Raw genomic sequence first — 211,757 nt, 5'->3', positions numbered from 1 at the left:
TAACCTAACCTAACCTAACCTAACCTAACCTAACCTAACCTAACCTAACCTAACCTAACCTAACCTAACCTAACCTAACCTAACCTAACCTAACCTAACCTAACCTAACCTAACCTAACCTAACCTAACCTAACCTAACCTAACCTAACCTAACCTAACCTAACCTAACCTAACCTAACCTAACCTAACCTAACCTAACCTAACCTAACCTAACCTAACCTAACCTAACCTAACCTAACCTAACCTAACCTAACCTAACCTAACCTAACCTAACCTAACCTAACCTAACCTAACCTAACCTAACCTAACCTAACCTAACCTAACCTAACCTAACCTAACCTAACCTAACCTAACCTAACCTAACCTAACCTAACCTAACCTAACCTAACCTAACCTAACCTAACCTAACCTAACCTAACCTAACCTAACCTAACCTAACCTAACCTAACCTAACCTAACCTAACCTAACCTAACCTAACCTAACCGCTGGAGCCGACGATTTTGTATGCAGCGAGTGCATGGGCGCCGGCGGCTAGGAAGCTGCTGGTCCGCAGGCAGCTGGACGCGGTCCAGCGGGGCTTCGCGCAGAAGATCGCGAGGACCCACAGGACCGCGTCCCTGCACTCGGCCCTTATACTTGCCGGGTTGCTTCCCCTGGACCTTCGGGTCCAAGAAGCAGCCCGCTTATTTGAAATAAGAAAGGGTCATTCCCGGCAGGTGGTAAAGGACCGAGACCTGGAGGTACCGGTCAGCTACCTGAGACTACCACACCCGTCTGGTCAAGTTGGTGTGGAGTTCTCCTGTCTGGGGGAAAGTGCGGAGGAAGTCCGACTTGCCACCGCGGCTGCCGATCTGGTAATTTATACCGACGGCAGCCGCATAGAGGATAAGGTGGGTGCGGCGTTCTGCGTCAAGCGGGGCGCCGTAGAGTCATACACAAAGAAACTCAAGTTGGGCAACTTCTGCACCGTATACCAGGCAGAGCTGCTGGCTCTAGCTGAGGCAACAGGGTACGCGGCCGGCGAGTCGGCGCAAGTCTGCGCCGTACTGAGCGACTCGCGGTCCGCTCTCGAAACTGTCGCAAGATCGGACACCCTCCATCCCTTAGCGTTAAGAGTGAAGGAGAATGTGATGAAAGTGAGAGAAAAAGGGAAGGATGTAAGGTTGTATTGGGTGAAAGCGCACGCGGGGATGGAGGGGAACGAGAGGGCGGACCAGCTTGCCAAGGAAGCGGCCCTGAAGAGTAAAAGACGACCAGAATATGAGAGATGCCCTGTTTCATTCGTCAAGCGGCAACTGAGACAGGAGTCGCTCGACGAATGGAACAGGAGGTATGTAGAAGGAACGACGGCTTCGGTAACGAGGATGTTTTTCCCGGACGCCGCCTCAGCTTACCGCGTGCTCCGCAGCATCGAGGTGGACGCGGTCTCGGCCCAGCTCTTCACGGGGCACGGGGGGTTCTCTGAGTACCTTTATAGGTTTAAGCTCAAGGAGGACCCCTCGTGCTTCTGTGAACCGGGCGTGGGCCAGACCGTGATCCACCTTGTGGCCCGGTGTCCCGCATTCGGGGGACTCCGGTACGACTTCGAGTGCCGGTCTGGCGTGCAAATCAGGGAGGACTCGATTGCCTCCCTGATAGGCGGGGAATTCAAAAGTTCATTCTTAACCCTCTGTAAAGAAATAGTCAAAAAAGCTACAAGCATTAACAAAACGCAAACATAATAAACAAATAGAAAATAGAAAATAAAGTGACAAAATGAAACATAAACCTGTGATAAATGAAAAATAATTATAGAGTAAGAAATTTATTGTAAAATATTAATAAATTGTTATTATTGTAAAATAAAAAAGGTAACATAAAAACATAAAATGGAATTAGTAATAAGAAAAGAGGAAAGAATGAAAGTTGAATAGAGCAAATGAGAAAGAAAGATGAATTGTTGAATGAAAGATAGAAAACAGACTGAAAGAAATGATAATGTAAAGAAAGAAAGACGAGTAAGAAAATAAAAACGTATGTGAAAAATATTGCTGAAAAGGTCCCTGTCCCAAAAATCAGATAGGGGTACGAGAGGCCCCCAATAGCGGGGGTCATTAAAAAAAAAAAAAAAAAAAAAAAAAAAAAAAAAAAAAAAAAAAAAAAAAAAAACCTAACCTAACCTAACCTAACCTAACCTAACCTAACCTAACCTAACCTAACCTAACCTAACCTAACCTAACCTTACCTAACCTAACCTAACCTAACCTAACCTAACCTAACCTAACCTAACCTAACCTAACCTAACCTAACCTAACCTAACCTAACCTAACCTAACCTAACCTAACCTAACCTAACCTAACCTAACCTAACCTAACCTAACCTAACCTAACCTAACCTAACCTAACCTAACCTAACCTAACCTAACCTAACCTAACCTAACCTAACCTAACCTAACCTAACCTAACCTAACCTAACCTAACCTAACCTAACCTAACCTAACCTAACCTAACCTAACCTAACCTAACCTAACCTAACCTAACCTAACCTAACCTAACCTAACCTTAACCTAACCTAACCTAACCTAACCTAACCTAACCTAACCTAACCTAACCTAACCTAACCTAACCTAACCTAACCTAACCTAACCTAACCTAACCTAACCTAACCTAACCTAACCTAACCCAGTCCGCCGTACGCTCCCGAGCAGAACGCACGCTCCCACGTGGCCTAGATCGCTCAAAATAGATCGATAAATCAAAAAGTGTCAGTAAAAGTGCTCGAAAATTAGTGAAAATAGTGTCAAAAAAAGCGCGTTCACAGCCCGAACGCTTTGACACCAAAAAAGTGTAAATTGGACATAATTTGGATTTTTAAACACAAAAACAAAAATTACAGTGAGCAAGTAAGAAAAGAAAAAATTAAAACGCTGCACGATTTTCAGTGGGAAATCGTGTAACGGCAACTGTGGCGAGGTGCGCCGTACCAAGGCCTCTCGTTTGACACCTTTTTTGGATTTTTACGACCACAGACGGAGGAGCTGCAGCCGAAGTAAGGGAATTCCAACTGGAAAACATAAAGAAAACCGGTTGGAACCTTACTTCGAGAATACCAGCGAACATCCGGGGCCTTTTAAGGGTCCGAGGACCGCGGAGGTTGCAGCCGGGAGCCGGGAGCGACCTGGACTTAGCATAAGTAAGATAGCCGCCGAGTATTACACGCATTTACAAAGCGTAATATTAAATAAATAAAGTGGTGGGTAATTACATTTTCTTTTTAGCCCACCACAAGGTTAAATTCCCTTTATAAATACTAGAAATTAAAATACTCGGCGGCTGTCACTGGGAGTGAGGTCTTTTTGACCTATCCCATAGTTTTAAGATTAGCATTATAAGTAGAATTAGACAATAGTTGCTGTTTATAACAAAGCACCTTAATAAAAATAAGCGGACGGTAGAAGGTAAAAAACATAAAACCGAGCCAGATTCGCGCCGCCGCGGCCGTAGCAAAACATCTGGTGCGCGCCTGAGCGCCGCGGAAAGGGATAGACCTACCGGGCGGCGCAACCGTCTCTCTCGCACGCGCACGCTTTGTCGTGCGCAGTTGCCGAACTTCGGGCGCGCCCCTGCGGCCGCGGGCGAGGTCAGCGAGCCGGGAGACGTTGCCGTCCGCACCGCGCGAGCGACGCGCCGTGCGTAGCAATAATAATTAATACTACAGGGAGTTAAACGGCGCGCCGCGCGGGGTAATAAATTTTACGACCGGTCTTTGTTATAGACAGCAACTGCAATAGAATAGGGGCCCTATTGCCTTAGTTTAAGAGTCTTTTTGCCTTGTTGCACTAGAGTTAAGTTGACATTATTGTTTACATTTTTAAATTTTGAACTGTAAGACTAAGTATTAAATACTTTAAACTTTTAATAACGGACGAAGTATATAATACTTCAATTTTAAATTAGAACAATTTAGGACTAAGTATATAATACTTTATTTTTGAAATTTTTAAATTTTTAAATTTTTAATTTTGATTTTAATTTTTAATTTAGAACATTTTAATTATTTACATTTTTGAATTTTAAAATTTTTAAAATTTTTACACTTCAGACGAGTACCCCTACCATGTACCGGACCCCCACAAAGACCACCGACGCGGGCGAGGTGAGCCAGGCAGGCGCCAGCCAGGCGTGCAGGGTGAGCACCTCGCCCATTAAGAGCGTCCGGAGGAGTGTGGGGGAATGGGAGGGACAAGGGAAGAAGCCCAGGACCTCTCCCCGCAGCGTCGCGCCGGCCGTCAAACCGAGGACGCGTGCGGTGCCGAAAGCGGTGGAGCCGACACCTGCTCCTGCGGCGGCCGGGCAATCCCCGAAAGGGGACAAGCCGGCGTCCGCAGATCGAGTGAAGGAGGCGCGAGCGTGCCTAACTAAGGCAAAACTGCACTTGGGCAGCTCGCGCAACCTGAAGACCGAAATAAAGGAGCAGGTAATCAACGCGATAAATCGGCTCTACGAGCTTTACAAGGAGGCGGAGCTCGCAAACAGGGGACGAACCCAGGACCCAAAAGGGGGTCCAGTAGAGGAGCCGGCGAGTGGGGCAAACCGGGTGGAAGTAGAAGTAAAGGACCCACCCGCAAACCCCCCGCCGGCGACCCATTGCGAGCTCCTAAAGAAACTAGAAAGCCACGCGAGACTCCTTGAAGCCAATACCAAGGAATTGGAGGGCTTGAGGGAGTCTCTCGTGGCTACAAAAACAACAATACAAGAAAAGGGGAAGCCTCCCGGCACGTACGCGAGCGTGGCGGCCGCCCCGGCAAAAAGGCCGCCACCGGGGTGCGAACCTAAGCACTCGGTGGCGGTCTCGTCGGGGACCGACACGGGCGAGCAGGTTCTGGGCAAAATTCGAAAGGCCCTAAACGCCACCCAGACCGGCATAAGGGTCGACCGGATCCGCAGGGTGCGGGACGGTCGCGTCATCCTGGGCTGCGGCTCAGAGGCCGAGCTGGAGAGGGTGCGTGAGGGGCTGAGGAGAGCAGGGAAGGACCTGAGCCTTGCCGAAGTGAAAAACAAGGATCCGCTGGTGCTGCTCAGAGACGTGATGGCCTATAACACGAATGAAGAAATAGTAAAGGCCATCAAAAACCAGAATAAACATCTGCTGGTAGACGTCTCTGAGGAGGATCAGCGGGCGGAGGTAAGGTTCAGGAGGAGGGCGCGAAATGTGCAGACGATCCACGTGGTCATGCGCGTGTCGCCTGCTCTCTGGGGACGACTGACGGCTGCGGGCTACATGCACGTGGACCTCCAGCGAGTGCGGGTGCAGGACCACTCCCCGCTAGTCCAGTGCACTCGGTGCCTGGGTTACGGCCACACCAAACGGCACTGCGCGGAAAGCGAAGACCGCTGCAGCCATTGTGGTGGCCGGCACCTACGCGCCGAGTGTCCGGATCGGCAAGCCGGGAAACCTCCCGCCTGCCGGAACTGCCGACAAGCTAAGGCAGACCGGTGGGACCACGGCGCATTCGACGAAGACTGTCCTGTGCGGAGAAAGTGGGACACCATTGCACGGGCGTCCGTAGCGTATTGCTAAGGGCACCCAGGTGACCCACCGCACTCTCCGCGCAGGGCACCACCAGTACCGCGTGGCGCAGCTTAACCTGCAAAGGTCCGAGCTCGCTACAGCCGAGCTGATATGCGAAGCGCCGAAGAGAGGCTGGGCGTTCGCATTGGTCCAGGAGCCGTATATCGGCGCTATTGGCGAGATGAGGCACTACCCAGGGACAAGGGTGGTACAATGTGTCGCGCGAGGCAACGGGGAGGTTGTCAAGGCGGCCATTGTGCTATTCGACGACACCATCGATATCACTCAATGTCCCCAACTCACGTCTGGCAACGTTGCCGTGGCCAGGCTGAGGACTGGGGCTTGGGAGATAGGGGTGGTGTCCGTCTACCTGGAGCCTAATACGCCCGTCGGACCATACCTGGACCGGATCGGCTCGGCCGTGGAGGGCTTGGGGACTGCCAACGTGGTGCTGGGTGGCGACGTCAATGCGCATAACACCTGGTGGGGTAGCCGGTCCACGGACCGAAGGGGAGTTGAGATCGCAGCCGCCCTCGACCAACTGGGGGTGCACGTGTTGAACCAGGGGTCTGAGCCGACGTTTGATACGTATCGGGGCGGTAAGCACTACTCCAGTCGCGTCGACATTACTGCTTGCTCGACCACCCTGCTCGATCGAGCGGTGGGCTGGAGCCTCGTGGACGACATATCCTCGTCGGATCACAGGGCAATTGTGTTCAATCTGAAGCTTGACAGGTCCCGAGGCACGGACGTCAAGCGGACCACACGGCAGTACACTACCCGTAGGGCAGACTGGGGCGAGTTCCATCGAACTGTCGCCCGGCTGCTATCGGATCGCTGCCTGACGTCTGCCGAGGTGAATCAAATCACCGAGGAGGGGGCGTTGGACAGCATGGTCGGTCGGTACGTGGAAACCGTGAGGGACGCTTGCGAGTTGGTCCTGCCGAAGGCCTCCAAGCGGAAGAGGACGGAATTGCCCTGGTGGTCCGAACAGCTCTCTCTCCTCAAGGCGGATGTCCTGAGGAAGAAGAGAAGGATCAGGGCCGCGAGGCCGGCTCGTAAGGAGCTGGTCTGGCGCGAGTACTGCGACGCGAAGGAGGCATACCGTCTCGAGGCGAGGCGCGCTCAGACCCATAGCTGGAAGCGTTTCTGTGAGAGGCAGGATCGCGAGACCATGTGGGACGGGATCCACCGTGTGATGCGTCGCACGGAGGTGAGGCGAGAGGACGTCCCCCTCGTCCAGTCAGGCAAAGTGCTGGACGCAGCGGGATCAGCCAGGTTGCTGGCGGAGGTTTTCTTCCCGGAGGATGACCCCGGGAAGGACAATGCGGACCACAGAACTGTAAGAGCAAAGGCCAATGAAGTCAATTCGGGGGACCATGACGGAACATGTGATCCCCCGTTTACGATGGAGGAGCTCCGATGGTCCGTATCGACCTTCAATGCCAAGAAGGCACCTGGCTCTGACGGACTCACCGCGGACATCTGCCGAGCGGCCGTCGCCGTGGACCCCGTTCTGTACCTCGCGCTCTCCAACCGGTGTCTCGCTCTTTCCCACTTCCCCACGAGATGGAAGGAGGCAGTGGTCGTAGCGTTGCGGAAGCCGGACAAGGAGGACTACACGCACCCGAAATCCTACAGGCCCATCGGACTCTTGCCGATTTTCGGCAAGGTCCTAGAAAAAATGATGGTCCGTAGGATCCGGTGGTACACTGCACCGTATGTCAGCAGCCACCAATACGGCTTTATGCCGCAGAGGTGTACCGAGGACTCCCTGTATGTCCTGATCCAGCATCTGCGAACTCGGTTGAAGGAGAAGGAGATCGCAGTGCTGGTATCATTGGACATAGAGGGAGCCTTCGATAACGCCTGGTGGCCTGCTATACGGTGCAGACTGGCAGAAACTCGCTGCCCCGTGAATCTGCGGCGCCTTGCTGACAGCTATCTTAGCAATCGCAAGGTGTCCGTACGGTACGCGGGGGCAGAGTGGGCCAGAGAGACCACCAAGGGGTGCGTGCAGGGATCCGTAGGCGGCCCAACCTTCTGGACCCTCCTCATTAACCCTCTCTTGGAGGAGGTGGTAAAGACCGGGACACACTGCCAGGCGTTCGCAGACGACGTCGTGCTGGTCTTCTCGGGGCAGAAGGCCCAGGACATCTCGAGTCGGGCTAACGCCGTTCTCGCCCATGTTCATGAATGGGGAGTCAGGAACAAGCTGAGGTTTGCACCACACAAAACAAAGGTGATGGTGCTTACCAATAAGCAAAAGTTCGACTACCCATTACTGAGCATGGGGGGCGAGCCGCTTAGCCGGACTGGGGAAGTCCGGATACTAGGCCTCACAATTGACGATAGGCTCACGTTCAACACTCACGTGAAGAACGTGAGCAAGAAGGCACAGGGCCTCTATCGTCAGCTGTGTAGAGCCGCGAAGGTATCTTGGGGTCTGAACTCGGAGGTGATCAGAACGATGTATCTGGCGGTACTGGAGCCGACGATTTTGTATGCAGCGAGTGCATGGGCGCCGGCGGCTAGGAAGCTGCTGGTCCGCAGGCAGTTGGACGCGGTCCAGCGGGGCTTCGCGCAGAAGATTGCGAGGACCCACAGGACCGCGTCCCTGCACTCGGCCCTTATACTTGCCGGGTTGCTTCCTCTGGACCTTCGGGTCCAAGAAGCAGCCCGCTTATTTGAAATAAGAAAGGGTCATTCCCGGCAGGTGGTAGGGGACCGAGACCTGGAGGTACCGGTCAGCTACCTGAGACTACCGCACCCGTCTGGTCAAGTTGGTGTGGAGTTCTCCTGTCTGGGGGAAAGTGCGGAAGAAGTCCGACTTGCCACCGCGGCTGCCGACTTGGTAATTTATACCGACGGCAGCCGCATAGAGGACAAGGTGGGTGCGGCGTTCTGCGTCAAGCGGGGCGCCGCAGAGCTGTTCACGAAAAAGCTCAAGTTGGGCAACTTCTGCACCGTATACCAGGCAGAGCTGCTGGCTCTGGCTGAGGCAACAGGGCACGCGGCCAACGAGTCGGCGCAAGTCTGCGCCGTACTTAGCGACTCGCGGTCCGCCCTCGAAACTGTCGCAAGACCTGACACCCTCCATCCTTTAGCGTTAAGAGTGAAGGATAATGTAATGAAAGCGAGAGAGAAAGGGAAGGATGTAAGGTTGTTCTGGGTGAAAGCGCACGCGGGGATGGAGGGGAACGAGAGGGCGGACCAGCTGGCCAAGGAAGCGGCCCTGAAGAGTAAAAGACGACCAGAGTACGAGAGATGCCCTGTTTCATTCGTCAAGCGGCAACTGAGACTGGAGTCGCTCGACGAATGGAACAGGAGGTATGTGGAAGGAACGACGGCTTCGGTAACGAGGATGTTTTTCCCGGACGCCGTCTCAGCCTACCGCGTGCTCCGCAGCATCGAGGTGGACGCGGTCTCGGCCCAGCTCTTCACGGGGCACGGGGGGTTCTCTGAGTACCTTCATAGGTTCAAGCTCAAGGAGGACCCCTCGTGCTTCTGTGAACCGGGCGTGGGCCAGACCGTGATCCACCTTGTGGCCCGGTGTCCCGCATTCGGGGGACTCCGGCTCGACTTCGAGTGCCGGTCTGGTGTTCAGGTCAAAGAAGACACGATACCCTCCCTGATAGGCGATAAAGCTACTAGGCAGGATTTTGTATATTATTGTAAAACAATAGTTAAAAAGATTATAGAAATAAATAAAACCTAGGTATAAGATAAAAGACTGTTATAAAATAAATAATAAATGTGCAAATATGTGATACCTAGAAAATAAGATATACAAAATAAAAAAAGGGATGAAAGAAGAGTAGTATAGAAGGGCACAAAAGAAAGAAATATAGCATGAAAGACAGACTAAAAGAATATGTGATGAAAGACTGATGAGTATGAAAATAAAAAAAAATATATGTGAAAAAATTACTGTAACAAAAGACCCTGTCCCACAAAAAGATAGGGGTACGAGAGAAAAAAAAAAAAAAAAAAAAAAAAAAAAAAAAAACCTAACCTAACCTAACCTAACCTAACCTAACCTAACCTAACCTAACCTAACCTAACCTAACCTAACCTAACCTAACCTAACCTAACCTAACCTAACCTAACCTAACCTAACCTAACCTAACCTAACCTAACCTAACCTAACCTAACCTAACCTAACCTAACCTAACCTAACCTAACCTAACCTAACCTAACCCGGTCTTGCGCACGCTCCCGAGCCGAACGCACCGGTCCGTAACGCTTTAACGCACAAATAATCAGTTTAAATTCGTTTTGAGTGGGTTCTAGTGTGAAAAATTCAATAAATCATATATCAAAAAATCCGCCTATAAACACCGAACATATATCAGTGAAAATTATAAAAATCGGAATTAAATTGGATTTTTAATAACCAAAAGTTCGAATTAAGTGCGGAACAGTGATAAAACAAAAAGGACCCGCCGCGCGAGAATAAGCGCTGTAACACCATTTTCCTGAACTGCTATCTTGTGCGCGCTCGCGTAAGCTTTGCGAGCATATAAACCAAAAAATTTTTGGACAAAAACCCAAAAAGTTATTGAAGAAGTAACGAATTTCAATTGGAAATTTTCCAATTGGAAACACTCGACGACGCCGGACACCCACTGCTAAGCGAGGCAGAGGGTTTGAGGGTTGCTGCCGGGAGCCGGGAGTGCTGGACATAGTATAAGTAAGGTAGCCGCCGAGTATTACAAGAAATTACAAAGAGTTTTATAAAATAAAAAAGTGGTGGGTAGACATTTTTCTTTTCCGCCCACCACAGAGGTTAAATTCCTCCAGTAAATAAACATAGGTCTGGCATAATTATTAGGAATAAAAATACTCGGCGGCTGCCACTGGGAGTGAGGTCTTTTTGACCTATCCCATAGTTTTAAGAATTAGTATAAATAGCAATAGAATAGTGGCCCTATTGCCTTAGGTTAAGAGCCTTTTTGCACTAGAGTTAAGTTGACTAAATTATATTTTATTTAAAAATTGACACATAGAGTTAAACAAATTTTATATATTGACATATCTATAAATTATATATTGACATATTGATTCTACAAGAGTACACAAATTATATATAACTTTATACAAATAGTATAATAAGACAAGCAAGCGTATACTTATATACGAATTTTAAGTTACAGACGACTACCCCTAAAATGTACCGGACCCCCACAAAGACCACCGACGCGGGCGAGGTGAGCCAGGCAGGCGCCAGCCAGGCGTGCAGGGTGAGCACCTCGCCCATTAGAAGCGTCCGGAAGAGTGTGGGGGAGTGGGAAGGGCAGGTAAAAAAGCCCAGGACCTCTCCCCGTGTCGTCGTGCCGGCCGTGAAGGTAAGGGCGCGTACGTTGCCGAAAGCGGTAGAGCCGACACCTGCTCCCGCGGCGGCCGGGCAATCCCCGAAAGGGGACAAACCGGCTTCCGCGGACCGGATGAAGGAGGCGCGAGCGTGCCTAACAAAGGCGAAATTGCACCTGGGCAGCTCGCGCAACCTAAAAACGGAAATAAAGGAGCAGGTGATAATAGCCATTAATCGGCTCTACGAACTGTTTAAGGAGGCGGAGCTCGCACATAGAGAGAGAACCCAGGACCCAAAAGGGGGTCCAGTAGAGCAGCCGGCGAGCGGGGCGAAACGGGTGGAAGCAGTAGTGAAGGATCCACCCGCAAACCCCCTGCCGGCGAGCCAGTGCGAGCTCCTTAAGAAATTAGACAGCCACGCGAGACTCCTTGAAGCCAATACCAAAGAATTGGAGGGCTTGAGGGAGTCTCTCGTGGCTGCAAAAGTACAAGAAAAAGTGAAGCCTCCCGGCACGTACGCGAGCGTGGCGGCCGGCCCGGCAAAAAGACCGCCACCGGGGTGCGAACCTAAGCACTCGGTGGCGGTCTCGTCGGGGACCGACACGGGCGAGCAGGTCCTGGGAAAAATACGGAAAGCTCTAAACGCCACCCAGACCGGCATAAGGGTCGACCGGATCCGCAGGGTGCGGGACGGTCGGGTCATCCTGGGCTGCGGCTCAGAGGTCGAGCTGGAGAGGGTGCGTGAGGGGCTGAGGAGGGCAGGCAGGGACCTGAACCTTGCAGAGGTCAAAAACAAGGACCCACTGGTTCTGCTCAGAGACGTAATGGCCTATAATACTAACGAAGAAATAGTAAAGGCCATTAAGACCCAAAATAAACACCTGCTGGTCGACGTCTCTGAGGAGGATCAGAGGGCGGAGGTAAGGTTCAGGAGGAGGGCGCGAAATGTGCAGACGATCCATGTGGTCATGCGCGTGTCGCCTGCGCTCTGGGGACGGCTGACGGCTGCGGGCTACATGCACGTGGACCTCCAGCGAGTGCGGGTGCATGATCACTCCCCGCTAGTCCAGTGCACTCGGTGCCTAGGTTACGGCCACACCAAACGGCATTGCGCGGAGAGCGAAGACCGCTGCAGCCATTGTGGTGGCCGGCACCTACGCGCCGAGTGTCCGGATCGGCAAGCCGGGAAACCTCCCGCCTGCCGGAACTGCCGACTAGCTAAGGCAGACCGGTGGGACCACGGCGCATTTGACGAAGACTGTCCTGTGCGGAGAAAGTGGGACACCATAGCACGGGCGTCCGTAGCGTATTGCTAAGGGCACCCAGGTGACTCACCGCACTCTCCGCGCAGGGCACCACCAGTACCGCGTGGCGCAGCTAAACCTGCAAAGGTCCAAGCTCGCTACTGCCGAGCTGATATGTGAAGCGCCGAAGAGAGGCTGGGCGTTCGCATTGGTCCAGGAGCCGTATATCGGCGCTATTGGCGAGATGAGGCACTACCCAGGGACAAGGGTGGTACAATGTGTCGCGCGAGGCAACGGGGAGGTTGTCAAGGCGGCCATTGTGCTATTCGACGACACTATCGATATCACTCAATGTCCCCAACTCACGTCTGGCAACGTTGCTGCGGCCAGGCTGAGGACTGGGGCTTGGGAGATAGGGGTGGTGTCCGTCTACCTGGAGCCTAATACGCCCGTCGGACCATACCTGGACCGGATCGGCTCGGCCGTGGAGGGCTTGGGGACAGCCAACGTGGTACTGGGTGGCGACGTCAATGCGCATAACACCTGGTGGGGTAGCCGGTCCACGGACCGAAGGGGGGAGGAGGTCGCAGCCGCCCTCGACCAACTGGGAGTGCACGTGTTGAACCAGGGGTCTGAGCCGACGTTTGATACGTATCGGGGCGGTAAGCATTACTCCAGTCGCGTCGACATTACTGCTTGCTCGACCACCCTGCTCGACCGAGCGGTGGGCTGGAGCCTCGTGGACGACATATCCTCGTCGGACCACAGGGCAATTGTGTTCAATCTGAAGTTTGAGAGGTCCCAAGGCACGGACGTCAAGCGGACCACACGGCAGTACACTACCCGTAGGGCAGACTGGGGCGAGTTCCATCGAACTGTCGCTCGGCTGCTATCGGATCGCTGTCTGACGCCTACCGAGGTGAATCAGATCACCGAAAAGGGGGCGTTGGACAGCACGGTCGGTCGGTATGTGGAAACCGTGAGGGACGCTTGCGAGTTGGTCCTGCCGAAGGTCTCCAAGCGGAAGAGAACGGAATTGCCCTGGTGGTCCGAACAGCTCTCTCTCCTCAAGGCAGATGTCTTGAGGAAGAAGAGAAGGATCAGGGCCGCGAGGCCGGCTCGTAAGGAGCTGGTCTGGCGCGAGTACTGCGACGCGAAGGAGGCATACCGCCTTGAGGCGAGGCGCGCTCAGACCCATAGCTGGAAGCGTTTCTGTGAGAGACAGGATCGCGAGACCATGTGGGGCGGGATCCACCGTGTGATGCGTCGCACGGAGGTGAGGCGAGAGGACGTCCCCCTCGTCCAGTCAGGTAAAGTGCTGGACGCAGCGGGATCAGCCAGGTTGCTGGCGGAGGTTTTCTTCCCGGAGGACGACCCCGGGAAGGACAATGCGGACCACAGAACTGTAAGAGCTAAAGCCGATGAAGTCAATTCGGGGGACCATGATGGAACATGCGACCCCCCGTTTACGATGGAGGAGCTCCGATGGTCCGTATCGACCTTCAACGCCAAGAAGGCACCTGGCTCTGACGGACTCACCGCGGACATCTGCCGTGCGGCCGTCGCCGTGGACCCCGTTCTGTACCTCGCGCTCTCCAACCGGTGTCTCGCGCTTTCCCACTTCCCCACGAGATGGAAGGAGGCAGTGGTCGTAGCGTTGCGGAAGCCGGACAAGGAGGACTACACGCACCCGAAATCCTACAGGCCCATCGGACTCTTGCCGATTCTCGGCAAGGTCCTTGAGAAAATGATGGTCCGTAGGATCCGGTGGTACACTGCACCGTATATCAGTAGCCACCAATACGGCTTCATGCCGCAGAGGTGTACCGAAGACTCCCTGTATGACCTGATCCAGCATCTGCGAACCCGGCTGAAGGAGAAGGAGATCGCAGTGCTGGTATCATTGGACATAGAGGGAGCCTTCGATAACGCCTGGTGGCCTGCTATACGGTGCAGACTGGCAGAGACTCGCTGCCCCGCGAATCTGCGGCGTCTTGTTGACAGCTATTTTAGCGATCGCAAGGTGTCCGTACGGTACGCGGGGGCAGAGTGGGCCAGAGAGACCACCAAGGGGTGCGTGCAGGGATCCGTAGGCGGCCCAACCTTCTGGACCCTCCTCATCAACCCTCTCCTGGAGGAGGTGGCAAAGACCGGGACACACTGCCAGGCGTTCGCAGATGACGTCGTGCTGGTCTTCTCGGGGCAGAAGGCCCAGGACATCTCGAGTCGGGCCAACGCCGTTCTCGCCCATGTTCATGAGTGGGGGGTCAGGAATAAGCTGAGGTTCGCACCACACAAAACCAAGGTGATGGTGCTAACCAACAAGCTAAAGTTCGACTACCCATTACTGAGCATGGGAGGTGAGCCGCTTGGACGGACTGGGGAGGTCCGGATACTAGGCCTCACAGTTGACGATAGGCTCACGTTCAACAGTCACGTGAAGAACGTGAGCAAGAAGGCACAGGGCCTCTATCGTCAGCTGTGCAGGGCTGCGAAGGTATCTTGGGGGCTGAACTCGGAGGTGATCAGAACGATGTATCTGGCGGTGCTGGAGCCGACGATTTTGTATGCAGCGAGTGCATGGGCGCCGGCGGCTAGGAAGCTGCTGGTCCGCAGGCAGTTGGGCGCGGTCCAGCGGGGCTTCGCGCAGAAGATCGCGAGGACCCACAGGACCGCGTCCCTGCACTCGGCCCTTATACTTGCCGGGTTGCTTCCCCTGGACCTTCGGGTCCAAGAAGCAGCCCGCTTATTTGAAATAAGAAAGGGTCATTCCCGGCAGGTGGTAAAGGACCGAGACCTGGAGGTACCGGTCAGCTACCTGAGACTACCACACCCGTCTGGTCAAGTTGGTGTGGAGTTCTCCTGTCTGGGGGAAAGTGCGGAGGAAGTCCGACTTGCCACCGCGGCTGCCGATCTGGTAATTTATACCGACGGCAGCCGCATAGAGGATAAGGTGGGTGCGGCGTTCTGCGTCAAGCGGGGCGCCGTAGAGTCATACACAAAGAAACTCAAGTTGGGCAACTTCTGCACCGTATACCAGGCAGAGCTGCTGGCTCTAGCTGAGGCAACAGGGTACGCGGCCGGCGAGTCGGCGCAAGTCTGTGCCGTACTGAGCGACTCGCGGTCCGCTCTCGAAACTGTCGCAAGATCGGACACCCTCCATCCCTTAGCGTTAAGAGTGAAGGAGAATGTAATGAAAGCGAGAGAGAAAGGGAAGGATGTAAGGTTGTTCTGGGTGAAAGCGCACGCGGGGATGGAGGGGAACGAGAGGGCGGACCAGCTGGCCAAGGAAGCGGCCCTGAAGAGTAAAAGACGACCAGAGTACGAGAGATGCCCTGTTTCATTCGTCAAGCGGCAACTGAGACTGGAGTCGCTCGACGAATGGAACAGGAGGTATGTGGAAGGAACGACGGCTTCGGTAACGAGGATGTTTTTCCCGGACGCCGTCTCAGCCTACCGCGTGCTCCGCAGCATCGAGGTGGACGCGGTCTCGGCCCAGCTCTTCACGGGGCACGGGGGGTTCTCTGAGTACCTTCATAGGTTCAAGCTCAAGGAGGACCCCTCGTGCTTCTGTGAACCGGGCGTGGACCAGACCGTGATCCACCTTGTGGCCCGGTGTCCCGCATTCGGGGGACTCCGGTTCGGCTTCGAGTGCCGGTCTGGGGTTCAAATCAGGGAGGAGTCAATAGCCTCCCTGATAGGCGGAGAATACCAGCAAGATTTCATAACCCTCTGCAAAGAAATAGTTAAAAGAACAATAGAAATAAATAAAAGACAAACATAAGTAAGTAACAAAGCGACAATAAAATGGGAAAAAATTAAGAAATAAGACTGTGATAAATAAAAAATAATTATAAAATAAGAAATCCAAATGTAAATAAAAAGATAAAAATGTAATTATTAATAAGAAAAGAGGGAAGAATGAAAGCTGAATAGGGCGAATGAGAAAGAAAGATGAATTGTGGAATGAAAGATAGAAAATAGAATGAAAGAAATGACATTATAAGGAAAGAAAGAAGAGAAAGAAAATAATAAGAAATGTGAAAAATTATATTGATACAAAAGACCCTGTCCCAAACTAGATAGGGGTACGATATTTAAAAAAAAAAAAAAAAAAAAAAAAAAAAAAAAAAAAAAAACCTAACCTAACCTAACCTAACCTAACCTAACCTAACCTAACCTAACCTAACCTAACCTAACCTAACCTAACCTAACCTAACCCAGTCCGCCGTACGCTCCCGAGCAGAACGCACGCTCCCACGTGGCCTAGATCGCTCAAAATAGATCGATAAATCAAAAAGTGTCAGTAAAAGTGCTCGAAAATTAGTGAAAATAGTGTCAAAAAAAGCGCGTTCACAGCCCGAACGCTTTGACACCAAAAAAGTAAATTGGACATAATTTGGATTTTTAAACACAAAAACAAAAATTACAGTGAGCAAGTAAGAAAAGAAAAAATTAAAACGCTGCACGATTTTCAGTGGGAAATCGTGTAACGGCAACTGTGGCGAGGTGCGCCGTACCAAGGCCTCTCGTTTGACACCTTTTTTGGATTTTTACGACCACAGACGGAGGAGCTGCAGCCGAAGTAAGGGAATTCCAACTGGAAAACATAAAGAAAACCGGTTGGAACCTTACTTCGAGAATACCAGCGAACATCCGGGGCCTTTTAAGGGTCCGAGGACCGCGGAGGTTGCAGCCGGGAGCCGGGAGCGACCTGGACTTAGCATAAGTAAGATAGCCGCCGAGTATTACACGCATTTACAAAGCGTAATATTAAATAAATAAAGTGGTGGGTAATTACATTTTCTTTTTAACCCACCACAAGGTTAAATTCCCTTTATAAATACTAGAAATTAAAATACTCGGCGGCTGTCACTGGGAGTGAGGTCTTTTTGACCTATCCCATAGTTTTAAGATTAGCATTATAAGTAGAATTAGACAATAGTTGCTGTTTATAACAAAGCACCTTAATAAAAATAAGCGGACGGTAGAAGGTAAAAAACATAAAACCGAGCCAGATTCGCGCCGCCGCGGCCGTAGCAAAACATCTGGTGCGCGCCTGAGCGCCGCGGAAAGGGATAGACCTACCGGGCGGCGCAACCGTCTCTCTCGCACGCGCACGCTTTGTCGTGCGCAGTTGCCGAACTTCGGGCGCGCCCCTGCGGCCGCGGGCGAGGTCAGCGAGCCGGGAGACGTTGCCGTCCGTACCGCGCGAGCGACGCGCCGTGCGTAGCAATAATAATTAATATTACAGGGAGTTAAACGGCGCGCCGCGCGGGGTAATAAATTTTACGACCGGTCTTTGTTATAGACAGCAACTGCAATAGAATAGGGGCCCTATTGCCTTAGTTTAAGAGTCTTTTTGCCTTGTTGCACTAGAGTTAAGTTGACATTATTGTCTACATTTTTAAATTTTGAACTGTAAGACTAAGTATTAAATACTTTAAACTTTTAATAACGGACGAAGTATATAATACTTCAATTTTAAATTAGAACAATTTAGGACTAAGTATATAATACTTTATTTTTGAAATTTTTAAATTTTTAAATTTTTAATTTTGATTTTAATTTTTAATTTAGAACATTTTAATTATTTACATTTTTGAATTTTAAAATTTTTAAAATTTTTACACTTCAGACGAGTACCCCTACCATGTACCGGACCCCCACAAAGACCACCGACGCGGGCGAGGTGAGCCAGGCAGGCGCCAGCCAGGCGTGCAGGGTGAGCACCTCGCCCATTAAGAGCGTCCGGAGGAGTGTGGGGGAATGGGAGGGACAAGGGAAGAAGCCCAGGACCTCTCCCCGCAGCGTCGCGCCGGCCGTCAAACCGAGGACGCGTGCGGTGCCGAAAGCGGTGGAGCCGACACCTGCTCCTGCGGCGGCCGGGCAATCCCCGAAAGGGGACAAGCCGGCGTCCGCAGATCGAGTGAAGGAGGCGCGAGCGTGCCTAACTAAGGCAAAACTGCACTTGGGCAGCTCGCGCAACCTGAAGACCGAAATAAAGGAGCAGGTAATCAACGCGATAAATCGGCTCTACGAGCTTTACAAGGAGGCGGAGCTCGCAAACAGGGGACGAACCCAGGACCCAAAAGGGGGTCCAGTAGAGGAGCCGGCGAGTGGGGCAAACCGGGTGGAAGTAGAAGTAAAGGACCCACCCGCAAACCCCCCGCCGGCGACCCATTGCGAGCTCCTAAAGAAACTAGAAAGCCACGCGAGACTCCTTGAAGCCAATACCAAGGAATTGGAGGGCTTGAGGGAGTCTCTCGTGGCTACAAAAACAACAATACAAGAAAAGGGGAAGCCTCCCGGCACGTACGCGAGCGTGGCGGCCGCCCCGGCAAAAAGGCCGCCACCGGGGTGCGAACCTAAGCACTCGGTGGCGGTCTCGTCGGGGACCGACACGGGCGAGCAGGTTCTGGGCAAAATTCGAAAGGCCCTAAACGCCACCCAGACCGGCATAAGGGTCGACCGGATCCGCAGGGTGCGGGACGGTCGCGTCATCCTGGGCTGCGGCTCAGAGGCCGAGCTGGAGAGGGTGCGTGAGGGGCTGAGGAGAGCAGGGAAGGACCTGAGCCTTGCCGAAGTGAAAAACAAGGATCCGCTGGTGCTGCTCAGAGACGTGATGGCCTATAACACGAATGAAGAAATAGTAAAGGCCATCAAAAACCAGAATAAACATCTGCTGGTAGACGTCTCTGAGGAGGATCAGCGGGCGGAGGTAAGGTTCAGGAGGAGGGCGCGAAATGTGCAGACGATCCACGTGGTCATGCGCGTGTCGCCTGCTCTCTGGGGACGACTGACGGCTGCGGGCTACATGCACGTGGACCTCCAGCGAGTGCGGGTGCAGGACCACTCCCCGCTAGTCCAGTGCACTCGGTGCCTGGGTTACGGCCACACCAAACGGCACTGCGCGGAAAGCGAAGACCGCTGCAGCCATTGTGGTGGCCGGCACCTACGCGCCGAGTGTCCGGATCGGCAAGCCGGGAAACCTCCCGCCTGCCGGAACTGCCGACAAGCTAAGGCAGACCGGTGGGACCACGGCGCATTCGACGAAGACTGTCCTGTGCGGAGAAAGTGGGACACCATTGCACGGGCGTCCGTAGCGTATTGCTAAGGGCACCCAGGTGACCCACCGCACTCTCCGCGCAGGGCACCACCAGTACCGCGTGGCGCAGCTTAACCTGCAAAGGTCCGAGCTCGCTACAGCCGAGCTGATATGCGAAGCGCCGAAGAGAGGCTGGGCGTTCGCATTGGTCCAGGAGCCGTATATCGGCGCTATTGGCGAGATGAGGCACTACCCAGGGACAAGGGTGGTACAATGTGTCGCGCGAGGCAACGGGGAGGTTGTCAAGGCGGCCATTGTGCTATTCGACGACACCATCGATATCACTCAATGTCCCCAACTCACGTCTGGCAACGTTGCCGTGGCCAGGCTGAGGACTGGGGCTTGGGAGATGGGGGTGGTGTCCGTCTACCTGGAGCCTAATACGCCCGTCGGACCATACCTGGACCGGATCGGCTCGGCCGTGGAGGGCTTGGGGACTGCCAACGTGGTGCTGGGTGGCGACGTCAATGCGCATAACACCTGGTGGGGTAGCCGGTCCACGGACCGAAGGGGAGTTGAGATCGCAGCCGCCCTCGACCAACTGGGGGTGCACGTGTTGAACCAGGGGTCTGAGCCGACGTTTGATACGTATCGGGGCGGTAAGCACTACTCCAGTCGCGTCGACATTACTGCTTGCTCGACCACCCTGCTCGATCGAGCGGTGGGCTGGAGCCTCGTGGACGACATATCCTCGTCGGATCACAGGGCAATTGTGTTCAATCTGAAGCTTGACAGGTCCCGAGGCACGGACGTCAAGCGGACCACACGGCAGTACACTACCCGTAGGGCAGACTGGGGCGAGTTCCATCGAACTGTCGCCCGGCTGCTATCGGATCGCTGCCTGACGTCTGCCGAGGTGAATCAAATCACCGAGGAGGGGGCGTTGGACAGCATGGTCGGTCGGTACGTGGAAACCGTGAGGGACGCTTGCGAGTTGGTCCTGCCGAAGGCCTCCAAGCGGAAGAGGACGGAATTGCCCTGGTGGTCCGAACAGCTCTCTCTCCTCAAGGCGGATGTCCTGAGGAAGAAGAGAAGGATGAGGGCCGCGAGGCCGGCTCGTAAGGAGCTGGTCTGGCGCGAGTACTGCGACGCGAAGGAGGCATACCGTCTCGAGGCGAGGCGCGCTCAGACCCATAGCTGGAAGCGTTTCTGTGAGAGGCAGGATCGCGAGACCATGTGGGACGGGATCCACCGTGTGATGCGTCGCACGGAGGTGAGGCGAGAGGACGTCCCCCTCGTCCAGTCAGGCAAAGTGCTGGACGCAGCGGGATCAGCCAGGTTGCTGGCGGAGGTTTTCTTCCCGGAGGATGACCCCGGGAAGGACAATGCGGACCACAGAACTGTAAGAGCAAAGGCCAATGAAGTCAATTCGGGGGACCATGACGGAACATGTGATCCCCCGTTTACGATGGAGGAGCTCCGATGGTCCGTATCGACCTTCAATGCCAAGAAGGCACCTGGCTCTGACGGACTCACCGCGGACATCTGCCGAGCGGCCGTCGCCGTGGACCCCGTTCTGTACCTCGCGCTCTCCAACCGGTGTCTCGCTCTTTCCCACTTCCCCACGAGATGGAAGGAGGCAGTGGTCGTAGCGTTGCGGAAGCCGGACAAGGAGGACTACACGCACCCGAAATCCTACAGGCCCATCGGACTCTTGCCGATTTTCGGCAAGGTCCTAGAAAAAATGATGGTCCGTAGGATCCGGTGGTACACTGCACCGTATGTCAGCAGCCACCAATACGGCTTTATGCCGCAGAGGTGTACCGAGGACTCCCTGTATGTCCTGATCCAGCATCTGCGAACTCGGTTGAAGGAGAAGGAGATCGCAGTGCTGGTATCATTGGACATAGAGGGAGCCTTCGATAACGCCTGGTGGCCTGCTATACGGTGCAGACTGGCAGAAACTCGCTGCCCCGTGAATCTGCGGCGCCTTGCTGACAGCTATCTTAGCAATCGCAAGGTGTCCGTACGGTACGCGGGGGCAGAGTGGGCCAGAGAGACCACCAAGGGGTGCGTGCAGGGATCCGTAGGCGGCCCAACCTTCTGGACCCTCCTCATTAACCCTCTCTTGGAGGAGGTGGTAAAGACCGGGACACACTGCCAGGCGTTCGCAGACGACGTCGTGCTGGTCTTCTCGGGGCAGAAGGCCCAGGACATCTCGAGTCGGGCTAATGCCGTTCTCGCCCATGTTCATGAATGGGGAGTCAGGAACAAGCTGAGGTTTGCACCACACAAAACAAAGGTGATGGTGCTTACCAATAAGCAAAAGTTCGACTACCCATTACTGAGCATGGGGGGCGAGCCGCTTAGCCGGACTGGGGAAGTCCGGATACTAGGCCTCACAATTGACGATAGGCTCACGTTCAACACTCACGTGAAGAACGTGAGCAAGAAGGCACAGGGCCTCTATCGTCAGCTGTGTAGAGCCGCGAAGGTATCTTGGGGTCTGAACTCGGAGGTGATCAGAACGATGTATCTGGCGGTACTGGAGCCGACGATTTTGTATGCAGCGAGTGCATGGGCGCCGGCGGCTAGGAAGCTGCTGGTCCGCAGGCAGTTGGACGCGGTCCAGCGGGGCTTCGCGCAGAAGATTGCGAGGACCCACAGGACCGCGTCCCTGCACTCGGCCCTTATACTTGCCGGGTTGCTTCCTCTGGACCTTCGGGTCCAAGAAGCAGCCCGCTTATTTGAAATAAGAAAGGGTCATTCCCGGCAGGTGGTAGGGGACCGAGACCTGGAGGTACCGGTCAGCTACCTGAGACTACCGCACCCGTCTGGTCAAGTTGGTGTGGAGTTCTCCTGTCTGGGGGAAAGTGCGGAAGAAGTCCGACTTGCCACCGCGGCTGCCGACTTGGTAATTTATACCGACGGCAGCCGCATAGAGGACAAGGTGGGTGCGGCGTTCTGCGTCAAGCGGGGCGCCGCAGAGCTGTTCACGAAAAAGCTCAAGTTGGGCAACTTCTGCACCGTATACCAGGCAGAGCTGCTGGCTCTGGCTGAGGCAACAGGGCACGCGGCCAACGAGTCGGCGCAAGTCTGCGCCGTACTTAGCGACTCGCGGTCCGCCCTCGAAACTGTCGCAAGACCTGACACCCTCCATCCTTTAGCGTTAAGAGTGAAGGATAATGTTATGAAAGTGAGAGAAAAAGGGAAGGATGTAAGGTTGTTTTGGGTGAAAGCGCACGCGGGGATGGAGGGGAATGAGAGGGCGGACCAGCTGGCCAAGGAAGCGGCCCTGAAGAGTAAAAGACGACCGGAATATGAGAGATGCCCTGTTTCATTCGTCAAGAGGCAACTGAGACAGCAGTCGCTTGACGAATGGAACAGGAGGTATGTAGAAGGAACGACGGCTTCGGTGACGAGGATGTTCTTCCCGGACGCCGTCTCAGCCCACCGCGTGCTCCGCAGCATCGAGGTGGACACGGTCTTGGTTCAGCTCTTCACGGGGCACGGGGGGTTCTCTGAGTACCTTCACAGGTTCAAGCTCAAGGAGGACCCCTCGTGCTTCTGTGAACCGGGCGTGGACCAGACCGTGATCCACCTTGTGGCCCGGTGTCCCGCATTCGGGGGACTCCGGCTCGACTTCGAGTGCCGGTCTGGTGTTCAGGTCAAAGAAGACACGATACCCTCCCTGATAGGCGATAAAGCTACTAGGCAGGATTTTGTATATTATTGTAAAACAATAGTTAAAAAGATTATAGAAATAAATAAAACCTAGGTATAAGATAAAAGACTGTTATAAAATAAATAATAAATGTGCAAATATGTGATACCTAGAAAATAAGATATACAAAATAAAAAAAGGGATGAAAGAAGAGTAGTATAGAAGGGCACAAAAGAAAGAAATATAGCATGAAAGACAGACTAAAAGAATATGTGATGAAAGACTGATGAGTATGAAAATAAAAAAATATATGTGAAAAAATTACTGTAACAAAAGACCCTGTCCCACAAAAAGATAGGGGTACGAGAGACCCCCAATAGCGGGGGTTTTAAAAAAAAAATAAAAAAAAAAAAAAAAAAAAAACCTAACCTAACCTAACCTAACCTAACCTAACCTAACCTAACCTAACCTAACCTAACCTAACCTAACCTAACCTAACCTAACCTAACCTAACCTAACCTAACCTAACCTAACCTAACCTAACCTAACCTAACCTAACCTAACCTAACCTAACCTAACCTAACCTAACCTAACCTAACCTAACCTAACCTAACCTAACCTAACCTAACCTAACCTAACCTAACCTAACCTAACCTAACCTAACCTAACCTAACCTAACCTAACCTAACCTAACCTAACCTAACCTAACCTAACCTAACCTAACCTAACCTAACCTAACCTAACCTAACCTAACCTAACCTAACCTAACCTAACCTAACCTAACCTAACCTAACCTAACCTAACCTAACCTAACCTAACCTAACCTAACCTAACCTAACCTAACCTAACCTAACCTAACCTAACCTAACCTAACCTAACCTAACCTAACCTAACCTAACCTAACCTAACCTAACCTAACCTAACCTAACCTAACCTAACCGGTCCGTAACGCTTTACCGCACAAATTGCAAGTTTAAATTAGTTTTGAGTGTGTTCTAGTGTGAAAAATCTATCAAGTGATACATGAAAAAATCCGCCAATTAACACAGAACAAAAATCCGTGAAAAGTTTTAAAATCGGAAATTAATTGGATTTTTAACAAGCAAAAGTTCGAATTAAGTGCGGAATAGTGAGAAAACTAAAAGGACCCGCCGCGCGCGAATAAGCGCTGTAACACAAACTTTTTGAATTGCTATCTTGTGCGCGCTTGCGTAAGCTTTGCGAGCGTATTAACAAAAAATTTTTTGGATAAAAACTCGAAAAGTTATAGAAGAATAAACAAATTCCAATTGGAATTCATCCAATTGGAAACAGTCGTCGAAGCCGGACACCCACTGCTAAGCGAGGCAGAGGGGTCGAGGGGTGCAGCCGGGAGCCTGACAACGCTGAGAACGCGGGACAATATAAATTAGACAAGGTAGCCGCCGGGATTAGATTTCAAAATTAAAAAATTTATAAGTGGTGGGTAGAAGTGAAAGACTGTCACGGACCCTGCGCAAATTAGCAGGGTACCATTTTTTAGGGCCCACAAAAGGGTAGACTATCACAAAACAAGAAAATCTCCACCCACCACAAAGGTCAAAATCAGATCATAAGATCGATAATAAAACAAAATTGGCTCGTATTAAAATAATAATCATACTCGGCGGCTGCCACTGAGATTGAGGTTTTCTTGACCCATCTCATAGATTTAAGAACTAGGTTAATTAGTTAGTTAAGTAGTTGCAGAAGATATAGCAGGGAAGTCTCAATAAAAAAGAGCGGGCGGTAGACGTTAAAATACATTAAAACGAATCAATTTTGCGCCGCCGCGGCCGTAACAAAACATCTGGCGCGCACCTGGTCGCCGCGGACAAGGACAGCGACACCGGGCGGCGCGACCGTCTCTCTTGCACGCGTTGCGTTGCATCGGGAGCGCGCCGGCTGCGCGGACGAGGTCAACGACCCCGGGCGGCGCACCTGTCCGCATCGCGCGAGCCGCCGAGCCGTACGTAATATAACGTAATATTAAAAGTTCAGATTTCCTTGCTATATACTGTAACATTAATCTAGTGGCCCTATTGCCTTAGGATAAGACGACAAAGCCCTATTGCACTAAGATTAAGATTATTATATAATTGACAAATTATAAAATTAGTTAAGCGGCCCTATTGCCTTAGGATAAGACGACAAAGCCCTATTGCACTAAGATTAAGTTTACTTTATAATTGACAAATAATTAAAGTAGTAAACGGCCCTATTGCCTTAGGATAAGAAGCGAAGTGACTACCTATCGCACTAGGGTAGATTAAAACAGACAAAGCGATAACCTAACCAAAAGAAATAAAGAAGCAGGCAGATTAAGTCATTACATTCAGTTTACATTATATTAAGTTGCCCCCGCCGCCCGCGCGTCGCACGTCACCCCTCACCACCGGGCCGCGCGCGCGTGCCGCGCCGCACCTGTGCCGGCGTTCAAGGCCGAGCGCTCGAGTGGAGCAATTAAGTAATTAAGAAGTCATAAAAAAAGAATTGCATAACGTTAACAGTAAAGTAAACAAACTACAGGAAATTACAAAAAGTTATAGTGAAACTAAATAATAGGTGTCTAATTCCATTAGGTTATAAGATAGTTTATATATAAAAGATCGCCCTTTTGCACTAGGTTAGGACTTAATTAAATATATTTAGAAGATAGAACTTATTTTATACATTGAGTTGACATATAATTATTAAATTTTAAATTATACAGACGCGTATCCCTATTAGAAATGATTAGGACCCCCACAAAGACCACCGACGCGGGCGAGGTGAGCCAGGCAGGCGCCAGTCAGGCGTGCCGGGTGAGCACCTCGCCCACTAGAAGCGTCCGGAGGAGTGTGGGGGAGTGGGAAGGGCAGGTAAAAAAGCCCGGGACCTCTCCCCGTAGCGTCGTGCCGGCCGTGAAAGTAAAGGCGCGTACGTTGCCGAAAGCGGTGGAGCCGACACCTGCTCCCGCGGCGGCCGGGCAATCCCCGAAAGGGGACAAACCGGCTTCCGCGGACCGGATGAGGGAGGCGCGAGCGTGCCTAACAAAGGCGAAATTGCACCTGGGCAGCTCGCGCAACCTAAAAACGGAGATAAAAGAGCAGGTGATATTAGCCATTAATCGGCTCTACGAATTGTTTAAGGAGGCGGAGCTCGCACATAGAGAGAGAACCCAGGACCCAAAAGGGGGTCCAGTAGAGCAGCCGGCGAGCGGGGCGAAACGGGTGGAAGCAGTAGTGAAGGATCCACCCGCAAACCCCCTGCCGGCGAGCCAGTGCGAGCTCCTTAAGAAATTAGACAGCCACGCGAGACTCCTTGAAGCCAATACCAAAGAATTGGAGGGCTTGAGGGAGTCTCTCGTGGCTGCAAAAGTACAAGAAAAAGTGAAGCCTCCCGGCACGTACGCGAGCGTGGCGGCCGGCCCGGCAAAAAGGCCGCCACCGGGGTGCGAACCTAAGCACTCGGTGGCGGTCTCGTCGGGGACCGACACGGGCGAGCAGGTCCTGGGAAAAATACGGAAAGCTCTAAACGCCACCCAGACCGGCATAAGGGTCGATCGGATCCGCAGGGTGCGGGACGGTCGGGTCATCCTGGGCTGCGGCTCAGAGGTCGAGCTGGAGAGGGTGCGTGAGGGGCTGAGGAGGGCAGGCAAGGACCTGAACCTTGCAGAGGTCAAAAACAAGGACCCACTGGTGCTGCTCAGAGACGTAATGGCCTATAATACTAACGAAGAAATAGTAAAGGCCATTAAGACCCAAAATAAACACCTGCTGGTCGACGTCTCTGAGGAGGATCAGAGGGCGGAGGTAAGGTTCAGGAGGAGGGCACGAAATGTGCAGACGATCCATGTGGTCATGCGCGTGTCACCTGCGCTCTGGGGACGGCTGACGGCTGCGGGCTACATGCACGTGGACCTCCAGCGAGTGCGGGTGCATGATCACTCCCCGCTAGTCCAGTGCACTCGGTGCCTAGGTTACGGCCACACCAAACGGCATTGCGCGGAGAGCGAAGACCGCTGCAGCCATTGTGGTGGCCGGCACCTACGCGCCGAGTGTCCGGATCGGCAAGCCGGGAAACCTCCCGGCTGCCGGAACTGCCGACTAGCTAAGGCAGACCGGTGGGACCACGGCGCATTTGACGAAGACTGTCCTGTGCGGAGAAAGTGGGACACCATAGCACGGGCGTCCGTAGCCTATTGCTAAGGGCACCCAGGTGACCCACCGCACTCTCCGCGCAGGGCACCACCAGTACCGCGTGGCGCAGCTTAACCTGCAAAGGTCCGAGCTCGCTACGGCCGAGCTGATATGCGAAGCGCCGAAGAGAGGCTGGGCGTTCGCATTGGTCCAGGAGCCGTATATCGGCGCTATTGGCGAGATGAGGCACTATCCAGGGACAAGGGTGGTACAATGTGTCGCACGAGGCAACGGGGAGGTTGTCAAGGCGGCCATTGTGCTATTCGACGACACCATCGATATCACTCAATGTCCCCAACTCACGTCTGGCAACGTTGCCGTGGCCAGGCTGAGGACTGGGGCTTGGGAGATAGGGGTGGTGTCCGTCTACCTGGAGCCTAATACGCCCGTCGGACCATACCTGGACCGGATCGGCTCGGCCGTGGAGGGCTTGGGGACTGCCAACGTGGTACTGGGTGGCGACGTCAATGCGCATAACACCTGGTGGGGTAGCCGGTCCACGGACCGAAGGGGGGAGGAGGTCGCAGCCGCCCTCGACCAACTGGGGGTGCACGTGTTGAACCAGGGGTCTGAGCCGACGTTTGATACGTATCGGGGCGGTAAGCATTACTCCAGTCGCGTCGACATTACTGCTTGCTCGACCACCCTGCTCGACCGAGCGGTGGGCTGGAGCCTCGTGGACGACATATCCTCGTCGGACCACAGGGCAATTGTGTTCAATCTGAAGTTTGAGAGGTCCCGAGGCACGGACGTCAAGCGGACCACACGGCAGTACACTACCCGTAGGGCAGACTGGGGCGAGTTCCATCGAACTGTCGCCCGGCTGCTATCGGATCGCTGCCTGACGTCTACCGAGGTGAATCAGATCACCGAGGAGGGGGCGTTGGACAGCATGGTCGGTCGGTATGTGGAAACCGTGAGGGACGCTTGCGAGTTGGTCCTGCCGAAGGTCTCCAAGCGGAAGAGGACGGAATTGCCCTGGTGGTCCGAACAGCTCTCTCTCCTCAAGGCGGATGTCTTGAGGAAGAAGAGAAGGATCAGGGCCGCGAGGCCGGCTCGTAAGGAGCTGGTCTGGCGCGAGTACTGCGACGCGAAGGAGGCATACCGCCTCGAGGCGAGGCGCGCTCAGACCCATAGCTGGAAACGTTTCTGTGAGAGACAGGATCGCGAGACCATGTGGGACGGGATCCACCGTGTGATGCGTCGCACGGAGGTGAGGCGAGAGGACGTCCCCCTCGTCCAGTCAGGTAAAGTGCTGGACGCAGCGGGATCAGCCAGGCTGCTGGCGGAGGTTTTCTTCCCGGAGGACGACCCCGGGAAGGACAATGCGGACCACAGAACTGTAAGAGCTAAAGCCGATGAAGTCAATTCGGGGGACCATGACGGAACATGCGATCCCCCGTTTACGATGGAGGAGCTCCGATGGTCCGTATCGACCTTCAACGCCAAGAAGGCACCTGGCTCTGACGGACTCACCGCGGACATCTGCCGAGCGGCCGTCGCCGTGGACCCCGTTCTGTACCTCGCGCTCTCCAACCGGTGTCTCGCGCTTTCCCGCTTCCCCACGAGATGGAAGGAGGCAGTGGTCGTAGCGTTGCGGAAGCCGGACAAGGAGGACTACACGCACCCGAAATCCTACAGGCCCATCGGACTCTTGCCGATTCTCGGCAAGGTCCTAGAGAAAATGATGGTCCGAAGGATCCGGTGGTACACTGCGCCGTATATCAGTAGCCACCAATACGGCTTCATGCCGCAGAGGTGTACCGAAGACTCCCTGTATGACCTGATCCAGCATCTGCGAACTCGGCTGAAGGAGAAGGAGATCGCAGTGCTGGTATCATTGGACATAGAGGGAGCCTTCGATAACGCCTGGTGGCCTGCTATACGGTGCAGACTGGCAGAAACTCGCTGCCCCGCGAATCTGCGGCGCCTTGTCGACAGCTATTTTAGCGATCGCAAGGTGTCCGTACGGTACGCGGGGGCAGAGTGGGCCAGAGAGACCACCAAGGGGTGCGTGCAGGGATCCGTAGGCGGCCCAACCTTCTGGACCCTCCTCATCAACCCTCTCCTGGAGGAGGTGGCAAAGACCGGGACACACTGCCAGGCGTTCGCAGATGACGTCGTGCTGGTCTTCTCGGGGCAGAAGGCCCAGGATATCTCGAGTCGGGCCAATGCCGTTCTCGCCCGTGTTCATGAATGGGGGGTCAGGAACAAGCTGAGGTTCGCACCACACAAAACAAAGGTGATGGTGTTAACCAATAAGCTGAAGTTCGACTACCCATTACTGAGCATGGGAGGTGAGCCGCTTGGCCGGACTGGGGAGGTCCGGATACTTGGCCTCACAGTTGACGATAGGCTCACGTTCAACAGTCATGTGAAGAACGTGAGCAAGAAGGCACAGGGCCTCTATCGTCAGCTGTGCAGGGCTGCGAAGGTATCTTGGGGTCTGAACTCGGAGGTGATCAGAACGATGTATCTGGCGGTACTGGAGCCGACGATTTTGTATGCAGCGAGTGCATGGGCGCCGGCGGCTAGGAAGCTGCTGGTCCGCAGGCAGTTGGACGCGGTCGATATGCTTCTTATCCTAGCGAAAAATCAAAAAGATAAAACGCAGGAGATAAGAAACACCATTTCCACAGTTCTTGGAAAAGATGCTACGGTAGTATGCAAAGTACCTGAACAGGAATTAGAGATTAAGGACCTAGACGAAACCACGACGGTGCCTGAAATCGTAGAAGCCCTACAGAAAATAACTGGCGGAGGAAGCCATATTTCTGAACACTGCGTCAAGTCCCTTCGCAAAGCATACGGAGGAACACTTACGGCTTCTATTAGAGTAGCAGCAGAATTGGCCAGAACCTTAACAGAGCGGCAAAACATCAAGATAGGTTGGGTCAATTGTAGAATAAGAGCTACTCAAAGGCCTATAAAATGCTTCAGGTGCTGGCACTATGGTCACGTTGCAAACAAATGCAGCAACAAACATGACAGATCGAAGAGCTGCATCAAATGTGGGGAAATAGGCCACAAAGCCAAAGAGTGCGGTAAGGAAGCCCGATGTGTCCTCTGTGTTGACATTGGGAATTCCGAAGACTGTGCTCACATTGCAGGATGTGGTCATTGCCCTGTATTTAAAAAAGCACTTCAGATGTTAAGACAGCCTCAAAAATGATCAAGGTACTACAAATTAATCTTAATCATTGTGAGGTTGCCCAAGACCTACTCATGCAGACTGTACGGGAGCTAAAATTAGACATAGTACTAATTTCGGAACCCTATAAGCACATCAGTGGCCTAAACTGGATCACCGATAAGGAAGGAAAAGCTGTCATCTGGGCATGTGGCACTAAACCTCTCCAGGGTAATCAAAATAATTGTTCTGGATTTGTAAGAGCCAAATTTAATGGAGTACATTTCTACAGTTGCTATGCACCACCTAGCCTAACACACGATGAGTTCGTCCGGTTCCTGGCCAAATTAGTGGAGGATGCCCGAATGTACTCCCCGGTAGCTATAGCTGGAGATTTTAACGCTTGGGCAGTGGACTGGGGTAGTAAAGCTACTAACACTAGAGGTTGCCAGCTTCTGGAAGCGATGTCACTGTTGGACGTCGCCTTACTTAATACAGGCGATAAACCCACGTTCACAAGAGGCGAGGCGAGCTCAATTGTGGATCTTACTTTCGTCAGCAGTACACTGGCAAGAGGAAATAGCAGTTGGGAGATCTCGGATACTTACACCGCTAGCGACCACTGTGCCATATACTGGGAGGTATCATGTAAGCCAAATACAAATAGAGTACCACACACAAGAACTGGCTCAGTGGGTTGGAGGACTAGCATGTATGATCCCGGCCTGTTCAAGATAGCACTCGAGGATCGACCACTGCTTTCCAAAAGTGCCAGTGAAAAGGCGGCTGAAATCATAAGGAGGCTGACCGAGGCCTGCGATGCAACAATGCCAAGGCGACGCAACAACAACCGAACCCCGCCGGTGTACTGGTGGAATGATAACATTGCTGAGCTTAGGAAAATATGTGTTAAGGCGCGTAGAACCTCCCAACGGGCTCGGAAAACACCACAATTCGAGCAGCTCTACGACAAATACAAGGAAGCGCGATTAAAATTAAATAAATCCATTAAAGAGAGCAAGAGAAACGCGTGGAAAATATTGTTGGAAGAGGTTGAAAAGAATCCATGGGGCAAGCCGTACCAGGTTGTAGTTAAACAACTGAGACATGAGAATACAACGCCCACTTGTCCTATTCTACTAGGAAGAATTGTCAGAGCTCTGTTCCCCACGCAACCAAAATCCTCCTTTCAACTAGGGATTGTGGATCCGAATGAAATCCCCCCTATTACCGAGAAGGAGCTAATGGTAGCATGCGGTAGGGTTGGAAACAACAAAGCTCCGGGACCGGATGGGATCCCCAACGTAGCTCTTAAGCAAGCTGTTGTAGCAACACCAGGAGTCTTCTTGGAGGCCTACAATAGCTGCTTACTGGAAGGCACCTTTCCTACCGCGTGGAAACGACAGAGACTGGTACTTCTCCCTAAAGGTAAGAAGCCACCAGACGAGCCATCGTCATACTGGCCCCTCTGTATGCTGGATACTGCGGGGAAAATACTAGAACGTATTATCCACAGCAGGATCGAAGCAGCAGTTGAACCCCACCTAGCTAACTCACAGTATGGGTTCAGAAAAGGCCGGTCTACGCTGGACGCTATAGAGCAAGTAGTCAATATAGCAAAACTAGCAGTGTCTGGGAAAAGATGGAAGAGAGGCTCGATAAAATACTGCCTGGTTGCCACCTTGGACATTAAAAACGCCTTTAACTCAGCAAAATGGGAGGTCATCATGGGGGCACTTAGCTCACTGAATGTACCTCTATACCTACGTAAAATAGTCGCTAGTTACTTCTCTGATAGGGTCCTCATATACACTACGGAAATCGGGACGGAGGAGTACAAAGTCACCGGAGGCGTCCCACAGGGGTCAGTACTAGGGCCACTTTTGTGGAACGCTTTGTACGATGGACTCCTAAAGAAACATCTACCCAGCGAAACTAAACTCGTCGCATTCGCTGATGATCTAGCAGTCGTTATAGTAGCGAAACACGTGGAGGAAGTGAAGTGGGCATTTGAAAGATCCTTTCAAGTAATCACCCTGTGGATGAGGTCAGTCGGACTAGAACTGGCTGAGCAGAAGACGGAAGCAGTGCTCATTACTGGCAGGAGAGTTGCGGAGACCATCACACTCAATGTCGGCAGCTGTGAAATCGCAACTCAACCAGCTATACGGTACCTAGGAGTAATGATCGACCATAGGCTGAACTTTAAAGATCAGGCTGAGAGAGCAGCAGCGAAAGCGTCTCTGGTGACAGCTAAACTCTGCCGACTCATGCCTAATGTCGGAGGTCCCAAGCAAAACAGAAGGAAGTTATTAGCGTCGGTGACTACGTCAGTGCTTATGTACGGAGTACCCATATGGTCCGACGCACTGAGCAAACAGGAGTCCCGACGGAAAATCGCCTCTGTTTATAGAGTCAGCACCCTACGGGTAGCTAGCGCCTTTCGTACAGTATCGGAGGATGCAGCATGCGTGATAGCAGGTATGGTTCCTGTTGCGCTTCTTGCAGACGAAAGAACTGATCTGTACCGTAGCAAAAAAAGCAAATCAGACCCAACTTCAGCTGAACTTAGAATTCGGGGAAGACTGAAAAGCTTGCAACAGTGGCAATCGTCCTGGGATAAGTCGACGAAAGGAAAATGGACGCGTAAGCTTATACCAAACCTAGAGTCATGGGTGAACCGAGATCATGGAGAGTTGAACTACTACCTGACTCAGATGATATCCGGCCATGGCTGTTACCGAGCGTATCTCCATAGGTTCAAATACGAAGATTCCCCTGACTGTCCTAATTGTGTCGGAATGATTGAAGATGCAGAGCATGTCTTTTTCGTCTCCCCCGATTTAACGAAGCCAGGAGGTCTTGGGAAGAAGGTGTAGGATGCAAAATCTATCCTGAAACTCTGATAGCTACAATGCTATCCTCGCCTTCGGCCTGGGAACTTACGAGCGCGTACTGTACGACGGTGCTAAAGGAGTTGCGTAAAATAGAGCAAGAGCGGAGGAAGTTGGCCTGAACAGCCACTCTATCAGAGAAAGCTGCGGCTAAATCCCCCCCGCGAAGTAATGCCTAACGGCCATGCCGTGGGGACCAGGGATACCGAAGAGAGAGGATTGTTTTAAGTCGGTATTGATCTAGATCGAGTCCGACATACGGGGCACCAACATCAGGCCCTATGATACGTAAACGTACCTCTATAAAAAAAAAAAAAAACCTACCTACCTACCTACCTACCTACCTACCTACCTACCTACCTACCTACCTACCTACCTTCATTAACTATGGGATAAGTAGCTGACTTACATTCAAAACACAATACAAACAAACTTAACCATACACGATTACAAATCATATTTATTAGGCATCTTGTTATCAAAAAGGTAAAAGTTACATGTAAGCCGAACTATATTCAATTGTTTAATACGTGTGAGACGCTGCCAATGTAACATAATAATATTACATAAACAAATTCAAGGAACCCATGAAATATGAATTTCCAACCAGACAGGTCAAGCACGGAAAGCACGAAGCTATTATGCGTGAACTCGTAGACATTTGACTGCATTGATGTTTAACAAAATAAATTTCTTACGCGATGACACCAATCTGCTAAGCGTTACAACTTTGAAAGGTTTAGACTTTAAGAGATACTTTTTTTTCCCACAAAGTGATCACACTTATAGATAAATTAAAACTTTGTTTTAAATACTGTACGTTAATGTAATACATATAAGCATCTTCGGTCAAGTCCTTCGGTCAAGCCTATTTACACCAACAAACTGCATGTGCAGTTTATCGATTTTATTGTCCGAAAAATATATGGATGGAATGCAAAATACAAATGCATTAGAAATATAAAAAAATATCCTACACTACTGCATTTAATTTAACCTGTGGTTTTTAGGTATTTGAATAAAAATTGAGTTCTGTTTGTACTTTTGTACAATTTTATGGAAACAAACAGTAGCTTTTCAATTTTGAAACCGATGAGAATTTTATAAAGCTTTCAAGGTACGATATCATTAAGAAAATTTTAATTAAAATCTTCACTGTTTTCTTCGGCGAACGTTCATCTCGAATATTCATTATAGGATATTCAACTTCAGGGCATAACGTATGTATAGACATGCATCACATTTACAATTTTAGAAAAGCTTACGTCGATTAAGTGAGGATCTTCAGATATTTTTATGAGAACCTTAAGAGAACATGTGGGAAATCCAAGTTACAGACTCCTTTAATTTTTATAAAATTCCGAGTTCACTTTCGCGATGCTGAATGGACAACCAACATTATGTGTATAATATATTCAGTTCTTTGTTCGTGTTTCTATTGTATTGTGAGGACGTCTAAAGTGTTAGCACTGCATGCGAGGCCGTAGATAATTTTTGAAATGTTTGAATCCTGTTTGTACGCGTGCAGAAAATGTTTACAACAAATTAAAAAAAAACCAATATGAATCAGAGCACCCGACGCACACACCAGCCATCGGATTCTTCTGGAGTAAAAGCTTTATTTAGTGAGAGAGTCTTACAGTCTTCTTTGTTTAAAATAAAGCCTAGGTAAAATTGTTTAAGCGATGTTTCCGTATATTGTGACTGGCAAACGTATACATCCCTACTTGTCATTGTAGTGTACAAATTGTTGCACTAAAATAATAAAAACAGACGTTTTACTAGCTTTTTGAAAATTGGCAGAGATTTAGTATTTCTTCGTACTATATTATAAATATATATATCCATATATAAATATATATATATATATATATATATATATATATATATAATACGTGTATTCTGAAGCCGAAGGTCTGAAGAATTTTAGCCCAAAATTCGAAGACGTGGTCATATTGACGTAGTCCAATTAAGAAACGGATGTACAGGATATATTTGTTTAAAATCTTTTCCACTACGAGGGCTATATTCATCCTCTGGTGGTGTCTGATGACGGTACTTGTGTCAATTTGGGCCCGTATTTACGTATTAAATTGAGATTTATTAATAAAACAATTATGAAGCTTATAAAATGACAAGCATTTTTTATATTTAATTCTAATTGTCCCGCTGATTTTTTGTGCGCATGTGTACTGCCTTTTGTTGATATAGTTTAAAAATAATTCTTCGTAATTTTAAAATGCCATAAAAACTATTATAACCATTTTTAGAGCAAAAATAATTATAGTTTAATATGCATTTTTTATGAATGTTCTCTCAACCACCTTAAAGGGAAGAATTTTGTTAAATCTTTTCTTAGCTAATCTCTACTTAGTAAAAGAGATATGTATACCAAATTTAAAGTTAGTTCTTAACTGTATGGTTCTAGAGATGTCGTGATGAAGTACATAGACGGATGTAAGTGACAGATTAGTTACTGCACCGCGGCTGCGCTACGCGCCCGGCGTGAGTACGGCGGGCGGCGGCGGCGCAGGCGCGGCCATGCCCACGCGCAGCTGCTGGGCGACGCGCCGGCCCAGGTCGGGGTCCACCAACGAGAACATCTTGATGAGGCGCTGCTGCAGGAACGGTGGCGACGACACAAGCGCGAAGGACACCGTGTTGTTGGCCAGCCGGTCGCGCTCGGCGTCGGAGAGCCCGGCGTAGAAGCGCGCTGGTTCCTCCAGGTCCACGGCATTAGAGTCGTACACGAGCAGCTGGTGCCGCGGGCGCGCCGCCTCCACGTGCGCGGCGGGTCCGCTGAACGAGGTCGGGTATTGGTTGGGCACGTCGTGCATGTTGCTGCGCACGGGCGGGGGCCCGTCGCGGTTGTACGTGTTCGCGTACATGGGACAGTTCACCTCTATGTTGTTGTAGTTGCTGCCCAGTCGGTAATTTTGGCTGGCCGGGTAAACGACGGTCCGCCCTCTGAAAAGTAAGTCCTTCGGCCCCGATATCCCCGGCACCAGGTTCGCGGGGTTGAACGCTAGTTGTTCGGAAGTACGGTAGAAGTTGTCGGGATTCCTGTCGAGAACCAGGCGGCCGATCGTTACGGTTTTGTACGTGCCGTTTTTCCACAGTCGGGTCACTTCGAATGGGTTGAAGTCCAGATGCAACAGGTCATCAAAGGTCAGCACGTCCATGTCCAGGCGCCAGACGGGATGCCGGCCCTCTGCGATGGCATTGAACAGGTCCCGGCTGTAATAATCAGGGTCTTGTCCATTGATCCTCATCGCTTCCTGGGATGGCAAGTTCTCGATGCCTTGTAAAGTCCTAAAATTAAATTTGACGTAGAAAGTCTCTCCTTTCTTATTGTATATCTCGTAGGTGTGTATGGGGAAGGCGTCCATCTTCCTGTATCCGTTGGGAATACCGCCGTCGGCCAGCAGGCGCAGGAAAGCGCTGATGGTGTCGAAGCGCAAAGTGAAGTGATCGTCGCGCGCAGCCGGATCAAACAAGTTGGTGCGCGGATTCCTGCGGATAGAGTGCACGATGCTGAAGAAGTACTCTGGGTCCTTGTAGAAATACACGGGCATGTTTATGCCTATGAGGTCGAAATTACCCTCCTTCGTGTAAAACTTCACGGACATTCCTTTGGGCTCCCTGGTGGCATCCAAGCCCCCTAAGTTCTGTATAGTGGTGGAGAACCTGGCCGCGACGGGAGTTCTCTTGCCGACGCCATTGAACAGGTCGGCCTTAGTGTACTTAGAGACATCGTGCGTCACCTCGAAGTATCCAAGCGCCGCGATTCCCTTCGCGCACGCCATCCTCTCGGGAATCCTCTCAGCCCCGAAGTGAAAAATATTATCCATGAAGAACTTGTTCATTAACAAGTCGCTGTTCAATGCGTTCGTGTCTCTGATCTCCACGGGATACCCGGAGCTCAGAGTCATCAGCCCGACCGGTTTCTGTAATTACAAGCAACAGGCACAACGCTTCAAAATAAACTTACAGAGGGGTTCATTTTAGACAACTTTGTAGTGCAATGAGCTGCCGCAGCGCCAGTTGGCACGGGCAGCCGCGCCGGCTCGGAGCGGAGCACAACCTCGTAACGCTCGGCGCAGGACGCGTTTGTCTAAGAAAACCCACTGATAAGTTACCATAATAATTTATCGTCATCACTATTGCAACCGCAGTAAGTCCACTGCTGGATATAAGCCTCCTCTATAGAACACCATTAGAACCGTTTAAAATCGGCGAGCATTTTGCATCTCTAGACGACGTTAACAAGGTATCACTGCATAGGAAGATCACCTTGCAGGTTCTACCGTCCGGCCCGAGCTGAAACCAAACTTGTTGCGTGGTCGAACATTTAGATACAGCGTAGTGCTATGTATAATAGTAGAGTAAACACCTGTCTCGCTGGAACCTGCCTGATACAAGGGTCAATTTTTGGACCAGTGCCCTGCACATACTGTGTCCTTGTTTATTTATTGAGAAAGTTACGCCAGAAGTAGATGCATTAAAATGATTACAACTGTGTGTTATAAAATATAAATAAATTTATAGAAAAAATACAATAGCACAGCGATTTACCAAAGATATTGAGACCAGGCGACTTAGCTTTGAGATTATTGTGCATTCTGCATATTTTGAAGGTATATTAGCAATCGTGTTGGTATGGACACATTGTACGGCGTATGAAGAGTTATTCGTGACAGCATTCGCTACATCGCATACGAAATGTCGGAAAGTTGTTGCTCAATTTCCGAGTTCCGAAGTTCGAAAAAACAAGCACAGTCACTAATATATATATATATATATATATATATATATATATATATATATATATATATATATATATATATATATATATATATATATACACACATGCGTGCGCGTGTGTGTGTGTGTCGTTATCACTAGTTAGATCTAATATTTACTTTTCGCGCCTTCCGCCCCGTGCTGCCTGTCCCCAAGTACCCATTAATTTTACAAATGCTGGATAAAGCAGCAGTGGAATAGTTAAAAAAATCTGCATGAGGAGCATACCAGGTGTTTTTTTCTGAAGTCGTAAAGCTGTCGAGCGGCTGGGGAAGTCCGGTTTTCGTAGGCGGGCGACAGAAAGTCGTACAGGTCATCGTGCGCTGCAGCGAGCACCTGCAGACAGGCAACTACCACCAGCACCGCATACGTGCCCCAGCTGCAAGTCCTGCACCATCTGCAAGTGGTACTCATGGTGAAACAATGCCAGCAGTCGACTGGTCGACCTTTTAATGTTCTGGCTCTGCGAACAAACACAATAAATACGATCTCACCAACTTAAATATGTAATTAAATGTTAATTTCTAATTGCACCTTAAATACGTGATAATTGTTTCATTACGGTGTGTTTACGCGCGCGCCGGGGCCGCCGCAACAGTGTTGTAGTGTTCACAGCTCACACTACACCGGTCTCCTAGCCAGCACCGCTGCACTGTGCAGTCTGTGCAGTGGCAGCCAGCGGCGCGCGGGCTCGCGGGGCGACGGAAGCTTCTTCCGCTAACGCTCGCGTACAAGTTAGTATGTTTATTACAAATTTGCATTCGTAATAACGTTGCAATTATAATTTAAAATCTGACAACTTAATTGCGGGCCACCATCGTGCGCGCGTGCGATGCGCGTACAATGGAAAGCGCTGCCTCGAGGGGGTACATGATTACGGCCAGATGAGCAGGGCAGAGGGGAGAGTGCATGTAATGATGTGTGCATATTAATGAACGCTGCTGTCGTAATAAGCTGTAATAAATGTTCACTCAAGCGGAGCAGTCCTTCTTAAGTATCCCAAATAGACCCTGTATGGCAGCACTGCCACGTATAGTGGCATCTTAGTAGCAACTCGATTTTTTTTTCATAAACTAGCTTCATTCAAACTCACATTATCTTTTTGTTGTATTTACAAACAAAGTTAGCAACGTGCTCGGTGCGAATAGGACTTTCATTAAAAATTAAAAAATAAATATTTATTTCTATTACTCTCTTATGACAACATAATATATTACTATATAGAGTGATTGGCTGTAGATGTAAAAGTTATAAAGAGACGAATGAAAAGTACATTAATAAGCAAAAAGTTTAAAAACTACCTATTTCTAATCACTCTGTATAAAGTGAACTCTGAAATTTTACATTAATTTATTCTTTCTTGCGACAGGCTCGTAACTTCTGGCGGTAAGGAAGGCCCGGGTAATGTGGAAATGTCAAAGAAAACTACGAAAAAAATTAAATTATGGGAGCTGGTGATTTTTTTAATATCTTTATTTGGATTTATAATAAAAAGCAAAGCAAATACACCTCCCGGTGACGGCAATGAACGCGGCGGACGAGACGAGACCGCGTTGAACAATAGTCAGTCAAACGTCGGAGTCGTCTGAATGCACAGTTTCAGTTATTTGTGTAAAAACTTTAAAAGAGGATGGACGTATAGCTCGCTTGTTGTCATTCAATTATTGTACACCTTATTTAATAAGTCATTGGTTTCAGAAATAACATACAACGTGATGATAAGAACCAATTGAAATAAATGATTGTTATCAGTATATCAGTGCTGTGCAGCGCTGCGAGTGGCCGCGGCTAGCGATGATGTCATTAGTTAATTGTGCGGTGCCGTTTGTAGGCTGTGACGGTAGGTGAAAGAAAAACAGCAACTCGGCAACAGAAGAAAAAATATATTTAATTAAAATAGGTAGTGGGCAGAAGGCCTGGCCTGATTTTACATCACAGCTCGGTACTCCCCTGATGGTGGTGGTAGCCAGCCGCACGATCTCCCAGCACTGGTCAGACGGCAGCAAGTAGAAAGCAGGTAGCCTTGGTAGTTCACAGGATGTGTTGGTTCCGGTGCAAGGTGGTATGAATTCAACCTCAATAATCGTAGGTAATTTTCAGTATAAAACTCGCACCTGTGAATAAATGTCACAGTTATAATATACATATATAAACATATGTACAATTTGCTCCGCTGACAGTAAACCCCGAAATGGCTTGCGATGAAGGAAGGGCAGAAACCGAAAGCAGTTGATGTGATTGTTTACTGTCAGAAGTTACAAAATGTAAAGCATGTAAAACAAGAATAGGAGAGATAAACAAATAAACAAATTGAAAAGTAGTAATGAATACATAATGATGGAATTATGGACCCAAATAAAATTTTGACCTCTAACTTATACCTAAACGCTACTTAATATTAATGTCTTTGTAATATTTGTTTAACACTTACCCCTTTGGAGTGTGAGGTGATATAAAGGTTGTGGCGTAAATTAAAAGTTGCTCCGAAAATGAAAAGAACCAAGACGTAAATTTATAACGTAAATTCTAATTGGCCCCGGCGCGTGAGAAGACACGTAGCTGGTGAACGCAACCGACACAAAGAGTGTGCGTCGGTGCGTGAGACGTCACCTAGTTAGTGAACGCGACCGAGGCCAGGGTCCTTCTGCCGGGCAATGGATGTAAACTCTGCTGTGCGCGGGCGCATTGAAATGATTGTCATAAAAACAAAGGTCCGCTGAACAAATAGCACGCTTCCACGATTCCACGCCACTTGAGATGTACCGTTCTCCGCCAAGGGCTGAACAATTTTTTGCGGTATTGCAATTTAAGAGACGTTTCTCGTGTTTTTTGGGTTAAAACTTTAACTGAGATTTATGGGACGTTAAGTTGCAACGTCACGGTGCATCGCATCAAAACAACACAGACACTGTTTCTTTCAACAGAAACGTGGTCATTTTGTTTGTCAAAATACTGTTCAATCGCATTTTACGAACACTACGCGAACAGTCACATTTTCTTCTGTCACAAACAGAGGATTCTTTTTACCTGCCAATAGCCCGGTACACAAACATTTGACTAATGCCAAGCGTAGTACCAACTAATATATAATTGAGTATTCCAAATTGTATTGTTAATATGTATAAATTTTAGCTGTATTTACCCATAAGAGAAAATTGTGTAAGAAAAATTGTAAAACGCTGTCGTGCCTCGCAGCTGGGAGAAGAAAGATCCGTATCAAATAGCAGCAACCCTCTCCCAAATGTCTGCGTTTAGTTAAAGCGAAAAATAAATATTGAAAAAAAAAACACCAGCGATACAAATTAGAATTAATAAAAAAAATGCCAAGCGTAGGGAGGATTGTAAAAATTGTGTTTGGCACCGCACCCACTCACTTTATGCAATGCAATCGCAGTGATTACAGAATATTGTATAAAGTATTAGTACAAAAATGAAAAAGTCATAGAAAAATCATACAAAAAACAACAGATTCTAAATTTATAAGCAATATTTTGTTTATTTTTTTATTATTTAATTCATTCTTGGCACACACAAATGTTCAGACGAGGCCCCTAAAGTAAAAGTAGAGAAATAATGTTTTATCGTTGTGGTTACTTTTTGTGACAATAGATGTCGCTAGAAAGAACAGCAATTCGAGATATAATTTGATCGGATATACAGGCATATGAAGTTACGAATTTGTTTTGTACACTTTTATAGTAAGGTTACAGAATGTTGCAACCGACCAAGTTGAGATTCATCCTGATTTTTTTTTAATTATGGGCGAGTGACTGCCCAAGCAGAGCTCCCCTAGAGGGAGCCCTCGGACCAAGTCAATCCATAGAGCCTTACTGATCATCATCAGTCATCATAATATATCTACTTCTTCTTTTTTTCAGCCAACGGATGCCCACTGCGAGGCATAGTCCTCCGCAAAGGTCGCCGCGACGGCCGCTCCTGTGGTCAGAGACCATGGTCGCCCGCGTCCGGCGACTTCCCACTGCCCTGACTATGTCGTCTGTTCACCCAGTGGAGGGGCCGCCCACGCCGCGTCTGCCGGCTCGTGGTCCTCACTCGAGAACCTTTTGGGCTCAACGGCCATCGGTTGCACAAGCGATGTGCTGCGATATAAAAAATTGGATTTCCATCGTGTACAGCCCCTGTGCACCTAATCATCTGTCAGAATCTGACACTCCTGCCAGAGTCGTAACGGCAAAATAAAATAATCCAACTATATACAAAACAGTGCGAGAACTCTCCTCGTCTATTTTCCATCCGTAATATTTAATCGCGCGGTTGAATCGACATTAACTCAAAGACGAATCGACAACGACGCGTCGGGTAACATATTTGAATCGTACCGCCGACAGCGGCCAGGGAACTGTGATTATATTCTCATTTTGAAATTTCTTTGACTGTTCCCTAGGAAATCATTATTCCTTTCGACTAGAAGCTGTTTTTTACGGTATATATAAGTTTATATATCAAACGTTAGAGTATGTTCAATTCTTTATTGAGCTGTGATGGCGACCGTAGAGTAAGACATCATAGATTATAAGATGATAAGCCAACTGTTGTACCTGATGTTTAAAAATTAAAATACTTATGCATACCTTCTTTGTTTTATTTAATCGATCAGTTGTTAATTATTAGTGATGCATGTTTTAATTCGTTTGTGTTGCGGCGGAGAGGACACCGGCCGGGCTCCTGTGCGTGCCGCGCGTCGTGGTATTTGTGCAGCGACAGCCCAGGGGTACGGACTGGGGCATGCGATCGCAGGTCGCGGGTGCAATCTTATATAATTCACATTTTGTGTAATTAATTACATAGGGTTGTCACTCACAAACAAGTTTCTAGAGGATTGGCAGCAGCGTCAGTCAGTCAAAATGTTAAGCGCGGCCATTATGGTATTTCCTCGTAATGGTATTTTTGGGGAGGCCTATCCATTGCGGTGGCGTCTATGAAACGACGTAGTTTGTAGAAAACGAAGCGATAAAACGGAACACAGTTATCTGTTATTAGAATAATATATATCCTGCTGTTGGCGAGCGTGTGCACTGTATAAACGGATTAAATAAATGAAAATGATGGTGATTTAATTATAATTTCACAAAATTAGGGACAGTATATACAAAAAGTATACTAATAGGTAACAACAGACTGACAGAACAAACATTGAAAACTGCAAAGCGTCACAAACTGTTAATATAAAAATTATAAAAAAAAAAAACAAATTAAAAATACAAGGAGGTTTTGAATGAGCCAGTCAGTCGCCAACGCCTGTAGCTAAGCACCGGTGACTTACTCGAACAGCGGCTTATGAAAAATTGTTTACGTGATTTATTTTTTAAAATTAACAACTTCATTTTCCTAATGCACGTATTAGTTCAATCCGACATGTGTTTATGTTACAATTTAAGTGAAGCATATACTGAACCGTTTTGGTAGTTAAATAATGAAAGCGCTAAATTGCCTGCGGTCATCTGATAAGAAAGCAAGGCTTATTAATTTTAATATCATTACTGTTCTCTGTGGCAAATGAACAACATAAAATCAGTAAAAAAACTGTTAAGTTAAACGGTTTTTTAACCGGTTTTATTTGATACCCATATCGGTGGTTGTGGAAAAATATGTACCTAGTCCGCCATATAGGAACAGCGTCTATCTTGAATTTTAAATTTTGACATAATTCTCGTGTTTTACTAGTGTAGCCCTTTCATTTGATACCCATATTGAGGGGGTTAAGGAAAAATATGTAATCTGCCATTTTGTATCGGCGGCTATTTTAGATTTATAATGTTATTGATTTTATTATATTGTATTGTCATCTAAATTAAATGTGTGTACCAAATTTCAGATCAATCTGACAACGGGAAGGTGCTTAAATTTCAATTTCTAATTTTGACCCAAACAAATTCCGTACGGGTCGAACTAAATCATACGTAGTGGAGCTTGTATTGTACTGTTTGAGTTGGAATCTTATGAGCAGTTTGTGGCGATCCTAAAACAACTCCGGGCTTCGCGCATCTTACTTTGATATCGTTGCTGTTCCATGGTAAATGAACCACACAAACTATAATTATGAAATATCATATGACACGATATTAAGTTATAAAAGATACGGTATCTGTTAAATAATTTTAGCTAATTGTCGAATCCCACTCAAGCAAGCCGAGGACCAACGGCCGCTGGGATCCAAAGTTTCAAGTGCGGAGACCACGCAGCGGTATGAAAAAAAAAAACCACAATTCACTCCACTCGTGCAGTCGCTATGGAATATTAACAGGCGCTAAGTTACTCCCCAATTGGTAGGAGTGTGCAGGCGACGGTGCTCTGCGGCGCGACTGCCGTCACAAGTCTGCGAATACTGCCCGAGGCCGTCATCCTGAAGTTCTTTCAGCAGGCAGTCCATACGAGCAGATACTCCATAGAGCAACACCAGAAGCTACCCATACACCGCATATTTTACAAAACAAGTAATTGCTGTAAGCCTCGAACGGCGGTACGTTTTGAGCAATGCCGACACTCTGTCAGCGACCGTTTTGTTTAGTGTGCGGTTTTCCTACTTGAACGCCGCAGTGGATGACGTCACGCTTCGACAGATGTTTGCCACAACAATTGGTGAGCCATTTGATACCACACACGATCGTCATACTAACATTACAAACTTTATGATATTATTCCGTGAAGTGTATATATAGCCACGAAGCAATAGGAACGTTTCGTATGAAACAGCCTCGCAGTTTGCTTTACACAAATATGGTTGGATTTCAGTTAAGATTTTGTCCTCTCTGCTCCTACAAGCCGCATCGTGTTTGCATTTAGTCGCGCGCGTCACGCGGCCCGTCTGCGCTGTCATTAAATATAATGATTGCGTCGCTTACTTCTCCATTACCTTACTCACCTTTTCCATTGACAAGTAACGTTTTTAATTATCTCGGTAAGTAGTTTATCTCGTTTATCGAATTATCGAATTATTAAAACACAAATCGCTTTATTTAAGGGCCTTTGCTTGCGTCTAAGTTTACTTTTTTTTATTTACGAAGCAATATTTACAGATTTCTGGAAAAAAATAAATATACCTTCATTTGACGCGGTATGCTAACAACGTCCAAGGTCCACTCGCGCGCGCTGCCGTCGCCGGCGCGTCCTGCAGTGACTCGTACTGCAAACATTTCGAAATCGCTTCGCTGTACGCGGCGCGCATTAGAAACGAGGAAGCAAAACGCTTCAATCGCGTGCGGGTAATGTTTAACGTGGGCTATCACCTTAATTCCGGCCCAGATAATGTAAAGGTGACAACGGACTGTGCATTTCCCTGCGCAGCCGAACTTGCTGCACGCGCTGATCTACTCAGATCGATGTTGGGAGAAGCGGTTGGGCGAAGCGATCACAACACAGCGGACGGTGTGCCTTGGCTGAGAGTTGCAGGCGACACAGTAACAATGGTATCAATGTAGAACTCCTCATGACCATTACTGAAACATTGACAAAAAACGGTTCACCGGCAATGAAGCAAAACGAGGAAACTCCCTTACCGGTCAGCGACCGGAATTTCTTGCGTCGGCGGGGATGTTGGGCAACATGCCGTCGTTCGACGTTACGGCACAGGCTCGCGCCACGTGCCGGGGACGACCGCTCGCTGTGCGACAGCGGGTCACCTGCGCGATTACCCCTGACTGCCGCCGATATCACGATGAGCAACTGCATCGGCTTACACCATTGCCTACACATTTGATGATGATGCAGGGGATCATTTGGGGCAGAAGTCGACTGTTAGCGGACGTGCCACAACAGCGCACAGCACCCCACGTGTAGGAAGAGTTGTAGTTGTGGAGAGTGTGTTACCCAGGGATCGGAGCAGCTGTGTTTTTGTGACGCTTGGTCCCTGTTAACTTGTGGAGACAGGGGACGCGTAGTCAGTCAGGCCCCGATCTTTGCGATCGGATTGACCTCGGCTTGAATTGTCGCTTAAGAAGCTTTTAGCATTCGGACGCGAGACATTCGAGGGATCTGTAGTTCACTATGGTTGCTATTAGCTGGCGGCGGTTTGGGTTTGACCGGCTCACGTGGTTCATACGCGGTTGTTATTGATATCGCGTAGTCAGAAAACTTGAGAGCGTGTCTCGGTCTCCGAAGGGATTAGTTCGTAGGTCGCGGCTGAGGTGGACGAGTTGGCATCTCCAGGCGCAGCAAGTCACACAGGCAGGCTACAGGTCTTCGTTCCGCATGAACCAGTTTTGTATAAACCGGCTGCGGTTGGTGTTAAGGAGTTTCTTCTAAGGATTTTTCTTCCCCGTAGAATAGTGAACAGAAAATAGAAACGAGGCCGGGCAGCGGGCGGATGTTACTTCGATATAATTCATTCGGTTTTATTTCGTCCGGTTTTATTCCGTCGGCCGCTTGCCCCGCGCAACTTTCAACCAGCGACGAATATTTACGTGCCTTTAATTACTTATCAACTGCAACGCCGTTTTAAGTACCTTTTTAAAATATCATTATTGATACAATTTGTATAACCACACGCTATTTAAGTTTTACTAAGAAAAATATAATGAGGGTACTTGAGACTTATTAAAGTAACTGATTATGCGAATGGAAATTTTGAAGCAAAATTATTCTCACGAAGGCATATCTACATACTACAAAATATTTTTACGTTTTAATTTTGTTTTAACGATGATTAATATGACGATCGGTGCATGGCCATTGGGATCGCGCGCGGCTCACGCGCAGCCTTGTGCCGTCGAGTACACACGCACAGGTGCGCGCAGGGGGCACAGGGGGCGCGGAGGGCAGGGGGGCGAGCGGTGATGTCACGCCGGCACTCGAGCCCAAGCGCTTGTTGCATGTGTCATTGTAACGCTCGTACGCCGGCTGCCTTATCTGCGGCCGGTGCTCGAGTGCTCGTGGAATTTCTCGCAACTTTGGTAAACAGGCGACAAAAGGAACAAAAAGAGGAAAACCCGCTACAGCCAACGACCGCGCCGCGTCCTTGCGCGGGTACCCTCCCGCCCCCCGCCCCGCGGCGCCCGGACATGCCGCAACCGTCGAACACAAACACCGATATTGTTTAATACTCTTTATTGATCATTCAACAATAATTGCACTTAAGTAGGTAAATTACTCTAAACTACACATTTAGATAATCAGGTAATAAAATTCAATCGATTTTCGCTCGTAAAAATAAATTATAACATAATTATGATACATAGCTCCGTGCGGCTCCTCGGAGCACAGAATACCTATGTACAGCTAAAGCAATGGCAACGGCGCGGCGCGGCGCGGAGCGGCAACGCCGCGCTCACAGCTTCTTCACGATGTCGAACTTGGACTTGAGGTCCATGGGCACCTTCTTGGGATCCACCTTCTTCTTGGCGGCCAGGTGCGCGCGCATTTCGGCCGCCGTCATGGTGAGGTTGAGCCGCGGGGCGTCGGCGGCGGGGGCGTCGTGGGCATCGGGGGCGCCGGGCGCGCGCGTTTCGGCGGGCGCGTCCAGCTCGGCCGGCAGCGGGTCACCGGGCGCAGGCGCCTGCACCAACAGCTCGGCGTCATCGGGGCGCTGCTTGATGCGCGCCACCACCTGCTTGTGCGTCTCGGCCGCGATGCTGTGCCCGTTCACCTCCAAGATGCGGTCGCCGCGCCGCAGCCCGGCCGCCTCGGCGGGCGAGCCCTCGTCCACTTTGCCGATGTACTGACCGGGCTTGCCCTTCTCCGCGTGCAGGTTGAATCCGTAGCCGTCGAAGTCGGCCACTTTCCGGACGTGGCAGAGCCGCGGCTCGGGCGCCGCCGTCCCGTTCGCGGACATCGCTGCGACTGCGCTTACCGCCCGCGCCGCGCGCCGCCGGCCCCCGCACCCCGCCGCGCGGCCCCGTCGCCCCGCGCCCCTCTCACCTGTCGAGCCTCCGCGGGCCGGCGGGGCGCGGCCGCTCCCCAGTGCGCAGCGGGTCGCCGACGCGACGCGAAGTATCGTGAGTGTAGTGACATTGTCTGCCTCATAGTGTCAAGGAGCTATCCCGAGGACCTGAGGTGAGTGTTGGGCCGCAAAACGTACGCGTGAGAGCGGCAGCAGGGCGCGCGCGGCCGCGGGCAGCAGCGGCGCGGCGCGGCGGCGGAGGGGCGCTCGCGCAACGAAACTTCCGCTCGTCGCCGGCGCGCCCGCTCCGATGATAATGAGGCGCGTTGACCTTTACGACTCCATCCCGGGAGTCGCTTCCACTCGAAGCAGCCCGCGCCCGCGCCCGCTCAACACGTTTACAATTTAACTCCGGAGCGGGCGCCGCCAGCGCGGCTGTTAATGGATTGAATGCTGACTACGATAAATTCCAACCTTTGACGCCTCCGGTGCGACGAATGAGTGCTCGTGCCTTATAGGTTGTAACAGGATACGCGCGGGTACGTGACGTACGGGCTGTGGTCATCGGAAGTGCCGCACTCCCACTGTTCTACTGTAGTGCTCGAAAGATTTTAGGTGTCTGATAACAAATATCGTTATGCGACAATCTCTCCGTTGACCGATCACTATTATTTAATAGCACCAGCACGGCTAATGAGCGTACACATCGTTTGGCAAACAACTAGTGGGTCTCTGAACACTACTAGTTGTGTGCGGCCATCACGCTCAACCGGTGTCGCGGGGCATGCTTCGTGCTACAAATAACTTGAGAACACCTCGCGGTTCCACAAGCTAATGGTGTCGGAAAGAAAATGTGTCTAAAAGCTCAGGCCGCCTCTAAATCTTTCTATCCGCTAACTTTGAACCGCTTTGTTAACACTAAAAAGCCAATGTTCAACCGGTCTCTGAGAGTCTCCGCTGCAAACCAAAACAAAGTTTTCGCTTAAAAATCGCACAATCCTAACGCTGGCCCCCACTCACCTTCCTAATGACTTCCGAGTTGCACATCATTGAAGACGTCGGCTCCAACGAGATCAGAAATACGGAGATCCGCAGGCGAACAAAAGTAACTTACACAGCCTGGCGGCTCGGCAAGTTAACGTGGCAGTTGGCGGTGCACTTGGCGCGAGAAACAGGTGACTGCTGCGCCCTAAGGGCTGGATAGTGGAGACAACATACCGTCAAGCATGCAGTGCAGTTCTCCGCCCACAAGGTGGACAGGCGACGGACTTGTGCATGGCGTTGGAAGATGCTGGTGCAGGCCGCTGGCAACCGGTCCTATTGAAAATCTGTGTCCAGATGCCGCCGCGCGGGGTGGGTAGATAAGCGAAAGGGATAACAATATAGCATAACGTGATATTTTCTTAGTCAAGGAGAGGGTTTTAAAAGGAAATACTATTTTTACGGCCGACTGAATAATAAACCCTCATTCAACAATTAAACTCTTAAGTGTATCTGAAACATTTAAATGTCAAGACCCGTGTTATAAGCAAAGGGACGAAGGGAAAATTCTCTACAAATTTTCGAGTTTAGGTTCGTCTTCGGACAAATTCTCGAAGTCGGTGCAAGTGCGCAAATGACCTTCGATTGGAAATAAGTCATCACTTACAGCAACGGAACAATAGCTCGACGTCCCCAATAGCTTTCGCCCGGTATGATTTTGTTTGAACTGCGCTGTGTGCCCATTGACGTGTACAGCTGGAGCATGTTTGAGGCGGCAGAGGTTTAGACATCTACGGAGGTAACTAAGCTCGCGGCTCGCGGGCTACCTCGACGGCCTCTCACGGTGCCGTCACATTGTAAGCTTTAAGGTTGCTTAAGCGAACGATGCAAAGTGACACTTGGCACACGAGGGCAAACTCAACTATTGTATAGTTTAGGGCAAACGTACATTGACAGGCTAAGTGAGACTCCACACGCAGCGAGCCGCTGCACGCGCGCCGATGGACACGTTGGTAATTAGTGCACTCGCCGCCTTGTTGTTAAACTTAAATGATGATGATCCAAGTTTCCAACGCCATCGGAAGTCGCCTACAAGACAGTAGGGACCCGCGCCATACAAATCATTAAATGCACATTACCTTTGATGCGCACGAGCGAAATATTTGATCCAAAAACCTGACGCGACGGATGCTCTTGATAGTATTTTTAAAACAGTTGTATTTACGCAGGTCGTTACCGGCGCGCGTTTAGAGTTGTCTCATCGCTGTTTCATTTTGCACCTTATGACCATCGGTCAAAGTTCGATTTTAAAAAAAGCTGGTGCGTGTCCACGCGGCACGTAGGCCGCGCCGATAAGATACGCCGCGTCGCTTCTGCCGCGCAGCTCGTGTAACAATACATGGCCGCAGTACCCGCTCACTTCATCAACGAGCACCCGCGCGGCGCCGCAGCGCGCGTTGAAGTCTTTTATGTGAACGTACAGAAGGAGAAAGCAAATATTTTCAAACCGAGTTATTCTTTATATTAACGTCGGTGGAGCGCGGGCGCGGCGTCACCGGCGCAACATGCGAGGCACAGAGCGACGCGCCGATAAGCCGGCCGCGCGCGAGTCGTTCAACAACAACGCTCCGAGATAAGGGCCGCGCTTCATATTTTTTTCTAATTACTTCACCAAGCACACAGCTCCAATCGCGGGCACGCGGTGCTCTAAAGGTTGTAACATTAACATTGGCAGGTCGAGTTACCCACGCGCTTCACATTTCTCTTGAGCGCGGCGGGGCGGTCGGTGTGTTTGTTCGTCGCTACGGCCCCGCGCGAGTGTGCGCGTGAACGGATGTGCACGTGCTCGTCGCGGCTGAACCTGTTCTACGGGCCTATGACTGCCGCTATTATTTAAAATTTCTACAAAGGCCTGTTCAAAACATTTTTTTTTTTAATTTGGTCAATCGTAAAATTTCTTATCGTATGTTGTAAGCCGATAAACAAGTTGTCAGCGGTCGGTGCGGCCTCTTGGTTATGGCTCACCTTCAATAAAACCCATCTCTCTGCGGCCGTGCTGGCAGATATGAAATTAGTTTTATAAAGTGAACAACGTGATGCGCACTCAATCTGGCATAGTGATAATTTCCGACTGGCTTTATTAAAATCTGTTGACAATTTATACATAAAATACAAAATTTAAGTCATATTCCAATACTGTTAAAACATTGCTAGCTATCGATCTAAAAATAAAAGTGCACGTTTATGCTCCTCGACCTTCATCTAATCGTCACCGTAATTTGCTAAAAGGAGCAGGATTTTATTATAAACAACAAAACATACACACTTAAAAATTTGAGCACGCGGCTGATTTCTCTTTACGCGAGGTCATCTGCTTAACTATTGTTAAATTTATTATGTTAATGTAATCTCAATTAACTCTTTTTATCTTAATTTTCACCAGAATAGGGCCCTAGCATACCTTACATAAATATTTTATATAAATAAGTGCCTGTGCAGTTTTAATATAACTGTTCATAATAAACTGAATTTGTACAAGCTTATTGGTTATGTAATTAAAAAGGCTTCCCAAATTTAAAATTTTGTAATGCGTAAGATTGGGATGTTCAGAGACCCCAGTACATCTACTTTATTGTTCAGTGGTTACATGTGCAGCGCGGAACCTGTGCAAAGTCCATATCGTTAAGATTAAAACTAAATAGAAACAATTCCCGTGTAGGGACCGGGAAAGATGGTATCATGTTTGCTTCCGCAACAAACGCCGCCACGAACTATTTATACACTTGAGCAGCTGCCGGCGCTGATGTAATTTTCAAATTCAAAATCAACGATAGTTTTAATGAGCGTCCCCAAACCTACTCAAGCGAATAGACTTATTAGTTCCGTGTGGTACAAGATACAGGAACGTTAAAACTGCTCGCATGCCATACCACTCACCACTACCGCGTGAAAACCAAGTTTTATTTAAGAACGTATAAAATAAAATTAACATTGTCTTTAATTTACAAATATCATTATTAACTCGGTAATTAAAACATGTCTAGTTTGCTAATTAATTTCTAATTATTAATCAATCTCGGTGTTATATTAAGCCTACGTTGTGCAGCGAATTACATAAAACTCTTAACCTACATTCGCGCGTCGTATCAGCCCTTAGACGCTCGCTGCGAGGCATTGGCCTCTGCCAAACATGTCCGCGAGGGACTGCACCATAGCCGCCGCGCTGCCCGCCCTCTGGAAACTTACTTGTGAGCGGTGACAATCTCATATAATTAATAAACAAAGTGTGAATTATATGAGAATGTTAGCACTACCGCTGGACGACCACTGCTTACCAATACTCACCTGTATTGAATGCAGAGAACACGTCATAAATTGATTAAAACCCAAAAACAACGAAAGCATGGTAACGCTTTTAAAAATCAATCTTGAATGGCCGGCAATCAAAAAAGTAATGTGCCATCCGTAGTAACATGGCGGTCGTCCATCGCTTGGACAATACAGAGTTGAAACAAATAAAAGTACTAGTGTTGTGCGGTGCGTGTTGTTTGGTGGTAGGAAAGTGCGCTCAAGACTTAAACCAGGCTCAGCTAGACGGCAACGCAAATGAAAAAACGTAGACTGCAGATGTACAAAACAACAGTGTATTTAAATTAAGAACTAAATTAGAGTTTTCACTCACAGTATAATAGCACGTTACAAAAACTTTTGTGGTCAATTTATTCTGAATTGAGGGTTAAACACATTCTCACCGAAAGAACAGTGGGCGAAGAAGATCAATGTCCCGCTGCTTCCCACTGTCACGGCTCACTCGCACGACATAACAACTTTGTCTTTAGTTAGTTGATATATTTTTTTTTATTCTGCCCGCCGCTATTGGGGACCCCGCGTATGATTCATGTTTCATAGTTTTTTTTATTTTCGACTTCATCTTTTATTCTTTACAGTATCTTTGTCACATATTTCTTTTGTGTATTTTCCATCCTCACTTCTCCTTCATCTCCATATTACTAGTTTTTTGATATATTTTTTTCATTACTTAATGTTATTATATGTCACAAGCCCAGCTAACACAATCGGTAGAGCACGAGCGCCTCAATCTCCGGGTCGTGGGTTCAAGCCCGACGCCGGGCGACACTTCGTCTGTTGCTGCAACGCTCGTTGTTGATGTATTGGTCACTCGTGTACTTATTGCTGTGTTGCATCGAAAGACTATCCTAAGCCATAGCAAAGTTTCCATTGAATAGGAGATCAGAAAAATCGATGAGTTACTTATTAGTTTTAGAAATATCATTACATCGGCCACGTTTTAATGCTTACAAGTGGCAGTAAGTAAAGTAGCAAACAGTGGTCATATGGAATCTTTTTTGAAAATATAACTATTTATAAAGTACAATTATTGTGTTGGGAATACAGTACCTCTGTTCGCCCCGTTTAACACTTTGTGCGTCAAATTCATTATCCCTATTGAAATGGTTTGAACGTGTTACTATTCACCATAGAATCCAACGCATTAATAAGTGGCTTTCGTTTTGCCTACCCTTTGGTGTATTGTGTATATAAATTACTGTAATTACACATGTAGTGTACAGCACAGGACTGCACAGATCCTCCTTAATGTCGGACAAGTGATCTCGTTTGCTTGTGATCGCGGCTAAAGGTCCGCTACCACGCAAGTTTCTGTGTGCGAGGATTCCGTGCCGACACATTGTTTACGTGCGCGGCACCGGCGGCGACACTAACATCCGAGTTTCACAGTTTTGACTGCGCTGTTATTTAGTAATGCACCGGCGCCGGCGCAGCGTTGCAAACGATATGCATTCGCGCTTACCGTCGATACATCGACAACAGCGAAAACAAATCGCGTGACAGCGCAGACCAAGGTCACTCTTTGGAAGCCACTGCGCGCGTTTTATTTAATAACTGACAAACAAATATTTAAAGATGAGGATACAATCTAAATATATTTAAAATATCTCCACGTATGTTTTGATTCACACCGAGACCTCCGGAACTGTAAAGCTTAGAGACGACTTTTATACAAACATTCCTTTCTCAAGTGGTCAGCTAAAAACAGATTTTACTAAATTCTACTTGCAAAGAGAGTATTAGGGCGTTCATTAAGTCCACAAAATGGCTGGCAAACAGCTGGTATATATATAAATGGTGGTTGGTGTATATGAATGTCAAATATATATATATGTTGGACATTCATTCATATACGAGTGTATGTGTACCGAGGACAATAAAGGTCGCGGGAAGTCCGGATTTGGACAGCGCGGGACCAATGATCGTGACGATCTTCAAAGGGGGCCGATGCCATGCAGAGGGCGTCTATGTGCTGATATGATGAAACATACATATTTACTTATAATCTATACGCAATTAGTGTGATTTTCATCCCGGTGGCGTAAATAATGTAATAGCTTGAGTCGGGGCTCCGTCAGAAACCTTCGAGCTACTGAAAAGAGGTTCAAGTCCAGCGCCTCGCTACCTCGAACTCATTGACAATACACGATATTTGTTCGCGACGAAAGAAGATAAGACAAAACACAAACGCCCGACCCCCTGACGCTCGCGGTGCTGCAGTATCCGGGTCGGGGCTATGGCCGAACGTGTTCTAGCTGCTGACAAAGAGAGGCGACCGCAGCACACGCGACTGCACCGCTGCCGTCGATCGTAAATTTACTACTTTTTCAACTCCCACCAATCGCAAGTGAGTAAAGCGACACGTCCACGCACGTCCACACCTGCCGCCTGCGGAGCTCCGCGCGTGGTCCCGCGTCACCGGGTCCGGGTTGATTGGCCAACACGTGGAATCTGACAGCGACTGCCGTGACAAAGGGATCACGAATCATGAGACGGACCGTCACGCGACGTTCTGTCATAAAAATGTTTATTAAATGAACTGGAAATAAAACAACTCGAGTCCTTTGGCGGCCTCTTTTGCGCGTTTTGAAACGGAAATGAACCGCGGTCGGCTAGCGGCTGCGCTGCCTGGTGGAGCTGTATTTGGACCAAAACACCAAGTCGAGGAGCCGCTATTGTTGACTTCCAAATGGGTTGCGTAAGCGCAATCATGGTCATTTACTTAAAGGACAGTTTACTTTTCGTTGAGTCCGGTGCGCCAGGAGCCAGTACGAACCTGCAATATAACAGACTAATTATGTCTGAGTCCGGGTACCGCTGTCATTTACGTCGCCCGTCGTCGCTACAAAAGACTAAGCGTCTGCGCACTCGTCACGCGCAATTCATTAGCACCATTGAGAGAAACGCCTGTGTCCGCTCCCCTCCTCCGCCTCACGCCCCCGCGCGCGATATAACTCCGCGCTCCGCGCCCTTTGCTTCTTACCGCGGTAATGTAATGAAGGCCGCGGAGGTGGAAGGGGAGTTGACACGTCACCGGCGCGCACGAGCGACTCACGCGCAACGAACGTCTTCACACCGACGCTACGCGGTGTGTGTGTGTGTGTGTGCGTGCGTGTGCGTGTGCGTGTGCATGCTGGTACTCGGTGCAGCTCGCGGGTCAGAGAAATGAGTTGCACGAGCGGCGGCGGCGAGCCGGCGCCAATTAGCCCGCATTGCGTTCGCACGGTTACCCTCCGGTGCGTAATCGACGCTCATATAATGCAAGCTAACGTACCAAAATAAAATAATTAAAATTTGAATGTTGCCCGATGTCAATGAGTGGTTTGAATAGTGGGTCTCGCGGCGTCCGTGCTCGCGCGCGGCGAGCGGTGGCGGGTCGCCGGCGTTAGGCGCGGAATGTCGCTGCGCGGACCGGTTCACCTGAATTCCACGCGAAGGTGAATATTTGAATATTACCGTTTGATACTAACATACTCTCCTGTCATCACTCGCAGCCTTATTTTAAACAAAGTTAGAGAATATATGTCGTTCTCTTTCTCTCTGCTCGTTTTTCGCGCCAGAATATATTTTTCTAATTAAGTTTTCATGGCCATAGATTTTCGGCGCAAAACAAGTCGATGTGTTATCAGATAGGGGCCGAAGGGGAGGACGAGCGTGTAGACGCGGACTTCGGTTCGACTTGTTCCATTGTGTGTGTCCACACTTTACTTAATTGACTCATTGTCGTAGGCACGGCTGACCCAGGGCCCACTGCTAGTTTTGTTGCCAAATATCTTTAATGATATAATATACAGAAACTGATGCACGGTTTTGTGTTCCTGCTGGTAAGTTAGTCGGCCATGATTGTACGTTTATTGACAGTATGCTGTTGAACGGACTCTACTCGCGGCTGTCCGTATTTTACGTGGGTTTCAAAATTTCGCCATTGCCAATAGGGGACGAAAACGCGGTAAAAATCTAAATTATTGCAGATTGTACGTATAAATCGTAGAAGAAATCGAAAATCAAAACAAAAATAGTAAATTGGTCGTTAAAGATTGTTACTCCTGCACGAGGCACGTGTATTCACGCGTTGAGAAACGTTTGTCTATCAACACAAAAATATAATGGAACATCGACCATACAGTGATGTTATTGAGCAAATGTCAAACAAGTTGTATGTTCCTGTGGCCGGTATCGTCCGCCCCGCGCGCGCGAACTTTCCAGTGAGAGCGGGCGCGCGCGTCGGTGCGAGCGTGAGCGGAATGACGAGCGCCGCCAGTGAAACCAGCGCCCCGCTTGCGGGGAACGGAGAAAGTCTTTGCGGCGCGGCGTCGTGACGCGCCCGCTGCGACCCGCGCCCGCTGCGACCCTCGCGGGCGCACGACTCGCGACCCCGCGCTGGCTGACTATCTTGCTCAGACGAACCGAATCATCGCTAACGCACAGATGTGAAGTCATCGTTGTGAATCTTTAAAAACAATGTTTGTCGGACACAGAATAAAATAAGTTACGGGTATGCATTGTATAAAACTTGTTATTAAGGGTGTTATTAACAACATGAATATTTTTATCTCAGATTTAAAAAAAATTCTCTAAAATTGAAAGAGCATTTAAAGTTAAGTATTTCTAAACGCCGCCAGACATGACGCCATCGTGAACTCGCAACACTTGTTCAACTTATCGTCGAGGTTGGCTAGAAGCAGATACCAGGTGAAGCTAGCTCCCGATGATGTCTGTTAGACCATATGATGTCTCCTGAAACGCAAGTGTGCATGCATGCACGTCTATGATCGTTTCCGAACCGAATCGTATATGCACTAAATCCAGCGTGAAGCGAGAGAACGCATTAAAAGCTCGGAAAGAGAGGACTTTGTCTTTCGGAAGTTTCTGAATTCCCTATAAGAAGAGACATATTCGAGCAATCCAACCCACATACGCGGGACGCGGGACGCGGCGGCCCAAACCGAAGCTCCACATGGAGCCCCCGGGCCGCTGCGTTGTGTGTACAGTCTGCACTAGCGGTAGACCAGGCGTCTTAGGTATATAGCTAGCCTCATTGGCAGACGACTTTTAGATTTACACTTCTGACATCGCTACCGACGCCATTACCAAACCGCTTCAGATCGAAGTCAAAGTCCTAAGACCGGACCACCCGGGTTCCGAAAACGGAGGTGCTAACCTAAACTTAGTAAAAGTGCGGGAATTTTCTTCTCAAAGGGTAACGGCTCCCTTCCACATTTCATTTCATCCAGAGACCAAATAAATCCATTACCCGGACGTCGTTCTAGACGAACTACAACAGATACAGGAGCTGCGCACCTTAAATACATATGTAGTGCTCGGGAGAAGTAACACGATACATTCGCAACATTTTGTAATTTGTGTAAGGCATTTGAACATGTTACGTGCGAAAAAAGGCGGCCTTCTTTCTCGGTATTATCCATATATTTATCGGCAGTAGTAATGTTAGCCAAATAATAGCATTTGTCGAAATCGAGCCTCCTTGAGCCGGAAAAATAATCTCACTCTGCGACTGCTCTAGAGCCTTCAGAATGTGCAAGTGCCAAGGTCCTGTGCCCACCGGTAGCAGTGTAGGTCAGCGTTGTCTACGGGCGCGTGGACATAAAAATAGACAAATTGAATTTGTACATTTTACTACCTCCTCGAACTGCGGATATGCGGGTTAGAAATGCAAATATTTTTTTTTTTTGCTTTTTACCCGTCTTAAAAGTCAGGCGATCTGGGGCCAGTAAATACCTCAATTTTGTTTTTGTTTTTGGTTTTGCTATATCTCCTCGGTCGAGGCACGGAGAAAACGAGCAATGTGGGCAGGTACAAAATAAAAGGAAATGCTGCGACAAGGCGATAACCGACGTGCAGGACTTTGTAAAGCAACACTGTCGATAAAAATAAAAATTGTCACTCGCGGCGGGTAGAGCGAGAGCGCTGCGGCGGTCGCGCGACGTAGTGCACGTGCGCGCGCTGACAAGTGCACTTGATTCCCGTAGCTGGTCGTGCAACAGAAAGTTAGTGCGTGCTCCTGAAAACACGCATAGGCTTTGTGGTACGAGCGCTGCGTGTCATCCGTCAAGTCAGTCAGAGGCCTCGCAGTCAGAGACGGCCGAGACCTCCGCGCCCTCCCCCCCACCGCGCTGCGCAACCTGCACGCCTTTAAACTGTAGTTGCGAATCGTTTTTAATTAAAAAGCCAAAGGCGACAGCATTGCTTACTATTTCGGTTTAAAAAATTCTTTTCACAAGTAAATAAGTAGTGCCTATGCCGACAGAGCACTCCGGGCTTACTTTGCGCGAACGATCACTACTACTAACAGAAAGATAACTCGCGCGCGCGCAACGTGGGTGCTGCAGAGACGCGGAGCGCAAGTTAAGTCTTCATATTTTTTTTATAACTCAACGTATAATGCCTACGTAAATATTGTTTTTTGCAGATCAACAAGCAACCATCGCGGAGAGTGATCGAGTTTAATCGATGTGGGGGCACGCGGCGTGAGCGCGCTGGGGCATGGCGCTGCGCGGCGCGGGCGTCGGAGGGGGCGGGGGTGGGGCGCGGGGCCCGGGCGGCGGGGACACGCAGCGCGCGCTCGATGAGTTCGAGCAGCTGGCCGGACTGCGCGGGCGCGCCGCCTACGTGCTGGAGCACCTGGCCACGTTCACGGTGACGCGCGAGACCGGCATCGTGTACCCGGCGGACGGCATGCGCCGCCTGCTGCAGCTCGAGAAGACTAACGGTACGTACGACGCACACGCACGCGCTCCACTGATGACATAGTCGTAACGTATTCATCGCACAAGCGTTTAGGAAGCGTAGTAAGCGAAGTGTAAGTAGCGCTCTCATATAGTGAAAGACAGCCCAAGCCGCGGTTCCCTTGGAGAGCACGGTGGCTTTCCAATTCCGGCAAACACGGTCGTACGCAATGACCCGAGCCGGGGCTCCTCCGAGAGCTCCCGAGCTTCACTGCTGCAAAAGAGGACTTGAGCTAGAGACCCTCTGCACCATGTCGCCACGAATTCGAAAAATTATCAAACGCTCTTTGGTCAACAGTGAGAGTCCGGTCCAAAAAAACTGTAATGCGGTGCAATACACATACACACATGTTTCAGGAATATGGAGCCAAAAAATGCAGCTATGCTTGGAGGATCAGTGGGTGTTGGTAATGGACTACGAAACTGGGGTAAGAAATGTTTTCTCACATCGTTAATATAAGTCCCGCCATCTGAACACCAACCAGATTAGTGAGAATTTATCTCTGCACCACTCGGTGGCCAAGACATACGCTAGGCCGCCCGGTGGCATCACTACGCATAGCAACGAAACAACAACAACTCTGCACCCAGAATACATACGGCCCTCGTCAAATATGTAGTCGGTGCCGCAGAAGATTATAGTCATAGAGATCGGTGTAGTAAGAAGAGTTATTGCGTGTGCGTGCAACACCGCCAGACAGGTTTACCGGCACGCAATGGAAGGATTGCTAGTATTTTTCCGAAGCCCAAACGTCGGGCACGCGTATGCACGACATTTAAGTATATTACTTTAGTATTATTTATACTTTCAAATTTACCAAGTAGCTTGAGGATTTGACCACACACTGAACATCAAATCATATAAATATGTAGTGATGCAAGGGACTTGGATGTTGTTCAGGATGGAAAACATCTACGTAACTCACTCATCAGATAAAAATACGAGGAAGGACTTCTAATTAGTTCTTAGTTTAAGCACACTATCGCCTTGTACATTTACCTGCAACTGTTAATTATGAGATCGTTCAGAGCGGTAGCTACCTTGTTCCTAGCTCGCGTAATGTATGGACGGAAAGCATGTGTTGTGACGTGTGTGCAGTCGGTGATGGAGCGGTTCCCCGCGGCGCACGTGCACGCGCCCACGGCTTTCACGTCGCCAGAGCCGGGCGAGCTGTACAACAACGTGCTGGCGTTCGTGGTGGGCGCGCCCGACGCTCCGGACGCGCGCCGCGAGCTGCACATCTTCCAGTGCCACGACGTCGGCGCGCAGGCGCTCGTCGAAGAGCTCAGCGCGCTCAAGTCAGTACAGCACCCGCCCACCCCCGACCCACTTGCTTGCTTATTATGTATCAATCACTAACTAAAATCAAATAAAGATCTAAGAATTCATGTGCACAATAACACGTTAAATTTAATAACAGTAACAGTTTGAAAACAATAATTAAATTACGTTATATACTGAAAGAAACATTTTTTAACATCGTTAAGGAAACACTGAAGACAACGACTTCATTTTCAATGTTATACAAAGACATTATTGACTTTATTGCATGAATTTTTGTTAGTTCTTGCGAACATCTTAAAGATTTATGTTTTTAGAGAGTTGTGTTTATTGGTTTAAAATGAATAGTCGCTAACGTTACAAGCATCGAATTGCTTTCCGTCGTGAGCTCGACGCGCGGCGACAGTTGCAACAGTTTGATGTTTTATTGCGCGGCTCTGGTTCCTGTTAGATGTCGACACTGGCAGTTCTCTGGGGCTGTTCGGTCAGCTTCGTCGGTCTCCTGTAACCGAGGGTTTCCGATCCACGATTTATATGTTAGATTAAGACATTGCACACTCAGCCGCACAATGTTTTTTTTTTTTTTAATTTAAATTAATTTTATTTTATAATAAATAAAAAAATATTTTATAATAAATGGATGCAGTCGCATTGCAGGCGCAGTGCTCGTGGCAAATACAAATAAATAAGTAAACTATACGCGACTGTCACCATTCGGATATTCGGCTGATAGCCTTATCAACGAGATATGATGAATCAATCTTAAATTCATCTCAATTCGGGTTAAACCGCCGCGGAGCACAGCCGCCCGCCATGCGCCTGGCCCGGCCCTGCGTGCTGCTGCCCGCCTCCGCCTACCGCTGGTAGGGCTGCGCGGCCGACGACGTTTACTTTTACAAGTCGCTCTGAGTAACAGCGACCGCGTGCTCTGTGCAGGGGCGTGGGCGGTGCTGCGGTGGCTGACGGCGGCCGAGATTTCATCATCGAGCGAGAGAGGGAACGCGAGCGAGAAAGCGACATGGAGCGACCGCGCCGGCAGGTGAGCAGCGCCCAGAGTTCTTTCACGGCTGTGGCTGTCATTTAACATTCCACTGCGTCGTAATTCCCCGCGAGTTCCGCGTCATCGACAGCGTCGCCCGCGCAGCCGCGGCCGCGGCCTTATCTGCAGCGCGCTATCGGCCTCGCTATCAGCGCCGATAGCGCGGTATCGGCGTCGATCAATCGGAGTTTCGAGTATCTTCGACTACAGCAAGTATTCAAAGAAATAGAGGTCACGTCATGAAATCATCATGTTATTATTGTGTGGCTTAAGTTATTACTTTTATATGAACGGTTAGATTAGCTTGTCCAATTCCGTAATATTGTTATCTCGCCGACTGAGCCGCTAATCTCTCGCATTCGCGCGGGACGCGGGCAATGCGCCACGGGGCGCGCGCAGCGGCGGAGCAGCGCAGCACGGCGCGAGCATGGCGCAGCGCCCGCAGCACACTTACACGCGCCAGCAGTGGGAGGCCGTGCTTGTCGTGAGTACTCCAGCCTGGCGGCGGAGCACGTTTCAAACCACGTCCTCACGTGTCCTTTGGTCAGCAGCAGATGTCGGCGCAGCTGGGGCGCGGGTCGCGCGCGGGCTCGGGCGGCTCGCGCGACGACGCATCGTCCACGGGCTCGGAGCGGCTGTACGAGCAGGACATCGCCATCCTGAACCGCTGCTTCGACGACATCGAGAAGTTCATTGCGCGGCTGCAGCACGCGGCGGCGGCGGCGCGTGAACTCGAGCGGCGGCGGCGAGCACGGGGCGCGCGGCGCGCCGGCGACGGGTTGCTAGCGCTGCGCACGCGCCCGCCGCCCGAGCGCGACTTCGCGGACGTGCTGCAGAAGTTCAAACTATCGTTCAACCTGCTGGCACGGCTGCGCGCGCACATCCACGACCCCAACGCGCCGGAGCTGGTGCACTTCCTGTTCACTCCGCTGGCGCTCATCGTGGACGCAGCGCAGGACGCGGCAGACGGTCGGCTGCCGGCGCGCGTGGTGCAGCCGCTGCTTACGCGCGACGCGCTCAACCTGCTCGCCAACTGTGTCACCAGCAAGGAGACCGAGCTCTGGCACTCCCTGGGCGACGCCTGGCTCATCCCCAGGTCTGGCAGGACGAACCTCTTGCTATATGTACCGTACTATATATATGCCATAACATTAATGCAGGCCTTAGAATACAATTGTCCGCATGCCATTTCAGGGAGCAGTGGAAGACCCCGATCCCACCGTACCAGCCCGTGTTTATGGACGGCTGGTCGCCAGACTACCAGGTGGACGAGCAGCCGCTGCGCAGGTGAGGGTCGCGCAAAGCGCGAGAGCGTTCGTGCGTGTCGTGTCGTGCTGTGTCGTTGATCAGTGTGTTCCGAAGGGCGTCGCCTCGGCGGGAGATGTCGCGCGGCGACCTCCGGAGCGAGCTGCGCGGCGAGTTGCGCGGCGAGCTGCGCGGGGAGCTGCGCGGTGAGACGCGGGAGGAGGGCGCCGAGCGCGCCGGCGGCTACGGCTACGAGCGCGACGAGCCCGACCTCTACTCGGACCAGTTCGGCTCGTTCCCCAGGTAGGCCGCGCCGCGCCGGCGCACGCGGCGCGACTGCGGACGGCAGTTTAGAACACGAGCGTACCTTAATTTTTATCATTAAAATTTTGATACGTGCGCTGGAAAATGTATTGCTAATTCAAATACTTCCTTCATAATGACCAACACGGATTCTGTGCTTTTTGCACGAGAAACTTGCTTGAATAAAGAACTCAAATTTCGACCACTTTGTATGCTCATCAACAAGTTCATTATATTTGTAAGTAAATTTTAGAAAAACGTTCAAATTTTTTTTGAAAAAACTGTGAAAACCTGGCTAACATGAGAATACACGGTTCACCACCATATTAATTTTTTTTAATGTACTTCAACCAAATTTGTAAATCGAAATAAGTAAAAATTGTGGTTTAATGCAATAAAATAATCTTCGTACCGGCGACGTCGCTTGTCGAGGAACGCGGCTACATCCATTGATCGCGCTGTGCAGGCACGCGCGGTCGTCGCGCGACGACTCCGGCTCGGCAGGCTCGTCGCCGGAGCGCGAGCCGCACGCGCAGCACGCAGCACACGCGCAGCACGCGCAGCAGGCACAGCACCGCACCGCCGAGCGCGACGATGGTGAGCTCTTCGCTAACTCTTCACCATATTTTTCACAGATAATTAATATTTAGCCATTAGAAAAAATAACATAGAACGGACTTTGCGCACTCCATCGTCCGCATCAGGCGAACAGGCTAAAGAGTACAGTGCGCTCGCTCCCAACGCTTTTATTTGTGAGAGGATGAACGCATGACGCGGCGCCGTGTTGCAGACGAGCTGGGCGAGGCGTGGGCGCGCGGCGTGGCGGCGCGCGGCGGCCGCGTGGTGCGCGTCACCTACCCGCGCACGGCCAACAACGACAAGGAGCTGTCCGTCGTGCGCGGCGAGTACCTGGAGGTGCGTAGCGCGGCGGTGCGCGGCGGGGCGCGGGTCGCGGACGCGCGCTCGCTCCGCGCTGCAAGGTTGGCTGCCCGCAGGTGCTGGACGACTCGCGCAAGTGGTGGAAGGCGCGCAACCGGCGCGGCGTGGCTGCGCACGTGCCGCACACCATCGTGGCGCCCGCCTTCTCGCCGCCCGGCTCGCCGACCGGCTCGCCGCGCGCCTCGCCGCACCTCTACCCCAACCCCATCTACACGCTTTACCAGGTGCGCCGGCGTTCTTGTGCCACTGATCACGATACATACACCAAGAACCACGCCTGCAGTCCCGGCGGTGGATCAATTAAAAATTCTTCTCCGTGCAGCCCACCTAACACGTTCCTCGCAATTTGAATAGTTCAGTCGTAGCCAGCTGTGAAGCGGCCTGGTCGCACTGTCTGCACTTTCGTACAGTCAGCTATTAATAGACGTAACTCTTCATGTTCGCCCTTCATCCTTACGAAAGAAGTTAATCATCGAATCCAACTCGATTGGACAGCGACCTTTCCTTGTCTTAAGGCAAAACTCTACAACCAACGTGACCGGTAGCCGGTGCAGCCAGCAGAACAGAAACACGGTCCCTCTTAGTGAGCTCACAGTTGTTCAGCTATCCGCGGTGTAGAATGCGATGCGCGAGGTTTCTTCACGAGATCGAATCAGAATTAGGTTGATACGGAGATGAACAAAGCGGTAGGTAGCGGACATTGCTAAGCGGTTTGGTAAGTCGAAGTACTAAAGTACCAGCGAGCACGCATCAGAGCGCGCAGAACAAATTGCTGCTGCGTCTTAGAGTTCTTCTGTAGGGGGGACAACGGACAGGCAAGCCCAGTGTAAACCTCCGCCCATACAGAGTGTTGACGACCTTGTTAAGGTTGTTGGAAAAGTTAGATGTAGGCCGTATCCAATCGATCCTATTGAAAATCTATGCGAGAGATCTATATTCACGTAGACGTCCTGCAGCTGAACATGATCATGACGGTGACAGTAATTAGATTAAAAGGTGATATGCTGGTGTTTTGCAGGAAGGCGGCGGGCGAGGTTCTGGCGGCAGCAGCCCCACGGGCGCCGCGGGCCGTGCGCCGGCCGGCGGCGGCGGCGCAGGAGCAGGGGGTGCCGAGGGGCGCGGGCCTGCAGCTGCTGACTGGGTGCGGCGCGAGCGGCTCGGCAAGAAGGGCGAGTTCCGATACTTCTAGCGCGGCAGAACCCACGCCCGCTTAATCATATAGGAAACCTCCATTTATACGCAAAGATTCTTTAATATAAAAATATACTCTTCGGATGTCGCAAGCACCGAACAATAACGGACTTGGACTTAGTCTCTTGTCCCGCGTCATCTCGCTGTTCAGTCTGCGTTCCGTCCAATCGTTTGACCCGCGGCGAGTTGTATCTTATCCTTATATAACGAAATAAATGTGTCGCCGCCCGTACGTTTCGAGTATAAAGTATAATTTATTATTTAAAGTTGGTCTAAATAAACAATGTACTCCGTAACGTAAAGTTCTTCACCGAATGTCATCAGCGAGAGCGTACGGGCGTCGCCGCGGGACATCATGTAGTCATTGTGTCCAAATAATCGTGAGGCCGGCGCCGCGCGGCCGTGTGTGTGCATTAACTCGTGTCCGGGGCTGCCAGCGGACGTTTGTGTGGCTTGGCGCAGCTTTTGTGGGTTAACGGGAGCGCGCGACGCTGTCGGGGCAGAAGCCCGGCAGTTCGTTAAAATATAATGCAGTCCGCGCGGTTCGGGCAATCCCCTAAACCATTGATAACCTTAACGCAACTGACGGTACAAGCGTCGCGTCTGCGAGTGCGCTCGCGCTGGCTCTGTTTGTGTGTATGAATGCGGCGCCGTGCACTCGTGCGCGCCGCGGACTGTACGTGTAATGAAATTATTTTCGTAAAAGTATTTTGAAAGTTGTTTTGTAAATTTCTTGTGGACATACTTTTCTTCTTGTATTTAAGCAGAGTCTATAAACAGATATTTAAACGTATTTAAATTATTTTTTGAATATTTTACAAATTATACTCGATGTAAAGGTGGACTAGAAATGTTGTATGTTGTATTGAGGGCGCGCGAGGCGTTCGGCGGCGCGGGGCGATTCACGCGCTCAACTGTCGGTCGACTGGTTAATGGCTTAATCTTTTAATTTCCGTTCGCTCCCGTCGGAGCCTTCGTTCGGGTAATATTGAACTGCAAGGCAGCTGATCGTACGGCAGTTTTGTGAGTAAAGTCAGGTGGCCTCCCAGGCGCATCGCCGAGCGAGCTGCGCGCGCTCCACTTTTGTATTTACATTTTTATACATTAAAATCTGCACCACATTGGGGTTTTTCTACTTCCGCCCGCCTTCTTCCTACTCTCTTATGTATTTTTAAATGTTAATCCTGGCAACGAAGATACGTGTTGAAGACACAGGTGTGTGTGAATGCTTCGCTTAGTGTTGTGTTTGTGTGCGCCGCGGTTGTCTCCCTCGTGCTGACCCGGGGTCGGGGTAAGTTGTTTTGTGCAATTACTGAATGACCGCGCACGCTTGCGCCGCTTGCTTGTTAAAACATTTGCTGTGTAGACTCACTATAACCAGCGGTACAGTTGATTTAGTTTTATTGCGTATAAGCGCTGCTTCAGAGCCGACGCGGCGGCTCGCGGCTGCCTCTTGAACTGGTTGGTTGTGCAGAGCTGGCGCCGCCGCCGCCACCGCCCCCTCCGCCGCCGCCCGCTCCACCCACCCCGCCGCCGCTCGCCAAGACAGACACCATCAAGTGTAAGTTCTACCGTTCTGCATTATATGGATTGTAACAAACTTCTCCAGGTTTGAGAAATGTTTATAAATTTAATTTAAGTGCAAAAACAGAAACATTCATTTTCCAATCTTTTTTCAACAAAAAATTATCGGTTTCAGCGACTAAGTCCACAATGTCAACCGGCAGCGAGCTGCACGAAGAGCTGAAGGCGGTGCTGCCACAGCTGCAGCAGCGAAGGCTCGATTTCAAGAAGACACCCGATATCTTCATACATCAGGTCTGTGGCCGGGATGAGGGTTTAACTCTCCCTAGAGATTTGTTGTTTTCTTATTTAACGAGCGAGGTTTTTACCACTTTCAAGATCGTTATGGAACAATCTCTGCCAACGGTGTTTCTACACTGATTAGGCCAGCAATAAATACTCATGGCTAGTCCGCACTTGAGCCGTGTACCGAGAGAAAAAATATTTAAAATAAATGGGTAGTGGGCAGAAGGCCTGGCCTGATTTTACATCGCAGCTCGGTACTTACCTAATGATGGTGGTAGCCAGCCGCACGATCTCCCAGCACTGGTCAGGCGGCAGCAAGTTGAGAGCAGGGAGCGCCGGTAGTTCACAGGATGTGTTGGTTCCGGTGCAAGGTGATATGAATTCAATCTCATTAATAATCGTTGGTAATTTTCAGTATAAAACTCGCACCTATGAATAAATGTCACAGTTATGATATACATATATAAGTATATGTACAATTTGCTCCGCTGACAGTAAACCTCGAGATGGCTTGCGATGAAGGAAGAGAAGAAGCCGAAAGCAGTTGATGTGATTGCTTACTGTCAGAACGGAGTTACAAAATGTAAAGCATGTAAAACAAAAATAGCAGTGATAACAAATAAACAAATTTAAAAGTAATTAGGAATACATAATGATGGAATTATGGACCCAAATAAAATGTTAAGCTCTAACTTATAGCTAAACGCTACTTAATACTAATGTCTTTGTAATATTTGTTCAACATTTACCCTTTATGGTGTGAGGTGATATAAAGGTTGTGGCGTAAATTAAAAGTTGCTCCGAAAATAAAAAGAACCAAGATGTAAATTTATAACGTAAATTCTAATTCACTCCGGCGCGTGAGACTTCACGTAGCTGGTGAACGCGACCGAGACCAGGGTCCAGAAGGACTCTGGAGAATCTTGGTAATAGATCTGAGCTCCTGTGGATGGCGCGCCGGCGCATTGGTATGTTTGTTATAAAAACAAAGGTTCGCTAAGCCGATGACACGCTTACATAATCTCACGCCACTTAAGATGTATCATGCCCCTCGAAGTGTTCAAACATTATCTGCTGTATTACAAATTATGTGACTTTTCTTATGTTTATATTTTTCTGTTAAAATTTTAATTTTGTCATTTGGAACGCTAACATGCAACGTTACACGTTGTTAATTAGAAACTCAGTACAAATTGGCAAGTTGTTTTGCAGAAGTCCAACCCGGAGGAGGTCGCGGCGTGGCTCGAGGCGAAAGGGTTCAGCACGACGGCGCAGAGGCAGCTGCGTATGCCGGGGCACCAGCTGTTCACGCTGAGCCGCGCGCACTTCGAGCGCCTGCTAGGCCCCGACGAGGGCAAGCGCCTCTACAGCCAGGTGCTGGTGCAGAGGAACGTGTCCGGGGTGAGTGCGCGCCGTCTGCTGAACGCTTCCTTATAAAGTAGTTGCATCCGCTGACCGGTAACAAGGAAATTCAGTTTTTCAATAAACAAAGCGGGAGGCGTAAATATTCCCCCATAATGTTCACAAGACGCTGTGGCTCTCATATAATAATGGCATCGTGTCGAGCGCAGCGGTGACAGTCCGTTCTTGAGTTGTCTGTTGTTGATCGCGTGCGACATGAGCTCATGACGCGGTGTTTGTTTGCAGTACAAGACAACGTCGGCGTCGGAGCTGCAGAGCATCCTGCGCAAGGTGCGCGAGAAGGTGGAGGTCACGTGAGCACCACCGCACCCTTGCCGCTGCGACGCCACATTCATGTACTATTATTTATGGGTTTTTCATTACCTAACTTATTAAAGCATTTTATATTTGTTGTTTATTTCATTTTTGTTTATATCGCGACCTCCGTCACCTCAATTACGTTGCATCGGGAAAACTGCAGTCCCTGTGATGAGTATACGCTGCAAATGCGCAAATAACTTAGAGTGTGTAAGTGTCAAGTCATAATTCATTTTTTAACTTTGAAGTTACACACGCACGACACGCTCGTACACACAAAGCATATAACACTTGCATGGACATATTTTTTTCGCAACAATCTCAGTTCGAAGTGGAGAGTTAAAATACTAAAATTTAGATTTAAACCTAGTTTGGTATTCCGGTTGATCACAAACAATGCACCTTAATACAGGACGATTAGTTCTAGGTGTAACAGAGAAAAATGTTCAGGCCGTTCGCTGTCAACTGATATGTGGTACGCCCTATACAGAAATTAACATATGGTAAATTAATGACACCAAAGATTTTAACAAATTTATTTTTTGAAATACGCCGTGTATAGGGAAAAAACTAAAAAAAATAATTCTACTTCGTTAAACGTTTGATATTGTTTATTTATTGTTTAAATCATTATTTAATTTAAGATTTGTTACATTTTCATTTCATTCGCACGGTGTCCTGGAATGCTATGTAAGAAATCAGCATAAAAACGCCAGTCTTTCAAAAGGATGGATAAAAGTAAAGTCACTAAAAACTGGAAAATATTTATGTAAACTTTTTCAGATTACAGATAACATAGGTCAAAGGCCATCTTTTAGGAACTTTTTAAGAAAACTATTAAAAGGAAATATTAATTTAGATAGTCTGTACATTTTTTTTCTTATTCAGTGCCTGTTGCACCGTGCACTGACAGCTTCTATACTTTCTTGATACAAAATTGTTTTCCCTCCAAAACTAGCTTTATAATCAGTTCATAAAAATACTCAATCTCTGACTTCTCTGAAAGCATTGATTTTCAGTTTATTCTGCATTAATTTGCAGCAAATCACCCTGGGTATTATATCCAGTATATAATATGAAATTATTTAACAAAGAATTTAAACAAAAACTACAGAATTAAATTGTAAAAGTTATTCAGCTTGCTGCGAAACTTTATTAACTTTGTCTGATTTGTTTACTTTATGATGTCAGTAAGCGTGTAAGCGAATGTGAGCATCAAAACGAACAAACAGTTCATGCGGTACAATATTAATAAACATATTTTTTGTGAAACCAAATTAAACAAAAAAAATTCTTGCACATCTCAATCAAATCAAGTGAGATCTAATAACTAGTTTGTGCAACGTAGACAACGTTTTCGTCATAAACTAAATGCTGTGCGCGCTTTGTTTGCATCAAGTAACTATTTACAATTAATATGCGCTGGGACGCGCGGTGTTCTTAAACAGACGCGGTGATGTATTGGTTGAACCACAGATGTCGCTGTGGCCAGGAGTGCTTAGAGAGGCAGCCGCACTCGGCCGCAGTAGACTATGCGTCCTGTTCGTGTTATTTGTTAAACAGATATACTATTACAATCGTTTATTTACATTATCGTGTTAGTTTTGTATTTGCCAAGTCTGTCAGAGACTGCAGAGTTAAAATAAAAATACATTACATTTCACCTATTTTTATTATATTACTATTAATAAATCTAATCAATTTTGTAAGAGTAGTCAAAAATATTAACAATATGCGTTACAGTTTTTTGGTTAAATACTAATGCTCCTTTATTGAGAGCATTACGATGCATAACCTCTATCCGCCGGCCTGTGTTCCAGTCGCTCCGAAAGAACGAAATGTAGATTTAAAAAATGTAAAGAACAATTATTTATCGTTTCAAACAAACTTTGCATCTTTGAAATGTTTAGATGTTTATATTACATTATAGTTTATATCACTGGTCCTTTTTAATTTACTTCTGGCAAATTTACCTTTTTGATATAAACGCTATTGAGAAGAATCTGGTAAGAAAGTCAACAGTTGTACAAGTGCATTGTACACTGAATAAGATCTTGCTGTAAAATAATATTTAGTTCTCCCAAAATCTTTTCTAGATGTCGCTGTATTATAATTCTAAAACAATGTTATCCCTTGCAGTCAAATAAAACGTAAACATCGAATTGTATGGAATGTTATTATTATGAAGGTCACCACCTCCTGTTTGCGTTTAAGTTTATCTATATTTCAAAAGTACGTTTAAAAGTACTGTAATGAATAATTTTTATCTGTTTAGTACTAAAAAATACTTATCGTAAGTCATTTGATTGGTGACTGCAAATGTCAATTTGTGACTTCTGATTCACGATGTCTCGCATCGTTTGTACGCCCCGGAGCGCTGGGCGCACTTTGCAAGTTAAATTATGGACGTCAACCAAACGGGTGTTACCATCTGAATCCCACCACACCAGCGCTGGGCGACTATTTTATGTAAACAAAGGCATAAGATTAAGCAACGGTTACTCTTCAAAAGCCAATTCAACTTTTTTATCAATTTTACAAATTTTATATAACAGAGGACCGGAAAGTATCATATTCTACAAAAAAACTGAATTTTTACCGCTCCGGCATTGAAAATTTGTATACTAGATGGCAAAAGGTTGTTGATAACGATGGTGAATACATTGTTGATTAGGAATAAAAACTTGTCAAAAGTGGAGTCGTGTGACTTAAGTTAACTTAAGAGAGCGATATTACTTTCCGGTCCCCCTAATAATTCATATTCTCAAGTGAATATTGGCATGATACTAATTGAATACAGTAATTTGCATTATTAACCAATTTTCGTTAGTTTTACTAGTCAAAAAACTAATGAAATTTATTAAGAATGTGCCAGGAAAAGAAATAAAACAACATGATAGGTATAAAAATTGTTTACGTATGTGTGTAGTAACCCCGAACGCGTCGTCCCGCGACCAACTCCCGCCGCGACACTCACACTACATAACTAATAACATAATTGATAAACTTTCTTCTTAAAACTAAAGGCTCTGCTGACCCTCACACGGAGCTCCGCCGCGCAGGGCAGCGCTCCGCTATCACAGAACCTCAACGTCCGCACGGCCCGGCGCGGCCACCGCCACAGCGGCGTCTGACACACTCGCTCTTTTGTGCGGACTTTACAACCTACAGACACACGCACATCACGCACACAGGCACGTAACGCGAACATACACACACACACACACACACACGCGCGAACTGATCACAGTCTAAAATATATTTGAGTGCTTCTCTCTTATCTCGAAAAGAAATTTATTATAACGAGGATATAGGTGTACCCACTGACCTATACATGTAAATATATATAGATAAACAGTACTTTGGAAATAAATATAACAATTACGCTACGCTATATAAAAATCTATCAAATGTAGTAACATATTTTCATAAGTCTTTAATTTTTAATACGAGATATGGCTGAATAAATTCTACGTAGTTTTCTATCTATTTACTTTTGAAGTGCACTTGAGCTGACGCGTGCCTGCCGCCGCGTAGCCCATCGCGCACGCACGTGGTCACACCAGCTCAGATAACAGTTCATTTGGTTACACCTATAAGGTGCAAGGCCCGTCGCGACGCCTCGGCGCTGTCGCCGCGCACGCGCACCCCCGACACCGACTCTCCGAGGCCGGCTCGGCGCGGGCGGCGCTAGGGGGCGGCACGGGGGAGCAGCACTAGGGGGCGGCACTAGGGAGAGCTGCGCGCGGCCACGCGGGCGGCGATGGCGGCCGCCAGCGCGGAGCCCTTGCCGCTGCCGTCCTCCGCGCCCAGCAGCGTGAACTGCACACACACGCGTCGCATCAGTACGGGTTAGACTCGCGGAATTTAATTCCATCGATTGAATTTAAATGGTGTTTGGTTACCACGAGAAACACACTACACGCACAAACACATCATTAAGTCCATCCTAATAACAACTAAAACTACAGGAAAAAGCGACGCAGTGTCGTTGACAAAAATGTTTTCATTTATCTACCAAAGCACATCAGAAGCAGATGCATTGAAATGACACAATTAAATGTTATAACAATTAAAAATCTTGATGCGCCTGCTTATTAAAGGAATGGACAATATTCACTTCATTTATAAATAACAAAAAATACGTAAGGAGAGCAAGTCAATGTGTAATTTTTTTGCACCGGACAATCAAAAGTGCCCAAATGTCATTAGCAGATTTCACGGATAAGAGCGGTAGAGCGCAGCAGTTGTCCGGTCTAAAACCTCTTTTGCAGTAAGCCTTTGCTTGGGTAGCTAGAATCATTTCATCAAATAGAAAATTAACAATTGATAGCAAACTAAAGGTTGAATAAAGAGATGGATTAAGAGAACTCACGGGGTGGTGCGGCGCGAGCAGCGCGATGTACTTGTTCATGAGCAGCTGGATGCGCGGGTGGCGCTTGAACACGGAGCCGTCCACCGCCACGGACACGCGCGCGCGCCCCATGCGCCGCAGCAGCCGCGCCACGCCTGCGCACGCGACCACACACGCTCTACTTACTAGACCTTCTTTAACCCACACTTGATTGTACTGACACCAAAGCTCCCGGTCGTTAGGCCGTACCGATGAGGTTAGCATCTCTCCCTGAGGATAGGAACCTATTTACGGTAGGTATTGCCTCGACCGTCTCTGAGAATGGTTGCTGGGATTTTTGGAACAGGGACGTATATTTTTACCGTTTCTCTCTCATCCTTCACAATTTCTATCATTCTCACAGCATTCACCCACATTACATTCACGCATTGCCACCCACCCCTCGCCTCAGTTGTTGTTACACGTTTTTGTTATGCTTAATAACGTCAACCACCACTCTGCAATAAAACCGCAAGAAGGAGGGGAGGCGGTGCGGCCACATGCAATGCTCCGAACCATTTTTACTTTGCTCGCCACTGTAAGCCCTCCATACACAGGACAGCAAGTAATTGCGTGCACCACGGTCTGGAGCTCCGCTGGGTCACAGGTGCACGAGGGATTCCGTTTGAGCTTAAACTTCCACAGGTACTCTGAGAATCCCCCGCGCCTCGTGAACATTTAGGCCCGACATGTGACCAGCTCCACTGTGCGCAGTACACGGAAAGCCATCTCGGCGTCCTGGAAGAACTTTGTCGTTGTCGAAGCCGTGCGCTATGGAGTTGTAAGGCTAAATCAGTTCCCCTACGTCACCACATACGCATTAACGATTCAGTTTTTTTGTCCGTGATGGAGTGCGGGGTGTAGGGGAAGGATGAATACTCACAGACGGAGACGAGCTGCGCGGCGCGGTTTGAGATGACGCGCGCCGCGTGCTGCGCCACCAGCGCGTCGGGGCGCGACACCCCCGCGCCGCAGCCCGCCGCGCCCAGCGCCGCCGCCGTGCGCCGCCACGCGCCCGAGCAGCTCTCCCTGCGCATCGCACCGCTCACATCTTATACCGTAACACCAACGACACCAACGCTCCGCAGAACACACTACTTACACTCTTGAAGGCGAGTGAAACACCTAAGCCCTTGGAACTTTAGCGTTCACCCTCCTTATTACTAGACACTACGGCTTTTGTGTTAATGAATGTTGGGATTCAAAATAGAACGCTGATTTGAATTCGAACGATTACAGTGTGTAGCAGCGTTAGAGTCCAAATTGTAAATGGTTTTTGTATAAATTTAAATAAACCGCCTCGGTCACACTTCCACCGAAGTCCCCGCGTGAACGTGCTCGTATACATTTGTAACACCGAACGACAACACTGGGTAAACAATTAAACTATCGCTACATAAGCTGCCAGCTGCGCGCGCAAAACTCACAGACCACACGAATACGAGCACTCACGAATGACAACGTATTTTGACAGAACGCGTGCAAAAAATTCAAATATCTTACTCATTGAAATTGTTAAATCCAAAAAGATGGACTTTACCATCTTGACCATCATTAGCCGAAGCTCTCGTAGTTGTGGAAAGCGAGAGCATAATCGAAATTGTCTGTCGTATACTCTACCGCTTCACTAATCAGCACTACTAGGAACTGTCTACACGTAATAAATGCAAAATTGAAAATTTCATTCGGAAAATCGTTTTTCTTATTTCTTCTTAGAATAAACTGTTCAGGTAAGAAATGAAGCGGAAAAAAACTGACTCTTGTACCGAGTCGTTTGACGGAGGAAGGTTGACGAAAAGAACGAAAGACGAAATTTCTATGTTTTGATAACTTTCAAAAAACGTTTGACTCCAATAATGGTAGTTTTAGAAATTCTCTTATAAAAAGCGCGCCACAAAAACACCTCGGCTTAAGCCATAAGCCCTTCGGCAGCCATCAGCGGTAGACGGTGGCCTAGCATCTGTACGGTCACCCCGACTGTACACAACAATATAATGAGGATAATGCTTTGGCAGCGGACGGAACGTGTACTTATACGCACACGACTGTTCTGCCGAGAGAATGCTGCTGACACTAGCATGTAATCTGCGTGACGTTACGTTCACGGAAACGGAGGTGTAGCAGTGTAAGTTGGCGAAGCGAGGACTGCTCTGTGGTTATGGGCGACGCGGGCTGACCACGACCACCCTCGTTGCACGCGGCAGCTGCTAAGAAGTATTCCATGAACAGACAAAGCCCTCACTCTTCGAACATGCTGAGGTGTGCGGAGGTGAGGCCGGTGGGCGCCGCGGGGAACAGGCCGTCGCGCGCCAGCCCCCCCAGCGCCGCGCACAGCACGTCGCCCAGGTACTTGCCGCCGATGTACTTCTCGAACCTGCGGCACAAGGCGTTACACTGTATCGCAGTCAGTCGGAACCGAATACACTAACAACTTTATAACATCACCCAGCACAGCGCTCGACGACCACGGAGTCGGAAGAATTAATAATAAAAATTTACAAAATTTCAAAGTTTTAAAGAGCCATCATCAAAACTTTTCTTAATAATAAATACTTACTTAAATATAATTTTTTTAATTTTTTTCTAATTACCTATTAGTAAAGTTTTTTTCGCAAAGCGTTGAACAATATTTATTTAGTATTTTTAAATAATCACTTATGATTTAAGTAAAAATTTAAATTGATACAATTTAATAATTATAGCAAATTCCATTCTTCGGCAAATAATATTTGGATATAAAAACAAAGTGCCAACTTCACATCCAAAGCGCCGCACACGGCTCGCGGGCCGCAGATTGCCGAACACTGCCTAGTTAGCACATCGGATGTATTTGAATAAAAAGGAGAATTCTATAAAAGTTTTAAAAGTCGCCGAAGTGAAACTCACGTGAAGGAGTTGGCGAGCAGCGAGTTGTCGTCCACCTCGCGGTCGAACTCGGTCTTCAGGAAGTCGAGGCAGCCGTTGTCTCCGAAGGCGCCCCACTCGATGTCCACGAGGACGTCGCGCCCGCGCCCCCGCGCCGCCTCCCAGTGCTGCACGCGCTCGGCGCGCTCCACGTAGCAGCCGTTGGACCCGGTGCCCATGATCACGCCGATCTGTAGCGAAGAGAATTTTCGGTCGATGTCCATGTCAACCATTGTGCGCCCCAATATTTCTCGCCTTTTGTTACAAATGGAGCTCAGTAACCGAGGCCTTATACTCCGGTGAAGCCAGGAAATCACGCGGCTTGACCGTTTATAACCGGAAAAATGTAAAATTAGTGTTAAAAGCGTAACTATCAAGTTTCTTACAAAGTTGTTCTAGATAAAATCTACATCCCTGGCAGTAACGTATGTGTATATAGCATATCCAAATTTATATTACTTTATACCGATGTGTTGACTTCTCGAAGGCGAGCTGGTGGTCTACGGGGCAGAGGTAGACATACTCCTGAATTTCCTTCCGCAGCAGCGGCGGAGCTACGGACGGGCTGAGGTGCGAGGGTCTGGGACTCACCGCGACGTCGGGGTCGAGATGGGCGCCGGCGATGAGCGTGCCAGTGGTGTCATTGAGCAGCACCTGCACGGTGACGCGCAGGCGGCGCGCGCGCAGGCAGCGCTGCAGCAGCGCCGCCACGTCCACGCCGCGCATGCCGCTGCAGCAGAACGACTTGGTCCACGTCAGCAGCTCGCCCGACGAGATCGAGTGCTGCTTCATCGGGAACGAGAACGTGAACCCTGCAACGCGCGAACACTATCTTACTGCACTGGGAATATCAGCAAAAACGAAAAAAAAAACAGAATGCACTAAGAGCTCCAGCCGAATTTCTAAGTTCGTTGTATTTGTACAAAATAAAGACGACGCTATGGATTTATTCCCGCTAGAACGCATGCCTGAGATCCAGAGGTCGCATACCTTTGCAATAGACAAAAAGTGAAAGCCTTTACGGAACCACCTCAGAATCCATGCGCAGGAATCTCCTCGAAGAGAGACAGATGACGCGCGGTAGTAAATTGACTTTTAAAAGTTCGGTTGTCATCACCGACAACAGCAAAGGTTTGTAGCAAAAGCGCGTTATCAGATGGAAGTAAATTAAAAATAATAAATATATATAGTATTAGGGAAAATAAAGTGGCAGCGGTCAGACGACAAGGGGCGCTAAATAATTGATTATTTATTTTTGGTTAGTTTTGGTCTCGTGGTCTTGAAGCGGAGACCATGGACCAGCAAACCACGGGCCGGTGCCAGCCAATCCTACTGAAAATCTACAGAAGAGGCCTTTGGCTGAAATGATGAGGATAGTGAAATATAAATTGATATGTGTGGGAAAAACAGACCACAAATATCATTGAGTCTGGCAAGATAGCGCGAATTGCGACCGCCATTGGCCACACGCCGAGCGATCGGACGAAGTATTGATTGAATAAATATGTATTCATTAAATATTGACGCACTAAATAAATCGCACCATCCTGTGTCGAGCGACCAGGAGCTTTGCAAGTCACCCTGTTTAATATTTGGTACAAAATTTTGATATGTTTTATACAGTTTAACGATTACAACTCAATTTATTAATGTAAAAAATAAGGCAATGCTTTGCCGGATTATTGACACTAAAACCGTTTTAAATAATTACAAAAAAAAGTGAAGTGTGTTTGCAAGTACGCGCAGGCGCACAGAACGACTACGTATTTATTTTTATTAAAATTATAAAATGAAAAAGCCGCAAACGGATCAGGACAATTATGATTTTTCATACAAATTGTTACGCGCACGCATAAATAATTACATTCATCTAATCACTTGTTTGTATTCAAATTATTTGAGATCATTGAAGCGCTTATCCAAACAACCCGTTGCTTTAATGTAAACAAACGTTATCTTTGAACAAAACGCTTAAATAATATCGAATTAATTGTTGATATTTTTCTGCGATAGACAGCTGACCGCTGCCCCGGCGCTGCTCGCCGACCCCTCGTCGCGCCCCATGTCCTCCCGTCTGCAACTGCCGTTGTAACAACGCACCGAGTGACAGCTCCTGGTCCTCCATGCCCTCGCAGCGGAGGAAGTCCTGCACGCAGTCTGCCAGGAAGTTAAACAGGTCCTCCCCGGAGCCCAGGCGCAGTGCGTCGCTGTAAAGAGAAATGATGTTATGTGTTTCATGTAGTCAAGTTTAAAACAATGTACTGAAGAAAATAAAAGATAAGAATATTATATTGTATACAATTTAGCAATAGTCGTAGCATAAACTCTACAATTTTACTTTCACCCGTGAACATTCGATCCGCTGACTGTTCTGGATATAAGAAAATATTTATTTAAAAAAACGCGTGACTCGCGACAAACTTTTCAACTCGTAGTTTGACTGGTAGCGAATGATGAGCTGTGAAGATGTTGTTACCTGATGTGGTACTGCTTGACGTCCTCGCGCACGAGCTGCCCGTCCGCCAGCTCCAGCAGCAGCACGCGGAAGTTGGTGCCGCCCAGGTCCAGCGCCAGGAACACGCCTTCCTCTGCACACACACACTCACATTTCATATTCGCTTCGGTTCGCGGGTGACAATCGACTACAGACAAACGTAATCCACGCACGCAGCCACTCTGCGAGCCCACGGTGCTCCGGGTCTTTATAAAAGTGTTCTTTGTTTTAGTTTACAAAACTGTTTAGTTCTTTATTTATTCATATTATTATTACCCACACAGGATGGTTTAGAGTGATTACATATGTACACCGTGGGAGAGATATCAGCTGCACTTGGGAAACTAACTGCAGTAATAAAGTCATAGTATACATGTTGACTGGCACTCTCTTAGAGCTAATAGAAAACGTATCTATGTAAAAAAAATACTATTTTTAGTAACGGTTGGTTATTTACAACCGATTGCCGAAAGCTTCTCATGTGGCGACCAAGAGCCGGTAAACGTGGCGCAGGTGGACCTCCTACTACGTACTACTGCGTACTAACACAGTTAAGCTCGCGGTAAGTTGCTGTCTGATCCACGTAAAGATCTTTGCGAGAGGCCTAACTCTTCCAGCGGGCGTCCATCGATTGAAAAGAAGAAGTATGGGTAACACGCGATACTAGATAATCTACAAGCGTGAATAGTTTGAGCGGTCAAGAAAACCATTGATGGTTTATATAAGCAGCTTTAACGCGACTTAACCGCGGAACTGAGACCGCGACTAGGGTGGTCTCGCTTCGCTGTGCCGGCAGCTCTTGACTTGTTTTTCACAGGACTTGTGAACAAGGGAGCATCGTCGTTACCACAGGGTGACGTGCGCGGTGCGCGGAAACGAGTCGGACCCTCAGTCAAGTGCAACCTGGTGCGGCGTTGCCTATCTTAACGCCATTAGCGATTGACAATTGTTCTCTAAACATTAAAATCCCTCTCTAGGAAACCCCGCACGTCCTGCGAAACAACTTTTCGTTAAACATTTGAGAGTTTATCCTTTACCGTTAATTGAATTGTTTTCTTTTACATTGACGCCCCCGTGCTGATAACCTGACCGAGATCTGCAGCGCGGTCGCGTTGCGTCACATTGTTATTGAATTAATAAAAACAATAAACGCGCACCAATGCCACTTGGAGGTGTCCGCGGGCTGGACGCGGGCCGGGCCGGCGCCGGCGCCGCGTGCACCGCGACGTTGCTTCTCAATTGAGGCGTTCGTTAAAAAGCACTTAAGTTCAGCGGACCAATGAATCGCACCGCCGCCTGCTTATCTAACTTTGGCAAACGAACGCGTTCAATTGCCTTCGATGTAAACATTAAATATTATAATGAAAATGTTGAGTAAATGGATCGAATAACGGGAGAACTCAATAACAACAGGCTTCTCAAGCGCCACGTATTTTGACTTGCGATGAGAGCAACACGACGGAGAGGTAGCTATTTCGATGCCTGGTGTCTCAGTTTATTAAAGGTGATTCTTACCGGTGCCGTCGGGCAGCTCGGGCACGTAGGTGTTCTCCATCTGCAGGCTGGAGGGCAGCTGGCGCAGGCCGCGCTCCAGCTCGCGCGAGAACGTCTCGCCCACGCGCTGCAGCGCCGCGCCGCACAGCACCAGCCCGGACAGCCGCGCCTGCACCTGCGAGCACAGCTCATCAGCGCGGCTTCGTATCAAATTGGTACTTATCGTGTTTACATGTATTTTTGTAAACGAAACCACAAATGCTTCGATTAAACCCGTAATTAAACATATTTCATACATTGCAAACGATGATGCCGTGTGTGCCGTGGGTGCCGTGGGTGCCGTGGGCCCGCCGGTCCGAGGCGCGTGCATATTATTTGAGCTAACGTTTATTAGTCAGTAACAAAACTGCGGCCGCGAGTTGTTTATCGCCGGCGCGCCCCTGCGTCGCTCGACGATATTTGACGATCAGTTACCGCAAGCTGGCGCGACTCCCTGGGTGTGCACTAGTGAACCGCACTAGACTTAAGAAACTCCATGAAAACATTCAATTCATCTGTTTTTTTTAAAACTTTTGCTCCCATTTTCTCGAGGACCTCTCCTTCTCCTACTCCCCGGCCATTATTTACAATAAAATATAACTCTTCCTCCTTCTCTTTTATCCTTCTTACGATCTTTTTGTTGTGTTCTGTGTCTGTGTCTGTATTCGTTCCTCTGTTTGTTGTGTTTCTTATTCTCTTCCATTTTGTTTGTTACTTTTAATACATCACCTCTCTTCATTCAATTGACCTCAAGAATATTGTAAAAATTTTAAATTATAATTTTTGATTTTTTTACAATTATTGATTTATTTATTTAAGTAATGTATCATCATCAATCTATAAAAATATATCCTTCACTGTGATATATTTTTTATCACAATATTTTGAAAAAAAAATTTCGGCTTGAATAAACTATTCATACAGTTGAAATCTCTTGTCATGCACTTTACCGTTGATCAGACAATTTATTAGAGCCTCGATTCGGGCGGTTGTGTTATTAGGAGTGAAGTGCCGCTGTTGCGCTGCATAAGAGAATGTTCCGCAAGCGACTGGATGCGAGACCTCACGCTGGGCGGCCACGCCACGCCCGCCTAGCAAATAAAATCGTCGGCGCCCAGGACTGTTTGTACATATGTTTATAACAAATTTATAATTATTTCCGTGTCACAAAGGTATTGGTCAAGTCAAGCCTTAAATTAAATTCGTATATATACGTATTCATAGTGGCTTCGCTCTCAACCGCAACGCCAGGCTACACGAAGATCTTTCTAGAAGAAACGCAAATAATATTATGAGTCGTTATCGACGCGCAGTGTTGAAGGTGAGCTGATAATTTTTATTGCCTGCGGGTCATCGCGGGAGATCGCACGCCCGCGCGGGTCATCCCGAGTCAACTGGCAGCTCGGCACGAGGCAAGGAGCACCAGAAACAAGTTCTTGTAAACAGACTCAGCTGCGTGTCAACACAGCGGCGGTCGGTATGGGAGCTTAGTTTTCCTACGTTTCTAGCTCCACAATGTTCTTCAGAAAAAAAGTCTAACGTTCACTTTTAACGTACTACATATAACACTATTGATAGCACGAGGATATCAGTAGAGGAACCTAAGTAGCCGACATAGCCCAGCTTATTGAAAAGTGCAGTGGCTGCGGACTGGCCACATAGCGGGCGGAAAAGTTGATCACTGGGGCCTTGAGTTTTGGAGTCCATAGACAAGCAAGCGCAGCGCAGAACACTTACCAGGTAGAAAGACGGCTTTGTTAATATCGAAAGACATTGAACGCTAACGAATGAATTTATACGACAAATGAATGTATTATGGCTGATGTGATTATATAAAGCAATATTTAGATACTTATGATTAAAGACGAGTGGCTCGTGTCCAATAACTGGACACATATGCGCTTTTGCCGTTTTCTTATTAATTAAAGAAACCATAAACACGCCTCGCGGCGAAGCAAGCTGCGGCCAATTAGCTTTTCAATTAAAGACATGTGAGCAGCGCTGCCGGGGAAGCGTCGAGAGCGAGCTGGTGACGCGACTACGACGGCTGCGGATGCAATCGCAGCCCATGCGGCCTTTGTCTTTGTCACACTGTCACCGTGCTCAAGAAACAGAGCAAGAAACATTTACCCAGTGATCTGAGCCGCTCACAGTTTTCTATGATAAAGTTTTAACTGTGTTAAACTGACGTCACTTAGACAATGAGTTACATAAGATATTCATTAAGGAAAACGAAGGTTTAATTTATTCACCCAACGCTGTAGATTAGTATTACAATAACGAATCATACAAGAAGTCGTGCGCGACCTCGCGCGCACCGCAGCTCTGTCGCATAAAAATCTTTGCGACAGTTGACACGAGTTTGATTTGATGATTTATTTAGCGATCTGCGTTATCACAAGAGTAGGGGTCAGGGCATAGGCGAATACGTAACAGATCGTGCAAATACTGCGATAATGAGAGATACGGGAAGGAACGAGGAACGAGCGGCTTGCGGCGCATTACCGATGATCAGAGCAGCTGATGAACCGCGCGAGATAAGCTTCGGGTGACGAGATGTCCGAGGTCAAGTGGGCACCCGTCGGCTAGCATTGAATGATGGTGTGCCAATCGACATAAAGCAAGTAATGCCAAACGAGTGCTGGCTGTGCTGGTGCAGAGCGAAGTTAGTCCACGAGTACGCAGAGGGAGCAGCGGGGCGGCTGCGGGGCGGCTGCGGGGCGGCTGCGGGGCGGCTGCGGGGCGGCTACGGGGCGGCTGCGGGGCGCGGGGCGCGGCGACCTCGTTAACAAATAAATTGCTGGCTACGCGCCGCCGATGAATCTCTCTTTAAGTTCGCCACGTCCATTTGTTTTTATTTATTCATCAACGTTTTTTACACTGAAAATCATTAACAGTAATCATACGCGCGCGTCATGTGCGTCATGCCAGAGAAGTACAATTTAATAGAAACTACAAAGTGCACTCACGTGTTATGGCATCCTTCTACATAAAATGAAGCTACCAGGCTTGCTCACGTACTGTTAGAGCCCACACCAAACTCACTGAGACTGTTTTTAGTGATCATTTGTACAGTAATTGTCTGTACAGCGGTAGGGCAGTTCATTTTAAAGCTTTAATTATTGTTACTTAAAATACCATTTACATTAATGTACAACTTTTTATACAGCGATACCGAAATAACTGTACTCCGACTTTGCGGGCGTCTCGTGCTTACCCTGTCTTGAATATACAGGGACTATTTTTACAATATATATATATATATATATATATATATATATATATATATATATATATATATACATCATATTATTTGCGTTCTCGTTTTTTTCTGTCTCAACGTCATTTGTTTATTTGCCTTTTATTCTTAACAGATTCTTTCAAGCCTTTAATTTTTCCCTGAATCTTTCATTCATCACCTTACTTTCATCGCCTTTCCACCAGGTGTACATTTTGTTCTGTTTTGCTATGTTTTAAATTTTTTGCTTTTGTTTTTTTCTTACATTTTCCCGGCCTCCGTGCTTTCCTAAGGTGTAGAGCAAAAGTTTCGATACTACTCCTTGTTTGATTGACTTTTTATGGCACAGGCGTGCGCTCTTTGAGCGGCAATAAAAAATGAATACATCCATATGACAAGCACACATGAATACTTAAGGACGGTTCTGTGTGCGTGCAGGCGACAGCGCAGAGCGTTATTGGGTCACGCGACGACGATGTCCTTTGTGCGCGCTAATTCATTTTTGCGCTCCTCGGCTACAATTGGTGCGATTGAAAACGGTGTTGAATTTTAAAATCCTTCGATTTGGTTTACGCTTTGAAGATAAATGTCGTCCACGGTGCAGTGAATAGCTCAAGATATGGGAGTGTAAGCAATTGCGTATGTAATGAAGAACGATGATAGTGTGCGTTCGCATGTGTTGGCCTGGCCCGCGAAGTGAGCAGAGCAGGGGGAGGGAAGTCTGTATTTTCTGCCGCTCCCACGGAGGGGTCTTCCAGCCTGTTCACATCACGACAATGATCGCCACACTCGTTTGTACCTTTCGTATAACGTCATTAAAAACCCAGTCGATTACCTATTTATTTTGTTCGTTCAAAAAATTTTTATAGTTTTAATGCAAGTCGTGTTCGAACCGAGCATAAGGCTCGTTCTGTTTCTACTTATGTCGAAGTCAAGACTATGTATATTGAAACGCTGCACCTCATTAGCAAACCTAAAAAGAATGAGTATAGATGATTTATGAGATTCAGATATATGTGCATACCTTGGCAGCTCGCGCGCGGTCTTCCAGCACGAGCGGCGGCGGCAGGAACTGTGCGTCCCACGGGCTGCGCGTGGGCGTCGTGGGCGTGGGGGTACCGTTGAGCTGTGGCAGCTGCACCCCGCGCGCGCTCACCATCGTCTCCCCCGCGCCGAAGCTCTCCACGGCGGTCGACATCTCTTTGTCGTGTTCAGATGCTGCGCTCTGCAAACGAAACCTACAGGTTAATGTTGGTAAGTATACAGAGACAACGGCCGAGTCATCTGGTTACATCAAGTCATCATCTTTAGAGACTGACTGCATAACAGTACAGGCACAGGCACAGGCACAGGCACTTCTCAAAGATAACCACGATGACCGGTTTCGAGCTGCCCGCGTCCAGCAACCTTAACTGTATCGACGGACCGCCTAAGGAAGGGCCTACCCGTGCGCCCCGCACGCTGATACTTCAACCAAGCAGCTCTCCCGCGGTTGGAGCACTTTCTCTCAGTCGAAACACAAGCAAGTCCAAATGTCGGCGGGTATTTTCTACAAATGAGTGTCGGGTTATCGCGCGGCGCCGAGATCCGGGAGCGCGCGTGGAAGCTGCGGCCGTTATCGCGCGTCCAACGGAAACTTACCGCGCGGCACTGACCCCGCGCAACCACTACCAATTCAAATTCAAAATCAGAATATCTTTACACATGCAGACATTTACACGCACTTGCTGATCTATTGAGATGCGGCGGCCAGAAGCCGCACAGTTGCTCTATAGCACACTGTAATATCAACCGAATCAGAGCCAACAAACCTAGTTCCGTACATTTTGATCAACTGAAAACTCTTGAACACTATTATGAGATTTATTTAATACTATACTATTAATTTTAGATTTGAAACTAACAAAAGATAAGTCTAGCTTTGTTATACAACTTTATTATTTTTACGTACACTAAGATCCGAGTAGGATTAGTTCACTTTATCAAGACGAAATTTGCAATGAAATAATATATACATTATGCGCTTGCGTTGTCTGTCAAACTACATTCATGCAGTTTGGTTACAAAATGACGACGCGTTGGTCAATTAATTGTGTGTCATTAAATTTTCCTAACCATAATCAAAATTAATTTATCAGATCTATACAATTACGACTAAACACTATGAAATAATTTTATAGCATTGGACAATACTGAAAGAAAATTTAATAAAATTAAGGATCTGCGACATGACAGTCGAATGATGATTTTGATTGTATATTTTTAGTGTTTATAAGTACGTCGGATTTATTAGTTGTTTTGTTATATTTTTAGCTTCGTAATAATTTAAAGAGAATTATTTTTAAATTTGATTATTTTTGTTTCATAAAAAGAGCTTAGTATAGAAGCAGAACCTACAAGCGAATATTGTTCGGACCGGAGGCGTTGTCTGGAGTTTGAATTCAGGAATGGAGGGAGCCTCTCTTTGATTTTATGAACCTGAAATTCCTTTGATCAAATTATGCAGAAAATCGAAATTTTCTTATAAAATCCCCAAACGTTTTGTACGATTTGAACGACTACTGGCACAACGCGGAACTTGTGACAGCGCGCGCAGAGCAGCGGCGAGGTGAGGCGACGCGCCGCAATTTGTCCATAAGTAAGGCAGTTTTTTTTATTAATTCTAATTTGTATCGCTAGTGTTTTTTTTTACTAATTTTTTTTTCGCTTTTACTAAGCGCAGGCAGTTGGAAAAGGGTTGCCGCTATTTGATACGGATGTCTGATCGCCCGCGCTTGCCAAAGTTTAATTACGGTCGTAAAACAAGTCGAAGATGTCATTGACGTGCACACGATTGTATATAAACCATTCACATTCAACTAGAAAAAAATCTCTTTATACTCCCATAGACAACTCTGTGTATTTAACAGAAGTCGAAAGAGTATGCGAAAACATAGAAGGGCATGTTGTTTTCCGTCAGGTTGGAGTATGAGAGGACTTCATTTATTACCATTTTCTGTGTAACTGAGCTCTCTTTCATGACGGACGCGAGAGATTACTGCAAGTGTTCCATAGTGAGAAATAATATCAATAATAAATTGTACTTTCCGAACTGGAAAAAAATGATTTTTAGCGACAGTAAAATCCAAGAAAATTATATTAAAGATATTGTTAATGAGTACAATGCAAAAACACGAGTTCGTCGTGAACCCTCGTAGCTGCTAGCTGTGGCGCGTGCGCAGCCGGGGCAGGGAGCGCGCTATGATTCTTGTTTCATTTGGTCATTGCAAATGTTCCTACATGAATAACAATATGTATAAATAAATTAACACCCGGGTGAACGTTGCGATATCTTTAGTTAATTATGCATTCATATATGTATTTTTGGACAATTTAACTGCCTGTTATTTATTACTCTGCTGTTTTTATACTATGGTTGTCTGGAAGAAATGACCTCGCGTGACAAGACCAGCCATTGCACTTTATTATTTAATATTATGCAACTACGTATAAATTTCCTAGTGTGTACAATAAAAAAAATCAAATTAAATAAGATTAAGATATGAGAGATTAGAACGTGATGTCCCGATGAATTGACAAAAAATAAATGACGCCTTAGTATTAAATATTATTATAGATTTAAAAACATAAAAAAGCTTTAGTTTCGATCAATAATTTCACAAGCACTCTAGAGACAATAGGCGGTGGTGTCCACCTGCTCGGCCCCTCGCAGAAGCGACCAGTGGCCGTGTGCGTGTGCGCGCGGAATTCGAGCGATGCGCGTATCAAGGAGCACCGCCGCGCGATATCCAAGATAGTGAAGCCGAGCCGGCGGCGATACGCCGTCATCGGCGCGGGATTAGAACGATTAGGATACGCTATCGGTTGCCACAGGCCCCGCGACCGGCGCAGGCGCTGGCTTGGAAAGTTTCCGCGGGCACATCTCAGAAAATAGTCAGCGAAAGTTTAACTATGAAAACAAACTGATAGCATATTGCGAGTAGAGAGAAGTAAAAGACCGCGTAGGAAGTAGACCGCATGGATGTTCCATACGGAATGCTGGTATTTAAGAACGTACCATGGCTATTTACGCATCTACGGAATATCGTAAAGGCTTCCTGCAGTCGCGCGATGTATGAGTTATGGTTCTGTTGGACTTCAGTCGTTACTTGAAGTGTATCGTCTGTCGACGAAACAGCTGTTCTCTTTTTACCTAAACTGTGACGCAGGTCGAGGACCGTGAGTTAGCAACCGGACGATAACACATAAAGGTTCATGAGTGGCGGCAGGCGGCGCGGGCAGGCCCAGCACTAGGCGGGCCGACCTTTTAATTAAGATCGCGGAAAGTCGCCGATCGTGACGATCTTTGGAGGTTCCTTTGCTTTGCAGTGGACGTCTACAGGTTGATATGATGATGTGAAGGTGCATGCTGAACGTACAATTTTGAATTTCCTACGATACACATGTTCACTCACGACACTGCACTTGAACGAAAAGGAAAACCAAAAAAACTCCAGCAACCCAGACATATTGTAAACTAAACGGTTCTTTCCTGCAGCTGCCCACCCGCAATTTGACTTATACTTTTCTTTAGTGAAGCTTGACAAAAGTGTGTCCGTTCGTGTGATCGCAACTTGTTCACCTTGACTACTATTTCGAGAACACTATTCATTACGTAACAGATATTCGATACATCGATGTTTATTCGCACTGCTGCGCACATTGACGAGCGGCAGGTTACGCTCGAGTACGCGCCGGGGCCCGGGAGCACTACAGCGCAGGGATCTCTAACCAATAATTATCCGTGGCTGCCGGCGGCTTCGTTCGTTAAAATCATTAATTACTTTGACAACTTTTCGAAAATTAATCGTAATGTACCTGTTCAGTTACTGTGACAGAGGCCCAGGTCGAGACGTTAGGGCTCCGACGGCGGCGCGCGACGACTGCAAGCAACAGGCTGGCACCCGAGTAGACGATGGGACCGCCCCCCACTGGACGCCCGAGGGGAGCCCGGAGTTGCGGGTCAAATCCATTAGCGAGCTCAACTAGCAAAGGATTTCATGCGCCGCACGCGTGACAAGGCCGGTGACGTCCGCCGGGACACGGCACGGGCTCGCAAAGGTTTTCGTCAATCGCATAAGACTCCTGGATCTTTTTGCTCGACTTAAAAGAATCGTATTTCGGTTGTGACTCGTAACTGTGCACTATTGGTTCAACTACCCTTACAGCCTAGTGTACCGCACGGCTGGTGATCTCAAGAGATTTTTGATAAATTTGCTCCTGGGGTGAACTGAACGATTACATCACATGAATACTGTTAACAATGTTTTGACCGTTTGGAATGGTTAATCTATGTGAGTGGACAGTCCGCGGCGCGCGGCCGCGTGGCCACTGGACGCGCGATCGTGACGCGGGGCCCGACGAACGCAATCAGCGGACGCCGGCCGATCATGAAGGCTTCCGAGACCTGGTCCCCCTCAGCCCCGGACCACGGACCCGCGCCGCGTTCATTGACAGTCCGACCTCCTGCCGGCGATGCGACTCTACTGGGAGAGATATGTGCATGCAATGTTATAAATATTACATCTGGATCGAAAATATTCGAATACATATTCCAAGCAGCCGATGCCGGTGCACATGTGTGCAGCACCGACGCCAGGCCCCAAAGGGCGTGCAGTCCGACTCTACTTCAGTGTTAGAGCTCCACCCGCGTGCACGTGTGATTGTTTACAAACATGTTTCACCTGCTCGCAGTTACTGATAGTGCGTGATGCGCAAACCGCAGCCGCGCACTGACTAAGCACCGCGTTCATTTAAATATATTGAAAAAGATGATCAAAAATAGTGATAAATATAAGCATGTACTAGCAATTGTTAATCATTAACAAATATTATTGTTGCTCTTGTTAAAGATAATCATAGTATCCCTATTAATTATACTAAGACCACGCCATTACAAAATAAAAGATATTTAAAACTATTTAAAGTCTACAACAAGACTTTTATTTCATTCAGAAGTAAAATGGTGCGAAATGCGAATGACGTAACGCCAGTGCTTCGGAATTGCGAATAAAATAACTGAAAAGAGTCCAAAAGAGTTTGTGTTTAAAAATACGCGAACGAGTGCATTCGGGAACGGACGCGCGGCATATCAGCCGCCGCGCGAGGACACCGAGCCGCGGCCGCGGGGCACCAACAGTTGGCGACCAAATAAATGAGCGGCGCCGCTCGCAGCGCTGAGAGCTGCTGGTGGCGCCCGTGACCCGACAGACATATGCGACAGAAAATTGTACACTCTTCCGGCAGGCTGCTTACTTCCCAACTTTAATGAAGATGAAAAATTATAGGTTTTCCAGCGAATCTCACGAGCCAGTAGGCTTCAATCTCCTTTGGTTTGTTGCTAGAAGAAACGCTGTGTATCTTTGAATGCGTTGGAAAAGATCTTGTCTGTGTGTGTTGTTATCACTGATAGCAGTGATAAGAGGAGCACGGCCTTCATCTGTCGGCAAACAATTCTTCCTCGTTGTTACGTCAGTGCTAGCGATTTTGGATGGTAAGTCAGGGTAATTTTCATCTTGGTCTATAAATATACCGTTTACAGAAGAAATGGCTAGCGGGGCTAGTGGAATTGGTGGTGCTAACAAATACCGCATTTCGATAACACAGCCCAAGCCGAGATTTCACCGCATTCAATTTTCATCAATAAATAGCAGAATAACACAGTCCACGAAAATAACTGACACAAACCCATAGGAAGCGGCGGCGGGCGGGGACCATGGTGCGCAGAACTTAATACGCGCTGGACAAATGTTAACAAATCCTTCATGGATGTGAGTGTACGCATATGTTATAAATTAGTTGTAAATCTAAAGTTAACATTACATTATTAAATAAATCTTATCATAGCATTCGATAGTTTTTAGTTGATCGAAATGTATGGATCTTGGTTTGTTGTCTAATTTACATGATTGATATTGTAATGTACACATAAAAATATGTTAAATTTCATTAAGAGGAGCAACTGTTGAGTTGTTCTGGCCGTATCTCAGCAGATCAGCGTTCCGAGCCGGTGGTAGCTCACTACCTGTGATGTTAACAATTTAAATGCGCATGTAAATGCCTGCGTGAACAAAGTTATTTTGAATTTAGAGCGGCTGATGGCTGTTGGGGTGTTGAGGTTTTGGAGCGGAGTGGGACCGCGGACCGGACGCCCACAAGGTAGACAAATGATTCTGGGCTAAGGTTAAGGTACAGGTCCAGCAGTGGAAGTTCTGCGAATGAAATGAAAATGATGACTACTTTTGTAATATCTCGTAGTTTTATATGTTGTATTTGTTTGCCTAGGTGTTAGTTGAGAATGTTAGGAATTGTTATTTGTTTTTATAGTTGTAATAATCTACAGTAAATAACGTTATGATTCATGACTGTCCGGCGGCTTATTGCGTGCCGTGGTACAGCTCGTGGTCCCCGCGCCCGGCGGCGCCGCACCGTCCGTGTGCGTTTATGAGTTGTCGACGGCAGCGCGGCCAAGCGGGTAAATGACAGCTTCAAGCATTCTAACATAAGATAAAAACTGTTCCTACGCACTGGTCTCAAGCTGTACACACAGTTGTCAAGATTGTCTCGTGTCAAATCAAACACTATCGTGTGTCAAATCGTTTAACAAAAATACTATCCGCTAAAAACCGGTTGCGATTGGTTCAGAGCAAATACAGCTTTCCGAGGTTTTTGATGAGTAATATAAATACTACGAGCGGGCGGCGCGGAGTCGACGCCGCCGCCGCCGAAATACTCGAACAAAAATACTCCGCGCGACGGAATTAAAAAAGCGCTTACGTCGGGCGCCACGCCCGCCGCGCGCGCGCATTTCTTTTAACATTAACGACGCTTTCGTTTGGCACATGCAGCTCCACGCGGCGCCGAGTGCTGAGGTCGCTTTTTGCAGTAACACAGTTTAGTACTTTCCTCGGTTGAACTCAGTTGGAGCTTGGATTTGTAAGACGGACAAACTCTCCGACCTGACCGCAAGCTCGAGGAGAGCCTTAGTCCACGAATGTTAATACAATTAAACCGCAGTTTATCGCTTTCGTCGCGTAACTTTTGACAGCAGCTAACCCCTAATGATAACTGTTATCGCGTATGTTTTGACAATTTTTATTGAATCTCAAGTCGAGGTCCACGGAGGTCAATGTTGGCGCCGTTATTATTTTTCGCGTGCGATAAAACAGTGCGATAAAAAAATATTTGACGCGCATATGTAGCTCCTCTGTAATCACGCCGTCGCTCAAATATTTAGCTATGACGATGAATTAATATGTAAACTATGAAAAATATCGGCGCGGCGAACGCGGCGCGGACGAGTCGACGCCCGCGGAATGTTGTTGACAAACTGTTTAAAAAAACTGCGTCAAACAATCACAACCGACGAGCGCTTCTCCTCTGTTTAACTTAAGACTTATAGAACCAAGGCGAGGCGAGGCAATCAAGGCTCGTAGAATTTTGATAAAGTAGACATCAGACTCAGGAAATTAGAAGTCCAGTCTTCTGACTTATTGATTCAGGTGATCTAATTGTTGTTTCCAACTTAGAATAAATTATTCTTAATTAAGATGAAATTTTAATTGTCAAATGTACACAAAGTTTTTAATTAAATATAAAATTATAAAACAAGTTGTTTGTTAACAGCAGTACTTACGCGTCGGTGCGGTTTCGCGCTCGGAGCGAGTGTATGATATAATGAAGCTGCGGTCGCTGTGTGGACACTGGCACGAGCGACGACGACGGCGGCTGGGCGCGCACTGGCGGCGACGGCGCGGCCTCACTGCGCCGATAGCCCTTGACTTCCAACCTCCGGCGCAACCCGGCCGCTGCGACGGTCTGGCGGCGCCGCAGTCCGCGCTCGGTGCGGCGTGCCTCTCGCATCGGGCGGGTAGCCGGCGTACGTTTGGAGGCGCGCGAGGGCTCGTCGCACGCGCCCCCAGACGCCGCGCAGGCCCGCGGGCTTGCAGAACTCCGAGATTATCTAATCTGTCCGGACGCGGCGGATCTCCATCACTTGTCCGAAGCATGGCGTCGCGAAGGTCGCGCGTAATTGCAGTCATTGAGCGCGACGTGCGCAGCGACGCCGCCGCGCTAATTGCGCCGCGAGGGGAGCGCTGCAGCCGCCGCGAGCCGCGCTCGGCTCCGTGGTGGACTTTATGTATCGTTACAAAAGACTTTTGTTATACGAAAGAGACCTTTCAGTTAAAAAATTCTGCAACGCCGAAATGACCGTGCGATATGTGTGATACCAGCGGACATGAGAACAATGACTGACAACGTGTGCCGCACGCGGCCGGACGCATCGTTTAGAGCCTATAAAGTACCAAGTCACGAAGATTGAACGAGAAATTTGGTTATACCTATCGATAACGAACATGAAATAGCAATAAAAGAAACATTAAACCCGTTATTATTCAGCGCACAGATAACAAAATCCCACACGATAGTAATTGTAGTTTCAGATCTGTGTCCAGGCTTGCCATCGCGATCAATCACGTAATTGAAACGAAAAATTTTACGTTGAAACTGCCAACAATAGTTTTGCAGCTGCTATTCAAACGAATTGTTAGTTCGGTGAAAACTTATTGTGGCATAAGAGGAAAGTTGTGGCAAAATATCTTTAGCAGTAACTTTATATCGGATAGATTTTCATGAAAAAGTTAATAAACCGACGACATGACCAAAGTTGCATCATTGGTTAGGCCACGTGACTCCGGATGCGAGCGGCGCAAGACAGATGATCGCAGCGAGCTTCGGGGAGTGTCGATGCCTTGTAGTGGGCTTTTATCGGCTGAAAAAATGAAAAAGAAAAAGATGATGTTGACAGGAAGATTAAAGAAAAGTTTTGTTGACCGTCCGCCAAAATGAAAAGAAAATGCGAAAGAACCTTACGCAGGATCAATATTAGTCAGCCCTGTAGCTTTTTGAAAGAAAAACGAAATCTGTGCAGTAGCAGTTCTAGCAAAGCAAAAGAGAAAGGTATTTAACAAAAATGGAAAAGTAAAGTGTTCCATATTTGTGCGCCACAAGAGCTCGCGCAGACAACCCCAATGAATCGTTAATTCCGTTGCGATCTCTATTGAAATACAATGAAATTGGGCCGCTTAGAGACCCTCCACAACAAGTACCTGCAAAAATATTACATTCGGAGAGAAGTGAAGATTTACAGACTAAAAATAGTATTAACTAAGAAATACTGCGAAAATTGTCTCGGTGTGTGTAGTATCAAATTAAAAAGGAATCCCTTAAAAAGATTGTTACCGGCGGCCAAATAAACACAATTGATTATAAAAAATATGAAGTTTATTATAATAGGGACAGACCGTACAACTCTTTAGGATTATAGCTGCCACACTAGAAGCTGCACACAATCACACAACGCGCGGGCTGACGGGCTTCGCGCTACGAGAGAATAACAGTGTTGTTTGACGCTTCGAGCGCGGAACACTTCGAGTCGCCGTCGGATCGCGCCGCCGCGTGCCGTTCATACGCCGCGCGATTGTCGGAACCCTTTATCATATTAGTTTGATTCCGCACAGAACAGCCAAGCGGTTTGCGTCACGGAGCAGTGTTGCATTTCAACGAGGATAGAGGACATCTCTACTTCCAAAAGGTTCTCAGCTGAGTAGAGCTTGGTTCGGATGTATTTATTCGTTTACCGCATGAACACCAAACTAAGAATAACAAGTTTGTAGATATTTATCTCGTTATAGGTTTTTTATATATTAAATTTCTCAAAATTGCTGTAACTATCGAACCAATCAAGTGTAAATAAACTATGTATAAACTATGCATATATGAAACATTTCAGGTTTACATCGCCGGCACACGCCAGACGCCAGCAAATTTAAACATTTTTTTATTCAACATACGATGTATTGGATATCGTATTCTGCTCTGTTGCAATGATACCACGATAGGAAATGTTGGCTTGTATAATGTTACATACAGCCACGATGCAATCGAACAGCTCGGTATCCAATGCGGGTCGTGTTTCTTCAAATGGCGCGTATGAAGGAGTGGTGTCGAATATTGAACGTTTAATAACAAGTGGGTGAGAAAGTCGCCACAGATGGACATCATCTTTTAGTGACGCCAAGTTGTGTCTACCACTGGTTCAAATTATAAATGCTGCGCACCGGCGAGGAACAGGTGAAAGAAACTCAGCGGCACTACGTACATGTTTGTGTAAATAATGTTAAATTACATATTTGAAAACAGTTGATATAGCGCGGAGCTGAACACACTATTACTGAGGTGTGCTATCCTTCTATGAAGACATTTATAGTGTAATCATTTTTAACATACAAAAATCCTTTGTCTTATATAATTATTTATGTTATTATAATCTAGCAACAGTAGCATTCTATTTTTCATTTTTAAATTAGAGAACACCGGAGCCGTCGACTTCCTATTCGCATTGACGGACCGGAGCGAAAGCGAGCGGCTGGACACAGGTTGTTAGTGCTCTTGGATCCGAATTGTGGGAGTAAAGTTGAATTCGGTATCCAGCACAGAAATTAACAGCAAAATCAGCTAGCGAGCTTGACCGCTGCCATTGTGTTTGGATGAAAATTGGCCTGGCTTCCCATTCCTGGCCATCGAAAAGGGGGCAATTATGCGCACGATTGGTTTCTCACCCCCACCCTCTGAACGCAAACAGCACCTCTACACGCGCCAGCGGGCTGCAGCAGCTCGATGGAGATACATAACGGTCACATCAACCGGAAGCCGCATTCAGATGCTGTACTTTGATTTATGTGATGAGACTATTATTCATAATATCAACTATCACTTCACTAGTCGAGACGCGCTCACACCGGAAGACGGCAATTTATTTATCCGTTTATTTTTAACATCGGAGTTACACAATAACCGAAGGGTAAAGGCTTGGTACAGTCTGAACCCACATTTATGGACACCGCACTGTAGTAAAAATACATTATTTAAAAAGTAGCAAAACAAAAATGCTTTCTTATAATCAAACAATAAAAAAGAACAACTGGCCATACATAAATGCTCGTAAAGCTTTGTACGAATTATATTGAGATGTCGGAACCGCGTCGCCGATTGTGTGAATCCGACGTCACCGTCCGCGCGCGAACGCGTAAGGTGTTCTGTGAACGCGAGCTGCCTTCGGGCTGCGACCAAAACGACACTTCGTCTGATTACAAGCGCTTGCAAACCAACGCGGAGCTTATCAAGTGCTTGTACACGCGTTTGAATTAGACGCTTGTTGAGGTTTAGCAAACGCCTGGTAACCTCAGATCAGGAGTGAGCAACCTTTTCAATCAATGGCCAATTTAAATTTTAAATTTTTTCGGCGGTGTGCACATAACGTACTTATCAATTATTTACAAAACTTTATTTGAAATAGACATTACAATAAAAAACATGAAGTTAAAAAAGAGATTTCACGTACAAATTTTAATTCAAAAAGGTAAAATAAAAGGAAAAGAAAAGAAATACTAAATTATTTGCAATTTGTAATGAGAAGTTTGGCACAGTTTTTTCGATACAAGTTGATTGATGTAAGGCTCGAATTAGTGAGGTAGCTACAGGTATGCAGCTCTAATCGTGCCTCCCTCAGTCGATGGTTATTCTTGATTATTTGTTTCGGTTTAATATGTAATAGCATTTTATTACAAGTAATTTTATAACAATATATTGATGAGGGATTATCTATAAAATAAATTCAATGTCCGACATACTTGGCGGACCGCATAGGCATGTTTAAAGATACGCGGGCCAGTTGTTGCTCACCTCTGCCTTAGATGTTTTAGAAGACGAGAAGTTCTCTATGCTGCAATGAAATACTGTTGTGCGAAGTGAACTGTATAACTATTCCAGACCGAAAGCTTGTGTTGACAAAATGACATGTCCATTTCTACACCTGCGAGAATAATATTATATTATAAAGGATTTCGTGCGTCGATGGGTGCGGCGATGTCGTTGAAGGCGAGTCGTGTATTCAACAAGACGAAGGTGCAAAGGAAAGACTTCGACCAAGACTCGCCATCGTCGGGCTCCGCGGGTTAACATTTAGTTCGATCGTGTGCAGCTTGCACTGTAGAGCCGGAGTGTTATAAACAACCACGAAACCAGCTAGTAACCGCCAATGACTCAGTTCGTGCAGCCAGTTTCATTGTTCTCGTCTGCAGCTACATGCGCTGCACTGGTTGGCAGCTAGTGAAGGCTTCGGGGCTACTTGTTGGCTTGTGGCACTTTTAGCAAGAACATTGTTTTCCTGCCGACATTAACGTCATTGGCACGTGGTTCAGTCCAGACGGCGCCGCATGCCGCACAACCGCTGAGACAATGGATTTATTGTTCATTTATCAAACCCGATAGAAAATTATCGACCTCTTTTCAATAATTTTATTTAACAAAAATTACGAAATGCGTAGTGATGTAAAAATTTCTTATATATGCTCAAATTGAGACTTTTTTAGTACAGTAAAATAAATTAATCTTTTTCTGACATCGTTGTTCTCATTGTCCAGGATCGTGATCCCCAGGACACGAATCAATCTTCACCTTCCTTGTGTGCGCCACCTGCTCAGCAACCTTAGTGTAGCCAAGCATTGGTGGAAAAAATAAAAGACCAGATGCAGTGAATTTTTTTATTAGTTGTCAAGTCCCCGGAGCGACGCAGCGCTAGAGGTCCACTCACAAAGGACAAAAAACATGATATTTCCAGGAACTCAATTTCAAATTTTATCCACCAAACAATATTAAAAAGTACACAATTTTATTAAAAAATTAACTTAAATACAATTGGAATTTACACGCGGGTGCATACATATAATAGATCTTAAGGTTAAAAAAATATATTCGATCATATGTCACAGCAAAGTAACGTAAAGACGTGAGGTAGAGCGCGCGCGCGGAGCTGCGCCCAATTGTGGTGTGTTGTTATACCGCGGCGGGGCTGGTGGGGCTGGTGCGGCACAGTCCACAACCAAGTCCAATAGTAAGTCACAATACGGAGTTTACTCATTGAACGACAGCACGTGTCGCGTTGACGTACACTAAGTAGCTAATAAACTTTCTGAACGCACGACGGAAACATCATTACTTTGAATCTAAATAATAACAATACATAGATGCTATGTACTTCAAAACCGACGTTAGAACAGCAAATAATTGTTATTGGCAGATTGATATCATTATTTTAATAAAAAATACTATCTAAGACGATATGTATCGGCAGTAAAAAGAAACTTTAAACGTGTTTCGGAACGACACACGTTACAGTTTATTCCGGGCGTCAGCGTCACGTCAGCCGACACACACAGACACAGACCTCCCCCAAGGATCGGCACCGGCTAATAAATATAAACACAAACAATTTTATAATAAAAAAAAACATCAGTGCAAAAGAGTGAGAACAGACGCTCCCCGCGCACCGCAGCCCCAGGCGCCTGGCGCGACAGCTGCACACCGCCGCGCACAGCGACGCGCTGCACAGTTCGTAAGACTCATGTTTTACAGTTCACAACAATACATCGACTGCACGAATAAAACCACAGTAAATGTTCGGTGGTGCTGCGTGTTCGTCGAACGGATTTAACGCTCGACACAGCAGAAATGATCACGAGACACATCAGTGCGAGTATTCCGTGGTGCAGCCGCACTCGCAGGAGCGGAGATGCAATATTTTTCGTTTCGTTGCTATAAGTTTATTCCTTCAGAAGCCAACTGCAGCCGCCGCCGCACCCGCGAGTGGCGCTAGTGTGCGCCCGGCTCCTGTGCATCCAGCGCCATCTTACGAGAAGTTACAAAAACATAATAGTAATTCGTTTTTCGTTCACCGAAATAGTTTCGAAAAAAAAGTAAACAGTGGACCACTGCCTTTACTGAATAAAATTTTGTAAAGAAATGGTGAACTATGAGAATGGTGGTGCAAGGACTGCTTTTCTGTCATAGACACGACAAGAAAGGATCGCCGTTGTTGTCATACTGACTTTGGACTCGAGGTGACTGCATGTTAAGCATGTTAGCTTCTGGACCACTTTGATGCAGAAGCAATTGTAAGAATACACAATTATCCATTTTGGAATTGTTATGGTGACCACTTGTGTGCGGCATCACGAGAATGACGGCTGCGCCTAATGTAAACCAGCGTAACATGCAATGACCTGAGCTCTTGCGCCATGTCATCATGCAACTTAAAACTTAAAGCTCAGGCTCGACGGCGGTAGTCAGGTGGGCGGCGGGGTACCTATTCGGGCGCGTAGCAGCGGCTCTTGACGTGCATGGTGAGCAGGCCGCGCGAGACGAAGCCGCGGCCGCAGACGTCGCAGACGTAGGGCCGCGCGCCGCTGTGGTAGCGCTCGTGGATGATGAGCGTGGAGCGCTGGCTGAAGGCCTTGCCGCAGTGCGAGCACACGTGCGGCTTCTCGCCCGAGTGCACGCGCTCGTGCAGCGTCAGGTTGCACTTCTTGGCAAAGCCCTTGCCGCAGGTGTTGCACACGTTGGGCTTGTCGCCCGTGTGAATGCGAATGTGGTACTTGAGGTGCTCGGCGGAGGAGAGCGCCTTGCCGCACACGTTGCACAGGAAGTTGCGCTCGCCCGTGTGCGAGCGCAGGTGCCGGCGCAGCGAGTTGGTGTGCGCGAACTGGCGCGCGCACAGCCGGCAGCGCAGCGCCGCAGTCCGCACCGCCGCCTCCGGGTGCACCAGCGCGCGGTGCGACAGCATGCACCTGCGCACACACGGGAGTCTCACAGCTGCACCGCGCGTGGCTCGGTGCGTGAGCACACCGCGACCCGCCCCGCGCACTCACCGCATGTACACGAAGCTCTCGGGGCACAGGTCGCACACGAACCGCTTGTCGGCCAGCTCCACCACGTCCGACTCGTGGCTCAGACCTAGACGATCACCAAACAGCGTTAGATAGTGCCGGGACAAATATACTGACAATTCCCGTTGGAAAACAGAGAGTGATATTTTTGGTGAAACTCACCTATAGCCCTGCGCACTAAGTATACGGTTAATCATCATTATGCGCTGTCGCCTTCAACTGATCACTTGACTTTATAATTAGGAGCGACTTGATCGGTCCGAGGGAAAATAATGATTGACAACATTGTTAACGCGAACCATCAGTAGAAGCAACAAACAGCAGGCGTTGATGTCTGCGCCGAGCGGTGGTCGCTTACCGTGCCGGAACAGCTGGTAGGAGCCGCGGAAGGTCTTTTCGCAGAGGCGGCAGCGGAATGGCTGGCGGTCGCGCTCCCAGTGACGCCGCCAATGCGTCGGCCACTCGCCCGCCTGCAACATCTGCCAACAACAGACCGGGTTAGGTTGGCACGCACGCTATTAACAGCTCTGCTCAGCGATAACTTCTAGATTTAAGCCGTGACACCGGTTTAGCCCAAGCTCCGTCTCTCATACTGTCGCTACTCAACTAATACTATTACACTTGAAGCAGTGTTTTTGTTTCCGCTATTACTTAGGCCCCTCGTCCGCGGCGACTTTTTGCAGCGTTGCAGTATCGCCGCCGCGTGTCCCATCAATAGTCGCTAGCTGCACGCTCACGCCTGCGACTCAGCCGACAGCATCGCTATAAAAAGTCGCCGCGGGCAACGAGCCTTATGCTTAATGCAAGGGCTCATTTGTACCAAGTTATTTAACAAGTTCCGTGCCGCGGCAATTTTTGAAGATTTTCCATTCAGGCCACGGGGGCCGTATACGACCCACACTTTAAAAATTAAAAAAAGAGTCGTTTAACCTTCTAACTGCCAAGCTGTTTTGGCCATGCCTTACCCAGGTGCCAAATGGAAATATCAAGTGTAGGCTTTCCTTATGTGAAAATTTGGAATCTTTACATTCTACGATTGAATATATCACATCATGTATATCATTATGTACTGAGACCGCCGGCGACCTTCATGGCACTTAAAGGCAACAGAGTACTCGGTGTGCCATGAGGTCGCCGGCGGGTCACGTTTTTGTAACACAGAAAACATGATAGGTTCTAAAACATGCTGCAAATCGTATACCATCCCGTGATCCAGTTGCTAGGTGCCTAATGAAGCTAATAATTACCGGAGGGTCGGAAAAAAATAATATTCCTTAGATGTACAGATGAAAAATTGTGAGGTAGCCGGCGGCCCTCATGGCACCTATTGTTGGGTATCGTGAGGTAGCCGGCGGTCCTCATGGCACTTAAAAGGTTAAGACGTACACTTTACACTTTTTCAATACTGCAAAGCTATAATTAGCGGGAAAAAGTTATAAATTTTAATATGCTTTACGTAAGCGCACGTGTGATGAGATGTTATCTATATTCGGGCCTACAATTCATTTATTTTTCAATGAGAGCTGCAAATGGCCTGAACGGAAAGTGCAGCGGGGGTCGTATACGCCCCGCACGGCGTGGAATGTGTTAGCATGAACCTAATGGCTATGCGGCTAATTTCAGATTGGATTCTCTGATCAATATCACCGGAAGCCAACTTAGATCACGTCACCTCGTGACATCAGGACCCTACTCTCTACATAATGAAATATTACACAATGAGATTATTACACAATCACTTAAGGCGAGTCTTTCTACCGCTGAACTGAAGGAATGAAATGCATACACACTCGTCACTAAACCTGAATATTTCTTGGCACAAGACTATTTGTTCCTTTATTCATATTGTTATTCAAGTACGTCGTGAGGTCACAATTTGATAGAAACCAGTCAGATTTTGCTCCGATACTTAGACTTAAAGCTACAAGAGTTACAAACTATCCGTAATTTCAAAAATTAGTCAAAATGAATGTTTGTGACAAATGTAATACTTTTATATTATTATATGTGCTATTTATAATTTATACTAATATTATATTGAATGCTTTTATATTATATTAATATATGAGTTAATGATATATAATAAGGACAAACTTCTTTAAGGAATACATGTATGCGAAACATGCAAACGACTCCAAAGATTTCAAGCAGTGTTACCAACGAGAAAGCAGCTACTGTTACAATTAAAAGAAACGAAAAAGAGAAACACAGCAGTCATAAAACACGATAAACTATTAGGGAAGAAACACAGTAATAACCACCCGTAAAAAAGGAAAGGTGAAGAATCAGGATCTGCAAACTCCTCGTAACAATAGAACATCACTACCACCACTGCTAAACTAACATCAAACCCTGACAAGTCAAGCACCATAGGCAGCAACACACAGCAATAGCCTGGATCAGGAAGAAAATTAAAACACACGAGAAATAACCACCAGAGACACAAATTGGAGCTCAACACTACATTTAAAGAACAATAATCAAAACGTGAAAAAATTCGCCCAGAAATTATGAACACATCTACTAACTTCTTTACAATACTACATGAATGAAAAGAACTACACAAGCAACAAGCCTACCAGGATTCAACCTCTAAAGAGATAAACCAAGCTACGCAATATTCAAGGAAAGATAAAGCTCCACCAGCAGACAATATTACCAACGAGCTTATCATACTAAATAAACACCTCAAACGAATTCCCAGACACCTTTCGAATGAAGCACTACATAGTGAAATTACACAACCAAGAACACCATCACCGTCGGACAACGCCGGCCATTGTACTTTAACACGTTAAGGGAATAGAAACAACATTAATAAAACATTTACATAGTCTTGAGTAGAATAAGCATTCTAAAACAAAGGAATTGAACACACTTAGATTTAGTAAAATTACTTATGATAACAGAAAAGCCAAAATTAAATTAGAAAAGAAGGGTCCTTACCCTTCTTAATAAGAATATAAAGAGATGTCTGACAAGGTGAACACCTCACATTTGACCATTTCAGTAGTTCTGAAGGAGATCTTTTGTCAGTAAGATTAAGAAAATGCAGCCTGTTCATTAACAATGAAAACACATTTAAGATTCGCAGATGAATTGGCAATCCCCTCATCACAAAGTGAGGGCCAGCAGATATTGTTGAATAATGTAAAGTTATAATAAATAGGTAACAAGAAATTGTCAATAAGAATCACATTATGTTAATACCTACATACTACCGCAAAAGAAATTAGAAATGATTGGTAAAAAAATGGTCTGAAGAAAATTGTAAAAAAACAGTGAAACCAATATAATTATCAGGTGAAAACTTAGGGCTCTTACAAACACCCACTACATACAGCTCCAAAAGTGTGAGAACTCTATAAAAACAGTATACTAGGGAAAAGACAGTCTATTAGAATAAGAATTAACTTCATTAAAATCTTAACCAGAATATAGAACATTATAAAAACGATCAAAAAGCTTATGTAGAGTCGGACTGCCCACACAAAGGATGTGAAAAATGGACGAAACGAATAATTAACTGGTTCACAAATAAGAACAGAAAATGAAGCAAACCTTATAGATGTTGGGTTGAAAATCAAAACCGTAGCAGGTGGTACCCGATACAGGGTTGCAGTGAAATGACACCAGGTGGAGGAGGCCTTTGTTCATTAGTGAAAAGTAATTTATTTTAAGGACTGGTCATTATCATTTAATTCTGTTTACATCATTACTATAGTGTACACATATGAAATATCTTTGAATTATCACATAATAAGTTTTAAAAGTTTATATAACAAAAACTTGTAAACATGTCCTACAGCAATGTTAAGGATTTTAAGTGAAAATGAAGCTTGGGAATAAATTGCTTTACCACTATATAAAAGATATGATGAGTAATCTCAAAAAAAAAATTCTGGGTGATCAAACCACATCTGGGACCTCCATAGATTAAAGTCAGAGGATGCCATTGTATGAAAGCTCAATCTAACTCTAGATTGCAATGTAATCTGAAGTTACGAATTTCCTTTAGCAATAATTTAAAACTAACAACTTTACATTTTGCATTGATTGTTATTTATTTTTAGGACTTTAGCACTTCAACTAATTATTGATTTATGCATTAATAATTTTGGTAGCATTCAAGTAAATAACTCTAAATGATTAATACATGATTGACATCTGAGATATTAGTTTCTATTCTATTAAGCTCTGCTGGCGTTCTTCGAGTGAGGTATTATGTGGATAATAATATGAGTAAGTGAATGTGCTAACATTCAGGATTACACATATTCTTCATTTGAATTTTGGACTGCAGTTGACTGAATACCTTTTGGCAGCGTGGACATTTGAAAGGGTAGGCGGCGGGCTCTGGGGGCGCAGCAATCGGCGCATTGCGGTCCAACACGGGCGACGCGTGTGACCTGCAGCCACAGACCGGGAACAGTTCACAAGTGCACTCAATGGGCTACAAGCATGTTGCAATGATCCTCCTACTTACACATTTAGTAACACACAAATAATAATATTTACTATATTCTATGGTCGGCTAATGCCTATTTTAGAATCATATATAAATTAATGTTCATTATGTACTTTGTTTTGTGAGCTTTTATATACTATATATATACACAAAAAAACATTGTCATAGTTATTGATACATCTTTTGTTAAAAGAGTACATTATTTTTCATTTTGGCACTTACAATGAACAAACTGAACATGTGAATCACAGTAAAAGTAAAAAGATATTTCTCGAACAAATGTAATTGTCTTATTTTCTGTTTGCACTTTTGCAATGAGTGCACAAACAGTTTAATTCTGAACAACAAACTTACTTGTAATGTCTGATGATTTCCCTCTTGCCAGTGAACTTCTCAGAACAATTGCAGCACCGGTACATATCACGGGGTTTATCCTTTTTTCTTTTCTTGTTTTTATTGTCCAAGTCGTCTTCTGTTGTATCATCATCTACTTCTTTCTTTACTTTCTCCTCTTTGGTTTTTAAGTTAATTTTCTTTTCCTTTGTTGTAAACATAGTAATTGCAGGTTCTGGAATTGAGTCTATTAGTATCTCTACTTTTAACTTCCCTTTTCTCTTTTTTGTTGTTTTGTTTGTTTGAAATTCTCCATTATCATTGTTGCCATAACCATTTTCATTACTTTTAATTTCTTTAAGATTAAGCAATGACAAGTCCTCACTGTCATCAGAGAATGTACCATTTGTGGCTCCAACACTTTCAATGTCTGACAAATCATTTTCAGTCTTTACTGCAACTGGAGGTGAAGGTGGATTGGAAGGCTCAACTATTTCTTCCTTTTTCACTGTGATTGTCTCTCGTAAATCTATTGGTTTGTCCTGTTCTGTCTGCGTTCCTTGGTCATGGTAAAGATTAACATTAAAAGTAGTGGGGGGAGGTGAAGGTGACGGTTGCTTTACAGGATAGGTTTCCAAGTCACTAAGCGGGATACCAGATGCTATTAACAGAGTACGCAATCTGAAATAACCATAAAGAAATCTCTCAAGACATAGTTGTCATTTGTAATTACATACTAAGCAGTTACAGGCTTAGTGTTTAGGCTTGACAAAAAAAATCATATTTGTTAATCCTTGCAGATGAATGTAGAGTTCTATACAAGTATTTCTAATTGTTTATCTCAATGAAAACTTATATACGTAAGAATGCCTATCGATTTTCATGTAGGTTAGCGAAGCAGAAAGTACATTAATATGAAAAGATATTTTGTTAATTAAAAAAAATCATTTTTTAATAATTAAAGCACCTTTCGTAGCAACATTATATATTTTAAGTTGTTTACTAAACATTATGCGAAATTTCATAAAAAGCTTCTCTGCAGTTCGTGCATAAACCGATGTAAAAAATTGAAACAGATCTCACCTCGCCTGTACTTCAATAGCTTCGTTACAAAATTGGTAAAAGTCATTGACTTTGCAACTACATTTATCACAAATTCTCTTCGGCAGCCGATCGTCGCTCCGCACCTGCCGCAACCAAATTATTTAAAAAATATGCATCCTTTTATTTAAACAAAACTTTGTACGTATTTCATACCTTGATGGGCAAGTACGACATTTGTAAAAATAGCGCATTTTCTTCGTCGAATATATAATTATTAACAAATTTTGTCGAACAACATAGTCGGCAAATAGTTTCCATTATTTAAATGCATGTAAAGTGAACGCTCCACGATGTTTATGCTCATTCGTAAAGAGAGTGACGTACAGCAGCCATTTGTCAATATTGACCTTAGAGAGTCTAGTGTTACCAGCTCACAGTCGATCATTTTGAGAGACCTAAAATATTTACACATATACTAGTTATAGATAGGTAGGTATGGCAGCAGACTAGAGGGTGGGCGGAGAAGGCAGGCGAGGCACAGACTGCGCCAAACTTTTGATTAATGAATACAACATTTGTAAAGTTAACTTACTCGGTTAAATTACAAATATTCAAAACATTGAAACTTTACTTTCAAGACAATTTCTTCGCTCTTTTTATTCTTTGTAGCTTTAACGTATTCATATTTTCGCAATTTTTTCCTGTTGCACTGCATCTGCATGTATTATGTAATACTGTAGTTATGTAAAACAATGTTCATCATATATATTACTTTTCTTTATAAAATTAAGTCTGCAAAACTACATTTTTTCAACGATGATTCAATTCGTGTAGAAAAAAATATTAACAATTTTAGACAAAAATATAAACTTCGGTATGTTTTATAATTTACTGGTTTACTTGTTATATTATCGTTGCTTCTTTGTCAATTTATTGGAAAAATAGTCGCTACATTTGTATACAGTTTTAATTAATTGAAAGCAGTTCTCTGTTATTTACACAAATAAATATTAACACTGGTTTGCTCAAACCAGTTGTTTTGACTGCTTTTTAATTCCAATTAAAAATGATCAATGTATATAAAAACATTTTTTTCGAATTTTTATTGTATTTTTATTTCATTTGACTGAAGTAATACATACAAACAGTATACACATAACAAATATTCATTCTGTCCTGGAGTATAAATATTTGTACACCAATAAAGATTCCAACATCAAATAAGAACAAGTCTCGTCGGAGGAAAAATATTAGCCTTTTATATATCTGCCATTAATTGTTACATTAAATGCAGATGAATCACCTGCTGCTGTTTAATAACTCGTTAGATAGTTGTACACGCTGTACCAAAACTTTAAGAATCAATCTTCACAAATTTCTTTACACATTATTTATTTTGTATTTGTTATGTATTGTGAAAGAATAATTATGTACTGTTTTAGTCTTTCTAGTATTGAACAAGTTTATTTCACTGATATTCTTTTATTTTACGAGCTTTTAACTCATGTACTTAAACCTTACCCTTACTGTAAATAGCGCTGTATTTGCCGAATCTCTAACATCAGTCTGATAGTTATTACTCGATCTATCAGAGTTGTCAACAGAGAACAATGGGTACTATTACACCTTATAAATCTTACCTATAATCTTCGTGGCAATAGAGTTATCTATTTTAGGGTAAATCTACAAATGCAACGTATACATGAAAATATATTGAGTCGCATGTAGCTTGCGACACGTACTGTAACGTACTCTTACAATTTTACATGATTAGTCTCACTCGTGCAGCGGATGCGAAATAAAAGTGTACAATATTCCACGAGAGTTTACGCATTTATAAAAGTAGAATATCGTACATTCGTTATCTTTATAATGTGGCCATTTGCATCACGGAATATACGCAGTCATATCCGGTTCGAAACTGAACCAACTCGGGCTACAGGTTTATCGGCCGCGCGTTTGCGAAAACGTGTATCAATGATAAGAAAAACTACATTTGAAAGCACGCCGAATAATATAATCCATATTAGATCACCGCTTGATTGGCGACATGGCGCTAATCTCCTAAGAGGAGCTGCCTACGTTAAGTAAACTATGCTGTACGGAAATCATCGTGAGTTACGAAAACAGATTGCAACTGTTTGGATTCTATTTGCTGATGAGGAACCGGCAACGTTTACGATTTGATTCGTGTTTGTTAAGTTCGTAATTCCGCGCGAGGCTTCCTGCGGCGCGGTGTTGCGGCGCGATAACGCGGCTGCCACTTATCTTTATCGCGGGCCTTCGACAAATACGACGGAAAAATAGAGATAACCGCGCCGCGTCACGCGCTCGCGCAGCCACGCGTCGCGCCGGCCCGCCCCGCAGCCTCCGAGCTGCGCCGCGTGCACCGCCGCGGCTCGCATGGACATCTCCTGGTTTCATCATGCAACAACAACCCGCTCGACAACACCCGCGGATAGCGTCCGGCTGCGTCATTGTTCCAACTGATTATTTTCAGGTTTTGAAAACGCAAGTCATAACAAAGTTGCAGGTCGCAGCGGAGTTACGTAATGCTTCAGTGCTATCGCTCTACAGGTTTTTATCCGAGTGTGATGTCGCCAGTTAATAGACTTAGGTATATACAGCTTTTGAGCCCAGAAGCCGAGTTACGCGTAAATGTGATAAGCAATCCCGATCCCCGTTTCTCATCGTTATCATTCCAGCCGGAGAACGTCCACAGTTGGACTTAAGATTCCTCCATAGACTTTCAACAGGACCAAAGAGAAGCACCGATGCGTTGTTCTTGTAGAATTGGGCTAGCACCACCTGCCCCGCCGTTTGGATATAAACCTGACAAACAAATTTTACTACGGTTATCTCTTATCGGTAATGTGGTGTGACGACACCATGCTGGTACTACCTATATTTTGCGTCAATTGGGATACTTCATAATAAAACAATCATTTCAGCGCTGTTACTAACCCCTGATTATTTTAGATAGAAGCGCTACTGTCGTTTTCCCGACACCTTGTCCCCAGCGCTAACGCTTTTTGAAGTGGTAGTAAGAGGTCGCGCCGGAATGGCAAACGGGTATTATCGCCGAGTGACTTCGCAAGCCGTGCTCCCCCGTGGGAGCTCTCGAGCCGAAGCGATCTACGAGCTCGGCGCCCCCCAATCGAATGAAATGCAATTTCATTATTAAGCGATCGAAGCCAGGGCTCGCCATGGAAACCCCGAGTTTCACTACTATGGTTGAGTTGGGTTTACTATTATGGTTAGGACTGAAAACTAAATATTTATTACCAAATCTTGATTAGGTTTAAAAATTATTTACGTTTGTTATGTGAGTGCAAAGTGTGCAGCCCGCTGAACGGAGAGTAACTCATAAACATGTACAACAGGCCTGCGCTTCAGCGCTGCACATGCGCGCTGAAGTTAGGCGACAGCTTCGTTTGTCACGTCGACCGTTGTCTGGGGCAAGAGCGGTCAGCAGCGCCCGCGCAGCGAGCGTCGCCGGCGGCCGCAGCGAACTTTCGCACGACACCATTTACTAAGTTATCGATGACCTCAATACTGGCGCGTGAAAACTTATCAAGCGGCCGATAAGCACGTCGACACGCGGATCCAGGTGCGGCCGTCGACATCTCTGTTCGATAAAGATACTAAAAGAACGAATTTAGACTGAAACGAGAGTAACAGCAATGTGTATGGGCTACAACTTTATCCTCGCTTTACGTCAAGCGGACTCAGAAGCACTTGTGTCGTTGATATAACACCCGACGTCTCCTCGGCTTTTAATCTTTTGGAAGGCACTTTGAGAACGTATAACACGCGTCCTGGAGTTCAATTAGTGCTCCGCCGGAGGCGATGCGTTTATTTTGATAACAAATGCGACCAAAAACACGTCGCCGGGAACCTGGGCTAGAGCGAAGATAAATTTAGAAAATCTTTGAAATGACCTCATTTTGCAGTTTGCGCGTACATGTAATGCAGCTTTCTACTTTCGTAGCTACGCTTAGCTTAGCAAGTTGCGTGTTCTTAGAAGTAACAAACACTAACGTATAGCGCGGGAGGGGCTATTGATTTTAAGGGCACAGCACTTGGGTAACTGCAACGCATTATGAATGTAGTTCCAGAGGTTCCTGAATAACACAGAAAATGAAAACCGAAGAGATTTGAATAAGTAGGAATCTCACATATAACTGTTTTACGTACGGAGACCGGGGTAACTTGCGCAGACCTTATTAAACCAGTTCTGTTTCAGAGATTTTATTTAGTAAAAGTTTAAGTTAAATCAGGTTCGGACGCTGCGAGGGCATCAGTTCGTGGCCGATGCACGTCTTTTATGATGTGCCTTAACAAAATCCTAGTTTTGCATTCGTACATTCGCATGCGCGTGACGTAATTCTACGCATTACCTTCGTTTCTTTAATAATTTATCTGCGTTTTCTTCTCTGGTATAAAAGTTTTCTTCCACCGGCGCACCTGGGCGCGGAGCGCGGCAGCCGGTGCGCGTCGCGAGTGTAATTAAAGCGTCGGCCCCGCGCCGGAGCATTGCAACAATAAACAGGCAATTGTTTCTGTTTTTCGTTGTTGCGCTCCGCTATAGTGAAACATAATTGGAAAAGCAGGCAGCGCTCGGGAGCACAATGCAGGCGCGTGCGGCGGACAAAAAGCGGGCCATTATTTTTGGGAGCGCCGCGCCGAACAATGCTAATTAGTGTTCACGCGCAAAACGGGCGAATTGTCTGCCGCGGCCGGGCCCACGCGCTCGCCAACGCGACATCGCTCCAGAGAGAGCCATGATTCAGTTGAAGCGTTTTGCGCTAGATCAAAGACAGTCAGTCGATTGCATGTAAAGGAGAAACTGAACTGAAGAGATCACGGATCACAACAATGAAGAATACGACTCGAGAAGGAGTATTTCAGTTGTCACTTGGTATCAGATGCTGTATCCCGTCACAGTTTTCCCCGCGGCCGAGCGCGAGTCAAATTTAACAACCTTCCAATAAAATACATCACTTTAAAAATTTCCTGGATAGATTTACAGCTCGCGGGGGGTAGTCACTGCCGGTGCCAGCCAACGAAACGTCCACTAAACTCACTTGTTAGCGAATAAGTTGTTAAAAGTTGGATTATATTCGGTCAATATTCGACACTGCTAAACCTACTAAGGTCTATGGTCCGAGAGTTGCTGCTAACACTTCCTTATTCGAGCCATGCAAGGATTGATGCTCGCAGCAACATCAGCTCCTATCAACTATTTCACCATCATCATTTCTGCCGTAAGACGTAGATATCTTTCGAAATCATCGTTTGGAAGCGGCTTACATGCGAGTTTTTTGATGACTGTAATAAGGTCATCTGTTCTCCTTGTCAAGTCTCGTTTATATAAGCATTAGTAAATAATAAAACGTAATTATGAAGCTAAGGTGCTGGTTGATCGAAACTGCGGTGACGTCATCCCGGATGACGCGCCCTGGTGATAATGTCCTGCACAGCGCGCAGTATCCAACACAATGGAATACGATAGAGCAAAGACGTCACGCGCTGTTGCTCTATTAACATTACACCTGTTGACAACAACGACGACATCTACCATTGAGTATTATATGTAAACCCAGGTCTGTTCAGAATATTCTGCAGAGGTTTTCATAAAGAGCTTCCTTTTCTAACGGGCATGAGCACCACTGACTCGTGGGTTCAACAAGGACACCAACAAGCCAATTTTTCTAATTGCATAATGTAACTTAACTCAGCGATTATTGCCCACCGTGATTCTGGGTATCCAGGTCATGCAATACTTGACCTTTTGTTGTGAGGCTCTGTTAAAAATTGACTGGAAGGCTGCGGGCTCCCCTAAAGATATTTATCGGGGATATACCATAATCGCCACTCTTGGCAGCTGTTATAATGGTATGCAGAAGACGCTGATGCCCACCCTCTGGAAACTTGTGTGTGAGCAGTGGCGATCCTATACAATAAATGCGATTAAAATTATCTCAATATTTTGTCGCGGGAATCGAACCCTAGTCGCAAGTCTCAGTCTGCTGTACTGCCGCTCTGTCGCGGCTCAAACGTTGTCTGTACAGAGTAATCACTGCAATTATTTATACGATATAAATACAAATAGACCATTATTTAAGTAGTTTGATTATAAGCAAAGTTCGTGTTATTGATTTCATTTACTTAGTAGATAGCTGATGCCGGTAAACATTCTTATAGCACACGGCGCGTCCCTCGTGTGCTGCACAGCCAGCTGCAGCAGAGACAAAGCTATAACGTATTTTTGAAGAGTAAAATATATATATATATATAACATTTACATCGTAAACGCGGATTTAAGTTACTTACCTCGACGGAACAATGAAGAACCAAGCTTTTTAATGTTAAAAGAATCTTTTTTGGAAATTTCATTATTTGGTATAGAAGGTAAACTTTTTAGAAATAAAATTTGTGAATTATTAGATGGTCTTATGTCCTTGATTTATACATGAATTCTGCTAGTTGATTTTTTATCAATATCGCCCGCTTTCGCGTTGTTTTTCCACGAAAATTCGTGGTCGACAAACGGCCCGCAAAGTCTTTTCCGACGGTCGCAAATGCCACTGCCGCCCGCACCTATATTTATGTAAACCTTCTCTTGGTTCCTGTTTAACGCTGGTCGTCGCGCGTCACAGGCTAATGCTTCTAATGGTGACTATGTCGTTAGCGATGACAAACTGGCTTAGTCATCTGTTAACAACACGACCAGCAGCCTCAAGGGCACACGTAAAAGAATCTCTCGACCTCACTGATAACGACAAATTATATGAGACGGTAGCAGAGAGCAGAATGATGTAGTTGTTTTAAGTAGACTTATAAACAAAAACAATTGCTTCATTTCCTTTGCTGAACACGAGCCCAGCACCCGCTGCGCGCCCGCGCGTTCTCAGCGACACCGTGCACACGTCCTGCATCCTTACGGTACATGAAGAATCAGAACTGATTGTAGCCTCCTTTCCAAAGAGTTTTAGCTGCGGCAGTGGTGTGACAGGAGACTGGTTTTTGTTGGAAGCACTTCCTGGCCAATGATTTGCCGCACTATAGACGTGATGTCGTACAGCATTTCATTTGTTGTACGCAGCAGCGCGTACCATCAGCTCTCACCCGGACAACACAATGTACTTTACTTCTTTTATGGAAAAATAGTTCTCTTCGCCGAATCTGTGATTTATGATAAATAAAAAGAAACAATTACTTTCAACATCTATTTCCGAGTCATCCTACTCTAGTCTAGGCACGCAAAACATACCATTCTCATTTGTCACGCTTTGCTCCATAATATAAAATTGTAACAGTCAGCTAGTTCATAACCAAGGTCGTGGTATGTCGCTTGATACGTGCAGACCAAGACCGGCAATCGAGCCGAGCTCTGTGGGACGCCCACTCCTTGCAATGGGTATCTATTGGTCGATCCCAACATTTTCTCCAGTCATAAGACGGTATAAGCCAATGAGATGATAGGAAGCAGTCGACTGTGCAACTTGAATGAAAAGAAGCAAAGCAAAAGCACGCGGCACACGCACGCACGCGGCGCACGTACGCGACACACGCACTCGGCCGAGGCCCAAGTTGCAGACCTTGAAACATTTGATAAACAGAAGATGAAAATCGATTTGGCAAAGTTGTTCCGCAAGTTTGCGATCGGCGCCACACACGCTGCTGAACTCCGGTTTAACTTTAACCCACATAACAAAGTTCAATGTAAACACAATACGGGAACTTTCTGACTCGGTTCACGGCCGCGGGGCGTCGCGAGCCCCCGCCGCCCGCCCAGCGCCCCCTCGCGCCCCCCTCGCGCACGCCCTCGCGGCCCCGGCGCCAACTCCTTCGCCCTACCCCGATCTCAACATCTCCCCGCGAGACGCCGGAATTGCTTTCACTTAGAACTGACGTCTCACGGCGCCCAAACTTTGGACAAACACTCCCATCGGGGCTATGCAGATTGACTCGCCTCAGAGAGCGGCTTGCTTACAGTATTCGTCTCGCAAAGTGCTCTAGTACATACAGCAATGATGTGGTGATGAATTGGCAACTTGCGACGGCGAGGTGCTACGAGGCCTTGAAGACGCTCGGTCGCCAAAGATGTGAAATTCCCCAACCCAACCCAAACCCAACCTGAATTATTTTTTTTTAATTGCCACCTGGAGCTAACACGGGCGTGTGTAGATCCAAGTATAGGGCGTAGGCCGATCCCGCGCAGCGCCGGCGCACCTGTCTATGAGTGTCCCAGAAAAAGCCGCGCTGCCTTATCAAATGACACCGTTTGATACGCGCCTTCGCCTTATCTTTCGTGTCGAAATTCTTCCACGTACTATCGCAATACTTACGCTAGTGTACTTTGCACGCCGAGCGCCCGACCCCGGCCGAGGCGGAATAAATTTAGATTATCGAGCTGTAAGACCTTTAACGATGGATCGATCTCTTGTTGGATCATGAACAAAGTTTATCAGGATGGCTACTCGAGCCGTGTGAATTGCATAGGTTTGACGAGAGGAAGTTTTTCTCTGAAACAATATTACGGCTAGATAAAGGCCTGGACTCCCACGAGCCACGACGATCAGTCGACGCACGCTCGCGCAGAGCAGTGTAATTATCTATTGCGAACGAGATATAACGTAATAAACGTGTATCTCCAGGGTAAACAACTCGCATTGTGATGGAGCCGTTGCAAGCAGATAGCGAGGCGGAGGCGACGGCCTCGGACGAGTGCGGAGCGCCCGGCCGCCGCGGCCGCTGCTTATCGACGCACGAGCGATTGGTGGAGTGGAGTGTTTGCGCGCCGATAGCGCGGCCAGCGATCGATCCCCGGCGCGGGGGCTTATCGCCGATCATGGTGGACGGACTTACCTCGCGCCGCCGATAGCGTATCGCGAGATATCATCGAGTGTATAAATATGGGCCCATCGATCGATCGGCTCTCTATCGGAGTCCGGCGTGCTCGCCTCGCCGCCACCAGGGACTGCTCCGGGAACTAGTGCCGTCCGGACCGGGTCTCTCTGCTCCTCTATCTAATCAGCACACAAGTTTCAAACAAAAGTATATTTAGCATTGCATCGCATTTTTGCTGACGTGGTTCATCACTGTAGCAAAGTTGGTCTTGTGCAGCCCTGTGCCGCCTGTACTGGCGCGTTGCGTAACGAGCACTCGGTGGCCGCGTGAGTATGTACATTAGTACCGAGTAAGGTAAGTAAGCTGGGCGCGAGGAGCTCTCCGCTCTTATCGGCGAGCGAACCGCGCCTCGTCGCCCGGTGATAGCGCGCCGCGCCGTCACACTCCGCTGGCACGTAGCTTAAACGGCCCTTTTTATTTTTCAGTTAACAGAACCTCACGCCTCACGCTACGGTGGCTCCGCGTCTGAGTTGGACGGGGGATCTTGACAGTTCAATGCGGAACCCTGCCAGATCTATCTTTCCAGCTCACGCGCGGAGCCTCACGCAACGCACCACGTGGCCGTCCGCCGCCCGACAGTGCCAAAAGCGTTCGAAACCAAGAATACGGCGTGAAGGATTAAGTGGAGGTGTGATCTCTTCACTTTTTACCCTTAAAGTGAGATTCAACTCCTCCAACTTAACCCCGAATCGCATATCCGACCCGTGAAATGAAATCCTGCCCTGAGAAATGGTTTAATTAATTCCTGTGACATTACGTGATTAGATGTTAAGCTGTAAACAATTCGTTCAATAAAAATTTCTTATTATATTTTATTTTATTGATATCCTATTATTTCTAAATTATTTTTTTTCCATTGTAAAAGTATATTACAAAGCATTCATAAATAAAACCGAGATTAAAAAAATGTTATTAATCGATCTAGTAAAAAATGCTTAAAGCAAGGTAAACGCAGCTTGCCTCACGGTATGCGTTGTTCAAATTCGAGCGCCCCAAAATCAAAGACTCGTTTTTAGATGGCGCCACTGGGCGCGCATGAGCGCATTACGAGAGACCCAAACTGCTCGAACTGCCATGAAGTGCGCTGCAAATCACAAAAAAAATCACAACACACAAACAAAAAAATGAGCAAAAAATAGTTGGTAACACCGGTGCGCTAAAAAAGCTTGCAAACTTCAGGCACATAACCTGCGCTGGACATCGACTCGTCCGTATGCGACTCGGGGAAAATGTATATTGATTTTTCAAAGAAAAGTCAACCGATGTAACAAAACACCGTTCGCGGAGTGTTTATACGCGGAGTGAAACGCCGCGGTCGTTGTGCAGTGCCGTCAGAATGGTGCGACAGTGTTTCTCGGAGTGCTCCGAGTGAGATCGAGGAGCGTTGCGTCGCTCGGGCGAGGGCCGCAGCCGGCCGCGGCCAGGGCCTGGGCGCGCCATGGACGCCGCCTCCGACCCGCTGCGAGCGGCCAGGCCGTGAGTATCGCGCCTAGCGTTCCCCGCGGCCGCAGCCGCTTACGCGCACAATTATTTCGGTCGCGCGATCCCATCCGCGGTTGCGAAACGTTCCGTGCGCGCTCGCTTCTCGCTCCCGCGCGGAGCCGACATTCTCTCGGGCGCACGGCGTCACGGCCTCCGCTGCGTTGCGCCATTTCAGAGCGCGAGGACACGGCGACGTCGCCTCGCGAAGGCGCCGCGCCGATAGCGACCTCAGCGCAGCGGTCGAGCGTGACCGCCTCCACTCCGCAGAGCGCACACTGATGGCTCGTCCGGCCCATAAATCAGAGTCGTGTTTACAGTTTTTGTGCGCTCGCAGGGAGGCCGTCGCGCCGCCCTTTGTCTCGGGCGCCGTCCGCCGAGGGTCGCCGTCCGTGCCCGCGCTCGCCGGCGCTCTCGCATCCGCCGAGTGAGTTATGGCTAGGTGCATATAGGCCGTGCACCGCACATACTGCCGCGCGCGCCTACCTATAGGCACTATAGTGCAGCGGAGGCTGTAACTACCTAGCTACTCAAACAAAGCATTTTGCCCACAAATCCAATTCGCAGCCCGGCGCTGCCAGCCTTTACGTTCTTTGTCAAATTTCGTAGCGCACGAGTGCCGTGTTGTTGTCGTCGCGTTATTGCTGCAATAAAAAACATCTGTGATTGTCAATTATTAAATTTATGTATGTATTTTGAGGTTAGGTCGTGATTTGTGCTATAGCCGCAATTTAATGCGCTCGTGGACGACGAAATGAACGTGAAAGATGTTTCGAATGCAACGTGGGTCCACATTGAGTGTTAAAAGTGTGTTTTTAAAATGTGCTGTGGACTGAACTGTGGCGAGAGTGGGTGAGCGCAGCTCGCTGCGCTCGTGGGTCGTTCGCGGGGGCGTTGGACTGCTCCTCGTTGTGTTCTCGGCCTTTTTATTGTGTGTTTGATGTGTGCATTGCTGTGGGAGCTGGAAGTGAGTGAAGTGGAGGCTTGGTGTTCCAGTGGTGCATGTGAACAAGCCGCACTCATGCTCAGGTGATACTTATTCTTCCTAATGTATCAACATTACTAATAACTGTCTCCTAAGACTCGCCAGACTAGCTGGCACATGTCGGCTGCCCTCTCATACCACTGCTTACACAATAAAGTTAATGGATAACATAATGCTTTACATTGCAAAATTAATGTTTATTACAATTCACAACATAAACATTTGTTCTGAATATATTTAATCAATGAACAGTAACATTTGTTTGCTGCTGGTGAAAGTAATGGCCCATTTTTTTTTATATGAATTGCCTTACAATTGACACAATAAATAAGTACAACTTCACTGCAGAGCCAATAGGTCATAAATTGTGTTCAAGCCACTGCACAAGGTCATGCAAATTGCAAGTGCTATAACTATTTAATGAAGTTCAAATTGGCTTACAAATCCATCAAACAATAATGGATTCATTCACCTGTTAGGTAAACAGTCTACATAACTTGACAATCTGTGATCGCTTAAAGAGAAACAAATTAACACAAACTGCTTAATTGTGATTATTTAAAAGTAGGTTTTTCTCCGAAAGAGTTTAATTTCTTATAATATCTGATATTTTAATTGTTAGTTAGATTTTAAGTAGTTTACTACTGGCCGCCCTGACTTGTTGATTATTCCCAGAGAAATGGTGTTCATGGCATGCAATTATTATTAATGGTTGTACAATTAAGAGCGTCAACTGAACAAGTACCAACTGTCTCTTTTCCTTTGTGTATTCTGTACATGCAGTTGTGTATCTTCAGAAAATGCTGTAGCATATACTTCAGGTAACAGGTTGATTTCACTTGTAAATGGTATGTTTGCAAAATACACTCTGATATGTTGAGCATATGGACTATATGCTTACTTCACAGAAGAGATCCAGTTTCTCCATAGAATTTTGAAAGCAAGATTAAACACTATTGGCATAACTTTGGGTTAGCGTGATACACAATTTGAATTACCTTCGTCACAAGATGGTTTCTGGAACTAAGCGACATTTTTTATTTTGCATTTAAGTTATCACTTACCTGCACTAATACTACTATACCAAACATTATTGGATGCTTGTCTGTCATTATGTAAAACAGTAATTGTAACATTAAGCATGTCTAATCTTATTAGATTCCTGTTATAAGTAGATTTTAAAGTTTGGGTAAAATATTACTGGTCTCACATTATAAGAAATTAAATACATAGCTAAATTTTCCTCCTAAGTACTGATTCACATTTCTTAGATTACAATTTCTTTGGAACCATCAGGTTTGCAGCCTTGAAATTTGGTGAGAATTATTTTTTCGCTGTATAGATGTCAGCTAAGAAAGAATTTTACAAAATTCCATCCAAAAGAGGGTTTAGAGAGTGTTATTTAAAAAAATCATTTCAACAGACTAGCTCTTACATGTATTTAAAATTTAACCAGAATATTTTTTAAACTTTATGTTCAAAATGACCAAAAATGTTTTTTATGAAACTACACTGACAAACACAGTGTGGGTCACCGGAGGAGGGGGAAGAGGTCAAAGGACAGCTAGTTTTCACATATAATTAGTAAAGTTTCTGTGTGTTTGTAGACATATACTGACTACAAAAATAAAATTTGAACATTTGTCAGCTTAGATTCACATTGATATGCTGTAACTAAATTAAAGCAAAACTCAGAAAAATTATATGAGAAAATATTGTCTATGTAAATAATTATAGTAAAAGTCTATGCAGGTGGCATCCATTCATTGTCAAAAAGATGATAATAATAATAAGTATATGAGAAAAGCAACATTCACAAGATTAGCAATTAAAATTAAGACATATTTTGAAAGTTTGTAAGGTTCATAAATGCTGTTGTCATTTTTGCAATAAACTCATTGTATTGCCTCAGAAGTGTTATGCAATAATTTTAATTTTAAATAATTCTATTAGAAATCATGTCATATCAAACCATATTCCTATGACAATTAGGCTATGGAATAAATGATAATGATATGATAATTACTTTGTTGAAGGCATTAGTGAAAGTGATCATAAAAATAAATTGATTGATTTTGTTGTATGCTCTTATCAGTTAGAGTTCTATTCATAACATTTACATGTTTTTCTTCTATCCTTCTTATGTCCATATAAAAGAGCTAAATTTGTTTTCAATTTGTATCACACTGGGCTCCTGTGGCATTTTTCTATTGATTTGTACAAGGGATTATTGTAACTGATTCACAATGATGAATTAAATGAATAAACACCAAAAGATAAGAGATTTTTTTCCATCTTTACCCACAATGTCCAGTGTGTGACTTCATTGCAATATGACTACATAATTGGCATAACCAATCAGTTGTTTGCGGCAGGTACTGCAGCATTTGCAGTAATATACTTGTGTAGATTATTCACCTCTATTTTTAAAAATGACTTTTGAAACCTAATTACAATGACCTCATGACTTTTGTGTTCATAGAGCTAATTACATATAGATTGCCTTTCTTTATTTGATTTTAGATTTTTTTATACATATTAAATTGAATAATCAAATAAGAATTGAAAATCATCCCATTAATGGGTACCTGTATAGCGTCTACATACTGCATGTAGGTGCTTACTGGAATGTAGTTGAGCAAATTTTATATTTTAAATGTTTACAATAATTTTAATTTGTTATTTAACAGTAAGATCTGCTTTTTGCAATTATTTTCACAGCATTGTGACCTATGAGTTATTTCTGGGGGTAATGCTGCTGATAACATTACAATTTTTATACTTATTTTTTATGTTAAAGGAAAAAGGTGTTGATGCAACATATAATATGAGAAATAAGATAAGGAAGTTTCATGAACCTTGAAACCAACCAATCCATGAAATGTTATGTATTGACATAGTCAATAAATCCAAGAAAATTATAAATAAGCACATGCATATTAAAACTAAGCATAAAAACAATTTCTTATACCTTACTTTAAGCATCATAAAATTTGTTTCTCATTTGTTGGCAACTGTGTGTAACACCTCTCTATTATCTTGCAACAATCTAAAATCTCAATAACCATGTAAAAGTTTTTCTTAAGCTGTCATAAAAGCTCTGTGAACATTTAAGAAGCAACAAATTGCTTTAACCGCCAATAAACCAGCTAATTTTGGAGTAAATTCTTAACAGATTGGGTTACATTTGGAACCCTTGTAGCTACATCATTATTTCAGCTATAGGACATTCACTGCTAGACATAGGCTTCTCTCAAAGATTTCCAATAACATTGGCGTAAGAAATCTATGGAGGAGGCTCATGTTCAATAGTGGCCATCTTACTGCTAATATAATTTCAAAATATTATGTAACTCTATTTACATTTACTACTAAAGGCAAATCTAATGTACATTGTCATGTGAAAACATTGAAACATGCTGAAACTTAGCTCCACATAATCATTTTCACTTTCATTCCAATTTCAAATTAGGAAACATTTATTTATCATGGCCAGAGTCCCAATTACTGGACACATATTTGCATGAAGTTATCTTTGGCAAGGAATATCAGACATCCATCTCACTCCCTCAATTGCAAGATGCTTTTCATACTAAGCACCTGCACAAAAATGTATTTAAAGATAATAACTAATGATAGATTTTATTACATCACCACCAATATATTATTTCATTAGCAAGTAATTTGCTTTAACTGCCTGTTAGCAGTGTACTTAGTCGGGCCATAAATACTTTTACAATAATAAAAAAAAAACATATTACATTTCAATTTGGAATTTTTCTTTCTCATATGAACATTTATAATAGTTCCTCATTTTTGCTCCATTTGTGTCAAATAATTTTGTGAACCCAAATTAAAGTGAGGAGGTAGAGATAAATTACCCCAATAACATTACAGACATTCCGTACTGAACCAAATACAATTGTTGAAACCATTAGTGTTATATAAGCTAGCTAGAACCTTCAGCAAGCTACAATACAGGGGCATAAAGCACAATCCACCCAAGTGTGGTTAGAAATCAAAGTGTCAGACTTCATCATAGCTGAAGGCTATTTGTTATGTCAAGTTTAACATTTATGGACAATTTTAGAGAGTATGACATGCTTTAACTGGTATCATATGAGATCCCTAACAATCGTTAATATAGATAGTGAAGAATTTTCCCACAAAGAGAGTGCTTGACTCTATTGCTAACTGACTAATGTTTAAACTACACTAAATGAAGATTATTTTGTATGAGCGTCATATATTTTTAATTTTATATCAGTGTATACTCTAATGCATACATAATACAGTAATAAATTTGATGTCATCTTCATTTCAACTTTAAGACATTCACTGCTGGCATACATAAAGGCCTCCTCATAGTTTTCCTATAGAAGTGGTTGTATCCTGCACTTTCCAATGTTTTACTTGCAATTAGTGGGATTGAATCCAAAACCTTAAGACCCCAGCAGCCACATCAATTTGCCAAGTTGCAGAGCTTTGTCAGTTATTTGTTTTATGTGAGAAAGAAAATGGTAAATCCCTTTGTAATAATAGATATGTCTTGACTAAATACACACATACAGGTCTTACTATTGTTAAATATATACTTTTAGTGCTCTATTAGGATAAATGGGGTAAAGCTGTGACTGTGTCCAAAATAACAGAAGAAGTGTTAGTGACTTTAAGTTTTTGCATTTGATTTGATTTCAAAAAGTATAATCACACAGTTAAAGACTTTATCATCACTGGTAGTTAAAACCAGCATCCACATTGGGGGCAGGTGATATTTATGTAAATTTTTTTTACTGCCAGCTCATAAAGTAATTAATAAGTATTTGTTGTATTAAATTTAAAATGCTATTTTAAAATATATTCTTCTAATTTTGCCACGCAAGGTATGTTTTGAAATTTGTCATTGGAGAGCAAACCTTATAATTTACTATCCTTTTATATAGGTGATTGGTTTTAAATTTAAAGTGTTAAGGCTCAAAGAGGTGTATGGTTCATTTGCTGTCAATTAATGAATGTAATCCCTATTGAAGTATCAATGATGTCAGATATGACAAATAACATATAAATAATATAGTAAGTAAATGCATTATCAAAATTTGAATTTACTACACATTAAAATCAATTATTGCTATTTAAATTTTATACTGCCAGTTACTGCAGAAGTTGTTGGCCTGTCCCATTCCATTAGAAAAAATTAATTAGTGTATCATAATATCATTGAAGCTATACACCTGGAACCAATCACTCTGTATGTTGAATGCTCTGGCCAGTCGTTTGCTTCTTCTAACAAGATACAATTATTAGGTTAGTGATGTAACAGTTTAGCTGCATTGTGTGTGTGTGTGTTGCACATACAGTGAACACATACAGACTCAATACTCACGCATTGTTTATGTGCTTTTACAATTGGACAGCGGTGTAGGTGAATGAAAATTTTTAACTTGTTTCTTTTCAAATGTTTAGCAATTTATTTAATGAATTTGCTAACGATAGCTTTTAACACGTGCAGCATTTAAGTCGGATGTGAAGTTAGTTTTTGTTATTGGCCACCTGTGTGGCATGTGAAGAGGGCATTTTAAATAATTCATGTATCTTGTGTATAAGTTTAGATTTCATATGAATAATGAAACTTAGTTATAAGAAAGACCTTTGATTTGTTTATATGCAAGTAATTAATTAAACTTGAAGTACGTCATCGTCAACATCATTTTAGTTGCAGCACGTCCACTGTCCGATACGGGCATCCCCATAGATATCGAGTAATACCGATTGGAGGCAGCTTGCAAAACGCTCGTTTTTCCGACGATCTTAACAATCTTTCGAACATTGCGGGTGAACGTTCTACGAACGAGCCAGCTGTCACGTGTTCTGCGTGCTGTGCGCACTGACTATTGTCAATGTAATGTGAGGTTAATAATATTAAATGTTAGACGTTCATAAAGCGAGCGCTGTCCGGGCTCTCGTGTCCTTAGTGTTAGCGGTTTCCATGAGCACGCACTTAGTGCTTTGGTGGCCGGAGGTCACAGCGTCGCGATGGTAGATTTAGAAACGTCGCCGTGTGCAAACGGTCGCGTATAGTTGTTGATTGAGGCGATGGAAACGCAACATCCTGGTGGTTATCGCATTTCGATGTAAATGAATAATCCACGGGCCGAAATGGAAACCTGCCCCGCGCCGCGCTGCGCCGCCGGCTCGCTAGACATTGACCTCTGGCCCCTGACTCGCGCCAATCCTCTATCGCCGCGCATTCAGCGCGCGCATAAATATTCATTACGGAGATATAGTTTTTACGCCGCGTGACGGCGTCGCATACGACAACGCCGACCGCCGAGCACAGCGCGGCCGCTGCGCCGTGCCGGTGCCGTCAGTTTGGTCGAGTGAGCCCTGTGCTACTGTCGGCGACTTTCGGCCATTTCCTAGAGAGTAAGAAATGCAACTCACCAACTTCTAGAAAAATATAGTCGGCTTAAGCACTTTCTGTACGAAACGCACCGGTGTGTCAAGTTCTGCCGATTCAATTCGCCTGGTTTCCAAGGAAAACATATTGCCGGCTCAATGACAGTATTGAAAGGCTCTGGATGCATGTCGCTTTCAATCAGGCCTGTTGGAAATCTATGGGGACGCCTATACACCAGTGGATATCCTGTGCCCTAAAGTATGATGGTGATTTATTTTGGGTTTTATCAATTCCTTGCGTAAACACAACGTTTTTATAATAATTTAGTTATTAATTTTTGTTCAGATCGAGGAAGTGCCAATGAAAACGGATCTAGTTGTTTGAGTAGCCCTTGTAACGCATCACAATAGGACATGCCGTGGTTGAAACGACGACAATAATTGACAGTCAATCCGTAATTAACATTAGCGATGCGGCCGAAGGCTCCGCTGCGCGCACGGCCCGCGCGCGACGCGTCGCAGCCTTTCGCGCGCGTACCTGTTTGCAACGCAAGCCGTTTGGCATCCGCACACCGAGAAGCGATTCAAATTAGCGATATTTATGAAAATATAATTTTATTTATATTTTTTGTTCGAAGCAAAGGATAAGTGTATAGTTACAACAAAGTTTTACAATCAGTTCTAACACCTTTAAACTAATCACACCATGTTAGTGTAGTTTCTTCCTGCTATTTCACCAAAACTATATATAACACGTTGCGAAGCAGAGTAGAGTCAAAAATAAAACAGTTAAAAATGCATAGCAAGTTACCGACCAGTAAGAGTCTTGTTAAAAATTCAAACGTCGAATAATTTTATGTTTGTCTTACATTTAGAAATGAAGCGTGTATTCGTCTCTGACTTTTTTTTAAATTTTTTGTCTGAATTGACTTGTATGTTTGGACCGTGTATCGACGCATCACTTCAAGTTATAGAAAGTAAAGGCTACACCGGTACAGAAATGTGGCGATTCATTTTAGATACTATATGCGCGTCCCGTCGACAACTTATATGTCTGTACTAACAAAGCACTGTAAAACTAGTGGCTGCTGTCAAAAATCACTAATTCATTTGTAATAAACGAAATCAGATTTTTTTTATAAAATGCAAAACATTATTGGACACAAAATTTGAAAAGCATTTTAAAAGTAATTTGACGGAAAAGGCTTATTATTCAAAATACGAATATTTAAATGACAAGAATCCTTGGCAGTGATGTCGACCGATTATTCTGATTTCATTTAGGCTATATCTGTTTTGCATTTCTTAAAATATGTATTCTTGCAGGGTTTCTTCCTGCCTTTTCTCCACAACCATGTCTTCTTGCGAAGCAGAATACAGTCTAAAATAAAATTAATTAAAAAAAATATTAATAATTTGACGATCAATAAGAGTTCTGTTAAAAGTTCCGATGTTGCTTAAATGTATTTTATCTTTATCTTGTGTATCTGTAGCGATCACGTAAGATCGCTTCGTATTTGCTGGCCACTAAGACGACAACACTTTTTTTTTAAAAAAATCCCACTCGAGCGCGTATCCGTACCTTCATAAATGTGAGCTGCCGTCCGCGCAGGTCGCGTCGCCGGCGGCATCAGAATTTAAATCGGCGTTCGAATTTATATTCGAAAGCACAAGAATGATTTTAAAAACAAAATAATTTGATGCCATAGCGGCCAGCTGTACGATCGTTATTACGTGAACACCACACATCTGCCGTCACAAAATCAGGAACTGTGTCATTGCTCCGCAGGTCCCTGAGCTGCGTAACCAGCAGTTCAGGTCGTACACTACTGAAAAACCTAGCGCTCCCAAGCGAACTTATTTATTTTTAATGATTGGAGAGTTTATTCAAATGTTGCTTTGTCACACTCGCCCGCGGGGAAGTCATAGTGTGTCGTTTTAGTTCACGCGTCGTTTGTAGTGTGGAGGTACAGGGAAGAGCGAGATTACCACAGCTTACACGATATATTAAAGAACAAACGGCTTGACGTTTGCGTAGCTCCCGGGCCTGTCGAACGCACACGTCGTGAGGTGACCAACTCTTACGCGCAAACAACAGAATTGTATTAAAAGCCCTTTGATAGACTATAGAATTTCGAGCCAATGGATACACGAACAATTGTGGTGGTTACTTTTTTAACTTTTATAGACGGAGCATTTGACCTCTGTCTCGTCTGATATTAAGCGACGACGTGGTCTGCCATGATACATGATTGCCTAGAAGATACATATTTACGCTTGTCTTGAAGACTCATAGGCTATAGTTGAAAACATCGACGTCGGCAGGTTATTCCGCTGCTTGACTCTTGATACTAAACGTATTAGCAAAACACTTGCGCCGGTGGAAATTCCAGCCGTGTGTGTTGTCTTACAACTTTGCAGACACGGGTTTCCGAAGTCCTGTTGTGTAATTACGGAAGCATGTCAACGTTCACATATACGTTAGATATCCCGTAAAGCTCATACTATCCTCACTCGTTCTCGTAGTATTTCACTCGTTATTACACTTGTGCCTGTTTGTTCATACTTGGAATTTTAAATGATGATAGTAACAGTGGGTTCAAGGTGACGAAACAAAGCTTCACCCACCGCCGGTCATCTCTGTTTGATATGGATTGATTGTTCAACGAGATATCTGTCTTCAACTCAGTTTTATAATATTTTCAATCGAAAGATTGCTGCACTTGGCATGCCCACAGGTGGGCACGGTTCGTGGGCAAAGAGTGTGCGTTGGTTCCTCCTCTACGCCACCAACTCAATGTAAACACAACTTTATGCTTTAATAATTACTGATTATAATTAGTTTATTAATCATTTACTCAAACATCTTGAAATACTTAGTAATCACTTGTCCGTGACGGGGGAAAATTTTAGCGAATCATGGTTTTATCCGTTCTGTTTCTGGTGATCACTTTCATAAACGCACTGCGAAAAGATATTGATACTCGATAACACGGGTAAGTCCGGGTAATCATTTTGTCTTTATAAATCGTCGCCTTGTCTTGAGTATTTTGATTCCGCTAAAATAGTTTTTGTCGTCCCACCTTTCATAAAAACTTAAAGTATTCATCCACGTGCAGAGCGCGCGCACGACCGGCCGCCCGCGGACGCACTCTTGCGACTGTCATCCGCTGCACGCGCGGCAACCTTTAACATTTGAAAGGTTCCGACGTGTAATGATTTATCTGAGTTGCTACACATTTACTTGATAGATGTAATGCGGGTCGCGAGAAGTTCCTGGGCGCGGGCAGTGCCAGAGGCGAATGAAGTATTGTCTGCATTTGCGCAATGGCGCGACAAACGAGGTGGACGGGCCGCCTAATGCCGCGCCGAGTTGCGCCGGAGTTTCCTGCGAGCGGCGCACTCAAGGCCGGCGGCGGCGGCGGCGGCGGCACGGAAGATTCGGCGCCGCGCAATTAAACACCCGCCTCATTTGCATACCCGCGCCCCGCGCCGCCCGCGTCACGCACCCGACCCGCGCCAGCCCCGCGCCGGCCCCGCGCCAGCCCCGCACTCTTTGCTATCACTCGTGACGGCAGAAAACATATTTGCTACAAGTTTAAGTATAACCTACGAAGTTGTAGAATGTGCGTCGTGGTTGAAACCCAGCCGTCGAACATGTCTCGATGAAATAATAGCTGTAGCTTATGCGCCTCATCCACCTTCGTTAGTTTACCTAATTCCTCTACCTCTGTCCTACACATAGCTGGAGGGAGGGAGGGGGATGAGCCGTCCCCAAAAAGAAGGGCCATTTATTTATAAAAAAAGGTAAGGCGGTTTCGCAGCAACGGCTTAATTTCTACTAACATTGTAACAACTTCTGGAGAAATCCGCGCGCTGCGTCGGCTCGTCCGACAACACGGATAAGTAGTACAAACATTCGTCTATCCTCAACAATCATGTGCGAAAAAATTGCAATTCTGCAGCGTGCTCCCGCCTACATATATATGTATGTATGTATATATACAAATTGTATATTTATACATATATATATATATATATATATACATGTATGAAAGTTATACCTAAATGAATAAGAACAATGATAAACATATGCAAACAGCGACTCGACTCACTGGTGTACCTATTAACCTTGTGGTTCGGTATAGTTTTCAGTGTCCTCCGTAAAACTGGTAACTCCTTTGCGGGCAATTGGGTAGGAAACTAGAAAGGAAGCCTTCCAAAGTGATGAAACAGCTTGCGAATGAAGCGCTCTACTGTGTGATAGACGTGCGCGAACATGAACATTGAATTTATCGCGGTCTTGCGAATTGGAATGCGTTTGAACAGTTCCTAGTTGTTGTAGGCGGAAAGAAGTTACAGCTCGGTTAAACTCTATGTACTATCGAGGGGCTTGCACAACGGATCACTACAAATAAAACTAGGCGGTGACAATACGAATAAATGCATCGCCGCGACACCGCACACTCTCCGTCTCATCGTCGTGAGCATCGAGTGCTCATCCTGCCGTCTGCCGACTGCCGACACTTGCAATAACAAAATCATTGCAAGTTTGCGCGGACTGTGCGTGCGTACGTGACGCGAGCAGGAAGTGCGCGCGATGCAAATGTGCTCGCCCGCGCAGCCCGCCGCGCCGCCGCAGATAGAGCACATCGCACTGCGATACCGACGCCTTTTAATTATTCATTAAACAGTGTTGTCACTGTGGGCCCGCGTCAGCTGTCGGCCGCCGTGGGCCCGGCTGCCGGTGCTACGCTCTGGGGAAGTCATTCTTTTTAGTCGCGTGCTCTGGGCGGAGCAGTCGTGACCACAGGGTTCGCCGTACGCTCGTTGTCACAATCCCCCGGCATCTGTTCTTCACCGTAAATTTAAAGATGACTTCGTTATATCAACCCAAAATTGCATTCGCCCCTAGTTCTGCAGGCATCGTCTTTGGACAACTAGACTCTACTGGTACAGTGTTTCTGTCCCGTAACATCTAAAGTATTTTAAAATTTAATAGCGCACGTTTGCCGCGATGGTTGCGTGATATCCACAGCATTCTTCTAGCACCTCGTTTCCAAGACATCAAATTGTTCTTTCGTTCTCAGCAGTAGTCAGTCAGTGCCGACGCTGAGGTCGAGCGCAACCATCGCCGAAATTAGTCGTCGGGCGCGCGCGCGAGAGGTCGATCACTTTGCGTGGTATTTTCGGGGGTACGTACTCTGCGTGAGATTGCAAGCGCGTGCTTAATTGAATGAAACCTAAATAGATTAGAGATAAAGTGTATTTCGGCGTGCATTTAAAATTGGACGTGTCCATGAATTATAATGTAGCGCACAGGTGTTCTTTTACCGAGTGGCTGGGCGCGGGATGCGGGCGGCGACGGGGAGCCTGGCAGGGGGGCGGCCCGGGAGGAGGGGGGGGGGTCGGAGCTGCGGTCGGCGGCATTGTGAGCGTCCGCCGCGCGCAGGGCTCCGCCGCCGCCGCCCGGCTTTACATAACTCCTCGGACCGGTTACGAGCTCTGCGTGTGGACGCGCTTTTTCAAAATCGCGCCGGGTTCTCACGCGCTGCCCACGCCCGCCGGAAACCGACCTCGACTTGACTCAATCTTTGCTGCGCTCAAACCAGATTCACGCACGCGGCTACTCGAAACGAGCTCTCGGTGCACTGTTCGTAAACCGTGAGCTGATGAATAGGCTCGGCACTACCCGGGCCGTGCTGACGCAGCCGCGAGACCGTATCCGCCTTCACTTCAACCTCCACATAACATGACATGTCCAATTTCTTAATTTCGCCAACTCCAGCACGATGTAGTGCTGTAAATCTTGCACTGTTTGTTGGTAGTCACCAGCGCGTACATCGCGGGTTTCTAGCAACTAGCACTAGCTATAAGTAAACCCAGTTTTGAATCGACGAACTATTTTTCTACCAGCATGCGGTTGTCTCATGCGCCTTTATCTACTTTTCACCGCGAGCACGGCGCGCAGCACTAATATAAGTGAATAAGAAACAAAAACTATCGTATGTTTGTATTAATGATTTTGGTGCGACGGGCAGACGTTCACGCGATGTGTCGTGCACCGCGCAGCCGCCCCAACCTGCGCCGGTACGCGGCACGGCTTAGAAGCGAATTGTTTAGTTTTAAAACGTCTCTACGAAACGGCAAACTGGTCCTGTATTTGAAATTACGTTCAGAAATTAACAATGTCTAAATGCTTCTGCATGAGGCCAACACCGGGACCACTTGCACATCGGTATCTACATGTATTTAACTGTAATTTAGATCACTTATTTTGAGGTTAAATTTAGGATGACACTGATTGCCACTTCACACATCTTCATGTTGTCGTAGCTCGGATTTGCAATGTGAAAATGTAACAGTTTGTATGTATTTAGCCATAAACGCCAACGCGCTCATCACAGCACAGCAAAATATTAAACGTCGCAGTTAGCGTCCTGACAGACAGACAAATCGCAAGCGCTAGATTGTTATTGAGGTCGTAGGGAGACGCCGAATGCAGGCAGTGTCGGACCGTGCCTATCGGAAATCTATTAGATGAGGCTCGTGTCCAGCCGCGCGCACGCGCTGCGCCCGAAGTGATGACGACGACTACACGCGTCGCACCAGGGATCACCCCGATAACCGTTTTATATCTGAACTTCCGTAAGATCCTTTCTAAAGGAGAGACCGAATGATGTCTGTAACGGTCTTATTAAACTACGAGTTGAAACAATGTGCAATTACAATATAAACATACAATAGTTTGATGATATTGAAAGCGAGGATAATTGCGAAGCGCAGTGACAGAGCATCCGAGGAGCTGCAGGTGAAGGCCTCCAGCTGCGGCGGGGGATGGTTTCCATACAGTTTTAGATAAGGCGAGCGGTGTTTACTCTGGATTTTTAAGCCAGATCAATCCCCTCACATGCGACGTCGCCATAGTTTATTATTAAGGCAAAAGCATGAACTCTCAAACTAAGAAATCTCTGCTCCTAAAATTCAATTACAAAACAAATTAGGAGTAAAGTTCTTTATTCCAAAATTAATTGAAAGATTGCTGTGTAACGTAGATCGCATGAATGTTCCATACGGAACGCCAGTATTGATACAGATCATGACTTTTTATACACTTAAATACGCGTTATTCATATCATGAAACGAAAAAGTAGCAGACTCGACTTGACTTCAACATGACTGGTCAATCGTGTGTTGAATAAAGATTTTTTGAATTTGAAAGGTTGAAGGCGCACGAGCGTCGCGTTGCGACGACGTCTGTCCCAAACTGTCGCACTTTAGTCTTACTCGACGTCCATCGTTTGTCAACAAGACAACGAGCCTCACTTGGCTCGCGGCGCGGCGCCGGCCGGCCGTCGCGGGCTGGCAATCGGACGATAACGTTCCTGTCTCCGAGAGCGGCGGCTGCAGCACTGAATAACAGAGCTCTTCTTGTGTTATCTAGCCTATTTTGTTGTAATTAAGTCGTCCTAAGTTAGCGCTACAGTACGCGTAGATTTGTGGACGGCGGGCAGAAGCGGGCGCGTGCGTGCCGAGGTCGCGTGTGTAGTTTGTGCGAAACCCACGCCGAAGGATACTGCAGTATCGACCGTAGAAAGGCGGAACTGCGACGCCGAGGATTTTGCTCGTTTTAGCTCCGTAAAAGGACAAGCGAGACGAAACGCGAGATCTGAATACCGAACGTTTCGCTCCCAGTCTTTGCAATTATCTCGTTTCACTTATCGCGTGACCTCCCGGCCGGCCTTCTCCGAGTGCGCACAATAAAGCTCACTAATCACGCTCTCAAACAATAAAATACGAAAATCAATAAACAACTAGACGAACCTGAAAATATGAACGCAAATCTCTCACACTGCGCCGCGCCCTTCCGAACGAGCGCCTGCTGCGCGCCGATGATCAAATGTTCCCGGCCGTCTCATTCCGGCTCCTGTACATGGAGTGGCGGCTGTGCTGATACTATCTTCAATTCCGTCACAAAATCCCTTCCTTACACAGCTAGTGCCGCATTGCTTGAGTAAGCAAAGGTCTAAAACGTTTGGTAGTCTACCGAAGTTGTTAATAATTTAAATCCGCACCTTTTCGAGATAGCAAAAAACACGTTGCAATAAATCCTCTATGTAAAACAATAACCATAACAAACGATTCGAGACGCAGTAGTTAAATGCAATTCGTACCCAAAATATAAGAGAGAGTTGTATACGCGGAGCTCCCCGATGCGAACGTGAAAAATATGTCATCCAACTTACAGTCAGTTTGCAGGCGAGGCAATGAATGGACATTGCGGTGACAGTGTGAGGAGTTAAGTTTTCAACATTTGGTGCGATGAGCATTCAGTTCAGCTTCAGTTTTGACACCGCGTCGAACTTATTTGAAAATGAACCCAATTAGTAAACGTGACGGCACTTATTTGCTTTCGCTTTCTCGTTTGGTATCGATACAGGTTTCCCGGGATCTGTTTGCGCTACTTATTTCCATACTAATGATATATACGAATGGAATAACACTGGATGCAAGCTGCTTGCAATCGGTCTTATTGGAAATTATATGGAAAGCCTGGGTCCTGTCGTGGACACGCGATCGCTTAGTTCCTTCAGGACTGCGCGTCGTGGCGCACATCTATGAGCCTGTTAATGCGTCTAACTAATCCGTCTTGTCTTTAACGTGCAGATCACGATCGGTTGGAGCTCCAAATGTTTCCATTAATTTATTGTTCTGATAATCTACTTTGCACTGGCTTTCTTGACTTTCGCAGATTCCTGGACATCGCGTAGCCGTCGCCCGGGAGTCCGCATGTGACACAATTTTGCCATTTATTTTCAGAGAAGGCGACATGATGTTCTCTCTGTTTATCATATATTTATATGTTTCGTGTACATTGGTGGTGGACGCTGCAAGCCTAGCTTTACCCATGTGTTCCTGCGAACACTTGTAATTGTTTCCATGAACTTCAAATATTGCAGAAAATTGGATCACTACCCTCTTGTATACGCAGCTATGTCGCATACAGTCTAAAGCGTTAGTACTAGAATGTACAGATCGCTCCAAAAATGCAAAATGCTTTACACGTTTTAAAATACCTGCAACGAGACTACGGTAGTCCTTTGCTTAGATTAAATATGTTAAACATGTCTAGCGCGTTACCATTTGCTTCACTTGTCTTTGCAGTCGCGGATATGAGATGGCACAGATAACTGGAGGAAATATATATATATGTATATATGTTTCCGCAACGTCAGGCGGCTTTATTTCATGGAGGTTTCCGTTGTCTGGCCAGTCTGACGCTTCAAGATTATTGACTACCTGTGTTTAGTGTTGAATCGTATAAACTGTGTATGTAAACGTACATACGCACGTATGTTTATATAAATGCGTGTCTATGTGCAGAAGAGGAGCGGTGGAGTGTTGTTTGCAGTGAGGTATTCGAGAGCGTCATTAGGCCGGCCGCGGACCCGCTCGAGCCGAACTAATAAATGAAATAGAAATATCATTAAAATACCAATTGCGGACCAATTAGCGTGAAATTTATCCGGGATTGTGCGGCGGAAGTATCGGTGCAGGTTTCATTGGAGCGAGCGCGCCGGCGCAGGGCACTCTCGGCCCAAAGCTTTGTGGCGTCGCTCCTTTGGATGACCGCATCGCTGGGTGCGAGCCCGGCCAGCAGCCCCGCACCGCGCCCCGCGTACCCCGGTCCATGCGGTACATTGCGTCTATACTACTGGAATAGTTCCGTAGAATTTTTGTCTTTACCTATGTATTTTTGATGTTATCCAAACCTTTAAATGCATTTAATAAAACATTTTCACCATATACACCGATTCAGGGGCGATACTGTGAACACCTTGACCTGATCAGTCCAACGACCTTTGGAGCCTAAGACGTTCACTTTACATTGAACACAGATGAACAACAAGTTCCACCGTGGCCTCGTCTTTCTTTCTCATTTTCATCATTTGAAAAATAGGCCGTCATTGCTGGGCATAGGCCTTTCCTATAGATTTCTAACGGGGTCGGTTGAAAGCGGCTCGTATTTAGTCTCCTGTTGACCTTAATAAGGTCGTTTGTTTACCTCGCGGACAGACGTCCGATGCTGGCCGATCGATTGTTTCCTCGATTCTAGTACCCTAAGGCCCCAGCAGCTGCACGATAAAAGTTTCTCGCGCATCCAAACTGTATTACAGAAAATTTCGAATGAAATATACGTGTTTGCTACGGGAGAATGCGGACCTCAGTGCGCTGAGACCATGATATCCACAACATTGTCTCCGGCACCACACTTCGAATGTGCTCTCTTTCGCTCTCATTTACGATTCACAGTTAACGTTGCTACGCCGTAAAACAAAAATGGAGATTAAGGATTCTAATAAATCTATCTGTGTTGCTTTCGCAATATTGTAATCTGTTCGTGTCGCAGATAATGTCGAAACTATACAAGATAACCTGTACACGGATACTCGGCTGTTAACAAATCGCTTCCTTTTCTTTGGATATTTGGCTAATAATCTGTCGCGTTCCTCGCTGTCTAGACTTTCAACGGCGTTTGGACGCCCGAAAGTGGATGAGAACTGGGCGGACGAGGTCATTAGCAAATTAAACCAATTAATTAAATCGTCACCGCTAGCTGCAGCGCGACGAGTAACGGGACGTACTCGATCACCACTGCTTACTGGATTGCTTCCCGGGCGCAATGCGCCCAGCGGCTTGCGCAGCTGCTCCCTTACGTTCCACGACTGACAATTTCGGACGTGAGCACCAAATAATAAGGCGCTGGGCGGGTTACTTTTTCCGCTGCAGTGCCTTCGTTACGCAAGCTTACTAAAGTCCACCTACCGAGTAGAAGCGCTGCGTCTGCAAGCGCCGGTCGTGAAAGTTGGCATTTGCTTTCTATAACACGACGGAAAGTGAAACGGCACATTCTATTAATTTTCCCGCCGAATTCCGAAGTGAAACAGTGACCGTCGCTCGTGACCGACTGTGACTCGACACTTTTCATAGGCAACTGCTGCCGACGAGGATTTAGAGGAACTATTTCAGTAGCCGGGGGGGCCGGGGCCGCGGCCCGGATGATTTACGAGCCGTCGCCGCGAGGGTATCGGGCCGATATCTCGTTGTTATCTCGCCAGAACTGGGTCGTTGCACTTCATCTTCGCCGCACGGGGTCGTCGGCCGCGCGACACGGGAGCGTATTACGAATGCAATTAGGACGTCAATTGCGTGCGCCCGCCGAGCGGTTTGTTTTTTTTGAAAGGGAAAAAAACGACGTAGCGTTTTTGCACCGCTTCTGGTTCGTTCGAACGCGGCCCGGGTGCGGTTCGTAATTAAGAGATAATTTTTGCATTAATTAGCGTCACCGGTGCGCGTGACCGTAGCGAGGGTTCCGTGCGTCTGTGTCGTCGAGCCCCGCATGCACGTGCGCGCTGCAGAGGATTGGACCCGGCCATCCGTGGCTGCGGGCGAGTGCCTCGTAGTGCGCGTCTACCGAGAGTGACCCGTCGATGGTGATCGTAAGCTGGTGACATTCAGCGGGTACCCATAAGAGCATGTCGAATAGACGCGCAAATAAAATGCTTGCAGGCAGCGCTTGCTCCGTCCGCCGTGCCGCAGCCCGCACGCTGCGCGGACCGGTTCCCGCGCCGCGGACACCAGCCAAAACAAATCTTACCGCACCGGTTATAAAACTGAATATTGTACCGTCGCGAACCGTTCGCCAAAATTGTGACCTTAATTTGAATGCTGAATATTTAAAAGAGAACCTTAAGTGTTCCTGCTAGAGTTCCAAAGAGAAGTAAGGCATTAGCTCCCAACGTTGCACGCTTACTCCGAGGCGCGCACCGCACCCGCCTCGCCGCCGCCGCGTGTCACGTGACGTAGCTCGCCCGCACTTTGAACGCTTCTCAAAAATAAAGCCTCGACACGTTCCAGTGATGCCAGGGGACTCCCTAATGCACGGCATCAGCAGCTTCTGTTCAAAAAATTGTTAATAAATGCTGATTCAAAATATCTTTCTTCGTGTAAGCAATTACACGGGTTTTTGAATCGCTAATTATTTGAACAGTGTAAGTAATAAGCTGCCAACTCGAAATCCTGATCTGCTGCGAAGAGCCGGTCGGAAACCGCACAGTTGCTCTATATCACACTGTAATGTCAACCGTGACAATGAGCCAACAAACCTAGTTCCGCACATTTTGATCTACTGAAAACTCTTCACTATTATGAGATTTATTTAATAATATAATTTTACTTTAGAGCTAAAGCTATTATATGAAAAACGGGCAGTCTTCGTTATCTTTCGGAACTTATTATATATGTGTACATTTAGATCTTTTACTATGGCGATTTTTCTTTTCAAAATCTAGCCTAATCTAGATTCCTAGCCACTAAAACCCCTTCGGTGATCGCATTCTGCGCTGTGTTTCCAAGTTAAAAACCTCGCGATGTACTATTCTGTATAGCCCGTCCCTGCGTACGTATCGTTGACGCCATCCTAAACACCCAAAACGCATCGAACCTGCGAAGGTTTGGACCGCGTGCGTCCGCAGCATCAGCTCGGCGCGGCACCGGCGGCGGGGAGTCCCCGGCGGCGACAGCGCTGCTACACAAATACACAGCCATTAGTTTATTTACGCGCGTCGTTGCTTGGAACCGTGCCCGCGCTCAGCTCGCCAAGGTCAAGAGTATAATATAATACACTAGAAAAGTCGCTCGTCTACAGTACGTGTCGCCGCGTTCACCTGCAGGCCAGCGGCCGCGGCACCGTCGTCGTCAAACTACTAGTAAACCGTAACACGCACTTATTATGTGCTAGTTATTAAAAAGGACAATGTAGATATATAACACTTGGTTTTACACCACCCGTATATTAAAAGAAATTGATTTAACACGGAGATGCTTAATATATGCGGTCCTAACGTTACGAGCGATTCCTTTCAGACTAAAGAAATCACTGCTGCAAAAGGTGCTTTCTAGCCTTTCATTTTTCAGGATAAGGACTTTCTGGCATTCTATCTACTTAGGCTACTAGATGCTATTATTTTGGTAATACCATTGCTTTATCAATCCCATGGTGCTTAATACCATAAGCCGTTACTTAGCATCCTATTATGAAATAATGTTTTGCTTCGTCGGCTACCCCAGGATTGATTAAAAATGTAGTAAGAAATTTTACAAAATTTCAAAAATGGTTTCCATTTATTTTGAAAAGTTTTCTATCGACCGATTGTATCTTTTTACAAGATGCATCGCTGATTTAGACGGACGAATAGACACTAGCGCTGCGAGAGGACATCGCGAGCCGCGAGCCGCGCGCTATTAAACTGAACAGGTAATTCAGTTTAAATGGTCGACGAGTGCGCGCTTCAGGCTTAAATCAAATCCGTCTCATTGACGCACTTCAACGACGGTGGAGTATAAAGAACCGTACGTGCGGGTGTTGCTTAGCTCATTCGCTGTCAATTAATGTATGGTACGCCACATGCAATAATCAATGCAAACAGAAATAATAACGTTGTGATTATTTAGTAAGAAAAGGCTTTTCTGAGTTGGAATTACTGCGCATTAAAATTAAATATAGCTTACTATCCGCCCCGGCAGACTGTACGGCCAGAAGCTATTGGGCCGGCACATTTCAATAGAAAAAATAAATTTATGTAACATGTTTCAGATTGATCATTTTATATTTATTTAGGAACACCAACAGTACACACTAGTTATATATAAAATAATAACAGGTCAAATAAAAAATGCGGTACAAGTTGTCGTCAATATAATGGCACACATTTAAAATTTACTCTATACGATATCAAATGCAAAGAGTAAAGTAAACACACACATAGTGAGCCTTTTAAAATGTTATACGTATATAAGCAATCGGCCTGTTCATTTGCGAGTGTGGATGCCACGTGTGCATACGTGACCGCGCGTGCGGGCTGCCGTTGCCTGTGCCGTAGTTGAAGCCTTTAGAAAAGGAATATGACGCGCGAACAATTGTCCGTTGGGGAAATAAACGTAGTATTTGTTCAGCGGGTACAGCTTGTCGGCCGGCGGGCGCGGCGCGGTATGTTGCGGAGTTTCCTGCGCGCAACTCCACGCACACGCACACGCCGCCCGCGCCGCGCGGGAAAACCCTAAACGTGTATACGCACGATAGCATTAACCGTGCACCGTGACTAGCTGCTCCTGATAGAGTTTAGCGCCGGACGTCGCGGGCCGCTCGCACACCAATGCAATAAGTACATAAATCTCATGCCATATTTTAGGTTCGTTAATTGTTTTAGTCTTTTAATAATAAACTACGATTACTTATGAAAACATATTTAATTGCAATTCTTTATGGTACACTATATCTTGTTTTGTTTACTTCTCACCAGCCCTTTTTTTGTCATAATTATCGTTTCAGCAAAAGGAAGTTCACTGCTGGACATGGGCCTCCCCCACATATTTCCAAGTAGACCAGTAGGGTGTAGCCTGCATCCAGTGTCTTCCAATGAACTCGACCAGATCGTCTGCCCATATTGTGGACGGACGGCCTAAGCTGCGGTCGCTGCTCCATGATCTCCACTGTCCTTAGATTCTGCATCTTAAAACCCCAGTGACAGAGGGGGACATTAGACGAGAAAATGTTTAATAATTAGCAGTTTAGATTTAATAACGTCAAATATTTGTACTTGACTACGTCAGATTTACTCCGCGGTTTGTATATCCTTAGTATTGTTAAAAATTTGCAAAGACACGGGTCGACTTAAAGACAGACCCCTCCTCGTTTTGCAGTTCATTTTTATATACGCGGTCCACACGCACATGAAGCATACGTCAATGCGTGAGAGACACGATGAGAAACGCTGACGGTCGACCGCGCCATGCACCGCGTGCACTTCGCTCGCACCGCAGCGGCGAATTACTTTTAATTGGGTGCGTAAGTAACCTTACCTTTCACTGCGCCAAAAAAATACTAGAGCCGTCGCTGCCGCCGCGCGACCTTCTCCGGTGTCCTGCGGCCGTGGCGCTCGACTAAAAACTGGCAAAAAGTGCACCTGCTGCCGCGCGCTATACAAATAAACGAACAAACGATTCTTTTTTGTGCTGCCCTTTGTCTACGCTTGTTTATTGCCTTTTTTTCTATTATTGTACTCTCAATATAGCATTTACAGCGAAAGCTAAAGTCGACGCGACGTTGCCAAGTGTAGCTACATCCCTCGTTTATTCTATCGCCAGGCGCGGGCTCCATTCTCAAAGAACACGGTACCTTGCGCTTGCAGCAGAGGATGCGAGCGCTCAACGCGCCCAAATTAAAAAAAAAAGTTTCGATCGGAGTCGACGGTTGCAGGCCGTGCGCCCGAACATTTCGTTTGGGGCAGCGCCCCACCGTTCCCTAGGGAACGGCGCCTCTCACCAAGTGCTAAGGAAAGGTCCGCTGTATTGTAGACTATGTTCATCCAACATATGTATACACAGACGCCGGCACCAATAAGTTGAAATGACGTGCATCTATATTACGACACACTTTCGAGCGCTCGCGAACTGTAACAAGTTTCGACCTGTGCCCTAATTTTTTTTTTGCCACCGGTCTGCTGGCCCAAGTGGCATTTACAGATTTCGCGGTTTCGAGGCGCCAGGTCGCTGACGGTGTTTAGCATAAATCTCTTTTCAAACTAGCAAAGCTCGGGTGACTCCGGGGGAGCCTCGGCTCAGGCAGCCACATACTTCAGTTTTTCCGGATTGGTACCCCATCGAGCTCTTAGGTGACTTCGGCGGATCTGCCTCAAATGTCAGCACGGTGTACGGTGTGTCAATTTGCCGCCAAGGTGCCTTCGCCTCGGTATCCGTCCCACGCTGCCCACACTGCCGACGCTGCATTAGAACGAGGTCGTTTGTAATTCATATAAAAAAAAAAACGAAACAAAGTTATAACTTTTATTTTTCTGCTCTTAAATAATGACTACACGGGTCCAAAACACAAAAAAGTATTAATGAACTTTATATTTTTTTAATATGTTACTGAGTTAAAAACCACAATTATCCAACGGTTTGACGTGACACGGACACTAAGGCCTGCGCTCTACAGGAGTTGACCCGCGAAGCTGCTTTTTTACATAGAACTTTCTAGAAGTGTGTACCCGTAGCACCCTCCAGCTTCGTATTCGATATGCTTATTATAAACGTTCATGAAGAAGCGAACAGAAAACTGCAACTGAAACAATTAATTAATGCACGGGCGTCGTTTGAATAGTTGGATGTTGTGGCGTTAGTTGCGTTACATTAAAACTGCACCGTCACCGCCTTTCGCTCTCAACTTATATAAGTTCGCTGTTTGCTTATTTTTTTGTTTTTGCGTGAAATAACAACTGACGGCGACTGCTTTACCTTCATTCGCCCGTCACTGATAAGCGTCGGTTTAACGCAAAGGATACTGCGACCATCGGAGCCTTAAGTTGAAAAATGGCGTCGTAGGGTAGCTCAATCTTATTCTTATTGTTACAAAATTAGGCTTTTCCGGCATACTTCTCATGACCACAAGTGCTCACTATAAAGGATTCTCTATGGATAGAGCTGAAACACAGACGGCTTGTCCTTGTGAAATGTCACACGATAACATTATTATCTTAAGATAGCATTCGATTTGACCGAGCCTCCCCGAATTTGGAGGTACTAAATCGGAATGATAAACGCAGCCGGGACCCCACACGGTCGACTGTCAGTGATCAAATATTGTCTACAGAAGTCTATTTCAGCTGATGAACGCTCAAAGCCCAAAGATCGCCGCGATGACCGCTCCTGCGCCGCCCGCGTCCGGCGACTTGCAGCAGCGACCTTGACTATGTCGTCGCTCCACCTGGTGTGGCCTACCTGCGCCTCTTTGCTTAGTTAAAGTAAACTAAGTATTTCTCATGTAATATAGGAATTATCATAACATGTTCGTCCACTGTACAGACAGAAAATAACTGATTCATATATATAACACTATAATTTTTTTACTGTTTTCTTTAAAGATTTTGAAATGATATCATTAATGTTAGTTTTTGAATGGTACATTAAAATTGATTGTCGAAAATTATAACTTTTAAGACATTAAATCATTTGATCGATATTAGCGTAAAGCAAGTGCAGTAGCGCCGCGGGGAACTCCCGCACCTCGCTGCACTCGTTCAGACACCAGTCTGACTCGGCCCGTACACCGGACGTCACGTTAGTTTATGGCGACGCGTAGCAGGCCGGCGAATTCATTAATTTTGATTAAAATAACTACTTCCACGGTTTATACCACATTCCCACTGCATCGTATTTAAAAAAAAATTAAAAGTACAAGCGTTAATGTACAAAGGCAACGTTATTAAAATACAATTGAAGCCTTTTCATTACATGAAAGATAAAGTGTTTGTAGGAAAAGCACGCAAGTCGTGCAAATTTGCTTGCCTGTCATGGAGCAAGAGGTCGTTACGTGACGAAGGGAAAATGGTATGTAGTTGTATATAAGCTGTAGTATGTGGCGGTCCGAGGCGAGGCTCGCAGGGAGCTTCGGGCTTCGTTACCTAAAAAGAGGCTATAGGCTAAGTGCCCTCAATGCCCTGTCCTGTGGTGCCCGCGGAATCTGCAAATGTGTGTTGGACAAGGTTTACAGGTCTAACGAAAGTTGGTCGTTGAATTAAATTCCTTTCTCCAACAAGACAACCCCAGCTTGCGACGGGTGCAACTAGACGACCGGAATAAACGAATTTAATCCAATAAAGCTGATGTTACCGGTTCATTTCCTAGATTTAAATCAAACAAATTAAGAACATGACATAATATGTATTAAACCTACGTGCCACGTTGTCATAAGTCCGTTTGTATATCATCTAAATTATATTTCGGACACAGTGTAGAGATATTTGAATGAGGAACTTTTATGACCCTTTTAATTTTCAATTGTTTTTATTCCATTTGCGAACGGGATGCATAAAAAATGAGTCGTGGTTATTGTGATGTGGTACTTCAGTTGTACGCCGACCGTTGTCTTTCATCACCCACAAAACTAATAATACAAATGTTTGTGTATATAATTACCACGTAATTTGTAACGATTCGAGGTTTGCTGAAGGAGGCCTTATTAGGGTTAAATAGAACTGTGACGAAGAGAGCTTATCGCTATAAAACACGGGCATTATCGAGAGAGATAAATTTAAAGAAAATTGAGGCACGAGAGATCACGGGCTTTTAACGCGTGAAAAAATACCGCGAAAACCTCTCCACGGGCTGAAAAATATTTAATGTTGACGAAAGATACAACAGACAATACGAAAGTGTCTGCCCGCAGCAACGCAGGCGCGAATAAGCGAATAAGCGCGTTCTGGGAATCCAGTCCGTGTATTTTGTTTGGTTTGGAATAGCCTTTTGTTCGGGTCTAGCGCGGGGCTTTCTGTGGAAAAGGCGTGGACACGGCGGCGCTCGTGCGCTCCAATGATGTTATAATAAACATTCATCACCACCTAGTTTAGGGCTGCCCCACCTACCCTACTCGTCTCGATAGCAGAGATCACAAATTTATTACAATCTACCCAAGGCATTTACGAACTCTACTCCGACAAAAATATCAATGATAGTTCAACAGAGTTTGGAGACGCACAAAGAATCCATAGTTAAAAAATTTGGCTGGTATAAACCTAAACAAGGTTTGTCACGCAGCCGATGACTTGTCCTGGAGATCGGGAGCCAAACTTTGGAGGCATTAAATAACACACGCACGCATCCTTGTTTATTGGGAGCCGACTGTGACGCGTATGACTTCAAAACGGTTCGTATATTTGCCCTTGTCTACTTCATTAACTTTTTCTTAGAGAGCGTGAATATTTCGAATGGTATCAGAATTATTTTTGGAAAATTATACGTAACATTTAAATTAAATGTAATATATTCAAATACGCGCAACGAAACGCGGTGGGAACGCTCTGCAATTTTCCATTGACAATGTCATAGCTCTATTTGTATCCACCGATTTAATAATGATGGATATCTAAGGAAATGCGTAAATATTATCAAGGCTCTGCTGATAGAATTGGAGGAGGTTGGAGCCTGTCGCCTAATCATTCATTCATATTATAATTCACACAGGATCACGTCCACTGACCACTAGTGAGCAGCATGAGAATGTCAGCACAGCCCAATTTCAATTCAGACAGCAATAAGATTGAACTTTCCATAGAATGGCATTTTTCAACTTAAAACTATGAGAGTTCCAAACACGCCTAAAGTCCACAATAAATTCCAATGGAATTTTTTGTGGTCATTTTTACAATATCCTTTGTACAATAATAGAGCAATTCATTGGCAAGCTTTATTATCACTTAAAAATTCTTCCCGTTTATTTAGGTTTTTTGTTGTTGTTTAGTGAACTCTCTTGTAATTGCACTAGTTGTCCAGATAAGTGTAATCTTTTAAGGCTTACTCATCACCGTGTGAGTGTTTGGTATGAATGCCGCGTTTCAAGAACCCAGTGTTCAGGTGCGCTGCGAGCTCGGTGCCCGACCTCCGCCCACCAGGCATGATAGCATCAGGTCACCGAGCACAGGGAGCGCCGGACGGCGTGCTGCCGCGGCGGGGCGCGCGCTCCATCTGTTGCCGTACTTGAAAGAGCCGCCGCCGCGGGACATTGACCCAGTAAATGCGATATAGAAATACCGGCGTTACCTAACAAAAGTTTGCTCTTATAATTTGTTGGAGTTGAGAAATCTTTCTCCCCTTCCGCGCCGCCCGGCCGCCCCACGTCCGCCCCGCGACTCCACGCGCCCCCACGCGGCCCCGCGCGTCTGCGAAAAGTTCCGCGAAACCCCGCAACTCGAGTTGTAACAGTTTCCTTCAGCCGTTGTTTTTGTGTAAGAGGGATGTCGCGACGTTCATCGAGTGCCGGCGGCAGAGTGCTGCTGCCTTCTCGAACGTTCTCGGCCGTCGCAAACACGAGCGTACAGGTCTACTTCCCCGTTAATATTGAATTTTAGTTCGTTAAATTTGCAACATTCGTTAGCCACCATCCACGTGACTGTACTAGCTTATTTCCTCACAAACCGCATTGTACGAGTGTGATGTATATGCTCTTCGTCTAAAAAACCTAGTTATGTTTTCTTTTGATCGAACAAAAAGTGCACAAGCGGGCAGGTCATCTGGGTTCCGCGCCTCCTTCGACTTATTCCTTTATTATCTAAAAGTACTATTGATACATGAAACTAGATCATAAATATTTACCTTTCATTAAGTATTAAAAGAAAAAAAAAAATATTCTGTTCGTAAAAAGTTGAAGCGAAAATTGCAAAAGGTACTAAGGTGAGCTGTGATAACAAATATTTTAAAAAATATAGTTTTATTTAAGCAGCTGCCGCATTGAAAAACGCGGCGACAATGTTTTGAAAATATAATAATGCTGAGCGAGCCTTCCTCGCACTTCTGCACAGCTGCCCCAAAACAATCTGTTCATCGGCGTCGTGGGGCACTTGCATGCCGTGCACGCATCTTGCTTCGCCCGCGCGCCGGTGCCTGCTCGCCGCACCGGCACGAAGCGCGAAGTGTACAGATAAGAGATCTTAATATCGTGCGCGCACGTGTGTGCCTTGCACTCACCGCGAAAACTCACCTTGAGTTTTTTCCTTCGTGTATTTGTTTGTTCGGATCCCACGCGACACGGTCGAGAGCGCTGCGGACGGAGCCGTCGTCAGGTAGTGCGGCCAGCTTTATTCGCGGTGACCTCCATGTCGCACGCTCCGTGCACGCGCCGCCGCGCCACCAAGTCACTAGATGATATACGGTACTGAGTCCAACTCTCATATTCTTTCATTCACGTTTATTAGCATCTGGCTAGCGTTATGGATTTCCCTGGCGACTGCTTCTGTCGTCACTCTATGACAATGTTTGGTCCGTAGAAGCGAACAGTTATTGGCCGTGATAGGTACATATAGAGGAGGAGCTGCCGCTTTTGGGAAAAAATCTTACAAGAGTCGTGTTGGCCTCTAACCATCAACGGCACCTAGTAGAGCCCTCGTTTGTTGTAATGTTAATAATAAATGTGAAAAGTGAATAAATCATTAGTGGGGGGGGGGGGTGTTTGTTGCAGCTTGGGTTTTTTAATTCCCCATATAATAAGTTTACCTTGGAGTAATCCAACCAAGTGAAGATTTTCCGAGTCCCGCTTTTATAGTTTCGATGAAATTAAAAAGCATCAACAGTGATTTCGCTTTCGACATTTTTGAAACTGAAAGTTATGGGCTTTATTTATGACCCGGCTTAATAAATTTGAAACGAACGACGAATGAGAGTGACGACGTAATTTCGTTCAAATGTGGCGAGACGGTTATTATAAAATGGATTTTCTTCTAAGAAATACTCGATAACACACAGAAATTGGGGAGTTGGACGATACCAACAAGATAATTTGTAAACTTGAAGCTTCTAGAAGCATCGATCCCGGCTGACCTTTTTCATCGGAAATGTCAATGCGAGTGCCACATGTTCCCTCACTAACTCTAGAACGGATAGAGAAGTCATTCGATTGATGTCAAAGAGTTGAGTAGTTCTGCAGCAAAAGCAACGGAAGCGAGCTTTTCAAGCAGACCGTCTGACTGTCGTCGCAGACAAGATCGAGGGCCCTGTTCAATTGGAAACATTTCGCATCGAGCTGTCCACTCGTTCGCTTCAGAGACACACTGCCGCCGTGCAGCGTTGCACCGAGGCCGCACAAATTGTATAACATTACAATATTTCGTTACGCGTGTAGATGCACAATGCAGAATTCTATTGCTTATTTGTTTTTATTCATTGTAGGCTACCCACTGGTTGACCGACAACAGTTAGGTTTGCAGGACGTTACCGCGCGCGGGCACCGCCGCGATCTTTGGGTAAAGCCATTGGTTTTTGAGTGCCTTCGCCGGTCCGAATACGAGCTAACTATAGACACGAGATCACTGCGCGTTGCACTGACTAGAATTTTCAAACATTATCTGTAGATACATTTTTATTATATGCACAGTTTCGTTTATTTGAACACAGCCGAGCAGTTTGTAACGAATTCTTGCAATTTTCCTGACGGCCATACCTAAGCATTCCTCGATGGTTTACGTAACCTTCTATTCTTGTACTTTCCTTTTATCTTTTTCACGTTCAAACCTTCCGTGCCTCAACAATTTCCGTATGATCCTAAATGCAATGTTTATTCTACTATTTTTTTTTAATTATTATCGTCCCATGAGCAACTCGGGCTCCTTATTAAAACGGTTGACGTGAGAAAATGATAAAATACAGTTTTAAAATTCGAATACGTCTGCCCGGAAGAACACGCGCGCGGGCTGAATGTAGGAAACCTTGTTTCAGTGAGACGTGTACGTTTTTTCAATCGGCGGGTATCGCGTGGCATCAGTAATAAGAGCTAATGTCTGAGACGTCTGCAAGGGGTGCCTGGTGCTGGTCGAATATAAAAATAAATTATTTATTCAGTAATCCACGTGAAACTGCAACAATTCTATCCTATTATCATACCCAATAAAATCTTTATACATGTAAGGTACAAAAATTTATTTTGCCATGCTAGAAGAAATTTGAATTAATCAGCGATGTATCAAATATTTTTTTTGTATATGATTCCCGTTTTAGGTGAGCTCTGGTCCGCCCCGCCTCGCGTGGAGCACGAACGAGCAGGGACCTCACAAATTGGTATAAATTTAGTTTTTCAGTTGATTCCTTTTACGCTTCACATGCTCTGTCTTACAGTGGCTGTTGTAAAATATTGCTCTGATAATTCCTTCGTCAGTGAACTGGAAAACGAAACAAGTAAAGAGGCTACTGTTTATTCTGAATTTGATTTAAGAGATTACTCTGTCGGAAGATTAATTTCATGTCGGCGCGCGCGCAAAGTGTTGCAGAGGGCGCACAGGCTCGACACGACCATGCCATTCGTCAATAAGGGCCGTGATGTATACAGTGCGCCGGTACTAAGCGTCGTGCGACTCTGAAAGTGTCAACACAAAAAGCACATCAGCTGCGAAGAGTCCGCAAACGCACTTCCCGATTGCGACTGCGCGCTATTGTGATTTGTAATTGGTCGACTGTTCTTTTTGCGTTCGCAGGATCTAATCGCGAATGAATTTTAAAAAAATTGGTCAACGTTGTGGGCGCGCCGGGGTGACGCCGCAGGAGCTCGCATAGCTGAACTGAACGACAAACGAGCTTACATTCAATTGTAATGCACGCGGATTGCAGGACGACGTCGGCTGTTTTTATATACTCGTATTTATGTTAAGATCAAGATCAAGCGACGCCTTTCGGCAATCTTTCACTCTCGTATATTTGAACACCTTGGCGACGATATGGAGAGACTAGTTGTTCATGGTAAAGTGAACGGCTCGACATCCAAAGGTCGCCCAGATTTGCGATGGACGCATCGTGCGACTTGTCGCGGAACCGCCCCATGAATTTGTGCGCGCGTAGTCACTCGGACAGAGGGAGATGGAACCTCCACAATCATGATTGTTTTACCGAGTGCATACGACTAGGAGCCGCCCTGGCTAAAGAACACCGTGATTTATAGAGGCAACGCGAAAAGTCGACTCGGTGCAGCGGCCGCACGTGGTCGCACGTGGCCGCACGTGGCTGCGTCCGCGCAGACAGCGCGCGGCTCAGGGCTAAGCCGCCGCTAAAGGTCGGCCGCCGCCGACGCGCGCCTACTTTCGATTTTGGTGGGCCGCTCCGACAGCGCCGCGCTCACCAATTTCGTTCGAACACACGGTACGCGTGGCGGTTGATTTGTTACTTTCGAGGAAAAGTTACTCGGCTGTGCACAAGGTACCCTGCTTTCTGGGCAAGGGACGGTTATGTGGGGTTATTGACTAAACCTTCGCTCTCCGAACATTTTAAACATAAAATCACTTTATGTTGTCCTTCCCAAGGTTAGCTGATATGAAACTACGCCGATTCTTTAAATTATATTGAGAATCGGTGCGCCCCGGGGAAAGAACGCCGGTAGCTCGGAGTACAATCTGAATAAATACCGAATGTAGTTCAATAAGCCTCACCATCGACGCTATGTAAACTGGATTGGGTATGGCGGACAAAAAGATATAGTCCGGCAGGTATCGGTGGGGATGTCGTGACATTTACACATTTGAACCTGCAGTCGATTACGTCCAAACGTGCGCGCAACGCCGCGCGGCAACTGTGCCATGTAGAAAGGGCTCGAAAAGAACTAGCTCACGTCAGCCGACTCCGATAGCAATCGCTGGCCACCTTTCCCCGCCACCCGGCGCGTCACGTCCGGTCCGGCGCGCGGGGGCGGACGCGAGGCGCGGGGGGAGGGGCGTGCGGCCGCAGCGCTCAGGGCGACCGCTTCGGGAAAACTGAATTTAATAGCTTGCATGGAAACGAAAATATATTGAAGAACTGTTAGTGAGGGTTACGTTTCATTCAAAGTTGTATATTGTATATAGACAATTTGGTAGGCGGACAGGACGAGGCGTCCGGCGCCGCTGTCTGCACCCGCTCGTCCCCGCTCGTCCCCGCTCGCCTGTATAAAAGATAAGCAAAGGATATAAAACCGTGCCGCGCCGCGTTGCCACTTCCGTCGCTTCCGCTCCGAGTTCCGTAAATATTCGTTTGCGACTAAGTCACATAATTTCAGTGAAGTAATGAGAGTGTACTTATAATTTATTACCACAAATAGTAGCCGCAGGCGATGCAGTCAGAGCACGTACAGGTGTTTGTCTTTGCAAGAAAAGCACTCGAGTGCGTAGTCGTGAGCGGTCAGGCGCTGCTGTGACACGTCCCCGGTTTTTAAAACTTTTGGGACTCCTCAAGTTTGAGAGCAGCAGTTCAGGTTTTTAAACCGGCTATCCGGGTTGCGAGGCTGCCAAGTTCTAAGGTCACTTGAGCGAACGCTCCACGCTATGACGAGGAGACGGTTCCTACAACGACGACATAGTCCAATGGACGGCGAGTGAATGTACACTGTAGTCCCGGGCGGCGGTGGTTACATGGGCAAGTGGTGCATTCTCGGCGTGGCCCGACTTCGCTCGCAGGGAGAGCAAATGCGTGCCGCGTTGGTACTTGCTACTGATAAGAATAACAAGTGTCTTCAGCTAAGGCATGTGCGCACCCAGTGATGACATCACGTAGTCATTTTAACAAATTATTCCATTTCTTTATACCTGCCATGCATACTTACTAATTCAATGTATGACAGACGACACTGCAAAATTGATACCGCATTTTAAAAGTAAATTGACAGAAAAAGGTTATTATGCAATAAACAAACATTTGAATGATAAGAATCCTTGGCAGCCTGATTATATTGATTTCATTTAGGCTGTACCTGATAAACTGTATAGGTACAAATCTGTGTTGTTATGGATCTCCTTTCTTCTGCGCACCTGTAACACTCTGCGTAGCAGAGTTAAGTCAAAAGTAAAATAGATCGAATAAAAGTCGTCGATCATTAAGAGTTCTCTTGAAAGTTTTAAAGCTGAATAAATAAATGTACAGTAGTTCTTTGTCTTTAATGAATCATTGTAATCATTTCAGCGATAGCACATCCGGTGCTAGGCGTTGCCCACCGCATTGATTCTTAACAGCGCCGGTGTCAAACGGCACGCATCCTGTCTCACGACTACCTTAACAATACCGTCGAGGAACACCGCGTCACTTGTGACGACGAGGAGTGTCGCAGGACCTTCCTACAGTACTGCAGAAGGGTCAGAAGAGACCATTAAATGGAACAAGTAGACAAAAATAAACAAAAGTATGAAAGACTACTCAAAATAAATACTTAAATCTGTGGTAAATGTAGTGCGAAAGTAGAAAAGCAAATTTTAAATTACAAAGAATGTACATGCAAAAAAAAATGAAAAGAAACAAAAATAAAGCAAAACGGAACAAAATGTACACCTGTAGTGTTCTGGTGAGAAGACGACGAAAGTTAGGTGATGAATGAAAGGATTAGGAAAAAATGAAAGGAGTCAAAAATTTTGTGAATAACAACAGATGAATGAATAAATGACATCGAGACGGCGAACAGATGAGAACGCAAATAATTAATTTATTATCTATCGAAAGAAATTACCTTACATAGCCTTGACAGGCTTCATTCTGCCAAAAGGTCGAAAGTTGTCAGCCTGTTGCAGTTCATTAAAAAACGTATTTCTCATTGACTTCGTGTCTTAATGATATCGCAACGCTTCGATAATGATTTATGTTTTTATTATGATGTTATGGAATTTTCTTTTCGGGCCGGACTGTCACCGCTGCCCAAATGGCATTGGGAGGTTTCGCAGGTTCTTTCTTTGCCTCATTTAAAGTAGCTTGGCTCGTGGGCGGGAGAGCCTCGGCTCGGATGAGACATTCTACTGTTTTATCGGATTGGGAGGCCGCCGAGCTCTTGAATAGCTTCGGCGGATGCTTCTATGTAGTTTACATCTTGATATGAATTTTTCTAGTTCTTATTGACGTCAAATGTTTGATAGGTCTTGGCGGTTGTTTTAATTTACCATTTCATTATTTATTTTTGCATTTGTAAGATGCATTTTAAAATAATACAATAATATTGATAACAAATTAAAGTTTAACAGTTTATGCCGAGGCGGTGCTATCGGTGTCATTTAATGGTTTGTGTGGGAAAGTATTGTTTATGTTATGTTGTTTGCAATAGTTCTCGTTGTCGCTGTCCACGCGATCTTTCGTTGTGTCCTAACGAAAGCTGCTGAACTGATGAAGTTGTTCTCGAGTTTTGAGCCTGCTTGAGCTCTATTAATTGTGCTCATATTATAGCATATAATGTAATGTAATAGTCATTTTTTGACAATTGTATAGTACTTGAGCGATATTCACGGTTAGAAGTTGTTTCATCTTGGAGTTAGTTTCGGGGGCGCAGTGGTGGCTGCAGAGCGTGTGTGCGTGGGGCCGCGTATCGATTGCACGCGCGGCGCGCGCTCGCCTCTGCGTTGCCCAACGTTGTCTACACAGTGAAACCTTACCTCGCTAACTATTTGGAGACTTCGAATGCGATCGATTTGTGAAATATTATTGTTGTTAATGGTCACGGTTATAAAACTCGTGAATAATGCGGTTCCGGTTTGTTCGAGTACCGAGGAGTTGGTAAACTAGCAAGCGTACCGAAGGACATGGACGAAAGACCCTGGACCGTCGACCGCACGCTCCTGTTGGAAATCTATGGATGAAGTCTATATCTAATAGTGACGGCATAAATATTATTTGCCTTCATTTTTTATAGCAAAATTTAAGATAAATATTACTCTCAAGTTTTTGAAAAGTTTCCACCATTGCATCGGCGTAAGCGCAAGCTCACTGCGCCGCCCGACAAAACGTCAAGGAAAAACCCGCTGCTGCGGCGGATGATTCATGTGCTTAAAGTATTAATCATAAAGAACCAGCGCGATGTTGGAGCTGCGCGTGCAAACCCCAGGCACGCTGACAACCTATACGCTGCACGTGTCGAGCTGATGTCACATCATATGTAGACGGAAGAACAAAGCAGTCAAACTTTATGCTGCACATAACGGAAATATATCTAAACTATTCTTTCAAATTAGAGCATACTCTATATATATTTAATGGAATCAGGCGTTACCTCGCACAAGTCCATCCTAAGTAAGAAAAGGACCAATATTTAGCCACTTCCGCACATGCAGTGGTAGTCGTGCAATAAAATGCACCGCCCGCCAGCCCGCCGACAAATACGTATGCGGTGTAGCGTGGCTCCTGAGGATGCCCCGTGAAGAGGTGAAGCGCGTGTTGAATAATATGACGGTGGCGGGTGGTGATTCGCATTGTTTGCCGCACCACTGCATGTGCGGAAGTGGCTAAATATTGGTCCTTTTCATACTCTATATATATATATCTTACATACGCATTTGATAAGTCAAAATCCGGGAAAATAGTCGCATGTAGCGGCTCGAGCCGAGGTTCCCCCCAGAGGCTTCGAGCTTCGCTACCTTGGAAGAGGTCTTGCCCCGCGGAGTCTGCAAATGACATTTGGGTCAAAGAGAGTCAGTGGGTCAGAGAGAGGTCAAGAGTCCGGTCCAAAAAGAAAAAAAAAAACTCTTAACCGACATCATTTCAAATGATATTTGGTAGACAGTCATAACCCGGGGTGACAATTTTTTTTGTCAGACAATAGATCAAATATTTATACGGATTAAGTTAGGTTAGTTCTACTATAATCATTGATTCCGGGGCGACGCTCTCAAGTCGCTAATCTAAATAAAATTGAATGTAAGAAGTGTCAAGCGGCGACGTAAGTCTTAGACGCGGAGTCTCGCTGCGAAGTCGAAGTAGAAACGACACCACCACCACCTCACCGATGACGTAGTTAAGGTCCCGGAAGATCGCTAGGTCATCACGGCGATCTTTTCTGATTATTGCTTGATTATTGTCAGTTTGAAGCTTATAAATAGAGAAATATTGCAAAAATAAACAACTCCACACCGTCACCTGTAGAGCTGTCTATTTCAGATTTGATGGTCTACGTGCAGGGACCAGCGTTTAATCGTATTGAAACAAGTAATTTTACAAAATTCTTTTTATAAAATATCATCAAAGTATCACATGTGTTCTCTCCGCCGACCAGACTCGCGTTGGTCCCGGGAAGTTGAAGTAGAGTAACCATTCCTTGAAGTCGTTGTAGCAATCCGCAGCAGTGCTCACATATTCCTGACAGCACAACAGTTTCGTAACACACGTCGTATTATGCTGCCAGGGATGTGTTCGTCTGTCCGCCGCGAGAAAACTGAACTCAAACGCTTTTCATCTTTAAATGGCAGTACAAATAGATGAAATGGAAGATGAAACGCGGAAAAAAGAGATTTTCCATGTTTAAAGTCACTATAATTCACTGATAATCCGGCAGCAAAAAGAGACAGAAGCTTGTTGCATCTGTTTAAAAAGCACGTGTCGCATCAAACCAAACATGATTACGAAATCAATTCCGTCACCTTCAACCTTTGAGTTCATTTCACTTTGCATTACGTATCGGACGGCAATAAAACGTAACACGTGTTATGATATCGTATTTTATTAATGTTCTTGACGTAACCTTACTCAACGCGAGTAAACTTTAAAACTGTTTTGTTTAACGACTACAATATAAACACGGTAGTCGAGTCGCGATTCTTTGGTCAACTGTGCAGGAATCCTACGGACGCTACACTCTTAGTGTATGCCGCCTTCACTCGCACAACACGATACACTTTCGCAATGCCAGTCGAATGGTGTTTGAGCGACAACGACGCCCCGGTACTAATCGCTTGCAAGGGTACCTCCACTTTCAGTCACCTAATTTGATGATCGCTGCCGGTCATCTGTAACAAGTTTTTATTGCGACAGCGAGGTATCCGCGGCGCGACGGCTGCGTGCGATCGGCAGCTCTCAATCGAGTCGTATGATGTGCGGGGCGCGCGCTTTGTTTACTACGCGTCCGCGGCGACGATAATTCAGCTCGCGATATGAATGGAGCTCGCGCGCTGCTCGATACTGACACACCCCGCGCCTGACACACCACGTTTTACTTTATGTCCAAAAGCTGGGAATAACTATATCGCACACGTAGCTGACTAACGCCAAAGCCTGCAGACCCTATTACACTACACTGGACTAGACACATTTACACACTGATCTTTCCACTGATCATCCGATGGAGGTTCGTTGCGTGAACTATGTTTGATACCGCAACCACACCAATTCTTTTTATTAATAAATGTTTATTTTTGACATATTCATTGTTTTGTATGTGTAATTGTGTGTAATTGTAGTTTGTTACTTTTATTTAAGATCATTCCATACCTTTTCGCTGAAACGTACCCGAGCTCCAAATTTTTAAGAATTAGTGGTACGTAGCGACCCTAAGCCGAGGCTCCTCCGTGAGCTCTCGAACTTAGTTTTGTTTTGTTCAGTTTGTTTGTCAGGTGTTGCTGCGCGGGTACATCGTAATTATATGTATTTTCTTGTTGTTTTCTTCATAATTACAATGCTGGAGATAAATTAATTGCACGTTCACATTTTCATCAATGTTGTTTACTTCTTGCGTCACAGTGTATTTGCCCGTACTACAGTTGTGTTAAATTAATGTGCAGTGTGCTGGAGGACCTTAAAATAAATAAACAAATTAACATTCGCGCGCGCGTGTGGGCGTACTGACAATTTTATGATCATAATAATACTCTACAACTGACTGCAACAGGCAATACGCATCGCCTGTAGACTTCCGTCTAGTAGTCTCCATCTACTATTTACTTTTAAATGTATCGGATAGAACTGGTTCTTAAATAATAACACTTAATGTTAAATTAAAAAAAACGGAATTTAAAATTTTTTGTTAGTCTGGTTTTGTCTAAAAAAACAAAATTGTTTTTTTTAGGTTATTATATTAGTAACAATGCATACTTAAACTTTCAATGTGAATTATTATAAAATACATTTTATAAATTTAATTTCCCTTAAAATATATAGGTCAGTGGTAATATGTTACACTTTAAATATCGCTATAGTAATATTTTAATAAAGTGTAATTAAAACAAAAATGAAAAAGGACAGGTTGAATGCCATCGTAAGTCAAACAAGTCTGTGCATCTTTTCCTCTAAACTATCCCTGGTTACCTTCCAGTAAGACAAACATGGACATGTTGAAGTGAACAGTTTCAGGAACGATTGGGGGCTCGCTAAAAGAAGACCCGATACAAATAAATTCTTGTATTTGTTTCTTTAACGTATTCTGTAGCGGTTACTTCATTAATGTATTATTCGGTACACGTGCACTGTATGTAGAGGTAAATGTGATGTTTGTTAGCGGCAACGAGCAGTGTCACGCGTTCTTTTTTATCAGAAACTTTTTTAACACCCTTTGTCCACACTACAGCGATGGGCAAGAATCGTCAAGTTTTACGGCGGATCACGAAATGTGTACGTGCGAAATACCACTATAAGAGAGACATGGCGGACTGAAAAACAAAACAAGAAACTTTTATTAAAATATACCTCGGACCGCCTTTTTCTGTTTCGGGGCTTTAAGTGTTCTGGACAGACACAAGACACTCTGCACTCCAGAGGAGAGACAAGGTTATGTGGGATTTCTGCACATTAAAATCCCACGGTGATCGTTTCCTGTCCTTATGGAAGGTCCGCCGTCTCTGTAAATTTTCTCAAGAATTCCCAGCTGTGTCTTTCAATACTATGCCAATGTATATCCCGAGGGAAAGATTGACTTCTCCCAATATCCTCGCTGTGCAACGGCCTCTTAAGGAGAAAACCTCCCAAACTGTTTCTGCTGGCGGCGACCTGCTCAGGGCGCGTATCGCAATGAACCGAGTTTAAATTTCAAGATGTTTAGTGTGCATTATTTAAGTACATAAGTCCTTTGTTAGCAGTCGGCAGTGAGTTCCGGAGTCTCGGCAAATACTTGCCGCGTTTTAATGCAATCTTATGTACGTGAAACACAGAAGGTCACCGCGTTATTCATTTTCAAATCGCTCGCTGCACTGAGCAAGAGCTGCGCTAGCTATTGGCTTCCTATCAGAGAAATATCGTTTTTATATATTTGTAGTCCATTTTTTTTATATTTTCGTCCCTACTCTCCGTCGTGTAGTATATTTTTTCGTACTCTGTGCAGACAATGTCTGTAAAATCTTTTTCTTCTCACGTATTCCTCAATTCTGAAGGTCGTGACCTATGACTAGTTTCCGCTGTGTGAAGTCATCGTCGATCTATCTATTGGCAAACTGTACGACATCGTAATCTCATGAGCGTATCTAACTGGACCACCATATTGGGCTGCATCCACATAATCTCACTTCTGCTTTCCCGGTAACAATCAGTTTCTCCAAATGGCCGCCCGTCTTGCTTGCAATATCAAGTACACGTTTGATGCAGATTATAGGAAGCCATAGTGCGATTTACGATTGCTTTAGTACAGAGGCATTAATTCGTGTGCAAAATCTAAGAGTCCGCAAATGGTCGGCGCGCGGCGACCGGGCCCGTCCCGCAGGTGCAATAAAAGTCGGCCGCCGCGATAAAACCTAATTTACGCGCCGCCCGCCGACCGCCGCCGACCGCCGCCGGGCTGAGGCAACGTTGCAGACACGGCCATCGCTCCAAGTTGACGGCGAGCCCACCCTGACACTTCGTCTTATGCCCCGCCGTACGAATGCGAGAAGCCTTATCGACGTCCTACCGTTTTCCTTAGGTGAGGATTCTTACGTTAGGTTCAGGTAAAACTGTGCCCGTATAAACATGGTACGGTTTCCAAAGCATCACCTACACCTGACTAGTTTAGAGCCTTGGGTTGGTAGATGGTTACAGCGTATCGGTGAACTATAGCACGAGGCAAGCGACCGCTAACGCCATCTATCTGCATCGTACGACGTGACAGCGTCTCGAACGCCATCTTGTATCAAATACCAGAAACTCTTCGCTGCGATAAGTACATAAATCAGTCTGGCGTCGTGGTACAAAAACAACGTTCGAGTGCGGTGAGCGCTCGCGAGATTTATAACATCATTAGCATTAACTGTTTGAATTGACGGTCGCGCGGGGACGCACGGCCACGTGCCTGCCTGCCTGCCTGCATGCCTGCCGTGCGTCGATTGGTTTTGTGCGTATCAATATACGATAACGTTACTAAACTTAATCGTTAAATTGTACATGTTATAGCAATCTCCTTTTTTTCATTCTCTCAAGGTTGACTGTAGAGAATGTTAACAAACTATTGAGCGTGTACCCTTTGCGGGGCTGGTTTCCGCCGGAGACGCGGGCAAGCAGCAACTACTCCGTGAAACATTCAACATCTCCGCGTCTACTCACATACAGGTTCCCATGAACTTAGTTATACATAATCTTCATCCGTTAACTCGGTCGCACAAATTTCAGAAGCGTTGCGGCCTCACTGTCTATTGTACAGCGGAGGCTGTAGTGTTTCGCCGTAACGACCCGTTCGGAGATGCAATTCGATATGGAGGCGATGTAAGGATCACACGCCCTCGAATGAACTATGATCGTAGGTCACATCTCTCGTGAGTCTAGTTTGGTTCCGTAGCACTGGCAGGCGGGCTCGGAGGGGAGGGGAGGGGGCGTACTGTCAGCTCGTTCGCCGAGGCGCGACACGAGCACGCGTTTCCCTGCGATTTGTATTCACGTGTCATTAACCGGAAGCTGCATTTGGCCCATAAAACCCCCGCACCGATGCCCCCGCGCACCCCCTTCATGTACCCCGCCACGCAAGAGCGGCGCGCCTCGTCACCGTAATTGCTCGCTGGGAGGGTTAATTAGGCGGCGTGCCCAGCCGGGGGAACGCTGTCAATGGCTGGATGCGGCGCGGAGGTCTCTGCCGGCTGCCGCGCTTCCCGATCGGCTCTAGTGCCATTGACATAATATTACGCGCGACGTGACAGACACGCCGTACGTGGGGTACACAGATTCCACACTTCCTATTTAATATATACGTCTACAAAACACAGCGCCTGCCAGCGCCGGCCCGAAGAAAGAAAATAAAGGAATTGCAGTTTGACAAGTGATACGCCCGCCGCGGGGAAGTGATAAGACATGAAATTTTGTTGTATATATTTTATAAAGTCATGGTGCGTTTGCACTAATTCCGGATGTACTATCTTCTTTAAAAGTTTGATGATTGTATACTAAAATGTAATAATAAAATTTATTTTGCGAAGAGATTGCATTGTTTTATTCAGTGCGTGCGGGCAGTCAACGGAAGCGTCGTCAAAGGCTTGCGCGTTATTTATAGCGGCCGCGTTGCGTCAGGCGACGCGCGGCCTTCGCAGGCCCGCACACGCACACGCGCGCGCGCACGCACACACGCGCACACGCACACACGCGTCGCCTGTAGCCTCAAGTGAAACCTGTTTGCGCTGACAGGTGACTAATCTCACCTGTGTCGTCGCAGGCCCCTTATCTACCGCGAAAGCGCAAACGACACGCTGCGATCCGCAGCACCGCGACAAAACACCGCGCAGCCACCGCGCAGACTGACCGCTGCACTCACGTACATCTATTGTACTTAACGTGGAGCACGGCCATGTATAACCGCGGTTCAATCACTTACAGTTGTGCACAGTCACGTACAGCGCAACACAGAAACACACCGGTACAGAGGTGCCTCAAAACATGTATTCGCCGGAGAGCGTCAGTTACAAATTGTGCATTTTGTGGTTATTACAAAGTGCACAACTTCTTTCCCTGAACTAACATTGGATTAAAACTTGGATTTAGACGATAAGACAAAAATGTGTTTTATGTGCATCCGTCGCTCACGCGGCGCGGACAAGTTCTCTTGTCCTTATGCTAATCATACCTGTATACACGACGAGATCTCCTTTATCCTGTTGTGACTTCTCGGACAACCATAGCAAGTGCATCGAAAAACCAAAGCAAAGACATCGCAAAGGCGTTATTCGTCAACCGAGATGATAATAAAAAAGTAACAACGCGTTGACGTGCGTTTAGTTTTTCTCTTTTTCTTGTTCTTGTCGCTTACTACAATTACTTCTACAAACGCAGTTGGAACAGCGCAGCACGGACTCGGTCTCGCGGATATAACCAGCGGCTGGCACGGCGGCCGGTGCGTAAAACAACTAAAACGGGTTCGGCTTTATGAGTGACCATGCTGGCTTTATGAGTTGTTTGTGTTATGTACCAAAGCACTTTTCAAGTGCAAAAAATAGTTAACTTATCCATAGTGTTTTATCGAATAACCTATGTACGAATCGGTAGGTAGGTAGAGTCGGCGATGCGGGCGGACACGCCCACGCCGGGGCATTTGCTGTTTTGCGCAGCGTCCGCACGCCCGGCCTCCGGAATCTTGGGAGGAATCCACTCGGCGCGTCGCCCCGGGGCGCAGCGGCGTGCGTGCGCGTGCGCCGGTCGTTGCGCCCCGACCGTCACGTTATCCAGCAAAACGCAAACCTTTCCGCATCGCCTCTTGCCGACAGAATTATTCTTTTCGAGTCCGTATTGAGCGACTGATGCCCTACTGTTTCCTAAACTATCTTCCTCGCATAGGATATATATTAAGGGGTATTCATTAAATCTACAAAATGCACGTGTCTTAAAATTTTAATAAGTTCAATGTATATATCGTTTGCTGTCAATGAATATATTGTACTCACTGTACAAAAACCAATCGTTAGAAAAACAATAATGCAATACTGCAAATGTACTGAAAAGAAGCGTTTACAAAATACGTATCGCTGCATACAACAATTAGTTAATGTTGACTATCTGTTCCTGCAGACTTTGTACTGTCTGAGATAGTCGGCTTGTCGCGTTCCAAAAGAAAAGGAAAAAATTGTTACATATTTTACAGTGATCATTTTATACAGGTTAATTGTTAATATGTGTAAAATTTGATTTTTGCGGACAAATGAATAAACGAATTTAAACTGAAGCGAACAAAATATTATGAAATTATTTATCTGTTCTATGTATATGAGAATACTAATGTCTCCTCGGGTTCGCTTCGTACCGACGCTTACCTACCTAACACACTATAGTAATAAGTCACTCGAATGATTGCTCGTCTGTAGTGGCAGTGGGCTGTTAGACGCGGCGTAGGTCAACCCGCATCAGATGGAGCGATCTTACAGTGAAGTCGCGGGAAGCTTGGTCATCGTGGCCATCCCTGGGGTCTTTGCCTCGCCGAGGGCCTCTATAAGCTGAAACGATGATAATAAAGTAAATAGTGGTTACCTTTCCGTAATGCCGCTAAATATAATGCTCGAATATGTTACATAGTTTACGCGTATTTTGGCAATGCTATCCTGAAACACTTTAATTTTGATCGGCATTTAACTCAATGGTGAAACTGCATGATTAGACGTTTGTACCGCGTGAAGTACTACAGGTTTAGTATGTGCTTGCCGCACGGCGTCACCGCGGGCTCGTGGCTGTCGCAGGAGCCGCGCGACAAATAAATAACTCCCGCGCGCGCTGCGGCTTACGAGACGGCTGCAATAAATTGTCGACGCAGTCCGCGCCGCTCGGTGCGCTGCGGCCGGGGCTTAAGGCCGTAGCGCACCGAGCGGCGACGGCGGGGTCGGCCCGGATCTAACACTAGACGTATTGTGGGATATACAACTATTTGCTAACGTTAACAATCAGATGTATAATAGCACGAGGAGTACTCTCCTTAACCACGGCACGCGGCAGATTAAAATACCGGGATCGCGACGCGTCATTGTATTTGTTGTAACTAAGGAGTAACCGTACCTGTGTCCTGTGCTGTGTGTGTGTTAGCTAACGTTGACGTTGTTGTCGCAGGGAGGAGGGCGAGGAGAAGCCAAAGCCGGCGGAGAGCCAAGACGACGGGTACGAGACGAGCAACAGCGGCGAGGCGGCGCGGCGCAAGGCGTCCAGCGCGGAGGGCTCGCCGGCCGCCGCGCGCTCGCCGCCGCCCGAGCCGGCGTACGAGCCGCTGCTGGCGCGCTTCCCCGAGCCCGCGTACCGCTACGAGCCGCCGCCGCCCGACCCGGAGCCCTACCAGCACTTCCCCTTCCCCAAGTACCCCGAGCCGTACTACAAGCGCGAGCCCGACGCGCCCTACGACATGAGCCAGCACCCCGCGCTGCACTACGCGCCGCACAAGCGCGACGACGACGCCTACGTCGCCAAGCGCGAGTGCGACGACCCCTATTCCTTCGTGGAGGAGGAGGCCATGTGCGCCATGCTGGGCGCGCCGCAGCACTTGCACGAGCACGCGCTGCCGCACGCGCACTCGCACCCACACCTGCACGCGCACGCGCCGCACCCCCTGGCGCTCGCGCAGCCCAAGAAGCGCGGCCGCAAGAAGAAGATCAAGGACGAGAACGGGTAAGTCGCGCGCACGTCACACGCCGCACGCTCCTCCAGGTTACTTTCAGCATTTTTATCTGTGAGACCATTTTAATTCGGTGAATAGTACTAATACTCGAGTTTCATATCTTTAGTTTCAAATCTTACGTGTTTATAATTTTGGAGAAAACAGTACATCCAATGCCGCTTAGTGACGTAGCGACATTTTTATAAGAAAATTCGGGTAATAATGAATTAGTGATCAAAAAAGGTGAATTTCTTGTAAGTTTACGTTACGACGCAGTGCGTGTACAACCAAGAGATCGTAGGGAGGCACCTGGAGCACAGCTCCCGCGCCCGCTGCTGGCCTGTGAGTCAAATCCCGAGTCGCGGTCTCGTCTCGCGAACACCGATATCAGGTCTCTCACTCTGCAGACAGTTTTAGCAGGAAACTCTGCTAAACAGCGCCATGTAAGCGTGCTGTAAAATTGCTAAGCTCTTATCGGTCAATCAAACAGGGTCAAATGGACCAATAATTAATGTCTCAATAAGGAGTACAAGTGTGCACTCCTCCGAAAATTTTATATTAGAAAATGAAATGGCAAAATGCATCATTATTAATGTACGTGACGACAGTTCATGCAATGAACTTAAGTAGTTTATGAGACCACGACCTGCAAAAACACTAAAACCAATTTCATTTCGGGCGCTTCTTAGATCGTGACGCATTTGGAACCCTTGCAGTTTTAAGTTGAAAGAAGCAACTACATGAGAGCTGAATCTGTTTACGGGGGCGACCGCCCGCCCTCGCCTCCGCGAACAGCGAGGGCGATCCGAACTAGAATCAGTATCCTTAGATAGCCGGGCGGTTCTCGCTGCCTTCCAAACCGTGCACTCTTATTCATTACACAATACACAAACGTCGCGCAAGCGGAAATACGAAGTCGTGTTTTAAATTTTAAATAGTTCACGGACCTTTCCGTTTCGTGAACTCTGTTCCGATTAAGCTGTAAAAGCGCCCGGGGCCAACAGCATTACCTTCATCCGAGACAATAGTAGTAAATCTGTTTCTAGTTCTGCAAATGAACCTTATCTATATATATCATTCTTCTGGTGACCTTCACAACAGATCCAAGATCAAACTGAATGATAATTAAAACAAACAATTCGACGAGAATCTAAAGTGACTCAATGAAAATTGTAATTGCTGAGGTGCGAATTGGAACATCGACGAAGCATTTCATGTTCTCGGTATTTCGCTGCCAGTGTGTGATGTGTACTGCGATACGGCGGCTTCCTGGAGCTGCCGGAATGTGTCAGCGTTTGTAGACCGCGGCCCTGCGTAACACTCGAATGTTGTTGCGGCAACAAGCTAAAAATAACATCAAACACAAAAGAACCGACCGTGCGTATTGGTGGTCAACAACAAGTGGTCACACGCTGAATTTGGGAAATGTTGATGTTGCATGAAGTTGACCATCAGTCGCAGCCGCCTACCCTCCCGCGCCACGCGAGAACGTATTATTATTATTCCCCCGTGCCCTCGGCAAAACGCCACATGCGTCGAGCCGAGCTTTGGGGAAAATGAAAAAGGACCACGGTCATTAACCCCGCGCCCGAATTAGTGACGCCGCGTCTTATCGCGCCCATTGTTCGAAAAAAAAAGCAAAAATAATGGGGAGAGCGGAGGTGACGAGATGCGCGTCCGTATGCGTGCGCCCAAGGCCCGTTTGCGTTCTGAAGGCTTGTTGTCATTGGTTGTTAACTCGGTCGTCGTACAGCATGCGGGCGTCCCTGCGCGCGGCCTGACAACCAATGGATTTGTTGCTCTAATAAAACTGTCAAACCGATTGGTGTAGAGCAGGTGCTCAGTCTACAAGTGTTATTATTTGTAAGGACAAACTAAGACTGATTAAAAACGGTTAGCGCTCTTCCTGTGGCACTCGGGAACAGCCTCCACCAATGATCGCCTCGATCGCAGAACGCGCGCTGCCCGCGTCCAGCGATGTCCCGAGTCCCTTAAATATGTCGTCGCTCTGCCTAGTGGACCGCCTACCCAACGCCGTTTGTATATTATTTGATCCCAATGTTGAGATAAAACTACTCTCATTGCGTGGGTGTGGGTAATTTATCGCGCAGCCACCATGCGGCTTGGTGATTATCACTCTTGTTTCGCAAATTCTTTATCTGTACAAGATACATTGTCTTTCAGTAATGTATCAAAGCACATCCCGAGGGGCGGTTGGACTTCTCCGGCATTCTCTTCGAGCCGCAGGAACTTTCTCGCAGGAGCTTTTCTCCTATTTTTATTTTTAATCCAGTTGATACAAAATCAGTGCCGGCCGAGATTCCAATTTGCGCTTTACGATTACGAGATATTGCTCTCAGTTTTTACAGCTAGGCTTTCACTGCGTTTGTGTATGTCATAGAGCAATAGAATTGATTAAATCGCTCCAATGCATTGAACCCGTGCGACGCGTAGAGTTGCGAAATAGTTCGGCGGGCCCGCTTCGACCTCAGAAGCTTTTAGCCTAAAATCATTCGGAGAGTGTATAGCGTAATGCGTTGTATGCGCTCGCCGCCGACGGTGCGGAATGGACGGAGCGCAGTGCGCTGCGCTAGCGCCGCTGCGTTGCGGCTGCACGAGCCGTCACGTGGCGCTTCTAATTCAGTGTCCAATAAATCAACGTCAAGCTGAAAATGGCTGATAGCGGCGAATCTAAGAAAATTAATTAGGTCTATAAATTTTATAGAGTCGGATGTAAGTGATTACCATTTTGTTGTGACAAGTGCTGTATACATTTAAATTCAGGCTATTACATGAAATATTCTCTATCGTAACAGAATATTATATATAAATTTCTGGAGGTAGCGTGAAGCAGCGATAACATCACATGCTGCATTAAATTTATTTACTTTTTTAAAAGTAATAATTCAAGTCGTTCAGCAATAGGCCGTCCACTGGTGGTGGCCTTCATCTAGCGCCTTCGGATGGCCATAAAAATGAGGTGCATGCTTTTTTAAATCTGATATCGCTCATAAGTAAACTTATTTGACTTGACATTGATTTATGGCACACCGCGCATATCGTATATTGGTGTAAGACAAGGCACCTTGCCCCGGCGGTCGCGCGCGCGCCTAGAGACAATTATTGCATTAGCCGGGGCCCTGCGTCCAGCGGCCGTCAATTGCATTAGCTGCATCGACGTCCAGTGTCCTTACGCGTGCAAGTAGGGCGGCGAGGATTAGACTTAGCGGGGCGGCCGGGAGCGACCGGCGCCCCGTTTCCCGTTGTCTGCGGGGGCGGGCGGGGCGCGGGGGGGAGAGGAGCGAGGCGTTTTATTTTAACTTTGCGTACAATGGAGTCCACTTTGTGGTTCGCCGTTGCCGGCACATTTTTTATGTCGCGTCGACGGTATTGAAGCGCCCGGTGCGCCGGACAAAAACGCCTCCCGGCTGCAATTTGTGTCGCGCGCGAGGCGCCCGCCGGCCGCTATGCACGCTCGCAGCACAATTTGACAAATAAAATAACCACGACGCTTACTCTGAGCTAAAACCTCAGACGTCTCTCGATGACCAGCGGTAATCACATGTCCATCGCAATCTTTTCCAATCATGTGCAATCATTGTTGTGTGCGTGCTTTGAACAGATCTATTGTAAACGCCATTGTTTCATTTAGGTCACCATCCCATTCAGTAGCTTCCTCCTTTTATTGATTAGGCAATCACAACCCTAACATAACAGCTAGCCGGTCCTGAACTCTGGTCGCGGCCTCGTGCACGGACCGTCGCGGTCGCATGGCTCGGCATAGCTTGCTCTTATCGACATTAGTATCGCTTGTACGCTTGTACGCTGCTCTTCTTGTCCGCACCGATTCAAGAACCATTCCATGAAAGCACTCACCTGGTTCATTTGTAAAGCTCTTAGAATGCAATAGGCAATATTAGAAACATTGAAGAGAAAAGTGTCTTGTACACACCTCCGGCCTTCCACCGTGTAAGAGTAGTGATCAAAAATATATGTGCTAACCGCATGCAACCGCAGCTCGCACTGAGCTGTCCCCGCTGCGATAAAGTCGCGCTATTACGCGCCATAACCTATCACAAGAACTAGCCAATTCTGACTGGATACATGCAATGTTGTAAAACATATTCGGGAGAGTGTGTTTGGCAGCGTTGTTCCGCCACATGTTCGATCACATCTGCTAATGCACCTTTCTCGACGGTACTTTGACCCAAAGTCTAGATTGTTGACGCCGACCCATCTGCAGATGTATGGATAGATTGCAAACATCGACTCGTCAGGCTTTTCTTACGCCTCTCTTGGACTTTTCAGCCGTTGCATTCAGCGCCGTGCCTGGCGCGGGTCGTGCTACGTACGACATGCCGCGCGTGTATTTCGGTCCCGGAACGACGCCCGGCGTTCCCACCAAAAAATCAGATCAAGGAGGAATCGCCGGCGCTAATGGCCGCCGCCACATCACAATAGTCCGGGCGGCGCGCTAATTGCTCCACATCAACGTGCCACTATTTATGCGGGGATCGCATTAGCGGGTGCCGTTTTGGCGGAAACCTGGCAATTTTTACGCGCACGCTTTTATTTTCCAATTGCGAGATTTTGTTTTGAAAGCTAATGCGTGTTGATGTCGGCGGCCGCGCCGGAGCTTTGAGTTCGTGTAAACTCTGCGCGGTATTTTGGCAGCGCGCTGCGCGCTCGCGGCGCCGGCCGGCTGAACGACCGAAGCCGCTGCGGAGACAAAATACTTAAATTCCACATCTACGAATGGCTTCCATTCGGATTGAATAATGTTTTATTGCTCATCTTATACACGTCTTCTTTTATTTAAACATTATATGTATACTCGATGTCTAACTTCCGTTCAAGCCGTTAATGGCACGACATAGTAAATTTGGTATTAACTCCGAATTGGAAATTAACGCGAGTAGAGAAATGCGTGTCGGCTGCTGCCGCCATATATCAGGGCGCGCGAACGTCGCACGCGCCGCGCCCTCGAGAATGCATCGGCAGCTTAGCGATAATATAAACAAGTGAAATCTCCCCGAGCCGCGCCGAAGCTCGACCCGGTGGTGTCCATGGCTCCTCGAAAATATAGAGACTTGTTATTGACATTCTTGTTTATCCGAGAAAATAGTTGGAAATTGATTCTAAGCGCACACTTTTGATATTTACATAATTGTCGACGGAAGTGAGTGCTCACCAACAACCGAGCTGAAGAGCGGCCGGATGTGGTTCCGCTAAGGATATACACTATCACCATTCTAATTAACATGAGCCGTGCACATGGATCACCACTGGCACAGACAGCGCAACATAGCCATGGTCGCCGGAAGTCGCTGGAAGTCGCTGGATACGGGCAGCGCAAGACTGGTCATTGTGCCGGTCTTTGTAGGAGCCTTTATGCATTGCAGTGGACTTCTATCCGCTGATATGATGATGATGAGCACGTGGTGAATATAGCGCTTGAAACACTGCCTGAATAATGTACCAGCAGGTGGGAGAAACCATGGGTGAGGTATATATCCCACTGAAATGGTGATAAGGCAACGAAAAATATCTCTCAATTCGCGTTGTGCTAAGGGCATCGCTTCAAACCGATCTTATTGGCTGAAAATATGATAAACGAAACGACTTCCTAATGTGTCGCGTTAAAAAAGTAAATCCAGATGTTGATACGAAGCGCCACGAATGAAGGACGACGGTGCGTGGCTGCTGCAGGAAAGATCCCCAGTTCTCTGTTATTGTTCAGCCAGGACGTTTTACCAGGTCGCTGATGTCTATGTGTTCACATGATTTTGAAAGCCGGAACTGAGCAGACGCACTGAGATCATCCTCGGTGGATGGATGACTACATGAAAAGGCTTCTTTATCTTTTTACTCAAAAACTCTTTAGTTATTATTTTTTGTAGATTTTTCTTCGAGTGCACTAAAAAGGTACATACGCTGTTCGGACTAAGAATAAAAGAAATTCAAGTAGTGATAAGACGTTAAACCTACAATTCAATTAAATATAGAGAATCAGAGCTCCGCGCGCCGATCGTTTTTCTGTCGTCGTAACGGCTGCCGGATGTCTCCGTGTCGTGTCGCCGCTTCCGCTCCGGTGTGGGGCATCGCAGCGATGGGCGCGTTCATCCGTTCTACCGTCTCTTGTACCGCTACAGTAAAAATAATAATTTTCTTGTAAAACGCTACGCCCAGCCAACAATCGAATGGTACGCATGAACACGTATCAGTTGTTACGGGAAGATCGCATATGGTTGTGGCCGTCAGAGGTTGTTATGTTTCGCCTTGTAATATACTTAGTATTTCCAGTGTTCCCTAAGGTGCAGAAACGAGAGTAAAATAGAACGAAAGCGATTAATGCGCTTGGAGATATGGTTCTGGAGAAGAATGCTGCGAACATTCCACTGTACTGAAGGACTTGGCTGTCCATTGCATCAAGTTTCTTCCGACGACATTAACAAGGTCGTCTCTGTTCATTTCGTGAGTGGAAGTTAAAAGCTTGCCTTGAGACCCCAGCTGAAGTCTGCGTCGCGCGCCATGTGCTCACGAACTGAACGCCGCATTAATTCAACATCAAACTACACCTCTCGCCTTCGTCCTCTGAAGTTTCAAGTAATTAGCGAAGTTTTATCTAAAGTTCCGAAATGTCAAAATCCCCTTTACTATGTAGCCTCTGAGTTGTGGGACAAAATGCTTCAGCGAGTGTTGGCGGGGAATTGGCAGAAGGGCCATGCGACGACTTCCATGATCACAACTGCTCTGCTAAGAACACATTACTAAAAAGCCAGCGGCGCAGGCGCGGTGATCGTTCCGCGTACGTTTGATAAAAAACTATCCTCTGTTGCTCGGCTCTGATTTGGCTCCGCTCTACATTCCCGCTCTATTTCGGACGTGCAGGATGTGTCCAACATCGGGCGGCTCGTTCCGAATATGAGGTCACTTTCCGAAATAGATCCGAAATCGCTTTCCGCACACGCGTACACGAAACGGTCATGTCGTTCCCTTTCCGTCCCTGTTGGCTCAATAGTTTAAAAAAAACCGTAACCTGGTCGTCCGCAGCTACTGCAGCAGCAGCGTGTGCAGAGTAGCCTCTGAGTAGACCGTGTGCCCTGGACATAAAGATCAACATGCGTAAACCACGAGTAACTTCAGCCCAGACGATTGGAATTGGACACACGTGTTCACTTTAGTATTTGCCGATGGTCATATGTTGTGCGTATTTGTTACCGTCTAATCGCAGTACGAGGATCGCAAGCGCGAGAGCGTCACCATTCAGTCTCCTTTATTATTGACATGCAAATATGTAAAACAATAAGAGTGAACGTTTGCACAAATGCGCCGCTTGATTTTGTCTTCATGTCTCGACGTCGTAAACTAATACTAGAAAATTAAGGATCTTTTGATAGCGGTGCACGGCTTTTGTTAGATCCTTTCTTCTATGAGTCCTCAACACATCTGGTACCGCGTGGGCGAGGACATTGCACGCGGCGGGCACTGCGATCCGAAAGCAGGAAAGCAGACAGGGCGTGCGCCTCGTGCGTCGCCGGTTTCAGTGTGATATAACACGTCGCGTGTAAATATCGATACCTAGGAGACAAATCAACAGACTAACGAGGTGTTCTTTAAAAAATCTCTAGGCGCTCATCTGTAGCTTTGGTCGCGCCTTAAAGTGGATACCAGTTGCGTACACAAGCACAGTGGCACTGCGTACAACTATATCGCGGTCGCGTAGTGCGGGGACGCGTGAGCGTTTGTTTACAGAATAGAGCCGATTTATTATCGCGTATACACGACATGCATAAACTACGTTATTTCATTCACTATTCCTGAGTCAAGTCGGAGGTAAAGGCTCTGCGACAGTTTACGAGCGTGTGTACCGACCACGCGAGTGACCGCGACGACCTTCGTTCCAGGATGGAGATAAAAGCAGAGGGCGTGGAGGGCCTGGTGCGGCCGGTGAAGGAGCGCAAGAAGCACGACCGCTTCAACGGCATGAGCGAGGAGGAGGTGGCGCGGCGCACGCTGCCCGACCACCTCGCCGAGAACCTCGACATCATCATTGTGAGTATGATCGACACGCTTATTTACATCCCTACTGCCCTCCCATGCCCTCCTCCTATTGCCTCCTCGAATAAACCCGCCTGCATCATCGGCACAGGCATACAACCTGTTTGACTATCACTAAAAGCGTTACTTCTTGTAGAAATTAACGGTAACGAGTGACAGCCGAACAGAGCGGGGAAATAACAGTACGTGATCCAAGTGTCAAAGTCAAGTGTAAATTGGCATCAATACTCTAAATAAATACTCAATAGGCTCTATATATTAGTCTGACTCAAGTTTATATTTAGTTCATTAGTATCATTTAAAATTGACAACAAAACTTAAGACTAAGTTTAAACTATTAGTGTCTGTGCAAGTTGACTCTGCGTGGCGCGTCGTCGAGCTCCTTATTTCCAAGTTTATATTTTGATTACTTGCATATTATGTTAAAAGCGTAACAAGTAATGGACCGTCACGTCTTGTTTTATATTTCCCACCAGAGAAGAGAAAGAAGTCAAGTAACCGTAAAGCACTTGCCGGTGACAGTCTTTTGGGATTTTGTGACTTTGTCCGCCACAACTTCTGGACAGAAGCTTTGTTCAAAGTATTCTGCACGATTTAAAAATATTATTCCTTTCCAAAATACAAAATAATAGGCAATAATTAAAAGTTATAGCGCACAGTATTGAGCCGCGCATCAGCGAGGTCACGAGGTTGTGTGATTTCCAATGATAAATGTATGTGTTCTGCTCCAGATCGGCATCAACCCGGGCCTGTTCGCCGCGTACAAGGGGCACCACTACGCGGGCCCGGGGAACCACTTCTGGAAGTGCCTGTACCTGTCCGGGCTCACGCGGGAGCAGATGAGCGCCGACGAAGACTACAAGGTGGGTGTGATGGCGACTGTACCACAAACCACCATCTTGGGATAATGGACTAATATAAACTCTTTTGGAGAGGATTAGTTTGAAGTAAATTATTTAAATTATTTTTCGTTTTGTAGTAATTATAATGATCACTTTTGTACGTCAAAAGACGTGATAGACGAGCCCAATTTACTTGCCCAACTAGGATCAAATTAGACTCGTGCACCCGCTAAGTGGAAAGATGACTTTGTTAAAGTTGCCAGAAGGTGGTGCACGCAGGCTGTTTCCAGTCATTCGTATTGGAAATCACTGAGTGATGCCCATGTCCAGCCATGGTCGTCCTACCGCTGAAGTGAGGATAACCACACCTCTAAACTTACATCTGCAACGATTACAAAAACCCTAATTTAAAAAAGTGAGAGTAACATTAAATTTTGTTGTAGCACACTTTGACAAATGTCTGTAATACAGCAGCTGTGTTATCAATAAAAAATCCTTATTCTCTTTCTTTGGGTTCCTTTGCGTGATTTTGTTTGATGATAAATTAAATGATAGTATTTTTATTGTGAAATCGTAAACAGTTGTCTAGTAAAGAGTTATTCGTTTTACGGCGAGAGAGGTATAACAGAGTTATAATATTTACTTGACCAAACAGATCGTACAGATATTATTATTCTGCGACGACCCAATGAAGTGATGGTGTCATGTCATGTCATAATCAATTACAAGTTTGTTCCTATATTGATGAGTCAATTGGATATGTTAAACTTTGTGTTTTCCATTCCAGCTGTTAAACTTCGGCATCGGTTTTACGAACATGGTGTCCCGCGCCACCAAGGGTTCTGCGGACCTGACGCGGCGGGAGATAAAAGAGGGCTCGGCGTTGCTACTGGAGAAACTGCAGACATTCCGGCCCAAGGTGGCCGTCTTCAATGGGAAGCTCATCTACGAGGTGTTCTCCGGGAAGAAAGACTTCTGCTTCGGCAAGCAGCCCGACACCATCGCCGGGACGAGCACCGTGAGTCCGCCAGCTGATACTGTACGCCTGGAGACGCTTGCCTAATTGACTCCTCTGAACATTGGCCCGCACATGCTTCAGTCTATTTAGCATTCACAAATAAAACTTTTTATTAGTTTAGATGTGTTTATTGAATAGTTCTCAATTCTCTAGAACCACGACTCGGATGCCTCCTCGCTGTAGTCGTGTTGACAATGAATCGCTCCATATAAAGAGAGAGGAGTGGTAACCAACCAATTCGCTTGTTGCTTGCAGTACACGTGGGTGATGCCGTCGTCGTCAGCGCGGTGCGCGCAGCTGCCGCGCGCCGCCGACAAGGTGCCTTTCTACGCGGCGCTCAAGAAGTTCCGCGACTACCTGAACGGGCTGGTTGCGCACGTCGACGAGGCCGAGCTCGTCTTCCCCGACAACACCAGCCGCCGGCCGCAGGAGGAGATGGAGATCCGGAGGTACGACCGTGTAGCCGTCGATGAAAAATTTCACTTTATTATTAAAACGTCTCGTCTAATGTACCGCAATGCCTGAAAACGAAGGCATTTAACCAGTGTGTTTTTCCGATAATGATACAGGGATCCGCGACGAGGTCGCTTACGATGTGCTTTATAAGAAGGCTCGAAAGTCAACCAGAGAGCAATGGAGGGCTATGCTCGGAACTTCGCTGCGAGATCGAATCAGAAGATCCGCAGAACCTGATGTAGGTCTCCGATGTAGCTCGAAGAATTGCTCATCTAGAGTGGCAGTGATCGGGGCATATCACTCGTGCAACCGACAGTTGTTGAGTCCGAAAGGTTCCCAAGTGGCAGCCACGAACCGGTAAACGAGGCTGGGATAGACCCCTAGAGATGGACCGACGATGTGTAACGAAGGTCGCGGATAGTCGCTGGCTGCGGACAGCGCTAGGCCGGGCATGCTGGCGATCTTTATACGAGGTTTATGCATTGCAGTGGGCGTCTAACTGCTGATGCCATCACAATGATGATGATTAAAACAAAATAGTAAAACTCGGACAGAAATATTCGGTTGTAACTATGAGTTTTACGTTCCAGATTAACGATGGAGCCCGAGCCCGGCGACACCATCATATTAGAGGACGGCACGGAGGTCCCGCTCAAGAAAAAGCGCGGCCGCCCGAAGAAAGTGAAGCTGGAGAACGGGGAGACGGCGCCTGCCGTGCCCCGCGCACCCCGAGCCCCTCGGCCTCCGCCCGCGCTCGAGCCTGGCGCCGAGCAGCCGCCTAAGAAGAAACGCGGTCGCCCCAAAAAGATACGGCCTGAGGAGCAGCAGTTCTTGCTGCAACAACAACAGCAGCAGCAGCAGCAACAACAACAACAGCAGCAGCAACAACAACAACAGCAGCAGCAACAGCAGCAACAAGTGAGCACTGGAAGATTCTTTAAAACAATTCAAGTGACAAGAGAGACGAAGTCTGTAGACTTTAACATCCATTACTAGTATTTGATTGTGAACAGGTGTGTGCACATATATATACTATGTTAACATGAACCACATTGTAATATCTTTGTTGCAGCAGAACAATCCGATGCTACAGCAGCAACTGGGTCCGATGTCGTCGCTGGGACACGAGCAGCAGTTCCTACAAGGCGATTTTCAGCAGCTGCCATCGCCACTGCCGCAGTCTTCTCTGCTGTATGCTGTGCAGCACCAACAGCACCACCAGCACCAACACCAACACCACCAGCACCAGCCCATGCCTGACGGCTCGCCATACTACCAACCTCCCAACGCGGGTAAGCAAACTTTAAGTTCTTATGACAATGCAAACGATCGATGGGGTAGGTGCAGCCCTTAATGATAGAAACTGTCCAGTTACTTCGTATTTGTTGATGTGTTGAATCTGTTTTGTAAATCACAGTTTATTGCATAGAACGAGGGCATTCTTTAGTATGTGCGCAAATAAAACCTCCATGTTAATCTAGGGCTACACCCTTTAGAATTAAATTAAAATCTCTTTTAAAAACTGTTGGTACTTTACCTCTTTTATCAATGCAGCAGCAACCCTGAAAATCTAGTTCCGGAAATTGAAAGAAAAAAGGAAATAGCAAGGAATGCACCCAGTCACATGGGGCTCATATCTTAGTGATCACTGTTTTTAGAGTCTTCTCGAAACGGGAAAAAAAATGTAAAGTTTCCTAACTTTACTTGAGAAGCCCTCAAGTGTGGTAACTGTAATAATGTCTTGGTTAAGCATGTTAAGTCTCTGCCATCAAGTGAAGCTGTAGATGGCAATGGTCAAACAGCAGTTGAATGACCTATTGTGAAACCGTTACAAGGACAGCAAAACAATTTCAAAGTCTTCTTTTTGGACTTTAAGAGAGAACTCACAAAGATACATGAATTGGTGCAACATATAATAGCTGTGTGTAAGTAATAGCACCGTGCGACTGTATAATATTAGTATGGTGCTGAACAAATTTATCTTTTGAAGCTCGTCTACATGAATGTTCCAATGAATTACGCAATATATCTCGGCCTTTTACCGTGGTTTGGTGGTGAAAAATAAATCGAATCAAATAGAATTGTGGAAGTTCATTGTGGTTCATAATTAAAATAATTTGACATTGTCTCAAGTACTGTAAGGGAAATAGATAATATTCAAGTTATATTAACATTAGGTAAATGGCGATTATTGTGAAAATAATTTAAGACATGTTTGGTATTTTTTTTATTGAAAATCAGTTTTGTGAATCGAAACAAACAAGAATAGCGAAATTGGGGGCTCGCTTTTATTTCGGGCAATCACAGGTCCATTGTACCGTGTGCGTTGGTTGCAGGCGGCATGGAGAGCCCCATGGAGGTTTCGTCGCTGAGCCTGTCGCGGGGGTACGCGTCGCCGGGGCCTGGCGCGTACGGGTCGCCGCGCGCCGTGTACGCGTCGCCGCGCTCGCAGGGCTACTCGCCCGGGCCGCAGCGCCTCGCCGCCACGCCGCAGCCGCAGGTGAGCCCGCGCCACCATCTACAACACCCACACACAAATTATTCATCACACATCACCAGCGGTCGGCCCCGCCCACTGCACTTCAGATGACCTTCGCTGATTCTATCGTGCAGCGAAATTACGAGCATGGTCCTCTCCGTTGCTCTCTGAGTGATATTGAGCCTTCTTGTTAAGACTATTGTAAAAAAAATACTTCACGGATCCATATGTCATCACTGGTAACATATATTTGTCAAAGACCTTCGTCTTCAGATATTGCGGTATTTTCGACGAAGAGTTGTATCTTCCGGACCACTGAGTATCATCAAGTCTGATTCAGCGGGTGATCTCTTTCTCAAAATTTCGTACATAGGTAGGTAGGTAGTTATACCGAAAAGAAATAAACCATGCGCCTCGGAAATTGAGAGAAAACCATCACTAACCAATTTCTTGACCAATGTTGTTGCAATTTAACAAGGACTTGGAACATTGAGATCTAATTATCTAAAGTTTTAGTTCCCACAGTTGTTAACAAAGTAATTGATTATATGTGGACGGTTAATAGAATACAAGTAAGTTTATTTTATTGTTAAAGGCACATTAACAGTTTAAACACAAACTTGCTTACATTAATGACAGGTGTCCGTAACGTTTTCATTTAAATTACGTACTGCAACACATTGTCGAAATTGAAACCATAAGCGTAACAGGAAGTATTCAATAGTTAAGAGATAGTTTGTAAATGAAGCGGTCCGATCGTGAAAAATTTCCAGGTAAATCGTCCGACATTAGCGTGATAGATTGTTGCTTCAAAAATTATTGATAGTCGCGCATTCATTCAACGCACGCCGAGCCCAATGCTATGTAGAAGTTTCTGACATGAGGTGACCCTGCTGAAAAGTGATCAAATTAAACTATATGTTGATTTGATATATGTTGTAAAAAATCTAAATGAAAAAAATGCTTGTGGAGAGTGTATTGATAAGAATAATAATGACAACGAGTGCACGTGAGGCTAATTGTGAAATGAGTGCTTAATAGACCTATTTAAGAAAGAATGACGTAATATTCTGTGGTGGTAGAGAAGCAATGTACATCGTAGAGTGTACAGTAGAAATGAACACAACGTGGGGCTAATGGTCCAATAGTAAAGTGTAAAACGCTGGCATCGTCTATGGGCGACACTCGTAACTAAATGATTTAATTTTCATAAGAACTTTCTATTCGCAGTTTCCGTCGAGTCCAGCCGCGTTCTCCGGTCCGTCGCCGCCACGCGCGCCGTACGGGTCGCCAGCGGGCGCAGGCGGTGTGGGAGTGGGCGTGGGCGCGGGCGGCGCGGCGGGACGCTCGTTCGCCGCGCGCAGCCCTCTGTACGCCGGCAGCCCGGCGCCCTACCGCCAGCAGCCCAGCCCCGCGCCGCAGCAGCGCTACTCGCAGTCGCCGCACGCGCATTCCTACTCGCGCTCACCGGCCCCAGCGCCCACGCCGGCGCAGCAGGTGCGCCCACCGGCCATCACTTATTATTATGAAGCTTACAGACTGACAGTAAAATGACATTCAGAGAAACATAAATATAACAAGGAACTAAGTGATGAGGAAGTTCATTAAATGTTTTCGCACTGCACAAAAACAACAATATGTTTTATTTGCTCTAGTTTATAGTTGCGAAGGGTACATGTGTCTGCAGACGTAATAATGCAACGCAACAAAGGATGGCATGTATTTTAAACCTTTTCTGCCCAAGTTTTCTGGGACTCAAGATTATGAGTGACACATTCGCCCTTTGAGCTAAATACTGTTAGTATATTATAATTTAGATCCTTACATTAATTTATGATATAATTCTACTTATCATTAATATAATTCTACTCTGTTGTTATAAGGCTTTCCTGTAATATTATCTATGAGGTGTACTGCTTTCTTTCAGTGATTTTTTTTTTATTGAAAGACAAAATAAAATGTATAATTTCCTAGTGCCTAACATATTAATCTTGATCTCAGGTGACGCCACAGACACCATATGCACGTTCGCCGGCGCCGAGCACGGGTACCAATGTAGGCGTGGGTTCCGTAACGGGAGTGGGCTCGGCCGGCTCCGCGGGGGGCGTAGCGTTCGGGGCCCCTTCTCCGGCTGCACTCAGCTACACCGCCTCCCCAACGACGCCGTACAGTCAGCACAGCTCCCCCGCGCCGTACGCTGAGCACTTCCCGACTCCGGCCTTTGATGCTCCCGTGTCGCCGCCGGTGCCGCTCGACTTCGAACCGCCGCGGGAGGCCACGAGTCCTATGGGCAGCACCGACATGCATCCAGGCAGCAACAGCAACTCTTCGCTTTCGGATTATAATAAGGTGGGTACTTTTGAGGTCACAATCATTTCCAGACGAAATTAGGTATTTTTTTTTAAATAAGTAAACAATTAATGAATATAAAGAAAGAAGCAAAAAGATTCGTGGATTTTTCCAATCTGATTGGATTTCAATACAAAAATAGATACAGAATAAGATAAAGGACATCTTTTGCAAGCAACTGAGTGCAATACAAAATACTCGCGAGTAAAAATAAAGTAAAAACAAGTTGAACTCTAAATTATTGTATAATTTGTAATCAATTTAAGAAATTCATTAAACAAAAACTTGTAAAAAATGTATTAATAATAATTTTCCATGATAAATGAACTTGCTAGTTTTTATAAAATTTATTTCAATAACCATAAAAAACCTGTCCGAGTTTATTGTCGGCTCTTGTCAGATCAGAGCACGCTGAGAACCCTCGTAGCTTTAAATTGAAACATGCCTTACAGGGGAATTCAATCTGATCTTTGTTTCTATCAAATATATACACATACGTACAGAGACATATATGTGTAATTTTTAATGATCCTATAAAGATAATATATTCATAAGTGATTAAACGGTATGTTTGTTATGGTACAACTGTGCTTATCGGCGTCATCGCATCGTTTCAGACGAGCGGCGCGGGCGGGGAGGCGTCGCCAGGCGTGGGCGGGGCGGGCGTGGGCGTGGGCGGCGGCGCTTTCGGCAGCGCGCTGTACGACGGCTCGCCGCGTCTCTCCTATCCGGCGGCAGACAACAAGGACTACTTCCCCAGGGAGCAAGGTTCGCACCTATCGATAGTTCTTTTTATTAATAACAATATCGGGTAGAATCACATTATATGCCAAAGTTTTAAATAATCTGAACTGAACACTAAAACAGGACCAGATGTATGTGCCCGCAGAGTGCACAATACCGGCTAGTGTCAGCTTGCCTTCGTGTATAAGAGTCCATAAAAATAATTGGTATAAAACCTATTACATTATAATATTTATGTTTGAATTTATGTTGCTCATAAATAGTGATAATAATATTAAAAAACTCGCTGCAGTGACACTTTGTACCGGATATGATTGTAAACCTATATCGGAGCGATCACTTTATTAATTTATATAATGTCTTAACAGTATTTCTATATCGTATACAGAAAGTCTTTTTACATCTAAACGTATAAATGAAATTGGAGTGTCTGCCTGCAAATATAAAACTAACCACATACATTATCAAAATTACATTTTATTAAATTTTTGATTCGATTACTTATTTTCGATTAATACGAGTATTTAATAGATAAAACGATTATGTGAAGATCTTGATTTCTAACAAGATATTTAATTGATATTTTAGCTTTTGTCAGAGCATATTCGTACAACATGTACTTGTCTCATGAAAGGTAATGTAACAAGGGCTGATGAACCTAATGGGTGATGTTGTACTAACTGAACAATTCACGGCAGTTATGAAATGAGTAATCCAGTATCTGTTCCAGAATAAAATGACAATGCTAACATTTCTTATTGCTGAATTTTCATTAAAAATCCTTTTTTTTAAATATTCAAGCTTTATTGACACCTAGGACGACAGGTATTTTTAGGTATTCTGTGGTTATAATATACAAGCTAAAAAAGTATGGTTTTTAATATTTTCCGTATTTCTCTTTAATTTATGTATATTGGATTTTCAGTCACTTTAATCTCTAAATCTCCTCTATTTTTCGTTGGTAAATGAGTTCATATGATGGTTGTCTGGAAGAGTTCATTTTTCTTGATAACATCACCCACCGTTTGAACTTGTTTTGCCTATTTCATATGATTTTTTTTCCCTGTCTTCATATAGAATAATTAAATAAATAAATTTTGACGGTGGTTTTCAGGTAACAGTATGTCGGAGAGTCCGCGGTTAGACCAGATCCACCAGCATCCCTCCATGTATCCTAGCAATTACACCAGGTAAGGAGCTCTGGCTTATCGTCTCAACTCATGCTCAGTTTGTGCATAAAAATTAATGTATTTAAAAAGAAAGCATTGTCTTTGACATACAAGCAAAGCTACGAACTTGATTGGTGCTCCTGTTCACGGCATGTCTTAAAGTAAATTAATAAATATGGAAGTCTGTTACTCTCCTTCAATTTGTAAACATCTCAATACATTATATTAGGGGATCATAAGGCAATTGTGGTTACAAAGAGATATATATGAGTATGTAACTAAAGTGCGAGTGAGACAGGTAGTATGTGAGGTAAAATACTATAAGAGCAAGAGAGTGATACAAGTGTTGTGTTAGAGTAAGTGGCGCTGGTGATACTGATGGCCGTGTGAAAGAGATGAAAGATTACTGCAAGATTGTGCAGTAAGAAGATAATTACACGTGCATTTAGACGAGATTGAGTAAAAAGTGATGAGAAGTATAATTTGCTAGTGTAATTTGTCCAGCGACACTTGTCTCGTTGGTTATTTCGCTTCACAATATTATACCTAAGTGTGTATAGTTTATGATTACATAACTGATGGAAGGTATACAGCTCTTTTCAAATTTATTGCAAATTAGTGCAGTCATATACTTTAATAGATATTGTGAAAGAAATAAATTGGAAATTGAAAAAACTAAAAGATTTTTCACTGACCGCTTAGGGACACTTCTATTTGCTGTTTTCATTTATTGACCTTTGTATGAAGTTATCATATTATGATAATTTCAGCCACTCCTTCGACTGATCATAGGCCGTCTAATATTGGACTCGGGCCTTTAAATTAGACCAGCTGGTAGTGGTCTGCAGCTTACAGCACCTATTATCACATATAGACATACACTGATGCTATTTAAATTAACAGCTCAAGGCCATCATCACTGTGCCATTGTGGTGTGAAGCAAAACGTTTACCTATTTATCAATTGACAGGCCAATGCTCTTTATTATGTCAGAAACGTACATTCAGTGATCGTTGACATAAAAAAATGAACTAACATGCGTGTGGTCGGACAGGTCACCGGGCGGCGAGGCGGCCTTCTCCCCGTTCCGCGGCGAGGCGCAGCATGAGTCGCACCACGAACACATCGAGCACCACGAGCACCATGACCACCATGAGCATCACGACCACCACGATCATCACGACCATCACCAGCCTCCCGGTAAACGATGCACAATTCGGTAACGGTGTCGCGCGGCGCACGGACGCACACGAGGAGTAACAGTGCAACACTTTGCACAACAATGCTATAAAAGCAACGTCACAGCGGAGTCTCGGGCGCCGCGAATTGCTGCGTCCGTGGTAGTTGAGTCATGTTCGGTCACGCACGGATTTATTTATGTACTTAACGTTTGATAATTATTTTACGATGTTAGAAAGCGGAACATATATTGGAGATGACGAGCAAAACTAAAAGCTCAGGAACCGAAATGTGTCACTACCGTTCGTTTGAATGTTTTGTGAAAAAGATTTGTCATTGTTCACTGCTGGATATGGGGCTCCCCATTAGATTTCCAATAAGACCGATTAGAAGTGACCAGCATCCGGTGTCTTTCGAGGACGTTAACAAAGTCATCTGTTCACGTTTGCCCACCCAGGGCATCGCTCGCAGCGCGCAGCATTGTCCCTTAGATAACCTTATTGGAATTGGACACGCTACTATAGGTTGAGTATGCTCTTAGGAAGAAATTCATTCAATTGATTACGAACAAGTACATGTTGCAGTTGCTTCACCAAAAACTTGTATTTATCAACTTGATTCTGTTAGATTTTTTTAGTAGCACTTGTATTCCGATGAGCAGCAAGGGAGTGAACGCCAACGGACGGCACTGTCAGTGTTGTAGGCCTCATAGCCAGTGGCATCCTTTGGACAAGAGAACATAAAAAAGTCAGATGCATAAGCGTGGTGCTAGATTTAATTCTATTTTCTAACACTGTGGAGGCAATTAGATATTTGATACGTTGGCGACGCGTCTCCGCAGCGCACGCGCTTTGACTCATTTCCATTGCGTCGCTACTGTGACGTAACACCTCTTACGGTCACCTCGGGGCAGCCATCGACGCGGCGCTATTGTTTATTCAAAATTAAGAAGTATCTTTATTCAAGTAGGCATTTACATGCACTATTGAATGATTATTAAAACATTATAAGTAGTAAGTAATCTACCACCAGCTCTAAATGCTGATCTGCTGACAGGAGTCGGCTAGAATCCGGTGACAGGCAGTGACGACATAGGGCGTGTGGTTTTCCGTGGAGTGAGCTCCCTGGTGTACTGACGTGTGACATAAGCGCGTGGCGTTCCAGGGTCGCCGAGCGAGTTCTCCGCGGGCGTGGCGGGGGCGGGCGGCGGCACGGGCGCGGCTGGCGCGGGCGTCAAGCCGCAGGACGTGTCGTCCAAGTCGCTGTCGGGGTTGGAGTCACTGGTGGACCAGATCCCGTCGATCGCCGAGGGCGGCGCGGGCGCCCAGGGCGGCGGCAACGGTGCAGCGGGCGGAGAGACGGCCGCCGTGCCCGCGCTACCGGACTACGCACCGCCGCTCTACCCGCCCTACGGCGCCTACGGCACGCCCGCCTACCCCAACAACGGGTAAAACGAATATGATTTTATACTTACTGCACGAGGCACGCGGCGTGGACCAGACGTAGTCAAGGTCAACTTTGCACGTGCACTACATCTTAAATTTACACATTTTATTACCTTTTTAATGATCTGATTTCTGAATATGATGTGATTAATGGTGATTTTATTTCTGATGATCTTCCACTTTTGCTTATATGAGTTCAATCTCATTATGGACCCGTACATGACGGATGCGATATATTCACATGGCGAAGGCTCAAACCTGCCCTTCGCTAAAACCACGCAGCATTTGAACACCTCCCTGCTTTTATAAGTTGGTTAAGATTGAGCTGCTAATGATATAACTACAAAAAAGCATCGGCATGTACAAGCAGAATATGGGACTTTTGAAGCTGAAACATCAGAGTCCAAAATATTGATAAAAAAGAGAGATAGAGATGGCGAGAATTTAAAAGTGAGTTGGTGTGCAGGTACGGCGGTCCGTTCGTGGGTTACGGCGGCGGGTGGGGTGGACAGCTGGTGCGCGGGTACCTGCCCGACTGGCAGTACGGGTACGCGCCCGCCGTGCCGCCCGCCTACCCGCCCTACAATGCGCCCTACTACAACGGCTACCCCGCGCCACCGCCGGCGCACCATCAGCAGGTATGCTCTCTTTATTACTTTTTGCTTGCCCGTAAACTATGGGTTACTCGGTTATTACCAAAGCAAGCGTACGACAAGTACCACCGCTGCCCAAATAACATGCCCGGCAATGACATCACTAGATTATTTCGTTTTCACTTGAGCTGTGGCTGACAGAAAGTTGGTGATTAATATTGAATAAATTAATTTCACCTTTATCTTGTATCTTTATTTTGGAGCTCAAGACCTGTGTACGCACGTTATGCGATTGCGCATAAACTTTTTTCTAAAATGTACAGTCAGCTTGCTATCAAGTAGCGTTGCGTAGTTGCAAAAATGATTTTAATACTTAACTTCAATTTGTGTTATAATGTTTTGTATACATCGGCGCTGCATTTTTTGTAACATTTTTCTAGAGTTGCGCGTACATAATACGCTCGGAATAATTTTTAGCTGTGGAAATAGATGTGTGAGGCTGTATTGTTGCTTTATGTTGCAGGCGCACTATTTGTCGGCGCCCCCGTTGATCGACCTGCACAAGAATGGCGAGCACGCCTCCTCCGTGCCCTCCGTGCCCTCCGTCGGCTTCGGCGGCTTCTGTTAGGCGCACGGCTGCGCGGCGCGCGTCCCTGCCTGACAAGTGTCAGTCATCGGTTTGACACGTGCCAAGCGAACGCGCGCGCTCGTGCCCGCGTGCGCGCGTCCTCGTGCGCGTGCACGTGCTCGTGTTCAGAATCTCGGCGCGGCCCGCCCGGCACCGCCCGCTCGGGCGTGGGCGCGCTCTGTAAAGCAATCGTTAGTCATGTAACTACTCCTTCTCAAACCGATGAGCTTACTTTGTAGTGTTTATTTGTAAATATTGTATGTATTTATTTGTATCCATCACACGTTTTGTATTTAATTTACTGACGCTAGACATCGCAGGCTCCCCCGGCGGCCGGCGCGACGCCCGGCCCGGCGGAGGCGGAGCGAGCCGCGGCGCAGTACTTAACTTACGGTTTGTCTGTGATCGTCGCACCCGCGGGTGTCTTGCCAACGGTGGAGGGAGTGTTCGCGTTCTAGTCAGTTGCTGATTCGTGCCGGCTAGTCAAGTAGCGGGAGCGCGCCGCGGCTCGCGCCCTATCTAAGTCACAAAGGCGGCCTACGACATGTATAATGTATACTTTTTTATTTAGAATTTACTTTTACACGTTGCGTGGCGGTGGAGCTGTTTACAGTTCAGTTTAAGCATTTTAACATTTAATACGCGCGCACCGTGCGCACCGTGCGCGCTGTGCGTACTTATCGTCGCGGACGACGACATGCATTTTCCTAAACGTTACCGAGACAGTTACATAGCTTCGGATCGCTAGCGACTTAGCATAATTTTACATAATATTAGCTGCGACGCACCCTGCGCCGCGGGGCGCGTCGCCGGGGGGCGCGCGCGGGCCGGCGCGCCCGGGGGCGCCCTCCGCCGCGTTGTTGATGTTTTTATTTACTCTGTCCGTGGTGTTTTGGTGGGTTTTTGCGTTAATGGGTCCCGTTGTGAGACGGCGTACGGGTTTTTCGTCGTAATTTATAAATCCATTTCATACTCGGAGTTGTACAAAATTATTGTCGGGAACGATTTATTTGCACAAACGAGGTGGAACTTAATTGTAAGGTGAAAACGAAATAACATACGTAAGAAAGACATATACGTTAAAGGTAAGTTTACTGCAAAGAATTTATACGTAGACGTAACGGTCCGCCGCGCGGACGTGAACGGGACGACCTCCCCCGCCCCGCCCTCTGGAGCGAAAGGGAGGAGACACGGTTCTATGAGACGGGGGAGGAGTGTGTTGACATCGGTGAGAGGTGTGTTTATATCGCAGGAGCCGGGCGCTGTGCCGCGCGCGCGAGGCCTATACAGCCGAGTGCGTACAGAAGTACAGTTCGCGGCGGAGGAGCGTATCGGCCGCCCCCTGCCCGCTTTCGTTTTTATTACGTCATTCGCAAACGAGATAAGTTAAAAAATGAAATCAACAGGGTATTTAAGATTGCTTAAGATTTTTATTTTGTATTTATTATTTTTTATTTTAGACGCGCGATTGCGCAGATATTTTTTTTAAACGTCGCCCGCACGCTGCCCCGTCGCCAATCTGCCCCGGCAGGCGGCGGCGGCGGGGCGGCCGTGCGAGCGCCGGGTTGCCTCTGTACATAACGAGTGCTTTATTACGCTTTTTTGATATTGTATTTTATTTAATCGTACGATTATGTTAAGTATACTTTCGCTTTTTAACACGCGCATGTTGCACGGGCGGAGAGCCCCGCGGCGAGGGCCCGGTCGCCGGTCTCCGATCGAATTTTCGTTCAAAAAGGAAATCCTCTAGTGTTTTTGAAGATGTATTCTCACTGATAGCTTGTTTCAATCGCACAACATGATCGCGGTAGGTGCGCCTGCCCCCGTCGGGGGCGTCCCGCGCGCTGGGCGCAGGAAAGGAGTGCGGTCGGCGGGCCGCAGCTTAGTGTAAGTCTCTATCAACGAGTTAGTGTTAGTGTTGGCGCCGCGCTGTTGCTCCGCGCCCCCTTCCTCCCCCTCCCCCCGCACCGCACCGCTCGGACGCAACGGCGCGGCGTCCCTCGCGGACGACCGGTGCACGCACTGCGTCGCCCGACTTCTGTACAGTGTGTATATTTTTGTAAAATTCAATTTGAACTCGTGGCAATATTATATGAAATTTTTAAAAATCTATCTCTTAATAATTATTACCTAGTACAATTGTTACACGTTGATTTGGACCGTCGGCTCCCGGTCGCCGGCCCGGCCGGGCCTGGTTGTGATTGCGTCCCCCCGCCCCCGCTGCACGAGATGCAGACCGATAGTCCCCCGCCCCCGCCCCCACACCCACCCCACCCCACTCCACTCCACTCCACTCGTAGATCACAACTCGTAGCAATAACGTTTCGTCGCGTGCGGTCCCCGCTAGCGCCCGGGCCGCGGACGGAGCTGGACCTAGCTCAATTTTATTGATACATAATTATTGTAATTATTATTATATTTTGTACTTGCTTGTTATGACGTTGACGTTTCCCCGCGCCACCCGCGCCACTCGCCCGACTCGCGTTTCTAAGACGGTGCTTGTTTCTCGTAGAGGCGGAGCCCCGCGCGCAGACGAAGTACAATTGTCGAGACCTTTATCTCTATTAGCGTTAGTGACACGGCACTCGCGGCATGTTTGTACAGTTTACCGATACTTCTCGTAGCGGACTAAGCAAGAAAATATTTTAGTATATTGTAAGATCTAATCGAATTACGTCTTAGTGTATTGTAAAGTACTCGAGGTTTTCCGGGACGTGTTCCCACTTTGCGCGCGTCGTCGCGTCGTCGCGCCACCTCCGGACCCGCGACGAGCGTCTCCCGATCCGGCTCCGCGGCATGTAACTAGAAATTAAACTGGAAGAAAGGATTTTAAATAATAAAATACAACATTGATAACGATTAAGTAATGTATTATAAAATAGCGGTAAGGTAAAAAGTTATTAACATTGTATGGAAAATTGTGACAAAATTATAGTCATTTGTAATATTACGGGTTGTTTTATTGAACATCGACACCTCCTGTCCTGTCCTCACTTCCTTCCCACGTGTACACCAGAACGTACACGCACACCGCACTGTAAGGTAAGTCGGCGCTCTCAGACTGGACTCATAGATAAAGTCCCGATGGTGATCACTCACCATCGCATTGTGGCAGGCCACGGGACCGTCTGCGTACACGTCACCCGCCGGGACCTGTAGCGGACTCGCCGACTCAATCATCCAAAGGCACGAGGCGAGCTACAGCTAAAAGATCAGCTCTGCGGCGAACCTCCCGGCCAACAACCCTTATATGGACGATTTCCCTAGGCCACTTTGCCGGCGGCTCCGTGGTGTGACCGTTATCTACGAAGGATGCGGAGAGAAACTGACCGCAATGTCGACACTGTTCACTATGCGACAAAGGCGGACTTCGCTCCTAAAAAGCAACTGCCTCGGGACCATAACGTTAGTTTTCACCGTACGAGATCAGACCCCATCTATACTAAAAGAGACAGCGCGCGTTTTTGTGTATTACTTTTATACAGGCATACAGACATACATTTGTGAAACGTGCAATATATTGATAATAGCAAACATACAGATCGCAGTCGGTCAGACCGTTGTTACAATTTATTTATACGTATAGGAAGGTACCACCACCGCACAATCAGAAGCGCGGTCTTAGGACATCCAACCGTTACATAGCTGACATATTACAATTTTTTAAGGGATTCTCCTTATTCAAACGCCGCTGGTGGATTTAGTGACTAAGGGTGGTGTAGAACGCCCCTCGGTTAGTGCCGTGCTCATCTGCTGTACTATACCTATAGTATTAATTATACACTAGATTTGCACTCGTAGCCTTGACACGAAACTGCAAATCGATTGGTTGTGCCCGACGTTACCTTTCACTTCGGGAATTTAAAAATATCAAGACTATGCAATTTGTACTATGCATGTGAATAAGTTTTATAAAGAAATCTTTAAACCACAAAAACTTATTCGTTTTTTAAAATAAATTTATAATAAAATAACACATGAATTTATTGTTTTATGATACATTTTTTTATATAATTTTACCTCAATATATCTATCAAGACTCATTGGTGTTTTTGAGAAAATGTCACAAGCTTGTTTTTAGTTTTGATATGGCAATGCAAAGCTGGGGCATCAAAAATTGCTAGTGGTTATAATTTTGACAGTTTTATTATGTCATCTCGATACAAGTACATTAAACCTCACGGTTTAATTTTGAGCCAACGACTAAAATTAAAATCGATATCTCTTGCAAATAAAGGAATTATTATTATAGGTAGTACTCACCATATTTATTATTTTGAACCTAATATTTTCGATATATTAGTTACTGTTGAATTATTGAAAAGCCAATTTTGAAAATTTATTAATATTTTTAGTACCATCTTTAACATTTAATTCTTACAAGGTCACTAAAAACGTCTCATTACAAATATTATATATTAAAGTACGCGTACATATATTGTTATCTTTCTCTGACTGGATGTAAAAAATGAGACAAATAAATATACAACTAACATCTTTCAAATTTAAGATTTATTTTTGCGTGTTTATTTTACCGTCCAGTCAGAGCAACTTATAAAATAAACAATCAATAAAATAAATATTTTCATAAAATAATTATAAAACTGTAATATAAATAACATTATTTTATTAGACACAGGAATACGTTAATATTCATTTACGTTTAATTTGTGATTAAATTTATAAAACGTTATTAAACAAAAATGTAGACAAGGATGATAACTCTTGCATAAGCAAATGCAAAAACTTGGCAAAACTGTTAACAACTGTATTTTGATAGGTTTCAACCATAGACAACGCGAGTTGTCCGAGAGGTTCCGAAAAGATCGGCGGATTGCCTGTAGAATTCGGTGCGGACTGAGATGTCGGATATCGGCAGCGCTGACGAAGGAATTTCTAGTCAGAGTACGTATTTTTTTGAAGCGGCGCAGCGTTCAGAACGCCTTTCGTTTCGCGCCGTTTTTGTTAAACGTGCCGGAGGACGTTCACAGTCGTGCTAACGTCCAAAAGTAAATATCTCATTGTTCCCGTTTCAAAATGGCGATTTCGGGTTTGCTAAATTGCGGGCATTGAGGCCTTCGAGGGTCGGCGGCAGCGCGCGGCGGCGGCGACGGTGCGGCGCTGCGGCGGCCCGCCCGCTCCGGGGCCTCGGCCGGTGGAGGTTGACGACCTATTGATTTTTTGTCTGCGACCTCCCGTCGGGCGGGCCGCTGCGGGCCGGCATCTCGTCGAGGCCGGCGGCGCTAGCTCGAGGCGGTCGCGGCGGGCTCCGCTCCGTCGCAGGGCTGGGCCACTGCGCGTCGCCTGAGCGCGCCGGCATCATGGCAGGTCAGTGACCGCGCCTACGCCTGCCTCTCGTCTTCCGGTCCTCCGGTCTCGGTCCTCACTCCTCGCTGCTCGCTCCTTGCGTCGCTCGGCCGGCCGGGTCCCATACGGCGCTCGTACGCCCGCGCTGTGTTCGGCGACTCCACAGCTGTTAGCTGTCAAGATAACCTTTACGTTGTGTTCCTTTGTTGTTAGGAGTGGCTGCGAGGTGGCAAGAAGCTTCTATCGCGTACCGGTTGTTTTGATTCACGAGGATCGAGCGTTTAATTGTGTAACAGTGTATATTGTTTAAAAGTGAATGCATCATGTGACAGGACAAAGGATTTCATAACTCAAGATTATTACAGACAAAGAAAAATGGTGACATTTCGTGACGAACTGTGTTTAAGTTTACGTCCAACGCGGTTAAAGTGCTCGATGGTCCTGAAACGTGGAGTCAACAGATTTCTTGGACTAAAGTGGTATCAACATTTTTTCAGTGGTTTTAATATTTCTCAGTAAGGTTCACAAAGTGTACAAAGCTTCCAATTTTCGACTGGCGCATCGGGCTGTGATGATGTACCAACATTATCGTCACTCCAGCAGTACCTGTAGTCAAGGTACCAACCTCATCTTATTCAGTAGTGCAGTGTCTAGTTGTTGTTGGAAAAGCTGTTCTATTGAAATTGATATCGGTCATGATGCCAGTGAGTGAAACACAGTTATACAGTTGGGATGCTGAATGTGATGCTATTCTTGTGTCAGATGTTTCATTAGACTCCAGTCCCATGTGGTGAAGGCTCTAGCAATACACTTTATTGGCATTTACTTCCTGTTGTGAGTATGCTGTAATTTAACACAAAATGCTAATATAACCAATTGGTCAAATGTCATCTTGTATACTTTTTTAATCTAATGACAATTTTGTATATCAGTAGTTACTTCCTGTGTCTGTGTGTTCTGTAACCAAGTACTTTGTAATTCAATGTTCATACACTATAAATATTTGGAGGGAAATATATGAGCATCTGGTCCAGATGCACCTCTGCCCTGCAGGCATCTGCTTGCATTAAGTTTTTCATATTGAAGGGTTTTAAATTATGAAAGCTTGACATTATTGTGATTATGAGGTATTGCAACTATCTGTGAACGATGTGTCAATGGCCAATTAAGATGACATTGCATTACCAAGCATAAGTATTTTTAGGAACATCTCTTAGCATGAAGAGTTGTACAATAACCAAATTTTATGGTTTATATGATTGAAGTTGAATAAATTTTAATTACATACTTATTTGTTATCAAGCAAGCAATAAGCAGTTCCAAAAATAACTGATAAGTGCACAAATACCTAGAATCTGCTAATCTCAATGAAATAAATTGATTTTTAAATTGGCAATATGTATGTCTAGTCAGATCTTAAAACATTTTTGTTGTGATCTGATGCTAAACCTTGTTATCGTTGGGAGAGTTGGTGGGAGGTAATTTGAGGTGGTTATCCTAAGGTAAAGATTTCTTGTCTGAATATTTTATCAAAATGAAGATTGGTTATCAGTTGTTTAAATAAGAAACATAAAAAAAAAACACTTCAACTTTTGTCTTGGAAAGTTGCTCATTCTATAAATGTTTCTTTATTTGTGCTCATTGTGATATTCTTTATGAAATTATAATCACATACCATTACTTTTTATATCATTTTTAGCACTAACAATACACAACTTCAGTCAGCCTAGTGCACCATTTAATTGGGGCTTAGTTATATAAAATGTTACTATATTTACATGTCACAAAAACTAATTTTTGCAATTATATATATACATAAAATATTTGATACATTTGGTAGTTGCAATAAGTGGCTTATGTAAAACCTTGCAACGAACCTTACATGTAGCATGTCAAGAGTGATACCTGTGGCTTCATTGGTTCTGTAAGAGATGGCTCAATGGTAAGCCAGCCGCATGATCTATATAGAAATATACATTTTGTCACATAGCTTTACATTTAGAACATGTTAATACTACAAAATGTAACTTTTCATTTATACTAAGTGCTAAAAGTTCTTATTGTGACCAAACCCACCATATTTATTAAAAAAAATAATTTCTTTGAGTTACCCACTAAACAAATCTGAAGGTTGATTTTAATTGGACATTGGTTTATGTGACTCCTATATATTATGTATGCAGCAGGTTGCAAACATGAATAGCATATTGCATTTTGCATAAGTACATGCATATGAGGAAAACTATTTGCAATGCATCATTTGACTAGAACCGGTTTTACCCTACTTGCCCTAGCGGGCTTGCACTGCATTTAAATTTCAAATAGACTTCTGCAAGTTCTAATTATTAAAACTCTTGATGTCTAATTATTCTGGTTCCAATGTGTCATAAATTGTTACAATAAAAATTGTAATTGCATTATACTTAAGTCCCGCAGTGTATCATGAAGAAAACTTAAATTTCTATAAGACAGTCAGGCTAATAACTTTTGACAGGAGTCAGTTGAGGCAGCCAGGTTTTAATAAATTATTCAATATTTAAAAAATGTTTCCTGACCCTAGATTTTTATTTGATCTTGGTAAAGTCCCAGTATTCTCAAGGTGTTTGACATCTACCTCCTGTGGTCAAAAAATGGGTTTCCAAAGGACCAGTTATCAACCCCTTATTAACACAATTTCTTACTTGAAACTTTTAAGATACCATATAAGTTTTCATTCAGTAATAACTTGGTATTGCGGCTGATATTTTAAATGAAAGAATTAGTTTTGTGCTTTAAAAAAATATTTATACATTATTTGTGTTGACAATTACAACTTTACTTGACATTTACTAGATTTTATGTCTATTTATAATGCCAAATTTACATACATAACAGTAAACATTTTAAGTTATTTATTTTCATAGGAAAAGGCTAAAGATATGTTTCTTAATGTAATTAGGTAGTATGGGGTTCTGAAATATCAGTTCACTTTGGAAAAGTTGTCCCTTGCAAGAAATTTTTGTGAAATCCCTGACCAATACCATGTTAGCAATTCATTTGATGTTCAAATATCCGTCACCTGGTTAAGTTTGAGTGTTAATTTTGTGCATCCATTTACCAATAATACTTCTTATGTAGTCTTTCTTAAAAAATGTTTTTTTTTGTTTATGACTATTGGATGCATGTTTAATTGGAAACTTGCAAAGGAAATTAGATAGAGAAAGCTAATTTAATAAAGAGTTAATTAGGTAGATATTCTTTGAGATATCATATCTCTTTTGCAATTCCTTCTTCACCATCATTTCAGCTGCAAGTTGTCCACTGCTTTACATGGGCTTCCTACATAGATTTCTGATAGGAGCAATTGGAAGTGGGTTGTATTCAGCATCTTTCAATGACCTGGACATCTGTCCACCTTGTGCAACTTGAGATTATGCCCTGAGACAATAATCTACATACAAGCATCAAAGATAGCTGAACAATTAGCATTATTTAACCATGTATCATTCTTATAAATATCATTGGGCAGAAAAATTGGTGGCGATCAGGAACCGGTAGATGCGGTTTGGACAGGAGTCCCACTAGGTGGAGCAATGACATAATCAAGGTTGTGGGAAGTTTCTGGACATGGCAGTGCAAGATTGGTCATTGTAGCTGTCTTTGTGGAAAGCTTATGTCTCGCAGTAGATGTCTATAGAGAGACATGTATGAATAATTTTGTATAAATTAAATAAATATCTGTTAAATGAGTAACAGCTCAGGATTTAGTTGGTACAGCTTATCTTGACTAAGTCAAGAATTATGCATATGTTTTGCTAGTGTTTCTTGTATTATGTTGTACTTAAATCTCAACAGAATTTGTCTGAGACATGCTCAAATGTCACTAACTTGACCATCTAGAGTATGTTTCAGTTGTTTTGTTTCAGTATGCTTTACACTTGTGCTCAGCTACTAATATCTATGAGTGGTGACTTTGAATATCGTAGGATGTTCACTGTGGGACATATGCCTGCCTCATAACTTTTCAATAGGGGACTGTTAGAAACTGGCCTGTATCCAGTGGCTTTTGACAACCTTACCCACATTATTTTTCCACCTTATGAGTAGTTGACCTATGCAGCGCTTACAGATCAGTTGTTTCCAATCCAGAACTTTGAGGCCCCAGTGGCTATTCCTTGTTTGTATGTATTTTTCTTGCCCACTGCTACTTCAACTTGCCAATCCATTGTAATTTTAACAAGAGGATAATATTTTTTTCTTTATTGAGTTTTAGCAACTAGGAATTTCAAAAAGACAGAAATTAGTGTGGTTTCCGGATTGCGGCTGTGATTGTCACTCAGCAATGTCCAGAGGTCCTTGTTAGAGTCATGAAGTTGTTGAAACCTGGTGCCCCCCACGATGTCTTCCTATGGTCCTGGGTCTCATTATATTTGCTGTATTATCACTATGCTGCAATCAAAACTTGTTGTCCACTTGAAGTGCTGTAACATTTCCACGCTGCTCTCCATGTCCGCTCTAGTTTAAGTAGGCAGCTGATTCTGAAGTTCCACTTGGCACTTTTCTACTTTTGAAGAGTTAATTAAATTGTTTGTTATTTTTTGAGTTCATAATCATTCAAGGCTCCCGCAAATTGTGAACAACTTTTAGTTTGTAATATGTGTTAATCTGTAAAATATCTTTAAATATGTTAATCTGTTTTCTATGGATTTTATAACATATTCTCTAAAACTTTCTCCCTATTTGGCCTCTGAACTTAATTCCTTGTCCAATCAACCCACAAGTTTGGAGTGGTATTTTATCAGCGCAACAGTAACAACCACCATAATAATCGTCGTTAGAAGCTATTGGCCTATGGAATAGACTTTTTTTTAAATAAAGTGCGTGGTAATAGTTCGCCGCTTTTACACTTGGATGTGCAATTGATTGAATCTGTTGGCAAGCTAAAAATAAAATCACTTAATTGTGTGACCAATGTCACTTCAAACTGAAGGTGTTGTTAATAGCATCAACTGTTGTGTTGTTGAGATGTTAGTAAAAAAATTTAGGGTCATTTAACTACTTGTTACGGTACTATCTAAAACCTTAGTTTCCAAAGTGGTCCAGGAGGAAACTAAGTTATCTCCTGGATAAAAACCACCAGCAGCCCTTCAGTGGCGTGGACAGCACTCCCAAAAACCCCGTTCACGATAGTTCTAAACACCACATCGACCCATCGTCCGCCTCAGAGTCGGTGAAGTTAGTGAGAGTTTAAGCCTCCACGCTAAACACCGGTGAACACTAGGAGGACGTTCTGATAAGAGGACACCATTCTTCGCTAACGTTGTTCTCTCCGAGCGGGATCTCAAAGTTATAATTCTTCGTTAAGTTGTAGCAACCTTTGTCAGGAGTTTGGTTCGTGAAGGTTTTCTCTTAATTGCCGCGGTGTTGAATTTGTTTCTCTTTGGGACAAGCCGTCAAGCACAGTGAGTCCAATTTCGAGAAACAGATTACTCGTCGAATCCAATTCTGATGGGCAGCGTTCGGGAAGTGCATGTTGTCGGTGGATGACGTACGGATCCGAGACGTGGTCACTTTCTTTAGACTTTATATTCTCAAGTTCACCCAGAGAGCAATGCAAAGGGCTGGGCTTCGCTGCGAGATTACGCACAGAAACGAGGAGATCCGCAGAAGTACCAGAGTCACCGACGAAGCTCGAAGCGTTGCTCGGGGGGCGCGGGCGGGGCTCACCGCTCGCGCCGCCGACGGCCGGTAGACGCGGCGCAGGTTGGAAATTCTGGTCTAGCAATGAAGCACTCGTTCCAAGTGGTTTTTATCCGTAATCCAATTTACATATATTATCTATCTCAGACGAATTTTGAATTCAAGCGGCCATGTTTGGCGATGAATTAACAATCTGTTTTATCAGCAACAACTATTTCGCGGGGAAAGGCGGCGAGAGGTACGGCCGTGTACACGCTAGCGTCGTGGAAATGGCGCGCCCGAAGGTCCGCCGCTCTGCGGTCTTTGGATGTTGGAGCGTCTTGGCAAGTCTTTGTGTGGGAGTTTGGTGCGGCGTGTGAATGTGTGGGTTTGCGCAGTTTACGACGTGCCGTTAAGTTCCCTGAGACTGCCGGAGCCTCAAACCGCGCTGTGGGCAACCAAATAAATAAAACAAAAGTACAACAGACGGTGGAAATGATTGTTATTTACTTGTCTTATAAATTTATTTCGTACAAAATATATGTATTTTAAAGTGCATAAAGCGCGGGTCGTCTATTGAAGTCTAAAGTAACTAATTAAACAAAAGGCGTTTTAGTAGGCGTTTAGTAGTTTAGGATTATGTGGGAACACTACCCGTGTTCCCACATAATCCTGGCCAACAAAAGGCAGGGTATCCTGAGTATGCAAATTTCTTAGCTAAGTTAAAAAAACGGTTGTGCGAATTGGCGCGCGCGCTTCGTCCTCGTGATTGGGAGCGCGTACGCGCGGAGCGGCGGCGGGTCCGCGGCGGGGCCACCGGGTGGGCAGCCGTGCGCACAAAGCGCTTGCGTCACGGCGGCCGGGCAGCGGCGGCGGCGGCGGCGGCGTCTCAAGGCGAAATGATAGGTTTCACTTTTTTGCGCGTCTGGGCCGCGTCTGTAGCGAAACCTCCGCTGCCAACGACCCGCCTTGAACTACTTACGCAACGCGGGCGGCGGGCTGCCCGCCTTTTTATTTCGCGCGAGCCCAATCGTCCGGCGCGCGGCACCTGCGGTTATTCAAATTTTCTATTGCCTAAAAACTAAAAGTAATTTAAGCGAGGAATGTTGTACGAGCGGTGTCCGCCAGGTTCTTCGTCGGACTCTAATTGTTGCTGCGGATCGCACGGCGAGCGCCGTAACGTTACACCTCGTTAAATCATATTATTTAAACTATCTTCAAATTAGATTTAGGGCACGGATGTGCATGACGCGAAAAACTAGGAGTAACCAGGGCCGTTGAAAGTTTTAATAATGTATTTTATGCGGTACACTTATTTTTCTTTTACTTTGATACATTTGCGATTAGTTGCTGACGTGGCTCGTTTTCGTTGCGCCTGAACAAGCTTCAGGTGCCGCTCCGCTCCCGGCTTGTTTGGTAATTCGTCGGCCGCGTGTAAGGCGGGCGAGCAGCTGGGCTCCGCCGCCTCTATCGTGACGTCATCGAGTCTCTCTCTGGTCCGCGGCGCACGAATTAAAGTCGCGCGCGCGCTCACTGCACCACCGGACTAGAGCAGGGCGACTGCTCGTGCGTTTGAAACTTCTAAAGGGGTGATCTAAATTATCTGATCTGCAGACCTTGTGCTGCCGAGAGTTATTGAAGTGTCGCAATCCAATAGCTTTTACGCCTTTAACTAACCACCCTGGCCTTACTGCCGTTCATCATTTCTGCGAGCTTTTCGCTGAGACGCACGACGCATCCAATAGAAGTCAACGTATCGAACATATACGATTTCTCATTCTCTGCACGAACTGGTCACCTTCAATTCACTGGTTACCGTCTGTTCTCGCACACTTGTGCAGGTACTGCTTAGTTGATCGTTACAGATATCTGGTATTTATATATTAGGCTGCTATTCTGGTATAGTACAATTGTCGAGTTTCTAAAATTTTAAACATTAAATTCCTTACCGCTACTCTACATCACCCTACCCGGCAGTCGGGAAGTTCGGTCATGCGTTATGACGGAGTTGCCTTTGTGCCGGTCCCTCCCCGATTGATTGTCCTCCGATGAGGGACGAGTATTTAACAAATGTTCTGCGAAGAAATCTTTGTCCGAAACTTTAAGTTGAATTAGTTTGTATGCCGAGCGAAGTTTGTTATAGTTTCATGGACAAAGGGATTTCAAAGCGGCACGGCGGGCCGCAAGATCGCTGCGGCCGGCTGGACATTGTGTGCCCTCAATAGTTGGCTCGCGACGAGCCGGCGACGGGTTTGGGGGGGGGGGGTGCGAGGGGAGCGGCGGCGAGTGTTCCATTTTCTCATTGAAGAGATTACTCATTGCCGTTCGCCGCCCGTGAGCAGATTTGCGTCTGATTCCCTCTATCGGAGCAGAGCACCGGCGACGTCCACCTCTTTGTGTGGGCGCCATTGCATTTTGTCAGCAGAAAACCGACTTAGGGAGCCCGCGCGAGCTCGGGTCAGTGCTTGCAGTTATGCCATCGCGTCGCGGCGGGTGGAAGTTAACCTCGTCTCGTACTTCATAATGCACACACAGCGTCTTGATTCAAAAATAACAATCTTTTTCCAAGCTCGTGAACTAATAGCACGTAGCAGCCCGAGCCGATGCTCTTCCGGGAGCCCGCGGGCTTCGCTCACTTAAAAGAGCCCTCAGGCTAGACGCCTTCTCCACCTGACCACCTCGTACCCGCGGAATTCGCAAATGCTATTTGGGCACCAGTGAGAGTCCGACAAAGAAAAACCTTTTTTTATACCGTAAGATGATAATGTAACGCCTTCACAGAATGAGCCTTGGACTGTGTATTGAAACGGCACTACCGCAAAACATGCTATTTTTATGTTGTTGTTATGTTTTTCCGCACCAGCGAATGATCCGGACCTGATTTGTTTTAAATTCTTGTTTATGTAAGAGACCTTGGTTACAATCCTTAAAAACATCGTTACTTCGGCCGCGGGGCGTCTTGACTTAGACCTCCCCAGTAGATATCCAATAGGACCGGTTGTGAGCGGCGGGCTTCCGGCGCCCTGGGGAGAGTCGTCTATCCATCTTGTGGGATCATCACCAACAAAACCTTAACGTGTGACCCGTCGACGGCGCGGGTACAGCGGCCCGCTGCGCCCGTGCCGCTTGTCAACGAACGCGGTGTCGACGACGCTCGCCGCCACGCTTGCAGGCGGCGCTAGAATTTATTAAAAACGTGTTTTCGCTTTATGTGAAAATGGCAGATGTTTTCAGTTCCGAACGGTAATTAATTCAAGTACTATTATTTTAATCACTGATAATTATCCTTTCGTGCATCAAATTATCTAGACAGCTGCCGCAATTATTTTGCGTTTTGCAAAATATTTGTCTTTGGTGTTGTCACGTTTTATGCGTTTTCTTGATTTTTTGCAGTGAAATCAACTACTGTTGTCCGATTTTGGTAGAATGCTGCTAATAATTCGTAAACTATTAACTAGCAGGCATCCCGCTGCGGGCGCTATTCCGCGCGCGTTAGGTCGGTGCTTTTCTATTGTCCTCTCACTCTGGTTAAAAATGTTCCAGTAACGTTTTGCTTCAGCCCGCAAATCATTTCTTCTTTGGCATTATGCGTCCGTAGTTCCAAGTCTAGCAAGCGTTCCAAGTTAGCGTTCGTCTGCGGTCTAGTGTAATTGTAAATTTTATAATTTTGCACGCCCTACCAGCGCAGTTGGTCCGGCCCGGAAATCAAATGTTATCTAATGTTACACGCGCCGCGAATCGGTTGTAAATTTTCTTATTTAAAATTTGATTTTGGCTGGGCGCTCGACCCGCGCAAGAATTTGATTTAGCTGGAACAGCAGCAGCCGTCGCGTCAGTGCACGATGCACGCTCGGGGTAATAAATAATGTTACGACCTGCGCCGACGCACCCCGGGGACCTGTACAGATGTCTAGGCAATGTGTCTTCAACACAGCCAGCTCAAATCCAGTGAAGCTGAAAATACTAATGGACAAATAGCATTTGTACATAACTGATGAAAAGAAGCAGATATGAAGCACGCTGTAGTCGAAGTAAGTAATATTCGATGTCTTCCGAAACCGAGCTCCGACAAATTTTCTTCGATCATAAGTTTTTTAATGTTTCCCGTTGACTTGGTGCAAAGTTTTAATTTTGTTCTGAGAGTGCGATATTATGAAGCAGCAAGACATTGTACAGGTCGCTGCAGGTGGATCAACGGAAATTAGCCGCAGCTCGCGCCGACTGCCGCCGAACGATTTCCGGCGGCGCTCGCAACATCCAAACAGTTACGTCCGTCGGATCCGTCTTACGAACTCCTCGCTGATTGCGCTTTAAGATTCCGCCACATTGCGCCACATGGCGATATCACTGGTCGCTCGCCGCCGCTGCCCGGAAAAGCCTACCGCGCTCGGACTCGTCCGTGTCGAGGTTTTAGTTGCTGTAAGTAAATCGGAAGGACGTCGGGTGTTTTCAAAGTGTTAACTTAAATAGCGTTTGTAAGCGGTTAATGGCGAGCACCTGTCCCGCAAAAGTAAGTTGACACAGTCCAGGGCCGCTGTACCGCGTGTCAGGTAAGTTAGTTTTTGTAGCTCCACCAGATACCCTATCTGTTCTCGTAGTAATCGGACCAATTTCTTGTTTCTATTTCATGTCGTTATCCCGTGCATAAATTTTGATATCGTTATAAAAAATTAGGATTTATTATTTGATATCGTTTTGATAATTTAATCTCGTACGTTTTGTTAGCTGATAATCTTTATGCATCTGCTTAAGATATTACTACTTGTTACTTGGAGCCCGTCTCTAAGATTATGAGAGATTCCCTGTTTGACTTGAAAACCCCTCTGCTGCGCTCGTTGCCTTGGGGAGGCATCAGGATACCTTACAGAACACAAGCATAGCCATTAGCCATATATCCATCCTCAACCACTACATTCTAGGTTTCCTTATAATTTTATTTTGCAACATTACATTTATTGTCCATACATTTAACACATATTTTCTTTATAATTATCATATTATATTATACTGTTTATTGCATTACTTGTGGTTCTACTTTATTTATTTTATTTCTGTTTTTTAGTCTATGCTTTACTTTTTTATTCATATTCAAGTCTATTTGAATCTATTACTGTTTACTTTTATTACCACCTTCCTGCAGTAGCTGAGGAAGCATTCTTTCTCCCCTTCGTCTTGCATGATGGCCGAGATACTTCTTTCCTCTATCCTTTCCTCTCCTTTCGATTATTTATCTTTAGACGATCGGATTCCTTCGACGGTCGACAAAGCCCTACTTTAAACTCCTATGAGGTTATTCTGCTTTTTCTTCCGTTCTTGGGATACCACTCTGTTACTAGTCTGGCCCATTTCCCTTAAAGATCTTTGTTTGGAAACGAATTTTCATATTTTTTATGCTTAATATTGTTGATACGGTTATAAAAAAACACAAAGTTTCTTGTTTTTATTCGGTGCCGCGTCGCGAATAAACGCAAAGTTATTTTTAAGCGGACGGTTTAAATGATTGTTAACTAAGAAAGGAATTAATGTGTTTGGAACCGGTCGGTGTAACATCTTATGAGGATGCTCTGTGGAGGGGTGAAACACGTGTAGAGTGAATTAAAGGTGGTAGTTGTGTTTTGCATTGTTTACCGTACGCGCATTTATCAGCGGGCTGGCGGGCGGTGCACTACATTGTACGACTACTGTTGCATAGCGAAAGTAACTATATATTAGTCGCTTTCTTACTTAGGATCGACTTCCGCAAGGTAACGCCTGAATCTATTAGATAAATGATTCTTACCTCATATAATAAATCTATTTTGACTTTGACTACGGTCATTATTAAGTAAGAAGCCACGTGCTTACTTTCTTTGTAATTGAAGAGCCCGGCCCATACTATCCTTTCGTTTCGTCTTTGTCGTTTAAAATTTGATTTTGATCAGTGATCGCTATTCCCTTCTCCATATATCTCATGTGTGTATTTATTCTCGCCTATTGGATTCCTACAAACGTATCACATAAAACAGGTTATCCAATTAAACATCTGTTCGGTTAATTCGAGTTGCCGACGTTTGTCACAGTCGAGTTGGACAGATCAAGTCTGTGTGGTGTGATGCGCGTTATATTTCACGTAGCAAAGTGTCGAGGCCTGCCTGCGGGCGCGGCGGCGCAGCCTTCGTGCGATTGTAACCCGACACCGAGCTGCGCCTTCTACACTCCTGCTCTAGTATTTTATCGTGTTGTGTTATATTTGCTTGTTTTGCGCAGGCCCGTCCAGTAAACAGTTTTAACTTGTGTGTAATATGTGGATCGATTGTTTTTTATTTCATCTTCATCATCATCTGTTAAGCCGCAGGACGTCCCGCCACTGCAGGATACAGGCCTTAGATTTCCAACATGGCTGGTAGGAAGCGGCTTACATCCGGTACCAGCTCTGTCGACCTACACAAAACAGAACTACTTATTCTTGATCGGATCTCGCAGAGATATCCTGAACTGCTCCCACTGCTCATTGAGTGACTGTTGTTTAATAAGACTGAGTAAATAAAATCATGACTTAAATACGTTTTATTTTTTTATTGCACTGTAAAAGATCTATTATTTTTAATGAGAAGAAATCTCTCGAGGCACATATTTTGCAATAAATAAATACACAAAACTGTGTTTTATTTGAATTACCCAATTTTTCTTTAATTTTTAAAATTTTTAAAGAAAATGTTAAGTGTCTCCTTCGCCCATGCATCCTTGAATTCTTCTCGTAATGTACACGCTGCCGGGATTGTAAGTAGCCCCAGATTGCCTCAAAGCGAGCGCAAAGGCAATACCAATGTTACGGGCGCCGTGTTCACCAAAATGTGCCCAACCACCTGCGGAGCTCGCGGCACGCCTACGGCTTCCCCGCCGTCCGGTCGCGCCGGGCGGCGTGCGTGTTTCGTCAGACGTTTAATGTAATACGTACAATAAAGATATATAATATACATAATATCGCCGTTAATCTTGTTCGGAGTATCCCATACAGGTTTTATTGTCTAATAGATTTTATGTTTCCAGAGTACCATGGTCAAGGTATGGAGGTGGGCGGAAACAATTTTGATTCAGGTGAGTCACTTACCGGTGGACAATTTAATTTAAGTTTATTAATAAATTAAGCAAAAAAAAAAAATAAGAATCGAAGCCTTAAGGTTTATGAAGTGTAGACCAGGGATCGGAAAGCGCAGCGCTGGACATCCGTCCACGTGCGTCGGTTGACTCTGGATGCAAGCCACTCTCAACCGCGTGCAGCGGCTGTCATACGGCTGAAATGATGATAAGAGATTTTAATGCGAATGGAATGTCACGATGAATTGTGCTTCGATATTAGCTCGGCTCATTAACGCGCGGCGCCGGCGTCGCACAACAATATTTGTGATTTAGCACAAAATGCAACGTCGACGCCGACAGGGAGACTTCGTGCAGGTATAGGTTGCGTTTGCCACAACGCCTCCGCCTGACGCTGAGGAAATTACTCCGTTGAGTGTCCGTGAGCTCGGAACCGTAGAGCCTTGATGATCTTCCTAACAGGTTATTCCGATTGGAATAAAATTCAATGTGACGCGGACGAGACATTTATGCTAAGAAGCCTTATAACTCTGTCACTAGGCGCTAAGGCAGTGGTAGCTTCGCACAGGGACAATGCAGCCGCGCCTCGTCTATTAGGCTCGATAGAGAATGTAACCCGAGCTGTGCACGTCGGCGTCGATCATGTGTGTTACAAGGGTATCGAGGGGCGGGGAGAGGGGCGAGCGGGGGCGGGCGCCGGCGGAGCGCGTCGCCGGTTCAAATGGATGCGATTTCTAATCAAATGCCGTCACGTTACGCGGGTCGAGTTGCGATACCGCACGAAATCGGCACGGCCGACGTGACGCGCTTCGGGCCCGATGTCGGCAGCACGCGCTTTTTGCATTATCAGGAACCATAACTAATTTGAAGTCTTCGCAAATCGCAGACAAGCACAGTAGAGGCGTTACGAAACTATCTTACCCTAATGAGAATTTTCGATACGATTTGAACCTCAATCGCATGTCAAACGTTTGTTTAATATTTTTACAAGCCCACGAGTAGGTTTTTGTACGATATTGTTTCATCATCATCATCACCGCAGCCGTGTGCGTCCATCACCGGAGCGGTTGCAGGCGGCTCGCGACGGCTTTAGCGAACGTGTCTGTTCGCTCGGGCGACTTACTACTACTCATTTGTAATTTCAAAAGAAGTAAGGCGGCCCGAGATGTCGTCGGATGAATACTTTTGCAAAAGGTTCAATTACACAGCAGAACCGAGAGAACAAGTTGCTCTCATAACGGTCGGGGTGATTTCGTTGACATTGGTCGGCATTGCTGTGGAAAATTATTTAAATTTTCTATCCGTTCCTCACACAAATAATCCTTCGCAGCCTCGAACACGGAGACTCTTGTTAAATATTTAATACGATGCACGAGATTAGTTTCACCACGAACACGTCTCCTTACCTGCAAAGCCTCCACGTTCAGTACTTCTTCTCATCGTCTAATGTTGTTTACCCGTCTGCAATGACAACTTTGTCGGATTTGGTCTTGACTCTTTTGCAGTAGCGAGTCTTTGGAGAGGGATTTTGGGATGTTGAGCTTTGATATTGTGTTATTAGTTTCAACTAGCTCGTAGATAGACAGATATCCACTTGGATCCTGTCCTTGTTGCATGTATAGCTGGGAGTAGCCGGCTTCCAGCGTCCTCCGACGACTTTAAAAAGCTCCTCTGTCCACGTAGTAGACGTTCTCCCGAGCCTCGGGCCCCGGCGCCCGTCAGTTATACGGGCTATATGGCCTACCTGCTGCCGTTGCAATTTGCAAATGTACTGAGCTATATCGATTACTTTTGTTGGTTTACGTATTTCCTCGTTCATGTTGCAATATGGCACATTTGCAGTTGCAATATGTTTCGCACAGCCCCCTACGTGGGTCGTTGAGCGACTGAAAGTGAAAGACATATGACAGTATACAGTTGGTTGTAGATCTTCGTCTTTACGCACTGAGGGTTTTAGGTTCAAGGACCCCAAGACGGGAATTTGTAAAACAGAGTTGAGCAGTCACTCGGCGTAGCGCACAAGGATACCTTGCATGGAGGGCGGATGGTTTGTCGATTTTGGAATACGAATCACCTTTAGTATAGCGATCTGTGTAAATAAAGTGCGTGTTAAAGTTTCCTCATATTTCAGGTCAGCAACCGCAGGAGCAGGAGTTGGCCACAAAGATGCTGCAGATCCAGTCAAAGCGGTTCTACCTGGACGTGAAGCAGAATCGCCGCGGCCGCTTCATCAAGGTCGCGGAGGTGAGGACGCCGCTTGTTATTGCGACTAAAATCAATTGTGATTATGTATTTTTGGCAGGAGAGGGACGGGCGTCACCTTGATGTTGAGTGCATATTGCTCGGCATCGGAATGTTGAGATGTGAACAGAACTTGGCCATCGTCCGGGCACAGCGCACACGGTAGCACTGACGCACCGCCAGTGGTCACCTACCTGCTTACTAAATATGCAGGGATTTGCGAACGCACACTAACGTGTTATCTGTGGCAACTGTTCGTGCGCGCCCTCTGGCGTTTTGGTGCGGCGGCGCTTAAGTTTATTTTCATGGCGTCGCTAATAGCAAAGAAAAGTAAATAAAAAAATCGTTAACGATATCTTAAGCGATCGCGACGGTAACAGGGTTAATCTGACTTCTGTCAACGAACTGATCGCGTGTGTTTTAATTTTTTTTGCTATCGGAGTTTTTCATAATTATTAATTTGAAATTATTTGGATATTTATGTAAAACAAAATTAATATCAGCGGAATACTTACTGTAGAGAAAAACTTGAATTAGGGCCATTACTTGACCTGGTTTAAGATCAACTGAATTTATTAACCTGGTAAAATAAGCTAGTGGGTGTGGATTTCGAAGTAATTTAAAGTTAGAGCTGACTGATCAACTACCAAGGTGGTGAGTTTAGTCGTTGTGGTGCGTGAAGCTGGAGCGCGGCAGGCACGCGCGAGACGTGGTCCTCGTGGGCGGCGTGCGTCGCGTGGTCGTGGCAGCCACGCTTTATCGCTCGATAACGCGCCGAGATAAACTTGTGATCGATAAGAGATTATTGATTATGATAAAAGAATATTCGGCACCTGTTGCTGTTTTTGAACAAATTATGTCTATAAATTATAATATTTTCCTCTAGACTCTAGACTTTAGAGAACAATGGCATAAAGAAACCCGCCTTGGTTTACTTTTGTCTACCCTTTGATGTTGTATTGTGTTAAAACTTAATGTGGATCAATGTTGGTGCGTGTCGCCGCAGATCGGCGCGGACGGGCGGCGCAGCCAGATATTCCTGGCGATGTCTACGGCGGCCGAGTTCCGCGACTACCTGTCCAGCTTCAGCGACTACTACTCGTCGCTGGGCCCGCCCAACCCCGACAACGTGCCCGACGACGGCAAGCTCAAGTCCGAGATGATGCTCAAGGTACACCGCCGCCTGTCGCAGCTGCACGAGCGACCGCCGGGAGCCGGCAGCCGGCAGCCAGCAGCCAGCAGCGCTAACATTAATGTGTTATGATAATCTACGCACACCAACTTCACGAGTGCAGGAACACCCGAGAGCACGGCGTTGTTGTGTTTGTCGTGACGTTTCTTGTGGTATAACTTTTGAAATTGATTATGTAGGTCAGGGGCCCCTAAACGAGTTCATATTTGCATTCGCGGACCCTCTCCCTGCCCGAGTCGTTTGGAGATTTATTTTCTGGCTCATAAATATTAGTACGGCAACTCAAACAAGCAACTCGCGACATCCGTGACGACACTAGATTAATAATATTTCTTAGTTGCAATTATTATGTAAGATCGTTGTAAAACTTGTCACCGACTATTTGATATATTGAATGATGTTTTAATATTTACATTTAACATTAATAAACTACATAGCAATAATTTGACGACGTAATAATAACGTATGTATTACATGAAATTTCATATTCAAAACAAATATTTATAAATCATTTTTTCAGCCGATAACTTAATATTAAAATAGTTTCCCCTCGACCCCTGAGCACGCATTACCCCTTCGGGTCTTTAAATCCCAGCTCAAGAATCGTTGAAGTACGCGGTGCTCCGAGACCACAGCTGAACCTATTTAAGTTTGACGAAGTGTGAGATTGGCTGATGGTAGTCCCCGTAGCTGCCGCCGTCTGCGCCGCACAGAGCGCCGGCCTCTAACGGATGCCTGCAAGCTTTTCTCACGCACGTCGCCTCGGATAGGAATAGGAAAGTTGGCAAGCTCGTAGGTTGCATAGGGAAATACGTAACGCAGAGGCGCTTGGGCTCCCGACAGGCTCCATCGTTTGCTATCGGACTATCTCGAGGATTTCAATAAACCATCATTAAAACTAGGACGACTAGGAATAAGATAATCTACTAATAGTTTTGGCGCCCACTAAACAAATAAAGTCTGTATATGTTAATACGGTTGAAACATTATTGTCCACCGACCGCAGAGCGCAACATGTTAGGTGTGTGTGTGTTGCGACCAAACAAATGTTTTCAATTGGACACAAACGCTTTGTAATTATGAACTGTTGGTGGTTAGGCAAGCGGGCAATGATGATTCGCTGCATTGTTGACGGGAACAGATTGTGTTCGCTCCGCGCAGGACAACCGGCGGTACTACCTGGACCTGAAGGAGAACTCGCGCGGGCGCTTCCTGCGCGTGTCGCAGACGGTGACGCGCGGCGGCCCGCGCAGCCAGGTGGCGCTGCCGGCGCAGGGCATGATCGAGTTCCGCGACGCGCTCACCGACCTGCTCGACGACTTCGGCACCGACGACGGCGGGTGGGTCTCCCAATACTACTCTACCTACGACACAAGTCACTGGCCCGCGTGGCGACCAAGTCTTGTACCGCACGGCGCGGGCCGCTCGTAAAGTTCGCCACAACGACCGCGTCCGGCGACTTTCCGAGACCTGGGTTATGTCATTGTCCCACCTAGTGAGGGATGTACCTATAAACCGCCCCTTAATTATACAGGACATGGGTTCATTGGCCGATGTGGCAAGTATGTTGGTGCTAATGATCAACACGTTTGTCCGTCTCCCGATGGAGGACACGAGACTACAATGTCCCGTACTGTTGGCAGTGAACGAGTAATTATAGCGAGTGCTTATCTCGTAACGGCTTCATGTGCAGCGTAGGAGGGGTGTGTGGAGGGGAGGGGGGGGGGCAGCCATACTACTGCATATTAATTACGTTTACATGAAGGCGGGGACCTTGTTCACGATTGCCCGCACAGGACGCGCCCTTGCCTACATAGCGTACGAAAACACATGTCGACAGTTAGTTGTTCACCTTCAACTACAACAGAACCGCATGGCTTCTGGAAAATCAAAACTTGAAGCGTTTAAGTTTCGACCGAGACCAAGTCGGCGAGAGAACGCGCGCGCGCCGACACGCGGCTGTGCGTAAGTATTGTCGCGGTGCAGTTCTCTGGAAGAAAGACAAGTTTATGTGGTACTCCTCCCACCCTCCTACTACCTCCTCGGTAGTTGTTCACGGTACCTTTGGAGGGGTTTTAGGATCTCTCGAGGAATGTGCCAGTGACAAATCAGGCCCCCTCTGACTACCGTCCTCAACAACACAAGATGAGTTTTATGAAATGTTTAAGTTGTGGACAAGCTCAATACTACTAGAAGAACCTAGGAGTAAAGGCTGGAACTAATATAACTTGCGGTCTCACTTGTATTTTCTTGTATGTCGACATGAGGTAGAACACAAGCGGCGGATCACAATCTGCCGTGGGCGGTGGTCAGGTGAGCGCTCTGCTCGGCACTGCGTTATGCAGAGATATACATAAGGTTCCGCGATTGCTTGTTGCTTCACTAACTTCATCATGAACGCCGAAACTAAAACACTTGTCATTCCACCTTTCATAAAGCATAACACTCCCGTTCTCATCCCTGTACATTTTGATAACATTTCGATGCATTGCTAGTTTATAAGGTGCCTACTAACCCATTTTCATTTTTTATTTGTATTTACTAGGTTACTCTCCGTCGACAGATACAAAGGGGAGCTCCCCGAGGGAAGGCACTTGCGGGTGGACAACAAGAATTTCTACTTCGACATCGGACAGAACAACCGCGGCGTCTACATGAAAGTGAGCGAGGTAAATGGATCTCGGTGGTGTGGCCCGCGCACGCCCCGCCCACCTGCGCGTGCGCAGCTGCTTCGCTTCTCATATTATTTTCGTTGTTTTTATTTTGGTTTTGTAGCGACCGGACGAGTGAAGCATGGAACATGCAGTCTTTGTAGTGCGACAGTCGTAGTTTGAACTTAGTAAATGTGTTTGGTAAAAACGGTGTAACGTTGTTATATATTTTTTTATATTAACCGACCGACTCCCCGGCGCGTACGGCCCGCGCAACCAGTACTCTATCACGTCTAAGTATGTTCCGTGCGTTTACAGGTGAAAAGTAATTTCCGTACGGCGATAACGGTGCCAGAGAAGTGCTGGCCGCGCTTCCGCGACATCCTATCCGACTATTGCGAGAAGATGGGGCGCACGCTCCCGCCAGACTCCGTGCATGACGTCCCGGTATGTACACACACTGTTCCCGCGCACTCTTCACTCGCAGTGCTCTAGACTTCATCATCATTCCAGATTTAGGGCATTCAGTGGACATAGGTCCCCCCCAAAGATTTCCAATGCGACCGGACGGAAGCTACATCCAGTCTTTCGACGGCCCTTAACAAGGTAACTTGTCCGCTGACCATACACAAGACGGACGTCATCCGTCGCGCTTGCCCAGCGGCTGTCTCTTCTATGCGTTCTGTGGCCTGCGTAGTATCATCACGCAATAGATTTTAAAAGTTCATCAAACAAATACCAGTGAAACAATCAAATGATAATCTAAATGAATGAAAGACTGAATGAACGACGAGCGAACCAGCTACCATTCACTTTGTGACTGTCATGGTATACAAGTGCGGTCATTTGGACATGTTATATGTCTTTAAGCTGAAGTAGCAACGTCCGAATGCTATGGCAACCAGTCGCCCGTATCTCGAACCTCCAGACCCCCGGCCGCGGTGTTGGTAGGGACTCGTCTCTGTTTATGTCGTGCGAGACCTTGTATAATGAGTGTGCACGTGGCTCGTGTTGCAGGGCGCGCCGGGTCCGCGGGCAGGCAGCGCGCAGCCCTCCAGGGACATTGTGAGTACATCACATGCTGTATCGCACGACGAGCTGTGAGACATGTGGCACAAATATTGTAAATAGATTAACGGAAACTTATTGCAAACTGCAACTGAAACGAAACGAATCAGTTCCGCATAGAAACCACCAGCAGGCTTTTCTTGTCCTGCACCATGTGCTCCTGTGTAGTGACGCTACCTTCAAATTGTATGAAATACGAACCCATTACCCTCCTACCCATAGGTTTTTAGTAAAAAATTGTAAACTAACTTATTAATATTCTATGTATGCATTAGTCTGAATTTTTTTTTGGTATAGTACAATGACTCCTGTTTTTGTTAAATGTGTTTTGTATGTGGGTGCTGACTGCATGTTTTTTACGATTTCAGGACACATTCACCGGCAGTGCCCCCAGCCGGATTTGATGCGCGGGCACCGCCCCGCTACGCCCCGCCCGGCGCATCTGTATATAGTACTCTATGGACGTAGCAGCCCCCCATCCGCCACACCGCACGCGTAGCGGCCCCGCGCGGCTACGCGGACCCCGGGCCCCGCGCCCCGCGACGCGCGAAGAGACTGCAGCTTCATGCGTCACGCGTCACAAACACAGACACACGCATGAGTGGCGACGCCCACGCGCCACGCCCCCTGTCCGAGGCGGGAGGCGTGGCTCCGACACTGACGCATCCCGCGTCGCCCGGGCGCGGGGCACACTCCTACAACTAAGGCTTTAAGCTTTTATTTTGAACGCCGTGTAACTTCATTTTTAATGTGTGTAAATAGTTCGGCCCGGAACGAGCCAACGTGAGGCGCAGTGGACGCGCCGGAGCGACTCTAACCTTGCTACTTTCTGTGAAATCGCAAATCTACAAGATGCCACTTTCTAGTTCGTAGGCGTATACGTTTTGTTTTTTTTTTACAATTAATTATTTAATGATAGTGTATGTAACTGTTTACACTGAGATGTATGCGACGGAGTGAGAGGACGGGGCGGGCGGCGCGCGAGCGGGTGCAGCTCGCAGCCTGCCGGCGAACATTCACGTGGCGCACGTAACATCCGATTTAATTCTTAATGTTTAATTAAATGTTTGTGATCAAAGTTTGTAAAAGTTTACCTGGAAAGGAACAAGGTTCGCAGGCTCGCCCGCCCCCGGTCCCGGAGTGGGAGGCACCGGGTGTTTACAGGGCGCGTGCAGTAGCGGCCAACTCGAATCTTTAGATAAGAAGCGCACTGCTGTGATATACTCGTAGGCGTACGATCCGACGGATTTAAAATGTTATCGTGTAAGATGGACGCGGTCGCGGGGCACATTCAAAATTGAGCCCTGGGTATTGAATAGTGAGGTGCCATTTGGTTTGTGCAATTGCTTTGAAAGCGTATACGATTCTCCATCGAGGAGTTTGTTTGGTATTTACATATATATATATATAATGTCACTCGAAGAGTTATGTGAAGGTTTGGAAGATGAGACACAAAATTATAGGCGTTTGTTTTTATAAAAAATTTGCGTCGCAGTGACCTAGTCCGGGTCTGTGCTTAGTGAGGCTGCGTCGCGGCCGCGTCCATGTGGGTAGGTTAAGTTTGGTTACGTAAGCACCCTGTGTGAGTTCGACGGGGACCCGCCGCGGAGCCCCGCACGTCCGCCGGAGGCCGATCACTAATGACCACTCTACATATCTATGGTCCGCTCTTATATTTCCTCCAAAATGTATCTTTATGAGTTACAATAGACGATACCGTCAGTATCTAAATACATGCATTTCCGTTGGTCGAACATATCTCGTTTACTTCGGCCCAGTCCGCCGGCCGCGATGTTCGCTGGTATCTCTACTATGATATCCGGCGCTCGCACGCAGCGAAGGAGCATAATATTCGGAGCCGACAGCGGGCCCCCGTCGGATGCGCGGACGTTGTGTGGGTGTGAGTGCGTGTGGTGTGTATATATGTGTGTGCGTGTGTACGTGTGCGTGTGCGCGGGACGCAGTAGGTTAGGACAGCACTACACCAGGCGTCGGGCGTGCCTATAAACTTATTTACTAAATGTATTTATGCATTTTGTTTTTCTTTTTTTATTAATTATTATTGTGTAACTATTGCTACATCACGCTCGAAACATTTTCACCTTTTATTGGTAGCTTGTTCGCGACGACGCGTTACTCGCGTCGGTAAGAGGGCGCGGCGGGCGCCGGGCGCGCGGGGCGCCCTCTTATGCACAAAAACTACTTTTAGGTTTAGGACAATGGATTCGAGTCATCTTAGTTGATAGAGTTGATATTCGCTTCGCTTGTTGTTTTTGTGGTCGGTTTTGGTTTCCCCGCGCGCCGCCGCTGCCGCAGCGGATGCGCGGGTCGTTGTTTGCGTCAAAATATATAAGAGTTTACTTGTCATCTCCAACAAAAGTTCTGTAGCGGCGTTGTCCGTGCACTTTCCGTATGCAAAGAGATATAATAGATAACGCAGTTCGCTATAGCTGTGCACCGGCACACGGAGCCGAGGGCGCTACTGACACTCGTTCCCGTAGCTCGGCACTCCTCCGGTCGCCGGAGGCTCGCTCTGGTCCGTGCCGTGCGTCGTGTCACAGCCAACGAACATATATTTCAGAGTTTAATTATAAAATTATATTGTAAGAGTTTTTATCGCAGCTAGAGCCTGGGCTCGCGACGGTGAGCCGATGACACCGTTCCGTTGGACGCCACGATAGGCGCCCCGGCCCCGCGTCGGTCTCGCATCGGCGCCGCGCCGGCCCCGCCGCCGGGCCCGGACACAGTCTACTTGTCCTCGCGTAGGTTAATTCACAGTACATTTCCCTCTGAGACCATAATCTAATATAGATAAGTTGGTGGCGTCCGATTATGTGTTACATATAGTGAAAAGTAAATTACTATAGAAATCACTTCTCTATACGAATAGAAATATTATTATACTCGGAGCGGGTCGGCGCTCGTGCGTACTGTTAGTGTAGTCGTTAGGGCGCAGCGGGGTGCGGCCGGACAAGAGGGGCGGGGGGCACATAGCCGACGCCACGCCCTCCACGACGCGCCTCATCTACCTCTCTCACTCCGTCTTCACTCGAATGTTCACCGTCGGCGAGCGCCCCCCGCCTCCAGTGGCTTAATTTTAACAATTTATGGTACAAAACGTAATTTAGTTCCATAGACATTTAAGATCTACAGAGTTTATATTTAGAGAAGATTAAAAAATTATATTGCGGCCGGCGCCCCGCTCGCTGCGCACTTTGATATGTACAGCGAGATGTTGACGCAGCGCCGGCGCGGCGGGCTCTGGCGCCGCTCACTTCACGCTCGTGTCGATTCGGCCACGAGTGACGTGAGAGGCCGCCACGTGGAACGCGGCCGCCGCGCCCGAGTGCTTGTGCTGCCCCCTGTGATACCGCGCCGCCCCGCCGCGCCCCCCGCATCGCCCCCATATCGCCCCCACTTCATACCCCACGCCGCCGGTTCCCTCTGTATCGCTCAGCTTCCCACTTTCCCCTCACCTCATACCTCGCATTTATTCGCCATTGCAGAGTTTATTATACGCGTTGTTCCCAATGTTTTTATTGACGTTTGAAATGTTTGTTTATATCCGCACGGTGACAGGTGCCGCTTTGTACACAGCTCTGTTTATACACCGGTTATGTTTGTCAGTCGGTGCGCTAGTCGCGTTGCTGATGTTGTTTGCTACGGTGTCCGCAGCGCAGGAGTCGCCGCGCCGCCCCCAGCCGCCGGCGTCGGCTGATGTCATAGTCAATTATTATAATATTGATCGGTCGACAGCGGGCCCGCGGCAGGCTCCGGCGGCACCTCGACGTCGCCTCGACGTACTCTTAAAGTTTCATTCGCACGACGAAAGCAATTCGCGCTGTGAACAACGCTCCAGCGCCCGGTCGTCGGACGACGCGGTGCGCTCGAGGTGCCGCCGGAGCCCCGCGGCCCGCGCGCCGTGCCCGCTCCCCGCGCAGTTCATACATTATATAGCTCACTAATAGATATTGAACGAAATCATCGCGAAACCGATGTTAAAATAAAAAAGTAATAAAGTAATTATGATCAGAGAGTTATAATAGTACGTTAGTTTTAATTATATTTCTGATATTGATTGATGTTTTGCTAAAAAGATAATTTATCTGTACGTTACGTTTGGAGTGGCAGCTCGCCGCCGCGCGACCGCCTCAGCCACCTCAGCCGCCGCAACGAAATTCATTTTAGTTACAAATAAGCAATACCGCAGTACCTGACGTCGATAAAGAATATTATTGAAGGGTTGCACCGGAACGAACCACTGGAGACAAACGCAGAACCGGCGCAGCGAGTGCGCGTTAGAGTAAGCGGTTGCAGGGATCACGTCGCGCGCGAGCACGGGCGCGCCCAGCGCGGGTCGGAGCAGTCGCGCGCGCGCGTCCGCCGGCGCGTGCAGCGGGCGCCAACGAATACTGCCAATCGATTGTAGTTTGTGTTAAGGGATAAGGAAGAAGCGTAAGCGTAGGGTTAAGCGGTCGCGGATGTCGCGTCCCCTGAACACTCGGTACTTCCCGCGCAGCGTCGGGACGGACCTCTCCGCCGACGAGGGCGACGGATACGAACTGTGTTCTGTAGTGTACCGTGCGACAGGGCGTTGTCTAGATAGGTTGGCATTTCGCACCGGCGCCATTTCGCTCGCCGAAGGATCGCGCGCAATGGCGTCCGCGCGGCCATTAGACGAGAGCTAAGATAAAAAAAATAGTTTGCAATGTAAATTGTGGTGTTAGGATTAAAGACGGGCATATTGGGTGTTGTGTATGGAGAGGAAGCTCGTGGCCTCGGGCTGCACTTGTTTGTTCGTTCGTACAGTTGTTGCGAAGCATCGAGACCCAATATGCGTAGTGTCGGCGGTGTAGCTGGATATCGTAATGAATGCAACGGAGGACTGACGCGGCTCATGTGATGAGGTTAAAGAGATTTTCGATTTGTTTTTCAAAATTCCCGGAGCCGTGTGTGACACGGCCGGAGCCCGACGTTTTGTATCCAAAGATCGCAGCGTGTGCAACTTCCTATAGATTTATTGTAATAGTATTCTATATACTTGTTTGTTGTTTTTCTATTGTTTGACGCCGCCCAGCGCGGAGACGCATCTCCCGATCGGATTGTATTGACGTGTCGTGAGCTGGGAGGGCGCGGTCAGCGCGCATTCGCGCCCCCTGCCGGCGTGCGGGGGGCGCGGGGGCGTGCGACGCGACCCGTGTTTGTTGGGCAATTGATAAGGTTCGGTTTGGTATGGACGCACGGCTCGATTCGCTAATGTTGGGAACTAGCGATGGCCGGAACTTGCCAAGCGAATTTCGACCGCGAGCCCGTGCGTCGCGCTCGGTCTGTACGGTAATGAGGCAGTCAAACTGCAGCTGATGGTGCTTTGTGTGTACTTACGCGGGATACATATATGTATTATGTATATATATATAACATGTGATTTCTTTTTTATTTCTAAAATGTAACATTTTGTACGCTTATTTATTTTTGTAAAATCGAGTGACACTGAACAAATTGTAACCAGCCGTGCAGAGCTCGGCCGTGGGAGACGTTTTGTGAATTTTTGTTTCGACGACTCGATGTAACCGCGGCGCGGACGCGTCCCGCGGGACACGGAGGCGCCGCGGGGCAGGCAGGGACGGGGGGGAGAGGAGGAGGAGGTTAGGAGGAGACAGAGAGGAGCGCGCGCGCTCGACATACACAAGGCGGAATATTGGCGCGCGACTGCGACGCGCGGTGTGCCGTAGGAAAGTTTTACGATAAATGGTGAAAAAATAAATAAATTACAAAAAAACTTGGCGGGCTTTTTTATTTACTGGTTGTGTGGAATATTTATGCGGTGTAGACTGGCAAGCCGCTATCCACCGCCCCCTTCCTTTTGATATTGGAAGAAAAGAAGGTAACTTGATGGCTATATCTGTTGAAATTGGCAAAATCACACATTAGACGCTCATGATCTTCAAGCCAATAATTTTGTAGCCAATGAGTTCGTCACAATTGTCTTCATTATTGTCAACATGTTAGATCCGGAGAGACTACCGTGGAGTTCAGCTGGTAGCTGGGCACAATTGGCGACATTCATCAAGCATAGATAGTTCCGCAGGTCAAGTCGTTGTGATCAAATTTAGTTGCAGGGGGCGTTCAAATTACTGTTGGCATATAGAACGTCTAATTCCAGTAATCGTTCCTAAACGAAAGTCCAGAGCATAGTGACCAGTTGGACATGTTTCTTATTGGCAACGATTCAATGACGCGCCGTGGCTAAACCGGGGGGTGATTCGATGCATTCTTAACCCAAAAGTACTAGTCAACGGACGGGTCGCATGCATTGTTTCAGATTTTAGCCATAAACAAGGTTACAAAGATAAAACCAAATTGTTTTAAACAAATACAAAAGTAACCGAGTTATAATACAGCGATGTATATTCGTCAGGCTTAGCTATAGGTCAAAACAGATTATATTATGTCTATGGAGTACCATTTTAACGACATC

The 211,757-nt window shown here is 46.4% G+C and overlaps 6 protein-coding genes and 1 pseudogene across 19 annotated transcripts; 3 read left to right on the top strand and 4 right to left on the bottom strand.

Moving 5' to 3' along the window:
* Positions 1–35,490: 35,490 nt before the first annotated feature.
* On the bottom strand, positions 35,491–38,397 carry LOC137925262 (catalase pseudogene; annotated as a pseudogene).
* Positions 38,398–46,894: 8,497 nt separating this feature from the next.
* LOC137925288 (Na(+)/H(+) exchange regulatory cofactor NHE-RF1) lies at positions 46,895–47,656 on the bottom strand. Its single transcript, XM_068768717.1, has one exon. It carries the CDS (start codon positions 47,631–47,633, stop codon positions 47,130–47,132), a length of 504 nt encoding a protein of 167 aa, XP_068624818.1. The 5' UTR covers positions 47,634–47,656; the 3' UTR covers positions 46,895–47,129.
* Positions 47,657–47,766: 110 nt separating this feature from the next.
* Positions 47,767–68,396, top strand: LOC137925287 (epidermal growth factor receptor kinase substrate 8-like protein 1). 4 transcript variants are annotated; one of them, XM_068768715.1, is made up of 16 exons: positions 47,767–47,854; positions 58,462–58,761; positions 59,135–59,205; positions 59,877–60,076; positions 60,996–61,098; positions 61,650–62,194; positions 62,293–62,385; positions 62,461–62,646; positions 63,113–63,243; positions 63,437–63,561; positions 63,642–63,809; positions 64,604–64,754; positions 66,251–66,337; positions 66,476–66,594; positions 67,798–67,986; positions 68,233–68,396. In XM_068768715.1, the coding sequence occupies exons 2-16, from the start codon at positions 58,536–58,538 to the stop codon at positions 68,302–68,304; spliced, it is 2,466 nt and encodes an 821-aa protein (XP_068624816.1). In that variant the 5' UTR covers positions 47,767–47,854; positions 58,462–58,535; the 3' UTR covers positions 68,305–68,396. The 4 variants fall into 4 exon arrangements, with proteins under 4 accessions (XP_068624816.1, XP_068624814.1, XP_068624817.1 ...); XM_068768713.1 differs by having other exon boundaries at positions 61,647–62,194; XM_068768714.1 differs by lacking the exon at positions 47,767–47,854 and adding an exon at positions 55,370–55,468 and having other exon boundaries at positions 61,647–62,194.
* Positions 68,397–71,945: 3,549 nt separating this feature from the next.
* On the bottom strand, positions 71,946–91,673 carry LOC137925172 (hexokinase-4-like). 2 transcript variants are annotated; one of them, XM_068768562.1, is made up of 12 exons: positions 90,734–90,829; positions 90,682–90,702; positions 83,891–84,091; positions 79,611–79,764; positions 78,078–78,189; positions 77,702–77,808; positions 76,193–76,413; positions 75,584–75,792; positions 74,940–75,071; positions 73,581–73,726; positions 72,680–72,813; positions 71,946–72,126 (listed from the first exon to the last, which is right to left on the bottom strand). In XM_068768562.1, the coding sequence occupies exons 1-12, from the start codon at positions 90,746–90,748 to the stop codon at positions 72,034–72,036; spliced, it is 1,545 nt and encodes a 514-aa protein (XP_068624663.1). In that variant the 5' UTR covers positions 90,749–90,829; the 3' UTR covers positions 71,946–72,033. The 2 variants fall into 2 exon arrangements, with proteins under 2 accessions (XP_068624663.1, XP_068624664.1); XM_068768563.1 differs by lacking the exons at positions 90,682–90,702; positions 90,734–90,829 and adding an exon at positions 91,541–91,673.
* Positions 91,674–97,564: 5,891 nt separating this feature from the next.
* On the bottom strand, positions 97,565–104,912 carry LOC137925296 (zinc finger protein 286A-like). Its single transcript, XM_068768727.1, has 8 exons — positions 104,749–104,912; positions 104,575–104,678; positions 103,513–104,172; positions 103,006–103,099; positions 99,049–99,169; positions 98,673–98,757; positions 98,111–98,591; positions 97,565–97,653 (listed from the first exon to the last, which is right to left on the bottom strand). The coding sequence occupies exons 1-7, from the start codon at positions 104,851–104,853 to the stop codon at positions 98,111–98,113; spliced, it is 1,650 nt and encodes a 549-aa protein (XP_068624828.1). The 5' UTR covers positions 104,854–104,912; the 3' UTR covers positions 97,565–97,653.
* Positions 104,913–114,633: 9,721 nt separating this feature from the next.
* On the top strand, positions 114,634–183,030 carry Tdg (Thymine DNA glycosylase). Of its 3 annotated transcripts, none has more exons than XM_068768726.1 (17): positions 114,634–114,927; positions 158,585–159,133; positions 167,030–167,177; positions 167,915–168,046; positions 168,813–169,043; positions 169,299–169,492; positions 170,090–170,417; positions 170,572–170,791; positions 171,836–171,999; positions 173,209–173,475; positions 173,980–174,327; positions 174,945–175,095; positions 176,186–176,261; positions 177,295–177,440; positions 178,584–178,866; positions 179,331–179,502; positions 179,981–183,030. In XM_068768726.1, the coding sequence occupies exons 1-17, from the start codon at positions 114,890–114,892 to the stop codon at positions 180,083–180,085; spliced, it is 3,552 nt and encodes a 1,183-aa protein (XP_068624827.1). In that variant the 5' UTR covers positions 114,634–114,889; the 3' UTR covers positions 180,086–183,030. The 3 variants fall into 3 exon arrangements, with proteins under 3 accessions (XP_068624827.1, XP_068624826.1, XP_068624825.1); XM_068768725.1 differs by lacking the exon at positions 114,634–114,927 and adding an exon at positions 114,975–115,959 and having other exon boundaries at positions 170,575–170,791; XM_068768724.1 differs by lacking the exon at positions 114,634–114,927 and adding an exon at positions 114,975–115,959.
* A 1,868-nt stretch (positions 183,031–184,898) lies between these two features.
* Pur-alpha (Purine-rich binding protein-alpha) lies at positions 184,899–211,036 on the top strand. 8 transcript variants are annotated; one of them, XM_068768731.1, is made up of 9 exons: positions 184,899–184,990; positions 198,080–198,127; positions 200,259–200,371; positions 201,375–201,539; positions 202,722–202,900; positions 204,106–204,229; positions 204,530–204,658; positions 205,229–205,276; positions 205,648–211,036. In XM_068768731.1, the coding sequence occupies exons 1-9, from the start codon at positions 184,948–184,950 to the stop codon at positions 205,681–205,683; spliced, it is 885 nt and encodes a 294-aa protein (XP_068624832.1). In that variant the 5' UTR covers positions 184,899–184,947; the 3' UTR covers positions 205,684–211,036. The 8 variants fall into 8 exon arrangements, with proteins under 8 accessions (XP_068624832.1, XP_068624836.1, XP_068624834.1 ...); XM_068768735.1 differs by having other exon boundaries at positions 184,900–185,413; XM_068768733.1 differs by having other exon boundaries at positions 184,900–185,413; positions 198,065–198,127.
* The last annotated feature ends 721 nt before the right edge of the window (positions 211,037–211,757 follow it).

This window comes from Battus philenor, unplaced genomic scaffold, assembly GCF_028537555.1.
Source record: "Battus philenor isolate CCGP_79_NKW_IND1 unplaced genomic scaffold, ilBatPhil1.0.hap1 SCAF_26, whole genome shotgun sequence".
In the NCBI taxonomy this organism is placed as follows: domain Eukaryota; kingdom Metazoa; phylum Arthropoda; class Insecta; order Lepidoptera; family Papilionidae; genus Battus; species Battus philenor.
Note: the sequence above shows the minus strand (reverse complement) of the source record. Positions and strands in the feature narration are given on the sequence as shown.

Coding starts and splice junctions, on each gene's coding strand:
- LOC137925288 (XM_068768717.1), bottom strand. CDS start 47,633: ATGTCCGCGAACGGGACGGCGGCGCCCGAGCCGCGGCTCTGCCACGTC.
- LOC137925287 (XM_068768713.1), top strand. CDS start 58,536: ATGGCGCTGCGCGGCGCGGGCGTCGGAGGGGGCGGGGGTGGGGCGCGG. Junction 62,195..62,292: donor GACGCCTGGCTCATCCCCAG/GTCTGGCAGGAC, acceptor ATGCCATTTCAG/GGAGCAGTGGAAGACCCCGA. Junction 66,595..67,797: donor CCGATATCTTCATACATCAG/GTCTGTGGCCGG, acceptor GTTGTTTTGCAG/AAGTCCAACCCGGAGGAGGT.
- LOC137925172 (XM_068768562.1), bottom strand. Junction 78,190..79,610: donor CGAGCTGCCCGACGGCACCG/GTAAGAATCACC, acceptor GTGTGTGTGCAG/AGGAAGGCGTGTTCCTGGCG. Junction 75,072..75,583: donor CTGCTCGCCAACTCCTTCAC/GTGAGTTTCACT, acceptor CTTGTGCCGCAG/GTTCGAGAAGTACATCGGCG.
- LOC137925296 (XM_068768727.1), bottom strand. CDS start 104,853: ATGGAAACTATTTGCCGACTATGTTGTTCGACAAAATTTGTTAATAAT. Junction 98,758..99,048: donor CTACCAGCTGTTCCGGCACG/GTAAGCGACCAC, acceptor GTGATCGTCTAG/GTCTGAGCCACGAGTCGGAC. Junction 98,592..98,672: donor GAGAGCTTCGTGTACATGCG/GTGAGTGCGCGG, acceptor GTGTGTGCGCAG/GTGCATGCTGTCGCACCGCG.
- Tdg (XM_068768724.1), top strand. CDS start 115,871: ATGTGTGCATTGCTGTGGGAGCTGGAAGTGAGTGAAGTGGAGGCTTGG. Junction 170,418..170,571: donor AGCAGCAACAGCAGCAACAA/GTGAGCACTGGA, acceptor TCTTTGTTGCAG/CAGAACAATCCGATGCTACA. Junction 179,503..179,980: donor CGCCGGCGCACCATCAGCAG/GTATGCTCTCTT, acceptor TTTATGTTGCAG/GCGCACTATTTGTCGGCGCC.
- Pur-alpha (XM_068768729.1), top strand. CDS start 184,948: ATGTCGGATATCGGCAGCGCTGACGAAGGAATTTCTAGTCAGA. Junction 204,230..204,529: donor TCTACATGAAAGTGAGCGAG/GTAAATGGATCT, acceptor GTGCGTTTACAG/GTGAAAAGTAATTTCCGTAC. Junction 204,659..205,228: donor ACTCCGTGCATGACGTCCCG/GTATGTACACAC, acceptor CTCGTGTTGCAG/GGCGCGCCGGGTCCGCGGGC.